We start from the raw sequence: 282531 nt of genomic DNA, 5'->3' as shown, positions 1-282531 counted from the left end.
ACAGCAGAAGTCTCCTGAGTCGTGCAAGTTTAGGCAGTTTGGCCGCGCTCAATGTTTCACTCAACACCAGGCGATTTGAAACTCACAAGTAACATACTTCCCTCTTGCTGAAAATAATATCCTGTAATGAAAAACAGTTTGAAAGAGGTGACAGACCAGACCAGGCTGTTTTTTTTCTTTGTATATTTACCTCAGCACACTTCCGAACATTTTTTCTGATCAAACAGTCGTTCTCTGTGTTTGCGTGGAGGGCAGAGAGGATGTGGCACCTACTCCGACGCAAACTACCCAGTCTGCTGTTTATCAGCTCGGGGAGTTTGTTTTAATTAATCTAAGATTTACGTGCACGTTAGCGATGAGTGAAACTGCAGCCTCACGGCGGAGCAGCGCCGCAGACAGTGTGGCACTGGAGCGCGTTTTCTGTCGGGCGGCTGATAAGAACCAGGTGAGAGGCTGAGGTAGAGACTTCATGAGCAAAACCCAAACCTTGACCTGCCAGATGGAGACGTTTCTGCCCTCCACGCCCTCTACCTGCCCTTCTCTCCACCTCCAACACATTTCCTTCCATCAATTCATCCATCTCTGCCAGTAAGTCTGTCTCCTTCCTTTATTGTTTCATTTAATTAGTGCAAGCTTGGTTCGCCCTGATACAACTTCCTGAGGCTTTTTGTACGATAGTGAAGTGTGTGTGTGTGTGTGTGTGTGTGTGTGTGTGTGTGATAGAGAGAGTGGGTCTGTTCCTTCTCAGCTGTTTCTATGTAAATCCAAGATGAATAGAGGAAAAGAACAACATCTACAAAACATGAGCACACAGGAGACAGATGTGCTCCTTTACTTCCTTCTCACTGATGGTGATGGTGATGGAGTGAGGAGGCAGCAGGCAGACCATTCCTGTTCCTTTGCCCCGTTTGGCTTTAGTGTGGCTGTGTTATGACGTTATGAGGTTGTCGTTATGCAGTTTCAGTGTGTGTGTGTGTGCATTTCCATCTTTAATCATCATCTCCACCATCCAATAAAGTTCTCACAGATATCCAGTTTCCAGCAATACACACATTTGCTCACATGCGGCTCAGGTTAAGTCCCGTCAGTCTGCCAGTGTGGTCTGATCACAGGTTTTTACTGCAGGTCATTCTGGATTGATTACCGCACACGCACAGTAGTGCTTTATATTCTACGCACGGTGCCCATGTTCCCGCCTGTCTTTACAAATTCATGAAGAGAGTTAAGCAGATTGTTGTGTCAGATTAGGCTCACATCCTTTCTCCATTAGACAAATCCATTAGACACACACCCAGCCAACATCGCAAGACTCCTGTGAACAGACTCATACTGGAGCAAGGATATCTCTACATACAGACACAAATGCATAAACACTGAATTCAGAACTCTAAGTCTTGTCCTAAGTGCTTAAATGGTATAAATTGAAATTCCTCCAATACTTGCCATTTGTCTTGACGCTTGTTTTCGGATGCTTTATAAAAAGCCAATGTTTCATTTGTCTTCTTTTGGTAAATTACGATGACGAGCCAACAGAAACATGCAGTTTTCTGTTTTTTTCTGTTTACAGAGAGGTGCTTAAGTCACCATCAGTGTCTGGGAGATTTAGTGAATTACAGATTTGAGAGTCTCTGGGGACACAAAACACGGGTTTGTCTGTGATTTAGTGTTGAGGGCGCAGAGACAGACCTCGGACATCCCGAAACCTGAAGTGGTCAGACGTCAGGGTCAGGACATATTTATGAGAAAAACACAGAGGAGGACATCTATGATTTCAAAGCTACCAAACCACCCGACATTTGAACAAAAAAAGTGTTTATTCCAGAACCTTAGAGTGTGGTAATAAATACATGAGCACTTGGCCAACCATCCTAGTGTGGTGCATGAAGCACACACACGCACACACAAAGCACCTAAATCAGATTCATCTTGGTGAAAACGCAGAAGAAACCTGTTCAGATCTCCAGCTCTCTGTGACTGGGTTGGTCCCTTTACACTGTAAACGCTGTGAAGTGGGTGTGATAGTGTGTGTTTGTGAGTGTGTGTGTTCTCATATGTGAAAGGCTTTGGTAGGTTTTCCCTCAAACAGTCCTATAGCTGGATTAACAGTAGTGTTTCACAGTCGACTGGCTGCACACGTGGTTCAGAATGTGATTTGGTGACACACTCGAGTCACTCAACCAAACTAGTTTTCCTCTCTTAACAGTGTCTAGCTGTCTACTGCTTAACTGTAGCAGGGGTGCAGAGCTGTAAAAAATAAACAGTCGTTCAGTTTTTTTTTTCCTTTTTTAAATAATCACATCAACATCCTGCATGTCAATTACAAGCTATGGTGAACAGACAATAGCATGAACTGTAAAAGGTGAGTTTGCGTTTTTGTGGAATGTGTGAGTGAGAATGACAGGGTGGATCTCAGGCATGACTGTTTAGTCCATGAACGTGTTTGTCTCAATTTCTCCTGTGCGTTTGTGTTTTTTCTCATTCGCTGTCGTCGTCACATACGTGTCAGTTGTCGTAATCTGCTGACCTTACAGGGTCAGTGTGTAGACAGGAAGCCAGAGAGGGGTGTGTGTGTGTGTGTGTGTGTATGTGGAGAAGTAGTGGTCCATCCACATACACACACACGCACACACATGCTCTGTCAGTGCTAGTTCAGTGACGGGGAGCGGTCAGTGGTCCACAGCAGCTCGATGTAGGGCCATTTGGTCTGTAGGCAGCGCTTGACTGGAGTGTCGTCTGTCCGAACCATGGGGTCCTCGAAGCCCAGCACCAAAGCCGTCCCTTCAACATACTCCACCTGAGAACACACACACATGCGCACGCACAGGTCAACACACAGTCAACTTACATAAGTTTAAACACTTTGTGCCAACTTTGACAGGCTTCAACTATATTAATCTCTCCTCAGATGCTTCCTCTAAAGGGGTCACGGGTGAGATGCAAGGGACGGACGAAAAAGACATAACAGACACTCATAAGGGTGGGCATGCACACACGCAAGCGCATGCGCGCACACACACACACACAAACACACAAACACACACGCATGCACACACCAACTACAGGGGACTGCTGTCAGCATGTCTGTTATTCCCATCTTGGGCTATCGGAATGGAATTGCCATCACAGCCTTATAGGCGCCTTGCTGCCATGTGCATGTGTGTGTGTGCGTGTATGTGTAGGCACACATGTGGTGCCACTCCTGCAATTTCAGGTAGCGGGATGGAAACAAAGCCGCCTTACAGACGAGACGAAGTTGACAGATGAAGAAAGTGATATTCCTGAGTAACAGGTTTTCGTACAGCCACCAACTACATTCACTGACAATCATCCATCAAACTAAGCCTGCTTAATAGGCCTGTGTTTGACCATTTATCACAGCTAGGCTGCTGACAGTGGCCTCTGTGTTGAAATGACTTGGAGAAATAGGAGGCTAAGCCAGGGTTTTTGGATGGATGGGCAGGCTATTAGGCTCGCAATAGCTACTGTTTATTCTGGAGTGGCTTGCTGACTCCAACTGTGTGTGTGTGTGTGTGTATGTTGACAGGAAAAGAAGAGTAGTGATAGGCAGAGAGAAAGAGACAATATGAAAAGCAACCACCAACATTAGCTGCTATGAAAAACCTGAATATAAAAGAGTGTCTTACCCTCTCGTTGTGGTTGGACTGTTTCAGTCCATTGTAGTGGTAGATGGGAAACGAGTCTGGGATTCCTGAATCCTGAAACACAGGCGGGGAGCAGAGTGAAAAACATGCAATGTTGTTCGAGAGTCTCTGGGCAAGCTGTTCTCACAGAGACAGAGCTGAAGACCCACAGAGGCAGAACATTTTTGTACCGAAAAGTCAAAGTCAGCCACATCTCTGCCTGCAACCAAAGCTTAACGTTGAATCCCAAGTGTTACATTTCTGTGTGTGAGTGTTTGCGCACTGAAGCAAAGCCAAACTCCTATTACCAGAAAGCAGCCAACACACTACAAAACGTTCGAACAATGACATTGAGCCAAAACACTTCACGTGGACTTTGGCTTAAAGGTGCAGAATGCTAATAGGGTGTGTTGTCTGAGAGCGTGTCCAGCTTCTCGTGTTTATATGCCTATATATGAAACCCTAACCCTCACCTCAATCCCACGTGTGTCTGAGTGTGTGTGTCCAGTTGGCTAATGGTAGTATAATTTCTTTGCGGCTCGGGGGCCATTCCTCTGGTGAGTCCCTAAAGCCCTGATCACTTTAACACAGCTCCCCTCTATCTGTCCTTCTCCCGTCTTCCTCGCTCGCTCTCCCTCATAAAAGGCATCTTTGCTGCTTTTTTCTAAGCTTCTCTGCAAGCAACATCATATGATGGTGAACACACACGCATACATTTCACATGAGACACCACAGGAATGTTTTTGGCATAAAAACCTTTGATTCGCTAAAGCAGCACTCTACACATGCTTGGGAAACAGACATTAGTGTCACCCAGATATTATGCATGAATATTTTTGTGTTGAAAGAGAAACGGACTGTATGGCTGGTGGAAGGTATTTGTTGTACAGTGTGTGTATATTTGAAGTGGTCCACCTCTGCACACACACACACACACACACACGCACATACCTGATCAGGGAAAAACTCCAACAGAAACGGGCCAAGAAGAATTATGCCCAAACTCTCCGGATCCAGTTTAGTCTTCACCAGACTGACGCTGAGAAGGCACAGAGACAAATTGGAAAGGAAGTAAATAAAAAGTGAGCAGATCCAGAAATCCAGAGGGAGAAAACAAAGAAGAAAGAACACGCAGGTCAAAAAAGGGAGGGAGAAGAAGTCTGTGATGCTTTCTGTGTGAAAACCGATTTACGATCACCTCATCACTCAGTGTGGACTGATGATGCATGCTTTGGTGAGTGCGTGCATGTTTTCATGAATACCATGGTGCAACTAAATATAATACCTCTTTCCAGACATTCCTACGTGTTGGATCAGTGTTATCATTATTCCACCGTGATAAAAACAAAAAAAAAATTCTGCTCAGATTGCCCTTTTAAGGCAGTGGGGAGAGAAGCCAGGTTTATACTGAGACGCAGAGGGAAGGCAATGATTGTTTCTCCATATATCGATTTTTACAAGGAGAATTCACAGCCGGACAGCATACAGAGCAGACGGTGACCCCGCTGAAGTGTCACTGAGCAACACTCCTAAAAGATGTCTATCTATCAATCAGATGGGCTGCTCTATAGCCAGCCGTCTGCTCCCTTTGCAGGGAAGTGACAGATCTCTGGGATCAATAAAATACCTCATTGCTATCTACAAGTGGTTGTCTGTTGATCCAAGAAATTAGTTGTTTATGGCGGGTTTGCACTCTATCCAGCGCATGACTGTATATGACATCATCATTTAAGAACAGACTGCACATGAGGTGATGGTGTGCGCAAATGATTACATTGAGCATGACACAGTGATTAGATGTGTCCAATCCATCGTCCTTTTTCAGATTATAACGCAGTCTGATTAATATGGGAATGAGGACACATCTTTTTACTCTCGCCACAGTGAAATAACAATTTTGTTTAATTCATGTTTTGGATGGTATTATGCATCGGATATGGATGTTTAGCTCACAAACTATAAAACAGATGATTTAATAGTTGACTAAAATGGTCCAAAACAGTTTGAAAATTCAGGAATATCTTGTCAGTATTTTGATTTTTCATGGATTTATAATTTTTCTTAATCACAGATTCAAGTTTAATTACATATGAAAAATCACAATAAACAAGGATTCATGTTTCAAGATACTAAGCATGAATACTGAATCTCAAGCACTACGAAACAAATGATAAAAACGCCTGATTGACAGTGTCCACACAGTTCGTTTACCATAAAACAAACAAACAGTTTGCAGTGATTAAGTCTTCAATTTAGTACTTCTACTATAGGTACTCCTTTTGACGATCTTTTTCCCCAAGCACTAAAAATGCTGCTTTTTTTCACATGGTGGAATCCCTGCAATAAGTCTCTTGGTGTGTGGGAAGGAATGAGACTCGCCTGTTTGCTGTGTTGTGTTGTGATGTATCGCCCATCTGGGGGTCTGCAGAGCAGATCAGTGGTCCAGTTACTTGGCCAGGCCCACGGACGCAGCGTTAGGGCTTACTGTTCCTCATATGAGAACGTGCTCCTGTTTGAAGCGGCACTTTAAAGCGTTTCCTCCCTCTCTGTCTTTCTTCCTGCCGTTAATGATCTCCCTCTAAACCTCGGTTTCTGACTTTCTTTATTCGTTCTGTCTTTCTTCCTGAGCTTTTATAGTGGGCTCTCTCTGGTCTTAAGTTATAGTAGCCTCGTAGTGAAACATGAGCATGGGACTGCTGACCTGGCCTGGCTGTGACTTAAGAGTTAGAACTTTAGAAGCTCTACAGGTGCCACACACAAACACGCACACAAACTAAAATACACACGCACGCACACACACACACACACACACACACACACACACACACACACACACATAAAGCCTTGAACATGCAAGCACTTACTACTCGGGCTCAGAGACAAGGTCAAGGGCTTTCATCACGTCCTCCAGCAGAGATTCTGGGATGAAGCCATTATCTGGAGAGAGAGGGCGAGAGAGAAACATGAAGAGAGACTGATGCACTGGCTGACCCCGGACAAAACATAAAATTGAGGCTTTGGTTAAAAACTAGGGGAAGCCTTCACCTACACACATGGCACAAACAGCGTTCACATCACGGACCTTGGGGGGAAAAAAAACACACTCACCTTGTCCTTTCTCTCTGACCTACATTCCATGGCCGTGATGATTGCTTTACCTGAGAGGTGACGCTTTAAACACTAACATGTGTTTTTGCCCGAAAGAGTATTTGTGTGTGTCTGGGCTCTTGCGGTTTTGTCTCATTTAAACATCGGCATGTGAGCCTGTGTGGCCCGTTTAGATACGTACATAAACCCCTTGTGCGCCGTGAAGAAGATTAACTGACGAGCGCTCCGCCTGTCCGCTCTCAAGCATCTCAATCTAGTCTTTTCAATGCCAGATGTTATTCTCTCAGTGTGACAACTGACAGTTTGACAGCCAGGACAAACACACACACACACACACACACACACACACACACAATGACAAACACCAAATATTAAAGAACATACTAAGAGTGTGGGTGACTGAGTGTATATGTCTGGTGAGTCAGTGTAGTGCATGTGAAAGCGTCTGGCGTCCTTTTTCCACATCACACGGAGCGGTGCTGACTCTACATATGATACAGACAGATTTATGGCCCTTTTACACAGCACTCATCTGTGCTGCTGGCTATGGCATTTGAATGTGTGTTATGTATAGTACATCCTCCTGACATGTGTGCATACATGTGCATTTACGCCTGTGGATGCACCTACTGTGCTGTCTGCATGCACTTGTGTGTGGCTTTGCACAAGTGTATACAAAGGGTGTGTGTGTGTGAGAAAAGACCATATGGGCTGCAGGATGTCCTGGCAGATAATAGCAGTGGTGAATGTGAGAATGTGCAACAGGAAAGGACAGATGAAGAACAAGGAAAGAAACAAAGACAGACAGTTAAGTCTACATATTTGTTGTTGAAATTACTGGGGCAGGCGAGACCGCATCGCACTACGCACTCGCACACACGCACGCACAGATCCCTACAAATCAGCATCTTGCTCCTACAAGCCAGTGAATAATGTTCATAGCGACAGAGAACAACACACCTCATTTCACAATAAAAACACATAAATATGAATGTACGCGTTATGACTGGTGATTTAGTCAGACCCTCAGCTAAACACTCTTGCGACATGGATAAGTATGTGATGTTAACATGCTCATGTCTTGAGTGGGACTGCTCGTCTCTGCATCTCTCCCTCCACTCTCTTGTCTCCACAGCAGAGGAAAAACATTGCACAGCAGATGTTAAGGCTAAATGTTTATTTTCTACTCTTCTTGTCTCTAAGTGCTCATGAACACACACAAACATCCCGCACTATAATCTCAAGGCTACATAAACGAACGCAGCATACTTCCGAATTTGGGTTAATCTTTTAGTCTGTCTTCTCTTTAACCTTCTATCGTCATTGTGTTGTTCTTTGAGTCCTTCCCCTTGCTTTTACCCCAGTCACCTAGAGTGACAAGGAGGGAGGCTTAGGAGGATGAGAGGGAAGGAGCAGGATGGTTGACTCAGCTGTTAAAGGAGCTGATCTCACCAACGTAAACAACAACAGTGGAGATGAGGGGAGGGAGACATGCCCTTGTTCTGCCTGCAGAAGAAAATAATGGAAACAAGAAACAAAACAGAGGAGGCGAGGAGGGCGGTGGAGGTTATAAATGCATCTGCTCAACCAGGAAGTACGGGAGATAAAGACAGCAAGGCCAGGATATTGTTCACTGTTTGTGATTGTGTGACTATGGCGGTGTTGGAGTGAAAATTTGGATTAATTAAAGTATGTCTGTGTGCCAGGACTTTCATAAAGCAGGTAAACTAATGAGCAAGTAAAGTCTGACTGTCTATAAAAGCAAGGCTGCAGGGGGTGAAGAGTCCGAGTGAATCATTGGCAACATAATGATAATGTGGACAACACATACGATACATACAGTTGTTGTTTATTACCTTCAGGATCAAAGGACTGGAAGACCCTCCTTGCTTGTTCTGATGGAGACTCTGGACCGACCAGGGACATCTCCTATAGAGAGACAGGCAGTAAGGAGAAACAGATAGATGTGAAGGAAATTAAAGAAAGAGAAAAAGGAGGAGAAAGAGAAGAGAATTAAGTGTGAAGTTGTGCATGACAATATGAGGAGGTCTGACCTTAAAGTGACCGCATACAGATTAAAGCGAGAAGACTGGAAGACAGTGCACAGATAGAGCAGGGAGGAGAGGAAGAATTAGATCACATTATGGGAGAATGTGGCTTTGACTAGTGTTGAAACATTAGAACAGAGCACAAGCACAAACCACCAAGATCTACAAACAACTAACAGACGTCGATTGTCCTCGACAAGGTTTAGCTGCACTAATGTGCAACACACTAAAGTGCAGAAATGCAGTCAACATGCATTACCACCCATTGCAGCAGTGTGTAAATGTACATTGTACATGTGTATGTGTGTGTGTGTGTGTGTGCGCGTTTGCGCATGTGAGGGGCCAGTGCAATCACCGGAGCCCATTGGGTTATTAACTGATCTGCTGATAAAGTTAGACGGCTTGTTTTCACTCTAAACACACAATCAGGAAATCGAGTCTTACATATACAGCCCGTGATTTATGACAAGCTAGAGTACAGTATTTGTTTGTTGGTGAGGTTTAGAAAGAGCAGTGTTGGCAGGGAGATCAGAAATGAGGGGGTGTGTATATGCAAGTACAAGAGGATGATGCCCCTGTTGATGGCCTACATTGTACATTCTGAAACGGGAATTCTAACTTTCTGAAACAAATCTGACAAGCTTCACCTCGTCAGGTGTGCAAGGTTTGAACCTCTCTCATGTTCTCCTTTCTCCATTTTTCCCACAGCTACTTCCATGCTTTGCAAATGTGCAACACCATGAATGCTACAGAGGAGAAACTGTCTGAAAGTGTGCGCAGTCATCCTCATTTTCAAGATTAACTGTATTGAAAAAAATAAAAAAATACAAAAGACACAAAGCTCTGGGAGAGAAATCAGGGAAGCAGATTGCCACAACCAGAAAAGGGATATGAGTTTTGCCTTTAGATGTGGTTGGTCGACACGTTGAACTACCAAGTTTGGTCTAAGCATACTGAAAATTTAACACTTTAATCCAAGCGGGAATCTCTGTGGCTGAAAAAGTGCCAAAAACTGCAGTTCCTGTCACTGAGCTTCACAATAGCCACTTGAGGCTGGCTCCAGAAGCAATTAAACCCCATAGACCTCATATTAAAATGCCCAACTTTACAGCAGAAATAAACATCTTTAGAGCTTGGGACAAAAAAAGGGTTTTGGTCTCCATAGCTAATTTCCTTGTACATGACAACTGTACAGGGGGTGAATATTTAAATAACTATAACCCTCATTTAAATTAGATTCAGGCCTAAGGCTATGCATAATTATGGGCACAGCTGCTTTGAGTGATTTCATTAACCAGGCTTCATTGGGCCTGCCTCGGCTCCACCCATGCTACACCTCTTTGCCCATTTTTGGATTTGCTGGGAGTGTGGTGGAGTCAGGTACTGCCAAGATGTTGACAGCTGTAGCCAGTGTCACTGAGCTTCACAAAGGCTCTTCAGAATCCTACGGGTGATAGAGACTACGTCCAAATTGTGTACAGTCTATACCCAGAGACCTGTGACAGGTCTCACGAGACAGGAACATATTCTCATGCCCTCTCTTATTGCATATTTTTAAGCTTTATCTGAAATTTTTTAAACTTACTGTCAGATCTTGTGTAGAGCTTACAGTAAGTTAAACAGTTACACAACCATCACTTTCCGATAATCAACATTGCAAGCCAACAATGATGAGAAGAGAAAGGGTGTTGTAGTTCCTTTAAAGTGTCTAGCATAAAAAACCTTTTTAGAGAAGAAGAAAAAAAGCTCGAGATCAAATGGTTATTTTTCAAAGAGAGGATGAAATTAGATATTATAAAAAGATAGCTTTTCAGGCTTAGCTGACACACATACACACACCCTCAAAGTGTGTAGGCAAGTGTTGGAGGGTTCTCACTGTTCTTCCATATGAGAGAGGGAGGAAGTATATTTATGACAACGAAGCGCTGGACAAACACACAATGTTTTTGGAAAGCAAATGAACCCTGCTCATCTCCTTTAGCTGGCCTTTATTAAAGCCTGAGCCTCAGATCCATGCAGGCTGCTAGGGTTTCATGGTCCACTTATTACTGTATTCAGAGCTTACTCAGGGAGAGAGAGAGAGAGAGAGAGAGGGAGGGAAGGGGAGAGGGGTTCAGGGGGACAGTTCGAGAAGAGATGACTCCCAGCTGCCGGCTCTTCAGATGCAAAGAAAAACAGCCACAGACCGGCAAACACACGCTCACACACTGTTCTGTCACACAAAGTATAGCCGGGTCCTGATGTGTTAACATTACAGGCTCCATAAATCTGATGGTACATTTGTCATTAGCTAGATATGTCTGTGTTTCACTTACAGGGTCTGACAGGGTCATTCTGCTGTCCCAGGAGGGATAAAGTGCTGAGAAAAAGTTCCTTAGCTGTCAAATGCAGTCTGTTGATGAACTCACAGTATGTAGGGTTAACAGTGAAATGTGAGTATTGAAACATGAACTGTTTTGAGAAACTGCAACTGTAACTTATTGTACTTATAAACAGTATACCTGAACTAAGAAAATACGTATCTCTTCCCAAAGTGATGAAAAGCTTAATCAATCTTAAGCCTGCCACATGCAATCCTGCAGCTGTAAGTCCAGTGTGCCTCATGAACCACAGCTCGATTTACACTGTTTATCTTCCAGAGCAGGATGGACAGTCTTGGCAAATCACCTGGCGACACCACTTTACAGGATGTCAACACTTTACATGAAGACAAACGCTTGTAAGTGGTCATCAGACAAAACAAAACACACTGTTATTGCTAGTCTACACAATCTAATATGAGACTAAAGAACACATAGAAAATAATAGAAAAAACAATGACTCACATGAGCACAAGATCATGCACATACACACATAAAAATAGCAGCAATTACGTGATTGTGTGTGTGTGTGATGACAGGTCTGCCTGCTGGTCTTTGATCTGTGTTTTATTAGAGGCCTGAGGAAGATGCTGCTGAGTTGGAAAACATGTCATGGAGCTAACACACTCCACAGGGAAGGTGTGTTCAAGTGTGCGTTTTTATGCCTCAGCCTCTTTTTCTCTCAATCCCACTGTGTTACAGTGTGTGTGTGTGTGTGTGTGTGTTTGTGTTAAGAGAGAGAATCTGTGCAATAATCAGGCCTGTCCCCTGCCAAAATTTGTTTGCTTATACTGGAAAAAAGGCTGGTGTTCCATCCTCTCAATCTGCGCAAATATTCATGCTCATGCAGAGATATGGCACAATAACACACACGCACGCACACTTGCACTGATGCCAGGTCCTTTGTGTGTGTGCCTTATGAAATCAAGGAGCACATTCCAATCCTCACAGAACAACCTTAACAGAGCAACAACAAGCTGCCCTACGTAGGAACAAAGCAAGAACAATACACACACGCACACACACACACACACACACACACACACACACACACACACACACACACACACACACACACACACAGACCAGCCAAAGGACTTAAAAATACAAAGTAATACAGAACATTTGCTCCTGAGCTGACAATCTCAAATGACCAGAAAGGCTTTGGTGGAAGCAGAAGTGTTTGTGTATGTGTCTTTTCAGTGAAATCAGGACTACTGACATGGTGCAGGAGGTAAAGTACCAAGCTTGGCTGATATCCATGTAACTTCTTGAGCATTTTTGTCTTTTTGGGGAAGTCCTACTGAGCACTACCTAAACCTTAACCTCTAGCCATCTGCACTGTTAGGCTGACATCTCATCCCTTGTAGGCCTTTTGCCTCTCTGGCCCTTTCTCTTTCCCAGTTTTACCCCTTTTCACCTGCCTTTTCCTGTGCTAAGTAGGTACTCCAGTTTTGGAGTATTTCCTGCCCTCCCGCTGTTGAGTTTTTCTTCCATTCTTCCTTCCCCCTTTCATCCTTTATCTCCACATGCAGGTAGGTACTTCAGGAAAGACAGGTAGGCACAGTACTTTACTTGAGTTACTCTTTCTTTCCCTCCGGTCCATCCAAAGGGCTATTGTGTGTGCTGAGAGGCTCTGAGTGGCCATAGTGTGTCTGAAGGGATCGGTTTCGAGACAACAAAGCAGAGGTCTCGGACAGTGTCTCCTGCCTTGTTCCTAACAGGCAGCAACAACCTAACTACATGACAGGCTGAGGAGGAAACAGAGGAGGGAGTCTGTGTGCGAGGGCTTGTTATATAGAGTCTGTGTGTGTTTGTTTTGTTGACCTTAACTAGCCTGCATCCCATGTGATTACCGGTACAGAAAACAATGTATCTCTCTTATTACATAAGGAGTTGCAGTTCCTACCATATGGTTGTGTGCGTGTGTGTGTGAGACAGAGAGAGAGAGTGTTTTCAGGTGTGACAGACAGGACAAAGTAATGATTTATGGAGCTGTCTTGGATGAGAAAGACTGTGTCTCACCAGAAAAAAGAGGAGACACAGGAGGATATTATATGGCGTAATGATGGGTCCTATAACAGCCAACGACACACGGGGGAAAAGGGAAAATAATGCAACACACACACTGACAGATACAGCTTTTCATCCTACTACAATGGCCCTTGGTCTGACCTGCCATGGATTATTAATGACTGTTAATGTACACCGCTTTGTTATTTAGTGTTTGTGTGTGGCCTGCGGGCCCTGATCATACTAAGAACAGAAAGTAATCCTCTTTAACAGAAAGCAGGAAGTCTGACGCTCTGTTGTACGCTAGTCCTGTTGCTGTTTTAAAGATATTCCAGCTGTTTTTCAGTACGCTGGGGGAGCGAGCATAATTTATTAACACACCACTGACATATTGTGTTGATGTGATAATAATGTTATTATTTTGAATTTTCTGTGGATCAAATTATTATATATTATATACAAATGAAGAATTGTAATGCATACAACGGAACACAGTTTACTGTTTTGGAAAGTGTGATTATTTTATACATCATTATCTATATTTCTGTGAAAATATAATAAACTCAAAATTCTCTTACTAGCTTTGACACCTAAGCAAATTGACTAAAGAAGGCAGGGGGATGCAGGTGAAAGCTCGGGAAAAAGTTACGCAATTAACATAGAGTTTAGAATATTTGTAATTACATTATTAATTACTAATAAATTCTAAAAATGATTTTCGGCAATATAGCCCAGCCCTTTTGGCATTGCAGTAAATTTACTGTAATTATTCCAATAAAGCCTCACTGAAGGAACCTGACCTGCATTAAGTGTGTCTGCACACTTGCGCTTTAATTTCCTGCTCCCTTCCAGTCCTTGAAGGACATTTTGCATGTATGTGCAGACAGAAGCAGGAATCTTAAGGGACACAGAGCGCCACAGCGGCTGCTCTCCCTCCTAGTAAATCATTGACCCAGAACCCGACTACTGTACACGCACACACGCACACACACACACACACACACACACACACACACACACACACACACACACACACACACACACACACACACACACACACACACACACACACACACACACAAAGTCCCTGGAGAAGCAAAGACACAGCCTGTGAACCTCATCACTCAGTGAGGAGAGTAAAGAGCGATGAGAAATGTCACAGGAGGATCAGCTCCCCCCTTTCCTGAGTGACCACTGCACCAATCTTTAAAGTGCATCCTTCCTTTCTTCCTCTTTCCTTCCCGTGAGGGACCAATAATCTGAAGAGGTTGGCTGAGGTGTGCTAGGGAGTCCTTTTCCTGGGCAACCAAACTACTGCACACTGGAGTGGATAGTTACTTCAAAGACAAGTGGGGGGGAAAGGGAAGGAAGACAGAATCCTTTTTTAAACATATTGCATGCTACGTCTCATCTATCATCCCATCCCTCTTCTCCCTCACTTGCTGTCTGTCCTTCTTCCTTTCTGTCCTTCCTCTGGCGTCTTAGAAACTCTTGTCCAAAAACAGATCCCATTACATGCCATTATATACACTCAGCCTCTTTCTCACATGCACACACACATTAATACAACAGAGGACAGAGAAAGAGTGTGGGGGGTGTTGTGGGTAGGGATCAGAGATGGTGAAATGGCCTTTGTGAAGGCAGATTAGATAAAAACACTAATGCTATTAAGCTGATGGTCTGAAAGCCACAGTCACACACTGACAGTGACTCGGGGGAATACACACCCGTCCCCAATGGCAGACAGAAGGAGCCGCTGACACATCAGAGGCAGGGATCAGGTTTTCTGCTTTTGTGAGGATGGCTCTATATTGGAGCTAAAAGCTACATAACCAGGTAGCGTGTATTTTTGTATCACGAAGCCTGGGAAATCTCAGTGTGCTTCGAATCAGCTCTAAACCTAGACTCCCATTCAAGGAGGGTCAAACTCAGTGAGGTCCAGCAGAGCGCCTCGCATCGTATCCCTTCAGACTGGGCTCAAAGCTGTAGAGCCGGCATAGTGTAGCGTCAGCCATGTACGTCAGTGCATGTGCATGCATGCATGTGTGTGTGTGTGCGTCTGTTCAAGAGTTCCAAGTCTCCAGTGGGACAAATGGATCCAGATGGGAACTCTGGAATCACATTCCCTACAGGAAGCCATTCACCTGAAGCCACACACACACATACACACACCCACCCACACACGCACACACTAATGCTAATCAGGATTAGGTTCCCTGTGCTCTGGAATGTGTGTGCAAGAGAGGGACTGTGTATGTATATGTGTGTGTATGTGTGTGTGTGTGTGCATGTGAATATGTCACCAGTGCCGGGGGAGTTGTAGCAATTGGTAAATCATCAGCGTATGCATGACGACTTTGAGTCATCACTGAGCCAACATATGATCCACTCGCCTAGCAGGCTTGAGCTTAATGCATGTAACTGAGCTTTTAATCAATGGTATGTTAAGGGTGTGGCGTTATGATGGAGATGATTGCCTGGGATTGTTTTGCCTCTCTGGTGCCATTTTCAGAACAGCAGGGAGAATCGATTTGCTACAACCAAAACTGCCAGCTTTAGTACATGCTACAGCAATGTATTATGTTACATGTTACTGATAGAGATGATAAACATGCTTGTTTGAGTGCCAACTGGGTCAGTGTGTACCCACGCATGTGCACACATCCACACCAGCACTGCAGTCTGATGATTCATACTTCTATCTACGAGCCAAAGTTTTGCTCAAAGTCACAACAGCAGGGTTGACCCCAATTATGGTGTGTAGACTATACTTGCATGTATGTGCATGCACACATGCACAGTGTATATCTGAGTTGGGCCTCTACAAGCAGGATATCTTAACCCTTTTTTCTGGAACCCAGGAACCCTTTTTCCTGGAACCCAGGAACCCTTTTAGGAAGTCTAGCAATTTTACCTGTATTTTGAACACACAAACCCGGTTCCAGTTTTGTTTCCTGGACCATAATTACTTCAACCAAAATCTGTCTACTTGAATGTGCTACTCTCTGATAGTGCAGGGTTTATTCTGCAGCACAGAATGCAGTCATTCACTACACTCTAGCCCTGGTTATTACTATAATATAGGTGGGTGTGGGATTTATGTTAAGTGACTCTGACATGTAAACAACAACCAAATTCCGTACAACGAACAAAGCAGACACTGGGCAAGTGACAGAACTTATGTTTGCCAAATGTTGTCAATGTGGTTAAGCACTAAAGCAGAGAAATGACCCAGAAAAACATGAAGGAGACTAGATGCTCACTCCTTTCGAGACAGGTGTCTTGGCTTTTGATCATTTTGCAACTTTCCTTTTATCTCTTATCTTAAAATTTTCAGAGTTCTTAACATTTCTTGAGATGCAGTGGAAACAACTCCAAAAAAAAAAAAAAAAAAAAAGAAAAAACATGTTCTTACAAACAAGTGCCAGGACAGAAAATTATGTGTGATCGACATTGTTGAAATTAACCTGACAGTGAAGGTAGACAGAAGACTCATTGGAGACTAAATTCAGCAGTTTACATCATGGTCATATATTATGAACCACAGATTGTTTAGTTGGTCACAGATGGTTGTGAAACTAAAATTGTGTGTATTTGTGTGTGTGAGAGTGAGATAGAGAGAGCATGAACATGACTGTGTGTGTGTGTGCCTGCACTTGTTAAGTTGCTCTTTGGACAGTGAGCTTTTTCCCCCTTAATGCTGGATAGGTGGAAAGCCAAGAAAGAGCACTGGCCATATATGACTATCTCCAGCTCTGAGCTTTCCCTCCCCTCTCCTTCGCCCTCTCTTTTTTCCACATGTTGATATCTGACCTGCACAATATTCAATCTTTTAAGCACATTCCATATTTTGATTTTTCTAACCTGCTGAGGAGACTGGCTTATGTTACATGCTGTGTGTCTGTGTGAGTGAAATATGTGTTTGGTTGCTTATGGATGGGTGCACTGAACTTGCCTTAGTGAAAAAGACAGATAGGTGCGTTTCACTGCCAAGGATCCAAATAGGGAACTTTGGAGACTTGAGGAATGCCCCGACCTGAAATACACACACGCACGCACGCACACACACAAAAGGAATGTGTAACAGATGACTATTTTCAGTCATTTTCAACTGTGAAGTACATTAATATTTGAACAAGAATTACTTCTCAAATTATGTGAACAGTGTGTTGCTTCTCTGGATAGTCTACAAACAGTACTATATAATGAAAATGATAAAATGACTTCCATACAAGAACAATAAACAGTAAACTGCGTATATCAGCAGACCTCTCCTTGTTCGATATGAGTTGGTCTCTTCACTCACTCTTACCAGTCTTTTAGTTACTTTGGCAACCATCTATTTGTTATTACCCTATTATGGCTGCTTACTTTGCCAACATAAGCAAGCCCAAAAAAGCTGGGGTGAGACATGAACTCTGTAAATAGGCAATGATAAATAAATACCCAAGATTCCTGTTTTCCAAGAAGACTAAAATGCGTCACGTCATACGTATTTATAAAGCTCTTTTGTGATCTATTTTTAGTGAAAGTGTGTTTCAGGACATGTTTGCCAGAAAATAAAAGTGTAGGGAGACGGAGTGGGGAGTTTACAGTTAGTCTGTTGGGACTGTTCCTTCCAAACACATATTTTCACACGGGAGCTCTCACTGTGGTTTGTGCTCACACATTGGATATGTCCCACATCTCACAGTCACAAGCATTTGTGCGTTTATTTGTATTCCTAGCACTCTCTCATCTTACTGTATACAGTGGCTGTCCATCTCAATTCACAGTGAGTCTCCATGAAAAAATAAAACGTCACACATCCTCTGCATATTTGCCATGACCAAGCTTTAGACTAGCTGTTTGTTGTGGGAACCTGTAAGTGTCTGTACCTTGCAGTAGCGTAGTGATTCCATAAGTGTGAGGAAGCCAACTGATGCCTGTTTATGAATACCATGCAGTTCTACAAGACAGGGAGAAAAAAGAGCAGCAAAATGAGAATTTGTTAAATTATGTCAAACTGGCATTCATTTGTGCATTGCTGTGGGATATAAGAATTATTGCCCTCTGGTGGATATGGTTTAACTCTGGGGCCACAAAACTGGGTTCAGTGAGTGTAGTCTGTGTGCATGTGTCTGTTGTGTCAATATTGTGTATTTGTGTGTGTATGTAAGTCTCACTCATGCCAGAGCACTCCCTGTCTCCATCCCAGACGTTAGAGACAGCGTGGCCAGTTACCAGGAGGTTCACCAGGCTCTGACTGAAAAGATAAGAAAGGAGATGTCAAGAGTTTCAGAGACAACGTGAGATATGCTATACCCTTTATCACATTTGCTTTACCTGCCATGGCCATGCACAGGGTCTATGAGAGGCTCCATTGTGTCCTGGATCTCATTTCTTATGTTCTCTATGCCCTGCACAGAGAAGAACAAAAGAGACAATTCTGCATTTAATTTAGTTTATTTTAATATTGATCCAGTGACTTCAAACGACAAACCACAATGACTAAATGCCCATTAGTGGAAAGGAAAATTATTTCAGGTTTAAACAAAAAAATGTATGTAATCATCACTTCATTCAAATTACTTAATAATAAACAATAAAAGAGGATAAATAGAGCAGGGACAAATCACCAACATCATCATTTCCAATTAGTATCTAATGTCTTTATCTACTTATTTCTTTCTTTACCTTAGTGAGAATAACAGAGTACAGGAAAAGCAAGACTCCACAGCTCCCCCTCCAGGTGTGGTAGAGAGACAGCACCTCCTCTCTCAGACCAGAAACTGACATTACGGTCCGCTTACTGCAAGAAGGGAACAAAAATCAAGTTGATTTATGAAACACTGAAAGGACCAAAGATTTTTTGGGGGTTTTAGAACTGCTGACATTGATGTATTAAGTGTATCTGTCATGCCAGGTTGGTAAAAATAACTTTCCCAGTTAGGCAGAAATCAATTAACTGCACCAGAGGACAAACACAAATCTGAGCTTGTCTATGTGGAGCCACAACCTTCTTTTTCTGCACCTTGCAAAGCTTGCTAGTGGATTTGTCTTAGTTTAGCATGCAATTCTTCAGTGTGAGTCAGCACTGCTTTTTGCTGACTGTGGTCTTAGCAGCCACTATGCTGTGCGATGAAATTTCATTATTCATCTGGCAAGCCTTGCATTCATTTAGTTTGTGCATGTGTGACAGACAGTATGTGTGTAAGAAAGGTAGTGAGAGGTAGTTTTTTTTTTTTATTAGGCAATCAGTGAAAGTGCTGAGTCGTCGACTTGTGAGCAGAGTGAAAAATCTAATTCAATGTAAAAGTCAATTCTTGTAGACTAGATGAATCAAATGCCACTCCTCCACTGATACTAGCACTACATTTACACCTGGTATTAAAATGGGATCTCTATCCGGGTTCGTTATCTGGATAATAAACGAGCAGATCTTGCCTTTGTACCTGGTATTTTTAATGCATTCTCGATATCCTCATCGAGATCGGATCTGTCCTCCCTCTTTTAAATTCACCAAATGTAAAATACTAGGTTATTCATTTCTTTGTATGAAAAATATTGTGTCACTTTGTCCCTGCAGCACTGGCGGGTAAGATACTCTCTGACTAGATAAATTATATGCCATGTTAGCAGCAGATCAGATGCACAAATGAGTGCAACTAACACAGTCGCACACACACTTATTTCCTGCTGTATATAATTCTTTTACCACCTGTATTGATTTCATTTTTCACACAGTTATGTTGAATAGTGCATCTTTTGGCACTTTCATGGCACAGAAGATGATAATCGGTACTTAGAGGCATGTATTTGTATGAGTGCTGTGTTATGTACAGATGCCAGCACACTGTACAGACTACGTTTACACCTACCTAAGTCCAAACACAATGTGAGCCACACTACCTCCAGATGTGGTAAGGCAGATCCAATCACATTCTGATCCTGATACACTGACACCTTGCATTAACATGTGTTTTACCTTATCCGGATTACATGTACAGATACAGATTATACTCTAAAAACAGGTTTAAATGAGGTCTATCTTCTGAGAAATATGCACTTCTCTATCCCACTGCTGCACATTGGCTGTTGTAAAGCAAATATTTGTGAGGTCTCAATCTCTCCAGGAACTTGCAATATTATTAATGTCAAGATTATGCATTGAGACGACAGGAGGCAGTCATGAGTATGGGATGCAAGGAGTTAGGTGCAATGAGAATATTAAGTGTCACTTACTGGAGAACACTGTGAAATCGCTCAAAGCCAAGATCCTCAGCAGCCAAAGCAGCTAGGCACAAGAAAACACACAAACACTGTAGTATCAGAGCACGACACTGGGACACAACAAGTAAGCATTCATATGTTTGTGCACCATTATTCTGAATGTGCATCTCAAGTGGGAATGTGACAGACGTAGGACTCACTGGGTTGCTGTTCCTGTGGCGTCTGGCTGCTCTCTGGCTCTGGCATGTCCTGTGTTGGTGACTGTGACTGTGTCTGTGAGTTTGTATTTGTGCTAGTATGCGGGCTCTGTCCCTTGGCCCAGATCACCAGGCAGAACCCCGTGGAGGGGCTGGAACTGGCAGACTCCAAGATTTCACTCAGAGTGGAACACAACGCTGTTTTCTGTTCCTCCTCTAACAGACACAAGCAAAAAACATTTCTGACTTACAAAGACATATAACTATATAAAACAATCATTTGCATTTTTGTGTACAATCTACCTGACATCTGTCTCCAGCTAGAACTTTCTCTGCTGAAGAGAATGTTCTTTAAGAGGAAAGCCTGCAAAGAAACACAAATTCAGTGTTAAAATTTGCAAGAAAATATTCCATGGTGAAACATGCTACACTTGCTGCATATTGTTTGTCCACAGTCTGCCTTCACAGACTTTGATTTTTATTTTATCTTATTTTTTTTTAATATATGATTAACCATTTATTTCCAAATAAACATTACCAACAATCCGTATACCTGTAAGACTTACAGACTGATGCACATTCCAAGGCATGTGTAAAACTGCCTTAATGTAAAATCCCCAAGTGAACTTTTAAAAGGTGAACATTCTGAAAAAGTGCAACGTTGCAGACTAAATTGTCCTATTCTTCGCAATTCAATTTTTAAGCACTTCCACCCATGTAGGAGGTCTGTCGGGGCTCAGTACTTAGGGAATATACTAGACATTAAGACTGGGCCATTATAGAATTACAAGGAGGCTGAACTAGAGGTTGAACTAGACCATACCTGAACAGGTGCAATGACAGCACATGGGCCTCCTTCGAACTGCTCCAGAGCTGTGTGCTCATTCTCACTAAAAACAAACCCTGTGATGAGGATAAATAAAAGCTTGTGTCAACAGAGCAACCTTTAAAACATTCACAGTAATAACAATTAAGGCATTCTTTACGCACTTTTACCCTACACACATTAGAAAACAACAGGTGCATACACGGTCATATCGAAGACTAGAGAGTGAATTCCGGCAGATTATGTGCAGTATTCATAGCACTACATGCACAACAGCAGGGTATTTAACTGCCTATCTGACGGTCTGTTAAAGAGGAGGACCAAGCAAAGGCAATTATCTGTCTTTCCTGTTCTGCAAAACCACTTTTATTCATATCATCATACTGAGACACAGCATCGTTACCTTGGGTCCATCTTCGGAATATGGAGGCAGACACTCCTCCACTGGAGGGTCTCCCCCAAACCAAATCCACCACGTCTTTATTTAACTCCGACATGCCAACTTTTTTCTGATGGTGAATCTACAGGCACCCCTTCTTCAGTCGAACAGCCACGAGAGGACAGGACGCTCTGTCGAGGCCAACTTGCCTGCTCTTTTCGAGGTTGATAGTCCACTTCTCTCGGCAGGTCGAGCCTGTGGCATTGGCCACAAGCTACCCGAGTGGCACGATACAGTCTGACTCTCGTGTCTGGCAGCAAACTGGCGGGTAGGACTGACATCAACTTAGCCACAACAGCCTGCAACGTAATGGGGTAGGAAACGTATGCTAAAGTTACTTTATATAAGAGAGCATGTTTCTTAGCACAGATAACTTAACTACATGTCTAAATCGACAAGAGCTATGTGCAATGCTATATACTCGCTGGTTTTGTGTGAGCAAGCTAACCGTTAACGTCAAATAGTTACAACGGATTATGAGTAATACAAGTACTGACAGCAGGACAACGGTTAGCTATTGTTGTGGCGGTGTTGTTACCTTGTTACACTGTTGTCAATTAACTGGAAATAGTAGGTCTCAAGAGCTAAATTGGCTTGGTCAGCAGTTAGCATTAGCTTTACTACTAGCAGCTAATCTTTCATTGCTTTGTCATTCAATTACTTCTCAAACTACAGCGATGTCTATAGTTGTATGGAACCACGCTGATTGTCATTAGCTAAATAACATTAAAGCTTAATTACCTTAATAGACAGTCGAGTAATTTGATTTCGTATTGATCAAATATTTTGGTAGCAATTTCACTATCACCAGCGTCTCTGTCATTCGTTTATTTACAAGAGAATTGTAAAAAGAAAAAAACTGCCGTACATTTGACGTGACTGCCCATTGGTTGACACCCAGAAAGCTCCAGGTACGTCAAGGGGTACAGCTTTAACGCGCTAAGTCAATGGTCTATAGGCATGTCAATCAATACGAGCACCCGCCCACAAACAGAACCGTTTAATTCATTTAAAGCCCGCCTTAAGGAGTCAGCGCCCTGGAGAAAAAATGTAATTTGTGAACGTTTAAGGTTACTTCATTGTTGAAGCATATGTTTGAAACGTAATGGATAACACTATAGGGGTTCAAGTTTCTATGTTTCAGTGTGAAAAGAGGTTATTTCACGACCGTTAATGTTATGTCCACTATCTCTTTCCGTAGCAGCCACCCAGTCACTGCTTTGCGCACGCGCACTGCGTTCCACTGGTCCCCTCCGCTTGCTCACCACGCGTGAGTGAGGTCTACAGTTTGGGAAAAGTCTATTTTGAAGACATAATTGTGTGTATAAGACCTATTTTTCAGCACTATGGGAGGACAGGCAAAGGGCAAAAAGAAAAATAAGCCGAAGAGGAAAGACAAACGCCCAAACAGCGGTAATTTTCTTCAGTGGTCAGCATTTTGCTAGTTATTTACAATATGTTAACATCAGCCTCTCAAACAGTAGCAAACCGTTTGTCGCAATTTACCCGTTAGGCTTCATTTATATTCTTGACTTAACGAGACCAAACTAACATTGACTCTCCTCTTACCCATTCACGGAAGATGCAGGATTTGTTGGATTGTCCCCCCAGGAAAGAATGAAAGTAAGAATGCATGAAAAAGCCAAGAAGAAGACAGCCGAGAAGTACTCTGTGCAACAGCTTCTAGAAAAGGTGACACTGACAAGATCTCCACAACAAAGACATGACCCACACCTGTCATGCCTTTGAAATGTATTTTTTAATTCTGATCACCTACTGCATGTTTTGATCTTGTGATCATCTGTTGTGCAGACAGAGGAATGCATGGACACTTTTGACTTTGAGATGGCTGGTCTTTTCTGCCAACGAGCCCTGGATGTGGATTCCAACAACCTGCAAGCTCTAGACATGCTGGGTCACATCTGCTCTGAACTGGGAGACACACAGAAAGCTAAGGAAATATCCTTTATGCCGGTGTCTTTTTTTGTTGTTATGTGCATGTTGGCGATTCAAGTCATGCCATTGAAACACTGTTATGTCTCCATTCTGTTTGAGTACAGTGAGGGTTGTAGCTTCCTTGATCAGTTCTCTCTAAGTTTTTCTACGTGCAGTGGAGCTGAGCCCAGATGTCGGCCACAGTAAGTACATGTACCTGGGACAAATCCACACAGGCCGAGAGGCTGTAGACTACTACACTCGAGGAATACAAGTCCTGCTGTCTGCATTGGACAAACAAGCACAGCCCACAGTGAGTGCCCCCAAATACACACTCACTTTCAGTTCATGGTTTACTTACTTATACATACTCCACATCACCTAGGGCAGGCATGTCAAACTGATTCCATGAAGGGCCATGTGGCTTCAGGTTTTCCTTCCAACCAGGCTGGATACAATTAATCAGCTGATCTCAGTCTTCAGCTGATAACTAAGTGATCCCTTGATGTTGATTGGTTGGCCTGGTGTGCTCCTCCTTGGTTGGGAAGAAAACCTGCAGCCACACGGCCCTTTATGGAATCGGTTTGACATACTGTATGTGACCTAGGGAGAAATGCCATTGCACCTAAGGATCCATGCTACTGTAATGGTCTGTATTTTCACAAGAGGGTGCTGTTGGACAATGTATTATCTATCTATCTATCTATCTGTCTGTCCATCCATCCATCCATCCATTGCATACATCCATTTCATCTGGTCTTGACAGAGATCATTAGTCCATTCAGTTCAACTGAACAACACTAAACTAATAACATGGTAGTGGATATACCCAGTGCATAGTTATTATTGTGTGACGTCAACCTTGCATCATTCATGACTCTGCATTAATTCACACACATTTTGCCATCACATACTGTATGTATGACGTTATAAGAAAACACCTTGTTACACCTCATTGTGTAACCCGCAACAACATCTGTTTTATTTAAGGCCAGAAGTCTTGTGGCAGTTTTCTGAGCTCCTTGTTTCAAATGTGTTTTAGTTTTTGTTTGTTGGTGTCAATTTAAATAACTGTCCTTACAAAAGAAATAGGATAAATTCTTTGACTTGAAAGCCTCTTTATTTTCACAACAAATATTATATATTACAAGAAAAAGCATGGGATATTCTGTATAATTTAAATCTTCATAGACCATTTTCACAGTGGACATTTTGGCTTGTTGTATTTGGAAAAGCGCAGTCACTAATAACATTAACGATGGCTCCATTCTATTCAAGTGTCCCAGTAAACCACGACAGTGTGCCAGTGAGCCAGCATGCACAATTCCAGCTCCCTGAAACCGGAGCAGCTAAATGGAAATCAATGGAATATTGTTTACACCTGTGCTTTTCCAACTGTGAAAAAAGAAAAAAAAGGCCTGTTCAGGTGGAGTTTCTCTGGGAACTTACAGAGTGTTACTGTATGTTCATGTGTTCACTAACTTATTAATTCTTAAACTTGGTTGAACGTTTCAAGACATCTGTCCTCTGCTTTTTAAGCAGGCTCAGGCTGGAGCCGCCGCCCCACCTGATGAGAACCCTGAGCTCCCCACAGCGAAGGATGTTTGTATAGCCTACTGCTCCATCGCAGAGATTTACCTTGCAGACCTCTGGTACTGGAGCATAACGAGTTACTGTACACTGTTGACACTTATAACCCCAATTCATGTTACTGCATTGGTAATGAGTTGAGATCTGTGTGTGTGTGTGTGTGTGTGTGTGTGTGTGTGTGTGTGTGTGCGTGTGCGTGTGCGCGTGTACGTGTGTGTTCCATGTAGCATGGAAGAGGGAGCTGCAGACAAGTGCAGAGAGTTCATTGAGAGAGCATTAGAGTATCACTATGACAACCCTGAGGCTCTACAGCTCATGGCCAGTTACCTGTTCAGTACAGAGAGAAACCAGGTCAGTGCACACACACACACACACACACACACTCACCAAGGATGAGCTATCACTGCATTAAAGCGGGAATCTGCTGAGTTAATTATTCTGAGCAAATTGAATTGTATGCCATTAATCAGCAGATGGACACATACATTAACACACACACACACACACACACACTGGCAGGTCATGGCGACAGGAATGTTAATTACTGGGCAGATCACTGAGGTCATACAGTGATCTAAAAAAGAGAGAGAGATGAGCAACCTATCGAACTTTGCTGTATGAAGCATCTGACAATAAGTTTGGAAAAATGTCTTTCTATTTTCTCTGTTTATACTGATTTTCATACTGCATAGTCAAGAGATATTTAAAGTATTACTTTTTTACCTACACCTAAAAAGAAATATGAAAGTGGTAAAGTTGTTCCACCACCAAGTCATTCAAGTATAATCTTTTTGTTGAATAAAATGCATGATTTTCATCTATTAACAGTTCTCTTATGATCTAGAGCTGCTAATGTAGCAGTAATGTACAGTACAAGTAATTATTTTTTTTTATTAGACAAAGTATCGTTAAAATAGTTCACAGTGAAGATCTCCCCTAATCTTTGTTTATGGAAAGGCAGTTTTCTCTCTTAGTTTTGAACTGCTCTGCAGCACCTCAACCAAAATTCAGTTCACTTCCTTTGCATTGGTAAGATGTCAGTAGTGGATATCACCTGAGCAAATAAATGTAAAACTATCTTCAAAATCATTCTTCATGTTCTTACATGACCAAACTGAAGAAAACAAAGCTAAAGTGGACCTGCAATGCCAGCTGTAAGCAGTAGGGGTCAGACTGACTCCAGTCACACTTTAAAGCATCCAGCGACAGACCTATTTTGGAATACTCTAGTAATATTTCTGAAATATATCATAAAATTAACCTTAATTTAACCCAAAGGTCATTGATATACTGTACATCATCCAGAATCCAGCCTCTAAAAGTGATTTAGACTCGTCAAATTCTGTCCCTTCTGGTCAATTTATGTCCTTGTCTTTTTGTACGTTTGCATATTTAGTTGCACAATCATACATGTATCTGTGAATTTACACATATGTGCATGCTGCTGTCTTCAGGAAGGCAGAGAATACCTGTTGAAGAGTGTTGGATTGTGGCTACCTGCCCAGAAACAGAGTGCGGATTCTTCCAGCGCAGAGCAAGAGATGCAGGTGAGTTGGAGTTGTGCTTGGTGTTTCTCTGACAGCAACCAGCCCTCACAAGATCCCAGTTTATTTATAAAGCACTTTCAACTAACGGGATTGTCACAGTGTTCTTTGCAGTGAGCACAAATATAAGGACACCAGTAGAGATAAAAAGTAAGCGATAATGAAACGAGGGATAATAAAACATAAAGGATGGAACAAATACTTCACAAACCTGTGTGCTTTTGTGTGTGTTTGTGTTGTGTGGTGTGCCTGTGCGTGTGTGTGTGAAGAAAGAGCGGATATGAAAGCACAAGGCAACATTGGGAAAGTGTATAAAGGATAAGTAAGCCAATTACTACAGGGAATTTTAGAGAATGGCTGAATTGTCAAAGTTAGGATGGGTTTGAAATGACACCAGATAAATGGTACCTGAGTTTGCATTCAAATACGGAGCAAATGTGATATCAGAGGGGTTGGGGTGATGATTTGAGACAAAAATCCCAGTGGCACTACTTTTACTTTTATCTTCAGGAGCAGGTTGATCTGAACTCAGCCTGCAGACACTTCCGCTGTGATTAACAGCCACATAGTTGCAGAATGTTTTTGTACCTTGAAATTGGATCGTGCTGTTGTCAGACAAAGGAAGAACTATGTTTGTGGATGCTTGTGTAAACACTCACTGTAGAGGTGGCGGTGTTGTCCTTTTTCTCCAGAACGACATCCCCCCGTACGAATCCCGCATCACCACAGCCAAACTGCTCATCGAGTCCGAAGAATACGAGGTAAAATGCTGCGTGTCGTGCTCGCGCACTCTGCTGCTGTTGCTGCTCTGTGGATGTTTCGTGGTGGGGAGGCAGCCTGGCGTTTGTATGTGTGTCCGTATGTGTGTATGCAGTGCCTTTTGTGTGTTTTCCTTTCTAGTGAATAGCACTGAAGGTGGGAAGGCCATGGCTGGTCTTTATCCCCTCCAGAGTTCTGTGTCAATAATTGAAGAGTGGTATTTACAGAGAGGGACAGGGGTAAAGGGGGTGCACGTGGGAGGAGGGATGTGAAGGCGGAAAAAAGATAACGGAAGGAAGCTCTAGTCTGATGAATTGCTGCCATATCTGTGATGCAGCGCACTTCTAAATCACTCATCAATTTCCAGTATTAATGGCCTTGATTTTACTGGCTCACCGCCTTCAGTTCAGTGCTAAAACCCCTAACAGTCATTAAGGCTTGAAGTCATTTTCTGTGATTACTGCCACACCAACAGCGGTTCAGCTATTTTCTGTTGTGATTCAGAGATTAATTTGTAGTCACTCTTGTTGAGTGGTTTATGGTTATCACTGACAGGAAATGAGAACAGTGTCCTTTTTCCCCCCTCACTGCCAAACGGCTCTGCTGCAGATAGGTGTGTGTGTGTGTGTCGGGGGTGCGAGGCTGTCAGGTGTATCAGTAAAATGACAGCGTCTCGGTCCACAGTTTCTGACATGTCGTTTGTCTTCATCCGCCTGTTGGTGCCATCAAGCCTGAAACACAAACTGCAAACATTCTGAGTGCTCTATTGCCGAATGTGCATGTATGCATATACACATCCATGCACAAATTTGATATTTGCTTTCAGCCATCAGGTATGTGGAAGTTTCAGAAATCGAGCTTAAGGGTAGAAGAAAAGTAGAAGCAAGCTATTTTCTGTCCCAGACTGGGACTTACCCGGATTTGATACGAACATCCTCTTCCTTCCTCTGTCAAACACACACACACACACACTCACTCACTCATTTTTGTGCTCACTATCTCTCCCTGTGGACTATAAATCTATTCACAACTCTAAACTCTATAAAGTTGTGTGCTAGTCTAGAGTTATCGTATAGTAGTTATAGTAGAAAAGTGGGCCGTGACTCCGGAAAGTGTTTTGGAGGAAAAAAAGAGAGCTTTCCTTTCAATTTTTAAGCTGAGTGCACATGAAAAGCTCGACATGAAAGTAAGAAAGTGGCTGTTTCCTGATACTTGACTTAGGGTCAAGAGCATGGAAAAAATGACATCAACAGATGATAAAAGTGTTGCACCATGTGATTGTCTTCTGCTCTTCGGAAATGAATTGGCACTGGGGGAAAAAAACTGGGCTAATTAATTCTTGAAAACGTCAGTTTCATGACTGCTGCTCTTCCTCTAAGTCTTGTGTTTCAGCAAGACGCGGATACGTGACACTTAATTTGGAAAGGAAAAAAAGTCACTTTTCAGGGTCTTTTTTCCCGCTTGATAGTTTTTGAGGAGAAACACTTGAATGCATGCCAAATGTGTTTGTGATTTCCGTAGCTGTAATGGAAATTGAGTAGAAGCACATGAGAGGTTCTTGGAAGCAGCACAGGCGAGCCAGCTGTGTAGGTGTCACTGTCCAGTTCTGAGCCTATTTCTGTAGTGCTGAAACAACTTCATTAATAGATTGGCGATGGATAGGGGCTTACTGAATTATTCATTGTTTTTAGCAGTTTATCATTCAGAACAACTAAACTTTTGATTGAATATGAGAGAATTTGCTGCTGAATTTTTTGTGTTTTATATCATTGTAGATTGGCTGTTTTTTTCTTTCGAATGGTGGTTTACAAAAAAAATGATGGTATCGCTGTGGGCAAATTGTGATGGGCATTTTAGACAAAAACAAATCAGTTAATCAAGATAATAATAAAGACATTATTTAATATTGAAATGATAAGTATTTGTTGTCCCGAGTTTGTTTATTATTGCTTGTTTGCACTGACATGTTACTTCATATTTTAATGAAAAATAAATGTGCTGTGTGGTGACAACGCGGCCCTCAGAGAACTCTTGTTTTCCCACTGTCACACACACTTACACACACACACACACACATACACAAACGCACATATTACCATCATCATCACCCATCACTACCACTAATTCACTTGCCACATAGCAGACAGACTGTCAGACAGACAGACTGACAGACAGACACCCTCCCCTGACAGCCATTAAGGTGTCTCTTCGGCGTAGTTGTCATAGCAGCTGACGCTTAGTTATTTGTCGTTGTCACTCTTGTTTGCTTTCATGTTATTCATTGAACACTTCTGTTCTTGAATTTAGCTCACGATGGAGCGCAGCTTGTACCTTCCAATGTTGCCTGCAAGTACAGTTAGCAGTGACATCCCCAGGATTTATTTACTTAAGTGGAGACATCCGTGTGTGTGTGTTTGTGCGTTAGTGCTTGTGTGTGTGTGTGCGTGTGTGTACGGGTTTCTGTGTGTTAGAGATACGGCTTGCCCTCGCTTGTAAAGTGATTTGTCTTTCTCCTGTCTCTGCTGTGCGCTCCGGTAAAATGATTCTGTTAAACAAAATTGCCTGAAGATTACACACACACACGCACAATCTGCACACACACACAATGGCCATTATAAATGAGTTCCTCCCAAGAGTGCTGCTTTTTTTTTTCTTTTTCTTTAACAGGTCCTGAAATAAAGAGGACAGCATGTACGTGGTGTCTTTGGCATGTGTGTTTGCGTGTGCCTTTGCGGTGCACCATTGTTGTTCATGGACCAGTTTTGCTTTGTTTGTTATGATACTTTTTTGTACCCTTCCTTCCAATTTTCTCGCTTTTTCCTTCGTAGTGCCCCCTCTTTTCCCCTTATCTTCACAGGAATATTAATCTTGTTGTTGTTTAGAGCGTGAAGCGGCTTAGGAATCTCTGAATCTTTAATCACTCGCCCCTGGGTTGACCAGTGTAGTTAGGAAGAAGTACAGTTGGAGACGATATAATGGTTCGTTGCACACTTATCCGGGCTCCCAGATATCTCTTGTTCTATTTTTGTTGCTCCAAAACTGCCTGTACTATCAGTTGTTTAATACCCAGACAGATCTTTACCCCGATCTCTTATATCTAGTGCTTGGCTCGAATTACTGTGTGTGTGTGTGTGCGCGTGTGTGCGCGCGCGCGTGCGTGTGTGTGTGTGCGTGTGTGTGTGTCACATTGGTATAATACAATGAAAGTCAAGTAGATAATTCTGACGCTGGGCATGAATCCATTCATCATCAGCTGGGATTAGGTGTTTTTGTTTGTGTATTTTTAATCAGTCATTAATTAATTGAGACAATGGGTTTTCTGCTGATAATTGGTTTTGCAATCAATCAACTGACTCCCTGGCATGCACATCTGCACACTCTTAACGAGATCCTCTCAATTAACCTGACTCTCCCTCAGTCTGCTCAGGCAGCTGACCTCTTTATCGCCACCGGAAGCACACACGCTTAATGAAAAGAGAAGAGAACTCCAAGGAGCGGGAGGGGATGAAAATTAGGAAGCTCTGCAGCTAATAAGACTGCTTTAACAAGTGCTGCTTGTTGTGCTCACTGTTGTGTGTAGCTTTGTTGTGGTGTGTGACTGTGCAGTGGTGTGTGTGCGCGTGTGTGCGTGCATGTCTTTTATTCTTGCCCTTCACCATGGGTGATTGGCTAACAGTCGCCTCCAACCTGAAGTTGACAAAAATCAATATATCATCACCTGGGGCCCCTCACACACACACACGCACGCACACACACCACGACCACAGAATCTGCAAAGAGAGAAGCAGAGCAAAACAAACACACTGCCTTCTTTAGTCAAGGTCTGTCTTCTGTAATAGAAACTTCCCACAGAAACTGACCCAGACAATGACGAACTATGGCAAAGGTCACCGGACACTGAACTCCTTTGAGACCTCAAACATTTAACTCCTTTGCGGCATCAAACCTGCTCTCGGGGCAGGGTGGGGTCAAGCATGATATTTAAGTGTATCATTCATCCCATTAAGTTGTGCAGATACTAAGAATGTATTGACTGTTAATGTCAGTAAATGGATTAAAAGGGCTATCGAACAGAGCAGCCAAAGTGACTATTGACTGTGCGATAAGCACTGGTGAGTGTGTCTATCGACGGCCATGTCTGTTTTCTTGTTGGCATCGACGGTGGTGTGTATGGGATGCTGGCTCAAAGATGCTTATCAGACCCTCTTATCACTCTGGTTGATCGCGCGGATGCACAACACGGTGCCCATCATGTTTGTTTGTCTCTGAGTCGAGGCTGTATCGCAGAAAAAACTGATGTGTACTGATGAATTTGTTCAACCTGAAGAGTTATTTTCTGGTATGACTATTCTCTGATGATATTTTTCTTCATAAAGGTCATAACCCTCATTTCTCTCACTCTCTTCCTGCGTTAGATGGCAGTTGATGTTTTGGAGGGTCTTCTGGAGGAGGATGATGAAGTTGTCCAGGTAAGAAACAAAGTGATGTTCCAGCTGTTTTTGTCTTGTCAAAATCTCTTTAAGATATGATTTTCTTTTGTAGTTTTCATATAATATGGCAGACATCAGAATTTCAGCAGTTTCTAATCAGTTTCGGGTGTTTTGAGCCAATAATTGTATTTTGCAGCATGTTCGTCTCTAGCCTGGTTCCAGACCTCTAAATCACCACCCGCATTGCTGATTTGCTCAGCGATAACCTGCGGGTTTGGTGTTGTGCACATTGAGAGCGGTTGTACAAACAATCAACCAAACAAAGCTTTGCAGGGATTACTTAACTTCCTACATAGGTAGCTAGCTATTTAGCTACATCCATGAAAAATAACAACAGAAAAAGGGTCTGTGGATCAGATCGCTGCAGCTGCAAGTTGACTTACAGAAATAACAACTTTTAAATCTGCATATTTCTTATTGAAAGCTCATAGCAGCCACTACCAACAAAGAAATATCCACCCAGCAAGAAATCGGTTAACATGAACACAATGTCAGGCTGAATGAACGAAGTGAAAGTAAAATGGCAGTTCAGCCCGAGTATAAGGCTGGTCTGTCCTGACTAATTAACGATTCTTGAACAAACTGTGTTCTGGGGAATGTGTGTGTGCATGCACGTGTTAATGCACAGGACTAAATGATGTCTTTTTGTGTGTTCCCTTGCAGCCTTATTATTGTGATTCAGTAGCCAGTGCTGCATCAGGCCAACTTGTGGGCAAATCTTTCATCACCCTAGTAGGAAAGAAGCCTCAACCTGTGCACCTGCTTGCTCCTGCTAAGCCACTGTTTATGCGTGTGCACAAAGAAGTGCCTACACACTCACACTTAAGCATTACATGCTCTCAACACCTGCGTGCTCACACAAAGTATGACTGAGAACTTGAATGCTTATTAGAGAGTGGCGTAAATGGCAGTATTTTCTGTGCTTTAGTAGGAACCATGTGCTGTCAGTGTGCTCCAAATCCCCACTGTTAGTGGCAGGGGAAGTGAAGGTGTGCCACTGAGTGTCAGATAGAAGAGCACAGCAGCGTATCTCTCTCTCTCTCTCTCTCTCTCTCTCGCTCTCTCTCTCTCTCTCTCTCCCCCCACTCCCCCTCAGGCTCAGCCTCCCACACACACCCTTCAGCTGACAGATTGAGAGCAGTCATCAGGGGGCTGAACTTTTAAACTCACTCCAGAGACACACAGCTGTGACAGTCGATTTGAGCAGGCCCACAGCCAATCACACATGCATACAGTCACCAGTTCTAATGGTCAGAAAGGGTTTTGTCAGATCATATCACACTTATGTTGCTAGAGTCATATTAGTGATGTCAGAAGTGTATGACAGGCACACTACTCCCCCCCTTTGTCTTACTCTCTTTCTTATTTTCTCTCTTAAGTGCAGTAGATAAGTTGTTAGCTCTCGCCTCCGTCTCCTTGCTCTTGCGTATCTCAAAGTTGGAACCTTACTTATAAAATGTTAAGTCTGCACAAACAACTGAGCTAGTTCCTTGCAAATCTGGTTTCAAAGGTATTCTGTTCATTCATGATGCTTTTGTTCTTCCTTCAGCAGCACCATATGGGAACTAAGATGTGTCTTCACTTTGAAACGACAATAGTCCCAGTGATTTGATTGACAGACGCAGCGTTTATTTTATTATGTGTGCTTCTGTCTGGGGTTGGGAAAGGGTAGAGTGGAGTTTCTGAAGTTCTTAATGAGCAAACTTTCTCCTGTTTTAATTTTGAGTGCAGATGCACAAGCCAATACGCAAATATTTCACAATGGGCCATCTGTAAGGAAATTTCCAGCCTTGTTCTATCTGTTTTTGAAGACATGCAGTGGTTCTCCTTTGTCAAAAAGTTAAGAATTTAAGTGACCCAATTTCACTCTTTCTCTCTTAAATATACATATATATGCACAAGGACACATTTTTATCTGGGTCCTGTATTCACAGAAAATGTTTCAGTGATAAAAATGTCATATTGCTGGTTCTGCAACATTACTACATTTATCCAGTGCTGCTGTTGTTCTGATAAGTATGGCTGCAGGGGGTAGCCTCCCACTCAGCATGCTGAGCGGCAATTCTGAATTCAGTGTGGCATGCCTTGATGTGTTTGTTAGCTAAATGGTTGATTTGGCAGAGGTGCAGGTCCCTAATGCCTCTGCCCTCAATGAATAATGAATAAAGCTAATATTTGTGTCTTGGTGCTTGAAGAACAGTGGGTGGGTGATCTTTGGCCTTAGATGAGAGGCGCACACACACCTCCAAGTTCACTCTGAGTTGAGCATGATTGTGTTTAGGAGTGGAAGAGCAAGCGTAGCACATTGTATGTGACTATGTAGGAGAAAGAAATAGATGATTATGGAAAAGAAGGAGAACAAGCCGATTTGGTTGTATTTCAGCATTCTAACTTATAGTTAAAAATATGCCTCCCCTCACTGTTTGAACTCTAAAGCAATGAGATTATTTCAAGATAATGGCTTTTTTCATATTTTCATCAAGTTAAGGTCAGTCAGCCAGTTAAGAAGCCCTTAACACTCAACTATACGTGGTGCTCCCTTGAATTGAGTGACGCTCACACATCTTGTGTCACACTCTTGCTAAGGGTTGTACTAATGCAACAGAAGAGGTTAAATTATGACCAAATATATGTGAATATATCGAGCAAGAGAAACAGCTTTGTGTTGTGCATGAAATTCAGTAGTCGTGTCAAATACGTTATGATAGAAGTTAGAATAAAAAGACAGCTAACCTGCTGGAGTGACAGAAGATAAATCATCTGGTCATTCTGTGTTGGCCCAATCCGATGCAGCTGCTGACATGCTGTATACATGAAACGAGAGAGTTCGGAAAAGTAGCCAGTGGTTTGCTACATCGATGGATCTAAAGCTGTGCATTTATAATAAGATAATACTATTGTGTCCTTGTGAAAGTGTGGCTCTGCCAGTCACTTAACATATGCCCTTCTTACTACCTGTTAATTCAGTCGTACACACCTTTCAGCTTTACTTGTGTCACACATTTGCAACATTGTCTTGTAAAATGTTTTGCAAATTGAATTTTTATATCCAAGGTTATCAAAACATGGCCGCAGGAATAATAATTCTATAGAGCTGATTCCTGAGGAGGTGGCTGTGTTACATTTTGGCATCTAACGCCCTGAACATAACCTGCTCTGGAGCAGGTGCTGTGGGGGGCTAAAGTTACCATGGTGATGATGTACATCGCTGTAAAAAGAGCCATCAGGAAGTTAATGCGGAGTTAGCTTCTTAACACTAATTGTACCCCAGCGCTGTGGTGCCTCTGTTCCTCCCCAGTTTCTGTCTGGGCAGAAGGACACTAATGGGAAATATTTTTAAATTGAAAATATGTGTACAATAAAAGAATTAACAGATAAAGAGAATATTTAAAAAAAATATTACCTCCTCTAATTTAATCGCAAAGCTAATATTGTCCACAACGCCACCTGTGAGAATGATATCATTTGAAATGCAAAGAAGCTATTTGCCAGAGGGAATTTATTTTTCTCTTTATTATGTTATGTTTTAGTGTATATTTCAGTAAAGTAATTGCATCTTTTGCTACAGAAAGATAAAAAACAAATTGTTGGTGACAGATGGTCAAGTCACAAGTCGCAGGTTTGAATTCATTGTGAAGCTACGTAATGTGCACATGTGCACTTACAATCCTGCAGCATTTGTAAATGAGGACGGGAGACAGTATGTCAGGATTGGATCAGGCTGACAGTTATTTTGTGAGTGATGGATTGCTCATATGTGATTCCATGTTATATGTGTGAAACGTGTTTGTCAAAGAAAGATGTGGGATTTCATGCAGACATGCTCCACGAGGGTTACAAATCTGTTTCCCTTGTCACAGCTCACTTACTGCAACAAAGCAAAGAACATTTTCCCTCTGTCTGAATCTCCTCCACCCACCCCCACCAACCCACCCCTCTTTCTCTGTGCCTCCCAGGTGTGGTATCTCTCCGGCTGGGTGTGCTACCTCCAATTGGAAAAAGCAAAGGAGCAGCAAGAAAGAGAGGGGAGAGACGTGACGGAGGAGGAGAAAGAGGAGTGGAAGGCATTGAAGGAGGCGGCCAGATCATACCTGACCAATGCTAAGAAGGTAATTTAGGTCAATATAACGTCATAAAATCTGCCGACCATCCAATAAATCACAGCCTTTTGATGTTGCGGATAAGGTATAGTTGTGATTCATCTCATATATGAATACAGTTGACCAATACTTACATAGTGTAGCTAGTGGTGTGAAGTAAATAAGTGCATTTATTCAAGTACTATACTTGGTTACTTACTTGTACTTAGTATTTGCATAGCAGGACACTACATACTACAACTCCACGACATTTCAGAGGAATTTGTTGTAGTTTTCACTATACTGCTTTATCTGACAGCCACAATTCCTAGTTCGTCAGTTTATCAACTAATTGTTTAAGCCATTTTTCATGGGTCAGTAATCAGCATATTAATCCAATGTGAAGATCATTGGTTGCAGGCATATATAAAATGGCTAAAACACAAGCTCCACCTCAAACAACAGGAAGGGTTAAATGCTGCTGAAATAAGAATGCTCGAGTAATAATAATCAAATGATATAACATTATACACTATTATAACATAATAGTGTAACACTCATAGGAGACGCTTCTCTGTGTTGAGTACTTTTACGGTTGCACATGCTGATAAAACATACATACTTTTACTTTTTTACTTTTTTTTTTTACTTTCAGTGCCTTTACTTGCTACGGAGTATTTTTATAGTGTGCTATTAGTACTTTTGCTAAAGTAATGGAACTGAATACTTCTTCCACCACTGTGCACATCATCTGTGAGAACAGATAGTTACATACAGTACATTGCAACAATAGATAGGACTCCTAAGAACCAGTTCTTGTCAGTGACGGAGTACACACAGTACTGTGAACATGAGAGGATCCTAAGCTCCATTGTTGCCACTGAAATGTCTTTTTGCACCATCTCAAAGAGGTTTGAATATACCCCTGTCTCTCTCCTATTCCCCCTCACACACACACACACACACACACACACACACACAGACACTTGGAGTGATGTGTCTCATTCATTCTGTCATTCTGTCAGGGAGCAATGCCTCTATGCAGCCGTGATTCATGTTAGTCTAAAATCCAATAGGCTTGTAAATCAGACAGCAGAGACTGAGGGATGGCAGGCCCCACCTACGATTTTTTTCTTCTCTTTACTTTCCTCTCTTTCCTCTCCTTTTCACCTCCCCACTCAGCTGCCCACCCTCCCCCCTCATCTCCCACCCCGTCGTGTCCCTCTACAGATGAGTAGGGGCAGCAGAGTGGCGATATATTGATGTATGTCTCTCTAGCCAGCAGTGTAGTGACAGGCCTGTCTAACCAGCATCCACTGGGAATGTCCACCACTGAGACAGGAGCGAGGAGGGCTCTGAGCTGCCAAGAAGGAGAATGGAAGAAACTGTGTTGAGGAAAGTAAAGGCACAGGTTGCATATAGATTTGAGCTGCCAGCTTTCTGGTGAGTTAATAAAGAAAAAAAAAACAAATTGAAAAAAAAAATGGAATTGAGAAATGGGGAGAATTAGGTACTTTGCTATTTTTGTATAGGGAGAAAGAATACAAAGGAATAAAACGGAAGACTGGTGAAAGAATTGGTTGAGGCATTCGAGCGTGACAGGTAAACAGCATAGCTGTTTCTTTGCAGAGTGAGTGAAGCAACAGGTGCAGAATAATGTGAACGGTAAATGAAGACCTTGAAAGGGTGAGGTGGAATGTGGAGCGAAAACAGCCCCCCGCGTGGTGCACTTAATTCCTCAGCTCTGCACTTTTGCTCCTATGTCTGTGTATTACACACACATGTCCACACTGTGTAGTTGAGATTCCCCCTTGTTTATATCAGAGCTTTGTTTCTGAGCGTCACTGTGAGTGTTAATTATTAACGATGAGTCAGTCTGCTAGTTAAAATGGGCTCCAACATGGAAATGAGGCCTCGAAGCCCAACGGCTTGTTTTGGCGCCAGTCCACTTCTCTGCATACTTTATGACTTTGCTAAGTGTGTGTGCGTGTGTGTACGTGTGCGTGTGTGGTGTGAGACAGTGAGAAAAAGCATGTGGGTATGCGTAGGCGCACCTTATGTGGATGCACATATTTAATTATGGTTGTGTGTGCCAACTTGCATATCTAATTATTTGTTAAGAAATGTCTTCATTATTCATCTCTTCTGTGATCGATACACGTGCACGCTCCCACACACACACAGGCAAACACACACACACACACACACACACACACACACACACACACACACTGTATTCAGCTGAGAGATGCTTTAAAAAGGAATGATAGAGAAGAATGGATGGGTTGAGAGGACAAGAAAGAAGTGTAGGAGCGGAGTGGGAGAATGAAAGGGGAGGTGAGGAAGGGAACAGATTGAATGTGGTGTGTGTGTGTGTGTGTGTGTGTGTGTGTCGGTGCAGGGGGTGTAGCTGGTGAATAGTGGCGAGGGTAAAATCAATAGTAAACCGGACGTGAAATGGAATTTGAGTCTCAGCCAGATAGGGTGCGATTAAGAAAGGATCTGCAGTGTATGCACAGAGGACAATGTTATAAATGTGTGTGCATGTGTGTGTGAGCGTGCACAAAGGCAGCTAGGGCGAACAGAGGTCAAAAGCTTTACTATTAGATGTGGCTGAAAGGCTATCCCGTGAGCATGGATTGTGGGTAGGGTTGGACCAAGGTGTGCTTGTCATGTAATTTTAATGCCGTTCCCTATAAAGGATATGACTGGAGGACGGAAGTGTGTGTGTGTGTGTGTGCTTGTGTGCGCATGTGTGCGCATGTGTGCGTGTGTGAAAAACACAGAATTTGCGGTCAGCCCTCTTGAGACTTCCAGCGACATGCCCTGTTCACACTCAAGGAGGTCTAATCTCAACCAGTGTCACACCCTTGCCAGCGAAGAAGAATGTGTTTGTTTGCATGACAGAGTGAGACAGAGAAGTTAAGAGGAAGAAAATGTTGACTATTGCTCTCTCACTAATGAAGAGGTGCATAGTAGGAGCGCTCCGTTTGGCCTAAAAAAAGGGATTGGAAGAGTGTGCGTGCATGCATGCGTACAAGTATAAGATGTGAAAGTCTGAAGAGGTATCTTCTCCTTGACAGGAAGGTCATTTGGTGAGAGTGTACGAGTGCGAATGAGACGAAATAGTGCATGGGAGGAAAATGGTCAGGACACAAGCCGGGAGAATGAAGGCATTAGAGATGAAATGAAAGAAGAGGTGAAATGAAAAGGGAAGTTAAGCTTGGATGTGGAACAGAAGGTGAACATGATGGAATGATTATGCTTTCACCACATAATCAGCCTGTCTTTATTCTGCCATATGAGTTTTAGAAAAAGGTTTTGACTAAGAAATGAGGGGAAAAGAACCAATTTTAGTATGAAGGGTACATTAGTGCTTATTATTATACTTAAGTTGGCAGCATACTGGACAAAAGATAAGCACTTACAGATAATCTATGCTGGCCCATACTCTGGTTGTGTCCAAGGAAATTAAGTAAATGGGGAGAAAAATAATGAATGATAGGGTACTTAGCATTGTTTGTGTCAGTACTTTTACAGTATTTATGTATATTTACTTACATGGTAGACTGATAAAGTTTCACTTTTTTTTGTCCGTTCTGTGGGCTGCAGTGTAATGACCCTAAACAGGATGAGACCTCATTCAGTCCAGAAGCACTTATGCTCGGTTGTGCACCTGAAGTGAACATAGTTCTGTTTAGTATTAAATTCCAGAGGCCTTTTCAATTCTGTTGCCAAGGATTGGAGTCGTTACTGTCATTGTCATGAAGTCATTTGTCAGCTCTTTTCCGTTGAAGTTCCTCACCTCTCCTCTCTGGAGAGGTTTAAATATGTCGGACTTTAACTGATTTTCAAAGGGGAAAAAAACCCAAAAACAATAATTACCGCATAATAGAAACTCCATTTTGCAGGTATGTGTCTAATTGCATTTTGACCTGATGATGATGTTTGAGGACAAGTCAGGGATCTAAGTTATCATAATTTATCCCCAGGGGACCACGAATGTTTGGACCGAATTCCATGGCAGTCCTTCCAATAGTTATCAAGATATTTCTCTGTAAACAAAAATGTCAAGCTCACGGTGGAGCGAGAGGAAATTCAGGAGAATATCACAGTCAGTAGATTTCATGCGCCATGGAATATAAACGCCTGTGCAGAATTTCATGGAAATTCATCCATTAGTTGTTGAAATATGTAAGTCTGGGGTGTAAGTGTATAATATGTTTGTGAGTTGTTACAGTGGTGGTCAAGTGTGCTTTGGGCTGTGACACGGGGCTTAAAAGTAGAGCAAAGTGAACCATGAAAAAGTTATACGATTACAACTCTCTCTCTCTCTCTCTCTCACACACACACACACACTCTCCCTCCCTCTCTAGGCAGCTCTCTGGGCCGTGAAAGTGAGAAGAGAAAACATAGGCTGCTGCAAATGAGAAATGCCTGTGTTTTTTGCGACGGCGTTGCTGATCTCAGCAGCGTTCGGTGCAGAATGTGTAAAGAATAGCTCCTGTTTGTTTAGCTAGCTGAAAGCATCGCAGTGAATAATCACATCTTAGCCAGCAGACGCACTGCGCTATTGATTTGTAGGAAATATCACTCCGCACAAAAACAGTGTCAAAATAACATTCAGTATTGCAGAACAGGTTTTTTTTTTGCACACGTTCACCCTAATTATTATATTATTTCTCTTATGCTATCTCCATGAAAGACCCCCTCTACCTCTTCCCCAAGGCTGTAATGTGCAATTATTCAGTGTATATAGTGAACTGTATTGTAAAGCAAACCCAACTTTTATTCTGAGTGTTCGTTGTGGATAAACATCTCCAGGCATTTCACTGTGACATTGACAGAATGAAAATCAGTGTTTTCTTTTTCTCTATGTGTGTGTGTGTGGTGCTCGAAGGAGGCTGAGAGGGTCAGCTCTCCCCGCAGTATTAGACCCTGTGCCTGGACCTGGGTCACGCTCCACCTCCCTGGAGCTCCAACCTGCAGAGACAGCATCCACTTAAATATACACACACACACACACACTACACATTCTTACACTCCAAATGAGTTCCCATGGGACTGCGTGTCTCCTGTCAGGACCTGCTGTTGCTTAGAGACTGGTCCTGGGGCCAAGCAGTCACACACGCTCTTCTTCACTCTCCTGGCCTCCTTACACTTTTAGTGAGAATGATGGCACTCAGCTGCTCATTGTCCACGAGCTCAAGTGACTGTGTGCGTGCGCGTGTGTGTTTTATAGACGAAGTAGAATAATTTTCCTACATCATACAAACCCATTCCACACTCGACCTCTTTTTCTCTCTAGTTTTGTTTCTGGAAAGAAATGCATGAATATGAATCGCTGTATCGGTTCCCCTTGCTCTGTCTATGCACGCGCAGAAACACAGTGTTATGCTTGCTGTCCTTAGTGGTAGCGCCAGTAGTTTTATCACCCAGCTCCACTTTGAGTTCAGCAATTACACACAAGCAGAGTATTTTACAGAGATAAATCTGCTGCCTGCTTTGAGAACGGGACTTTTTTATCTTGCTCTTTCACGCCATATTTCACCAAGATAACAACTTTGATAATGTGTTCGTGCGTGCACACGTACGCCGCATAACCACACGTGCTTTAGGATGCACTTCTCTGCATGTGCGTGTGCATGCATGTTGCAACAGCAAGAGGAAGATGAATGGTCGACTGAACAGTGCATCAAATGTGCTGATTTGCCAAATGAAAGACAAAAACTGTTTACCAGTGTTTTGCGAGCCGTGACTGCCTCGCTGACAGAATGCAGCTGCTGTTGGATATTTCAGGCGGCCTAACCAGCACTTAGAGACTTACAACCTCGGGGCTGCTCACTTCCCTCCACTCCGAGCTGCTGCTTACTGATGCTGTAGTGATGCACTGTTATCTTCAGTGACACAACGGAAGAGCCTCGGTCGAGAGCTTTTCACTCACCATATCTCATTTCTTGTACTGCCTCCGCAGTATAATTTTGCACTTCATGTTCTGTCTCAACATTTCTGCTGCATAACCTACTTTCTATTTAAAATTTCCATTTTCCAGTCTCCTTGCTAACCCATTACACACTTGCATCATCCTATTTTTTTCCCCTACCCTCTTTCCCCAGCTGTACAGTAAGCTGCGATGCGATGACCAGCCGATGTTCGAGCATGTGGAGCAGCTGCTGGGCGAGCTGGGAGGAGAGCTGGAAGGAGACGAAGGAGCCCCAGTCTTGGATGACGATTATGAACCCTGTAGTGATGAGGAGGAGGATGATGCGGATGTAGCCATGGAACACTGACCACAGCCACTCGCTCATGCTCTAAGATTCCACTTTTCCCCATCATGCTTCCCTCTACCTTGAATGTTCTGGTGCGCTCTCTGAAGTGCCTTTTTTTTTTTAACTGGTTTTCTTTTCATGCCCGTTTATCAAAGATCAATTTTGAATTCAAGTAAGATGCGCAAAAAGAGTGGCATTAAAAGCTGCAGTCTGCTCAATCTCTTTCAGTCAGTTGTTTAATGCTTTTGGTGAAATAAGTGCATACTTGAGTAATGCTTCCCTTAATCTCCTTGACAGATGTTGATAAAGAAAATTAATTTTGGAGCTTTGCTTCTCACCAGCAGCAAAAGCAAAACACCTTTGAGTGCTTTTACCTTCTCATACACACCAATGCATTGGTTTCTACGAGCAAATACACAGCACGTGCGAAAACCCACAAAAGCTGCACGTTAATTACTTCAGCTCCTCTCAGCACAGGCACACCAGTAGCCGCAGTGCTTCCCTCTCTGACTGTGGGAAAGCGAAATATCTCATTGAGGTGTGAACATTATTAGAAAACTATGTCTGCCAACAAACAGTTAATTCTAACTTTACATGTGACGTTTGTAGTACTCCAAGTTTAGGTAATTCTTGAATTTTTATGCTATTCGGTTTATTCTCCCACTTTGGGTTTTTCCCCTCCTTTTTTGTTAGCTCATTGGATTCAACAAGACAAGACACAATAGAGAGGATTTGGCATTAACTTATGCAGCATGCGTTTCTCTCACTGCTAGACTGTTCAAAGTGTCTGGCACAAAGCCTTTCTAAAAGGAGAAACAGGCAACTCTGACTTAGTATTTTTACTGTAGTTTTCACATTGCAGCCTTTTCAACTTCTCAGACAGAGGTATGTAGCGTAATGGCGTGGGTTAAGGTAATGGCATGGGCCAATAATGGGCTTTTTAAAATATTTTTGTACAATTGAGAGCAGCAAGGTGAAGAGGCAGGGTTTGTACATCTGATTGGTAGACAGCTAGATATGCAGCTACCTTCTGTGGACAAAAAGATCATAGCAAGATCTTATTGTTTTTTTTGTAACCAGCAGCACAAAACTCAAAATGTAAGCCATTCACAGAATGCCAAACTACTGGTTCAGGTCAGAGATGTCAGACTGAAAATGAAAAAAAAAAAAAAAAAAAAAACCTGCATTGTGACGGTATTGGACATACACATACCTGATATCTTGAAATGTTACAGACATATGTATAGTCCATAAATGTCTCTTCGTGATTTTTGCCCCAAACATAATTTCAAAACACAGTTTGTAGTTTTCAACTCAGAAAATATACTGAACAGTTTTTTTGTTCTTCATAAACTGACATTTACCGTTTTTTTTTTTCACAAAGTATTCTTCCATGCATTATGCCTGTCAACAAACAAAGCACACCACAGGCATTCATTGCTGTGCAGCCCCTTTGAAGAGTTTCATAACCGGTAAATGGGAACGTTATCTGAGATCCTGCTCCTGATAGTGACCCTGCTGCAAGCTGAGAGGCCTGTTCGGGGATACAGGGGTTCAGATACCATGATCTGATTGTGTGCGTTTGTGTTTGAAGAGTGTAAAATAAAGCTGAAGAGAAACGTTACCAATACGATACTGCGTGTTTGCATGTATGTGGTACACCGTATATGCCGCAGATATTGATAGCTTAATGTGAAATGATGCGTTGTTATTTGTGGCCTGAGCTCGGCTCAGAAATATTTATGTCCGTGATGTTTAGTATATGATAATGCACCAGGAGTACAGGCCTCGAGGACTGACTACCTGGAGCGATGCTGTCATCTCCTATTTGGCTTTATAATTAACTGGGCTGTAGTGTGTAACGTGTGTCTGCATCTATGTGTGTGTTACTGCACGCGTCCATGCAGCTCATCTGCAGTGCTGTGTGATTAATGACTCCAGGGGTGAGTGAACATCGGCGGTCAGGCCTTTCTGGTTATTCTGAGCTGACCTAGTGTGAGTGGGCCACAGTGGACACAAAGCCTCAGGTGATCTCAAAATCCTCGTCTAGTCTCTCACCTGTGCATCAGCCCCGGCACTGCAGGAATATTTTCACTCGCTGAGAGAGGTGAGTGCAGTTTCTACACAAGGACACACATTCAATCACTGAGAAAGGACACTCACTGTTTACTCTCATTGTTTCCCACTCTATGCTGAAAATCGCTCTTTGAATGGCCAGAATAGCTCTCTTAGTGGCTAAAGCACAGAAATAATCAGACTTGTATAAATACATTGCCAGACCACAAAGCCTACAAAGCCTTATCTTTCATGTTTTCATGTTCCAAATGTCCATGAATTAACAAATATATACTTAAATAAAAAAATCATTACATTGCATGTGTAGTTGATGCCTGAGGCACATTCATTTGTATTTGTTTTTACCTGTATGTCAAGCTGCCTTTGGAGACTGGAGCAGCATGTGTTCAGTCTCCAGGGAAACCAACCCATAATTAGTATGTGTGTGTGTGCGCACGCATTCCTGTATGTGTTTTTTAATAATCGACTGTAATGAGATGAGCGGAGGGGAGAATAATCCTGGATTAACATCTTAAAAATGCATGTGTCGTCATAACAACATCCTGATTGGGACTTAATCATTGAAATACAGACACACCAACACACAGTAACCGTGCGCACACACTTCAACACAGCAATTGTCTGTGCATCAGTTAGCTGAATGCTACAAGATGTGTGTGCATGTGCTGTTTATCCCGTGTTGGTGTATGTGTGTATCGTTGACTTAATTAGAGAGTTAAGCGGGGTGCTCCTCTGAAGGGATTAAGGGGGAAATTATCAGAATCTGGAGACTTAAAGCTGAAACCAGTTAAACGGAAACAGGAGGAGGGAGATCAGGGCTCAGGAGAATGGAGTTTGAGAGGCAGTTCAGCTGTTTATACACACGTTCACATGTTCATTTGTGTGAATTGTCCTCTTGAAGTCATGCTCAAGCACTCAGATTTCGCTTCAAGATGCACAAGCAATTCTTTCAACCTTGCACAACCACTGTTGGGATGGTTTTGCATCATAGACACTGTGTGCAGGAGAGATCTTATGGATGTTCTATGATAGGCTACTGTCCGTGGCAAAATTCAGCAGGACAAAGAAGACCAAGGACAAAATCGACTCCCCTGACAGGAACAGCATGTCACTCACCTGCATCACTTTCTCCACGCTGTGGCCGTGCATTCAAACTGTGAATTAACGACATAATGAGAGCGATGGTTATCTGACCCTAGGGTTTTCCTGACAGCCACGGTGAGAAGCCATTAATCAACTGACCTTTATCCTCTACAGTGAAGCCATTTCCTGTGCAGGATGGATTTCCTGGGTAATGGATGCAGTGTGTCTGACCTGGGAAAAGCACCACCGCTGATGGATTGACGCAAAGGGTTAATACTCACAGTTTTTTGTGGCTTAATGTGATCATTAAAAGGTGATATGGTTTGTCTTAGAGTGGTCTTATTGGAAAAATGTGTGTTTTCCCTCTAATCAATATGGCAAGAGGTCAGCGTCCATTATATGATTCATTTGACTGTTTTAAATGAAATATTTGTTGAGGAAAAGTTTCTGTGAGAGGTGTTGTTTTTCCCTGTATTGTAGTCTGCAGAAACTCATTACATCTCATAATTAACTCTCAGAAAAGTCGTCTTGTCATTGATCTGTGTTTTTGGTCAATAAGGCTATTTTAGACCATCCTGCTGCTTGTATTGTCTGAGGATTGAATGCATTCATACATCTCTGCATGCACACAGTTTACGTGTGTGTTGTTTTTGTTTTGTGTGTGTGCATAGTAATCTTTGGTGGGAACATCTGTCTCCCAGAGATAACATAACCGGGGAATTAGCCATGCTGTCTTACAACAGAGCATCACATCTCACTATTACAGCCTCCTAAATTATACCCTATTACACCTCTGTTTGTGTGTGTGCGCGCGCGCGCACGTTTGTGCGAGCAGAGGAGTGTAAGCAATGTGCTGACAGTGTCATGTCCTTGGGCGACTGTGCCAAGTTTAAGAGTATCACCGAGCCCACTGCCTCCTCTAAGCCTTTAAATCCATCGTAGAAACAGAATTCACATAGTTATTTCAACATAATACAAGTCCTACACAAACAAGTCCCTCCTCAACAAGAGAGCCAAGCATACAGTAAGTAAATAGAATAAAACAAAAAACAGACTGGTGTTTCATAGGATTAAAGTGCTTTTCTGGTTCAGAATTATACACAGTAATATATCTTTTTGATGTAAAAGCTCTAAACAGCCTGAAGCCACTTAGCTCTCCATATATTGCACCTGCAGCAACAACAGTGTCTCTTGACGCATAAGTGATAACAGATTACTTTTACTGTACCTTTATGGCAGTTCAGAAGTTAACAAAGTGATGCGTCAACCTGAAATCATCCAAAATGCGCAAAGCTATGATATCAAATGATTGAATGAGGCCACCTGACTATTCAACTAATGAAGAGTAGAATAATTAATCAGCTTTTAGTTCACTCTGATCTTGCGCAGCTCAGCCCTCTCTAACCATATTTTCACTTGTACCTTTTGAATGTCATTTGGTGGCCCAGTGCGATAGTTAAAATAATATTCTTTCTGTTAGTATAACTACTATTCCTAAGAGGCACAGATATTCAGTAACAAGATGTAAAGTGGAGTGGAACAACCTGGTAGCCTACTGCATGTCACACTCTGCCAAGACTCAAGAAAACTTTTAATGAATGTCGCAGAGAGAGGTATGGCAAGGGCTTTCTCTGTGTTAGGATTCTGCAAAGCACATTGTGCTGTGAAAGTCGGCGCTGTACAACAGCATTCAAACATGTGAAAGATGTAGACTGTGAATGGGGGGGGACTGAGAGGACGAAGTGTAATGGTGCCTTTTCTTCTGCACAGTCAGGGAACAGCCGGGGGAGCTGAACGCAGCCCACTGACCTGGTTGAATCAAAGAGAAGGGTAGGAGGCAAGACTGCGAAAAAAGGGAAGAAAGGGAGAGAGCAAGAAATGGGAAGTGTCTCATTTATACAGCATTACAATTTAGGTCGATGGATCGCTTCAGTAGCCGTGAGGGGCTCTTTTCTGCTCAATGCAATCTATACCCACAATCTAACAATCAAATGTGGTGCCAACAGAGGTGATCTTGCCCCAGCAGTGAGCTCTCCATGACTGCTGGTGTATTTGACTGAGAGCCAGCTTCAGTTTTTATACCTCATTAATTCACAGGAGCGATTGACTGAGGAAACCGCTTCTTCTTGATCATAAATCAACTCAGTCCGGCGTGCTGCATGTGCACACAAACACACACACACACACACACAACAGCAAAACCATAACCACACCAGGGGGAGAATCTCAGGGCTTAGGTAATGATTTAATCAGTCACTGACAGAAAATACAGTGATATTGTGATTACTAATTTCCACATGACCCCTGTGTGGATAACTCTGTGTGTGTTTGACTTAAAATTTGGCTTTATGATAAAGTGAAGGTCCCAAGCACTCCACATTCATGGATAAATTTGCTTTTGAAATAACATTCTTGGTGGTTTTTCCCAAGTTCTGTAATTGCTTTCAAGCGCTTCGTTTGTGTATGTGACGGCTCCCATGCATTTCCCCTTCAGGCTGTGTGAGTGATTTTAACGCTTATGAACCGGAGAGAAGATGGAGGAAAAACTGAAGCGGGCTGATTTCGTATCATCTCCCCGATTATCAGTATCGGAGGACTGAGAAATTGCAGCACATCTGAGTATCTCTAAATTAAACTCTGGGATAAGAACAGAGCAGTCGTGTGTGTGTGTGTGTGTGCATGTGTGTGTGTGTCAGAGAGACAGAGAGGTAGAGATAGAGAGGTTTGATGCTGTAACAGCTGCTAATTATTGCTGCTCTATATTTCACACAGTCTGTTTGATCTCCCATCCTGTGGAGAGAGATAGGGATTCTCTGTCTCTGTTTCTCACAAACTCACACACTTACACACAAAAACGCGCGCGCACACACACACAAGCGCAGGGGTCAGAGGGAGGAGAAAGAGGAATTGTGCTCTAATTACTGAATCTCTGCAGGGGTTGACTTATATTTCTAGCCAACACCTCCGGACTGGTAGCGTACAGTTTGGATCTTGTTTTTGTGTCTGTGTTTACGCCACCTCTTGCTGCAGCCCCCCCTGTGTGATGGGCTGTGTTCACTGATATCACAGAGGGCAAATCAATCCAATCTCTCAAAGCGCTCTGAGTAGTCCAAGTCCATAGACCATCTGGATGCAGCTCTGTTCTCTTCTGTGTTCTGCTCCCTGAGTGCCGGCCGCTGCAGTGATCAACTGTTTGGCAAGCGGCTTTAATACATCTGCGCCTTCACCAGTTACCAGGCATAGCAACAGTTACTAACCACCATCACCTTTGGCAAGACATGCAAGACAGAAGCTCATCGATGTTTCATTAATGATGCAAAAAGTGTTTTTGTTTTAATCTCACATGTATGCTATTCAAGCACTACATGCACTTCAAAACGGTCTGGTGCAGATTAGATGTCTTGAAACTGAGTGGATATTTTTTTGGCTTTGGGCATCCCCAGTACAGTGAACCAAAGGTCAGACTGGACGTTATAATGAAATATGCTTAAAGAAATGTGCGTGTTTGGACAAAATGACTTATCTGTTTGGCAATAAAATAGACTAATAGCACACTATTAAAACAAAATATGGTACTTTTTAAAGAGCGGCATCTCTGACTGACGCAATAAAAGCACTTCCACATGGATCATTCCTTTTATTAAATAAATTGCTACACTTGGTAGATAAACGTATTAAATGTCACATCACTTTTTCCTCAGACCCTCAAGGATGACGGTTGTCTACCTGGGGACAACCGGGGTGAACCTGGGGTTCATCTGAAGGTGAATCAAAGGCGCTGTGAGATGATTACCAGTGTAGGAAATTTGAAAATCAAAATTCTGCTTTTCTTTTTTTTTTTTTTACTTTTCTCTGTTTGTTTGGTTTTTTTGTAATCCCCTTAGTTTTCCCTCTTTTGATGTCCAATACTTTGCAACTGACATGCTCACAATTCATAGACAAACGGTGAAAAGAAGTCACAAGAGGACATAGCTTTTAATTAAGGGGGTCACAAGCATGAAAAGGTTTTGAACCGCTGCTCCGCGATCTTTTTAAAGACTCACTTTGAGAAGTGGAACACCGAACAGTATTTTTATTTATGCAGCATGCGTTGCAACATGTTGCGCAATCAACATGAATCAGAGAGAATAAGAAAAAACGCTGAAGCTCATTTATTTTCACCCAAGTTTTAATGCAACAGTTCCGATTCATTCATGACTGTCTCAACAACTGATTTGTTAAATGCTGTGTGGCAAAACTCTCATGTCACATATGAATATGAAAAGTTGTTGACGTGCTTGCATCACTGAAGCCGTTCAGTGTGGAATAAGCATTGGTCAAGGTTAAATTCACCTTTTATTTTATTGTTTCCCATGACTCTATATTATCACTCACTGTCAGAATATTTACACTATAGAGATAAAACGGGTCTTTACATGTGTCAGATATGGAAATTAAGTTATTGTCCTTCCCAATGTATCTGTGTGTGTGAGTGTCAGTTCAGAATTACCTCTATCTTGCACACACAAATACAGTATATATCCCAGTGAAAATGGCTGTGCTATGCCCTGCGGTCTCTGGAACGTTATTATGTTTGTTGAAAGTCACACTCTAACTCAGATAACCTGTATGAAATGGAGATAAGGAGAGAGTATTATCACTATTGCCCCCTGTCCCTGGCATGAAGGATACTTCAAAAGGCAGATAGGTCTGTCTGTGGTTCAGAAGGAAGAGAGAGGATGACACAAGCCCAGCTTGTCTTTGAATAGCAGGTGCACCTTTCTCTTTATTCTGGGCCTGAATGAGAAATGATGGAAAAAGCAAAGGATCAAAGTCTGTTTTCTCACTGTCTGCTACAACACAGCAGAGGCTAGATGGAGAAACAAATTTTCATTTGAAAACAGTCAATAGTTGGGCTGTTTGTGTGTATGCATGCATGTGTGCGTGCACGTAAGGGCATATGTGAGTAAGAGTTGGAGTTTATACTAGTAAAAGCACTGACACATCCCCATTTCAAATAACAGGCTTTTATCCAAACTAAAAATTCCCTCTCTCTCTTTCTCTCTCTCTCTCTCACACACACAACGTCTGTGTTGCCAAGGAAGATTAATAAACATGGCAGCCACTCTGTGAAAATCACAACGCCTTCTGTTGAAACCTCACTGGCCACGCTCTGTCCATGAAAGGCTGTGGGTTCAAGGGTTGCAGAGCTACTGGGGAGAGCGGAGCGAGTGGGGTCGCGTGAAAAGCCGGGGACTGGGGGAGGAGAGGGATAGGATGATGAGACAGCAGGATGGAGGGAAACAGGGAGGATATGGAGAAGGGAGACAGGTGAAGGTGATGAGGGAGGGACGGATGAAGAGGGGGCAGAGGGTGAGGGATCTGAGCTGGGTGTGGGTGGATGGCAGGAGAGGGTGAGGAGGAGGGAGAGGATGTGGAGGAAGCGGGCACAGAGAGGGCTGTGTGTTGTAAAATGATATGATGGAGGCTGGAGAGAGGGGGGGAAGGGGGCAGAGGGGGGAGGTTGGCGACTCTTAGAGACATGGGTTGAGTAAAGTTCTCTTGAGGGGTCACATGTGGAAGTGGGAGACTGACCTGGAGCGTGCGCTGTGCTTGTGTTTGCATCGTGTCTGTGTGAATTGACTGGGTTTGAGGCTGTAAAGGGTTGTGCATGGGTGCAGGTGTGAATTGTTCCTCTGAAGTCCCACAGTTGTCTGCCTGTGCTGTGTGAGTGTAGTTCGTCTCTTTGTGTGTATCTGCACTCTCTTGCGTCTTTTCCAGGACTTTCTGCATGTGCTCTCTTGCCTGCTCTTGCAGGAGGCGATATTTGTCCATCTCCTCAGCGGTAAAGCTGATTGGCGGAACTGTCTCTCCACCTGCCTGTTTGTCATCAGTCCTAATCTGTGATGGGCAGGGATTTGGCGTGCTGCTGGGGCTTGACTCAGCCAGAGGACATTTTTGAGTGTTGATGACTGTTCCAGGATCCCCTCCACTTCCTTTAGTTTCCTCTTCATCCTCTCCCTCCTTCTCCTGACTTTTCTCCAGCAGCCCTTTTTCCCTCCTTGCCTTTCTCTGGATTGCAGGTAGTTTACCTATAAGAGGGAGAAGCAACATCCTGGCTGGTTTCTGTGGTCCAGGTTTACTGGGGGATAGTCCTGGAGTTGCGTCTGACCTGCTTGTTGCGACAGGACCAGAGGGCCCATGGCCAAGGTCAGACTGTTCCTTTAGCTGAGAAGGACTTTTGTCACGATGGTGTGTGTTCACGCCCGAGACTGTGGGAGCAAAAGGGGGTGAACCAGAATGACAGGAGGAGACAGAGGTGAGGCTGGATGGTGTGGACGTGGGACTGCCTTGCTTTTTTGCCTCCTGAGGGGCCTCAGATGAGACGCCTGGAGCTCCTGAGAATGTCCTGCAGGAGCTAACTGTCAATCCATTCACCGTGACTCCCGAGCAGGTGCTGCTCCTGCTCCACTCCCAGCTTAGCTCAGACATGCTGGTGCTGCTGCAGGGGCTGCAGGAGCGAGGGCTGTGGCACCTGCTGGCCCGTGTGTTGATCACACTCTGGGGGCTATACGTCTGCCTACTTGTCCACCACTCAGGGCTGGAGAGGTGTCTTGAGCTCGAGTGTCTGGTGCCCGCACATTTCCACACACAGCCTGGGCTGTCTCTGCTGTCTGCCCCTGTCCTGGAGCCTGACGTGGATCTGTGTGTCCCCCTGTCTTCCCAGCTGTCGCTGCTGCCCCATGTCCATCTGTCCATGCTGCATCTGTCCCAGTCTACATCTTCTGTGCTAAGATGCCTGCTTCTCCAGCCCCAGCTGCCAGGACTGGGGCTAAACCTTGCCAACCGTTCCCACTCCACTGCTCTGTTTCTCGATCTCCACCCGGCCCTTGCCCTGCTCTCCTCGCTACCTCCAGGACAGCTCCCTCTCATCCAGTCCCACTGTTCTGTATCTGAAACCAAGCCCCTGTCTCTCCAACCTGAATGCCCTCCCATTTTCCTGCCCCTCTCTGTCTCCTCCGAGACTTTGCGACGCCTCAAACTCTTCCTCTTACGATGAATGAATTTCCTGTCCCTGTGGAGGAGTTTTCTCTTTCTCGCCGGGCTGCAAGCACAGCTGTTGTCAGGGTAACAGCAGTCAATGAAACTCCTGGGGTTGCTATGGTGACCCCTTTCCCAAAACAGCTTTGAGTTACATCCTGGTGAGAGGGAGTGTAAAGACAAGTGAGACCGCCAGGGAAAAGTCACTGCATCTTCGTCTCGCTTTCCCTCCCCCTTGGTGTCTCTGTCTGCTGTGTGTCTGGTGTGCTGGGAGGAGGCACTGCAGCGTTCTGCCTGCTCTCTGTCTGGCTGTGACTGGGATTCAGTGCTGTGGCTCCTGTGAGGCCTCCTCTTCCTGACAGAGACAGATACTGGCTCAGCCTCACATCTCCCCAGGAGACAGCTGCTCCCTGCTCTCTGCACCCTCCTCCTCCTCCTCCTCCTCGTCTCCCCCATCTCCCCTTGCCTCTTTTTCTTCCAGCTCCCCCCAGCTTCTTCTCTCCTCTCACTGCCAGTGGAGACTGTGGAGACAACACTCCTCACTTTGCACCTTGCTGATTGGCGCTTGTTTGAAGCTTTTTCCTTCTCGCTCCTCTTCCTCTTTCCCAGCTTGTGTTTCTTTGTGTTGGCTTTCCTCTTTTCGCGTGACACTTCTGAGAGACCCACGTACGGCTGTGGAGCGCTGGCACACTTGCACATTGTCTCACTCCCACACTCACACCTGGACGGGCTGATGCATGTCCCTTGTGTGCCAGCCTGGATGACAGACTGTGATTTACAGCTCAGGGCTGTGATGGCTCTCTCCCTGATCCTGCTCGCACCCCCTAATCTGCCTCCCAGAGGATTCTGGGAGTTTGTGTCAGAGCTGTCACTGTGAGCGGGGTCAAATGGATGGGAGGCTGCCCTCACACAATTCTCCAAACTTATCATGCATCTTCCCCTTTCTGGTCCCGTTTCTGATGACGACAGGTTTTTGTTCTTTAGGAACAGGTGTTCCTCTGTCTCCACATCGATATGTTGCTCTGCCTTGAAAATGTCCTCAGTTTGTTCCCGTCTGTGTGCTCTCAGCTCTTGCCTTGTCTGTCTGTGTAAACAGGGATGAGTGCCTGGTGTAAGAATAGCTGGCACACGTGGATCTGATTCATCTGAGAGAGCACACAAGCGATTTTGCCGGGACTCCTGCAGTTCCTCCGTGAGTTGTTCTGGTCGCTGGGGGTTCAAGCAGAGTGGGTTGCAGCTGTAGCAGATGTTTGGTTGAGTTTTGGTGAACTTCAGCAAACGGACAGGCCATCTCAGACAGGTAGAGCCATCTTTTCCCAGCACACACGTATACTGACTGTCCTCTGCCCTCCCCTCTGTTTCTTGCTTTCTCTCTGTCTCGCTGTCTGTGTGTTCAGTGTCCATGTGTGCCCCTGCTAGTGCTGTGCCCCTCATGGTCCCCTGTGTCTGTGATGGCAAGAATAGTGAATCATGGCTCCGATTATCAGGTGCTACTGTGGAAACAGGAGAGTGTTCTTTCACTGTGTCTCTTTTTTCAATCTCCTCCTCTTCTCTGGCAGTCTCTCTGGGGATTGGCACCATGTCGCTTGGCCCACCGTTGTCAGAGCTGGACTTGAGCTTTTCACTCTCACTGTATTTCCTCTCATCTTCTTCCCCAATTTCCCTGTCAATGTCTTCCATTATTCCCTTTATCCTTTCCTTCATTTGTTCCCTCTTCTCTCTCTCCTCCTCTTCTAGGTCTGAGAAGACGGAGGCAGAGGGCTCAAGCCTGGGCCCCCTACGTGAGAAGCAGAAGGAGACTCCAAGCCTGCCTCCCACTCTCCCCTGCTCAGGCAGAGGTAGCTGAGGATACAAGCCCAGGCAAGACTTGGGGTTCACTGCAGAAGGGCCTGAACTGGATAGTGTGATTTGTGGGGACTCTGCTAGAGCAGTGGCCAGCTGTATTTGGGAAGGAGACCGGTATGGATGTTCTGGCAGGAGGCTGAGAGGAGCTGTTCTGGGTTGCGTAGGAGGGGGTCTCTGGGTGTGGTGGAAGGATTCAGGTTTGTCCTCTGGGCTATGGTCTCTTTGGTTCATGTCTCTATCTTGCTGCTGGCTCACAGCCCTGACTTCACTTCTTAGCCCATAAGTCCTTCCTGGGACTCTGCAACAGAAAGTAATAGAAATATTATTGATTCTAGTTGATTTAAGTTGAATTCACTCCAGCTTTGCTTATTTTGATTACATTTAATTAAAACCTTAAAATTGGTATATGAATTTAAAAGCAAAGCCATCATGAAATATGCCTGAGTAGCATAGACAGATTAAATTCATTAAGACAGAAAACCAATTAAAACTGTAAATAACTTATGAACTTTTTAAGTTAATTAGTGGTTAATTAATCAGTTATTGGTTGTGGCCCAGAATGATAGCACTGAGTAAAACTGTGCTTTATGAAATCACATAGGATTAATGAGAAATTGAACTAAATGTACATTTAAATATACAGACAAGTAGAGGTATAAACTGTATGTACGGAAAGAAAGAAAGAAAGAAAGAAAGAAAGAACTGCAGACAGACTGAAAAAAGCAGAGGCAAGATATTCATAGTAATGCTGTTCACATATCGTTCCCTGATTATAGCAAAACACATCTAATTGCACAGGGAATAGGTGCAATCAAGTTGATGATTACGTGACGCATTGTTTATCTATCAGTTGTTTTGATTGCTTTAGGTTTGCGAACCTGGAGGTAGGTTTCATCTTCCATCTTGTTTCTTTCATTTTTTTTACTCCTTTTAGAGCGAGCTACATTGATGCTGCTATTCATTCTTCTCTAAACTGCACCTCCTCCTTCTGCAAGTGATCTGCTCGCATAGTGTCAGCAAGAATGTGTCTGCATGTTATATTTACTTCACCTGTGGCCTATCTAGGACAACTGAGTGCTCTGACATCCGTGGATGCATCCATCACATCTAAGAAACGTTGACTGGATGTGACGTACTCTAACCCCTCTAGACTCCTGCCCCCGGTCTCATTACACACACACACACACACACGCAGCCACAGACACACACAAATACACACTACTCCCACTCACTGCTGAGTATCCTGTTGCAGCTGCGCAAGCTGGTGCAGACGTCTGAGAGCCTTCTCCTGTTTGCGTTGGTCCTTCCATGATTTTGAGGCCACGTTGCGAGCAAACTCCCTGTGCTTGAGTTCCTTCAGCCTCTGCAGGAAATTAAGATTAAGGGGGATAGAGGCAGGGACAGGAAAAGTATGTGGAGGGCAGGGAGTAGCGAGGAGAGTGCACGAGTGGCATAAAGAAGAGAGAAGAGAGAGTGACAGATTAGTTTTAGGAAGCTCTCTGCAGGCAGCTGTCTTTCAAACCATACACATCAGTCAGCAGCATTTGCAGATGTTCTCCTCCAGAGCTCATGTCCAATTAACTCCATTCAGCCTGGAAGAAAGCGTCTTTCCTCCAACACACAGCTTGAGAGCAAACACAACCCAACTGGTGAATAGTAGATTACAGACACAGCTGAGATGAGTGACATGAGTGATTTAATGATGGTGATGCTCTTGCCACTGAAATTTCTCAAATGTTCAGCCCCTAATCAGTCATTGCAGCTTAACTGGGGAGACCTTCTGATCCAATGAAATCTGCCTTTGAGCTGGAGTATACCAAAGCCATTGATTTACTGGTGCTGAAATGACACGTCGCCAAACATAAAGGAACAGCCACTTGTCATTGGCAAGATAACCCTGTGAGACATCGCAATGGCTGCAGATTCCAGTTCCGAAAAATGCCACAGCATTGTTTCATGCATGCTGAGTGTGCGTACGTGTGTGTTTATGCACACATGCACAAATGCAAGAAATGTAACTACACCACAGTGAGAATAATTTAATTTTGAGCAAACCGGTGGGTCTTCACCTTTATCATGGTGCAGAAAAAAAATAACAATTACCTCTGTTTTTTGTGTGTGTGTCTTTTGCAGGAATCCACATGTGTGTTTGTGCAAAACTATGTGTCTATAACCATAGGTGCGCCGTTCCTCTCAGGGAAACAATGATTCATGCCTCTCTCTCCGGTTTCCTTTTCTGACACACTTTAATCCCCCTTTATCCATGCTTGGCAGGTGTGTGTGTGTGTGTGTGTTTGTGTATGTGTGCGTGCATGTTAGTGTGTGTCTTTTTGTCTGTATATGTGTGTTTATGTGTGCCTGAAGGCTAAAGCAGGACTAAGAAGTTTGGGAATAGCTGCAGTATCGTGCACAATTATCCCCTCTATCTCCAGCATTATTCTCTCTCACTTCCCAGCATATTTTAGCTGCCTCAGTGTGCAATCCACCCATGGCTTAGAATTTCAGGATTTGTTGTTTATCTTATATATTTGTGAAGCTATCCTGTAGTATAAATTTGCAACAGGATTACACCACTCTCACTTTTAGATTATGTTACGCTATTATCCACCCATACAGTATGTATCACACACACATGCACACATCAGATTAGCCCCTCAGACATCAGATTTATTTTTACACTCACTCTCTTTCACACCCAGATCTTCTGCGGGAGCTGACAGTCGTCAGGTTAATCTCTGCTGAGTCTTACACAATCGGGTGTCTTTTTACATTATCACTTGATGCTTAACAACCCACTGTCAGCTCACTGAAGACAGCATTAAGTATGTACCGACGGAGCAGCACATGTGGGCTTGTATCCCTTCAACATACGTGTCTTACAGTATAGGTGTTTGTGCACTTTAGATGCGTGTGTGTGTTAGTATGCAGTATGGAGCTTTCAGGGGCTTTGATGCCAAGCTCATTCTATGGGAAATATTAATCATGTTCAAGCACAGATGCATACTTAATGAACTACTGTGGACAGCGCCAGGAAAGAGGAGGAAGACTCGAGGAAGAAAAGATCAGAGACGTAGTGTAGCTGTCCATGGCAATGACTGTGTGTGAGTCTGTAATAGATGGAATATATGAAGATGAATTCTTCCTCCTTCCTCTTGCATTTGCACTCTGCCAGGTTATTGTTCTTTCTTAAAAACAGGTCCCACTGCAGGCAAACCTGTAGCTATATTTAGAGCCAAACAAAATATTGTGCGCAGAACCATTTTCACGGAGCACACAGGGCAGAAATATTTCTGTTTTCCCACTTTAAAGGGGATGCTTTTGTCTTCAAAGATGATGTCATGTCCCCAACAGCAGGAAGTGATATTACTCTCGCTCTCCAACATGCCAGTCTCGCTATGTGCTATGGAGCTCGATCCGTCTGTCAAAGCCTCGATCAATATTCCTTTAGATGTGTTAAGGAGTGCGCAGGCTGAGGCAACCAGGGATGAGTCAGAGTTGATTCATATCCACTAGGGCCTTAGAATGAGGGATGATGTATTCTTAGGTAGCATGCGAGCGGCCATGCTAATGGGCTGATTGCTCTTTTATTTAAAAGGGAGTGTAATTCTGTTGTAATGAGCAATTTCAGTAAATGCTGATAAAGCGCTGTACTCAGACATGTTTATCCCTGAATCGATGACAAGGAAAGGAAACAGAGCAAACGCAATCAGCTTCCATTCTCCAAAGCCAATACTCCTGCAGGGAAGCTGTCTTCAGCTAGAATTTCATCTGTTGTCTGCTCGGTGGGCAGAGTGTGCATGCATGCCTGTATGCGTGCGTGTGTGAGTGTGTGTGTGTGTGTGTGTGTGTGTGTGTGTGTGTGTGCGCGTGTGTGTGTGCGTGTGTGTGTGTGTGCGTGTGTGTGTGTTCCTACAGTGCCAGTGGCTACTGTCAGCTCAGTGCCTCATGCAGCTCATTTCATGTGCCTGCCGCTGGCTAAAACAAAGCATTAACATTGGCCTGCAGTTGCCTCAATTCATTTTCAAAGAACAATGACAGTGGAGGAACAGTCTCATTTAATGTTTATTTCATGTTGCACAGTGTGGGCGTTCAGAAGTGGGAAGCGGCTTGGCTTGGTTCAGAGATTGCCTGTGTTTGAGGACAAATGTGTACCGGGGTAAGTGCATGTCTGTATGTTTTTGTATGTGAGTGTATGTCTTGGCATGACAACAGATAGCTGTAGGAGAAAGTGCTATCAGCAGAACCTTCAGCTTGTTAGTCCAGAGTGGAAGTTGTGTATGAAAACGGATGTGAAAGCAGAACGCAGGAGAAAACCTGCTGCCGGGCCTTTTCCTAATGGTCCATTGGCCTCATCTTGTCCAAACCGGAATAACAGAATCATACTTGAGCTGTGACTAATAGCTCCATGTTTTATTTGGTACAGAATATTTATTTTTCTTTTGAAGGAAGTACAAATTGAAGAATAAAGTGAATCCTGTAGCAGCGTCCTTGTGTACCAAACACGTACAAATCAATTGCTCTACATTTTTAAGTAAAGACAAAAGAAATTTCCATTATTGAGATGAATTTAAACTAAAAAACTATGCACATTCTGATTTTTCTCCCCTGGATTTCATTCAGGTGTCTTTGGTTACTGCTCTCATTTCCTGCAAGGCTGAGAGTATAAAACACTGTACCCACTTGATTCTGTGTCTGAAATCAACTGTATTTTTTATTTATTAATTGGTCCAGCTACAAGGTCAGTTTATTTTTGATGCAATATGCATATTCAAACAATGCTCTGCTTGGGGTCCTGGAGACCCTGGGCCCTCTATAACAGCTCTACACTTGACTTAACATTGACACTTTTCCTAATTTTATGAGAATTGCTTTGCTTTTAATCGTCCACTAATGACCACTAAAGGACCAGCCGTAGCTGCTGCTTTCTAGTGGTATCTTGGGCAAGATACTGAAGCCCAAAATGGTCCCAACTGCTGAGTCATTAGTGAGCGCAGAATCATCATGAAGCGCTGTATCGCTCCTGATGACCACGCTGCCATCAGTGTGTGAGTGTGTGTGTGTGTGCTGACATGCTTGCATGCTGCCGTGGCTTTTCCTGTGCTCTACATCTTTATTACTCTGCTCTATCCGTCCCAAATCCCAGAGTCCACTTTGATTTCAGTTATGAGAGTTTTATCAGAGTATGTTCATGATGGCTCTTCTGACCCAAAAATGTAAAGATGACACGTATTTTTGTAACCTTCATCAAACGTGTCTGCCCAGATTGTGAGGGAGTGGGTTATCACTGCTTTTCTACAAATCAGGTATTAGGTCAGCAAAGGAAAAAAGTTTGACTCTGTCTTTTACTCTTTACTCTGTCTTTATAGTGTACATAGTTCCTCTATATCTATGTCATGCCTGATGTTAATAGTAGAGGCTCATTTTTATGTAGTTTTTGTACTTCCGTCTAGCTGCTGAGACTTAAATGTGACTTAAATTTCTCTGCCTGGGATGAATAAAGTTTATCTTATCTTTTCTAAGATATCAGGCTGTTAAAATGAAAAAAAAAAGGTAAGTGTAGTCCTACATGTGTGTATATACTGTATTTGTTTTGTGTGCATTTGCCTCGAGCTGAGGTGTTTCACCGCTGTTTGTGTACTTAGAAGAGATGAGGCATTTGTCACACTGCTACTGTCACCTGCTGGGAAACTGTACCCAATGGGCAGATTGACATAGAAATGTAAAGTAGCTTTCCATCAACCTGCATTATACCAACACGCCTAAATTCCATGACAAGAGATCATAAAAAATATCTGCTTGTGTGTCTGTTTGTGTGCTGTTCCGTGCTATGTGTGTGCGTAGCCGTAGTGCGGGTGCATCCCATGTACCTGTTTGTGTGCATGGTCGTAGGAATTGATGTGGTTGTCAAACTCCTGGTGTCTGAGGTACTGCTTGTGACACAGCTCACAGTAGAAAAGAGCCTTCAGATCCTCCACTGAGCAGCCCAAAGCCCTCTCTGCACGCTCCTGGAGAAAGAGAGAGACAGAGAGAATGAGTGAAAAGCGTTGGAGGGATTGGGGGAGAGGAATGAGAGAGTCGAGATAGAGGCATAGCCAGAGAAAGACATAAAGGGTTAGGGGGGCAGAGATAGAGAGCAAGAGGAGTCAGGGGAGGGGGGTAGAAAGAATGGCAGATTGTTAGCCATTTAGAGCAAATCTGCATCCCAGAGACATCAGCAGTAATAGCCTCTACATGTGCTCTGCATAAAACTGTTAAACGGCTTCCCATTAAAGTACACTGCCTTTGTCGCTGTTGCTGGAGGTTGGACAAAGGCACTGAAGCCCGGTGCTCATGGCAACTTGAGCCTGGGGACACATTTAATACAGCCACTATAATAAAAACCTGCGTATGTACTGTCATGGCAAATAATCTGAGTTTGACTGCAGAGAAAGCGGCAATTGTGTCCGACAGACAGAAAACTTGTGCGTCTGAAAGGAAGAACTTAGACTTTTGTACGCTGGCAAAATCGTGCACGTGGAGAAGAGAACACACACACACACACACACACACACACACACACACACACACACACACACACAAAGGCTTGTAAATAGCATGTGGATAGACAGATACACATATGCATGCACTGCGCAAATGGTACATGGACCTCAGGGGATAAATCGCTTGTCTGCATGCTCACATCAGCCAGAGGGCTTTATTTCTTTTTTGGTCCGAGGACATGCACAGTGTTGTGTGCAATAAATGTGTGTGTGTGTGTATGTGCGTGTGTTCAGGGGTGTGTGTGCATTCATGCCATACTCTGCTTCAGAATGTAATTTCCCTCAGGCTAGGGGCTGCCAATAAACACTATTGAATTCTGTTCTACACTGACATGATGGGAATTTAATTTGAGGTTGTCACTTCTTTCTCTCTTTCTCTCCTTCTTTCCTTCACTCTGTCCATCTCTGGGATCTTTCCCCCTCACTGCAAACTCTCTGCTGTCCCAGCCTTTTTTCCCTCCTCTTCCAACGCGCTCTTTTTCTCCTTTCCTTTATCTCCCCTGTTATCCCCTTTATTTGCCTTTTTCTCTCTGCCTGGCATGCTCCTTTTCTGTTTGGTGAGCCCTGGGTCATGCAGTGACAGAGTCTATTGGCCCCAATTTGCTTCAGTAATATGCCTGCACACGGGAACAGAGGTGAGAGGAAAAAGAGACGAAGGATAGGAATGCCAGCAAGTGGAGAAATGACCCCTGCCTGCCCTCGCAGACACATGCAGACACACACACACACACACACACACGCACACACACACACACACGGAGGAATGCAGAAAAAAAACAGCATTATTATTACCATAGAGTCTAACAATGCCTGCTGTGCATGCCATCATTTGTCACGCATATAAATGCTATATCCAGGCTATTTTTAATTGCACACGTCCAAAATGTCCTCACTCTCCAAAAATGTTCTTATTCCCGAGGTCCAAAACTCAAATTGGTTCTCACAAAGATAGCTGTACAAGAACACACACACACACACACACACACACACACACACACACACACAGGGGAAAAACTGTCTTCCTGTTCAATTTGGCTTGCAGTCAGAGTGGGTGAAGAGGTTGGGAGGCTGAAGGAACGACCAGGCTGACACGACTCTCCTATACTGAAATCACCACAAAGGTAACTAATATACATTGATCCTGTGTTGCTCTGTGTGTGTGCGTGTCTGTGTGTGTGTGCGTGTGTGTGTGTGTGCCATGGTATCGATCGGCTTAAATCATGACCAGGAAATGATCCAATCACCCAGAGCGGCCTTCCTTTGAGCGCTGCGGGGCAGATGAGATTGAGATAATGAATGCTGATTATTTGTCAACCTATGGGTTTACCAGAGATTACACAGGAACTGTGTAAGTGCATACCTTCACATGTATGTGTGTGCACGTGTACATTTTGTGCGGTTGCCTGTGTATCATCTAACCCTTTCTTCTCACCTCTCTGTGTTCTGTCAGGATAATGATTCTGAATAAGGAAAAATATATATGAAAAGAGGGCTGTATGCATGTGAGAAAAGGCGTAAAAAAGAATTGTGTGCTTGCATATGCGTGTTTGCGTATGTGTGTGTGTGTGTGTGTAAAGTCAGTAACCATTTATTTTTGTCAGGGGGATCCTGACATGCGATTCCCTGTTTTCCTGCTGAATACGTAAATCAAACATGAATGCTTTCATTTGCCTTACATCATCTGTGTACACCTCATATGATTCCTGCCCTTACGCACCAACACAGAATCCATACACACACTTACAGAGTCACATCTATACTTCCAGCACAAACACCTACACATTATGCATGCACAGTCACACGCAGCCTGTCAACTTGATATACCACTGCTAAATAAATCTAGACCTCAATTTACCTCACTAGTGTAAATCTGTTTGCAGAGAAAGCACAACTGATATCTGCAGACCTGAATGGACCCTGATTGTTTGCATGATTATGTGTGTGAGTGTTTGTGTGAGACTGTGAATTTCTTTTTTTTTCTTTCTTTTGGCTTATCCTCAGTTTGTGGGAAAAGTGCCATGTTATCCTTCTTCATAGCTGAAATTATGCCACAAATAAGAGTCATGGTGAACTTTAACAGGTCATGCTTAAAGTGTTTTACACATGTAGTCTGTCAGCGTTTGAACAGGTGTGCACTTGAAACTAATGATATACAATAATTGCTTAAAGAAACGTAGAAAGAAAAGGTCCCTTTGAGAGCCCTGCAGAATGGAACTGCGGCAGCACCTTTGTGATTCAATTACCCTTCCATTACCACTGAATCTATTCAAACTAGCCTCTTGATTTTTTTGGATGTCTGATTTTTATAGCATATGAAATAAAGATAGTATTCTGACTAGTTGTAAGCATACTTAGACTTGTGAAGATTTCAAATGAACATAAGGAAAAGTGTTTCAGAATTCTTTGTCTGACGTTCTTGACCTGTAACACCACTCTGCACAGAAACTCATTAGATAATATACATATTGCTATTATAACTCTAACATTTTGCAAGTAAGCTGACTGCAGGTGGAGCCTTCACAGGCAGAGGGAAACTTGATTTATGTGGAAGGCAAAGATTGTTCAACCCCGAGTTAAAAAAGCTAAAACGCAAATATGAACAGCAAGTGGCAAAGTGGTGAAGCTCGCTCCATCCTCGCTTGTGAACGACTGAGCCTTTCTCTTTTGATGCTCACCTGTTACCAATCAACCTGTTTACCTGTGGAATGTTCCACACATGTGGTTTTGGACCATTCCACATCTTTCCCAGTCTCTTGTTGCTCCTGTCCCAACTTGTTTGAAATGTGTTGCAGCGTCAAATAAGCAGATATTTACAAAAATTAATGAAGTTGATGAGGTCAAACATTGACTATATTGTTTTTGTGCTGCTTCAATTGAGTATATGTGAAAAAGGACTAGTAATTTATCACATTCTGTTTTATTTATGTTTTACACAGTGTCCCATTTTTTTTTCAGAATCAGGATTATATTTATATTTAAATGCAGCTGTAACTCACTCATTCAAACTTCAAACTGTCACAATCTGTCTCGATGCTCCTTCTCTCCCGCCACCTTTCTTGTCGCCCTTCAGTGCTATTCTCCACTTATCCACTAGAGGCCCTCAGACTTTTTCATCTTTCCCCATCACCTGACTGCCCCGCCCCATCACACACCTGCACGTGAGTGATGAGGTGCTTTCCTCATCTGCTCTGCAGCTTCCTGCACCTCCCCACCCACGTCCTCACCTGCAACTAATGTCATCATCAGCCACTCACTGTATTTAATGGTCTACTTCCTTCTTCCTTGCCAAATTGTTGTCATCATCCATGTGCTTTTTGTCTTCACTGTTTTTCTGATGCCTGTTACCGGAACCTGTTTTTCCTTGCCTGACTTCCGTGTTTGACCATTTCCCTGTGTGATGGATTTTGGATTCTTTCCTGCTCCCTTTGGATTTATTTGCCTGTGCTGGACTGCTGCCCGCTGGTTATGAGCCTCGCCTGCCTTACTTTACCGTAAGCTTTTTTATGTTTTTGTTTTGATTGTTACAATAAAATCATTGACCTGCACCTGCTCTCCCTCAGAAGTCTCCGACCGGGTCTTTCCCCTGTTATCATGCTTGCACGAGCCGTGAAAAAAACAATACAAGACAATCTACAAAACAATTTGAACAATATAAATAATATGTGACATCCACGTGAAAGAAGGTTAGCAGTCACACAATTTGTGTTGACAGAAGAAGTTGTTCGTTTAAGGGGTTATCGAAAACGGTGAAGTGGCCTCTTTGAATTTGCACTCTACATGTAAGCTTCATGTTAAGTCACTTGCATAGGTTCAGCTTTTAAATAATTTATGCTTTAACCAATTACATTAAAATCATGTTCAGCCACCTACTGTAGTGTACTTGAGCTAAATTGTTTCACTTATCCCACTGGTCACTTTCTTGCTGGTTGTAATTAAATATTGAACAGCATTTTCATGGATGGCTGGACTCGCTCTAGACAGATTGTGTGGGGGACAGTGATTCTGACACAGCATTTTAAGAGCATTTTGCTTCCATAATTTGATGTACTTTCTGTTAAAACAGTATGTTTGGATGGGACTTAACGCAGGGAGAGATCATTAAAACTAGAGCTCAAACGGATGGGATGTCACTAGAAGAAAATCGCAATATTCTTACAATGTAACAAAGTATGACATTTTGATATTAAAATGCTGCAAATATTTTCATATTAAGTAGGTGCAGAGAATAAGAGTCTTTCATCAGTATGTGCGGATAAGTGAATGTGACTTGATGTGCATGTGGCGAGCGCTTGAATATCTTTTGTACAGGAGTGTGAATTATTTGTGTCTCCTCAGACTTGTTAACTATGCTGGCTTGGACATACTGGGATAAGACTGATCAGATGTGATAATTGCTAACAGGATCGCAACACAAGTTTTAATTGCAATCTTGGTTCAGTGTGAAATCCAAAACAAATCCAAACGAGCAAAAAACAGGCCGACATAACACTCAGCATGCATAATAAATCTACGCAGGGAGAGGAGAGGCCAGCAGCAGCACGACTGGCAGTTACAGACTCTCTGTGTTCAAGTATATCAACTTCTACTGAAGACAACTTTTACTGCAGGGGGTAGAAGAAGTAGGAAAGAACTTCATTAATATGGCTTACTTTGAGGAAACCATTGTTACAGTAATTGCGGTACAAACACGGGCAATACGAGGCTGCACGCCAATTAGTAGCATGTCTCCTTGTGAACTCTTTGCACAGCATGTCTGTAATACCACTGTTAGTCTCAGCACTGTTTCTCTTTGCGTCAGTATTTTGTCGTATGTTATGATTTTCAAGACTCAACCTTCCAATTTTTTCAAAACTTTGCTTCTTTCCAGCTCTGTTGCAGGGATCGACGCGTGTTGCTATGAAACCTATTGTTTAGTACAAAGGTATTGATTCTTTTATCGAGGAAAACTGGTGAGCGACAATCAACTGACTCATATGAGGCACTTGTCTGTAAGTCACAATATTTCATGCATCGCCTGTATTTACTGCTCATATCTAGCATTTCATTTTTTCCAACGTATTAAAAGGTGCAGAAATGAGTGCACCCTCAATTGTTTAAACTATTGAATAGACCTTCTGGGATTTCAGAGTGTTGCCTTTCATAAAAAGAGCCCAAAATGAGCTCGCTCAAAAATAACAAGGCTGCCTGCCCTTTAGAAAATTTCATTAATCTTGAAAGTGTGCTACCCATCTTCCATCTAGAGGAGAGGAGAAAAGGAGTATGACACAGGACCAAGCTGTGAATATGAGATGCTTATGAATCCAGAGAACTTCTAATTGCCACCTTGCCTTGTGAGAACAATTCAATAAACAATTCCTAACTGTTTATCAAGCCCAATTAAGTCTTTAATTATCTTCAGCTATAATTATCACCCTAACTTGGCCACTGTAATGAATAGAAACAATTTCATTTGTGGTAAAAAAAATAATTCGGCAAATCAGTTTGCCTCCCGCTCCAGCCCCCTTCTCAGTCAGCTTACATGTATCTGCCGCTCTGTTCTCCTGCCTGCCTGCCTCTGAAGCGTCCCTGCGATCCTCTCCGTCAGACACACATGCATTCGCTCATGCGCCGTTAGAGAGTCTGGCAGTGTCAGAGTCTGGCGGTGTGGTGTGATTTCTGGCCATTCTTCTGTAGCTAATGACAGCTGACCTGAGGGCTAAGCTGCTTGTTACTGTAATGACCTGTAGATCTCAGCGGCAGACATGCTTGTGCACAAACACACACGAACACAGACTGCCAAACAGGATAGCAGAATGTTAATGAGCTGATATTTGCGGCTTTAATGCATCTCCCTTGACTGCCTTTTAATATGCCTCCATTGCCAGTACCCACCCATTTATCCATTCGATGCGTGTATACATCTGCATCCATCCCAGCCTGTGTTTTTGTCTACCTCTCATTGTGTTTGTATATCTTTGTTTGCTCCAGATCATTAATGCCAGTTAGAAGTATGGCCAAAACAAGTACATGGAGCCACCATAGCCAAAACCGCAGATGTGTTGACCATAGATACAGTCATTAGGGTTCTCTTACAGCCAAAAGCACAGATGTGTTAGTACCAGTGAGCTACGTCATCTCACACTCTGCCAGCAACCAACCCTGTGAAAAAGACACTGGATAGGCGAAAAATAACTCAGAATACAAGATTACCATGAACAAGGAAAAGTACAAAGTGTATTCCAATGATCCAGCGTGAGGTGTATCATGAGTCACTGAGTTTCTGTGTAATCAGTATGCTATCTTAAGCACCAGCGTCTGCGCCATGAATCACCAGTGTTTGTCTGATTTTCTTCCTTTGCTTTGTCTTGCTCAAAATATAACCAAATGTCCCATCTCCCTCTGACCTTTTAAGTTGAGCAGCATGCAAGAAACAAACTGAATAAATAAATGATGAGGAGATTATATTTGCTAATTTGCCCTGTGCCCTTTTGTTGGAGTTGAATGTGGTGTGCTTCTCCCTGGACTTGATCCTGAAACTCAGCGTCTGTGTCCATATTACATGTGCAAACAAAACAAAATTGTAGCCACAGTGTGTCTTGATGACAGCTTTGCACACTATTAGCATTCTCTCAACCAGCCTCATGAAGTAATCACCTGGAATGATTTTCGATTAACAGGTGTGCCCTGCCAAAAAGTTAATAGGTGGAATTTCTCACCTTAATGCATTTGAGGCCATCAGTTGTGTTGTGCAGAGATAGTGTTGGTATACAGAAAATGACCCCACTCGACCGTAGTAATCGAAATTATGGCAAAAAACGCTCAACTAAGTTAAGAGAAATGACAGTCCATCATTGCTTTAAGACTTGAAGGTCAATCTGCAACATTTCAATGAATGTGTCTTCAAGTTCAGTACAAACCATCAAACACTATGATGAAACTGGCTCTCATGAGGACCGCCCCAGGAGAAGAAGACCAAGAGTTACCTCTGCTGCAGTGGATGACTTCATTACAGTTACCAGCCTCAGAAATAGCCAATTAATGACCTCTCAGATTACAGCCCACATAAATGTTTCACAGAGTCCAAGTTGCGGCAACTATTCGAGGGAGACTGTGTGAATCAGGCCTTCGTGGTTGAAGTGCTGCAAAGAAACCGCTACTGAGGGAGACCAACAAGAGGAAGTCAGTTTGAGACACAAGAAAGAACACCAGACAAGTGGAAATCTGTACTTTAATCTGATGAGTCCAAATATGAGATTTTTGGTTCAACCACCATCTCTTTGTGAGATACAGAGAAGGTGAATGGAGGCAATGAGTGGTTTATTCAAAACTGAAAATACACGTAACCAGCGTGGCTAACACAGCAGTGATGTGCCATCCCACATGGTTTGTGCTCAGTGGGACCATCATTTGTTTTTCAGCAGGACAATGACCCAAAGCACACCTCTGGGCCACGTGAGGGCTATTTGACCAAGAGGGAGAGTGATGGAGTGCCGCATCAGATGACCCGGTCTCCACAATCACCCGACCTGAACCCAGGTGAGATGGTTTGGGATGAGCTGGACCACAGAGTGAAAGAGAGCTCAGCACAAATAGACTGTTGGAAAAGCATTCTAGGTGCTTTGTTTACACTTTTTTGCGTACCACATACTTCCATATTTGTTATTTCATAGTTTTGATGTCTTGAGATTTAATCTACAGTGTAGAAAATAATATGTAATATGGCCAGGCCTGTAGCAGTTTAGTCAGTTGATTAAGAAAAGTTCACTGTTTTGCCTTAAAGCATCCGGATTACTTTGTATGCTCAAGGTCTTGTCCTGAAAACAGAGCATTTCTCATATGGAAATCTGCATGTTCAACATTGTTCATGCAATATGGATGTGAACACGCTCAGAAACACTTCAAGCTCAAAGCCAGCGCTTAAACCTTGTCACTGTTTTAAATCAAACGTGATGAAATACATAAAAAAAAACAGAAAATATGTTACCCTCTAAATACTGCACAGTAAATTCTGCTTTCATGCTCTGTTTACAGGAGGTAATCTGTGTTACAGATGTACAGTTAAAAATAAATCTGCTCTCAACATGTCTGTAGGCGTCTATGCTGCTGACAGACTTCAAGAGCGAGACTTGTCTATTAAAAAAGAGAAATCTGCACTCATGTCCTGACTTCATGTATAACATGTGATGTATCACATCCAAATATAAAAGAGGGTGAAAAATAATGAGAGAAGTGTGTTCAAAAGCCTCAAAATAACTGTACTGCTTTTGTCTGGGGCAACAGCAGGAAGTCTGTGGCATGAACAAATTGCACCGCTCTCCCGCCGAAGTCATAAATCTATGATTAGTCACAAGGCCCAACCAAACGATCACTCAGCGAGCGATCAAAATTTAATTCCCCGTCCATCACAATGCAAGGCCAAAGAGCCCCTCCACTGATCTGTCCACCCCTCTCTGCCTTCATTCTCTCCATCTCCCTCTCTCTCTCTATTTCTCTTCCCCATTCAACAGGGCTTCCTTGTTTTCACACAGTCATTCATGCGCTGTATCATTGATCAATCCTATAAGGTGCCACATTTAAAATCTACCCACCTCTCGGCATCCTCCCCCGTCCTCTCTCAATCTGTCTGCGCTCGTGTCATCCTGCATACAATGTGAGGCCAGCCTCTGGCTCGCGCAGGACAAGTTCAACTGATTCACCAGGGCAGAGCATAGCTTACAGCCCAAAAAATGAAAAAAAATGCAAAAAAAAAAAAAAAAAAAAAAAAAGCAGAGGACATCTTAAGACATTTTCTCCACTTGAACAAACATGACCCATAGTTTCTTTCCAGACGTTTTGCGGATAGCATTTGTGTTGGGTGGGATCAAGGCAGAAGCACAAATGCATGAAAGCGTGCATGCAAATTCCTAAAATACCCAAGCGTTCTACAAACTGTGGTCTCCTCTGTGGATTTTAATGTATTTTTATGATCCTACCACTCACTCACTGTGCTCTTCAGGGACTTGCATTTGTTTCTCTAAAAGCCGAAGGTTTCCTTCCCTTACTCTCAGCGCACATTAAACAGAACATCATAAACCAATTACAGGGAGACAAAGGATGGGAGGTACTGTTTAAATGATGGAGAGGTGGACTTTACTCTTTGTCTCTGCCATTTCTACACATATATCCATGCATATATGCAAAGGATGCTTTTTATGCATGTGCTTTTCTTGCACCTCTTGTTTTTCTCTTCGATGCTCTGTCCACCGCTGCTCTCAGGGGTGAAAACGACAAAGAACCTCAGACGGCTCCATTGGTGAGATCTGACCGGCTCTTATCCTTTCACCCTTTCCGTTTCCATCTCTCCACCTCTCATTTATGTCAGGCTTCTTTTTCCTATTCAAGTCTTTTATATTATTTCAGAAGTTTCTCTCAGTTCCTCTCTCATCTGTTTTCCTCTCTCACGCGTTAAAAGCACTTGTCAGTTATGTGTCCTTCCATCTGTGTGCCTATCAGGCTTCTCTCCTCTCTTGCTAAATGTCATCTCCAGTATTAAATGCTTTGCTCTCCCAGCTGGCAGAAAAATGGAATTATATGGACCATACACTCTTGACATTTAAATTACAGACACAATTGAAAACCCTGCGTGGATAAATGGATATACAGTGTAGTTAAGTTGGTACACGCACACGCAAACCCACCGAACACAAAATGTACTGGACTTTTCTGCCCAGGCAAGGAGGCTGATTGACTGCCTCAAAGAGGATTGTGTGTCTATCTGTTAAAGTGATCGAACTGGGACTGTAATCTGTCAGTGTGATGATGCAGATTAGAGTGAAAGACAAGTTAAGAAGATGAAGGTAATCAGTTTGGGAAGTGACAGATTTAAATAACAGGATTAATACAATCAAAGATTACACGCTGCACTCTTAGCGCTCGCCTAAGTCGTGCCGTCTCAGACACTTACTGATGGGGGCCGAGGGGTGTGACAGAGCGAGGGGGAGTGAGGACGGGCAAGAGAGAGCGAAGGGTTGCTGTTGTCGGTGAATTGAGGAATGATTGCTCTCTTTCAGGCATGTGTGATTGCAGCTCCTTTTGTGGCTTTGATGTGCGGCTGAGCGTTTTGTGTGCGTGCGTGTGCGTGTGTGTGCGTGCTCGCCCTGTGTGGTTCCCTCGTGCTATCAGGGGAGAGCGTGAGTGTGTCCAATAAGAGTGAGTGATCTTTTCTCTGGCACATTAGAGCGCGAGTGCACGGATGCCAAATGATACTACAGACGAGAGGGCTGAAAGGAACTGTTTGCTTTAACACCACGCTCATACACGAAACACACAAACTCTCTGAACTTGCTCTACGGTGCACATCAGTCCAACTTTGTTAAAGCTGGTTTTGCTGTACTCAAAGATTGTGTAGCAGTTAAGACTCTGTGCTGGCCGGGGATTGAAATCCCGCCAGGACTCTCTCTGCTTTCAACATCCTGCTCTGCCTCCTTCCATCTCGCTGCTCTCCACATCTCCTTCTCTCTCTGTGTTCTCGCTATCGTTCCCAACTTCTATCCAGCCCTCTGTATGGCTGCTGCATTAGTATGTATGGCCGTGTAGCTCAGGGTTTAGAGGTTTATGTCTCCTAATAGACAGAGATTTGTCCTGTCACACCAACACCCACATACAGCTTAAAGAGAGAGAGAGACAGAGAGAAAACGACTCCCTCCACTCTGTATGCGGAGGGGAGAGAAAGAACATTTATGTTCCTGTCTCATATCCAGAGAGAACGGTTCCATTTCTGTACAGAAAAATTATAAAGCATTCATTTGTGGCTTTCTCTTCTTTTCTCCCACGCTTAGCATCTTCTTCTTTCCCTCTCTCCCGCTCTCTCACTGCCTCTCTCTACCCCTTTCTCTCCCTCTTTCACTCCGCTGTGATTGGATTAAGACCAGAGAAACAGAGTGAGGAGATGAGGAAGGGATGAGGGCTTATTAAGCATGTGAGAGGTGAGATGACATAAAGCTGTACAGAAAGAGATTGAGGAAGACGTGTATGTGACCGTGTGTGTGTGCGTGTGTGCGTGTATGTGTGTGTGTGGCACATTTCTGTATTTATCCTCGCAGAAGGTAGGGTGAGAAGAGGGAGGAAGTGAGGCGTTTAGCTGTGGAGCACTTCAATCAAGGGGCGAGCAATCCTGCATGACCCACTCTGTCATCTATTATTGATGCCTGCCTGAGCCAGGCTGATGAATCATTAAGCCACTCATCAGGCCTGGGAATTCTGCCTCCTCCTCGGCCGATGACACTCATTTACATAAATCACACGCTGCCATTTTTCACATTCTCACACATAAACACAAACACACACACCCACATACAGCCACACACACAAAGTTCATCGATTTCTGGCGTGCTTTGCCATGTGCACGGCTCACGCTTTCTCTTTTTCCAAAGCTTTTTCAAATACACACATCTCTGTCATACCTGGGAGAGACACTTTAACTCAAGCGGCAAACACAGAATTTAGAACACGGCCCATACAGTTGCATGCTCGGAGACGAAAGACAATATGTTCCACATCCTCCAGACCTCACATTATACCGGTCTCCCTCTACCAGACGACAGCCGTGTCTTGCATGTGTAATCGGAACAACTGCACACGCGCAAACTTTACATGTGGAAAGAAACGGGTGAAACAGGAGGAAAGACAGAGAATGACAGAAAAAGAGGCACAGAGAAACAGATCCTACAGAGTTTGTGTTTACTTCTTGCCTCTGGGTTTTATGGCAGAGGAAAAGTGGAGAATCTTAGGGAAATTGATGAATACCCATGGCATGCAGGCACACATGCACTCTCACAATCCACCCACACATTTCTTTTCATCTTTGTGGGGGTATCCCTTCCTCTCCACTCCACTCCTCTCCTTGTCTATCCTCTCCCTCTATTCTCCTCTATTCTCCTCTCCTCTCCTCTCCTCTCCTCTCCTCTCCTCTCCTCTCCTCTCCTCTCCTCTCCTCTCCTCTCCTCTCCCCTCTTCCCCTCCTGCTGTTTCCATGTCTTCCCATTCAGTGTTGTGACTAATCCCGTACCACACGTTAAGAATATACCTCACAGCAAGAGTAAGAAGGCCCGACAGCAGACTCCTGCAGGAACGTGCAAACACAATCACACCAGACATACATACACAAAGCGACAGAGGAACCCGGCACCCTGCCCATATAAAGGAGATAGCCAAGGCCTTGTGGCTGGTAGCTGGAGGCTGCTTGCAGACCACTGTGATCCTGCCATTCTGGCAGCGTGCAGCCAGGACATTTCTGCACAGCGCTAAGCTGAGCGCCTGGCATCTCCAATCTGCTGAACATAGGAATGCTGCTGCTCATGATAATTGCAGTGGGTTGTTCTCTCCAACGCGGCTCATGTGAAGGCAGGTTGGACCAAACAGCATGAATTATTAGTGTCTGCATCATGGCTCTTGCTGCCGGTGGAGGTACGTCTGATATAATTTGATGCGTTGTTACTGATGCATGACCGACCCATCAGAATGTCCTAGTAGGTCCTATCTGCTCCGATACATAAACATGAGAGCAGACCAGAATGAACACACATGTGAGCACACACAATGTTTTTATAATACAGCATGCATTTTTGCACCACTTGTCCTCTGTGTATGCACAAGTGCATTCTACTGTATGATATGTGCAAACATACAAGCAGCATATTCCTAGGTACACAAAGATATAATAACAGTTCAATAATACCTTTTTTAATCTCTCTGAACCCTTCACCCTGATATTGACCTTTTTGTCAATTATTTTACCCCAGGGTTATCTGGCAGAGGTCAGAGGGGAAGGTGAGCGGTCGGAGGTAAGAGGCTGTGGCTGAGCCAGCAGAAACATGAAAGCCTCACCTTGAGATTGAACAAAGCCACCTTGATAAAAAAATGCTTGCATTCAAATTAGTTCCCAGATCAACTTAAGTCAAGGATTTTTTGTAACATAAAGTTCCCTCATGTCAATGAAAAATATATTTCCATTTTTCTAGACAGCAGACATCCAACTGAATTTTTCATCATACAAATTGCCAACATATATATACTGTATGTTCGTTATATAATACGTTTTAATAATTATTTCAGTCCTTCAGTTCTTCTGATTCAGTCTATGACTAAAAGTGGTCTGTGTGAATGTATGGGTGTACCCAGCTCTGCAAGATGCACCAGAACAGCCTATTCTGTGCAAGGCACAGCAATGCAAAACATGAAAGCCTTGATCTTATGTCAATGATTTCAGGGAAGTGAAACTTGTTCATATGCATTAAAATTCCTCTGCCACTTTGATCTATAAATGCAACGTGCCTGCTCGACTTCTTTCAGTAGCAGTTATTTTTATAAATTGGCCTTATGCACATGAAAAGTGGAAAAAAATATGATCTGAAGATCAAGCTGAGGATGAAATCCAAGTTGCTTTATTCAGAAGGAAGCCCCTTGGTCTCTGCTAGGCTGGGAGTGATTCCTGGGCTTCTGCTCGACCGGGAGCTGCTGGTTCACAGCCTCTCTTTCCACAAGCCATGTCTCCTCCAGAGAAGAGATAATTAATTTGTCTGAGCGGCTCTTAACCCGGGCCTGTGAGTCAGTGCTGGAGACACAGGCAGGCATTCGAGCACACAGGTGCAAATATGTGTAACATGCACACCCACATGTGCATGTAGACACATACTGTATGCACGCTGAGTTAATGAAGCTATAATTGCATCCCCACATCTGTTCCTATGTGAAAACATGAATAGAGATAGTGCAGCAGAATAAGAAGCAGAGTGGGAGAGTAAATGGAAGCTACTGAGGAACAGTAATACTGACCACCAAATAAAGCACACCCTATATTTTCTTTCATTCCTTCAAGGATTTTTCAGCAATATTGCTACTGTAATATTGCTCCCGTCGCCTGCACACACAAACTCCCATATAGGCATACTGTGCACACATATGCACGCAAACACAAACCGACACGCACTGAGATTCAAAAGCTTAAACAGCTGAACCCTTGACCTGCTAAAAAATGAATGGGCTGGAGAGATGAGACGAAAAGCAATAGGGGAGGGAGATAAGAGGGGTGTCAGGGAGAGGGGGATGAGAGCAAAGCCATTGGCTAGAGAAATGCATGGAGGAAGAGACAGAAGGCAATGGCAAATGATAGCTTTAAAAAAAGGAAAAAGGCAGAGACAGAGGTTGCAGAGTCAAGGAGAATAAAAGAGGATAAGATCAAACCTTGAATGAGACATGACATCCTAATGACTGTGAAACAAAAACGCTTTCATCTCTTCATCTCTCACCTGTCGTCTTGCTAGCCGTGTTTTTTCATTTTTTCAGGGCTTGGGCAGAGATGCTCTTTTGATAACTATGATTTGAGGTTTTTTTGAGCGTATGATTTTGTTTGGAGCGTGTCTTTCAGAGTCTACATGAGCTGGTGTTCCAGATGGTTCATCAAACATCCTGTAATTATCAAACACTCTCTAATTGTATGTGAGTGTGTGTGTTTATGTGCTGGTGTGTCTCCAGGTAATTATCTGATGCTGCGATCACTAATGACCACACAGACAAACATCTGTCCCAAGGTAATATACAAAATGAGAGGTTGGCCATCTGTTGTGCCTGTGTGTGTGTGTGTGTGTGTGCATGCACGCATGTACGTGTGTATGATGAGTTGTGCATCGCAGCAAACATGCATCTAACAGCAGAATGTCCACTATAAAGATGTTTTGCACACTTGGTGATCAAAATGCTAAATCAACAGAAGCGGCCCTTGCTATTCTGGTAATAACAGACAAACTATTACCAAACACTCTCAGCCCACGCGATGCCCTCCAAACGTGCTCACACACACCCACATGGAGCTCACACAGGTCAGCTCGGCCCCACAGACATCAGTACAGTTGTGTCGTGGGAGCAGATTTTACCTCTCAGACATCAGACCCGAGCAGAAATAAATAAATCCTTCCAATTCATAAGCCAACATCTTAAGTCTGACAGACGTGTTGGTCCAAATGGAGGGTTGTAAATGTGTGCAAACATGAGTCCTCCGGGTGAAACATCCTTTATGGGATTGAAAAACAGCTTTTGTGTGAGCTTAAATAGCCCTTCAATTCATACATTCAAATCAAGGTTGTGCGTGTCTGTGCTTGTGTTTCCAGTAAGCAGCAGGTCAAAGAGACACATATACAGCAAAGAATGCGTCGGCAAATTGAATAAAGATCATCCCCATCTCAGCGGTGAACAAGCATCACGAAGCCAGCCAAGCGCACTCGCACAGAGGCAAAAAGACACCTATACACAGGTAGGGATGGATGTGCTTGTATATCTTGCGCCTCCCTCTTTTCCCCCATCATTGCTGAGGGCGTGCTGTGCCGTTGTTGAGAGACTGGCAGGTTATGCTACCTCAAACAATGGGTTCATTTACAAGTTACACAATGCAGCACAAACAAACAGGCAGGAAACTTGCTAGGTAAAAGAAACAGAAAGAGAGGTGGAGGGGAAAATAATCAAAGAACACTGAGAACGAGTTTGGAAAAGTCAGAAAATACTGAGGCAACGGAGTAAAGACATCGTATTTCCTCCGGGGAGCCATCCTGGTTATCAAGTAGAGGTTATTATGCTATGAAGCACTAATGAATTCATTAGCTAAATGAAATGTCAATAAAGGCTTGAGAGAGTGTTAAAATCGATGCCAACTGTCTTGCTCACCCGCTCTCCCTCCTCTTTCTCCTCATCCTATCTCACCCATCTGTCCCAATTATCCACCTTTCTCCCCAACACACACCCGCGCGCACGCTCTCTCCGGAGCGCTGAGTGTAAACTGTGATGGAGGACATTAGCGGTGATCAGTGGGAGCACTTTGCAGCGGTCAGCAGGAACGGTCCAGTCATACCGGACTTTAGTATTCAGCAGCACTCACCTTCTCACTCTCAAACTGCCCCACTAGGGCCTGATGGCTGAGTTGGTGTGTGTGTGTGTGTGCATGTGTGTGTGTGTGCGTGTGGGTGTGTGTGCGTGTGTGTGTGTGTATTTGTCTGCATTCACAATACACTTTATGAACGTGAGTGACTGCAACATTAGGGCCCTTGAGTCTGAAATAGCTTTTCTGATGACACGAGACTCACCAACTCCCGGCCTGTTTTAAGCTCCTACTGCAAATGCCTTTTTATCTTAAACTCACATTTAACTAATCTCTTTCTTTCTGACATTTGTCGAACTTCATAAATGTCAAGACGATGTTACCAGCTTGATCGCCCCCTGGGAGCTCTTTGATACTGAGCCTGTATCACTTATTATTATGATCATCATTAAAAGTGCACAAAGATTCCTCGGTATGGTGTTTACAGCCATGAGCAAACTGGCACGCCAAATGGCAAACCAGTTGGCTCATCTCACCTCTGTCCCCTCATGATGGCTTAGTATTTGTAGCTAAGTACTCGACTCGCTCAGAACTGGGTTTTTTTTTTTTACAGCTAAATACTTGTTTCAAGATAATTGTTCGGGGCATATGTTTAAATGCCACCTCATTTACATAAACACTGTTCAGCTCCCTGCGGAATCAATGGAAACACGCGGGTGAAAACGCAGAGCCACACACACGCACACACTCATACGCGCCTGCACATTTGCACTCACTTTGACACTGTTCTGTATAGCCGACGATTCATCTGTTTTCTGCAACGGCGGTGAAATATACATCAAAGTGGTATTCAGCAGATGAGCAGCTAAGTATGCATACACACAAGGCTGTGATATTCTGCAGGGAGAGGGCTTCTAGAGGGAAGTGGGGTGATGGAGGGAACAGAATCGGAGGGTTTATCGGACAAGAGGCGGCAGAAGATATGGAGGTTGTATCTCAGCTTGGATCTGCCTGCATTGAGGGATACATTAGAGCTGCATCTGTCCTCTTTGCACTCACCTTTCCATTGCTCCATCCCTCCTCCTGTCCTCCCTCTATTCTGACACCAAGAATGAAAAACCTTTGAAATGTTAATGAGAGTTTGAAGAATGAGTCACCACTGGTGATTAAGCGCTAATATACATATGGGAGCCAAAATTTAGACACGTCCGAGAGTCCTATCACAATGACGAATTAGTGATGATAAAGTAGTAATGAGCAAAATCTTAATCTAGACATACCACAGCACTCCACGGGGAAGCTAACTAAACAACAAAGCAGAGAACTCTTAACAAACACAAGAGGATTTTTTGTGGAGGAGGGGGTGGGGGTGGGGGTGCTCTGTGTCAAGACGGCTGGTTCAGTGTTTTCTTATGCTGCAACACCTTATCAAAGTGAAGATACAAGAGGTTACCCCTGACAAATCCCAGTTGTAATATCCTTTGTACTCCACCGATCCAGGCTAAATCAAAGAGCAACTAGCTGTTGTGCTGGCTGGCTACAATGGAGTGGACAGGGGCAAAAGATGCTGCTCAGCATGTCTTGAAGAGGTGTGTTAAACGCACCCGCTCTTTGCTCGAGGACTGTGTTTCACCAAACGCGAGAGGTCACTTTTGAACTCTCTGACCACAAGCGCTGCCTGTTTATCATGCTGACAGGCCCATAAATTGGACCATGTCTAAGCTAATGTGGATAAATCTGAAAGCATGTCTTTTTTTTTCTTCTGACCTTCTGTGCCCACTTAGTCAGCGTTTTCAAACACTGAAACCTTTCCACATGTAGATTTATCTACATTAGTTAGGACATGGCCGTGGAGGTGAATGATGTCCTGCCCACGGTGAATGACACCTATTACTGTACACCTGCAGCTTGGAGAGAAAAATTTGTCTTCAGCATCATGTGAACTTCTATTTCTACCTGCTCCTGGAAGGTCAGCTATGGTTGAGCTTGTAAGACCCTGAAGCCGGTGTGGATTCTGTGTTTTGGTCAGGGACACTTCAGCAGGGTGTAGGCCTGAATTTAGATACTCCTGTTACTGTCTGGCTCTCGTGCTGTTTGCTTGAATGGTCTCCTTTCATAGCATTTCTACATTTTGATGATATTTTAGTGGTTATGGATTTGAATTAGGGCCACACAGACTAAAAGTAAGTAAAGGAAAGATTAAAGCATTAATAATGGCTGAATTCCATTTAGCTGCCTCAGTTTCAGGGTCCTGGTACTGCGCACGCAGGCTCACTGTCACACTGTCGTGGCTTTCTGGGACACTTGAATAGAACAGAGTCATTGTTAATGTTATTAGTGACTCCTGTGCTTTCCCTGCTATGCCACAAGTTAAAATTTTTGCTGTGAAAAAGGTCTGTTGGGACGGTGGAGTTGAGATAACACTGATTTAAATGCGGTCTTTCACAAGCACTTGAGAGCACCAGCAAGAAAGGATTTTCTTGGTCTTAACGGCCACACTGCATAGTGTTCAGGGAATATAAACAGAATATGCCAGATTTCTCACTGTGTGTTAAAAGAAGAACTTTGCCTTAGTACAATATAATATAAAGATGAACATTTCCTGATTTAAATGCTTCAGTAGAACAACTAAACAAGCCAAAGGGCCACCAAGCATTTGATTAGGGCTGCAACTAATGACCATCATTTTGTTGCTAAATCCATTAATTGCTTTTTCTTTAAAGTGACAGTAAGCTGAGAGAAATACCCATCACAATTTCCCAGAAGCCAAGGTGAGGTCCTGACCAAAAACCAAAACTCAGAAACATTGAGTTTGCAATTATATGAATCCACCGAGTGAAAAGGCATTCAACTGCTTATCAAAACATTTGCTGAATGATTTTCTGTCAATCAAAAAAAAAAAAAAAAATCAATTAGCTTGCTAATTGTTTATGCTACATTTGATGCCAACTTTTGACAAAAGTCATGATACATTATAATGGAACTCCCATCTCAAACCTGTGTCGGGTCTCTCTTCAAATTAATTTTCATGACATGCTAAAATGAACAGAAACCCGCCTGCCTGAAAAATAGGCAAATGCATTCATCAGTCTAAAAATGGAGACATGCTTAATAAAGTCAGTTAAGTGCATCCAAATTAGACTTTCTGAGAAATTAGACTTGTTTCTGAGACAAGACTAAACTTGTTGCAGGGGCAATAAAAAATGAGCATTTGATGATTCTACAAGGAGATCAATGGGCTCTGAGACAGATAATTCAAATCAGCAACTTTAAAAGGGGACTACTAATTTGTAGAAATTGAGATATATGCACAGCTGTAGAGTGTATACACTCTGGTTATAAGGTGTGTGTGTGTGTGTGTGTGTGTGTGTGTGTGTGTGTATTTGAGCAGAGGTTTGCGCACAAATTTGTTAATGTGACTCTTTGCAGCATCTCTGCTAGTCTGACTGTGTCTGCTCAACACTGTTCGCTCATTCCCATCACATAGTGAGCGCGGGCCGAACATGACAGACTGGTAATGACTTGAGTACGAACACACACACACACACGCGCATGTGCTCACGCAGACACACTCAGCCACACATACCAGCTGCTACTTTCCTCCTTTCTCATCAAACTTGTCATCAGCTCCGCCAGTTTGTCTCGTCTCACATTAAGAGCTCATGAATAATGTGTGATTACCAGAGACCCTCAGAGCAGCTCCTGAGTCTGCAACACATGCACACACACACTCCACACACACACACACACACAGAGTCCGAAATATTATATACATATTTGCATTTACTGTCATTTTCTTTGGTTTTCTCTTTGCCTTGTTTCTCTCTCTGTCACACACTCTTTCTTCGTCTCTGCCAGTGCACAGACGCACACACACATACAGGCACGTACGCACAGAAACACACGCACGCACACACACAAAAACACACACACACACAAAACACACACAGCCAGCAAGTGTTCACAGACGGAGTCAGTTTGCAACTAAATGCCAGTTTGGTGGCTCAAAGGAACCACAGGCACCTGGGAAAGGTCAGGGAGTTACCTTACTAGGCTGGGCAGGTCACAGGTCCACACACACACACACACACACACACACACAACACACACACACAGACCAACACACACCTAACAAATTCTCCCCAGGTAATTAGTGCTATTTTCGGCTGGGCAACTCATCTCCTCCTGAAAGCACTAATGTAATTTGATTCGTTTAATTCCCATAGCCATGAGAGAGTGAAGGAAGCATGGAGGGACAATGGCTTCATGGTTGGATGCCTAATTTCTCCTCTGTTTAAAATATTCACATTCACTGTCTTCTACCAAAAAAAAAAAAAAAAAAAATCTTTCTTTTATGGCTCACGAAAAGAAAAGGATCACCACCTCCTCAGTGGATGACAGTGCCACTGGGTCTGCCAGGCTGTTGTTGTCTCATATCCTGCACCCACTGTTTACACACTTTCTCTCCTCTTCCTACTGTGAGGAAGTTCGTATGACAGCACTAATTTCCTAACCCGTATAATGAAGTAGCATCAAAAAAAGTGAAGAAAAGTGGATAAAACAGACTCTCTTACAAGCTCACTGACTCAGAGTGGCTATTCCAAAAAGGAAACCACAGACACACGCGCGCGCGCACACGCACGCACACACACCTAGCGGAAATCTATCAAGACCTGCACGTTCTCCTACCGGTGAATCACTGCTTGCGGTTGGACACAGCGGTCCTCTGAAGACCCCCTTGACGCGCCGAAAGTGTCCATTGCTCAGATGCGTGGAGCTGATAACCAGGTAGTAACACGCGCTGCACGCCATCCCAGGGGCCTCACGGGGCTTTGGGCCCATATACTCTCGCCCTCGGTCGGGTCCTGGGTGTCTGCACGGGTCCCGCGCAGATGTTGCGCAGGTGAGAGCGCGACCGGGCCGGTGCGACGGAGGACGTCTCACTCCTGTCCTCTGTTGTGAAGTCTGTGCCTGCATTTAAAAAGGGGGACCAGATGAGAATGCGCCCTGCGGGATGATGAGAGAGAATTACAGGCAGAAAGAGACAGAGAGAAGGACTGAGAGACAGACAGGGATGTTAGACTGACCGAGCTCTGCCGCTGGAGTCTGCGCTTGGCATGCTGTCGTCGGTCGGGCTTAAATAAATGAATGAGCGCCTGTGGAGTGCCAGAGGAAGAGAGGGATCCATCCAGTCTCTGTTTCCCCCCCTCTCTCTCTGTCTCTCTCTCCCTCTCTCTCTCTCCCCCTTTTATTCAGTCCGCTGGTCCAGTCTGTAAAGTGGATGCAGTCTCAGCCAAGCAGCAGCCCTCCTGTTGGGGTCCTCAGTAAAGAAAACGGGGAGCAGGCACTCTCGCAGGTGCGCCTCCGCTTCACGCGCACATCGAAGAGGGAAGAAAGAGAAAACACCTGACCCCTCTTCCTCTCCCTTTGCTCTCTATTGATTGGCACCGGGTTTCAAATCACCAGTTTTGTGAATGAATTCCGCGGTACGAGGTGGGCGAGACGGCAGATTCATCCAGAGCAGTCCTGTAGTTATTATCGGGCTCCAGCGCAGACAGGCTGAAGTGGTTCAGATTCTTTCTCAAGGAAGAAACACTCTCTCTCTCTCTCTCTCTCTCTCTCTCTCTCTCTCTCTCTCTCTCTCTCTCCCTCTCTTTTCGGGGGCTGCACCGGACCGGATTCCTGCCTGCTGTAGCCTATAAAATGCAGCCCGTGGCCGCGTGGGTCTGGGATGGAGGAGGAAGAGGAGGGGTGGGGGGGGGGGGGGGGGGGGGGTATCATTTCTGTCCACGCTGTGCTTGAGTAACTCACAATTGAAGTGCCCCCCACCACCTCACCCCCACACCTTCTTCTCCATCTTTTCACTTTCTTCTCTTTTCACATCTTTGTTGTGCGCTACTAGGAGGAAAAGGGATCAACTTTATTTGCAAGGTGTGTGTGTGTGTGTGTGTGTGTGCGCGCGCGTGTATGATTTAAGAATATGTGCAAGCAACAATATGTTTGTGTCAGTCTCTCCCCCTCTCTCCCTCTCCCTCGTGTCTTCTGGTCCACCCTCACCCCCTGTCCCTCTCTCTTTTCCTTTTGAAGGCATCAAAGTGAAAGAGCCAAGCTCTTTACAAAGTCTCGGCGTCGTCAGGGGGAAAGGAAAACCTCACTCAGTTGCAACCTCGGGGGTAATGATTTGATTACAGATGAAAGGGTCTTTCTCCGGGCTCGGCCTGTCAAACTGCGCCGGGTGCCGTCAAAGAGCAGCTCGGAACTAGCTGCAGCTGAGCCTCAGTCTGTCTCAGCGGCGTATGGCGCTGTTCACCAACGCGGTGCTGAAACTATTCAACTGCGAGCACCCACAGCGCTGCGCTGCGCTGCGCGTCATGCATATTCAGCCCGGGATTAGGGTGCCTTTTGTGCTCAACGTCAACACTGAACGCTGCAGACAGCTCCGGGTTTCAGAGGTAAACACGAGGTGGAAGGACAAGGAGGGGACAAGTCACAGCGCGGGAAGAGAGTCCACTTTGCTCTTTGATATATGCACATAGAGAGAGAGAGATGTCCTCCAGGTTAGCGCAACTTTCATTTTGTCAACAAGTTCAAGCGTTATTTAAGGTAGGACGCCTGTCACCGTGGAGGAGATGTGTCTCAACGAAGATGTCCGTCTCTGATTTATCCTCCCACATCAACAGTGTTTTAGATTTAGTGCAGCCATCCATTCAGCTTTAGGCTCTTTAAATATCTGCCTCCAGTGCCTAAATAAAAACAAACATAAAACCAAGGTGCTGCTGTTGTTTTGATGCACAGAAAAAAAGGAACCCCGGCCGAACTTTCTTATATCACATCTTTTATTCAAGAAATCCTCAAAGGACACCTTGCAAAAAAACTTTTTTTTTTTTTTTGGCATCTGAGCCAATTGAACTTCCAAGCACTTCTAATGCAATCATGGCATTTTGCAGCTTTTGCAAACACATTATTCTCGACAGCCTCCTACTCTTTGTCAAACTGTTGCTCCTCTGCAGCCTACTCATTGCCTCGTTCCACTGCATTTTCCTGCGCCCTAGCAGGTTTTCTGTGCAGTCCTCCAGGCCAGGTTCCAGCCACCTCTCAGCCCTCTCAAACCGCCGCCCTTTGTAGATGCCAACATCACTACATGAGCTAGCCTCAGAGCTATGTTATTCAAAGCAACGTTGCATTCTGGTTTTGATCTGTTATGACTGAGGGAGTGTGTGCTGGTGCTGTTTTTATCTGCCTGCCCTCGCACATGAGGGGTTTGCTCCTCGGGGATTCTGCAGCTCCCAGTTACAGTAAACACAGAAAGAATGAAGCATAGATCTGTCTGTCTATGGCATACTCCTCATATTTGGGCCTGTTAATGGCTGTCCTCCACTATGATACATGACACACACACACATGTTTGTGAGCAGGCACACGCTCGTATTAACATCTTTGCTTAAACTAGTATGGTGACCCTCTCTGGTTTCTCAGGAGATGGTGGACAGGCGTTCCCCTGTGATGGATTTCTCCTCCGCTGTAATGGTCAGTGGAGTGTGCAGTGTAACATGGCTGTATGTGATGTTGTGAGACAAAGACATGTGTATAGAAAGAAAGCATCATCAGTCTGTCTGGAGACCATACATGTGTGTACACCATGCAGAGCTGAGTCTCTCTCTCTCTGTGAGTGCATGTATGTGTCTGATTTACATATTCTGTAGACAACTTATTTGGATTCTTCTGAAGTGACCTCAACAACCTTCCCGTGGTTTTTTATAGGTCTGATTCCAGCGATTCAGCCAACATAATAAGGAACAGGAGAGCACTTATTTTAAGATAGAGATCTAACCTTGGATTTCTTCATAGAAGGGTTTTTATTTAAAAATCCAGCCATAGCAAAGCATAAAATTAAGTCTCCTTGGTCCTTTTGAGGCAGATGTTGGCCTAGAACTCCGGTCAAGAGTACAAAAACTTTCTACCTGTTTGATATTTTGTTTGATAGTTTAATATGTGTTCATGTCGCAGGACAGTAGCCACTATTTAAGACAGCGGTGTGGTGGTCAGTATTTTTCTGGGAATGGTTTATATTCTCGTTTGGTAGATATTTTGCAGACCCTTATATTTTATGTACTTAATTTTGATCTATTTTTGTCATAAATAAATAGATAAATAAATTTCCTGACGACAATGTCATTCCAGAGGCTGTGCAGGGTTGTGGTCCAGTGAGCACCCTGCATCTCCAGCTCCAGACCCATCTGAAGATCTATTAAATCACTTGAAAAATGATCACGCACAAAGCTGAAAGCATGGCATGCTTTCTCTCATGAGAAGCCGGTCATATGCAGCTTCATATTCGTACATTCATATTCTTGGATTCATGATTTCAGTATTTTTTAAATGCTGGCCACAGCCCTTTTGTTATTGCATGAGTCTCTCGGTTGACATGCTCTTACACGAGTACAGCAGTCTTCCTTTTCTCATTCGGACTCCACTCTCTCCAGCGATTTGCTTTCTGCTAAGCTGTCCAGGATCTTTTGCCAGTTCAATGTTACCCTGAGGGTCGCTTGTGTGTGTTCGTATCTGTATGTAAGCGTGTGGCTGTTTATGCTGTACTGATGCTGATCTGGCCGGCATTATCAGTGTGTTGGTTTCCTGCTGCTCTGCAGGCTAAACTCTAACATCACCCTTTTGCACCAATTTCCTCCTGCAGCCACTGGCCTGAACCTCAGCAGATCATATCAGCACAACTCCCTAATAACAATGAAGCTGTCTGGGTGGAGAAAACATCAGCAAGCTCACGTCCACATCCGGACACCTACATAAATATATACAGCACGAACACTTACAGACACTGACAAGTGTCCTTTGTCTCTTTGCTTTTTCTCAGCCACTATACCGCCTGGGAATACACTTCCCTCACACAAGGAAAAGGAAACCAATTTTACACAGGAAATTACCTCCATACTATCTTCTGGCAAAAGCTTTAGTTAATGTCTCATACACTTAAGCACTGCTATTTAATGTATTTTCTGTGTCCTGGAGCGCCACTGAGAGTGAAGCAGTAATGAGTGCTTTCTGAACAACCAGGTAATGCAAAAAAAAAAAAAAAAAAAAAAAAAAAAAAAAAACAATGGCACAAACACTGCAGGCTTCTTGATAGTGATTGAAAAAAGAAGCTCCTTTGTATTTGTTAATAGTGTGCTTCTAATGTCAGGGATCAGAAAGCACACAGCGTGCAGGTGTGCCATGCGGTGTGATTCAGTATCTTCAGGTTGTAGTGGGTGTATGAGCAGGGGGTGGGGGAGGGTGGGCTATTTGCATTGATCAACCACAAGAGGAAAACCGTTGTATATATTTTAAACACTCAAATTCCCTGAAGTACCTTTCCTTCTCCCCTGCTATCTCTCTGCTCCTGGTGCACTCATTACTGTTGGAGATGATGCAGTAATACCGAGAGGTGGGGTGGGTGGGTAGGGGAGTCAGAGAGGGAGACAGACGGTGAGACAGACAGAAAGAAAAAGGGAAGGCAAAATCTTGGTGGTATCTGTTTTCCCCAGTTGCTGCCTCTGGCTCTTTCTCCCTCTCCTCTCTCCTTATAAACCGCTGAAATATTACAGTTAGGTTTTGGGCTCATATTGCCGTCTTTTATGTGCAGCGGATGAGATTGCATCTGAATGTATTATGATCCAGAAGTGGGCAAGTTTGCGAAAATAAATATGCATGTGTGTGTGTGTGTGTCTGTGGGTGGGACAGGAGCATGTGTCCACCAAAGACTCACCGTGGCTTACATGTGAAAACACTGTGCAAAGAATGTGTGGAGGCAGATAAATATTCTTACAATAAAATCTCTTACAAACAAGAGCAGAACTCCACAGAGAGGGTGTTTTCTTTTATCATGTGAACATTGCACAGTTCAAGGTAAATTGTGACTTTTTTTCTAGGAAAAAAAAACCTATTTATGAAACCAATATACCTGAGCTATCACTTGACTTTAAGATACCATCAGCTACGAATGGCTCCATATGTATGTACACATATATTTGCATAAATTTATATGTAGGCTGTGAAATTAGGATTTACCACTGTAATATGTGCATTTGTGTGTGCTGGTGAACATTGAGATTTATTGCTCAGTGTGTTCTTGTGCGTGTGTGAGCATGAGTGCGTGCCATGCGCGTTTGTGTGTGTGTCTACTCACCTTTGTGAGTGTGTGTGCTCTCTTGTGTGCTTGCACAGATTGTGTATGCGTATATTTAAGCGGGAGCATATGTGCGCTCCCCTCCGTGCTTGCTCCCGTGTGCATGTGTGTGTGTGTGTGTGTCCGTGCTTGCACCAGTGAGAATATAAAAATGCCATGAGCAGTTGTGCCTGCATATGGGCGAAGCCATCCACGCATTGGTCTTGCACTGCAGATTGATAGGAATGAAATATTCTGTAATCTAAATGTAAATGGAAGTGAAATTTACCGGTGGGTTCTATGTAATTACCAGTGCCACAATTTATTAGAGTTGTGTTTGTGTAAGGTGGAGAGCAAGAAAGAGAGAATATGAGAGAGAGAGAGGGAGAGAGAGAATAAAGGGACCAAATGAGAGATTGTGAAGGGCCTATCAGATGACATAGTAAGAGAAAGGATGATTTATATTTAGTTGTGGTTTCATGGTTGAGCTGTAGGTGCAGGCTCTCTGTGTAGGGAGAGGGGAAATAAGAAGCTGGTCAAATCTGCTCAGAAGGGTCCATTGAGACCGAACCCAGAAGAACCAGAGTGGAGTGGTCTCAGCTCTGAATATGACTGTTCAGCATAAAGCAGAGACCAGCGTAGGCTAAAATATGGGACGAGGGCCAGACTCTGGCCTGTCAGAGCTGACAACCTAGAGCTGGATGTAGACTTGATCTCCTGGGTGGTGGGCAATTAGTCACCCTCTGGTAAAGTGGTCTGATATGTCTTTGATATATGAGCGGTGTACGAGTTGTGCTCTGTCCTGCCGTGAACCCTGCTGGCCCTGCAGTTAAAGTGAAACGGTGTCAGAGGCAGATGCACAGAGAAAGATAGGGATCATTAAGGTGCGATGCTGCGCTAACACTATTAATGAAACTGCAACTCTCACTCGTACACATGCGGAGAAAGCGTGTGTTCCCAGGTCCGTGCACATTTCTCTTTTTGCTACACTGGGTGTGTGTTTGTATCTGCATTTGCTCTAACTCCCTCCGCCACATTCTGGTGGAGAAGGGATTCAAAATGTAGTTTTAATGCACTTCAGCAGCAATTTTTTTCACATATCTCACAATCCTCTCCCTCTTTTGCTCCCTCTCCCCTCTGCAGCCCTCTCCTCTCCTTTGGCTTGCTCCCTGGAAGCTAATCAGCATATATTGTGCTGCAGATGAAAGTAACAGCCCCCAGAGTTAGCACCAATACACAACACCCTGTCCAGCATGAATGACATCATTGTCTAATGTGAGCTTGGACATGTGTTTCCTGGCCTGATTCGGAAATTTCTCTCCCTCTGTTATTTGTCTTTGACTGCATGAACTCTCACCGCCCACATCAACCCCATGCTTGTTTGGCATTTTGAAACCTCTTTTAAAAGCTATTCATATCAAAAGATACTGCTGCGTCTGGGTGCCCGAGAGTGCATGAATACGCCTCTCTTGTTTGTGACAGTAGCAAGTTGTTTGGAATGGCAGTTAGCTTACTTATTGGAGTATCGGTGCTGCTGTGTAAATAATAGATAAGGTCTGTTGATGGGGTCTCTGGTTGGTCCCAAGGCACACAGGGAAACACTCTGTGCTCAGCCAATTTTAGTCAAACATGGGAGCACACTCAAGGGTCCTCTCATCTACAGTTATTGTGCTTCAAAGCAGTGACAGTTAAGATTAAGTACAGTGTTAGAGAGAGCAGAGGCTCCACCTCCCTACATCAATAATCATAGAGGAGAGGAGAGGAGAGGAGAGAAGAGGAGAGGGGCTAGTAGGGAGGAGAGCTATCATAGCGGTCCAAGCTGATTTGGAGAAGCCCTTATCTGGCCTGGCTCGGTGCCCCACTGCTCTTGGCTGCCAGCCACGCCGAGCAGCGCCTAGCAGGGTCAGAGGAAGTGAGGTCATGTGAATCATGGAAGCAGTTAAAGATCCACTTGGCAGCAAATGGCAAATTCACCACCGAAGGTCAGACATACATCACCTAACAGAAAGAGATAGACGTGCTGCTGGGGCAGGAAGAGATAGCGAGGGGGGGAGAAGGGGAGACATGGGGTAGGCGAGATCTTCCATCTTTCACTCTCTTGTTCTTTTTACGCTGAGAGGAGTGTAAGCGGCACAGAGAGCGAGATATAGGGCCCCGTCTTCGCTTGCCGTAACATATAGCCCACCAAGGGAGCTTTATAGTGTTGTTCTCGCACTTGTGCTTCAAAGCAGAGATGCCATGCAGATAAACAGCAGCTGCTCCTCTATTCATTTCGTACCGCCTTCCATTCAACTGCACACACACAAACACTCTTTAATCTCGACAAAAGAGTCGTATTTCCCAGAGAATTGAGCACGGGCGAGTATCCGTGGCCGAAGACTGGTGTGTGTCGTCCGGATGGGGAGAGTTTCTGGAGCCAGAGGACCAGCACAGTGACCCCTCTCAGGCTGCTTTAATCTAATCAGCCTCTTCAACTTCCTAATCGGCTGGTTTCCCAACAGTCTCCTCCACTGGGACCGCTTTTATCTGTTGTACGGCTGTTTACTGCTCAGGGGTCAGGGAGCTGCCGTGCTCTCTGTACAAGAAACCAAAGCTACATCACAGCACATTACACCCAGGCTCTCTGTGATTAATGGTCTGGGGTATCCACTTTTGTGTTTATTCCATGCACAAGGGTGTGTGTGTGTGTGTGTGTGTGTGCCTGTGTGTGTTTTAATGTGCTTGGCTGGGTCTATCAGCTAGACTTTAATCTAATCTGGTAGCCAGGCCTGCCATGGTGACCTGTAATGATTTAAAGCTGACCTCAGCTCTCTAACTCAATACACTCTTTCCCACTCAGCTGCAGGGTACACGTGTGTGTATACAAATGTGTGTGTAAGAGCATGCTTGCGTGTGTCAATACAGGCCTATTAACATATAGACAGTGAGTATGTGCTTGTGTATTATGGTGCCACCTTGACTTTGCACCCCCCCTAGCATGCTCGCTCTTTGACCTCCGTCATGCACACACACACACACACACACACACACACACTTGTTCATGCAAAAGCAACACACACCCATACATTCCCCACACATTTTCTCTCCATACCCATCTATGTCTGTCTTCTTTATTTTTCAGTTTGACCTTCAGTTTGAGTTTATGGGAGTAACCTCCATTCCTATAAACAGGCCACAGTCTAGCCCACACATACACACACGCACGCACACACACACACACACACACACACACACACACAATGGTTATTGGATTCATAACTGGGAGACTCCTATCCTCCTGCGCTCTGTGCAAGATGAGAGGTGTTGAAATGAAATTCTCCTGCAGAAAAGCTCTGCTCTTACCTGGGATTTAGAAAATCTCTCGCTGGGCTCTCTCCCTCTCTCTCTCTCTCTCTCTCTCTCTCTCTCTTTCTCTCTCTCTCACACACACACACACCCTAAGGCTAGCAGAGACTGTACACTGAATGACAGAGAAAGAGAGTAAAAAATAAGCAGAGTGAACGAATGAGAGTCTGAGAGACGGAAAGGGATTACAACGGGGTACGCTGGGAATGGTAGCAGGATGACAGTATGGGGAAGAGGAGCTATGGAGGTGCTCAAAAACACATGGGGAGAGCTGAGTTTCAGACAAAATTGATCTGTCTATCGTTGAGGCTGAAGAGAGGTGGACGAGGTGACCAGGGGTGGTCAATGGGTTTAGAGGAAGAGAGAAGGAGAGCAAAAAAAAAAAAACAACTAAAACTGTTCTTAAAGCTGATGCAGCGGCAGTTTTTTTCCCCCAACACATAAATAAATAAGATGTTTTAACAGGACAAGTTTTCCCCAAACTGACTGTAAAATACCATGAATGTGGACAATAATTCCACAAAGTAAACAATAAAATGTCGAAAACAACCCACTGCTTTACAAAGATGAGTCATGAGCGTTATCTGATCTGCCATCTGGTTCAGTTTTGTTCAGTTTAAGCAACTGAAGCTACTCAGCTAAGTCGACAAAACACTCCCACCTCAAGGTCCATTTGGTAGCTGTTTGGAGCTTCATCAACAGATGGAGTTTGCATAGTTTAGAATTATTATGGATTTTTTTTTCTGAGCACTTTGAGGAGTCCTCATCTGTGTTGACTCATATCACACACCCTACTTCAGCATATGAGTATACCCACTTCTTCCCTGCTTGAGGTAAGGTGGAGATGGTGATCAGGGTTAAAAGAAACCAACAGTGACAGCTGTCAGGTGACAGGATGTGAACCACAGCCTCTGGTGTCAAAGTCAGACATTATTCACGTTGAACATAAGATGTCAATTGTCAGGAAATGCTAAACATACCATCAAAGTTTTAAGCATTCAAACAAACACAACAGTCCTCTCATCTCACTTGATCCTCACTGAGTCTGCAGGATCCAGAACTTGGTCAAGAGTGCACACTGTAAGTTGACTTGTCTTTCTTCTCACACCAGCGGCTCCTCTTGTAATAAATCATCTAAATGTGTGTGTTTCAATGATGAGTGACATTTTCTATCTTTATTGTGTTGGTAGTTCTCACTCCTTTTGGCATTGCAAAGAAGTCTTATTGTGCCATTAAAGCTCTCTGAATTGCAGAGGCACAAAAGAGACAGAGACTTTAATGGAACATCTTAGAGAAAAAAAAGAAAAACTTCAGCAGAAACTCAACAGACCTTCCAGCACCATGACAGCACAGCAGACAAGACAGCCACATAGAGAGTGAACCCTGACTAACCCCATAGCAACCCAGTCCTTTTATACCCAAAACAGACTGCCAGCCTGTGATCAGCTACAACCCCCCCCAAAAAACACACTTTTTGAAGGTAGCATGCAAACATGCACATTATCTGCTTGAAAGAAACAGAAATACAAATGATAGTAGCCATAATTACAGCAGTACAATGAATAACTCGTGTAACTACTCCCCTGGGGGCTTTGCTTTGGATATACTGAGACCACGATAACATAGTCAACCTCTCCATTCTCAGCCTGAAGCAATTAAACGGCTCCCATGATTGCGCCCATAAAATATCCTGTCTTTAACAGGTTATGTTTTTTGTGTTAAGCAGAGTCATTACGTCTGAAAGTGATTTTTGTTGATGGAGTGAGAGCGGTTGAAAAGAGGGGGGGAATTTCGTACAGTCACTATTTTAATTATATCAGAGTGGGGAGAGAACAGAGATGAGGTCGCAGTGGCCCTCTTGCTCTCCCGTGCTATCAGTCTATCTTTTAATTATCCGCCGCTCCTGTATGGAAAGCAGAGGGTTGGTATGGCAAGGCAGAGATAGCAGGGACTTACATTCCCTCATCAACTGCCTGGCAGAAGTGTATGATGATTTGATGATTGAGTCCCCTCTCTGCCTCTCCTCCCCTTGTCTCTCTCTCACACTAAGCACATGATCTCTCCTTCTCCTGTCTAATATTGCTATAAAGGATTCATCTCTCTGCGTTATCTTGAAAGAGTCTCTTAAACCCTTGTCTCTCCTCCATCTCCCTCTATACCCAATCACTCTTTTGCATGCCATATAGGTGCTGTAGGACACTGAAATTCATTGAAGAAAGAGATAGGAGGTATTAGTTGGGTATGAATAAAAGGAAATACCAGCATGGTGGGGGGAAAAAAATAAAAGGGGAGCATGAAGAATGTTGAATGCACCTTCGAAATACAATCTATAGACAACTGAATCTCTGTTGCAAGGATAGGTTGAAGGAAAGCATTATGAAATGTGTCACCGTGCCATGAATCACTCTCAGTGGCTTGGTATTTACCTTGACCCACGAGGCACTGCAGCTTATTCACTGCACCCCCTGTGAAATAAGGCCCATCTTGGTGAGGTCTGTGGAAGCATATCACTTTAAAGGACCATACCTCTGGTTTTTCATCACAAATCCTGTGCACTTTTCATCACAGCTAACCGTTCCGCTGAATACTTGATTTCTGAATGTGCTTTTCCTTTTCATTTTTTGCATAATATGAAAATCAATAAGCAGTCACACGACATGTGCCTAACCCATCAGTGAAGGTCAAGTTTACATTAATTTTAATTAGAGTCACTTTTTCATTGCTTGCTACACCCGCGCGTGTGCAGATAAAAAACACAATGACAAACGTCTGTCAAGGTCTGTGAGTTGTGCTGAGAGTCTGCAGCTTTCACTTTTTTCACTTTTATCACCATTTGTTCATGTTACAGACTGATTATGTCAGTTTGTATGTGAATGTAAATGGACTGCATTTTCTAGTCTACTCTGACTACTCATAACACAGCATTGGGAGCAACACGCAGACTGGAGAAGTCGGGGATCACCAGCTGATTCTGATTGGTGGACCACCTGCTGTACCTCCTGATCCACAGCTGCCCCATAATCCTGAATGTAATGCATGTTCACTGTGATTATGCAATTTTCAAATTACCCTTCTTCTTTTTTTTTTTCTTTTTTTTTTTTTTTACAATCAATAACCCATATTTCTCTATACTGCGTTTACTTTTTAAAAACTCTCCATACGGATCTGTTTACCGACATGAAGCTCAGCATAACAGTTAATCTTCCCTGCAAAATGCACTCATGCAGCCAAAACGCATCTCAGGAGCAATCTTAACCCTGCACCAGAACACCGGCGACATTCGTCTCCCAGCAGTGACACTTTTGACCGGGAACAACATTATGTTTGATTCAACGGAGGTTTGAGTCAAAGCAATGACAAGTGATCCACAGTTTGGTCCACGCTGACTTTTGTTGTGCTGACTGTGTGAAGAGTGCTGAAAAAAAAAGAGCTCAGTATCGGTACATCAGTACATCATGCAGAAAATTATATTACGTGAGAATCGAAAACCTTTCAAATCCTTGCACCCCATCAGCTTCCTGTATCAAGCTGTCACCTTTAATCATATGAATGTTGACCAAATGTGTACAGACTAGGTAACAAATCAGGGTAATCATCCCGATAGTTCCGTCTGTCAGGCCATTGTTCTTGTTATGTCTAATTAGCAGATTCGCTCTTTCTCATCCAGGCAGTCATTTAATCTCCATCTTCCCAAATATCTCACTGGCAGAGTCAATTTTGTCAATTTGCAAGAAGATATATTGGTCTTGACTTATTATTATCTATTATTATTTCGTTTTGTTCAAATGAAATCTTCCTTAAAGTCCTACCGACTCCGTAAAGTCCTAATGTCTATAAAGACTTCAATCTCTGATCAATCTTTGACACTGTGAACACTATTTTATATCATTTAGGTAGAGGTAGCATACTGTCTAAGCCCTCTTTTTTCCCTCTGTATATTACCGTTTTAGTGTCAAATGTTTTATTTCAACATGTGTAAATAGTAAAACTGTAACCTCTTTTATAGAGGAAGAAGCTGCTGTATGTTTGGCATTAGGTCTTCCTCTAGTGTATCGTGACAGCAAGAGACTTTCCAGGAACTCCGAATGGTATTGTGTTTGTCCCTGTGCACGAGTGGGCTGCAGTAAATGTGTGCTTGGGTGCACGTGCTGCATGCGCTCGTCTGTTTACTGTAATCTCTAATCTATAATTAATCATTGTCACTGTCCTAGAATCTGGGCTTTTTGTCTCATAAATGTGAATACCTACTCGACAATCTCTCTCTCTCTCTCTTCCCCTTTCTTTCCCGTGGGGAGTGTCTATTTTAGGAACCTGATGTTCTCTGACAGCTTTCACACATTGCCTCCATGGCATTAACGCTGAGCGAGCCACACAAACGCACACGCGCGCACACACACAAAGCATGCACATGTAGATGAAGGAATATTGAGTCTCTCCAACGTTAACATTTACAGACAGTCCGCAGGTCCTTGGGATGTGTCAGCTGCACTTGCATAAATTGGCCTCAGGACAGACACAGTGAAACGCAACACAATACAAAACGATCTTTCCAGAAGGCACGGTGCATTACAACACACAATGCAAAACATTACCATAGAATACAACACAACTCCGCCCAACGCAAAACATCACCACACATCACAATAAGATCATCCGTTTAGCATTGAGTGCAGTCAGGCTGTCTCTGTTAGCGGTCTGCCAGCCATGATGATATGATATCATGTCATAGCTTCTGTCACAATGTGTCAAGTGAGATTATGGCCATGCTCAGACATGACATAAAAAGGCGGGGGGGGGGGGGTTTACATCCTGAGGCTTTTGTACAGTGCATGTGTGTGTGCATATATGTTTATATACAGTACTGAATCCTGGCACAAACATATCAGACACACGCATTTGTGCAGTGACACACACACACACACACACAAACCACCACAGTGGAGTGCGAATGACACTTAAATGTCAATTTCTAGCTCAGGAAGTCAGAGACTAATTATACTGCTCCGCTGACACAAAGACGTTCCATCGGCTCTTTCTTTGAATCTCCACGGCTACCTGACAGGATACGTGACCTGGACAAAGCCAGAGGGATTAGTGTCCTCTGTAACACCCTCACTCACATACACTCACTCACACACACACACACACACACACACACACACACACTCAGGAGTTTACAAATACACTCATGGAGAAACATTCTTATATGAAGTATGCATACGCAGTACGCATGTATTCACGTCTACAGTTTGTGGTTCTTTGGGCTACATTTTGACACCTTGCTCACTGCTATGCAGACCAGTATAATGTGTATGATCACCCCATATGATTATCTGACATTTTGAGCTTGGAGCTTTAGCCCTTTCTGAGAGTTTTTTTTCTTGTTTCTCAATCAGACTTCAGGAACATCGCTTAAAAAACATGAATGTACTGATGAATTTACAACAAATTCACTTCAATTGACTGCTTGTAAAACTGAGAAACAATGGACTGAGTTCCTGGCAACGCTGCGTGTGTCTTTGCGCCCACGTCTTTACATGAGTGCCTACAATGTGTTCCGCTGAATATAAAGGTCATCAGCAAGGGCATTCAGAGTAATTATACATTTTCTCTTCTGCAAGCCAATCGGAAAGGCCGTGCCTGACCTGTGACATGTCAGAGTTCACTGCTCTCAGCGTGGTCACACAGCAATTAACCCACTCATACTGTACAAACTGTCTCTCCTCCTTGCTCTCTGTCTGTCTCTCTCTTTCACACACATTCATGCACACATGCATAAACTGCAACTGATGCAAATTTGAACTGCATGTCTCGCTCTCTGTTCCTTTTCCATCTGCGCCCTTTCGAATGGGGTCAAGTTTATCAAATGGAATATTTTAGCAGCCATTTGCACATTGGAGTGGATAGATTTGGCTGAAATAGAATGTAAACTAGTGTGTACAGTAAGTTTCATGCCAGCCTTTATTAAATATATTCCCATGCAGTCTCTCTCTCTCTCTCTTTCTCTCTGTGTAATTCTCTCTGTCTCTCTTTCTCTCTCTCACACACACACGCACACACACACACGTACACAGAGGCACGATGCATCGTACGGTGTGTGATTTTCACCTGTTCTTGCAGACACCTGCCATTTCAGGTTTGCATGTGTTGCATTTTTCAGCCAGTTTCCAAGCAAGGACGCTGCCTCATGACACACGAACCCACACACGCACGCACACACACACACACACACACACACACACACACACACACACACACTCACGTCATGCTTGAATTCTTTAATATGTGATTGCCGCAAGTCATTAATTATTTGTGCTTCTCTCAAAATATATTTTCCAGAAAGGCAAGGACATACGCTAGCATAGTGTCTCTCTCTTTGTCTCACACTTCCAGACCTACACATGTTCATGCACACACACACACGTCTCCATCACTTTTGGGGACATTACATAGACTTACATTCATTTCCCTTACCCTTACCTGAACCCCAACCAAAGTCACCCTAATATATAATGATTTATATTACGGGACTTTGTTAACACATTTATGTCCCCACAACATGAGTAGTACATGTCCACACACACACACACACACACACACACACACACACACACACACACACACACACACACAGAGGGCATATTTGTATATTTCAAACAGCTGTTTCTCAAATACCCATTGTATGTCTGACCAATTGTAAGTCTCTCTGCTAATTTAAAAAAGAATGTTAAAACGTTAGATGATATGCTTTCCCTCCACAACTGTTCTCCAGTCAGAATTAGGCAAGCATTATATACTAATGCACACAATGAACACCAATTATTTCAAGAGATATTTTCCATCAAAATATGATGTGTTGAAATGAAATATATGTGCAGGTGAAATATGTGCTTCACAATGGAATCATCGCTCACTCACACACTCACAGAAAAAGAGAACATGAAGAAAACACATCTGTGTTTTTTTTTTCCCTTTGGCTGCTTGGCACTGCATGAATATTACATCCTACACCCAATAATCATTTTTATTTATTCATTTATCTGCTAAATGCCTGTTTCTTATCGCAGCTAGGGAGCCATCTGCTATTTGGAAACACAATGCTGAATGAAAGTGCAGGAATGTTCACCACAATAGAACATAATAGAATCACATAGAAAGGCAAACAGAAGTACGGTTTAACAGACCTAACAGATTAGAGTACTGTAGAAGACAATGAAAAATTCTTTTTCTCCATTAAAAACCTACATGAGACAGCAGAATGCAGGAGAAAGTGATGTGTCTTATCAGTGCTGTCAGTATGTATGGTTGTATTTTCTCCAGGGAACCACCAGACAGGGAAACGCTGCATGCTTCTGAATTACTTAGAATGTTTTTTTCTTTTGCAATTACAGAGAAATGTAAGTAACAAAGCTCTTACATTACCATCACAATACACTTCAATTCAAAGGAAATCTCTGGAAATCGTGTTTTCTCTCTGAATTACCGCATCCACTGGCGACAGAGATAGACGGGTGGCCAGACGCACAGACAGATAAACCGGCAGGCGGAGAGACAGCACGCTACCAAACAAATACATTTTCAATCAGAACATGTCTCAAGAGGTTTATTTAAACTCTTAGTTTGGTTTGCATTCAAACTGAGGTGGCACCTTATAACCACAACACAAGCAGGAAAAGCAGGCCACCACCATCTTTTGAGCTAACTTTACTGCGGTTTGTTGGAAATCACCACAAAACATAGTGTTATGGGTGTAAGGAGAGACATGTTGGTGCTGATATTATCAACAGCAACCTGACAGTCACTCATACGAAACAAGCCACAGTCGGAACTGATGTTCACATGCATATTTCATATATTCATATTACTTCATGTATTCTCAAAACCGAAAACAAAAAGCAGAAAAGGCAAATCCATCATTCGTAGACTGAGATTCCAACTCACCAGAACTCATGTTTATTAATTGTTGCTAAATCTTTTGCAGTTTTAAAGTCCCGGTTGATTAAGCGACACTTGTGGTAACCATGGTGACATTACATTGGCAAAAAAGTCGTGATTCCATCCAGTGTGTTTTACTTCCAGGCTTCAACAAATGTGTCCAAGATGTGCCTTCGTATTTTGTATCCTGTAACAGTATCAAGCAGTAAGGTTAGCTAGGAAGCGCATTAGTTGTTGTCTGATGGCAGGGCTATCAAATGTACTGTTTTACCTTGAAAATGGCCCGATGTCCCTCCAGATTTTCATTATCCATTTCATAAAACTTTCAGCGTGGACAACTTCTGGCAATATATTTAAAGAGGATCTGCTGTCAAAAAACAATGACAATGAGCATTGTCAGTGCAACATGGTGACAGATGCACTGTGTTTCCTGTGGCTGCTTCACAGTAAAAGCCACCCTGTGTTTCCCTGTTTGAACACGCTTAATGTGAACCAGCGGCTGTTTGCATTAGCAGTATCTTAATACAGACTGAACATTGTCATTACGGGATGAGGCTACATGCTGCATCATTTTCTGTGAATGTGCGTGTCTGAAGGCAATTCAAATCCATCATGATACAGAGAGATAATCGCTGGATGCAAATACAGTGAACAGGTATTGCTGAAGAAACGGCGGCTGTGAATATTATCAAAAAGGGGTTTGATTTGATGAAAACCTTGAGGAAGTTCATGTTAAATAAAACCTCACAGCAAATAGATGAAGAGCTCTTAAACCAACACCAGTTTGACTGATATTCTCTCGAGTGTACGAAAAACATGATTTATGAAAAATTAAAAAAAAAGAGCTATCTTATCAAAACAACCCAACGCCAGTTTGATTGATATTCCCTGGAGTGCACAAAAACACGAGTAGCAAAAATAAATGAAAACTGAGATATCTGTTTTCTGCAATTGAATCCTTAAGATATGGATGCGAGACAGAGACTCGGGCAGACAGACCACGAGACTGGCATGACAGACAAGACCTCAATTAAAATTGGTTACCATGCCACTGATCTAACAGGCCTGCTGCAGGCTCGTAATTATTTTTCACCAATCATGGCTCCATGTGAATAGACTCATTTGGACATTGTATCCCAGAAGGCAGTTTGAAGGGGAATGAGAACAAATAGCATTCTCCCTTGTTAGGAGAATTTCTCCCCACTTGTTAACTATAGATTCAGTGTGAAAATGTACACAGACCAACAATTTACCTAATCACCACTGATCACCATGCTGCTCGTTAAATTTGTGCAAACTGCGTGCTGCCCGGCCCGCTGCCTTCTTCCTCCACCCCTCCTGCTGTAAAAAATTCAGAGCAGGGAAATTGCACCTCTGATGAGTATGAGGTTTTCATCCTTATAGAATTAGACTTCTGTGTCAGCTTTTTCCTACCTTGTCAGCTCTTTCACTCGACTGGAGGTAAGGCTGAGGAGATGAGGCGAAAAATTCTTCAGGCCTATTCCAGCCTTATAATGGGCTGCCGATTTCCTTGCAGCCACTGAGGAAGAGCTGTGTGGATGCATGCTATTTGCAGACCACAGCTGTTTGTCAAAGATATGATTATATAGAATGACACAGATACATCAGAGATTTCAATCTCAACTCTCACAGCACGGCAACCAAAATGGCTCTGTTTGGTTTCATCTATCTTAGATCATACAAAGAGTGACACGGGGTGGAAAGGGGAGGGAAGACGCTAGATGAGACAAAGAGATTATCAAAGCTTGCTTTCCAAGGCGAGGATAAGACAATCCCATGCAAGCATTGTCTTTCAAAGTGTCACAGTCCCCTCTGTTGTTGAATTCTGGAATAAGCTAGGCCATATAGTTCAGCAGCCATGTGTGTCGGACGAGAGAGAGGAAAATCTCTAAATCTGCAGTTTCACGCGGCTCCTCCCCGCCTCTGATTTCTGCCGCTCGGCTTGCTAGATAAGATTCTGAACTTCAAACATGCAGTCAATGCTCATCCTGTTAAAGCAGAGATAGACGATGAGGCTCTGAGTTGGGAGATGTTTCTATATGGTGTGTAGGCCTGCTGCGCAGATGGTGATAGCGTTACACCAAGCATACACAATGACACGCGCAGAAAGTCACCGAACATAACAAATCCCAGAACATGAGGAAAGCATGTGTATACTGTATACCATACACAGACATATGAACTATCAAGTCACTGTATATTTAATCAGTCCTCAAGCAGCAATTTCATCAAATACAAACATCTGCAGAAATAGGTTACAGTTTCATCCAAACTGTTTCTGATTCTCCTTAAACCAATTCTAAGTGTTTCATAATGAGCATCCCATGCGTGTCTGTCTGGAAAGCTGGTAATGGAATATTTATAGAATATTTCTGGGAATACTTGTGGGAAACTCTGGTTATAACAAGCGTCTTTGTTCTACTGAGGCACAATTTCTGCTTTCCTAAGTTGCATCTCCCTCTCGCTGTTTGTGTCCCACTCTCTCTGCTACTCTCTCTCTGTTTCTGTCTTTGTGTCTCATTGTATATACAGTATCTTTCTCTGTGCCTTCCTACCTTTCCGTCTGTCTGGTTTTTCAACAACCTCAAAACCTGTGCTCAGTCAGAACCTCAATCTGAACCTCATACCTAATGCATTAAAGTAGAAGCCATCATATAACCGAAATCCCTCAGAACCCATCTATCCTGCAGGCTATTCTTTGTCCATTGTAGCAGCATGGAACTACATACAATATGCACGCTGTATCTCCCAAACTGTCTTTAATAACCATGCCTCATATCATTGTGTGCCTTCTGACAGCTGGAAACAGCTGGAAACTCCCAAATCATTCCCCCGGGAATTAGACCTCAGCACCACATTCGTGCTTGCAGTGCATGCAGTGCAGTGCTGTCAGCGAGAGTTGCAAATGAGAATTATTCATTTTTGTTTATTAAGCTGCCAGAATAAATGTTTAATGTTCACCATTGCATGGGTTTTTTTTTCAGTAATGCACTGCAGGCTCATCCAGCACAACACTGCCAGAATTTGGGCTCGGTCTCTCACGTGGTTCACCTGGCATTTATAAAATGGCACTTCAGCATGTGTTTGATGTAAACATGTCCCAGAGAGCATCACTGCTAAATGTCGCAAGATGTTTTTGGATAAGCACAAAATACTCATATGGTTTCAAATCCTCTCTGGACTTCAGTGGAAACCTCAAGGACTCAAGTCTTGAGGAACATATCAGAGGTGTACGTGTGTGTGTGTGTGTGTATGTGTGTGTGTGTGTGTGTGTGTGTGTTTATGTTAGTCTTGCCACCTTTGGAGACACATTTTGGACTACACACTGACTGATTAGGGACAGCTTGGCAAATAGGGGAGGACTGATGTTTTTTTCTGAATTCAGCGCCTCAAGCCATGCATCATCCCAGGTAGTGCACCACCCTCAACAAGCTCCACCAGTCAGAACTGGTTTGGGTTAGATTGTGGCCACATTTAGGGTTTGACATGTATTGATAACAGTTAAAGTTCTAATCATCAAAGCTGCTGTAATCATTTACTCTTAATAATAGATGAAATGTGTGCTAAGTGTAATGTGAAAGGGGTCAACGGAGAATGATTTTATGACTCTGCAGTGCTTATCGTTGAACTTATTGTATACTTTTTGGCCCAGATGTTTACTGCTTTGGTTTACTCCAGCCACTTGCATCAGCGTTGTTTACAGGCGTAGAAGGAAGCATTTTTTAGCAAAGCAAAGCAATGACAATAAAACTATAAAAACTCACTGTGCATTTCCTTCCCAGCACCAAATGGCACACTCAGTAAGTAGCTAGTTCAACACAGTGGAACATTTAACAAATAAAGAGGCAGATATTTCCCTTGGGTATTGGTGGAAGGTAAAACAGAACTAAATGGAGAGTGAATATTGGGCATTTGTCTGGTGGATAGAAACACACGTTCAAATGAGTGCTAACGCTGCTGTGTGCGTGCTCCATGTGTAAAAAGGCCACATGTTCCTAACATGTTTATGAAGTAATAACATGCAAATGCGTCTTTACAGCTTGTTGTGCTGCCCTTCGGTGGCTAAAAAACACATTAGTGCAGGTGAAATGTTTTTATATCAAACCCGTTTGATACTATTAGTTTTTTATTGTTACTGGCAAAGGCTGCTTTTTTTGCACGGTGTCCATCCATCCATTTTCTTCCGCTTATCTGTGGCCGGGTCGCGGGGGCAGCAGTCTAAGCAGAGATGTCCAGATTTCCCTCTCCCCAGACACGTCCTCCAGCTCTTCCGGGGAGACCATGAGGTGTTCCCAGGCCAGCGTGTCCTGGGAACACCCTCCCAGGAAGGCGTCCAGGAGGCATCCGATAAAGATGCCCGAGCCACCTCAGCTGTTTCCTCTTGATGTGGAGGAGCAGCCCTCTCACTGCGGGCAACTCCAGAGTAGAAGAGAGTCCAGCCTATCTTGAGGAGCTCTGTTCCAGAACCCAGACTGTGCGTGGAGGTGAGCCTGACTATCTCTAGCCAGTACCGCTCACACTCCTGCACTAGCTCGGGCTCCTTCCTGACATTCCATGTCCCCATTGCCAGATTCAGAGTCCAGGGATTGGGCCATCGGGGCCCCTGCCCACGACTGCCACCCAAATCCCACCACATCGGCCCCTTCTGATCCCTCCTGTGGGTGATGGGCCTACTGGAGGGCAGGCCCACGTCGCTCCTTCGGGCTATGCCTGGCCGGGCCCCGTGGGCAAAGGCCTGGCTCCAGGGTGGGGCCCCAGTAACGCCAGTCCGGGCGACGTAGTGGTCCTTATTTTTAAATCTTTCATTGGGGGCTGTGGAACCGCTCTTAGTCTGACCCATCACCTAGGACCTGTTTGCCTTGGGAGACCCTACCAGGGGCAAAAAGCCCCAGACAACATAGCTCCTAGGATCATTCGAGTACTCAAACCCCTCCACCACGATAAGGTGGCGGTTCAAGGAGGGGTTTTTGCACGGTAAGAAAATTGCATCCTCACACACACAGGGGATTACAGGCAAACAAAGCACGTGATGCAGAAGACAGAAGACTGTGTCGGAAGACATTGCTGGCTGTCTTCAGCAGTCTTTTTTTATTAAAATGATGTGATGAAATTGATCTTTATGGCCCGGTTTGTTTTGCTGCGCTGCTAACAGATACGAAAGTTCTTCCCTTGAATTCCTGGCAGATCTGTGCTGCTTGAGGTGCATTTGCTGCCCCCAGTGGTTGACATATGTCATTTCATGTTATCCTATGACCTGTATGCCTAAATCTCACTTGTTGTTACTACCAGCACCCAAAAGTGCTGTCAAATCAACCTCAACTGAAATCTCCAGGATTAGTTGGGGCAAACTTCCAGAAATCACTGTCCTCAAAAGAGTTCAACCTATGTGTTTATAGTTGGAGGGGTTGATAAAGCTATCAAGGTTGATAACCGTTAGCGTAAAGACGCTGTTCTGATAAAAAAGACAAACAGAGGACATGGTCTTTGATGACACCATCACAGGCAGCTTCACGTGGAATTTTCTCATTGATTTCAGTAGGTGTCAATTTAGAGACCATGAGAGAAAAGACAGATTGGCGAGTACTAGAAGCAGAGTGAGAAAGCATGAGAATAAAAATAAACAAACAAACAAGTAAAAGACAGACAGAAAGAAAGAAACTGTAGGACACTGGTGATGTGAAAAGAGAGAGAGACTGTTTTAGGAAGAGAAAGAAGGAAGAGGAGAAGAAAAGAGATTTCCCAGAGGCAGAGCTAGTAAATGAGTCATCGGAGTGGATCTGCTATCACGTCTATTCTAACAGTGCTACAAGTGAATGGATGCCTTAAAGGTTAGGCATAAAATGATTTCTCATTTTGCTGCGATATCCCCCCAGGTAGACATTAATGCTTTAGTTATGGACTTGACTGTAAAAGCTCCTGAGGTAACACGCTGCTTGTCTTCCATAAATATCGCTGGCTATGTATGTGCACATTGTGATTTCAATGAGGCTACTTTTATGGTGAGGGGTGTATTTTTGTGCAAATAGTCAGTAAAGTTGATGTGATGCTATGTGTCATTTCTACAGCCAGGTAGTCACCCTGTCTGCAGAGCCAAATCCCCAGGTGCTGCACATCACAGCTGAGACTGTTCAGCTCTGATCATCCTGACCCATTTCAGCTCACATACACAAAACATGCATGGACACACACACGCCAAGCAAAGCCATGCAGTCATACAAAGTAAAACAGCCACACACAAATCACTTACACATGTGCCAAGCTTCATTTCTGCTCTGTTGAGTCTGTTCGTGTCACAACTTTGCAGATGTTTTAGCCATGGGGACATGAACACTAAATTTGCACAAATTCTCTTCCCAGTCGTTTGGTTGGAACAGTGGGTTTTGAAATGATAATGAATCTGTGGGCTAGGATCTCCCACATGGCACCATGTCTAGTGTGGAAACAGAAGAAATAGAATAAGGCAGCCCTGGAAAGCAGCAGACTACGATTTCTTTTCCTGTCAAATGTGAAAGTCAAATTTTGGCTGAACTCGATATCGCCTACAAAGCAGTCTGTGTTCGTAAGAAGTGCTAAAATGTTTTAAAGAATGTGAATCAGAGGTTAACGTTGCATCCACAGAGCGCAGATGGTTCCTCAAACAAGGGATTTACAGTTCAAAGTCCTGCTGTATCAGTTAATTTCTGGGAAGCACAAGCAATAATAAAGAGATAAAATAATGCATACTAAGATTTGGGTGATGAGTCACGATGACTAATGCACGTGTGAAAAAATGCATATACTCCTGCACCTGTGCTATCAAGCATTGATAACAGGAGTAATAAACTAATAAACTCCCACCTCACACTTACTACTACAGTGGGAAGAAATGGGTTAAAAATCTGACTCAAACAAACAGGAAGAGGCAATGCACAGGTCAGATTCCACAACAATATAAGTGCAGAGCAGCAACACTCACCATCCAAAGTCGGTCAAGATGAAGGTAGAGAACATGTCGCTGCATCCTCTGGGCACAGCATCTGCCCCTGTGCCAGAGCTGCTGTGTATCTTCGGGACGGGTGACCTCGGGCGCTCTCTGGGCCTGCGTCTGCTCCAGTCTGGCTACAGGGTGGTGTACGGCAGCCGCAGACCTAACAGCTGTGGCCCCTTGCCTGAGGGAGCTCAGGTACAGCAAATGGCGTGACATAGCACTTTGTCAAACTGTCCAACAAGGTGTGAGTATTTCGCTCAAACATGTTAATGTGTCTTCATGTTTTGAATGTGTGTGTGTTTTTTGTTTTTTCTTTCCCAGGTGACGAGCCACGAAGCAGCAGCCCAGTTAGCCGATCTGGTCTTCATTTGTGTTCACAGAGAACACTACGGATTCCTGGAGACCCTCGCGCCGCATCTTCAAGGAAAGGTGAGTACTGAAAAATAACTATAGAAATAATAGATAACTGCAAATGACTACCTGCTGTAAAAAGTATTTCCTGATGCTGAATCGAGGAGACAGTTGAGAACTAAGCCTGCTAAACCAGAAAATATCTTTTAGTTTTTCCACGTCTACATATTGCTCCCAATTAACTATGAATTAGGTTTCATGGAAACAAGTGTGTTATTATGTACATTGCAGTGATAGGTCTTTTATTATGGGCTATTGCCTGATACATCAGTGCTATATCTGTGGTTCCCAGTCAATTTCACATTGTGAACTTTAATAAATGGGTTGCCAACTCATCACATATTGACTTTAGAGTAGTTCCACCAAAGGATGATACCTCACTCTCAGATTGTTTCATTTAAATAGGTTTCTTGAGTTATTCAGACTTGTTAATTAATGAGTTATTCTCCACATACTCCTCAGTAACTGCTCTAGACTCTGTGTACTTTGTTGTAATATTACACTAGAATTGAAATCTGAATTACACATCGCTTTATGTTTGTCATAAAATGAATAAGCAGATTGTCCTGTAGCACAAGCTTTACTTCGTTTCTGCTTCACTTGTAATTGCGACACCTAATGTTTCTTCAAGGCAGAATGAAGCAGTTTGAGACGAAACAATGTAGCTCAAGTAACAACTTATAATGAGAAAAATGGGGAAAACAAATTACGATTAAAACATTCAGCACAACCAAAAATACAACCTTTATTTTACCTGGGAAGAGCATTTACAAGATGAAGAACAATGCTTGCAAACAAAACAGCTAACAATAAAACCGACAATGTATGCTAGCCAAAGGTTAAATACAGGACTTTGTTAAATCAGGAAATTAAAAGTACAGAATCGAAATGGAAACCATTACAAGCCAATACAAAATAAGATAAAGAAAAGACTGAAATAAACAAATAATGCAGATAAGACATATCTGAACTGGAAAAATAAAGCAGTATAAAAATATGAAATGATACAGTTTTAGAAAATAAAAATCAGAAATAACTTTATTTCTAATTATCAAAGCTGAAACCGTATGCACTCCACCTGACTCAGCACAGTACGTTACAGTAACACCTTAGTTTGTAAAGCACTACTTGTGACGTTGTGCATAATCAGCATTTTTTGCTCAGGGGTTTAATGAGTTCAGCTCTGTTTTTTTTCTGAATTACTCAACATTTACCCTTTATTCTGAAAGGAATGTCAGATTAGATAAGAGTTAATTGAAGAGATTTAACTACTTTTATCTCTCCTCTCCTGATAAGGTGTTGGTGGACCTCAGTAACAACCTGAAGAAAGGCATATACCCAGAAGCCAATGCTGCCTACCTGCAGAGGTAACAGACTCCTGTGAAAGCATGGAAGGGAAATGGATGGCACCTCATACAGAAATATACTGTACATATACACACTCCCATCCTCAAACTGAGCTAACTTTTCTCCAGTCTTGGTTTGATATCAGCAATCATTTTGCAACAGTGGGTGTCACTTTTTTTTTTTTTTCTGAACACTGGATGTCTTTTTGGGAAAGTGCTCCTAAACGCCACTTAGAGCATGAGACATCAAAACTCTGAACTGAATCCAAAAGAAATGAAAAAATTTGCAGGGTTGCAGCTCCCTGGGCAGAGTAGCCTGCTGTGCGTCTATTTTGTTGAAGTGGAAACATTGATTCGCACCATTGTGAGACCCTTCCTTCCCCTGGCTGTGTATTTGTAGACAGAAACAATAGCAACTAAAGTCCTTGTCTGTGTGTTCTTCAGACTGGTCCCTGGAGCCGCTGTGGTGAAAGGCCTTAACACGCTGTCTGCCTGGGCCCTGCAGAATGGACTTCTGGCAGGAAAACAGGTGAGAGAGGAAGCAGGAATAAGGAATCAGTTAAAAGATGTCAGTGGGATCAAGGTGAAACAGAGCCAGGATGCTTCCGAGCCTTAAGGAGGGCTTTGGTTGACTAGAGCAGAGATACAGAGACAGAGCAGCAACAGGCGGGGAGATTACCAACTTGATCTTTTCATGATGAGACATATTTTGAGAGCACCCAATAACTACTTTCATCATTTTCTGAATTACAATGCTATAAGTGGCTCTCAGACTTGTTAATAATAGGAGGTGAACGCTTCACCGTGCAGCACGCAGACTTTAGGAATTGATTCCACTCATGTTGCTGCAGGTGATTGATTTTGCCATCTTTCCATAACAATGCGAGAGAAAATGAGGACAGTGCTTGTATAAACACACAAACAAACAAACACACTTTATGATGTTACAAAGTAGAAAGGCCAGCGTTTATTGCGGCTTCCGTTTCACAGCTACAAAGAGCAACACAAACATGCTGGAACCTCAGGAGACCAAACCTGAATCTGCCTCGAATCCTCCTCAACACAAACAACCCCCCATACATACGCGCCGATACCACTGCAGTGCTCCATTTTCTTTGAAAACAGGTAGCTGCGAGAGAACACGAGGAGTGTGTTTGAATGTGTGTGTCTTTATCAGTGCAGGTACAGTATATATCCAAACGCACATGCTTGTAATGTGTGTGCTATTCCCCGGCCAGCAATTTGATTAGATCCACAGCGGGGCAGTGCTTCTGTCACATTTACATTCAGATGGAGATTTAGTCTGTCGGCCGTCCCCTGCTGTTCCTGGTGCAGTAATGTAGGGAGACATGGCTGGCTGCCTGGTCCACTTATACACACACCTGGGGGAAAACTGCTCAATCCTACTGACTCCACTATATGCCTGTCAAACTGCTCTCTCTCTCTCTCTCTAACGCTCTCTGTCTCTCTCCCTTTGTATGATTTTCCTCCCCTTTACAAACAACCTAATCGTCTTATCGCAGAGCCGTGAGTGTGGTAATAACCCTCAGCATAGTGAGATCTCCAAATGGGATTACATACTGAGCGGCACACGTGTATCTATGTGTGTCTTTACATAGTCATACACTGCCAGGGCCTCCTCTCAAAATTACCGAAACAGCAATGTGGAGATTAGCAAAGAATGAGCAATTCTGTCTACAGACGCTATAGGTGCACATGGTGCAGCCATGCGCCACATATTCCAAACAGGGCTGGTGAGTCATCTAACAATAATCTGTGGGTAATTATTAGCACCTGAAAAACAAAAGCTGATCAGAATGCAGCATGCGGAAAATGTTTCTGGTTTTTGTTGTTATTCTGAAGCATTTTTAAAGAAAAGATGCACTTGTTTTTTTTTTTAGATCACTGACTAATGGACTATATAATTGCAAAAACTTTTCAGTATCAATTATAAATGACAATACTGGCTGCATCTGATAAGATAAGTCTGGCAATATTCTCTGTTTTTCTTTTTGTCAACAAATTGCATGAAAAAAGCAAAATCTACAATGAGGTTATCCCAGTAACACTTATCGCCAAGCCACGCTGTCGGACTTTTCCATGTTTGCAAAGAACATGGGCACTGTAGTTTATTTTGAGTCAGCATCATCATTCTGCTGCCATAATTACTCACCAGCGCACCAGATCCATGCCTGAAAATAGTTCAGAATAAATACACTGTTTGCTCTTGTTTGAATATGTTGCCCAGGGCTTTAAGAAAATTATTTGGCCTTTTTAAAAAAATAAAAATTATAGTGGGAGCGGGATTGGGAAGAAATGAGAGATGGGCTAACTCATTAGTAGTGGTCATATCATGGTGTCGGATCCTTAATAATGAAACAGCCCATGAATATACTGCAGCACGTTTTAAAAATAACCCACACCTCCATGCTGCAGGTGTACCTCTGTGGGAACAGCGCAGAAGCAAAGCAGACAGTGGCGGAGATGGCGACCAAGCTGGGCCTCACTGTTCTGGATAGAGGGTCCCTGTCGGCAGCCAGAGAGCTGGAGGACTTTCCCCTTCAGCTGTTCCCTGAGTGGAGGCTGCCGCTGTGTGTGGCCGCTGGCCTCCTCGCCTTCTTCTACTTCTATCTGCTCATTAGAGATGTCATCTACGCATATGTTGAGCAGGGAAAAGACATCTCCTTCAGAATCATAGTAACCCTGGCCAACAAGGTAAAGATCTGTCCCCCCCTCTGATTTATTGTCCTGTAGATGATTTCGTGTTCCCTTCAAAGCATGTCTTCCATGTTTCTCCCCTGTCTTTCAGGTGTTTCCAATCGTGTCTCTCATCATGCTGTCTCTGTGTTACCTGCCTGGTGTCATAGCTGCCTTCCTTCAGCTCTACAGAGGGACAAAGTACAGGTCAGACTTCAAAATGAGACAAAAATGTTCACCACCTGTGTAATTTCCTGTAAAAGGTGCATCTTTTTTGGAGTGTAAATTGCTCATCTTTGCACGTTCCAGGCGCTTCCCTGACTGGCTGGACCGCTGGATGCTGTGCAGGAAACAGATGGGTCTGGTCGCTCTGGCCTTAGCTTTCCTCCATGCCATCTATACATTCATCATTCCTCTTCGCTATAATGTCAGACACAAACTCATCTCGCTTGTGGTGGATGAGGTACAGCAGCAACCTTGCAGTGTTTCCATCATATTGTACGTAGAGGAGCTTAAAGCTAACATTAATTACCAGATGCACCAACGGTACTGTCTCTGCATCTTTCTTAGATGAAGAGGAACAAAACCACGCCGTTCTACTTCGATAATACAGAGGCATGGGGCACAGACGCATTCTTCGCGCTGGGGATCCTGGGCTTCTTTCTTTATGTCCTGCTAGGACTGACATCCCTGCCCTCTGTGGGAGGCACTCTCAGCTGGAGAGAGTTCAGCTTCGTTCAGGTCAGAGCGCAGCTGGAAATGTGCAGTCCTTTAAGTGCATGTGTTAGTGTGGGTGTGTGTGTGCTTGTGTTCACCTTTCAGCCTATAGACGTTATCAGTCATGTGCTTATTATCAATAAAAAAGCTTCTTTTAGGGCCTTTATGATAATCTATACTTGGAGTGTCCAAGTTTTCATCAGAGTTATTAAAGTGTTGTAAAAGCAGTATGTCACTGGCACTCATCTCCCCGGAGCCTAGTTAACTAACTGCCTGACAGAGGCACATCGAGTGAAAGCCTGGCTGACTTTAGCCCAGGATTTTAAATGTTAAGTTATTCATTAAATAGAATTATGATACCTGGTATAATCCTCTGGGAGAAGATTGTTAATACAGGTCACAGGTCCATTTGTGTAAAGGTCAGGCCCATAGGTACGAAGACCCCAGATAGGGAATGAGACTCAGAGATAGAGGTCTAGGTCAAGATAATCCTTATCTGAAGAGTTGTGACAGACGCACAATGAAATGAATCATTTTATATAAACTGTTTTTTTCCCCTGGTGTGATCAAGGTTGTCCACCGAGTGATATAAATTTTTTTATTACACATACTAATGCTCCTATCAGAAGTATTTGCTGTTGTTGGTGAGATAAGATCCCTGATTATCATTACAGGGGAACGGTTGATTACTGCACTACATTAATATGAATGTCTCCTTATTGTGCCGTTTACACTTATCGTGCAAACAGCACAGTAAGGTTATTGCTCACTGTGGATGACGTCTGCATCCAAATCTGATGCCACGCACACAATCATTCTGGGATGGCTGTGATTCAGCTTGTACCTTATTTTAAGACATGAGGACAACATAAGAGCAGAGAGCAGTCAGACATTCACCTTTAAATCTATCAGAAAAGTATCACTATTCCTAAAGGCAGTTCTAAAGTATTTCTAATTTAACCATTTCTTTGAATAAATAGCTGATTACAATTATATTGACTCAAGTAGAATGCAAATGCAGAGAAGTGACTATCAAGCCATATCTGTTATTTGCCACTGAGTTGATTGAGTGCAATGTTGACAGTGTCAGGCGAATATGTTATTGGTACATGTCTGTAGATGTCAGTGAATCTCTCAATTCTCGAGTGAAACGTGTATTTGTGTTAGCTTAGCTCAGCTCAGCATAACAACTTAAAACAGGAGAAAACAGCTCATTTGAATTTGTCCGAAGTGAACAGAATCTGCCCGCCAGCACCTCTAAGCCTCATCGGTCAACTTGTTATACATCGCTTGTTTTTTGAATGTTTAAAATGTCACATCGTCGTTTTAACAGTTTCTGTGATTTTTATTTCTCAGTCTAAGCTGGGCCACCTGACCCTGTGCATCTGCACGGCACATGGCTACCTGTACGGCTGGGACAGATTTATTCGTGTCTCCACCTACAAATGGTACACTCCTCCGGGCTACATGCTCTGTCTGATTGTGCCCTCCGTGGTGCTGGTGCTGAAGGCGCTGATTCTCCTCCCCTGTGTGGACCGAGCCCTGACCCGGATTCGACAAGGCTGGGAGAGGACCCCGCCCGAGCCGGAGCTGGGTATGAATAAAGCCACCAACCTATGAACTGACCTATGAAGTCATCGAGGTTTCTGATCATTGAGGGCTTCATTCGCTCATTATTTTGAGGGGAAAATAACTTAATATGTGTAATCTGTATATAGTATTTACAATATTCCATGTTTTGATTGATGCATGTAGAAAGACACGTCCAAAGATTATTTTGTCCACTTTCTGCTGTTTTGTGCTTGTGTCCTGAGATCAGTCAGCCCTGCCTATTCTCAACAGTGCAATAGCCAAACAAAACAGAGTACAGTTTATTGCAGCCAAATGGACAGGTCTCAGCGGATATAAATGTTTTTAATGTCTATTTCCTTTGAGCTTTTTTTTTTTAAAAAAAACAACAGATTTCATGTTTCAGCTGTGTCTTTTCGCAGAATGCGGTGAAAAATAGATTGATATCCCCTGCTGAAATCCATTGTTTTGATAAACATAGGCAACAGTTTCCGTTTTCCTCTCTCCTTTCCCTTCAAGTGGTGCGATTGTATCCCTGAGGTTGCTCTCCTTTCAGGATGTTATTGATCTCCCCATTTCCTTACAAAAATACCTCGCTGCCCAAACCCGCCCGCCTCTCAAGGGCACTCACACACTTATTCTACGCTTACATATGCACATACACAATGTAAAGGAGAGTAAGGGTAAAGCCAATTATATTACCACATGCTGATCAAAGTGCACAGATGCACACATGCAAGTGCCAACAACCGGAGTGTGACAGGATACAAGAGATTTGGTAGCCAAAAGCACACTCAAGAGGCAGAACAGGTGTGACAAAAACAATCTTTACTAGATCTTAAACAGGGTTACAGTCGGCAACAAATTCGGGGGGCTAAACTTGGAGGCAGGACAGGATGCAGGCTGCATAACGCAGGAAACGCAGACAGTGTGTGATGATGCACTGATAGCTGATAAGGAGCAGCTGGGTAGGCAGGTGATTTGATGAGCAGAGGTGGGAAAAGTCAGTCGTGACTGCGGACAGGTGCAGAGTGGCAGGTGGGAAGCAAGACGGTATGTTAGCATGTACGGCACTAATCAGATCCAGAGGCAGAAGAGGGAAGAGAGGAGGACGAAACAGCTGTCGCCAGAACATATATCTGGGGCTACAAGAGGAATGTGCAGCGCCTTCTCTGCCCCAAGCAGAACATTTAGTCAGAGACATCCTGTTATCTAGCATCTAACGATATTATCTGCACACACAATCTGCAAGCCTTTACACCCCCTCGCATTGTATTATTCTTCTATTACCAAAGAACTGCTGTTGATTTTAGCCTATTTCCTGCTGTTGGGGTGTGTTAAGCTCTGTGTGTGTGTGTGTGTGTGTGTGTGTGTGTGCGTGCGCACTGATGTAAAAATGAGATAGAGTATTCCAGTGTTGCCCTGGGAAAGAATTAAGATGTAGCAACCTACAGAAAAGCTGTGAAACAAGCTAGCTTGCGTTCACCGCTTCCTCTCGTGTTTAATTTCATACGCCCAGGCCCACTAATAAGATTATGTGTGTCCAGCCGTGAAGCCTCGCTTGTATATGAGCATAAATAAACAGCTGAAATTGTTGGTAAAGAAACACCCAGGATTCATCTGTAAAATGTGCACTTGGATGTTGAATGAAAGGTAAATAAAGACAAACTGAGAGTTGTCTGAATGTGTAGCTGCAAAGGCGTGCAGAGCTATGCCAAAGTCTGGACTTTATAAGCTTTTTATACTTTTATACATAGCAAAGACTTGAGTAGAAGAATTGATCTTGACACTTGATTACATAAAATTTCTTGTGAGAAAGCACTTGTAAGAAAATATGTTTATTTTTATGAAGTTAAAACCTTCTAATAAATAGAGATATATGTTAATTTCTGCCCATACACTGTGCTCAATTGTATAGAAATGTTATATTTGATCTGTTTTGCAGGTTGTAGATATAGATTTTTAACATTGTTACCGTACAACATTGTGTTAATACTGCTTTTTTCTGTCAAGAAAAGCCGATCTTGATGTTGGCTTGTTGTTTTGTCTTGTCTCAACAGTGGTTTAGTTCAAGGCCGTGCAGACACATAGCATTCACATAAAAGTGCCTTGCAAACTGTATACAAGAAAACTGTTAAAAACTTTAATGCACTATTTTGTTTTGAGGTTGTTACTCTGAAAAAAATCTGTTTCCCAAAATCTATTTAATCTTGCTGAATAGATTTCTAAATGAAAAGTTTCTGCCTCCTGTAAGCTCTCTAAGTTCAAAGAAAAACCGAGTCTTGTTGCTTGAAATAGATTCAATAAAAGTCTTTACTCATATGCTAAATTTTGACATTTTGACTGTACTGTTTTTTTTTCATACACATCAGAAAGCTCAGCTTATATCGCCCCAGGATTGCATTTAAGACTGTATAACTCAGCACAGCATGGGGCACATGCAGGACATCAAGGGGGCAAATGGCATCACAAGTGACCCAAGTGTTCCTCATTGTCCGGTGGGTTAGACTTTTACAATAAGCCCGAATTCTCAATTCGTCAGTCTCTTGAGGTAAAAGTTGCCCTCCGTTACATCAGGAAGCAGCTAGCGTACCACAAGGGCTTTTTCCGAGTTCTCACACGGCACATAATGCTTAATTGATTGAGCAGGAATGTCAAAAGAGAGGTGTTTAAGGTGAGTGGTGTTACTGCAACAGCTCCTATCATGCAGCCTAATTTATGGCGGCAGTCTCTGGAGGTTTGCGTGTAGCCTGAATATGTTACAGTTCCTTCAGAGAAGAAAACGTGGCCAAAAGATGGTCTCACTCAGCCATTGCTAATCAAGTGAACGGTCCAGCACTCATCTTGATGACTGATAATGCACTACCCAACCCTATCATTAAGATCTGCATACACCACTAAGCCACATGCACGAGGTCAGCGAGAGGGTATTGTCAAACTTCCTCAAGTAAAAAGGAATCCATGAGTGCAAGGCTAAATCTTTTTTAAACTTTTTAAATAATATACAGGTCTCTCAAAGAGTTCACAGTTATTCTACTTTCTGATCTATTATTTCCATTTTATTTGCTGTCTTTATTGTCGAGTATTTCCGGTCGATCAGCTACAGAAACCAGTCATGCTTTTGTTTTGCGTAAAGTAATAATGAGCATTAACGAATGAGACTATTTTGACATATACAAAAAGGCTTGGAGGAAGTGATGTGGAGTCAGAATCAAATGTTGAATGAAATGCCACAAAATGAGAAGGAATCGGCTATAGTCATAAGCCGCTATGAATTATTTTATGGTAATATATATTGTATAGAAATGAAAAAAATATTGTCTGAAAATGAAAAAGAATTGGAATTGAAAAGTTTAGAGAATTGCGGATAAAAAGCATTTCAAATTTGAACTGAATAACTTTTCATCCACTTGTTTGTGGTCTGTTGATCATTGCTAATGAGGTAGAACAGGTGAAAGCCAGGTTTCTCTCATGTGGACGAAGGTGGCTGCACAGTAAGAGAACAGTTTTCAGACATATTTTAGCATGAAAATCAACCTGAAACAATAAAAGTAAGGGAGGTAAAAATAGGATTTTTTTTTCAGGATGAAACCTGAGGTGGATTTGCTTGTAACAGAGATGAACAGGGGAGCCACAGGGGGGGCAGAGCTGGATTGGGCCTCTGAAACATGCTGGAGATTATAAGAAATGTGTTGCATCAAGGCTTGTTGAGCTGTTATCAAGGGTACCCTGCCTTTCACTGACGAGCTGAATCTTATTAAATGGTTTAAGTCAGAATGATGGACATGGGACTGGATTGCAGTGCAGAACTGTGCCATTTTTAATGATGTGTCAGGAAGAACATCACACAAAAATCATGCTAATGTTTCACAGGAATTCAAGCTGATTAAAGCCGCTTCTCTTACCAAAGCCTATACATTTTAAAAAGAAATGGAAATGAAAAAATGAATGAATGAAATGAAAAAAAAAAAAGCTCTTTAGGTGGACAGGACAGCGGGAGTCACACTCAAAAGAAAAGACCCCGTGTGGAGTATTACTCGAGGCCTTGTTTCAGTGACAGGTCAGTTGTTTGTCTTCTATCAGCACTCTCCCAGTGCTCTGGAACTCCAGCGCCCTCCAGTTGAGCACGTTCCCTGGGGTGAAGTTTAGATCATCCACGTAACGCTGGATCTCACAGGGGGAGAGGGTGTAGTCCCACATGTGGACATCAGACATCATGCCAACAAAAGACTGCCTCGTGTCGAACCCCCCACCAAAGGAATCCTGCTCCTGGAGAGATTTTTGCAAAGAGTTGAGTTAAAAAAAACTTCTCTGCTGTATGATTTTTGTTCTTGTTATCTATGTATTTATGGACAGAATGAATGTTAAACTCACCTGCCCCAGGATAACAATCGGTCTAGTGATGTTTGATCCGCCGATGAATTTCCTAATTGAGGGCTTTCCATCGTACCACAGCTGCACCAGACCAGACGCAGAGTCCCATGTAGAACAAACTGAGTGCCACACATTCAGCTTGTAGTCCTTCGCTCCAAAATCTACCTTTTTATTCCTGACATGGACCTCAATCACATCTCTTTCACCAGCCTTGAATATCAGTAAGGCATTGCTAGCAGAGGGCATAGCCAGAGAGAAAATGACGTGGTTTCTGCTGAGGTCTGTAATGGACCTGTAGGCAGTGAAAGAAAGACATTACCAAACATGATACTTTCAAAGTCAGAGATATTGTGGATTCTTTCATGCATTTTGCACTTTAACACGACCTGAGACAGACAGTCGCAGCGCTGAAATCCTGTCTCGAAGTTGTGAGTCTCACATTGGCCGTGTTGGTTTCCTCTGGGAAGGTGAACATCTTACCAGACAGATCTCCCAAAAAAAAAAAAAAATAGAAAAAGAAAAGGAAAAAACAGGAAGAAAAATGCTAAATGTTCATGTAAATTGTAAAATGCACGCCCTGCCCCAATACTGCCTCAAATACATTTCCTGCCTCAAAAATATTAAGATGTTTGACAAAATTATGTGGTAATAACCCTGAAATGTCAAGCTGCTGTTTTTTTTTTTTTTAATTAGGAAAGCAGACACACACAGAGACACACATGCACGCACAAGAACACACACACACACACACACACACACACACCGCAAATCTATACAGAAAATTTCTTGTTTGCATGTTGCTTTTGTTGTGAGTGGTTCAGCTGGTTCTTGCATAAATCTCTCTCTGTCTGTGTATAAAATTCTCAGTTAGCCATGAAATTATACAAAGACACACAACAGATGTAACATCAGTAATTTAGTTGCACATTTTACGTTTTTCCCAGTTGCAATTATGCAACGGTTTCATCCAATTAAATTAGGAAAAGAACATTTCTACAAATGCTAACAGACTGTGTACATGTGCGTGAAAATTAATTGTGAAATTTACCTCGAGGACTTGCAGCACATGCTGTCAGCATCACCAAGAGAAGCAAAAAAGCCATCTGATACAACAGCAAATCAAACACCAGACACCAAAGAAAACCTTTAAATGCAAACAAAAACAAATCAATTTATTTGTCATTGCCTTGCACAATATTCAGCAGGAAAAATCAACTTGCTCTATTTTGGATATCATGTCATAATCTTACCTTTAAGTCTATGTGAGGATTTTGTGTGCAACAGTGAACAAGGTTGCTGTTTTATACACTCACTGCTTCCTCATTCTTGCTGGTGTCACTGCTGCTGTTTCAAATATGCATTACTTCCTTGTAAACAGACACAAATTGTGTTAAACATGATCCTAACAAAACATAATCATTGTGTTCTCATTTTGGAAAATTGGAGCATTGTTGCTACTAGCAGCAGTGAAATGCACATTAGGGGCTCTTATTGCTGTTTTGTCAGCCATGTTAACACACATCCAGTGGGAACTCTTTCGTTAATCTGAAAAATTCAAAGGTAAGGCACATTTACCAAATTTCATAACATAGGTAATTAAAATAAGGAAATCAGGAAATAAATGAAACAAAGTGCATGGGAAATTCCACAAAATACAAAAACACACTTGTGCATACGTCATAAAGGAGGAGTATAACGTAGGCCCACATGTGACACCTTTTGTGCTTTTGTTCTGAAAAACTCGATCACTGAGAAGGTATTTGGGTGAGGTACTAAAAACAGACACAACTTACACAACACATCCTCATACCTGAATGACTGAACAGGTCGATCGCCAGTGACCCCCAAAATAATATATATGACAGTTGACAAAGGTAGACTTTCATAATAGTGGAAATTCCTCCTCACATCGCTAACGTCATGAAAAGTCACAATTTTACAGGTCTGTTTTCTGGTGAGGATGGGCCTTCACGTATTAACACAGGATCTGAAAATGAGAGAGAAACCACGTGTTTGCAGTGTCCATTTTCCAGACTATTGTTTTAAAAACACATACAAAAACAGATGGATTTTGTTAGCCAGCGTTAGCCTATAAAGTTATGATTCATGTCAAATGCTGGCAGGGCTTTTTAAAATATTACAGCAAACATTACTCAAAACAGTTTGCAACCGAAGCTGCTGAATTAGATGATGGACGAGTCATCACAAAACTACTGACAAAAACCTTTGAGGCTGTTCAGGGAGATAACATGTCATGATAACGGCCATCCTCGTGCGCTTCTAGTGTGGCATCAGCAAGATAAAGAGAGGTCAATCAAGTGCATATGGCACGCGGGAGAAGTTTTCCTTCAGGGCTTTCTGCCTCCTGCTCTCCCTTTGTATGTTTGATGAGCAGAGTCCAAAGTGAGCAGGTACAGAGGGGTGGGTGCAGATAAAAGTGTTGGCTATTTGCAAATTAGATCCACCCATATTAAAAGAAGACAAAGGTGAAGAGTTATATCAAAGCCACGCTGCAGATCAGCATCAGCAGCACAACAACCAATCTGTGCTGTCACATTTAGATATGATGTTATCTTTGCAGAGGACTTCAGCTCCTCTCTCCACTGATGTGATGAGATCCAGCAGTGGTTGGGGAGAAGCCTGCAGCTCAGAGCGAATGTTTCCTGGAGAACGGCATCAGATCAGCCGAAGGGATGAACCCCAGAGACGGATGAGACCGAGACGACTAGACAGAGCGCGCTCATCTCAGCAGGGAAAAACTCTCCGAGTCTGACTGAGCTTCCAGACAGGAGAGAGAGCGAACCAACAACACTCCAAAACTCTTCAGTCACACTTAAGTTTATTTTGCAGACCATTTACCACTTACATTACACTCTAATGTTTGAAAAGGTTTTCTGTCTAATGAAAAACTGCTATTGTAAAGTATAGTGCATATATAGGGGGCGCCACCAGAACCAGCATGTAGCCCAGAGTGAACCACTTGTGGGTAGAGGCGTAGAGGAACATGTCAAAGGCCATTCAGGTACATGTGAAAGACACAGAAAATCAATAGGCTTAGAGCAAGAACATCTTCATATTCTTATCCTACACCTTTCTTTCTTTAAGAAAGTGCTCCAAGTCAGTGTCACCAAACTCCCTAAACAGGACAAACTTGTCGTGACTTGCTTGTTTCAGCCAGAGGACTACCTCTGTTATGAGCATAATCAATGCCCCCAAAACTGCCATACTATCTGTGAGCCGTCATGGTGTACAGGACCTGAGACAACTTTAATAAATGGACACTACAGCAGTCAAAGACATGTTATCAGAGGAGCTGTACTGTTACAATCACAGACATGAAGAGCGAATGCTTTGATGCAAATTTAGAAGCGAAAAAACATCTTATAAATAAATGTAAATGTTTGGTGCAACAGAGGATGATACCGGACAGCAACCTGCATAAAGACCCTGAGGCAGCTGTTGGAGTGAGGCAACTTCCCTTCTAGCTGCTGAGCTGTAGAAGAAGTTGCTGTGTGTGCTTTCAGTAAATTGGCAAGCCATGATAATGGTGGACATAACATTAAGTGTGCATTAAGTTTGGCTGAGTTATAGATTTTATTTTAGTCACATCTATATCATGTTCAAACTCCAATGACTGTTTTCCCCCGTGGAGAAATGCATCTGTACGTGCCTCGTAAACAGAAAATTAGTAAATTACAAATTGTAAACTCTCTGAAATGAGTCATACATGCCGAAAAAAAATGAGAAACGATGACCGAGCTTGGACTGGAAGAGAAAAAAAACGAGTTAAGCCACATTGCACATTAAGTTAGTATGAACCACACAATGCAGAAGATGCTACAAGAGGAATGGGCATCGTCTTTTTGCTCAAAGCAGAACATTTATTCAGAGACTGTTACCTGGCATCTGATGATATTATCTGCTCACACATTCTGCACACCCTTATAACCTCTCGCATTGTATTATTCTCCTTTTACCAAAGAACTGCTGTTGATTTTAACCCACTTCCTGCTGTTAGGGCTGTGTTTGGTTTTGTGTGTGTGTGTGTGTGTGTGTGTGTGTGTGTGTGTGTGCATCAGTTTTCCAGTGTTCCAGTGTGTAAACTGTCAAACATGCTAGCTTGCATTCCCCATTTGCACTCATGCTTAATTTCATACATCCAGGCTACCCTAAAATACATAATAAGATCAAGCATGTCCAGCCATAAAGTCTCACTCTATGTGAGCATAAATAAACATCTGAAATTGTGGCTGAGGACACATATTAGAGAGCAAATGATACTGTATGTACACTAGGATGTTAAATTTAAATCTATTGTTTTTTTCAAGTTAGTTAAGAAAAATCAGTGGTTGTGTATAAGAGTTCAACAAGTGTACAAAAATGTTTCACCTGAATGTTATGAGTTATTGAGTTGTAAATACATTCATGTGAAACTGACATACGCTGATATAAAATATATGAAATCCAAAAAACAAAAAAACAAAAACTGACTGTGAGAGACCAAGCTGGCAGGGACAAAAAGGTTGTTGTCAAGTTAACAAAGTTGTTGATGGAGATTATATCCAAACAAAAGAAACATATTCAGTTTGTCCTTCATCATAAATTCTATGAGAATTGCTATTTTTTCTACTTTTACATTTGAAAATGTACCAAAATAGTTCAGTGAATATACTCAGTTACGTTCCACCAAACAAAAAATGATTGATTTCGCCTCAGATTGTACAACTGATAAAAGCAGTCAAAAATGAGTCCATTGGAATATAACTGCAATTCATTTTCATGAATTAACTTTGATGTTTCACACAATGAATATGAGTGCACAAATTAAATAACTGATGCAGGAAACACGTAGTCAAACAAAAAAAAATGTTTTGCAATTATCTGAAAAATAAATAAAAAAAACACAACATTGAGAAATAAAATACAGGAAACAATCTTCAATTCATTTAAAAAATTTTCTCTTCATATTTTTTTTCACACCTGTTTTTGACTTTGCAGGACATTGATAGTTTTGTTTCAAAAGCTCAGTAACAGATCATTTGCTTGTTTTCTATCAGCACTCGTCCCACAGTCTGGAACTCCAGCGCCCTCCAGTTAAGCACATTCCCCGAGGTGAAGCTCGGATGCTTCATGTAGTCCTGGATCTCACAGGGGGTTAGGGTGTGGTCCCACATGTGCACATCCGACATCATGCCAAGGAAGGACTGGTTCACGTCAAACCCCCCACCATGGGAATCCTGCTCCTGTACACAATGCATAGAGTTCAGATAACAGCTCTTGTACTTAGCTTTAATTTTTCAGATTTATATCCTGTGAAGACATACAACAAATCCCAAAGCAGCAGTTTCAGAAGAAAATCGTAGGACTAGTTTGACATTTGGGATAAAACACTTTTTCGCTCTCCTGCCGAGAGCTAGAAAGATTGTCCTAAATATGTAGCTGGAGCCAGCAGTTAGTTAGCTTAGCTTAGCAGGGGGAAACAGCTGGCCTGAGGTCAGAAAATGTGCCTACGGTTTCATTTATTCATTTGTCAGATGCCTTTGTCCAAAGAAAAATACAACTGAATGTTTAATCTATAACAAACAAAAACAAAAAAGGAGGCCACATGACCCTCTGTAAAATGAGCAATTGTTATTTACTTTCCATCTTTGTGCTAAACTAAGCTAACACGCCGCTGACAGGAGCCTAGTGGGCTACTGATCTTCTCATCTAACTCGCAGCAGAGAACCTAACTAGTGTGTTTTCCATAATGCTGGACCATTCCTTTAAGTAGATATGGTGCATAAACACTGTACCTGTCCTAAAACAATTATAATGGGTCCGTTGATGCTGGATCCAGAGCTGACGAACTTCCGAATTGAGGGCATTCCATTTACCCACAGCTGCGCCAGTCCAGACACAGAGTCCCACGTGGAACAAATTGATTGCCATGTGTTCAGTTTGTAGTTCTGCCCGACAAAAGTACCGAGTTGATTCCTAATAGAGACCTCAGTCATATTGCTTGCAGCTTTCTTGAAAATCAGGAAGTCATTGGCAATAGAGGGTGTGGCCAAAGAGAACAAGCTGTAGTCTCTACTGAGGTCTGTGAAGAACCTGTAAAGACACAACATCCTTAGTGATTTTTATTGTCATAGATAGAGAGGATTGTTTCATTGACTCTCAACACTACCTGAGACAGACGGTTACAGCCTTCAAATCTTGTCTCGATGAAGTCAGCCTCACATAAGCTGTATTGGTTTGCTGTGGGAAGGTGAGCATTTTACCTGACAGATCTGAAAAAGAGAGTGAACGTGAACTTCAAGAATGTGAAATGTAAATTATGTAACCCACAAATTAATTACACAATACCAAGAAAATCGAGATATGGGATTAAAAAAAAAACATTTCACACAATTTTAGAAGAAAAAAAAGCAAATCACAAATGTATTGATTAGACTGACTCCCTTTGTTTCCTGTTTTGACAGGAGCCAGAGATTCTTGAATGTTTCTTTTAGTGATATTTAATTTTGGTCGTCCCTTTGTTAAATTAAGAGCATTTCTTACCTTGAGGAACGGCAGCGCACACTGTCAGCATTGCCAGTAGAAGCAACAACGCCATCTAATACAAAGACAGATAGACATTGTACGAAAGGCAATAAATCAAATACTTTGGTGTTGCTATTAATTTCACTACCAGCGTGTAATAGACTGCAAATTCATTTGCTTCTGCTTAAGTTGTCCTGGTATATGCAAAGCAAGTGGAAAAGGTTAAAAATGTTTGCATATATTTATATATTTAACATGACTGCATAGTCATGTCAAATTCTTACCTTGTATATCATGTGTTGATCTTACGTCGAACCCTCTGTCAGGATGTTGTCTGCAGCCGTGTGTAGGATTGTGCGTTTTATACTTTGGCTGCTTCCTCATTGCAGTCATTAGCTCAATTTATGGTTTCAGATTCCAGCATTTTGCAAACGTGCAAGGTTAACTGATTGCTCATAAAACTGTCTTTTACAGTAGATTAGGTTGGACTTGGACCTGCTTAGTGCAAAAAATGAAAGACAAACAAGACAAAACAACACACAGTTACATGTATTAATGGAAGCAAAATACATTTTAGTCTAAGTGTTTATCTAACCATGCTGGTATCATGCTGTACCTGTAAGGATGGCCGTGTCAGGCTGTTGGCCACCAGTCCTCTGCTTTGGTCCAGACTGAAATATCTCATCGCTAGTGGATCGCACTTTATTTAAACATTCATTCCTGGTTCCCAGATGACATATCCTGCAACTTTGGTGACTCCCTGACTGCTGTGCCACCAGCAGGTTCACAGCTATTAGTTAGACTGCTATTATGTTTGGCACAAAGAGTCCCAACAGGATGATTTGCAATAAGTTTTTGTCACCCCTGAACTTGTCTGTAAGCTGTAAACATTATCCCTGCAGAGCATCACATATGAGCTTCGTCATTGCTAGCACGCTACCATGCTGACATATAGCAACATGATTCAGGCACTTCTTCCAAAATGTTGTATTTTACTTGATTGAATGCATTCAGTGTAATCTGTTTTAGCCAATATTGTATTATTTTATGCTGTGATTTAATTCTTCATCCTTATTTTTTATTCTCATCCTTACTTTACTCTATTTTTACCTATATTTTATTATTCTATTCTGTGGTTTCATTTTTATTTTCATCCTTATTATCATTATCAAGTGGGTTTTATTCTGCTTATTTTTTCTTATCTATGTTCATTCTGTCTTCTCCATGACAAGCACTCCCTTGGTGCACATGATTTCTATCTTGTAAAGCACTTTGAGCTGCAATTCCTGTATGAAAGGTGCTATACAAATAAAGTATTGTTTTCATTTTCAAGTACAACCCTTAAAGCAAACAAGGAGAAATATGCATAGATCTATGGGTTCCCAATCTGAAGTCTTTAGTGTATTATTTAGCTGCATTAATAATTATTAAGGCAAAAGAATTGCATTTATGTTGATCAACATTAGAATTAACATAATATAAGGAGAATATGCAACGAATATGACATTTCAAGTATATTGCTTGTGATCTCTCATGAATCATGAAAGTTATATCTGACAATTCTTCAATATATAGACCTAAACAAACCAAATTCATTAAAGCAAGTCATTAACATGAGGATTCCATTCAGAGTGTCCATCAGAAAAAAATGGTGCCAGGCCACATGAAATTTCAGCCTGTGTTTATGGACCCTGTCTTCCATGTTTATGTGTCGAAGTGATGAATGCGGACAGCAGTTTTTAAAATCGGTCCATTATTGAGCGAGAGCACTGCAGCTGGAAACTGTGAGACAGGCGACAGCATTGTGGAAAGGATCCCTACAGAGACAGACCTGTTTGTGAAGTAAGATCTTTCTAGTTTAATCAGAAACAACCTCTGTGTTGTTCTTAGCAAAGCCACCGGACTCCCCTTACAGAGACAGTCATTTCAACATTGTAAAACACACTTCATTCAAACCTGACAAAAACAAAAAAAACTAATCTTTCCACCATTCTCACAATCACCATCAACTCTGTCTTGGCCGAAATAAACCCTTAATTCACAGAGCTATGCAACACGTGAGGGAGGGCAGACATCAGAGAAGTCAATGATCATTCAAAGTTAAACAGTAAAGATCTCAGAAAGCTCTCACTCACGTGGTGTGAGATTATGGTCTTTCTTCTTTCTGTTGGATGCATTTATTGATTGCAATAAACTTTCAGTGTATTCCACTGACACACCCACACAGCTGAAAGAAAGTTTTAGGCCTACGTATTTTGTAAATATATTTCAGTATATTCCAAGTGTTTCTGAAAAAAAAAAAACAGTTTTGTCTTTATTATTTTTCTCGGGAAATGGGAAATTGTTTTGCTGGGTGGATCCCACAGTCCAGAATGTCAATTGAATCAGTTCCTGTGCACTGTGGAGGGTTGAAAGTAATTTACTTTACCATCAGATGATACTTATTTCTATTGGATAGTAAATAAAAAATTTGAATAAAATGTATATTTTTCACTTGTGTATGTAGGTGTATGTGTGTTTCAGTATATACTTGGCTATATGGAATTAAATTATTTATGAACTCCAAATACAACATAAATACACTTGAAGCACAGAAAACCAATAATTTCACACTATAACTATTGCAAGTTTTATTTCATTTTTAAGGTTATTCCTGTGCATAGATTTGCAAATTTTAATCAATTTAAATGACTGAATAACTGATACAATTTCACAAAAAAGCCTTCACTTGTGGCAGTTAAAGGCAATTTCTGTGCAATAGCTCATAGCCACTGACAATGCATGTAGAATTTCAACAGTCACACTGAGGAGGAATTAACTAATACTTAATTGCAAACTCATGTTGCTCCGCATTACATCAGGAACCTGCTAGCTTAATACAAGAAGCTCCTTTGAGTTCTCACACAGCACATAATGAGAATATCAAAAGAAAGGTGTTTATGATGAGTAATGTGGCTGCTACAACTGCTACTGTGCAGCCTAATTTAAAGTGGAATACATGGAGGTTTGCAAGTGGCCTCCAGCAACACGAGTGACAAAGTCTAAGCAAATGTGACAGAACTCCAGAGAAGAGACGCACAAGTTCTTGTTCCGCTTGATATCCAGAAAGGCCCAGACTCTCTGTGGGCCAGTGTCTTGTCATGAGCTTCATCTTACCAAAGCAGTAAGTTTGAACTGTTGGAGCATCATGAGCTGGTCACTTCTTCAGAAACAAAGGTAACTGAACACCAGTGCAGACCTTCTCATTATGAAGTGTGGATCAGCGGGAAAGACGAGCAGTTTTAACCGGCTGAGAGACTGGCAGCGTCTGTCAGCGCAGAATGACTCGCATGAACAATCAAAAGCCCATGTGTGAGTGTGTATGATTTATTATCAAAGAACTGGGAGAAGTGATGAAACAAGGAGAAACTTTAGCTCGTTGCCATTATTCTAAGCACAGTCATATTCACATATAGTGGAGTAACTACAAAGCAGTGCCGTCCCGTTGAATGAAGGGATTGTTTATTTCAAAACAATCAGAACAGTGTTGAGGTGAGTGCAATTGATAGAAATATCAAGACCCAGCGTTTGTTGGCCAGTAGGGGGCGGATGACTTTGAAAACGGCTTGACAGATCCACAGTCCAGACATGATCGCTTTGGAAAGTTTAAATATTAAAGAATGATGACTTAGCAGCAGGCATGGAGGAACATCACCACCTTTTAGTTCCAGTCTTAAAAAAATAAAAAACAACACAATGTGGTAGGCAGGGTGAAGATCTGGACAGAGATGCCGAGTGATTATTCTCTGCCAGAGATCACGAGTGACTCGTTCAGTGTTTTTATTTTTCTCCCCTCTGATCACGATCGTAGTTTGAAAAGCTAAAAAATCAAAACATGTTACGAAATAATGTAATGAATGGCAGACAGATTGCAGAGTTATCCGTGTATTGCTCTGTCAGCTAGATGTTGCAACATGCTGCATTATTGCCAAAGACACATCTAAAATAAAAGGAACTTGACTTACAAAAACATAGTTTTGGATTTCTTTAGGTCTTTACACAAGCATGTCAAGTAATATTTAAGCCTTCCTTGCCTGTCCAGACGTTGTCTCAGGTGTGTCTCTGCCTTTCCTCATCACCTGACCTCCACACTCGCACGCACACGTGCTTCGTTTCCTCCTCAGCTCCCCATTAAACATGCACGCTCCTTAAGCTGTCGCTCCACGATAAGCATCAAGGCATTTCTCTCATGCTGTGTCATTTCTGTCTTCAGCGGCACAGTAAACTTAACACTTACTCTATTTTTTGCTGATTGTAAGTTGTGCATTTAGCCCACAGCTTTTTTTACTTGAGTGGTGTACGCTGAGAGAGTCATGGGTCACCATAATCACTCCTCCACTGCACACTGGCTGTGAAGCGACACAACAGCTTCATTGAAAAAGACGGTGCCAAAACCCACCTGCACTGGGTAATTCAAGACTATTGAAGCCTTATTTTAGCTTTGACTGAGCTTTGAATTCATATGTCCCTCTTCTTTTACAGCAATCTTGTTAGGAAGAGGTACTTTTTTATGATATGATATTATTGTTTCTTATTGATGGAAGAGATGGATATATTGATCTTAATTTCATTCATATCGTTCAGTTTTGTATGTAGGTTAGTGTAGTTGCCGTTCACTGTAAACTATGGCAAGTCCACTGTTGATGGTGAGATGTGGCTTCTGATTGGCTTAATGCACACAGCTTGTGGGACTGATTCCCTGATAGCTCGTGTTCCCTGATTGGCCACACCCGAGGAGGTGTTAGCTAAATCTGTCTAGAATGTTCTTTGACGGTCTGAGGACCGGAATTTATCTTCAGTTAAGTTTTCTTGTAAGTAGGAGAACAGTTCTCTTTCTCTCGGCCGTGCTATGGACAGGTGAAATGATCAGAACAATCAAAACAACTCGTTCATGTGATTATTGCATTAAGATAAATCAGAACCTATCCTTTAATGATTTAACATAAAATGCTTACATTGGTACTTACACTTTAGATTGGACATAAAAGCACAGAAAATGTGTTTTTTGACTTTGCAGGACATGAATAGTTCTGTTTGTAAAGTTTAGTGACAGGTCATATGTTTGTCTTCTATCAGCACCCTGTCTATAATCTGGAACTCCAGCGCACTCCAGTTGAGCACATTCCCCGGAGTGAAGTTTAGACCATCCATGTAGTTCTGGATCTCGCAGGGTGAAAGGATGTAGTCCCACATGTGGACATCCGACATCATGCCAACGAAAGACTGCTTAAGGTCAAAACCCCCACCGTGAGAATCCTGCTCCTGTAGAGATTAGAGGTTTGACATTCAGTAAATAAAAGCTGCAAATCTTTACACTGGAGACGCACAGTAAATCAAAGGTTAGCATATACAGAATTTGCTGAAAGACCATTAACTATGGTGCTTATTATTACAACTGTACCTGTCCTAATATAACTATAGTGGAGCCTCTGATGTTTGATCCAGAGGTGACGAATTTCCTAATCGTAGGTTGTCCATCAAACCACAGCTGCACCAGTCCAGATGTAGAGTCCCATGTGGTACAAATAGAGTGCCACATGTTTGGTTTGTAGTCCTGCCCTCGATATTCAGATTTTTTATCCCTGATATGGGGCTCCATCTCCTTATTTGCTTCATCCCAGAAAATCAGTAAGGCGTTGGCATTCGAGGGGGTGGCCAGAGAGAAAAGGATGTGGTCCCTTTTGAGGTCTGTAAAGGACCTGCAGGAATTACAAAAACACTATGCGTGATACTTTTCACAGTCGGCGATACAGTGGATTGTTTCATGCATTTTTGCACTCTCTTTTCTACCTGTGACAAGCAGTTACAGCCCTGAAATCCTGACTTGACGCAGTCAGCCTCACATGAGCTGTGTTGGTTTCTTGTGGGAAAGTGAACATTCTACCGGACAGATCTGAAAAGAGAGAGGGTGAAAAATGTTTTTTATCTTTGTTTTTTACATCTTAGATGATCATTTCTTGCCCATAAGGGGAAGCTAAAAGTTGACTTATTAGTAGTAGTAGTAATAGTAGTAGTAGTAATATTTTCATGTGTGTTTTAAGTACTCTGTGGTAACCAACCTGAAACATGATGAATTTATAGATGAAACTCATCTAAGAGAACCATAGAGTACCATGAACCACTAACACGTGTGAGCAGAGCTCCCTGTGTGATCACTCCATGATTCAAGCTTAAAAAGAAACCTGAAGGATGTAATATTTGCTAAGATGTCAACTCAGAATCTTATACAAAGAAAGACAATATTGTCAATAAAGGCCTTGTTGATGCTGCACTCCATATAGCTTTTTGGTTTACTTATTGCTTTGTCAGGTTTCTGTTTGTTTTGCACACGTTCACATGTGCGTCATTTTCCTCTGCAAGCAGAATAATTAGTCCCTGACTGGAAGTGGAATGAGCAGCAGTGTTTTGGCTGTGTCAAGTCATGCAAATTCTCAATCAGTTATGACACCATAAAGATAATCCATCTTAATTTAAAACATTATATTCTTTTGTTTACTGTTCTGTTGGCTTTTGTGAACAATTGTTATTTTTGTTTCCTCAGTGGATTTCTTGTAATTTTGCATTAGAAACATGTTTGCTAACAATTACACACAAAACTGTGTAAAAACATAAAATAATTAAATTATCATGACAGATACAATAGACATATACCTACAGACAACACTGGTCGTTTGAATATTTTTGATATATTCTGACATATTCAAAAGTCTGTTATTAATACATTGCAAAAAAATGTTTTTAATACCTAAAAGAGGACTGAGTGTTGGAGATAAAAAATTCAAAGGTAAATGGCAACAGATTCCTACAAACTGTCTACGTTTCCCTTTGGCATTCCCTCTGTTTAATAAAGATTATGTTTACCTTCAGGAGTTGCAGCACATGCTGTCAACAGCGTCAGCAGCAGCAAAAGCTTCATCTAATGAAAAGACAAAAAGATACCATGAAAAACACTGTTTGTGCTTTTGATCCAATAAATCCAATACTGTTGAGTTGCCACTAATGCTCGATATGTGCCATAGAGTGCAAATTATTATTTTTTCCTTGGTCTGCTATGATCAGTTTTGCATGTGTAGATCTTACCTTGAAATCTGTGCCTGGATTTTGTGCTTAGCAGTGAGTAGGATTGTGGCTTTTGTGCACTCACTACTTCCCCATTTCTGCTTGTGCGTTTCCTTCCTTTATCTACTTCTGCATTTTTTTTATTTTTTTTTTGGCTTCAGATTCCTGAGTCCTGTTATCCCATACAAAATGTTTTCTGCTGAGTCAACATAATTTGCAATGAAAGGTCATGGTCATGCTTCTGTATTGCAAATGAACGCCACTAACTGCGGCCTCTCAACACTCTTATGAGGTCCTCCATAAAACTAAAATGAAGTGCTTCATTCCTGCATGTTGCCATTTTTGCATATTTTCAACACATCTTTCTTGTTTTCACTATATCTGAACCTCAATATGTCTGTAAATAATGGCATCAGTGCTCATACTATAGCTTGTAGAGTGCAGCGTCTTCTTAAGTAGTTTGCAAACAACTGTGTGTGTGCTTGTGTGTGTTTGTGTGTGTGTGCATTCATCCTTATTCACACATGTGCTAGGTATAAATCTGTACAGAGAGATTAAAGGTTGATCACGTGTGACAGCGTTATCAGTTGCGATAGGTGTTGATAGGCGTGATCAGGTGCATATTTCATGCAAAAGATCTTAGTCCGTTTGCTTCTTGATCAGCTAAAATGGCGTGACACTCCACAAGGGCCTGTTTGTTCTCTCACTTTAAGATATCAGGGGCGGCTGTCCAGTTCTTTGCAGTCACGTTTGTTTTGTGTTGTCCTGGCAAACCTGCTTGCACGAAGGTGCGTGGAGGTTTAGATTCTTCAGTGCAACTTTGATTTTTCTTTGTGGAAAATTGCTGTTTGAATGCTATGTTGCATGTGTAAGTGACGTCATCCACTAGTGGTAAGCAAAAACATCTACAAAGTATTATTAGACCTAAAAAATAGCTCTAGAAAGATGCTCATAAGTAAAATATATAATGGAGGGACAGATAAAAATAACACTTTACCAAATTTAGAAGAAACAATTTCAGACAAAATGTCGACGCAATTAAAGTTACATCCTCTAATATTTTTACTAGATATGAAATGACAGATTTTCTTTACATTGACAGTTCTGTTTGAAACGTTTAGTGACAGGTCGTCTGCTTGTCTTCTATCAGAAGTTTAGATCATCCATGTAGCGCTCGATCTCACAGGGGGTCAGGGTGTGGTCCCACATGTGGACATCTGATATCATGCCAATGAAAGACTGCCTCGGGTCAACCCCCCCGTTGTGGGAATCCTGCTCCTGTACAGATTGCAGAGAAAGTAGCATTATGATATTTGTTACATCCAGCGCTGGGGAGTAGTTACACGTAACAGCACTTCACTGTGCTCGACTGCCTTCACTTGGCACAGCTCAGCAAAGCTGTTGGGACAAATTTGAGCGCAACACCATCAAGCGTGGCTTACGAAGAGCTGTCTCTACGTGTGCACCGGCTCCAATCATTGACCAGTGTGATGATCAAATTTCAATCGTGCTTTTTAATTGGCCCTTTTGTTTGAATCATCAGTGTTCAGCACTGTTGTGAGGTTTACACTTCCTGGTTTAGATTTATGCTTCTAAGACTTTTCAGCTTTTTTTCCAAGTTCAAAACATCTGTCAGAAAAGTAATCAAATTAATAAAGTTACATTACTTTGATGAAGTAATTCAAAGAGTTGCTTATTAAATTTTTTGCAGGGTAAATGTTACATTTCGCTTGCTGCCCTCTCACACGGACAATATCATTCACTTTAAACATTTAACGCTACTTGAGACAGACAGTTACAGCACCGAAATCCTGCTTTGAGCGGTGTTGGTTTCTTGTGGGAAGCTGAAGATTTTGCCAGACAGATCTTAAAATTACAGCGTGGGAGATGATTTGAGATCAAATGTTTACACACATTTTGTGAGGAAAGAATTAATCATACTGTGAGAACAAAAATAAAGACATTAGTGGAGATATTGTATGAAAAATATACATACTATAAAAATAGATTTTGACGTTCGACATTTTCTGCCTGTAAACCGAGGATGAAAGTGTAGTGATAATTGGCAGTGAAAATTCGTATGCAGAATTTCAGGAACATACTGTAAAATATGAACTACTGCAGTTTGCAGTCTGAATGGCGTACATGTCAGGTCTGCTCCCCATGCAGCCAAGCCATCATTCATGATTTATGAAGACAGGCTTTGAAGCTTTGAGGAAGCTTCCTAAAAACCAGTCAATCACAAGTCCCATACAAAGAGAGAGAATATTGTTAACAAAATCCTTTTTCACATCCCGCTATAGTTTACTTATTGTTTTATCGACTGTCTATTTGTTTTACACAAGTTAATAGGTGGATCAGTGTCTTATGTAAATAATTCCTGGTTGAAAAAGGAGCGAGCATCAGCGTTATTGTCGTCATGTCGAGTCAAGCTGATGTATGTCCGAAAACAAAACAATTAACATGTCACAAAACCTCACTTATTTGCTTAAATTAGGGAAGGTGTTTGTATAGATTAGCATGAAGGGAAGGCTAAGGGCAAAGGCAACAAACGGCTAGAAAGTACCCTTGCTGGCAACTTTATTGGGATGCTTCTTTTTGGTATTCCCTTTGTTAAATAAAGAATATATTTCTTACCTTGAGGACTTGAAGCACATGCTATCAGCATCACCAGTTCAAGCAAAAACTTCATGTAATTAAAAGACAAAATGCAACCATAGACACAAGTCATCCAATACATTCTATATCTTTGTGTTGCTGCTAATACTGTCAATGCCAGTGCATAATGGACTACAAGCTGGTGTACCCCTATTTACCTTGGCCTGGTATAATATACCATACAGACAAACAAGGCATGTAATACAGTCAGATTCAGTTGATCTATTTTGCTGTGCACCTCATGCCATGATCTTACCTTTAGGTTTGTCATGTGTGTATAATGTGGAATAAGATTATGAGTTTTTATACCCACTGCTGCTTCCTCACTACTGTCTGATTATGAGGTCTTTTTGCAACCTTTTCTGGGTTGTGAAAACTGTTATTCTGTTGATTCAACAGAATTCAGTTTGGGCGGTTATGCTGAATGTTGAAATATCGTGCCCTGATTTTCTTTTCTTTCTTTTTTTTTTTTTAAAGCAGTTTGGTGTGCTGTGTTGCCACTACTAGAAGGCACAAGATCAGGCCATGTAGTTGCATCCTTTCAGAATATATCTACGTATTTGTGACAATCCATGGGCTGCAACGTAATCGCTGTATACACGAGAGAAGACAAAAAACTAACCTGCCAGACTAAAAGACATGTCATAATGCCGTTCAATACTATGCAGAGAGAGTTCTTATTTATATATTCATTATCTTTCTCTTGCTTCCCTTCGTCTTCCTACGCTACAGATGTGTGTGTCTGTGTGTGTGTGCTGAATGCATTCATGTCTGCATTTGTGCACGCCTGCTTGTCAGTGTTTATAGATTAATGTTTGACTTTGTGTCACTAACAACTCTTATTTGTCTGAGTTCCATTCGTCCTCCACTCCCCTCACGATCAGTTACAATTACTTGCAGCACAACATCAAGGGCCTATCTGCACTGTCACAACCAAATATTATATCCTCTCTGCAGAGGACTAAAGTGATGGGGCCTGTACGCTCCTCTCTCCACTGATGTGATGAGATCCAGCGGTGGCTGGGGAGAAGCCTGCAGCTCAGAGCGAATGTTTCCTGGAGAACGGCATCAGATCAGCCGGAGGGATGAACCCTGGAGAGGGATCAGACCGAGACGACTAGACAGAGCGCGCTCAACTCAGCAGGGAAAAACTCTGTGAATCTGACTGAGCTTCCAGACAGGATGAGACGTACTATATGTGGAAGGGGGAAAGAGAGACAAGACAGTGCTGCTCAGTCACACTTATGTTTATTGTGAAGAGTATTTGACAGTGGTTACAGGAATACAGGAACACTAATAAGGAGGAAGGCAAAAAAGAAGAGAGAACCAAATCCAAAAGTCAATAACAAATCAACTGTAGTGCTATTACAAAACAAAAGAGACAATATCTTACAATGGCAAAATAATATGAACATGCAGTATGGGTTTTTTTTAAGTATGTGACTCTGTGTTGATCAAATGTATTTGTATAACTGACTAAAACCAACTTAGTGCCATTACATCACATCATATATTTTCCAAATGAAAATTCCAACATGATAACACAAAGAGAGACTGACCCAGCTGACTCTGCTGACAGTAAAGAGCAATAGATGTAATTGTATAATCTTGAGCCACAATTACCTTTCCTTACCTAACTGTAACCCTAACCTGATGATAGAGCACCTAGAAGACAAGTCGCTGGCCGTGTTTACATCTAGTACTCAAGTGAATTTGAAGCAAACTTTTGAAATGTCACAAAAAATAAAATCATCATAGCATCATGGGGTATGTTATGCACGGCAGTAATAAACAGGTGGAGGTTGTGAACTGGACACGAAACCAGTCACTTGCCAACAAAAGAAGAAGAAGAAGAAGAAGACACAAAGCAAGTGTGAGAGAAGAATTTTTCGACAGTGGAAGCAGGGTTGTCAATGCGTCTTCTTCCTCTTCTTCTTCTTTTGGAATGAAAATGGCCGATCACTCTCATGAGTCGAATGTTCACTGCATCAGAACAGAAAAAGGTGTTTCCGTCTCTCAGTGACATTAATTCTTTTCTGGAATTCAGTTGTCTATTGACCTTTTCTAATGCGAAACTTCAAAATACGTATGAATGTTCGTCGCTGGAAACGCGGCTGCTGTGGTGCCTTTATGTGCACACCGCTGGTTTTGTGTCTGTGATTGAGACAGCTATGTTAGCAGGGATTTCTTGCTGTCGTCCTCTGGATCCGTCCTCTCCCAGCCCTGTCGAATGCGGGTGAGGCTGCGGTCCACACAGGGGAGGAGGATCAGCAGCTTGAGCACGATCACCACAGACGGCACCACCAGACAGAGCATGTAGGCCGGAGGAGTGTACCATTTATAGTAAGAGGGACGGAGGAACTTGTCCCAGCCGTACAGGTAGGTGTGAAACGTGCAGAAGAACAATGTCAGATATCCCAACTTGGACTGTAAGAGAGAAAAAACAAAACAGACACACACCTTCACACTCCACTCACTGAGTACGTGCACGTTCACAGATTCACATGACTTGCACTTATAATCACGGAGCTAATCACTGTGTAATAGGCTCAGTAAGCTGGAATGTGATAGACTGACCTTTGCAGAGACAAGCTTTCGACCTACACGTGCACACACTCCAACACGCTCATCAACTTTGTGTGCACAGAAGTGCACAGAGATAATTCAGTGAACGTGGATAGAGAACGTGCGCGCACACTTGCAAATTTCCAGGCGTGTACAGTAAATCCATTCCATACACATGAACAAAACCTAAAGACTGTGGATAATGTTCACCCCCCAAATTACATTTGATGAATAACTTAACATTTAAAGTGCTGCTCTAATTTGGGCTGGAGTAAAGGGGAGGGGTGTGGGATGAGAAAATGAGCTTGACATGACCCAGTTACATTTATGAATGAGTTTGTTCCCTGTGGTGAGACCGATTTCATTTTCAATTGGTCAAAGTGAGGAAAAAAAGGTAAACATTTGTGTCTGCCCAAGTAAAAACAATCACAGTGGAGGATGTAGCACAGAAATATCACTAACATGCTTTCAGCAGATTACTTCCAACAGGAAGCTGGAAGCTGCTGTCTGTTCCACACAACTATTTTCCATCTGGGCTGAAGCACAGAATCGTCCTCATCAGTCATAGCTTGAATCTTGGCTAATGGACATGATGTGAAAATCGTAGCAAATACTTTTTCAGCCAGTATCCACATGCCTTAAAGGTCCAGTAGCCTCTGTAAATTTCCACACTAACTCAACCTCAGCAGCCTAGAGCATAAACAGGTGCAATGCTGTGGCGGCAGAATGCAGAAAATTTCATAACGCACTTTAAAACATCTCCAGCGGGCACATTGTAAGTGGATACGGGAAGAGCCTATTTAATATTGTGAGCATGTATCTCTGTGTTAACTGAATCATCAATCTGGGTGTCATTTGCAGCTTTTCAAGGCCACGGTGTAGAGGTGAGATAATCAGTTGTCCCAAATTAAATTACCCAATGAGCTTGTTTGTATTCATTTGATCAGAAGCTGGCTCATGAGATATCATAGAAATGGCTCTAAAATTACCTGTAATGTGCTTGTCTGCCATTCAGTTTCCTTTTTGTGGGCTAAGAGTGCCAAATCTGTTGGCTGCAAAATATGTGACGCCTTTGCCACCTTTCTGAAGATGCGTAGACACACATACCTTCCTAATTTGTAGGACAAATTCCTACAAAAAATTCATCTGAAATGCATTCAGTACACAATCTGTTATTTGATAATTCCTGTAAAAACACGCACAGGTACAAACATGTGCATGAAGGAAAAGCTGTTGAACAGATTGCTTGGGAAACCACAGGGCCAGCACTACTGGAAACTGTTTGAAAAAACTCCCACAGTCTCATTCCTCCAGTTGTGACCGCCAGTAAACAGGATGCAGGGATTCAGCCAAATTTTTATGGGTTATGCAACGCCCTGCACGGCTAAAATGGAGCTCTGTATTCTGTGTCCATAATGTGTGGGCATACTGATGCTCACACGCTCTAACACATCCAGAGACCCACATGTCATATGACTCAGACACACATGCCAGTATCCACCTGTATGAAGCTGAACTCTCTCCAGCTGAGAGCGTTGCTGACGGAGGGGAGAGAGGTGATTCCCAACAGGAGATACAGGCAAAATCCCAGAATCCCCATAGAGTAGTAAGAGTCAGTACGCCAGGCCGAGGTGGTGTCAAACGGCGACGTTTGGTTCTCCTTCATCTTAAAGTGACAGAGAGATGTTTATTAAAAGCTTCTGTAGCAATCATCGCACATCGTCTGAATTTGTGGTTGTATGTGAATAAGCAACAATTTTCACGCTGTGTGGCTGTCTTACCTTGGAGATGGTACTGGCAGCAATTTTGAATCTCACGTAATATCTGGGGACCAAAATGACAAAACTGAACATCATCAGGAGAATTCAGACAGGCTTAACTATTTTATATGCCTCTTATCATGTGACTGTTGTTCCATGCTTAGGTCATTATGAATGTATGGAAAGTTTTTTATCAGCATATTTATTAGTGTTCATCTGATAAATACTATACACCTTTGTGTTGCATCACATTACAATTTAAAAGGTCTTCCAAATTCAGAAGAACAACTTCCTAATTCAAGGAAACGGAACCATCTGAATGCACAGTTAGTAACCAATCAAAATCCTTCCAACCATTACAAACACCATAACCACCTAGCATATTGCAAAGAACCTGAGTACTCTTTCCTGGGTGACCTCTTTCTTTTTTTCATGCCAATCTGTGTTCTTTCTTTCTGGGAGAACCGGGTTACTCTGTTGCCAGATTATTAGGTACACACATCTTAAAGTGATGCAGGCTAATACAACGACCCTGCAATCATTTTTTATATGATAATTTAAATCAACGAGGGTAAACTAAAAATTCATAGTTACTCTCAACATTATGCAGTTCAACAGTAGCACAAACCACAGCATCCAAAATGTCCATGAAGTTGAAACGACATCTTTCTGAAACAGTTTCGACACAAACTAAATACCAAAACCTTCATGATGGGCTGTTTTTAGACTGCATCAGTTGAAGCTACGCGTTCCTGATAAACAGGCAACTGAGAGCATTTAAAGTTACAGCTTTCATGAATTGATTTCAGTGATATTGAAGAGTGTGAGGATGTGTGTTACATACCGTATGGGGATGATGAGAGTGTAGAGCACATGTAGAGAAGCAAAGCCAAGTGCTAGAAGTCCCAGCTGCTTCCTGCACAGCATCCAGCGATCCAGCCAGTCAGGGAAACGCCTGAAACAAACATATTAGACTATCATGATACAATATTTGATTTAAATTGGATATTGTGAACCTTGTTGCAGGCACTGAATATCAGTCCATCCTGTTTCTGACTTGTATTTGGTTCCTCTGTAGAGCTGAAGGAAGGCAGCTATGACACCAGGCAGGTAACACAGAGACAGCATGATGAGAGACACAACAGGAAACACCTGAAAGACAGGGGAGAAACACCGTGGTTACTGGGATGATAACATGCACCAGATTCAAGTCAAACGATTTCTGTAAAACACGCCTGGAGGTTAGCTTTAAATGAGGAACAAATGCTAATTTCTAAGACATTTAGGAGTCTTTACCCTGTTGGCGAGGGACACCATGATTCTGAAGGAGATGTCTTTCCCCTGATCAACATATGCGTAGACAACATCTCTGATGACCACATAGAAGAAGAAAAAGGTGGTGAGGCCGATGGCCACACGTAGCGGCAGCCTCCACTCTGGGAACAGCTGCAGGGGGATGTCCTCCAGCTCTCTGGCCGCAGTCAGAGACCCCCGGTCCAAGACGCTGAAGCCTAACTTGGTCGCCACCTCTGCTACTGCCTGCTTTGCCTCAGCACTGTTTCCGCACATGTACACCTGGAGCATGAAAACAGCAATAGTCTTTACTCTCTCAAAATGCCCCATGTGATCAGTATATGTCTTCATTATTTCAGATTTCTGCATTTGCACACACACACAGTGATGAAAGGGTTGTTTTGACTCCAGAGGACTGAGATGTGGAGAAGCTGTGGCTTCCTGTATGAAATACTAAATTTAGTTAAAGAAAGCAGCAACAATGCTCAGTCAACACCGATGTGATGTTACTGATGGTGCTCTAAATACACCAACACACCCCAATACATAAACATAGCCCCCTCCTCACCCCACCCTCAAACCCCCCAACACACCCAGGCTCCTGTGTGGTTTTTACTGTCCTCTGGGATTGCACAACCAGATCAAAATGAAACAGAAAAACCCACATATGCTGCAGCTTTGCAGTGCAGAGCGGGAGAGCAAAGCATGTGATGGGAAGCTTACATCTAAAAGAGAGTGTGGAGTTAATTGATTCAAGGATACATCAGAGATGGCATTCACAGCAAAGACATGAGGCTGACTCCTGAGATTTGGCTTCTTTTACTTGCATTTGGTTTGATCAAAACTTCAAAATGAGTTAATAATATAATTTGGACTGAAATGTTTTCCTTTCTGAAAGAAACTATTATTTTTAACTTGTTGGTCAACACCCCACTGTGTGAGCACATCAGAGAATTGTAAAATGCTTGTAGTTTTGTAGTGGAGGAAGAATTTGACAAGCAGTACAGAATAGTTTAATTCCAAAATGTCACCAGGAAAAAAAAAGATGGTTTCCTAAATAGCAGAAGAAGAAAACCCAATTTGGTACATTCTGAATTTTCGCAAGTGTCAAATGCACGTTGACAACTAAAAGGTAATGACGCCAAACACAACATCACAAACGGAAACATTCGGTACCTGTCTGTTTGCATCCGAGGGGCCGTTCTGCAGGGCCCAGGCAGACAAGGTGTTAAGCGCTTTCACCACATGAGCTCCAGGGATCAGCCTGGACAACAAACAACAAACTGTTTTGCTTCATGTTTTTCCAGACTCAGACCACATGGTCTGTGAGATCTTCCTATATTTTAGCTGATTAGATTATTGCCTTTTACCTCTGCAGATACTCAGCATTGGCCTCCGGGTATAGATTCTTCTTCAGGTTGTTGCTGACGTCCACCAGCACCTTCCAATCAATGAAACCAGCAGAGTGGATGAAAAGTTAGAAACTGAGCAACGGCTATGTTACACAAAGGCACGTGACTGTGCATCATGATACCTTCCCCTTGAGTTGACGTTCAAGTGTCGCCAGGAAGTCATAGTGTTCTCTGCGAATACAAAGAAAGACCAGACTGGCTGACTGGGCTGCTGCCTCATGGCTCATCACCTGCACAACACACACAAACACAGCACTATAACAATAGTGCATGGCCATTAAATGTGTCAACACACTCAGTAATACCTGGCTGAGCCTGTTCAGTGATAGTTCACTAGTTAAGCACATATTGCACAAAAGATGAAAACAAAGCTAAACTAAACAAGCACAGCGACATGTGCACACACACATTATCAGTGACCTTGTCTAGCCCAGTCAACTTTACAAGATAACTGTTTCTTTTTTCCCAGCACTAGCAATGCACTTTGGCTTTTATATGCACACTTATTTGAATTGGTTCAGGTCCATCATGCAACTCACGTTCGTCAAAACAAAACAGTCATCAAAGCATGCTGGGAAAGAGAGTTGAATCCCAGAGTTTGAGAGGACATCATGTGACGTGTCGTACCTTAGCTCCCTGGGGCACGGGGCCACAGCTGTTAGGTCTGCGGCTGCCGTACACCACCCCGTAGCCAGACTGGAGCAGACGCTGGCCCAGAGAGCGCCCGAGGTCCCCCGTCCCGAAGATGCACAGCAGCTCCTGCTCGTGGGCAGCTGCTGTGCCCAGAGGACGCAGCGACACGCTCTCTGGCTTCACCTCCTTTGACATGCTGTTCGGTCTGTCAGTCGACATGGCTTCAGTGGTGAAGATATCTCCTGTGAACAAAACACTTCACCAGGTTTTCTGTCAAAGCTAGACAGCTGCACTGAAATATGACTGACTAATGTGTCCAGATTCAAGGCAGATGTAACAAAATAATAGTCTTCAAAGTAACAGCACTGGCTGCTTCTGGAAAAAGTGTCTGCAAATCAGCTGTCTGCCCCTCTGGCCCATGTGTCTCTTCTTCTAACTCATTTGCTCTCTAGACTGACAGATTTTTCAGTCTCCAGTCAGTTTTTGTATTGGCCCATCCCCTCCCATGGCTCAGGGTGAAGTTTGTCTAAACTGGGAAACTCCATGGCAAAAGGTGGGAGGCATGAGTGTGAGTCAGGGAGTATGTTTTCTGTGTACAAACTCTGGGTTTGTCTATGTCTGCATGTATTTGTGTTCAGATTGGAATTTTGTTGCCAAATTTCAGCCTTCTGGGAAACCAGATTATGCAACGCTGGAAAACAACACTCTGTTCTTTACAGTCTGCCAAGAAGACAGAGGTTTTTCTGGTTTTACCAAATCACGGCCATGACTGCACACATTTAGAAACACACACACAGGAAAGGAGAAAGTGGAAGTGCATATCTAAAAATCACAGTGAGCTCTGTCTGATTTTTTGATTGTAGTTTATCTAATGTCAGCTGCTCAAAGACAGGATCATTATAACAGCTTTAAGCATTTACACAGAATGAGACCAAAGCAGTGAAAACAAAATTAAATATTAAAACAGTGTGCAGGGTAAAACTTTGACAATTAGCTGACTGTGAAGCAGTAGCACTGGGTGCTCTACAAACACACTATCTGGTCCAAGTCTAGGTCACGGTATGCACACACAATGTGCCGGAATGCTCCCAGCCCCCTCCTCTCTTCCCCTTCTATAATCACCATTATACGACCATAATGTTCACACAGCCTACCAAGTGCATAATTACTTTGACATGTGTGCAAAACAAATAACACACACTTTTATTAGCAGCAGGTCATTTGCCGTGCAGAGCACATTCCTTGTAATCAGTCACTGACACGGTGGTCAGTGGAGGCGCTCACTGATTCATGCAAGCAGGCAAACCCACCAATTACAGTCTAATCTGCACTCTTGTGTTGCGCCTATGAGTAATTAATGTTCTTAGCCTTGTAACTGAAGGTGGCCTCTGGTGCAGCCCTTCTTATTTTCCCAGAGGTCCAGAATAGCTGCAGTGTTCAGGGTTGAGGTGAACCACAGGCCTAGTGACCTGTCCTGCGCTATAATTACTCCCTCTGCTCTGCTGCTCCACTAACTGGTCAACTGGTGTACTTGTGTGAGTGTGTGTCTACATGTGACATAAATATCGTGGCATTTTACTAGCACACACACACACATACAGCATATACACAGATAATGTGGTGAAATTTGTCACTGATCTGGTTTCTTGCACAGTAATTAGCCTGAGACCTTAAAGCCGGGGTAGGTGTCTATTTTAAAAGCATTTTTTATCACTTTTGTTGAAATTCTCTTTATGTCCCAACGGCAATCGGGGAAACAAGTGCTCTGACAAAACAAAAAAAGGAAATCCAGTCATTTCATTCTCCCCGATTGAAGTGAATGAGTGCCTTTCCACAGTCACTCTGCCTTGGCACATGAAGGAAGTCTAGGCAGACTAGGCAGCTGTATTGCTAAAGCTATAGTGAGCTAGTTGCATAAGAATGGCAGAGCAAGTGCAGCCAAAATTTTCCATCGCTAGTACTTACAATAGCCATATTTGTTGTTGCGTTCATAATAATAATGGTACGTGTTTTTGAGACATGAGGCAGTTGGATCCAGTTATTTATTGATGACAACAAAGCATTACGCTCATCTTCCCAACACTTCCACGGGGACTCGTCCTCCAGCTGCAGTCAGGCCATACGGGTTCATGTGTTTTGGGGGGAGCGGCTTTCGAGGGAGGTCCGAAGAGAGGGGATGGACGTTTTTCAGCTGGATACTTTCAAAATCTGAATTAATTCTAAATGAGATCAAAACCTAGAAATTTTATAGCTAGCTTTCCATAAAAAATTGGCATGGTCTTTGTTAGTGAATCTGCTGTTTGGTAAACAACTACTTGCTTACTCTTACTCCCACAAGATCCTAAAACCTAAAGTGAGGCGATGCTCGTCAGATGAGGGCGGTCAGGCTTGATAATCAAAGAAAAATCATGGGGTCTTGCAGTGAGAATATAAGCAAATAAAAGAATGGATGATAGAAAAGTTGCTGAAAAGCTGTGGTGTGAGTTTATTTTTTCCTGTGTCTAGTGGTCAGTTATAACTGGCCCAGAGGTCCTTTCCCCTGAAGCCAAACTCAAAGATCAACCACCAGCAGCAAAGCCACTAAAGCGCAGCGCTCGACCTCAGTGAGCTGCAGTCAAGTGCTCTTGAGTTACACTGTACACAATCAAGTCTCGAACAGCGTGGGCGGTTTTCTGATGATCAAAACAAAACTGAAAGGAAGCCGCAATCACATATCAAATGTCAAGTCTGGAAAAAGGCACTCTCAGCCAAGGGTGATGATTGGACCATCCAGTACTCCCAGGCTACAGCCATTAACCTGATTGGCTTACTGCGCGCAATATCTGATTGTCTAAGCAAAACGCAGGGTGCATTACAGCCACAAGTCTATGCTAATTAATTCTGGTGCATGAAATGAGGCTCAGTGATACAGTAACATCCTTTTTTCTAGATCATTGTACTATATAATCAAAATGATTGATTTTTGAATGCAGTGTGTTTGGTAGCATAGGGTCCTCTTCTATTTATAAAGCAGCCCTAATTATATGTTTTATTGTGACCATGGTGTAACTTAGACCTTAGAGAGCTGAGGAAGGGAGACGGGATGTAGGTTTTCAGTAATGGGGTTATCAGAGCAGATGCTTCCCAGGTGATGCATTGTCAGATACTTGAATAACTGCACAATTATTCAGTGAAAAGCATGGTCGGGGGGGATAAATTATTAATAATCTACAGTGGAAAGATTTGTCGAAAGTGTGATTTGATGTCAAAAAGAAAGAGGGGGGTGTGGGTGTGTTAGAAGTCCTGCTAGATAATGGTTGCACAGCACTGCAGGGGTTTGGTGGGTAGAGACAGTTAGATCTGAGGTGTGACCAAGCTGAGAAGCTGCTGTGCCACGGGGCAAAAAGCCGAAAGCAAGAAATATCCCGGTCTGAGGCCGATGTTTGGTACAGTGACTTTTTCCCCCTCTTCTCGCTTCACCTCCTCTACACGACACATCTGATGCTTGTGTTTTCCTCGAGGCTCAGAGTGTCCCCACATGAGCACCCTTGGCCATGTTTTTGAGGTTGTGTTTTGGGTACACAGGCCATGACCTGACACAACCAGAAAGGCCAGATCTAAAAACAGCTTTTCTTAAGGCACAAAAGATGAGGGCCCAGCTGAAAAAACAACCCACACACACTCTCATGATTTGCTCAGAAAATGGCTAAGTTGTCAAAGGGCTTTTTTTGTGGAGCTTTTAAATGAGTAACAGAAGAAAATAAAGTCCAGCTGGCTGGTTGGCAGCAGATGATATCCTTACTGAAACTTATCTTGGCTTTGGACGGAGTCAGAAACAGAGCTGCAAGCTGTGCCTCTCTCTCTCTCTCTCTCTCTCTCTCTCTCTCTCTCTCTCTCTGTGGTCTATCATTGTGATCGTTGTGGAGATTTACAGTGAAATCTCCCTACTGACCCCTGCTGCACTGGTGCTCAATGAGTGGCCTGTAAAGTTAATGGGTCAGATCCAATCTTTCCTTGTAACACACTTCACTCCACACACACACACACACACACACACACACACACACACACACACACACACAGTCTCTGATACCTCACTCTCTCTCCTCCTCAGACGCACACACACACATCTTCACCGTCTCTCTTCCTGTCTCTTACAATTCAGAGCGGCATCAGGACATGGTCTCAGCTTTATAGGGACTCTAATCACGGTGGTTATAAAACCTGACTGAATGAGTGAGCAGCGGTTCTGTGGTAACACTGATGTATGCGATATTACAGCGTCGCCGAAGAATTGGGACTCTGGATATTGGGTCCACCTGTGTGTACACGGTTGACTATCCATTCTGTCCCCTAAAACTAATACTAACGTGATGTGGAGGTGTTACAAAAATAGAACTGTAAAGCCTCTCCATTGTCTGCCTACACAAGTGTGTTTTCACTTATGTTGATCTCTTCCCAGGACAGTGGGGGTGTGTACAGACTACACTTGACTGAAACCTCTCTCAGTCTCATGTTAGTCTTGTTGCAACCGTTAGGACAGGACATTGTAACCCATTACAATTCTTATTAGCACATACAGTTTGGGGACATCACATAATTCCCTGCATTGTGAAGTGGAAAGAGCTATTTCAGGTGCCCCTGGTCCCATTCGTTTTTCCCACTGACAGCGTTACGTGACCGGCACTTTGCCAGCTTAGTTCGGCCAAAAACTCTCCAGGTTGAATCATCAGCACAAAAGATGAACAACTGTAGTCAGAGTAAAAAAAACTAAACAAAACAAAACACTGAAACAGGAACAAACTTGAACAAGAGGCCCCTCGCAATTTGCAACTCTATAGCACCTATACTCTACTAGCTAGAGGCCTGCTGAGCCAGAGTAAATGTAAGCCTTTGTGTCAGTGTGCGTGGCCTTTCAACAAAAACTGGGGCGAAAGAAAACCCCCGCACTCCACAAACTATACAATTAACTTTATTTGGAATGTTTAACTTTTGGTCATTGGTATAATGATGGGTTAAAATTTGTTTTCAAGGGAGAATTTCTGGATATTTTTGCTGAATGTCAGTGGTTTCACAAAAACTCATTTATTATCTGTAGAGTATTGTGTACACTGAGAATCTGCAGAATCCCTATTTTAAGACACGGCTCTGATCTCACCACTCTCTCGTCTATCGTAAATGTCCTGAAAACACATTTTTTGCAATCAGCTTCTTGCTGTGCAGGATGGGATGCAGTTATGTAATCCAGTTGTTTCACATGAGAGATAGGGCGGTGCTCAGTGTGATGACTCATACTTCTTTGCACCAATCAGGATTTAGCAACATTAAGCAACAGAATCTGATGCCAGTTGTTGGGTTGTTTGGTCACTGTCGATCAACCCACGCACACGATGAACCAGATTAGCGGAGTTTTCGAATGTTTAACTTAACTTGTTTTTCAACCACTTATGGTTTTGGTTAAATATTATGATTTTAAGCCAGTTTTAAAGCGCAGAGTTTTTTGAATCCGAAAGCCACATTCAATACAGAGCAGGACATCAGCTTCATACATATTCTGTCAGCCACCATATGTCCATTACACTACTAGACCCCTCAAAGCCCCTGAGAGGAATATCTGTCTTGTGAAACCTGTGCATGGGTCAGGCACTAGCTGTTGATGAAATGCAGGAGTGCAGCAGCAGTTACTGTGGCAGCACTAGATGCAAACTGAGCCATAAAGCAGCAGCGCTGGCAGTACAGGAGTGCAATCGGAGCTTTTGACGGCTTAAATACGCCGACTTATTACAAAGGATCCGTTGGATATTGCAGCGATTAGAGTCTGTGTGATGTGAGTGTGGCAGCTCAGCTCGAATCATCTGCCTGAATTAGCTTCGCAGGCTGCATTACACAATACGTGTTGAAAACAGTTACAACACACCTATTCTGAAACTTCATGAACATCGTTATTATGTTTACATTTCACAGAAAGGCAAGTCTTGCCAAACACACTAAAACAAGAACTAAAACTGAATAAACTGGAAGCAGCATGCTCTGATCAGCACTTTTGTGCAGAGGATGTGCATGCATCATCACGTTTCGGTGAGTCATCTGCCACCACCAAATGGCCAGAAAGGAGATATTAACTAAAGCTACTGAATGCATGCTGAAAACTACAATTTAAATGGAAGATTTTTGAATAAAATCCCAATCCTCTGGCTTTAAATCAGCAGTGCCTGGCATACATCTTCCATGCACCTGGGGACATTTCAGACGTCAGTGAGCCGTAGTAAAACTTCACTTTCTCCATGTCTGATCTAATCTGCCCTCCCTTCTCGTCTTTAATCACTCCATTCCCTCCTTTTTCTGTGTTTTTTCCCTCCATTTTACTTCAGATCCAACTCCCCCTCAGCCTCTATAACATCAAATCCCACTCTGGAACAGAAGTCCTGACGGTAATGAATATATAATTCATCCCCATGACCACACATTGCTGAATATTTCAGCCTGACAGTCATGTATAATTATAGTTGACTCTGTGTCAAACTGTCACTCCGGTGCCCCTTTTCTTGTAGTTTTTCCACAAAACCCTTCAGGCCTCAAAAAACAGTTTCCTTGGCAGTGTGGGCTGCCTTGTTCGTCTTTCGATGGCAGCGGATTGCTCAATTACTGTCAATCGTTGACTGGCAAACCACCATTCACACCTGGTCCCGCCTCCAATGAAACGCATAACGACCGGCAATTACTGACTAAAACTGTGTAGCACCGAGCAGACATCCACAGAATGCATAGCGTGGTGTTTAGGAAATGAGATAAAGCAAGCAGTAACGATCCTCACGAGGGTGGTAATGAGACTTAATGGGAGTTAATGGGGTTACAGTGATCAGGAGTGCAGAGAGACCCCAGGTTAATACAGCCACTAACAGGACAGAGAATTAGTGTGTGTGTGTGTACACACACAAATGCACGCACACACAGGCAATAAAAAAGGCCTTTCTCAGTGCTCATGCTGTATCTATCTACAGTACTAACTATCCTCAGTTTAAGAATTATACATGAGCCTTCTGGAAGGTTCCTGTCTTTGATTCTCTAGTCCTATGCTGCTGTTAGGGTTACACAAGCAGCGTCTGGCTGTGGCTGTGTGTGTGTGTAGGTGTGTGTGTGCGTGCGTGTTCGAGACAGTGTGTTCTTTCAAGTCTTCTGTGCTTAGCAGCAGTTAATGAGATCAGGGTGAGTGTTACCTGCGAGGAGACCTTTGATGAAATATGTTCAGAAAGAGAGGGGGGTCGTAGAGAATGAGATGGGAGGAGAGAGCCAGGATGAGCAGGGAGGGAAGAAAGTGTCAGGGTATGCGTGCATGGGGGGGGGGGGTGATATATAGAGATGGCTCGAAGAAAATAGAGAGGATATAGAGGGGATAACGGTGAAAAAGAGAGGGAGAGGGAAAGAGCAGGAAAGCGACAGAGAGCAGAAGGGGAGACATTCATTTTTAATCGAGAGGAAAAGTCGGCTTCAGCGCAAAGAAAAAGGCAGATAGATTCCCTCAGATTCATCCGCACACACACCTAAGAACACAATGCATGCACATGCACTGCCTTAAGTATGCAAACACACACTCGTTCACAACAAACATTAATAGCAAATAATGTTTGGTCTGTTTAACGCTGTGTATTTGAGTGGATTGCACTGAAGTTTTATAAAACCCATGAGGGAGTATTTGGATTATAGTTTTTCCTTCATCATAATCAGACTCAAATCCTCCTTTTTAACTCTAATACTTTAATTCTAATTACTCCACACAGGCTTCAGTGAGCTGAAGACTGGGAGGGTCTTTATCCCCTGGGAGAGAAAGAGGGGGAGACAAAGGCAGACAGACAGAGAGGAAAAGGAAGACAAAACGTAAGAAACGCAGAGTTGAAAGTGAAAAAAGGAAGGTTGAGCTGTCTTGCTCGACGCTATTTCAATGACACAGAGCTCCACCAACAGAGTTAAAGGCACATTTTATGTCGCGAGGTAATTGGCTGCAAAATTATAAACATGCCGCTCGAAAAGCAGTAGGTCAGGTTGGGTTGGAGAGTTCAAGCACTGAACAAAAGCCAGCCTGTGCAAACCTTGCTAAACAACAAGCTACTGCTGAGACACATAACTACCACATTAATGTTACCTGTTGACAAAGCACCCTCAATCTGCATTTGTATGTATTAAAACCCACCCAGAACTAAATGGTCTCTCATTACATTCTAAAAGCACTGCCCAAAGCCAATTTTCGCTCCTATTCTGCAGGGTATGTGTGATTATTGTTTGTTTGTTTGCTTGTTTTGCAGTCTTTCGCTGCTCTGTTAAGCATTTTCTCTGCCATATTGATGGCATCTTTTGGTATGTACGTCCCTAGAGGGGATGGTCGTGTCTGCCAAACAGATATAATTTAACACAACAGTTAGTCTTGGTCCAAAAAGGTGGGAGGCAGAGGGGAAAAAAGTGTGTTTTTGTCTACTGTCTGATCATGAAATTTGATTTTAATGAGAACTGGTGAAACATAAAACTGAGCGGTAGGTAGATTTGCATGTATGTGGGATCGCCCCTGTTGCAGCGTTCTCCCGCACCCTAAGGATCATTTGTTTGTTTGCCTCTTTTCTTTTATTCACAAAGGCACCATTTGAATGACCCAAAGCTGTCCAACTGCTGCACAGAAAAGGGGAAACATACGCTAAATACCACAAAAAACACATTTGCAGCAATCTCTCTGTTACCTTAGCAGCATCAACATTTAAATGATTACCTCCAGGTATTTCCAGCCAGCACGGAATATAGACAGATGCTCTGTGGGATCTAATAACACTTTACTGACCACTGGCCCAATGGGATTCCAGTTCAAACCAGATCTGAACATAAAAAGGAAGCAGGGAGGATGTTTCATTTTCCCCAGAGGGCCCTCTCTCTCTCCCTGTCTCCCTCGCTCATTCCCTTGTGTTATCTCCATCTTTCTCCACATTGGCCGCTTTCATCCGACTCCCAGAGCTGAGCAGATACACAACACACAGATGTAGAAACACACAGGAGTGAAGAAATCACACACAAAGAGAAGGAGGAAGCACATACAACCCAGTTTCCAAAGACGCTGGGACGCTGTGTAAAACGTAAATAAAACTGAATGCAATCATTTGAAAATGAACCTTGTTTACAGAAAACAGCTTAACAAAGTGTCCCTGAGCCCATGTAGTAACATCTTTTATACAGTCATGTGATCACAAAGTGGTGAACCTCGCTACATCCTTGCTTGTGAACGACTGAGCCTTTCCAGGATGCTCCTTTCATACCCAATCATGATACTATCACCTGTTACCAATCAACCTGTTTACCTGTGGAATGTTCCAAACAGGAGTTTTTGGAGGGTTCCACAACTTTCCCAGTCTTTTAGCTCCTGTCCCAACTTGTTTGAAACATGTTGATGCATCAAATTCAGAATAAGCAGATATTTACAAAAATCAATGAATCTGATGAAGTCAAACATTAAATATATCGCCTTTGTACTGTTTTCAGTTGAGTATATGTGAAAAAGGATTAGCAATTTAGCGATTTTACACAGCATCCCAACTTTTAAGAATTGGTTTTGTACAAAAGAAGCACACACACAGACACACACACATACAAGTATATATATACAGACACAGTGGGCCCTATTTCAGGATGCTGTCAGCAGGGGGACAGAGGCTAGAGGAAACACAGGATGAATTCTCCTCTGCCTCATTCCATCACGCTGCCATGACACCCCTATTTACCTCCCCCATCTATCTCCACACTGACTGTCTACCACCTTGTCTTGCCTGTATGTGTATCTGCTATTGTGTGCATGCACGCACAGAGGTGCGCGTGCATGCTGTGTGGGTATGTCTGTACATGTGCAAGCCTAAGTGTATCAGCACATTCACAGTGATGGAGTGAGCTGAGGTGGACACTGTATATTGTGCTCCACGTTGTTCGAACATGCTGTGCAGACCGTCAGCGTTTGACAGAATCCCTGTGTTGTGTTTAGATGGCTGAAACCCCGGCACTCGGTCCCGTTGGAGAGACTCAGGAAGTTTCTTCATTAAAGTTTACAGTGGTGCCGGTCCCGAGGTTTCCCAAGCAATCTCTGCAACTGATTCCCCGTTAACTTGGTTTCAATTTTATTTTCCTTGTCATCTCTTCAGGCTCGCGAGCATTCCTCTCCCCCTGTCGTCAGCCGATGGCTTTGCTTCACGCCCCATATGTCCTCCCCCGAATATGAGAGAGCCACTTTCATTGGGGGGAACGAAAGTGTTCTATCCAATTCCCCAACCTCATTTTGGCTCTGAGAGAAATGGTCCCTTTCTTTATGTCTCCCACACATGTACACACACACACACACACACACACACACACACACACACACACACACACACACACACACACAAATAGTCCCAACTGTGCTGTCCTTCTACTCCCCAAGGCTATGGTCATGCATTTTCGCTTCATATTAAATTTTTTTGTTTGTTCTCCCTGGCCTTCTATGATCCATGACCACGGAACGAGAGAGAACACACAGTGAGAGCAAATAAAATGGATATTAGCACTACAGACATGCAGTATTGAGCTGTCCAGCAGGTTTATCCCTCACTGATATACTAGCTAGCACTTCTGAAGGCAAGCCAAAAAAAAATGAGCTTGTTCTGTGTCTTTGTTTGACATACATGTTTGCACTATAACTTAATTACCCCTATAAATACACACTTAGACTGACTGACATATTGTGAGCTGCATGATGTTCCTGTGGAAACCGCACATTTACATTAGAATCTTGTCTATGCCCTTTATTTAGACCAGAGGTGGGGAACCTTTTTCCTATCAAGGACCTTTTTAATTTTTAAAACATCCTTTGAGGGCCATACTAAATTATTGAACACATATATCACACTAACCACTGCGATGGCTGGAGCTGCTTCTCTTTGGAGAGGCATCTGATTTCAGTGGTAGTGATGGGGATGATGATGCTGCTCGCAGCTGGTTTTCCAGGTTTGGGTCAGTAAGTCTTGGGTGGAGTCGAGTCTTAACAAAAGTCAGTTTTGATAGGAAGTGGTAGTAGTAGGTTCTCCCATAAAGAAATGCAAACTTCAGTGCATGTCTCCTCAGAGTGGTCCTCAGGATGTACATACAGTTTATAGAGCTCAAGCAGGCAGAGGGTGTTGTACCTACAGTGGCTTTGAGCGCGGTGTTGCTTTACAGCTCATTGATTTTGTGTTGCTGGTTGTCAGGCACATCAGGTGGTTCCACATTAAACAGAGTAGCAAATATGTTTGGCTCCTTTTGTTTGCTTTTCATGTCCTGAAACCTCTCGCCAAACGCCTGAAGGAGTTTTCACACTCACCTGCTTTCACCGGCTTTCATTCGCGCAGAGAAGGAAAATGCACAGTGTTACTTCTTTCCAGTTGCACTTGGCGCAGAGCTGGCTGCAACCTCGGAGCCTGAGGTTCAGGTCTGAGGGGTCATTGGTGTGCTGAGCAGGCCTGTCCCTCCAGGAGCCTGGTGCAGCTCATCTTCCCTGGCCAGGAGATATATCAGCTGGTGGCAGTCAGCCAGCTGTAGTTCCTAGTTTCCTTGTAGTTATCTAACATACATGTATTTTTAATTAGCTGTTAATTAGCTGTTCTCCTCTTCTTTGCCCAGCCTTGAGCTGGCTTGTGACATTGGTCATATCCACGATGAAGCCCAAATCACACAGTCACTTGCTATCAGGCTAGGTGTTCCCTTCATCTCCATGAAATATTTTTGACAAACGGACACAACTTTATGTTGTCGTAGCTGCAACAAGGCATCCTTCACAAATTCTGCTTCTGAGTGAAGTTTCAGCTTCCTAGCCATTAACCTGGTCACCACAAAACTTGCCTGTATGCCACTGTCTCTCTCGGAATGCGGTTGTGTGAAAGCTGCTAATTGGGTATCTAAACTCTGCTAAAGTGGATGTGCTAATCTTCCATTTTATGTTATTTTCTTTTATTGCAGAAAAAGGTAAATAGCTGTTTAGAGGGTTTTTTGTATTTCTGACTTGTTTCTATGAATTTCGTCGTGGGCTGGATCAAAGTCTCGTGGGCTACATACAGCCTGGAGGCCAGATGTTCCCCATCCCTGATTTAGATGACATAATGTTGTCATTAACAGCATGTTGACTTCATATTCATCCAACTATGTGTATCAAAGTCTGAGATACTGATACACCAGTCATTTATACAATACATCTTTACAGACAATGGCCTTGGTGCGATATCCAGATATCATTAACCCATGTGATAGACATACCTCTATCACCATATCATATATATATATATATATATATATATATATATATGTATATATATATATATATATTAATGCAACAACTTCGTTCATTCACTTTCTCTACCTACAATGTTCTCTTCAGTGCCATGGGGAGGCTGTCACTTTACAGTGTTCAGCAGAGTGAAGCATAGACACAGTTTCATGTTTCATGTAATTGGGTTAAGATCATCACTTTCTTCCAGTTAACATACTAAGATATTTCCTGAAATGTGCAGTGATGCGTATTTGAAAATTAAGCCTGCTCAGAGGTTACTATTTTCATCATTAGATATTCATTAACACATGATATTCAAATACCTCAAGGACATATGTATGAATTTCCAAAAGTGCTTACTCGCTGTAATGTGGTTTAAGATGTAATTCCTGCTGGGTTTGCAGCAGATGATTTGATTAAATTCAGTGCACGAGCCCAGTTCATCATTTTCGCACTCTGTTCATCATGAGTTTAAACACTGCAGGGTGACAAATTGTTGTTCATATCACAAAGCTTACATGAGGGTACATCCATGTGCATAGTTTGTTCTTGAACATGCATGCACACTGGTGGATGCAACAGACTGCTGGTGACCACTGGCATAAAAATACCTTTTCTATCACACCTCTGTATTAGTCAGTAGTTGATGGCTATATTTTATTCATATGTGTGTATGTGCATGAAAGTGTGTGAGTGTGTGTGTGTGTTTGTGTTTGTGTGTGTGTCTGTGTGTGTGTGTGTGTGTGTGTATGTGTGTGTGTGCGTGTGTGTGTGCGTGTGCGTGTGCGTGTATGGTTGACAGTCTGCTGATGAGCTAACACGTTTTTTCCAGACAGCCTCCTGCATTGTCTCACCAGAGCAATGGAGTCCTCTTTAGCATGGTAAACAATGAACAGCTAGACAAAGGCAAACCACACACACGTAGACACAAACCCACACCCACACACACACACACACACACACACACCACATATATTCACAAGCACAATCATGCTTACAATTCATATTTAACAAATAGCTTTGTTCTTGACCTGAAGCAGCAGCTTAGCATTCCCAAGGCAAGGTTACAAAATATTACTTATCAGTACAAACACAACAGTAAAATAAGCTGAAGAGGCACCATCCAGAAATACTAAATTAGCCTGCTGTCCAGTCCAACCACAAAAGCTGTCCCAGATGCTGAGGAAACCGCCATCAGGGGGCCCATGCATAATGCTCAAGGGTGGTTAGTTATTTTCAGAAGCAATAATTAGCGTCCATAGTGTCAAGATTTCTCCCCAGCTCTGCAAATAACAATTTGTATGACAGCTATTAAACAGCATTAAATCATCTTGAAGAGCTTATTAGTTACTATTCGGACATAGCTATTTAAATTTGAACATACATAACACAGAGTGAGGAGGGAAGCAGAGTAGAAGAAACAGGCAGCAGAACCAAATGTAAGCCGTGATTACAGCGTGTCTGTACGCAGTGAGAGCAGAGAGGTAGATGGACGTTAATGAGTGGATGAGTGCAGGGACAGTTGAAAATGCCTGCAATTTCTTTAGTATTTTCGTGGAAGCTTCCTGGAAATAATTATGTAATTTGGTAAAAATCATAAGGAAACCAGAGGCAACATACCCAAGTAGAATATGTTGAGCTGCCCATTTCAGGAGGATTTCTAGGAATAAATGCTTCTTTTAAACTGGAGGTAAATATACATTCAACGGTTATTTACAACTGCAAATGTAATTACAACCATCTATATTGAACTGATTGATTGAATTGATCGACTCTGTAGATACTAGCTGAACATTGTCTCCATTTCCCCTAATTAGTACTAAATTACATTTTCCTTTCCAGGAACCTTTACATTTACATGTCAGTTTTTTTTCTTGGAAATTATGAGAAAATAAAAAATAAATTACTCAATCAAAAATGAGTGCGTTGACACTCTCTTTAAATGGATGCATGCAAACCAGCAGTACAGTATGTTATGAGACTATAACAGCCATCAAAACATAACGCGTCCATCAGTGTCAAGGTCAAACAATGCTCGTGCTGTTACCAGCGCTGAGATGCCACATCATCATCCATCTTTGACTTTCACTTTTCCTCTTCTTTTGTCTCCTCTCTACTTCTCCTGTCAGGTCAGGATACGGTTCAACACATACTCTATGTGAACATTCATAAATGCATGCTTGCATGGCTCTGTGTGTGTGTGTGTGTGTGTGTGTGTGTGTGTGTGAGTCTGTATTAGAATGAGGATGTGAGGATAATTTAATTATGGAGCAGATAGAGTGGGTTACTGAGGTTAATATCCTGCATGCACTCTGCTCCTCTCCGGACACAGTAATTGCTCTAAGCACATTAGGAACTTTATTGACTGCGATGGCCTTTTAAGACATTACATTTCTGCTGCTTAGTGTCAGACAGGAGTCGTCCAGCTCTGCTTACTGTCTCTGTCTCCCTCTATCTCTGTCTTTCTTCCTTTCCTACCCTCCCATCATGCCCTCTGCTCACCCTGTCGCTCCCTCCTCTCTGCATGTGTCTCCTTGGCTGTATCTGCTTAATTGAAGGCTCCATAAATATGATGAGATTTGTATAGCGCCTCATCCGTAGAGGCGGCTTGATGAGGTTTGACTGGCAGGTGATTAACTCCTCTTAACCCGCAGAATCATTTGTCCTCGGTGGAACAGTTACACTAATGACACCATAAAAGGCTTCTTGATTTGTCAAATTCTGGAGCGGCGCTCTGGAGAGAGAGCTTCCAACAACTCCTTCGAAAAAGTACAGCCCCCACACTTCTCTTCTCTCAGTTGAGATCAATCCTCTCAACACCCCCTCAGTAGATCTCTCCATTTTCAGTCAACTAGACCTCTTAATGAGGATGGAGGTGAAGGGAAAGAGTTATTAAAAAGTCCTCACCTTCCTCCTGGGACCGCTAAAGAGGAATTATATGCAACTAAGTGCACTTACATCCCCAGTAAGAGTTATTTCACATTTCTATTGCCATAAATCCATATTCACTTCAGTCATGACAGAAGTGGAAAATTATTTCTGGCCCAGAAAGAATTTGCTGTTCCTTTCTTTTTCATAAGGGATCTGCTGGAAGATTTTCATTACGGGGCTTCAGGTGAGGAAAAAATGAAAATTACAGTTTGGTTTGGAGGAAATGGGAAGGGAAGGGACGAGAGACAGAGGGGAAAGTGATGGGGAGGAGAAAAGAGGGAAGGAACGATGTCGCAGCTGACAGGGAGGGGAGCCAAGCAATAAGTACAGCAGATATAGCCAATGTGCAGAGATAAATGATGTAATATCTGCATGGATCGATGTCTGCACTGTCCCTCTAAAAGGGGCTCTCTCTATAAATTACATCGCCATCCTTCCTCCTGCGTGTGCACGCGCACGCAGAATCAAATACACACATTCACACCACAGACACACACAAAAATGGACACACTCCGCGGCTATCTCAATTAGTATGAATTAAGATGTATGGCTGCAAAGTCTCGGTGTCTCGAGACCACTATGTAAATGTCTTCTTCCAGCTGTCCAGTCCCATCACTATGCAGATGGTGGGAGGAGGCAAGGAAGAAATCAATTTGTTAAGATAGCACCATCCAGCTAATGAGAAATCAAGTGGCTTGACTTTTCACATGAATCCCATCATGTCCACTCATATTATGAGACTAAGATGTCATTAGTTGCACTTAGTGTGACTAATAGTCCAACCACGTCCTTCTTCTGTGTCTTTGCTAACAGTCCCATCTTGTGGCTAATGAGATAACTACACTTGAAAGGACCATCAATCGGGCAAATTGACTGAAATACCTCACAATGGAAAAACAGCAGGCCTCCTTTACAGTAATTTCAGCTCATAATGTTCGTTTTTGATTTAAATGGAGTGGATTATAGTCAGTTGTTGATGCAACAGGAAATGTTTCCAGAGCTCCGGCTTTGCCTCACACTTTGTACAACCCCAGTTCCAAAAAAGTTGGGACGCTGTATAAAATATAAATAAGAGCAGAATTCAGTCATTTGTACAAAAACTGTGTTTATCAGCAACAGTTTTATCATGTGTTCACAAAGTGGTGAACCTCGCTCCATCCTCGCTTGTAAACGACTGAGCCTTTCCAGGATGCTCCTTTCATACCCAATCATGATACTATCACCTGTTACCAATCAACCTGTTTACCTGTGGAATGATCCAAACAGGTGTTTTTGGAGCGTTCCACATGTTTCCCAGTCTTTTGTTCCTCCTGTCCCAACTTGTTTGAAACGTATTGCTGGCATTGATGTCAGAATAATTATATATTTACAAAAATCAATGAAGTTTATCAGTTTGAACATTAAATATCTTGTCTTTGTACTCAGTATTCAGCTGCACACAGGTCAAAACGGATTTGCAGGGATTACATTCTGTTTCTACTTACACTTTAACAGTGTCTCAACTTTTTTGGAACTGGGGTTTTAGTAACATAATGATTGATTGATGTAGTGCCATCATTTACAACAGGGACAAAGTTCAGCATCTTGGCAGGGCAGTAACTCATGTTGCCGCCACCAAATTCAGAATAAGCAGATATTTACAAAAATCAATAAAGTTGAGTTTTGTGTGGTTTTCAAATGAATGTAAGATTAGTAATGATCACGTTCTGTTTTAGCTATCTTTTGCACTTTTTGGAGTTGGGGTTTCATAATAATTGTGACGTTGGACGTTGCATGCGCATTGCTGGATTACACATTATGTGAAGTGATTTTGATCCAGAGGGGCACGTGACTGGAGCCTGTATTCCTGTTGTGCCTGATTTTATATCTTTAAAAGACAATTCATGAATAAATCTCAGAAAGACTTTAGGTCTGACGTCTGACAAAAAAAAGAGAAGACGGACTGAAGGACGCGGACTGAATTGCTGCAGTAATGTGCACGGATAGAAAATGAAACTAATATATTTACAGTGTGTGCTCAGTATGTGCTTATGCTCAGGAAATGTATGCATAGATGGGATGATGATTGACACTACATCTCAGGTTGCCTGGGTACATTTGGTTGTCTTATAACGAGATGTTATTAAAATTTAATGAAAAAACTTGACTGACACGTCTTTTGTCAGTCAGTGTTGATGAATGTCCACTTGAGTGTTCCTCCGTAAAGCATCATGGTTTTTTTTTCAGACTTCTCTTTCTTGCTACACTGTGGTGTTTGCAATGACGCATCAGCAGTTCAGGCAGTGATTATCTGGTTTCTTTGTGAAGGTTTTAAGTGGACTTATGACGGCTTACAAAGTCACATGAAAATGATGATTGTTAGACCTCTTTTAAAGCTGACACATATACAGCAAACTGGCATTCATACTGATGTGACTCATGAAGCTTTCTTTGGAAATCTGATTTATCGTATTCACAGCATGAATTGCTGCATCGGTTGCCAAAAGACCGCAAAATTACAAAATGTGGCAAGAAGCAAAGACTCAACAGGTTCACAGCCATGCTAGAGGTTCTGAGGCAGCGCTTTGAGCTAAATGCTAATGTTAGCGTGGCAACATGCTCACAACAACAATAGGCTGATGTTCAGCTATTATAATGTTTCCCATGTATAGCATCTGAAGGTTAGTGAGTTAGCATGCTAACATTTGCAAATTAGCACTTAACACAATGCACAGCTGTGGATGATAGGAATGTGATTCACTTTGCAAGTGTGTGATTATATACCTGACGGACAAACTGAAATGTTGACCAGATGATGGTGCTAAAGGAAAAGTCAAGGAATCATCAAAATCTGAGGGATTCATCCTCTGGGGATCAGGCTCATGTCTGTACAAGGTTTCATTACAATCTGCAGTAACTTATATTAACACAGTAACTAAGCCAAACAAAGTGTGGATAAACTCACTTTCACAAGTGGGAGATTAACAATCAAGCTTCAGTATGTTGCTGTTTCACAAGCAGCTTAAACACTGTTGTATTCGAAGGTCATTTTTCTAAAGTGTTCATTCTTCATGCAAGTTGTGGCCTGTACAAGACGTGGAGAGACAATTTCAAAAGCTGAGTTATGAGATGCAAAGTAAAATGTGAGGTAATCCATTCCCAGATTCTGTTGCATGCTGCTCCCACCGTTTTTAAAGCATGTGTCTGGTTTTTTTTTTTTTTAAATGACAAATATCCCAGCTTGGAAATGCCATTAAAGCACAGAGGGGTTAGCATACCGCACACAGACAAAACAAATAGTAGAAACCTGTTGTGCAGTATGATGAATGGTGATTCTGCCTCTCCCTGTGTGTCAACTGCCGTAGGCAAACGGCTCAGTTACTGCTTCTTCATCCAGGATGGTGGTGAAGGGATCACTCGTTTACTGGGTGTATCTGAGGTAAGTTACTGAAGAAATCTAAAGATGGAGGTCCCCTGCAATTTTTTTTAAAGATCAAACTGCTTTAAAGCTGTCAACAGTGACAAGTGAAAGTTGAGTCAAGTCAAAGTTTATTATGGCCGGATATCACAGCAACAGTAGTAAAACACAAAAACGTACAGAAGTAAGCTGAAGTACTTAAAAAGCATTACAAATGGAATATTTGACATGCACTAAAAACAGTAATGAGCAGAATTAGCAAAATATACAAAAACGTACATACGTTGGACAACACATATACAAAAAAGTGTAAAATAAAAGATCTACGTAATCATGCACACATAGACTAAGTTGGATCACAGTCATTTAGGATTAAGGACAGACTAGTGACGCTGAAGGCTGTTTTGACCTTACTATTGAAAGTGAAAGGATCATTTTGAAAAGTGACACACGTCATTTCAGAAATAGCCTCACTTACAGTATGCACTGTGCAGCTCGCAGCGTCTGCAGCTGTCTTCAGTGGCACATTATCTGCAGCAAAATGCCGCATCACGACAGTGTGTATTGTGAGGAAAGCCACTGTGCCGGTAACAGTTGCTAGGAGTAACACTGGCTGCCAAGACGAATCTCAGTGCCGTATAAGGGCATGAGTCTCACAGAGATGATGTCACCAGCGTCTGCAGGGGCTCCCCTCTCATTTGTAGGAATGTAAAGACACAGAGTGGGTGTGTGCTCCCACGAGCCAGAGAGGCAGACAGGCCATGCAGATAGTAGAGACAGGCAGGTTGAGTCAAAGTAAGTGAAGGAAAACCTGAAGAAGAAGCACGTTTCGTAATGATCAGTGCACCCAAATAAACAGCTAAAGCGGAACTTCGCACAACTGCTGTTGAGTTCAAGGTGGAATTGAAGGAAATAAAAGCATTAGCAGTGTTAGATAGGCAGCACTAAAGGAAGTGAGGGAGAAGCAGCAAGCAGCAGAGAAAGAGGCAGTGAGAAAGAGAGCAGGAACAGAGAACACAGGGGAGAGGCTGCTTTCGTTCACCGCTAAGTGTGTTACTGATCTCGCTGAAAGCTTCCTGTGTCAGCACCATGGGAAAGTCAGGTAAGTGGAAAGTGCACCCAGAGGATTTTAACTTTGATAGTATCAATTTGGCCTGAGTGAGAACTTTGCCCCTATGTGTGTGCATGTGTGTGTGTGTGTGTTTGCTTGTTTACTGGAAGTGGTTTGCTACTTGTGAGGACATACAGAACTGCAGAGGAATAACTACTTTCTTTTCCTCTTTAATGGTGCCTCGGTTAAAGATTTCAAAACGGCTTTTACTGATCTTTGGTTAAGATTGATCTTGCAGCGTGCCAAGTAGATGCCGGCTGTTAGGCGGCACTGGTATTTGTATTGTTTGTGTGTGGCTTTTTCAATGTGCCTATTGTGTGGGCACTCGAGAGATTGTGGGACTTATGAAAAGGCCAGTGAGCGATAGGCACCGGGCAGATGGGGGTGATGTGGGTGACGTTTTCTACTCCGTCGTCTGTCATCGAGTTGTACCCGCTGTCTGAGGTCAGTCAGTGGTCAGGTGGTGAGACTCTAACTCGCATCTCAGCTCGAGCTTGTGCTCAGCTGCCACACGTGGACCTTCACATCACACCACCTCGTCACTTTTCTTTCTCCGGCTGCCTGACCCTTCCTGTCTCTGCCCTCTCCGTCCCTCAGCCTCCAAGCAGTTTGCTGAGGAGTCGCTTAAGTGCCACAATGAGTTCAGGAGGAAGCACCAGGCTCCTCCACTGAAGCTGTGCAGCAAGTTGAGCAGAGAGGCTAGCCGGTGGGTTCACACACACACACACACACACACACAAACACACAAATCAAATCAGGAACCGCATTAGCAAGGACTACACATACCAGTCATTGTCACATTGCTCTGGATAACAGTGACAGTTCCAGCCTAGTCTGTCAAATAAAATAACTGCAAAATAGAATGAAATACCAAGAGTCTGTGTTTGCTTCCATTGCAATTACATTTTATGTTGACAATTTGTTTCCACTAATTGCAGCTTTATTAACTTTTCATGTCATTATTACCGCGTTGAGTAAAGGTAAACTTGATCAGTGCTGTCAGGAATCCTAGAGGCCTTGGTTAATTGAATTTCAGTCCATTTCCTGGAGCGTGTTTGATAATGCAGTAACAACAGCAACACGGAGCTGCTGAACAACCTTTAATTTTATGATATCTGATACAGGAGTGCACAGTAACATTCAAGGCACAATAAATTCTGTGCTGGGATAAAACGTTTATTTTTTCTTTCGTTTTGAATGTGTTTAAAACGTATTTAAAAAAAACAGGCCTGAAGTTTAACTTCAGTATGTCACAATTAATGATAAACAGTCTACACTACACTAAACACTGCATACTGTTAATGTATTTGATGGTGCATTTGAGTTTGGAGATTATCCACTATTTAAAGCACAGTACAGTTCACTGGGAAATAATAAATGGTGCTTTTACCTCTACCTCTGTGTCCACCGATGTTTGTAAAGGCACTTACCAAATGATGCATTCATAACTGTTTGACCCCTGTCCAGGAGGAAGGTTGAGGCATTCAGCTCATTCACAGCTGCATGTCTTGGGAATAATTTGTATCTGAAGTTTCGGTTTAAAATATATAATCTGACAAAGTAAGCAACAAGATCACTGGATTTGTGATTGAACAGCTGGAGTTGGTCTTGCCATCCAAAAAGCATTATCATCATCATCTTTAGTGACGAGGGACAGCCCTGGCATTTAACGAATGTGGTTTATCCAGACTGTTTTGTGAGAGTCACTGAGGCCACATGGCAGGCACTGCACAGTCTTTTAGACAGAGACATGAGTTACTGCCAGGATAAGATGTTGAACTTTGTCCCTGTTGTAAATGATGGCACTACATCAATCAGTCGTTATGTTGATAAAACCCCAGTTCCATAAAAGTTTGGTCACTGTTAAAGTGTAAGTAGAAACAGAATGCAATAATTTTTTTAGCAAATCCTTTTTGACCTATGTGCAGTGGAATACAGTACAAAGACAAGATATTTAATGTTCAAACTGATAAACTTCATTGATTTTTGTAAATATATACTTATTCTGACATCAATGCCAGCAATACGTTTCAAACATGTTGGGACAAGAGCAACAAAAGACTGGGAAACATGTGGAACGCTCCAAAAACACCTGTTTGGATCATTCCACAGGTAAACAGGTTGATTGGCACCAGGTGATAGTATCATGATTGGGTATGAAAGGAGCATCCTGGAAAGGCTCGTTCACAAGCACAGATAGAGTGAGGTTCTGCAGTATAAGAACAACATTAATCAATACACAGTTGTAAGGAATTCAGGGATTTCACCATCAATCCATTTGAGAATCCGGAGAAATCTCTGCATTTACGGGGCAAGGGGCCAAAAACCAACACTGAAGGCCTGTGACCTTTGATCCCTCAGGCAGCACTGCATTAAAAACCAACATGATTGCATTAAGGAGATTACCTAATGGGCTCGGGAAGACTTCAGAAAACACAATTCATCACTGTATCTACAAATGCAAGTAGCGACTCTCCATGAAAAGGGAAGAGCAATATATCATACCCATAGGATGGGTGACTTGCACATCTGGACAAACTCTTTAAAAACTGAGACTCTTGGAAAGTTAAATCTTGTGATTTCAAAGTATGCTTTAAAGTAAAACACCGCTCACAGCAGCAGGACAGTGGAGAAGTGCAGGAGTGTGTTATGTTTTGTAGCAGGTATTTAAGCAGTGCTATCCACATTTCTTTGTTTCTGGCCACAGTTATGCTGAAAGTCTCGCCAGCACACGGATCCTGAAACACAGTGCAGAGTCCAGTAGAGGGAGCTGTGGAGAAAACCTGGCATGGGCCTCCTATGACCAATCAGGTACACACAGCACATAAACACATACACACATCCTCAGTACACTATCTATAAACCACCTAAATGATTTTGTGTACATGCCCTGTTTGTGATGAGATGGATTTAATACGACACACCCGTCCATAGATACAATAGTTGAGTCTAGGAGGCTTGAAGCAGACTGTTGTACCCTCAAAGCGAACAGCTGGGATCTATTTCCCTCCACTTCGCACTATGTTTGTGAGCTCAGACGCTGTGAGTCACTGCAGAAATATGTCAGCGAAGGACGGTGTGATTCATAAAGAAATCTCCTACAGAGCAGTGCTGGCTGACAAAAAACACAGCAACTGTCAACATGTGCCCCAAATGGGATTTATAGCCGCAGGGTGCAGCCTTCTTAACACTGCTGTCATCCTGATCAATATGTACGACGCAAGATCGATTAGATTGTCCCTTAAGTTGAGGTTGCACTTTGTCCTGTGCATGTGCAGGGAAGGATGTGGCAGAGCGCTGGTACGATGAAGTGAAGCAGTACAACTTCAACCGTCCTGGATTCTCCTCTGGCACTGGTGAGATTTACGTGTGTGTGTTTGTGTGTGTGTGTGTGTGTGTGTGTGTGTGTGTGTGTGTGTGTGTGTGCCTGTCCGTCAGTGGCACACCTCCTCTGAGCTACAGTAGAATAACAACAATCAGGATAATCAGAAGTAATCATTAGAACTTTTGTGATATTAATATAAAGAATACAGTGCAATAATATGTCTTATGTATGCCAAATTGTGTAATAATTTTGGTATTAATCTAAGTCATTTTTAATAAAAATGCCATAAATTCTGTGATGGTGAATATGATAGTGAGTACTTTTGGATTGTGGACTGTTGGTTGGATAAAAAAAGCAATCTGAATGCTGGGGGTGAGTCATTCTGGAGAGAGATTGTTGATATACCGTCCCTCCTTCTTCACAATGTACTTACACATTAGCATGGCTGATTTAATGACCCTCCCACCCCCCCATCGCTGCTCCTCTTCCTCCTGTCCTGTGCAGGATCCTGAACAGCACCTGTTGCTGGCTGGCTGTAGCAGCGCCGTGTGGCTCGGTCTGAGCCATTCTGTCTGTTTTCCATTTACAGAGCCAGGGATTTGGGCTTTGTACAAAGAACAGATCTTTTTTTAGAGCACACACAGTATGGGCAGCTAGCGGATCCCGAAGAGATAATAGCTGAATTTCGATCTTTCGATTTCGATTTCTAACCCTAACCCTTAATCAGTTAATCAAGGAAACAATCAATAGATTACATAATACTAAAATAGAATTTGAAAAATAATTTGTAGAAACCTTGAAATAACGTGTTCATCTCATTAAGCATAATAGGAAAACTGAATATTCTTTCAAATATTACATAAGTCACTTTTGCAGTGTAGCTTGCATGAATTAAAATTTAAAAAAACACCAGCACTGCGTCTCACCATATGTAAAACAAAAAGTGTTAAATTTTGGCCTGACACACTGTATCAAACCGTTGCCTTCGCAGATATTTTCCTGTCTTGTCTTGTCTCCTCCCATCTTTGTTTTCACTGCATATATTTATTTATTTTGCTCGCTTTTTCTTCGTCACTTTCTGTTTACTCGTTGTCAGTTTCTCTGTCTCAGCGTCATGCTCAGCCAGGCATGGGCAAGGTTGTCGTCGTCCCCGTGCTGATGTCACACCTCAGACAGAGTGTGACTGTCTGACTCAGTGAGCAGCCATGGGGAGACGGAGGGGAAATCACAGTCCTCTGTATCACTCTTCAGCCCACGTGTCATTTCCAGTCCGCCCTAATTCCTCTAGATGGTTTCCCATTGCCTCAGACTCTGTTTAACCTAATCACACATGAAGCAGATCACTCCCAGGAGCTCATCACAGTGATTCACGCTGATTCATGTGAAGAGAAAGAATAAAGTCCAGGCGATAGCAGAAGTTGGTGACGGATGAGTGGGAGAGGAATTAAGATTCCTGTGTCTGTAAATGTTTAGAGGAACTGAAGTCTGTGTGCACTCAGCTTTAAACATATCCTAACACTCTTTTTTCTCACTGTCTCTCCATTTCCTGCCTTCTTCTCCCTTTAATTTCTTTCTATTCATCATTCCTGATGTCACCCACCACCCAGGCCATTTCACAGCAATGGTGTGGAAGAAAACCAAAAAGCTGGGTGTCGGTAAGGCCACTGCATCGGACGGCTCTACTTTTGTGGTGGCCAGGTACTTCCCCGCTGGGAACATCACTAACCAGGGACATTTTGAGAACAACGTCCTCCCGGCTAAAACCACCTCCTAAACGTGTCTACATCAGCAACACCTGACTCAAGCCCAAAGGCATTTATTTCATTTTCCAGGAGGACAGTTATCTGCCTGCACTGCTATGGGGCATACTCAGGAGAGCAGCACCTCTCACCTAATAAAGAACCATACTACTATCTTGAATGGATTTTATAAGATGGAATGCACTCAGGCTTAAAATCCTATTTTTGGAATTTGAAAATGGACCTGTGTATGATGCAGTGTTAAGAATGAAAGAATCACTGCTGTTTGACCTTGTTAACAAAACATTTCCAGTGAGCATTTGGATTGTGTAATCCACTGATGGTCATGTGCATTGCCTGTGAGAGTGTTATAATATGTAATTCTTTAATGCAAATACTTCTCTAATTTTGCACACTAAAATGTGTCATAGGCTAACATCTGTGTAAGAGTGGGAACTAAGTCAGCCTACGGGACAGGCTCCACACATTAAAGTGGATGACTCAACGTGCTCGGTATGAGTTTGTGTTATTGCCGCCACTTGTCAAAGCAGAACCCTGCCATCCTGGGTGTGTGTTTTGTACTCTAACCAGTTTTGTACAATAAAGTTGATGGATTGTCAGAATTTGGCATCTGTCTGTGCATGCTCATGTCATCTGTACTGCTAGACACTATGAGAGAGTGAGAAACAGAAGAAAATGAGAGTTTAATTTCATAATGACTTAATGACAATGACTTTTTTGAGAAAAATGTGACATCTGAATCTGGCGCAGCTCTGGTAAAGCGTGACTCTATGTGACTGTGGGAATGCTCTAAGACAGTGTAAACAGTTATATGTAAACAATGATCAGCTCATTTTTTTCCCAGACATACTACTGAAGGTCTGAATAATTGTGAGACTTGGATAAATCTTCTGAGCCCAAAAACTGGCTCAGCAGTGCAATGTATTACTTTAATATCTGCAGATTGCCTCTGTTCCTCTGCCACAGTAATATTACAATGCAGAATACTTGCAATGTTTCTTCTCAAAAGCCATTACCAGAAATTACATTTTTTCCTTGCTTATTTCACCCAGTCTTTAGCTTTTGTCACACATGAGCAGCATATGAAGATATAGCACGCCATATAAATACCAGATTTTTTCCTTCCTTTTTTCTTTCTTTTTTTTTGCCTTTTGAGCCTTTAATGTGTTTTTCAGCTGCTCATACTTTAAAATGTGGGTCTGTTAACCCTTCATATCAGCATCAAAAAACAATGAATATGTGAGTGAGTGATAGCAGGTCCCTATTCTCTTTACATTTGAGTCACACATCAGATCACAACATGAGAAACAACTGATAGATATGATATAACTGTATATATGATATGATCATTTTTAACAGGCTTTGAAAGAATGTCAGAAAGATAAAAGAATTAAAGCTTGGGTGTTGGTTGGTAGAGGTGGGCGGGCCAGGAAACAACTTTTAAATGTAGGCCTTGCGAATGTGCAGAATGTTAAGGACCGTGCTGCTCGTCTTGTTAAAACAAGTCACGCCAAACCATCTGCGGTCTCTTCAGCAAAATCAATCCTACAATGCAGTCACAGCCCACGTTGGAACAGACTTTATTTAGCAGATACTGGGGATGCAACATACAGTAGCAGCGATACAGAAGAGTCAGTGGCGTTTAGGCTTTATAGGCTGGAGGAGGGGGTCAGGTCATCCTCACCACTCACATGGTCAGCTCCTGTATGGAGGAGGGGGAGAGGATGGAAGAGACAGAAAGAGATTCAAGTAAGAAAGGTACAGTCGGTAAAAATGAAACGGTGAAGGACGTAGCTGAAAATACAATGTAATAAATGAAATGAAAACACAAATATACCAGCTGATTTTGCTTCATAAAACAAGAAAATGAAACACTGGCGTCCCTACTATTGAATAGAGGACATAAGACAGGTGTCACACATGCTCTGTTCTTACTTATGCAACTTCTGCTGATGAGCTCAAACAGTTATATCAGTGTGTGTTGTTGCTGCCACCTAGTGGGCATCAAGCTGCATTGATGACCTACAGAACTGTAGAGGTTGCTCAGTTACTGGGGAGAAATACTTGTCATTTGTCCTCTGCTCTTTCTCCTTTACTCCACCCTCCCCTCCACACACTCCAGCGAGCAGCACTGGCGATGACTCATTATTTTGTTCACCATCTGCCCTCCCTTCACCCTCCCGCTCCTCCTCTCTCGGTCCCCCACTTCCTCCTCACCATGATAGCATTCACAATGTCATTCTTGTTGTGTTTCAGTGCACGGACAGCCTTGGCTCGTGACACGTTGGCCTGAGCCATCACCAGCTCAATGTCCCTCTGCTCAAGACCTCCCTCATCCACCTGATGTATAGAAAGCAAGAATAAGACATATGAAGTTAACAACAGCATAAAAGATTTTACAGGGCAACACGGCATACTGTAGTGACAGTAAGTACCTCTTCTTCCTCCTCCTCGCTCTCCTCCTTGATGGTGAGGCTGGGTGGAACAGGTGGGGCCAAGGGAGAAGAGGTCACAGGCACCTTGAATTTCTCTGCAGCTGCTTTGTGAGCCTGCTGAGACAGGTCCTCAATCTGAGAGAAGAGGAGAGACTGAGATGCAATACGCGCAGTGGAGCTTAAGAAAGAAAGAAAGAAAGTTACCTTTGCCTCTCCAAACACAATGTAAATGTCGGACGCGGGGCTTTTGAACACATCTGGTCTGCTGATGACAAACAAGATACTCTTGGACTTCCTAATGGTGATCCTGGTCACGCCATGGACCGGCTTCAGGCCCAGTTTAGACATGGCCTACATACATACATATAGCAGCAGAGAGAGTGAGAAAGGAAAAGACAAATTTGCACAAATGAAACATTTTCCTCAGAATAATTGCATTCATAATCAGTTTTGAAATCATCTGTACCACTTGATTCATTTATTTTTATAAAGCCTGTAGTCTGACCTTGCGGGCCTTCTTCTCACTGCGGCTCTGTTTTGGTCTGTTTAGCCCCTCATCTGCAGAGGAGATAGACTGAAAAAAATATCAGTTACTTTACTGAGACAATCTATGACTTATATATGCTGATATCACCAAAAGTGACTCATCTTATACCCGGTTAGGTTTTCACAGCTATTTTGTTGTTGCCAGGCAGCTTGTTTTCTCTTGCGCCCACAGGAAGCAATGCATTTTATGTTTATAGCAACAGCAGTGGCAGCAGCTTGTTTGAATTAAATATAATTTATGATGACGTTAACCACTATGGCTAAATAAAGAAAAGACCAACAGACTTAATCGACTGAAAATATAAAGCAGGTAGGGAAATGGTTTATCTTCGGGGAGCGCAACAGCAAAAAGAAGCTTATATACCATGAAAAGCTTTCCTCTGGCATGCCACACAGGTGATAAAAATGATATTGGTAACTCAGTACAAGAGAACTTGCTTTCCAATAAACAGACTCACCTGGGGCTCTGATGGTCTCAAGGGTTCTGACTCCTCCAGCTCAGGCACTGACCCCTCACTCTCAGATTCATTACAGGAAGCCAATATGGAACCTACACAAGGCAGCACATATTACACACATATTCAAGTACATGTAAGTGAAGTGGATCATATCCCTACTGCCATAGAAACGAATCACTATAGCAGAAATAATGAGGACATTAATGACTACATCTCATTAATGCTATGCTGATGAATAGTGTTCATTAAATCAACCCATCTCATCAATGTCAGGAATTTAATTAGACCATGAAAAATTAATTTAATTCTATTTCCATCATATGTGATTTTTACATTATATGCTCATGCACAATTGGCAACAATGGGACACTCTTCATCCATAATTCAAACAGTGAAGTGTATAATGAAGGGAATTTACATCTCTTTTCATCTGTCATTATAGTGCAGCCACTTTAAGATATTCTGTCCTATATCATCAATCTATATTCAAACATATGTAAATGTGACACACACAAACAGTCACTGTGCAACTACTGCAGAAACAGAAAGTGAGGGAAAGAGTCAGAGGGAGAGAAGGGTGGAGTGCATAACACAGAGTGAAAGAAATTTAGGGGATTCCTAATGCTGGTGGCTACATCCCGTAGGAGGTCAGAAACAACTCACAATTGTTCTTGAAGGATAGGTCGATCTCTTCAGAAATCTTGTGGCTGTGGTTGATTGGACAGCCAGACTGTCTGTCGCTTATCTGATGGGCAGAGAAAGGCTGCATTTCCCGCTGACTGGATGGACCAGACTCTTTGTGCGTGGATCCGTTTCTGTTTCTTGCAACGCCTCTGGGCTGGGATCTGTGACCACGTCGAGGCTGTCCTCCATCATCCTCGCTGTCTGTCTCGTCCTCAGCCAAAATGGGGCCTTTCAGAGCACACATTAATTGAGCATATTTGTATTAGGGAGCACACATTTGATTTTGTTTTAATAACATTTCTGCATCTTTTTTAACGCTTCAACTCAACAGACTGGGGAAATTTAGTGGCAATTTTTCTTTTTGAAAGCAATCCCAACTTGCAAAGTACCCTTTCACTGTTGCCAGAACTGATTGGGACAAAAAGCTCAGCCTGTATTACACTGTGAAAGCAATCTAACAAGCCATCATGTCTATACTCACCTCTGCACCTGTCTTGTGTGCTCCATGCACGACCTTGCTTGACTTGTTTGTGAGGCTGGATGTTGAGATTAGGCTGAGACTGTGGATAGGACTGAGACTGGGGGCAAGAAATAGAGTCTGGAACGCATGCTGATTCTAAAGTCCCAGACCCAGGCGAAGATGACTCTTGGGTAGGCTGGGACAGGCTTACTGGCAAGGCAGTGGAGAATGAGGGCAAAGGGACACTTGTGGCAGATGTAGTTGATGTAGGAAGGACAACAGTGACCTCTTGTAGGTTCTTGTTAGGAAGAAATTGGGAATCAGGGGCGTGTTGTGTTGTGGGGGAAGGAGAGCAAAGTGTAGTGGTGATGTGGCACATAGACAGTGAGGACTGTTGCTTGGCTGTGAGGACAGGTTGTGATTCCTGGACAGGTGTGGGAAGATCATCCTCTCGCTCTGTTGAGGCAGGTAGAGGGGGGGAGGAGGAAACAGGAGATGGTGAGGAAGAAAGTGGAGTCAAGGAGTATGGTATGGTATCCTGTGTAGGACAATGGCCAGGATCTATATTGTTGTCATTAATGTCCACTGTGATTCCTCTCTGACTATCAGATGGTCTGTTATCAAGCACTTCCTGTTTCTGATGTAATTCTTGGTTCATTGCAATCACAACATTGAGGTTGTCTGCAGTATGTGTGGTAGAACTGCAGTGTTCATGGCAAGGACTTTTGACATCGGGACTGGGACTGGTATCCTCTTGTATCTGTGAAACCGACTCAGTTTGGTCTGTCCTAGATGTACTCTGTTGACAGTCTGACGGAGAAGCTCTCTTGTTTGCCTTTTCGCCTGTCTTAGTTTTAGAACTGTCTGCAGTCCCCTTTGCCCGTCCATCTTCTGCAGCATTTAATGGAACAGGAGGTTTCTTTGGATCATCAGCAGATTCAGGGCTGGAGTCAGCATGACTGCCTGTCTGGGATGCCCTGTGTTTGTTCTGCTTCCCTCTCTTCCCTTTCTTAGCAGCAACTGGTTTATCTGTGCAAACTTCCCTATTAGGGATGTGACACACAAAGTGCTCTGGGCCATTCTGTGCAGGAGAGGCTTTTCTTTCCTTTTTGTTCTTATCTACCTCGTCACCGCTCACTTTTGCTTTCTCTTCTGCTTTTTCTTCTTCATCTTCTTCCCCTGAGTTACAAAGCTGTCCTCTAAAGGCATCTTTAGTCTTTGGTTCATCAACAAGTCTGTCTGTTACAGGACTGACAGCATATTTTCTTTGGCCTTTGGCCTCCACAATCTTTGGTTCTGACTGAGAACCAGTATTTTCCATCTTGTCTTGACAAGCTCTACTTGGTCTGGATTCATTAGATTTACATTTAGGAGTAAAGGAACCAAAGGATCCATGTAGCAAAGAAAATGCTGTATTACTCCCTGTGGTGATTATCTGACCCTCTGTACTATTATGAGATCTTGATCTTGTGTTATCTGGTGAACTGTGCTGGTTTGTTACAGCTTGTTCCACATGAGTTTCAGCTAATGGCACTGAGATAGTGCAGATACCTTCTTTCGAGGATGGTGTCTGTGTTGTATCTGATGTCTTGTTTATGGAGCGGTCTGATGGTTCTCTGTCTTCATTGTGTATTGTGTCAGACACCTGAGGTGACATCTCCTCAAGTGGAATATTGGACACAGACTCTCCAACACTGATACTCACACTCTGGGGTCTCACTTCCTCTGATAGAGCATTCAAACTTCCACACATGGCTACTTCCAAGGAGTCAAAGGCAGAGTCATTGTTATTGTTAGAATTCCTCCAAGTGTCTTGTATTTGTGTGTCTGCGTTATCTCCATCATTGTCTGGATTAAGATTACTGACATCATCCTCTGGGAATCTGGAGCTTCCATCCTCTCCTCCGCCTGCTTCTGAGATCTCCTCAATGGACTTCCAGTGGCCCAAGTTGGACTCAGAAGCTCCCTCTACTACCACCAGTTCTTCATCTGCCATCTGGTCCCTCTTTCCACACACACTGTTGTTATCTTCCTCATCCAGAACAGAACCCAGAACATTGTCATAATTTGTGCATACTTCACTGCTCATGTTGGGAACCATGGTCGTCTGTTTGCTTTGGCCCTCCACGTCACACATGAGCAGACTCTCTGCCTCTAACTCATACTTTTTGCCCAGAGACAGGGAGAGAGACTCTCCTGCTCCCCAGACACCAAACTCAGCCCCTGATCCTAATCCTAGATGGATCCCCAGCCCCATCCTGTCATCACACCATGCCCCGGCTCTAGGGCCAGTGTCCCTGCTTGTGTCTGTTTCTGAGTTCTCCCTTTTGGGTGAGATGGCGAGGGGGGAGTGTGGGGATCCAACAGCTCCCAGCACCCCCTCATCAGTACTCAGGGTGTTTTCCCTCAGGTTCTCCTGGGCAGAGTCACCAGGGCAGTGGTCAGGGGTAAGAGCTAGATTGTCAGCAAGTTCTGAGATGATCTCTGGAGAGGCAGAAACAGGGATATTACTGGGGTTGGGACTAGGGTCTTTAGGGCAGGACAGGAAAAGAACACCTTTATTCAAGTCATTTGTGGCAGTGGCCATATTTAGAGAGGGACCAGAATCAGTGCTTCTACATTCCACACTCATAGGCTCAACTGAGGCATTCCCATTTTTCTGGTCAAGCTCACTCTCAGACTCCTCGTGAATACTGGTTCTGCACATGGCCTCTGCCCCTCCAGGCACATCAGATTTATTGGAGAATGACTTTGATAATAAAAGTCTACTTGCTCCGATAGTCCTGTGCGTTTCTGGATGATAATGACGAGGCTTGATGAGCAATTTGAAAGAGTCTCTTTCTGGTTCTTCAGGGGGTTCCTCACCTGAATAATCATTGCTCTGTTTCAAATCCATATCTGTCATCTGGGGATTTTCGTCACCCAATTCTTCCAGAAGAACTGTACTCTTAAGGTCAGTTGTCTCCTGCGTGGAAGCAGCGGCAGGGTCAGGTGGAGCATGAATGACAACTGGAGTAGTCGAAGGGTTAAAACAAGGGCTGTCTTTAGGTTGATCCAGGGGATTGGAAGAACCAGAGACATCCATCATCTCACTCTCACTCCCACTCTCATCCAGGTTGCTGGAGGATTCTGGTTGACAAGAAAGTGCTTCTGAACAACAGGACATTTTCTGGAGATCCACTGGTTTGTCTGTGCTCACGTGCGTGTACAAAGGTTTTGTCTGACCTATTTCACTGGGAGATTCAGGATCTAGCTGTGGTTCATGGGGTTTAGGTTCTTCCACATGTTTGGGTTCTAAATTGTCACCTTTGGGGTGGACAGCAATGGCTTCAGAAAGACAGGTGGTTTTGAGGGGATCGACTAGTTTGTTTGTGCTCAGTTGTGTGTGTGAAGGTCCAGTTTGATCTATTCCAATGGTGGACCCCTGTTCAGGTTCTGGTTGAATTTCAGGTGAATCAAGTGCTGTTGTAGGTTCTAGTGATTGTGCATGCCTCTCAGTACTGTATAGAGATTCATCTTCCTCCCCATTATATGAGGCAGAATCTAACGAGTCATCTGTATCATCTTGGAAACAGAAAGATTCGTCCAACCCTTCATTGATAGATGTCTCTGAAAGTGAATGAAGGAAGGATGCTGAGCTGTCCTCGTCTGTAGGATCCTCCACTGCTTTGCTATCACAGTCCTCCTCATCCTCTTCCTGCTCTTCTTCTTCCTCCCCTTCCTCCTCTTCTACCACTTTCACCTCCACCTTAGCTTCCTTACCTGTTTCATCATGGTCATCATTGTCATCATCTTCATTATTTTCATCATCGTCATCGCCGTCAGCAGCACCATTAGTGTTGCCATCACCATCATCATCATAATCATAGTCATCATCATCATCTTCATCATCGTCATCTTCAACATCAGCCTCCTCCTCTCCTGCTGCATATGCATTAACATCCTTTCCTTCATTTACGTCATTAACTTCTCCTATTTCGTTCTCTTCCTCTGTGGGAAAAAGGGTGATTTCCATTGAATCAGCCTTAAAGATAAGGCTGGTGTGGAGGGGAAAGGAGATGAGAGAGGCAGGGATCATCCTTTCCTCCTCTGGTACATCATCAGCACAGGCTGCCTGGGAAAGCATGAAAGGGCCAAGCCTACCAAAGGCTCCAGGACAGAAGGCATCCAGGGGGATGACAGGTGAGTCAGGACTAAGACTTGATGAGGCCATGGTCATGTTCTCTGTATCAGGAGTCAAGACAGTTGAGGGTAGTTCTGAATGGTCATCCATCTGTCCATAATGTTCTTGTGATATGCATGCCTCCAGTTGCAGTTTCAGGCCTGTCTGCATGGGTCTAGGGTACTCTGTTCTCCCTACACCAGCCTCTTCCAGTGGGCAAAGTGAGCTTTCAGACTCTCCCCCATCCTCCTGGGAGTCACTGCTACGACTGCTACTGCTCCTTAGAGGGGACGTGTTCTCAGTCACCCAGCAAGGACGACAACTTTCTCTGGAAATCTTGATCTCTTCCCCTTTTACAGCCTCATCCTCCTCAAGGATCACTGTCCCTGTTATACCTATTTGTGAAGTCATGACAAAATCCTCAGGACGGTACAGGCAGAAATCCCCTGACCTTTCCTCCTCCCTTTCTGGGCCTGCACGTCCCTTTTCCTCCCCAACTTCATCTCCAATCTCTGATAAAGAACCTACAAAACAAGCAGGGGCCTCCTGTGCTTCTTCTGTAAGGAGCAAGTTGGGAGAAGTGGAGGGTGAAGTGGAAGATGTGTAAGAGGAGGTCCAGCTGCCTCCCTCCGCTGTGATATAAGAGCCAGAGGGAGAGGTGAGAGGGGAACAGAGGTCCTCGCTATCTGAAGGAGAGCCAGGGGAGAGTGGGCAGGCTGGAGAGCCAGGATATGAATGATGTTTGAGGTGCGAAGAGCAGGAAGCCATCTTGATTGGAGTGGAAGGGGCAGTATAGTAAAGGTCAGGGTCAAGAGATGAGGGCACACCCACTCGTAGTGGGTCAACAGCATAGGCAGGCTCAGTGAAGGACAAAGCAACTGGACAGGCCAGCTCAGAAAAAGAGAGGGAAGGCACTTCATCTTGAGAAAGGGTTTCAACATCTTCCTGGTTGTCTATTAAATTGTCTTCTGTTGCGTTTGGCTCTGGGGAGCAAGAGGAAGGGCATAGTGGGTTTTGAAAAGGGGATGGGAGCGTGGTTGGGGGCTGCACAGGGTCTTTTTGCAGATCCTGTTGTTTTGGAGGGCTTTTGTCTTGGCTCTCCTCTCTGTTGGTTTCCAGTCGGGTCTCTTTTGCTTGTGACTGAGGCTCTGAAAAGCTTGGAACAGCTGGCAAAGGGATAGCCTGACCACTTGGTTCAACCAGGGGTTTCCCTGTCTGGATCTCTGTGGTTTTGAGCAATGTCTCCTGACCCATCACCACCCTTGTGTCAATAGTCTGTGGCTCTTGATAGTCACTCTCCACCTCAGAACCAGTCAGGACCTGGGAAAAACACATTACACATACATGTTAAAGTTAATATGAGTATACTAGTAAAGTGCAAATGCTGTAAAATTTCAAACATGCTCACCAGCACATAACACGCACCTTGATTCTCTCCATCTTGACAGGGACATGGCGGCCACATGGTCCATGACCACCTAACTTTCCAGACAATCTGGGTGTGTTGTTGCGATGGTCAGAGCCTTCAGGTTGAGGTCTTGGAGTACCAGAGGAGCTGGGTGTTGCATGAAATATGCGTGGTCCGAATGGAGAGGTGCATGCTGGGAGTAGCTTCTGAGGAGTACTTGGAGAAGGGCTAGAACCACTGTCACTAGGGGAGGAGCCACTGTCACTAGGTGAGGAGTCAGTAGACGGGTGTCTGGTCATGTCTGAAAAACAGAAAAAGTAATATAAAACAGCAATTGAAATAAGGGGAAGGAGCAAAACTTGATGTTTTGGCAGATTTATTGTAAATTTTAACTGCAGTGAGAAATTAAAGAAGAAATAAGTTTAATTGAGCAGGCTGAATTATCTCAGTACCACGACACTAGACGTGATGTGGAAAGCTATGCCTCCTTTAGTGTACAATAATGGACTTCTCATCTTTTCAGTTGAACTTTGCTTTTCTCCTCCCACACACTAACTCAGCGAGAGCTACAAAAAATATCACCCAAATTCCATCTGGCACATTAAATATCGCTCATCTGTGCATGTTACTCTGTCACTGCAAATGGTTTTATAGAGCAAAGCAATCACCAAGACTGAAAACAGGGCATTTTGGAAAGGAGTTTTTTTGGAAAAGTATTTGAAACTGAATAATCCTGCCTGGAGCAGAGGTGAAAACCAGTGCTACTCTACCTACACTAAAGCATCTCACTTTACCTCTCTAAGTTTGTCTCTTGTCTCTCTTTCTCCTTCTGTATCAACATGCACAGTTGCACAGTTAGCCAGAGGCAAAACAAACTGTTATTGAATTATGGTTTTCTCTGTCATCTTGTCCTTCTAGACCATGCTATCATCTTCGTAACTGTCATCCAGAACGGGCAAATCGCTGAGATGAAATGACAGGATGAATGAAGGAAATGGGGTCAGTGGTGAGTAGAGAGTGTCTTGTGTATGAGCAAGACAGGGAAAGCAAATGGAGGGATATGTTGGAATAAAAACTAAAAATTCTTCATTTGTTTCAGTTCCACTGCTTATCTTAAATGGTTTTCTTATTTCGGATTGATTACTGATACAGTACGAAACCATACATCCACTGAAACATCCCTGAAGGATGTGATGTAAGCCTCGTTCTCTGCATAGAAAAGGAACAGAACCTTCATTTGCTCTCTTAACTGGGCTATTGCCACGTTGACCTCAATCCACATGCTGATTGGCCATTATAGCACACAAGGGGCTCAGATCGGTGCCAGCCACAAACAAACACACCCTCAGACATGCGCACATACTCTTGCTCTGTGAGAAACCCATCTATCACTTACTAATTCAATCTCTGTTCTGCTTCCCCTCCTTTGTCTCACTCCGTCAGAATCTTTCCCCAAAACCTTTTATTTATAAATAGCTGCCTCTCCTTGCTTCACTTCTACTTGTGACTCTCTCGCCTCTGTGTTTTTGCTTTTTGCCCAGTTAGTATATCTCCTTTGCCTCTCCTCCCTTGCTGCTCTCCTGCCCTGCCCATGGTGGTGGCGGATGCAATCATCAGCACTTAGCAGCCCTGCGTGATCACTGCCCCAATAATAAACGCTAGGTATGTTTGTGTGTGTGCTGAGTCATGCGCCATAGACTAAAACCTGCCACTAATCAGAGAAATGCACGCTTAAGCATGCACGAAAGCCAACCCGACTCTACACTTGCTGTCTAATATGATTAATAGCTATAGAATATGTGATTGTCTCCTCCTGCATGGCCTGATAAAAAGGCACCTAGCTTCAGTGATACAAATGCACAGGCAAGCATAAATCCAATAATTAAGCGAAATCTGGCTCATAGAAAATCAAGCAAAACAACAACTACACTGAACACACTCAGATATACTGTATCACCCTCCCTTACACGCAAGGCTTGGAATCACATGTAAGAGCTGCATGCTGTTGGATCTACTGTTTTGCTAGGCTGCTAAATAAACCAGCGACATGTCTGCTGGTGTACAACTGTCTCTGTCTCTTTGCTGCAGATTCTGTGGATGTCTGCCTCTCTTCCCCTCCCTGGCCCAGCCCAGGAGCGTCCTCTGTGGGAACACAGTGAAATCGAGCCACCTGGCTTACCGTGCGAAGAACAGGCCGCAGCGAGCTGAGCAGACTGGAGCTGCGTCACAGAGGCTGCAGTGCTGGCCTGTCAGCCCCAAGGGGAGCCTCTATTTCAGCTGTAGCTCACACTGAGCCGCAAAGAAGAGGCACCCCAATAGTCTCATAAGCTTCTTTGTCTTTCTCCATCTGCTCCTCCTCTTCATTCGTAATCGAGCCTCTTACCTCTCCTTTTTCACCATTATATGCCAAAACACAAGTTTAACCAGAGCATCCGACAATCCCCTCTCCTCCCTCCTCTGTCAAGATTCAGGCCAAGATGGCTTAAAATAATTTCAAGTCTATAAGAACATATCAGGGCAATGATGAAATTAGAGTAGGAAAATTTCCAAAATAGCAACTCACTGTAAATTACTTCCTGTAGAGAGGGGGCAGGGAGCTTTCTTGATAGCTATTCAGGTTATCCATCATAACTGTTTACAGTGTTATACACTGTAAGCTCCAAGCTATATTGTGTGCAATAAATGTGACCCAGCAGTCACAAGACTTTGTTCCAGTGACGACAGTCTTACACTGACCATTATTGCCTGACTGTAATCAAGGGGACACTAACACAATCTCGATCCTCACAATCTCTCATTTGCACCGACCCAACCCTACCTACTCCTATTTCTCTCTCCCTATTATATCCTTTCATCACTTAATTCATGATTTCACAACTTCAAATACACAGCAGCGACATGAGCAATAACTAGCGAGGTTTTAAAACAGTTGGCAACAACAACAACAGAAGCTCTTGTGCTTGTGTTTGTGTGTTCCTATGTACTGCTACAGAGTGCTGCCATGCTGCTGTGTCATGTTCCTGCTGAGGCTGGGGGAAGGGAGGAGCCACTCTACGCTGCCCTTACAGCTCGCAAAATTGCTGGGGGGATGTGGATGGAGTGGCACCAGGGCTGAAGACGGGGCAGTGGGAGGAGGGAAAGGGGTGAGGAGGCCGGGGTTAGGGAGGGGGGAAGATGGAGCTGGGTTTTGATGAGGACAGATGCTGGGTGCTGGAGGGAGGGCGATTACAGCAAGGTTCTGAAAGTCAGATGCCGAATTTAGACGAGAGATCGTTTGTTAATCGGGATTTAGTGATGTGCATAGAGGTGGGCTGGGAGGTCTGGGGTGGAGGCTTCAGGGAGGCTGCTAGTAGCTGGGAGCTGGAAGGGGGGACAACATGCAGTTTAGTGAGCAGGCTTACATGTAGCTGGATCACAGCTTTCTCAGGCTGCACATGTCAACAGTGAAGAATGACCCAGCTTTAAACTGACTGTTCTGCACTTGCCAGATTCAAGCAGATCATGTTTAGCTAGCAGTCTTTTGCACTTTCACCAACCCGGTGGTCTTTACATGTCTGCCATGCTTTCTATTCAGCTAACTCTCCCCCCTCCTGCCCCAATCTACTGAACTATATCTGCTACCTCTGCACTGTCCTATCATCTCTTCTCAGTTATGTCCTGGTCCCTGTCTTCAGTCGCATCCACCTGCTTCATTATCTCATTCTCCCTTCTTCATCCCCAACCCCAGAGGTCCTACCTGGTCCAGGGAGCCCTGTCTCCTCAGCCCCCTGCTCTGGATGCTTGTCGGTGGGGACAGATCTGTGAGCACTCTCCCCCGGCATGCTTCTCGCTGGCTCTCTTTGGCTCTGACGCAACAATAAACCATACAGCCGGAACAGACAAGGTGAACAGGGAGAGTGGGAGAGTGAGAGGGAGAGAGAAGAAGAAGAAGAAGGGGAGGGGGGACCTGAATGCTCAGCGACCCAGCACTCAGATCTTCCCTGCAGCACGTGTCCGTCTATGTGTGTGTGTGTGTTTGCGTATGAGACAGAATGGGAGAAACAGTGAAAAAAGACAGAGAAAGCGTGAGAGATGGGAGTATATGAAGCTCTGTCTCTCCCTGTGGTGCAGCACAGTGATGCTGCTGTGGTGGGCGTGTGTTTTAGAGCCTCATGATCCAGTTCATCTGAATATGTGTGTGTGTGTGTGTGTGTGTGTCTATGTGTCAGGGTGTGTGTAGAATCTGAGAGGGAGCTGCAGTATTCTCTCTCGATGCCCAATTCTTGTCTCCCTCCCTCATCCTCCCTCCCTTCCTTCCTCCCTGTATCTCTCGCCCCCCTTCTCTCCCCCCTCCCCCTCAGCCAAGCTATGACTGGATCTTGGGAGATGATGTCAGCAGATTTCCACTGGTCTCTCAGTGCTGCCCTCAACCTTGAAGGAAAGGACCAGTACTGCAAAAACAAGAGGATGATGGAGAAATCCAGCAAAGGAGGGGGGATCAGGGAGAACAAAACAATCAGGGAGAAATAGAAACTGAAAACACGGACGATCAGAAAGGCAGAAACAAAACCTAAAAGTGCACCACTGATTACACCATCTGCCTCCTGCTCTGATTGCATCCCCAGGGACTCAACAGGAAGACCCAGAGGGCATCTGCCTCTACCCTCCATCTTAGCCACCTCTCCAACACTCTTTGATTGTTCTCTTCTGTGTTTCTCTGCATCTTTAAAGACAACAAGTGAGGGAAAAATAAACAGAAATAGACAGAGAGGGGGCGGCAGCACCGGGCCAAATGATCAGCAAGGGTAGTTTCCATGGCAACCCAAAACTTCCCATGGTAGAGTGCCAGCTCAGCAGAAGCGAGTGCTGCTTTACTGGATAATGTATAATAGCCTCCATGCAATCTAGGTGACCTTAACAAACTCTCATTATCTTCCCGGTTGTAGGTGTCCTGTGCAAAGCAGCACTTCTCAAGTCAAGGTCAGGTAGCAAGAAGCTTCACAGCTACTGTATTAAGGTAATTTATCACCGTGCAGTGAAGCACTTCCACATCTTTTGTACCTTTGCCTGAATACATTGGCTGCACCTGCTCACTACTAGCCCATCAGACAGGAGACACAGTGACCAAGGAGCTCAATACTGGAAGTGCTAGCTGGGCTTTTTGTCAACAGGCAATCAATCGATCCATTAGTCCCTGTATATCAGGAAGAATGAGGTAGGCACCGTGGCTCTGGATCATGTGATGGTTTGTCAGAGTAACAATCAGTTTGTGTGTGTCATTTCCTGTCAGCTGATTTGTCTCTCTGGCTTTGTTTTATCCTTTCGCCCCCTGTCAGCTGAACTCATTTTCTCTCTTCCATTCCGCCGAGCGTTTTCTTCCCTCTGCTACTCTGCATCGTCTGATGTCAGAGTGCTGCTGCTGCCCATGCTGTTGTGTAAGCAGTTTCAGGTCAGCAGAGTGTTTATCTGAGAACCTCACCCGTCTCGTTGTAATAATGCTGTTGCTCTTAAAAAACATTAACACACAAACATAGATTCTGTATAATAAATGTCAGCAGATTCATTTAAACATAAGAGTATTTGAAGAAGTTAAATATACAAATTTATCCCTCACTCAGACTTGCTATATTTAGTGATTTTAATCCCTTATTTTATATTTTAAACCAAAAATGATGGAACAAATTACTTAAATATCTTGTCAGCCCTGCTCTATGATGTTGTTTGCTAATAATGCCGATGCACTCCACCACACCAGTATGCCAGAGAGGTGTACCATTAGCTGCTAGATGTGAAATGAAACTGTCCGTCACACTCAATCTAACGCAACTGGCCCATGACTGTACGCACCCACACACTGAGGCTGGATCCTAGCAGTCAATCATGAAAGAATTAAAAGACAAAAAAAATCTGACAGTGATACAATTTATTTCATCACAAGATGACACAGAGATAATTAAGTTATTCCATTCTATTCACATACTGATATCAAGCACAATGTCACTCGCAGATGTAGAGACCTGATCATCGATCATATAATTTCTACAGCAGGACTTGCTGTTGTGTTTATTTCTGTCTCTCTCTGGCTCCACAACTCTTGCTCGTCATCACCATGGAAACAGGGAAAGCCCCACGTGTTGCCAAGGGAACCAGAGTAAAAATATGATTTTTTTATTTTATTTTTTTCAGATAAAGTATGAGAGAGCTTTTCTGCAACGCTGCTCTGTTCTGAGTGTGAACGTGGGTGTACATGTGTATTCCCTGTAGTCCCATTTGGATGGGAAAGCTCTGATTTAGCCGAGTCTGCATATTTGCTAAAGACTGACGGCTTCACTTGGCCATGTCCTCGGCCACAGCCTTCCCTATCTTATCCTTCAGGTACGCCAATCTCTGCCTGTCTGTCTTCAGCACCAGCCACTCATAATATGGAACCTGGAAGAGGACAAATAGGACGAGTTTGAAAACATTTCTTTAAAGAGCCAGAGAGTACCATCTCATTACCACTAAATGCTGCAAGAGAACGCAACTGTAAAAACTAATTTTACTGTCATACATTTACACATCAAAAAAAGGACACAATGATGGTTTCAGTCTCATGTAGACAAATCAGTAGCCCTGCAGTTAACACATCCTGCAGCACTGCAAACCTGAGAGGCAACTGATGCTTCTGCTGGCAAAGGACATTGTCCTAGATCAGAGAGAGAGAGAGAGCTTGCATCGGCCTAGATGAGGCAGAGCTGCAGCTGGAGCTCTATTTATACCACACACTGCAGTGGGACCCACCTGACTCTCAGCTCTACCAAAGTGTTAGGTCCATTGTTTGCATAGCCTGTCAGAAACAGCAGCAGCAGTGCTGCACTCTGCCTCTGTTAACTAAAAATATGACTCACTGTCACAGAAAACACAACACACCAGATAATTCCTTTTGCAATTGGCTTTAGTGAGTGTGTAATGAAAAACTGATGTGAAGAACAAAGAGCTCAGTTCACCCTATCTGTAGAGAGAGAGGATATAACTTGATCACTGCCTGCTACAAAGATGGGTTATCATCATCTTCCGCCCCTCCCTACCTCCACTGTGATTAAGCCAGCCAACTGGAGATGCCGCTTCATCATGGCAAACCGTCCCAGAAGGGTTTTATTCTTGGAGCCAAAGTTTGGAAATTCCCAAGCCAAGAAAGCAAGCCTGGCAACAGATGGAGATGAGTGGAACACGGGACAAAATAAGTTTAGACAGGTAGAGCAAAAGAAAACCAGATGCATCATTTAAAGGAAGACAACAAAAAGTTAGTCTTTAACCAATGCAAGGACTCGTGATTCTCCTCGATGACTCACCGCCGTGCCCCTGCAGGTAAAGCCTGGTGTCCTCCTCCACTGGGTAGATGAGGGGCTTTCAGCATTGACATGTCAATTGGTCTGTTGTCACAATCCACTACCAGCTCACCGTCTGGTTAGAGAAAGGCATGTCAGCTGTGAAAAAAAGCTCTCCGACTCAAAAGACACCTTAAAGTTTACACAGAGATGTGGTGAATGTTGCTTTGAGTGGAAAAGTCTTGGAGAAGTTCAGTATGGCATGTATGTGACCTCAAAGTGTATACATGTGCTACTTTAGCACCCTTACCAATAGTCCAGCCATACACGGTGTCAACCCCAGTGCGAAAGGCCTGTGTCCTCCCACCCACCAGACTCTGTAAAGCCTCTCTCAGGCTACTCTGCAGGGGAGTGAGGGGGGCGCTGCTGACCGGGACAGACAGGGCACTCTGGGAGGACGTAGCATCAAAGGAACCCGAATGCTCTAACTGGAGGGTAGCAGCGATGTGGAGGAGCTTCAGCTGATAGTTCTCCACTCGAACTGGACTGCCATCTGTGGACAGGAAAGATAAGAGAAAGACTGAGGGCTGACAACCCACAAGCATCAGAGCTTTTCAAAACCACATCAACAATGTTTTACTAATCAATGTTATGCCTCATATCTGTGAGAGAAAGGGCTTCATGTGCCAGTCTCAGAGGAAATCTTTTGGTGCTGCACTGCCACCTGCTGAGGCCGACTGGTATTCTGGCAGTGAGCTTCCAGCACCCACAGACAACACAGCACAACAGGATGTTAAAAAATAAGTACAGGAGTCTCAACATTTGTGTGGTCCCAAACAAAATACCACACACTCTTTATAACTTCTGATAACAGTGGCTAATTCATTCAAGGTGATTTATTCTGTCACCATGGCCTTGGTGAGAAACTGTCTAATTTAATTCTAATCTGGCCTTTTGTAAAATAAATACATAAATAAATAAAATTTAAATATCTTCATTATTTTGTTATCAAATATCAAATAGAGAAAAGCAAGCAGCAAATCCTTGACTTTGTGAAGCTGGATCGGTAAATACTTGACATTTTAGCTTTCTAAATGACAAAAAATGATGGCAGTCCATTGAATAACTGATTAATTCATTATTTTTTCAGAACTACACGCTACATGCTGTACTGTGCTTGGTGACATATTGCTTAATGTTCAGCTTTACAGTTGATATTGTTGCTGCAGCCTGATTAAGTGTACTGCTGCTGTTTCTGTCCAAGGAAAAGTTAAGAGCAGGCTTTTGAGGGGGGGGGTTCTAACCAGGTGACTTCTAGCCAATTACAGCTGCGTTCAGCTGTGGTGACTGAATTCACTATTTATCAAAAATGGTACAGTCCAGAAGAAGAGTCAATACCCACAGCTATGCATCTTACCTGACTGTTTGGTAACTTTGGTAATGTGACTCTGCTGTGTGAGGGGGACGAGGTAGTGGGGTCTGGCCTGCTGTAGCACACACAGAGACCAAACCACATCTGTGTGCAAGAAGGGGTCCAGGTCTGAGCGAGAGTGCTCCAGCACAGAGTGAACCTTCACACAAAACAGCACACACGGAGAATACGTTTAAGGCAGGAAGTAGAGGCAACCATGCAGATACATGTAACCGCCTTTAATATCTTTAGCACCTTGCTATAGAACTCATCTCCTCTGCTGGGCTGGAAGTCCAGTCTGGCAAAAGTCATGAGCAGATTACAGAGCTGCAGAGTACTGTAGTTCTGACTGTTTGCTATGTAGTGCTGGTGAAAAAAGGCACAAACATGGAGAACACAGTCAGTGAGGACATTCAAATTATTAATTCATATGAGATAAAGGATTAAGCAGGTTAAAATCAGCTGAAATGGAGTTAGTCTTAAGCGTACGACTGACCTCTGCAAAGGCCTCAAAGAGAGGGATGTGGAGCCATTTGAGGAAGCCCAGCGATTTAGCACAGCGGGTGACATCGGCAGAGCTGAGCTCAGGCGTTCTGGGTAACAACTCTGAGGCCATTCGCTGAAACACCTGAGAGTGGTTGAAATTCAACTTCCCTGCAGAAGGGCAAAGACAAACTCATTACTGTTAGCATTGTACAGCATGCTACTGAGCCGGGAGTGTTTTAATCTGTCACATTTACTATATAAAACATTTATTAAGCAAAACAACTAAAAAGACTAAAAATATTACCAATAACAGGTACTTGCATAAAAAGCAGACAAGTTGCACTGACATGAAAGCTTATATTTCATTGGTCCAGACTGAAGCTTTCTCTGAACAAGCTTCCGTTTCCCTGCCTGCTTGGAACTTTATCTGCTGCCTAAATTCAAAAAGCACCATTTTAAGATAATCCTTCGAACATCTACACATCAGGTCAAGACGGCAAGGTGGAGGCAAAAAAAACAAAATGACACATGGGCCCATGAAGACGTGGATGTACACGATGTCATCATCATTGCTGGATAAGCTACAGCCTGCAGTGTTATTATTACCGTATACAAAAGCCATGTCCAGTATCAGTGGAGTGCCGAGTTCTGACGACGGCTTCTGGATAAGGTGGTAGGACAAAGCTCTGAGCAGTGGGACAGATCTGCGGCTCTGAGAGGCCAAAGACATGCACACTTTGCGGATCTCTTCTGCTGTAAAGCTCTCTGCGAGCTCCAAAGCCTGCAATGAAGACAGATGGAAGGACTGCACTATGGTTCGGGAATCATGATGCAGTGTTCACAGGCGCACAATTTTAAACTTCATCTAGCATCATGTTCTTTACTACACGTCTATACAGTGAGGTTGACGCATTAACTCTGTGTTAAATGATGAAGGATGTTTTCAAATCTGATACCTTGTCTTCAAGTCTGTCCATCAAGGCAGGGGACATGGATTGTCCTTTTGATATAAGTGTGCTGACAGTTCTGGTGTCGGAGATTTCAGTCCAGCGCAGTTCCAGCTGTTTTAAGGCAGCAGCCACTATCGCCACATCCTGCTGTCTTTTCCTGCTTCCTCTCCAATCAATCAGCTGTCCCAGCTGCTTGTAGGACAGCCTGCGGACTCGCCACAGGACCTCTGTCTGGATAGACCTGAGTGCTGAGTTGGTGTGGGGCACATCCAAAACCCAGAGAGCTCGCAAGACAAACACTAGAGTGCTGTTCCACACTTTAGACACCTGGAAGAAAAAGAAATACATACACAAAGATGTGTAATTATCTTAAGCACAAGGGCTAGGATGTCAGTCACCTTACATGATGACAATGCCAGGCCATCTCTGTATCTGGCTTCCTTACCTCCTGAGATACAGTGTCCATCATGTGCAGCAGCCTTGAATCATGCATCACTTTGTGCTGTTGTTCCTTAAAGTCGCCCGTTGTCCTTAGCGCCAACTGAGTCCACTTAATCAGGGCATAAGCTGCTTGATTACCATTTCCTCCATGCTTTGCCCAGGCCTGCAGGATGTCCTCTGGCGACGCAGCCTTCTCAACCAAATCTTCCAGCTGGGTTCGTGCAGGAAGGCTCACTTGGATGTCTTCCTTGGCAAGTGTCCTTACCTCACACATTGACCTCTCTGTGGCCCAAGGCCATCCCTGAGCCCTCTGCACCTCTGCAGCCCCAGCCACAGGCGGAGGCAGGCGGGCAGCAGCAGCTGGAGCCTGGGACGAGGCCCTGCAGAGCAGACGGGCATATCTGCCCAAGAGACGGCTGGCCATAGCGTTTGAGAGACAAGACAGTGGCTACACGTAGGAAAGGAGAGCAGAGGTTTCTCACAATTCAGCAGCCGGTGTCACCATCCCACATCCAACCTAAGGGGGCAGAGGAGAATTCAGTACTTAGTGTGGTTAAAGAGAAAGGTGGGCAGCTTATAGAAATATCCCAATACTGAGCTGAAACTTCACTCAACCGGTCAAACAGACAAACAGCAGATCCATTTGCTGCTAGTGAAAGGAACAGAGCTCTTGGGTAGTGTCATGTCACCACTGAGGGAGTGCTTGTGTAACCCATTGCGCAGGTACTTGGGACACTATGACAGTAATGTAACTAGGTTAAGATCGGCTGCATATCTGTTGTCGTAACTTTGACAGAAACGACACCTCTCGTGTTGTAAAAGGTAATGTTAGCGGAACCGGCAGCCAGGGAGTCGCTTTTCTCCCGTCACGTAACGTTAAATCCTGACCTTGTCGCGGAAAGGAAGAGACGCTCTGAAACGCCGCCGATCGGCTGCGTTTCATTCCGTCTCCCATCGCAAATTCAACCTGCAAAGGCTCAACGCAGATAGAGGCCACAGCACCATCAGATATCATTCTGACACACGACTTACCGATTATTAACGATAACTTTGGTGAAAGCCGTTCACATGGAGCCTGTCAGGGAGAGTCGCCGGAATATGACGTCGCGGGACGGTCTCACGTGGCCGGCGGACGCGGCTGTAATTGGCTAGAAATATTCGTCATGTTCCGGAGAATGTGCGCTCCAGCGAAGCAATATCGCTAATAAAATGTGTATATTACGGACCAGTTTATTGTCACAAATGTAAGTGTCGAGGTGAAGGATTGTATTTGTAAAGGTAATGACTACTAAGTCTAGCTGAAAAAGGAATGATTCTTGCTCAGACCAGATAGTTTTGGTTTAAATTGCGCAGATTGCCAAGATTATTTTGTTAGGGGCCTTGGGGCCATTATTTTTTAATATGACTGAACACAATTTTTTCTGAGAATATGCACCATGTTAGTATAGGTAAATCCAAGATAAAAAATACCGAGATATCCTGACGTTTAGTCCCTTTTATAGGTCAAGATCCACATATGGTGTATCTTACATTTCCCATGATGCAGCTCAGCTACAGTATGTCTGTACATGTTCTAATATTTATTATGTGGGCCTCAGAGCATTGGCCATTGGCACTTAAAATTTCATTTCTGTCTTCCTGTGTGCCCATGGTACCCCCATACAATGCACATACTTAGCTTTTATTGTTATTAAACAACCTTTTAAGTTAGCTACAAAGGGCAGGAGTGTGTGTGTTTAGATACTGTAGTGTTTGTATGCTGGTACCTCTAGCCATCCCTCTCTCTTACTCAGTTGTCACCCCATCATCCCCTCTATTGCCTCTTCCTCGCCTGTCCCCCCAGCAATGTGTAATTACAATTGATAAAACTGGGCAGATAACATTAGTCTGAAAACAAAGCCACTGTCACTCTACAGTATACTGTGCAGTACAATGTTGACTTTCTTAAACACAACTTATCTTACCTGGATCTTATTTATCCAGCATGCACCACGTTCTGGGCAGAAACACTTAAGGGACAGGGTGACCTTAGCTCCATTTTTGCTTGCTTCTCTGCAATACAGGTTGATACAATATTATAAGATTCAAGATAATGCCTTTTTAACTTGAAGTTATGTCTCCATGTTGTGGAATAATCTCCTTTACTGTCTCTTATAAAAACTAGAGGGTTGTGTGAGTGTGTTTTTGTGGATTATTTCTTAGAAGCAATATTACTGATTAGTTCTATTTTATGATAGAGTCACTTTTTGTACCTACAAAAGTATACCTTTTTTAACCTCTACAAGTGTAATGGTCTGTTGGTTCTTGATGTGTAGGGAGCATGGCAGAGAGGGCTGCTGACACATGTCTAATACAATGACCCTCAGCAGGCTAACACACGCTAACACTGGGCTTGAATGTCACTGAACAACTGTGTTCTTGATATTCTTGATCAAGCATTTTGGTCGTTATTCTTGAAAATGAACTAGAGATTCGTGGATTTTGTTTAGTTTAAAACATAATCTGTAATTCAAAGGCCCCATAATCAAATTAAAAAAAATTAGCAGTAGAAACCTCTGTCAGCACAAAATTACAGTTTGTAATACTGTCTTTTAATATATAGATATACAATCAAGTATTTGTGTCTTCTGTGTTCAAATTTGTCATCAGTAATTTAATCAGTTTCTAAATAAAAAGTCATTAAATGTAGTGTCAGTATTGTTAACTGATCAGAGGAAAAGAGAAGTTACTGAGACAAATTATGTGAGTTAGAATATCAGCAAATAATAGGTCAATGTTGTCCTGTTTTGCAACTTTCAAACTTCCTTTTCTTTCCTGTTTTTCTCCACTGCCTTTCCTCCTAATCCAGTGTCTGTCTTTGCAGAGAGATTTTTATTGCTCTAAAAAGTGATTCCTAGTTTCATACTAGAGCCCCAATTACCTTCTGTCCTATGATATATTAATGACATCAACCTTGCAAATTAACAGCAAGATTTACAACCACTGCCCATAAAACCTTCACAAGTTTATTATAGATGTTCCTACGACTGCTATTGCTTGTTAAAGCTCATCAAATTCAAAATTTGTATGTGCTGCAATCCCACATTATTAGAAATACTGAGTTATGGGACATGGTTCAAGTTCTCATTGTAAGAGGATGTTTTCTGTGCTAATGTAAACACTCAGCTCTCTGATGTCATTGTAGTGACACATTCATTTTACAGTTGTGGTGGTGGAGACACAAGCCAGGCACCACAACCAGACAAAATGACAAAAGAGGTGCACACACCTGCAGAGGGGAGCATATTAATCAAATGTGGTGTTAGTGTGGGGTAGAAGTAGCAGACAGAGGAGGCGATATGTGGTGACAGAAGGAATGTTTAGTCATCAAAGTGAACATGTAGCCAGTCGACAAGAGGAGGAAACCCAACCGCAGTGGACACACTGACATCATTAGCTTCCCTCTGTGTTTGATGCTACCTGCTGCAGCCCTGATGATGAGCTGGGATTGGCATCATGTGTGACTGCTGACTGCTGGAGGCAGTTTCATCCCTGATGTCTTCTCCTACTGTGTTTGGCTTTGTGTAGCACTGCACTGTGAGGCCCGGTGCCACTAGTCAGGCTGTCAGGCTGTGGACTGTGCATGCTTGAGTTTGAGTTCCTCTCTCTTGTTGTAATTCTCAGTTAATCCTCACCAGGTCAAGGCGATCAATCCCAATTCAACCTCCAGACTGACTCAATGGCCAATGGTGCACTGTAGTTGTGATAGTGCAATGTTTGGTGTGAACTGATACAGTGCAATGTCAGGCAGGCTGCTAAGAAGGACATTGGTCTGTTTTAACCTTCACTGTTCCTCTGCTCTTAACTCCAATCAGTTTATCAGGATAAGAAACGTGCTTAGAGGAGATAAGAGATAGCAGAGAAACACTAGCCTACGCATAGCTCATGATATGAGTGTGTTTTTTGTGTGTTGTGTGTTCTGCCTAGGGGTGACATTGTTGCTACTTGAGGTACCATTTTACGCAGGCAGTCGTATTAAAGTGCGCATTTTAACATACACGTGTGTTTGTGCGCATGTGCATATAAAACAGGGAGTTGTCATGTATAAAAGGCTTTTCCAGGCAATTTGACCTGTTCTGACCATTGTGTGTGTGAGCGAGGGAGAAACAGGGTGTGTGTTTGGGACCGGACCCCAACTTACAGCCAAAATTTCGGGGGCGAAGAAGGATCGAGTGGTCTGGACCTCCATTGATTTAGGAGAGCAGTCCCCTGTCACACCTGCAACCATGGATAAACAGGTAGGAGACCCTGCAGACTGGCTGCTGACCACCCAAGAACAAGTCTTTCATGAATGTGAATAAAGGGGCTTTTGGGCGGCACAGGGACATTAACAAAGATGGCTGATGGTGATGATGATTAATGTACTCCTATTTGTGAGGTGTCAAGATTTGTTTATTTACTACAAACCAAATGTGCATGTAAATGTATTTTATGTAAATGAAATGAGCTGTTTAAGGGGTCACTTATAAAGCACACAGAGCATGTACAAGATACAGAAAAAAATGCATTTGGTATGAATATCACCAAGAATGTCACTGAACAGATAGCTTTCCTGTATGAATGTAAGGATATTTTGCCAACTGCTGTGTGCATTTAGAACACGTACGACATGTTTGAGATGGATGGAGACATGGACAAGAAGAAGAAGAAGAAGATGAAGAAGAAGGAGAAACTGGAGGGCATGAAGAGAGAAATGGACATAGTAAGTAAACGTGGCAGAAAACAGCAGCATAGGTCAGGAAGCCATTGTGAGTGATGAGGCATGAAATGAATGGCAGTCATTTCAATTCATAGATCAGATATTAGATTTGTGCTGAAATGATCTACCTGAGATTTACAGGTGATTCTATAGAAGCCTTAGAGGTGCACAGTAGTGAGAATAATTAGCATTGGTTAGTGAAAAGTTGCAACCGACCAACTATGAATAAATGACCTTGATACACTCAGAGCTGCCCTTTTAATTATTTGTCGCCTCCTGCAGGACGACCATGAGATTACATTAGAAGAACTTGAAATGAGGTACAACACAAGTGTTTCCAAGGTGAGACATTTCTTCTATATTAACTTTCTTTCTATAATACCTTTTTCGGTAGCTCCTGTTGTTTTTGTTGACTTTATTCTTCTTACAGATTAATTTAGTACATTTATTCCCTTTTCCCTTCAGCCATATCCAACACCACTCATTTTTCCCTACGTGTGAGTCCTTTACGTACAAATATAATGATGTCTTTTCCCTGAACCCTAGTCACGTTCTATCTGTTCTCCATCCACAGGGTTTGACCACCACCTTTGCTCGTCAGATCTTGGAGAGAGATGGTCCCAATGAACTGAAGCCTCCTAAAGGAACTCCGGAGTATGTGAAGTTTGCCAGGCAGCTGGCCGGAGGGCTGCAGTGTCTGATGTGGGTGGCGGCTGTCATCTGCTTCATCGCCTTTGGAATTGAACTTGCGAGAGGGAACCTCACCAGCTTTGACGATGTGAGTTCTATTTCCGCATGGAGAGTTTCTCCTTTATTACACTGTGGAAAAAAACAGATCTAGAAGTTTTTGTTATGGTTGTATCATCTTTCTCACTCCAGCTGTACTTGGCTATCACCCTAATTGCTGTCGTCGTGGTAACTGGTTGCTTTGGTTACTACCAAGAATTCAAGAGTACCAACATCATTGCAAGCTTCAAGAATCTGGTGCCACAGGTGAGCGCACATAACCAATGAAAAAACTCCACACGTCCATATCACTGTATCACTTTCCTTTTCCATCACTCTGCTTTTCTTCATGTGTCCATCTCCTTTCATCTTTGCCAATCTTGCTCCCAATCTCCAAACACAGCAAGCCATTGTGATCCGTGATGGTCAGAAAAACCAGATCAACGCCAACGAATTGGTGGTGGGGGATTTGGTGGAGATCAAAGGAGGAGACAGAGTCCCTGCTGACATTCGGATCATCACTGGTCAGGGATGCAAGGTAGATCACACACATATACTGTTCATGCTGCTTGTTAAAACTAATGGAACATGCCATGATAGAAGATTATGCTCAGAGTTTGACATTTCTTTAATTTCCTATCACTGGGTCCACATGAATCAGTGCATCTTTTAACAACAAAACACAAAATGTCAACTGAAACACCATTATCAACTTAAAAACTGTCAACTTTTAATTATGCCATCCTCAGTAGGCTGGCCAATGTAACATGCTTAGTTTCTACATTGGGCGTTTTGTGCCCAGACGACAGCTGAAAACTGAATCACTCCTTCAAACAGTGTCATATTTGAGGGGCAGGTGTAGCGCAATCCACCATCCTACCCTCCCCACCCAATTTTATCCTGCGGCCATGTGATGAACTTTTTGTGAATATTCTTTGTGTGCCAGGTGGACAACTCTTCCTTGACAGGAGAGTCTGAACCGCAAACCAGGAGTCCAGAATGTACTCATGAGAATCCCCTTGAGACCAGAAACATTGCTTTCTTCTCTACAACCTGTCTGGAAGGTACAGTGACCAGCAAGCACATGCTCTATGTTTATCCAGTACATATCATTTATTTAAGTATCTTTATTCCTCTACCAGAGCTTTAGCCATAACATTTACCCTCATCTCTTCTCCAGGTGTTGCTACTGGTGTGATCATCAACACAGGTGACCGCACCATCATCGGCCGCATTGCCAGCTTGGCAAGCGGCGTCGGCAACGAGAAGACACCCATTGCCATCGAAATCGAGCACTTTGTCGACATCATTGCGGGTCTTGCGATCTTTTTCGGGTTTACCTTCTTTGTGGTTGCCATGTTCATCGGATACGCCTTCCTGGAGGCCATGATCTTCTTCATGGCTATCGTGGTGGCTTATGTGCCAGAGGGGCTACTTGCCACGGTTACTGTGAGTGAATTTAGAACGCTATGGTGTCTGGCTTATGTCTTTACCATCAGGACTGGACTGTGTGAATGGCTCAACAAATCTAGCACTGCTGTGTAGTAACCTGTCTCTGTGAACAGGTGTGTCTGTCTCTGACCGCTAAACGACTTGCCAGGAAGAACTGCGTCGTGAAGAACCTGGAAGCCGTGGAGACGTTAGGTCAGTAAGCCTGAACACCTCATGCATCCTGTTGCGGACTGTTTTGTGAGTTCAGGGACAGTCTGTGATATGATCTGGGAAATTTTGAACATGATTCTTTTATTTCTGGTCAGGTAACCCCTCCATCAGCTGTGCCATCCAAAGAAAATGTTTGGATCACATGCTACATCATCATCTCCACACCTCATGCAACATAATGACACAAGTTTAATACATAGGTATGTGTGTACACTGTGTGTGTTTAGGCTCCACCTCAGTGATCTGTTCTGATAAGACGGGTACCCTGACCCAGAACAGGATGACTGTAGCTCACCTTTGGTTCGACAACCACATCCACGCTGCTGATACCACTGAAGATCAGTCAGGTACACATGACGCACATAAACACAGCATTTCCTCTTGAAATCGATCAATATGCCATTGTTTTAAGCGATGTCAACTATTATGCCGGATTATCATCATTTCACATTTGAGTAGTCTTTCAGTAATCGTGATTGTGTGGTTTCCAGGCCAGAGTTTCGACCAGTCATCAGAAACATGGCGTTCACTGGCGAGAGTGGCTTCCCTGTGCAACAGAGCTATATTCAGACCTGATCAGGAAGGCATACCTATTCCCAAGGTACAAGTTAATCATCTAAATTTCACATTATAATTTTCATTAAAAGAATTCAGTTTCTAAATTATTACAAGAGCTGCTTTGTTGCCTTTGTCTCTTCATATCTCACTTTAACCGCCTCTCACCCAGAGGACCGTGGTGGGAGACGCATCAGAGACAGCTCTGCTGAAGTTCACCGAGCTCACGATAGGGAACATCATGGACTACCGTGATCGCTTCAAGAAAGTGGTGGAGGTGCCCTTCAACTCCACCAACAAGTTCCAGGTGAGCGCTGGAAGTTAGGGGCTCTACACCATCCTTGAATTGCTATAGTGTAAACCCGAACGGGAGTTTTCTACTGTGACACCAATGTCTGGTTTTATCCATCTCTCTCCAGCTGTCCATCCATGAACTGGAGGATCCTCTGGATCTACGCTACCTGTTGGTGATGAAGGGAGCACCGGAACGTATTTTGGAGCGCTGCTCCACCATTTTGATAAAGGGCCAGGAGTTGCCTCTGGATGAGCAGTGGAGAGAAGCCTTTCAGACAGCTTACATGGACCTGGGAGGACTGGGAGAGAGGGTTCTGGGCTTCTGTCACATCTATCTGAATGAGAAAATGTTTCCTCGAGGCTTTCAATTTGACACGGATGAGATGAATTTCACCACTTCAGGGTTGTGTTTTGCTGGTCTCATCTCAATGATTGACCCCCCAAGAGCCACCGTACCCGATGCAGTGATGAAATGTCGTACCGCTGGTATCAGGGTGTGTTTGCGTTGCCCCACATGCACACGAGCAGTTTGAATATTGAAAAACAGGCGCAGAATTTCTTTTGTATTGCAGAATCTTGGAGGAAACTTGTGAGATTTAGTTTTTTTTTATTTTCCCTGTCTCATAACTTTCTTATGTATCGTGGAACTTCAGGTTATCATGGTGACCGGGGACCATCCAATCACAGCAAGGGCAATAGCAGCCAACGTTGGCATCATCTCAGAGGGCAGTGAAACAGTGGAAGACATTGCCCAGAGGAAGCGCATACCTGTCGAACAAGTGAACAAGAGGTATTTGCATGACTGCTGTCCACACTTCGAAACAACACTCGCCTCTATGGCTGCCCATTGCAGTACAGTGTTCATCCACCGGACTGCTGGGTCTGAATGCATGCATGCATGCGTCTCTGTCTCTTCAATGTATTGTTGTATTGTCCTGTGCTGTGTGCGTGCAGGGATGCTCGTGCCTGTGTGATCAGTGGTGGTCAGCTCAAAGAAATGAGCAGCGAGGAGTTAGATGAAGCGCTACGGAACCATCCTGAGATGGTGTTTGCCAGAACATCCCCTCAGCAGAAACTGATCATCGTGGAGAGCTGTCAGCGTCTGGTAAACACACACACACACACACGCGCTTTCCTACCTGTGCCCTCTTAATCCTGCAATGACTGATTTCATTTCTCACACACACACAGGGCTCTATTGTTGCTGTAACAGGTGACGGTGTGAACGACTCTCCGGCTCTTAAGAAGGCTGATATTGGTGTCGCCATGGGGATCGCAGGGTCAGACGCCGCCAAGAACGCTGCAGACATGATCCTGCTGGACGACAACTTTGCTTCTATTGTCACTGGAGTGGAGCAGGGTGAGACCTGCGTTAGGCTCTTCGTTCATGTGATAACAGGCGGTCTTACGTGGAAGGGAGATCGTAACCCCTTTATCTGTAAAAGGATGTCTCTGTTCTCCCTCTTCTTAAGTAAAACACAGATGAAGAGTTAAAATACTTGTGTTTGTCAGATAACACCAGCACCTAAAACTCAAAAGAGCCCTTTGTTTTCTACATTTTTACACACTGATATCTTAGTGATTACTATATAGAGTAAAAGTACACATGATATTGAAACAGCTCTACCCAGTATTACTGATCAATGAACACTTTGTATATTTACATAGAGCATATTGAGCTATTTAGTTGAGTTGAAATGTGTGTGTGTGTGTGTGTGTGTGTGTGTGTAGGGCGTCTTATCTTTGACAACCTGAAGAAGTCCATCGCCTACACACTGACCAAGAACATCCCTGAGCTGACTCCATATCTGATCTACATCACTGTCAGCGTGCCTCTTCCTCTGGGCTGCATCACTATCCTCTTCATCGAACTGGCCACTGACATCGTGAGTAATTAGGTCGTTAGTGGCAGTTCAGCAGGAAAGTTTATTTTAATCAAAGATGATGATTTTGTCTTAATATTTTTCTTGCATGTCACCTCGACACATACTGGAATCACCACATACAGGGGTTTATTTGGTGGCATTGATTGTAAATGATTAATTATTATCTTCCTTTCTCCCCTATCTGCTGTGCAGTGATACATTATTTGTTTCTGTCCCATCTCTCCTCTAGTTCCCCTCTGTCTCTCTGGCTTATGAGAAAGCAGAGAGTGACATCATGCACCTGAAGCCCAGGAACCCTCGTCGTGATCGTCTGGTAAATGAAGCCCTGGCTGTGTACTCGTACTTCCAGATAGGTAAGACTGTCTGTGTGTGTGTTTGTGTGTGTGTGTGTGCAGGTGAGCAAGACATGCATATTGTATAATACTATGGTATTAATCTTAGTAACATTGAACTAAATGCTTAGCTCATATAGATACAAAACTGACAACCATAAAGGTTTCTAGTTCTATGAATACATGCATCGCCTGCCAACAGACCAGGCATCTGTCATAGCTCTTCCACTGTCACACCCTTATATAATAAAGCAGAAAAGACAATACCTCTAACAGAGTGCACCTAGAATCCCTCTGGAGGAGCCACTGCCTCATTTGCTCTCTGAATGGTGTTGCACAGCCATCGAGCTAGATTTCTAAACCATAACATATAATACTGTTTCCACTTCTCCTTTCTCTGTTTCAGGAGCCATCCAGTCTTTTGCAGGTTTTACAGATTATTTCACGGCCATGGCCCAGGAGGGATGGTTCCCACTCCTGTGTGTCGGCCTGCGCTCTCAGTGGGAGAATGTCCATCTTCAAGACTTACAGGACAGCTATGGACAAGAATGGGTCAGTATAGATGCTACATTTAGGCTCCTTTCAGACTGTGGACATGGTATAACTCTTCCCGTCTGTGCTCTCCACTGTTTGCAGACCTTCAGTCAGAGGTTGTACCAGGAGTATACGTGCTACACAGTGTTTTTCGTCAGTATAGAAATCTGTCAGATCTCAGATGTGCTGATCAGAAAAACTCGACGTCTCTCTGTGTTCCAGCAAGGCTTCTTCAGGTCAGTAAAGAGACCAATCACAAACAGGAATCAGTATTTCTTATTAATTATTAATTCTGTCTGTCATGTTAACAATAACACCTCCAGAGCAGAATGGGAAGAACAGGAAAACCTCCCATTACCCAACTTGAATTGCTATTCTGTTACATTTGTGTAAAACTTAAATTGATCTAATGCATTCATTCGGAAACAGAGGCATCCAGTCGTTGTGTTTCAATCCATTTCATATGGAAACAGTTAAACCTGAACTAATCTGCATCGTTTGGTTACTAATGTGCCTGTTTGCGTGCAGAAACCGTGTCCTGGTTACTGCCATAGTCTTTCAGCTCTGCCTGGGTAATCTGCTCTGTTACTGCCCTGGAATGCCCAATATCTTCAATTTCATGCCTATCAGGTAAAAATACACAGGGCCTCATCCACATGGTCACCATCTCCAATCAAAGCTCAGACTGGATCAGAAGGATGAAGCCGCCTGTGGTCTAATGTTATTTGTTGTGTTTTCTCTCCAGATTCCAGTGGTGGTTTGTTCCACTCCCATACGGCATCCTAATCTTTGTCTATGACGAGATCAGGAAGTTAGGAGTCAGAAGACATCCAGGAAGTAAGATTCTTTATTTAACATCCATTCATCAAACACCATTAACACACGACATGTGTTCAGTATGTATTCATCAACGGCTTGTCATCCATCAGGTTGGTGGGATCAGGAATTGTACTACTGAGACCCGAGAAGCTCTTTCCCCTATCCATCCACTCATGTGCATGAAGGCGTCACTCATGAACCAGAATGCTGCAAACCCAGAGGACATTACTCAGTTCACCATTCAATGCAGCATTCATATTTCTTTGTGATCTATGTATTTATAGCTTAAACTGTCTTTTAATGTCAAGAGTTGGCCTAAATCCTGAAATTACTGAACATCACCAATGAATAACTCGACGATTCGATGTGTTCCAGCTCTTTGTCTGCGGCTGCATTGTATTTGTACTAATAAAGAACTTTAAGACCGATGTGCCGGTTGTATCTGTACTCAGAGGCGATGTTTGCATTTGACCAGAACAGCATGGAATTCACATACGCAGACTTACTTAATGTTGTACTGAACATGGCTTGGTTTGGTTTAGGCTCAAAGTTGATCTGGCACACTAAAGTGTCTCATGTCTAAGAATATACAGTGCACAAAAACATATTTCAAAGAGCTTTTTGATTTGATTTCAATTACCCTCAAAGGAATTGGTGCTTGATGGATTGATGACAGCTAAACATGCATGTGGACATGACTAATTTCCCGGATGTTTAAGTTCAAACGTCGGGTTAAAAATTGTCTGGAAAATTACTGCTTGTATTATAAGAGCCATTTGAAACCATTCTTTAATAACCAAATTCTATTTAAAATGGTCCTGACATGTGTGGCACTTTGTGCTGTGCATTATGAACATTGCACATTATCCTTAATTTTAACTGTGCACATTAATATTAATAAAAGTTTAACCGACTAGAATTTTGGGTGCCGTCTAGCGATGGTAGCAACATTTAATTGACTAGTCCATTATAAATGCTGTATAATGAAACATTGATGAATTAAGTTTTTCAAACCAAACATACAGAGGGCCCAGATTTGATCTTTTTCACATCTCTTGAGCACAGAAAGTTTGTTTCCAAGATGAAAAAGAGCTGCTCTTCATAGTCCAGAACCAGAGTCAGAAACCAGATCTTTGCCACATGCAGTACATATTTTGTTTAAGAGTTCTCTCTTCCATAAACATCTCAAAATGTCATCTTTAACATTTTGTGATTTTAAGAATACTGAAATATGGCTCCAAAAAGATGCCTCTGCACCTCTATTCATTTTCACTCTTCACCACGTCGTCCACCTGTTTCCAACCTTCCTCTACTCAACCTCCAACATGATGATCTTTTTGCCACAGCCAAATAACCAAAAGTTCCTTCTTCTCTCCACATGCTCCTCTCTCACTTCACTTGTGTTTTCTGCGTCTGTGTTCTCTACTCAACTTTCCAGATGGCGATCTTGCCATCACGCCGTGCAGAGCCACTCATGACGTAGCGATCCTCAGCAGAGCAGAGCGTCTGGATGCTGTCCGAGTGGGCCTGCAGCTCCTTGGACACAGTGTGGCTCTCTGGGTCCATCACCAACACCTGACTTCTCAGCTGACCGTCACACTGACCTGCGACACTGCTCCGGCCTCGACAGCCAACCCAGATCTGAGGTGGGAGCAGCATTAAGGACATCGTGATGAGTGAAGAGGCGGGGCAAAGAAAAGGAAACCAGGTTCCACGAGAGTTACACAATTCACCTAAAAATTCATGACCACTTAAATTACAGGTGACAAAGCACAGCTATAGTTTCAAGTATACTGCATTTTTTATTCATATAACATTTGTTTTAACTTAAAGTGCTTCTGCTTTCCTTCTTTCATATAATAGAATAAAAATAGGTTTATTTTTAGTAACAATTGGCTTGCACACATAGGATGTCTGGAGCCTTTCTATTCAACTACTATGATTGCGCCCTCTGCTGTTCAAACAGAAACAATACAATTTTCAACAAGGAGAGGGAGTAAAAAAACCATGTAACGTTACAGTAGACGGCATCGCAGTTCCACGGCAGCATCGAGCCGTATTTATATCGCAATATCACAAGTTTTTATATATCGTTACATCCCTACTACTTTGCTTCCTCAATAAACAATGCCTGCTTTGTGTTCCCATAAACCACATGTGTATCACCATGCAACTGAAAGTGTTGAACACACATTACATGTACAAACAAGTTAGCACTCATGTATCACCTGGTCCTTGACTCGAATCATGCAGGTGACTCCAGAACTGCCAGGCAGGGAGATTCTCTTGGATGGACGTCTGTGGTTGTTGGTGTGCCACAGACACAGCTCCCCAGAGTCTGCACAGCCTGTCCACAACTGACCCCGCTGGAACAAACACGCAAAAACTGGGCTGAACCAAAGAAATCATACTATGGTTGTGGCAGGATATCTGACTGCTGGGGAAAGTTGTCAGTAAACACCTGAAAGTCTCAGTTTCAGTGGTTGCACTGACTCTTTGTTCCAGCCATATTATAACTGTCTAGATACCAAAGTCAGGGGAGCATTTTTTTTTGCCCTTTTAATGTCCTGCTGGCTTGCATTATTGTTACATTTACTAATTGACTGCCAGATCTGATCAAACAGCAGACCGAATGACTGACTTGTTAAACCACCAAATGGCTGCCAGCTTGCTTAATTGACACATTAGTTGATGATTGCAAAGTCACCTCTGGGATGACAATGAAGCTGCTGAAGCTACTGAGCGTGCTCCATAGGTCATCGGGAAGTCCCATCCTTCTTTGTGGTGTCCCGTTCTTTTTCAGTTCCACAATGCTGTCACCACAACCTGCACACAGACACACAAACACACTTCTGTTCAACAAATCATTATCAGGGTCATTTAATGTGCAGATGCTATTGGGTGAGTTAGGCATGTTCAGTTACACTATAAAACGAGGGTAACTGGGATACACAGACGATTGGGTACATTCAGCCAGTCAGCAGCAAAAAGGCTCTCACTGGAGAGCGAGAAATGCCACTGTGGTTTAGTATTTGAGTGTTGGTATGTGGAAGAAATTAGCAAATCAACTGTTTAAGAGTAGAGAATGAAGGGATTTGTGCGCACTTACAGCACCACAGTGTGCCATCGTGGATCTGTATGGAGGAGAGACGATCACAGCTGAGGTAGAACTGACGCTTCACTTTGAGACTGGCCGAGTCCCACTGCAGGATAGTCCCATCACAGCTGCAGGAGTATGTCTGCTGACTGAGAAAGACAGTTTGCTGCAGTGTGTCCTTTGACACATTTAGACTCGCCTTTATATGACTGCTTTTTAATGTTTAACCTGATCAAACTGACACCTGAACTGGAGATAATCATGTCTCTACCTGTTGTGCTCATCTTTGGTGTCCATTGTGAGTCCAGTCACTTCACATCTGTGTTCAGTCAGCTGTTTGTTGCAGGACATGCTGTGAGTGTCAATGATGTAGATGACCGAGTCCTGAGAGCCAATCCACACCTGCTCCTGGATCAATCCCACCATGCAGTTCTAAGCAAAAGAAGACGTGACATGGGGTCTCAGTTTGACATTCCTTAGAAATCGGTAGGATAACAGATTAAAAAACTGTATATTTAACAGTATTACGTATATAGGGTGCATCTGTAAATACACAGTATATAGGTACAGCACAGTATTTGCACTTGTTTCCATTAACTATGGTTAAAATTATTTCTTGAACATGCTAATTGTAACAACATCTACAGAAAGAGATGCAATGAAATTATTACTGGGAAGAATTTTAGAAATATATTAAGTTAAAACACTATATATATATTATTTTTATTTTTATTATTACATTTGAACAGTAGATAGTTCAGTTGAAGAATTAATTGTGTTATGCTAGTAGCGGCTAAAGCAGCCTTGAGCTTCAGCTTTCAGCCCCAAGTGACATCACTTGAGGATAACACTGTGCAGCTCCCTCTGGAGCCACAAAAGGCTTTATACATTGACACATGCAGTACTACTCCCCAAGACATCTGGGGACTTTGACCTAAAGACTTGGGGGGATGCCGACTTCAAACTGTAGCGGGGCGAACTGTATGGGAAACACTAATGTTTCAGCTGGATTGCAAGTTTATTTAAAGCAGCAGTAGGAGCTAACTAATACTAGTGAACAGGCTAAAAGCCATACGCCTTGCAGTCATAAACAACAGCTTATTTTCACGCACCTGACACCTGAGCAGCTAACTACAAAACTTAAATAACTGGCATGCATTTGGTGACATTAAAATGTTTCTTTGTCCTTCACATTATCATCAAAATGAATTTCATTTGATTCGGCATCAAAACGAATCAGGACGTATTCCTTAAACTGATACTATCAAGACCACTAGACCAGAGACCTTCTGCAGAGCTACATTCTCCAGCTGACAAAATTAACATTACTCTTCAACTAAGTTCTTCTCCAAATAAATGTTACTCCTAGCAACAGACAACAGCATGTCTGCTCTCACCAGCTGCGACTCTCCAGCCTGGACGCAGTCCTGCAGCATGGACCAGCTAGCTGCATCAAACACAACCACTTTACCTCCGCTGAGAGCCACCCACAGCTTGGCGTTCATCTCACCCGCTGAGTCACTGCAAGTCAACTGACCTGGAAGAAGAGAGAAAGCGACAGTACGCAGTAAAAAACATACAGCTCAGCAGGATGGTGGCTTAGTGTGTGGGAACACCACCACCGTGAAAATAACATCCACCACCGGCCACTGTTTCTCACAGACAGAACCACAGCACTCATACATCTTCAGAGGCAATGGCAATGAATACACAGAAAGAGTAAAAATTACACAGTTGACACTTAATTAGAATTTTATATTTTTCCAGACAGAGTTCAAATATTGGAGTTAGATTGTAAATAAATAAAATTAATACACACTCGCTACACTAGCATACATCTTTTTTTTGCCTCTAACTTGTGTCACTTTTTAAAATCTTGTTAATCTGTTGAATTTACTTCAGTGACTTAAAATCAGAGTCTCCTCAAATGTTTGGTTTTCTGTCACAGTGTAAACAAATAAGAGACTAACAGAACAGCTATTCAGCAAATAAGCAGCACAACTTAAGACTTATCAGTTATGAGGAGGGGTTTTCACTGGAGCATCTGTTGCCATACAAACATTTAGAAAGTGTACACATGCAAACACGCTTGCAGATGCATTTAAATATTAGGTCCTCATGCTGACACACATAAACCTAAAGACTCTAACCAGTCAAGCTGGGAAACAAGCCTCATTCACAGTTTTGATACTTCCATGCAAATTCATGCACAGAAACATGATGATATTTATGGATGCAAGAAAAAATGCTGGAAATATTTTTGTCCCTTTTGTCCCATCTGACCGGAGTCGCTCACTAGAACAGCTTAACACTTTTTCACAGCGGGTGTCATGTGACTTCAACAACCAGTGTACAGCACACACACAGCTATACAGCAAACTAAACAAAGAGAACAAAGTGTACAAAAAAATGTGACACACACGATGATGTCTGCGCTCAGAGAGGGCTTCAGTGTGCGAACACAGAACACATAAACTGATTATCACTACAAAGAAACTTCTTTTGTGTTCTGAACTGTAAAAGACAGTTAAAATTAACGAGATGACAACAAGGAGACATACTGTGTAAAACTAGGGCATTCAAAATGAGCAGTTCTGAACATGTAATCACACACTCCGTGGAGTGTTCCACACACTACCTGGTGTGTATAGCAGCATGTGTACAGTCTGAGGTTCAGCCAGGCCCAGTGATGGGTTGATCTTGTGTTTTAGAGTCTCTGAGGTAGTTTTAGGGACCATCATGGGCACTGATCAGAGATAAACAGAAAGAATGAATGAATGTGAAAGAGGATGTGAATGAAAAAGGGTATAAAGAGAGACATGGGAGGGAGAGAGAGAGAGAGAGAGAAACAGAATTAGTGCAGTACAAGTAAAATTTTGTTTGTGAAAAGAAAGAAAAAAGAACAGGAGCAAAAAGTGCAGCGCAAGAGTGACCCCAGACCTTCATGTTTGATCTTGTCAAAGTAGGCCAGCTTTGAGGCAGCAACTATGGACCTCTGGGTCTGCAGGCAGCCCATGACAGCATCCATCAACAGGACGTTGGTCAGAGCCTGAGTCATGTACTGAGGATCCTAAAGACAAAATAAATTAACTATATGTTTATTGAAAAAAACACATAAATATTCACATTTACAACCCTGTATACTGTGCACTGTCAGCAGCAGCAGCCAAGCCCACTAGAAGAGTGATAGTGAGGTCACACTTTCACCAGTCTCTGCAAAGCCCTCTGTCACTCATTCACTGTATTTAAATCCTATTTAACTGACAAATTCTTGGCACTGGTCGAATGTGAGCTCTGGTTGGCTCTATCAAAGTGAGTTTACTATTGTTGAAATCTCAAGATGACTGGTGTAAAAAGCATTGTTTTGCTCTGTGTGACGCAACACTTACACACTACAAACTGCTGCATCACTGTCTGAGACCGTATACAGTTTGACTGCGAGGCTCAATACTTGCCACCCATGACGTCACATCCTTTTTTGTTGTACTGAGGGTAAATGTGGCCTGGCTGACCAAAATATTTCAGGATCTCTCAGCAGACTCTGTTGTACCTTGTGTTGGTCAGCCATCTCGCGTCCAGCCCACATCTCTTTCACCACAAGGTTCCAGAGTTCAGTCTCTGTCTTCAGGTTGGCCTCAAACACCTCAGGCCTGCCGGAGGTCTGGATGCGAAGGGAAGGGATACGAACAAGCAGAAAGGAGGCTGAGGCGATCTTCACCTCCTGCACAAAGATGGGGGAGTTATTTGTTGATGAATTAAGACTCCAAAGAAAAAATGATTGAGAGGAAAGGGATTTAAGACACTTGACCTGTATGTCTCTGAACTTTGTGATTTCCAGGAAGCCCGGTCTTCCCTCAGTAAGTAAGAACAGACGTTTCTGCGTCATGGCAATTTTACCGACACCGTGGGAGGTTTTGACATACGACGACAACTTGTAGACGCACTCATTATTGTCGAGATGGTCTATGACCTCAGATGGTAAGTTGACGTCTTGTGCCTCGGCCTCTGTCTCCTTCCAGAAGGTGTAGAAGTCTCTGAAGAGTTTGGGGTCCACCTGATTTGTCTGGCCTAGGACATAGAGAGAGAGAGAAATGCAACTAGGTACTGTACAAGCAGAAAAAACACTCAAGACAAAGACTCATTGACACACTAAGGGTGACAAATGTGCAAATACAGGCTGAAAACATGCACATAAACTCACTGACACAAATAGATCAAATTAGTTCCACATTCAGCCTTATTCGCGTGACTAAATGAGTGTCTGACACGACAATTACAAGCCATTCTTCCTGTTGTTTGGCCGCTACAGTTTTGTCTCTTTCTTCTTCCATTTGACTTCTTCTTAGAGCTTTCTCAGTGAAACAGCTGTCTGGTGCATTCGAAAATGACAGTGATGAGACTGACGAGAGAGAACCAAAACAGCACAGATGTTTTTAAAACCAAAAGAACAGACTTTAAAACGCTCATTAGGCTGAGGGAAACTGCACAGTTGGCTGATAATTCTGTCCCTTTCTCGTTACATATTATCATTTGATCCATTGTTAATGCAAACATGTTGATTAGTGCAGTTTTGATGAACTCATCAATACTAAAACCTGCCTATAAAAATAAATAAATCAGAAAACAATTCTAAAAACAACTCCAAAAGTCTAAAGGAGGCAAATTTTATTTCATTATATCATTTTAAGGAACATAGTTTTTTTATTTATCTTAAGAAAATATTAATTTAACACTGATTCTAACCAAAATGGTAAGTGATCCAAGATTTAATAGTCCTCGTCCGGTCAGTTGGTGAAAATATAATTCACAGTATTTGTTCCCTTTACTTTACTGGCTTTGCTTTTATTTGTGGCAGGGTTCATTTTACAGTCTCTGTGTGAGAGGGAATGTGCTGTACAGACTGTACGTTATGCTTACAGAACACTAAAGGAGTGTAACAGATCATCTGGCGGCTGCTTGGTTCCAACATGTCAGCAAGAACCGATGAAATCGATTCAAAATCCTTTCATGTAATGCTGGTGAAGAAAATAATGACTAATAGTCACTTCTGAGTCCACCAGCTCATCTAATCAACACTACAGCATTTGTACGTCTGTCTTTCTAGACTACACGCATCAGACTTCCTGTCCACACTTACCATCAGTGAGAGCATCAAACAAACGGTTTATGGTCGCAACATCTTTAACAATCCCGCACTCCTGGACGCAACGCACAAACTCCTCCTGTTGCAGATGCTTTTGTGGCAGCTCAAACCTCTTGACATGGTCATCTGGCTGCACCAAAGGCTTCTTGTTCTCCGCCTTCACCTAACAGATGGAAAAAAAGACAAGATCAAATCCATCGTCCTTTTTTTGACCACATCATCAAACAACAAAAACTCCAACCGCCACTTCTACAAGGCGGGAATGAGGATCGTGCAAACTGACTGACCTTGAAGATGAGTCTCTTGAGTTCGGGTCGTCTGTCGGCTGCTTGTCTTTCATCTAGGTGCAGTGAGTCCACAAGCCATGTGACCAGCTGTGTGGGGAAGATGGCGGTGTCTGTCTTGTAGAGGTTCTGGAAATCGCACAGAGCATCCAGCCGCCGGCAACACAATGCGTTGACGAAACCACGCAAGAAAAAGAATCTAGAGAGGGAAAATGATTCATTTATTTAGCATTTGGAATCAAGAACAGTACTAGTAAATTGTTTTTGTGGAATAAAGATCAAGAAGAAGAAGAATGGGTGAGAGAAAACTGAACATCACAACTTGATTGAAATGATGAAGATGAATGACAGGGATGTTCCAGAAAAGATACAAAGAGGAGCCTCAGGAATAATAAAAGCAGAATACCTCGCCAGCAGAGTACGATTCTCGCTTTGGACAGAGAAGATGGCCTTGCCAAGCTGCTGGATCAGCTCACTGTAATAACTTTGGACAGAGTGAATGGACAGAGAGGCTGGGAAGTCTGGAAGTTTGAACACCTTTACCGGCTTAGGAGCAGTTCTGAGTGCTAGTAGACAAAGAGAGAGGGAGGAAAAGGCAAAAGGGAAGAGAAAGTGACAAGTTTTATCTTTCCCAGGTATTTCATCTATATCTTGACAGCATGTGCCTCTGATCTGCCTCTCCAGTCCCACCGGGGTCAGGTATGATGATCCTGGTCAGTAGTGAGTTTCTTTGGAAGTTGATAGTTTGGTCGTCTCCGAGGTTTGGAAGGCTCATCCCCAGTCTCTTACTCAGCCTGCTCTCCGTAATAGAGCTCTTTCGCCGGGCTTGAATCTCCTGCATGGTGGGTCTATAGACCTCAACCACAGCCTTCATCCTAGACGACACATGATAAAAAACATGCAGATGGAGATTGCACTGGTCATTTAATACCTTGCCTCGGCTGCAGACTTGAAAATGTTGTCAGTTGTTTGGCATAAACATATAAACTGTTTAACTGGCCCAGTAAACTCACTTAGTCGGTGTACCTGCAATGTGATCAGGTATGCATGTGTTCATGCATGTCCCTAAATGAAACTCTATGCATTTTCGGGATATATTTTCCTGGTCCACATAGCTAAAACTAATACAACAGTGCTGCAATAAATTTCTAAGATTTTGTACAACCTGTAGATCAACAAGAGTACACACAGATCAAGAGGTGAACTTCATGAATGTTATCATTTGATTTGAAGCTTTTAAAAACAGGTTTCTAACTCACTTCTGCATCTCAGAGCGAGTCCCAAGTTCCATTCGAGCAAAGTTGTCCATTTTCCTGTTGAGACGATCCTTGAGGAATGAATGGAACATGTGTGTCTCCAACACCTGCAACATGGCCACGTTAATTGAAGATGAGCACCTAGCCAAGCCACCCATGTCTGCTAAGAGATGTCAACTAATTTGTCCTATTTCAAGTTATAAAATAACAGAAAAATATCAACTGTTTACCAACTTAGTATTTACCTTTTTGTAAAAAAGCTGTTCAGCTGGCTCTCTGGTTTTCAGGAACTCTTTACTGTTAAACACTCTATGCTCATAGTTCAGATGACTGCCAACATCCCTGTTATATACATACACATACATATTAACAAAATACATTCTTTAGAAAACCATCCCATTAGATATCTAAGAAAACACAGAACCTGAATATGTTGACAATCAGTTCCAGTGTGATCCTCTGGATGTCGTGGTTGAGGCTGCGTTGCCACGCTCTTCTCTGTGCCTGCTGCTCCCTGATGTCAGCACATCTTGCACGGTGGCACTGATACAGGTCAAAATGTATGTTCAGGGACAGACACCTGCAAAAACACACTCATACTGTATAAACAAACACAAATGTACTCTTGCAAAGAAAAGCTTACATCTGCAGTCGAAAATCCATGTGCAGTTTTTTTAAAAGTCTGTTGTTTGTCTTTCTGTATTGTACTATTACAAATTAGCTGTAGTTTTTTTTATTCTTGGCATTATAGTGAGCACCTCTGTGTGAAGCAGTCTGCAGCAGCCGGGGGAATCTCTGGTAGGTCAACAGTCTCAGAACAAGAAGTGGAAACACTACCATTATCAATGTTGATGAGGATCAGATCATCTGTTTCCTGGATGGAGGAAGATCATAAATAAAATAAATCTTTCTTCTCCTTGTCTGCTAATTGCTAAGCTTCTGAATTAAACAAATAGTGTATATGACAGTATTTAACAAACAAAAAACACATTATTTAATACTACTTCTGTGATCTTGGGAAATTAAGTAAAAATCGCTGAACACAGCCAACAAGATATTCACTTAGAACTGTATCTCACACTGTATTTAAACTTGTTGAGATAACCTTCTTAATTATAGATTTTGTTAGATGCATTAATAATAAATGCCTATTTTCTGTGGCCAGAGACAGAAAAAAACCATTCCAACCAACCAAGCCTGAAGCACAAGGCTGGACACTGTCCTGTCCCTCTCACTCACTCTTTTCATCATCATTTCACAATCACAGAAGAATATTATGGATGAAAATGCGATGTACTGTTAATGGGTTTAATGTACATTCACCATGCAGCCCATTTTAACTAATTTAGAAGATCATGGACTCACAGCAGTAACCTCTTCAAAATGGCTGAGATGGCAGCCCATGAGGAAGGCAGTAGGAGCCATGAGGAAGTCCAGCATGCCTCTGGCCAGGACAGGAACATATGGCTGCTGCCAGGACAGAGGCTGGAGAAAAGAGGCATGGAGGGACAAAGTCAAAACATTAAAGGATGGATGGCTTGATGAAGGATTGTGGAGGATTCAACACTTTTAAATGTTTCTATGCAAGGCTGTTCTTAAATTGTTCTTTAAAACAAATTTAATAGCAAGTCTATATAATAAGTAATAATTACTATATTGTGCTACAACTTTTGTCACAATTTACATTCAGTTTCAACATCCAACAATGCACATTTTTGCGAAATGGCTTTTATTTTCTTGAATATCGACAGGAAGTCCCTGTTCCAAGCCTTTCAACTGATGACCTGTCATAATCCTCACGTAAACAACCATGTAGCAAGGATTCATCAAGGATTGCATCTTACTTAAATAAAACAACAGGAACTTGATAAAAGTACTTCTAATATCACAGCTAAGAGTTAAATTCAATAACAATCAACATTTAACACTATGGTGCCCTTTGCAGATGTTTTCAACCCACCTGCAGAAAAAGCAACAAGCTTTCTGCAACCAGTGTGAGTCTGGCCCAATCAGCAGAAAATAACACCACCCGCTGTTCCTGCAGTAGACAAGACAGCACCTAAAGAAACAGGGACAGAAATAAGGACAAAGACATATGAGAGTTTATGCGATTGTCCTCCTGTTTCATGAACACAAGAGGTGTGTGTAGTACCTGCAGTAGTTGCTGTGGCCTGAAGCAGAAGAAAGGCAGATGGAGGTCTAAGTCTACAGCTGGTTGGTCTTTGTCTTCTCTGGATGGTAATACAATGGTCAGAGGATGCAAGGTAAACATCTGCAAAACACACACAGCGTTCCAGTTTGTGTTGTTCTATCTTCTGTCATCACAGTCAAAGAAGGCAGTGAAAATGGATATATGTACACTCATGTAACAGTATTCCACCACTACCTATGGCAGTGTGTTATATCAGCAAAATAAACATACATACACACAGACACACACACACACCAAATGTAGCTGTCCGGGAGGGGGGATAGGCACCAGAGCCAGTTTGGCTGCAAACTCTTTCACTTTCTCCTCCATGTCTGATAAATGGCAAGTTTTCAGCTTGATTAACAGACTAACAAAGACAAAGAAACGGACAAAGAGATTGAGAGAGAAGGAGAAGTACAAGAAAGACACAAGAAGAAATTATTCTTAATACAGTAATTAGTGCAAACAATTAAGTGCAACAATGACTGCAAAACCTGTGATAAAAACTGTTTTGATTACGTTACAAGTCAAAATGTTTTACAGCAACTCTTAAAGATGAAGCAGCGGTGCTGTTAGCTTCTGTATGTCTTAGCACTCATTAACATCGAATCCAGCTAAACTCTACTTGGACAAAGCAAAACTCTATGATTCATGTTATATGGTAAAGCAAAACCAATTTAATAAGGAAGCAGTTCTGCTCAGTCCAGCGTTTCTCACCATGAAAGACAGTCTTTGAGAGCAGTGAAGTAAGGATACTTGGATATGACACAGAAACTGTAGGCAAAGAAAAGTTTAGAAAACTTGAGGGACCCAGCGCCGTTCTGGAAGGAAGATCTCCCTTCCTGTAAAAACACAGGCAAGATAGTGGACACCTAAGATGAGGTCTGTGTACCTTTTCAGTCTGGGCATATTATTAACAGGCTTGTAGAGTAAGGCACTGCATGGAATAGTATTACATTATTCGGGACTGTAAGTGGTGATGCTGGGAAAAAACACAAGCGTCAATTTACTTATGTAAACTGACATTTACTTGAAGTTTGAGTGTGAGCAACATATTTAATAAAGTACATTTAAATGCACATAATTACTGCTAATCTAAGTATGCATTCACACATAACATAATACATATAACAACATATGCAATATCATTCTCTCTCTTATTTAGTATTGAGGTAATCCAAAATAATGTTAAGTAATGAAGTTACATTAGTTTAACACTGTGATAAATGGCTCAAGATACTGACTACATATTTAAACAAGTAATTAGTAATTGTACTGGAATACATTTTTAAAGAAACCATCCCAACCATGGCTATTTCTGATTTAGGCATGGCCCTTTATTTATGCATTCTAATTGGTTGAGTTTCAGCAATTTAGGCCACCGAATCTTAAATTACTTTTTATCTGCATTAGGTTAGAGATCCTTTTGCATTATAGCAGTAAAAAGGAGCAGGGATTAAGGTTTATTGTGTGTGAAGTATGACTATGAATATTGTGTACCAGTATTGGATGGTAACACTGCATTACTACTCCATGGGTCTTGTTGCCAAAGACATCAGTAAAAACCAGGAAGTGGAACTGTTCATCTTTCTGTTCTTTGGATACTTGGAGGCCACCTGTTAAAAAAGAAAAACAATATCAAAACATGTTAAGATGTAGGCATGATGCACTTCAATTTCAAGATGTCAATTTTGCAGTACTTTATGGCTTTACAATATGCATGTAAAAAAATCAAGTATCTCCTTTTTTGAACCAAATTTCTCAGTAATTAAATTATGATGATTATTTTAGGGCTCACAGAAAATATTCACACTGAATTAGTCTGAATTTTTTAAAGACTTATCTTAATGTGGAGGTGTTCAGTGTTCATGTCACAATCCCCAGTCAGTCAGTTGAATAAAAAACATAAAAGGTGCACTATAACACTATATTTAAGACCAGGAAACGACTGCAACACATTTATTACCATCAAATTATTACAGAAAATATTACAACTAATGTCGAAATATCAATATTATAATGATGTGATCATAGCATACCTGTTGTACCTGATAGCAGCGTTAAACTTTGTCTCAATGGAGACTTGTCACGATTGTGTATGTGTGTGTGTGTGTGTGTGTGCGTGTGTGTGTGTGTGTGTGTGCCTGTGTGTGTGAGTGTGTGACTGTGAATGTGACAGAATTACAAATACCTGGGAAGCAGAGTTGAGGTAAGGCCATGAGGTCAATGTCTTTAGGAACAATGACATCTTCACTTCCTCCTCTTCTGTCTGCTCCTCCATCTGCAAAAACATTAAGAGTTAAAATAACATAAAACAAATATACACAAATCATCAATGATAACATGGGTAAAATTAATCCAGGGACAATTCAGAAACCTTGAGGAAACAACATGTCTGTAGCTCCACAGAAGTGTATGGATAAAAGCACCAGAGCAGTCAAGCAGGTACCCGACCTTGGCTGGGAGTTGCTGCAGCTGAATGAGGTTGTTCCCTCTTTTTCCTGAGAAAGGAACGCTGCCTTTTCCCATGTGACCTCACTACTTCGCTCTCAGCTTGCGATCTGGTGACAAAAGGAGGCGCCAGGACATGCAGTACCTCCGGCTCCAACAGGAGGTGCTCTGGAGTCCCATTATTGTTAATGGCCTGAGTGTGAGACAGAAGGGGAAGGATTGGCTGAACCTCTATTCATATAATAATTTGTTGATACATGTAAGGCATAATGTATAGTGAGCAGATTCCTACGGAGAAATAAACACCGTTGATGGATATGCAGCTTTTTATTTTTAATAATATTTTTGGGCGTTTTGTCTTGATTCAACACTGACGGTTGGAAAGACAGAATAGATATTTTAGTTTGCTTAACATTACTTTGGGCATTCTTAAAGTTTGCATTGATGCAGCTTCTTGGCCAAATCTTCCTTGAAAAAAAAATGGAGATTAATAGCTTGGTTAATAAAAAGATAAAGGTAATAAAACATGGGGTTTACTGGTATTCCTTGTACTCACAATAAAGCTCACAAATCATGTCAATAGTAGCAAAACTGAAATTAACCTCATATAATATATATATAGAATATATATATTATATATAGAATTACCACCTCGTGATTGTTTACTTCCACTAAGACAAGTTATAGTTCACATCCATGTCTGTCTACACTTATAAATGAAGTGCAGCCTTGAAGAAATTTAATAAAAGGTATGAAGTGCATTTTTTTTTTGTCGAAATGGAAGTAATCACTTTATTGTATGATTGTATGATTCCAGTGAGAAACATGCTGTCTTCACTTAGAGGCTATTTTCACAGAGGGGTACAGAGGACTTCGAGAGAGCTTTGTCACATGGTGCAACAACAATCACCTGAAGCTTAATATCATCAAAACTAAATGTGCTCCAATCAGGATTTTTGCAGGACATTATGAGGTTATAGTGAAGTTGACCTCTAAAATGTCATCACTTCATCATTTTAGCCAATGACACATTTCTGTAAAATTTGATCATAATTAGTGTATGAATTCTTGAGTTACGGCAAAAAATGTGTTTTGTCACAGTTCATCCTTGACTCTAATCTTAGCAGGATGACAGTCCAACAAAATGGACGGTCAGGGTGCATTTGGGGACAAATACCTGGTAGACCTCCCTAAGTTTGTCTTGCGATGCCCCTACCACCACACAGGCTTCCAGCAGAACAGGAGGCAGATGGTCCGCCATCACTGACATCAGGCCAGGGATACAGCTGGACCAGCAGAACTGGGAAGAGGGTAAACACAGACCCGCTGGACCACAACCACTGACAGCAACAGAGAGGTCAGTCAAAGAGAGGACGAAAAGTAGCCACAGAGTGACAAAGATACACATGAAGAGATACAGATTAGAGTTGATATAGTTCTCTCATTTTCATCTTTCTGCATGATATAGCATCTATCAGCTGAATAGCATCTATCAATCAAAACATGACGGAGTGGTTATTGCAGCACATTAACACTGCCAGTATTCTCATCAATAACAACTTCTGAAAACACAGATCTTGTAGGCCTTGCACTAAACTTCCTGCTGCTAATCTTGACTGGGATATTTAAAATGCCAACAGAGGGTTCCAGTCCACTAGAACGTACTACTGCCAAAAGTTGAACAAAGATGATAGAGACTAGGACCTGGGGGGACATCACTCTCTGACGGACTGGTCAGTAAGCACAGGTCGGCAGTTGGGACAGTTGGTAGGTGAAGTAGCATGGTGTATGCCATATGTGAGGTTAGCAAAGAGCATAATTGTGCCAGCTATGTTTAAGTCTGCTCTTTGGAGCAGACCGGCTGCACTTAAAAAAAATTCCCCAAAAATGTGAAACGCCCCCGTTCCTTGGCCACAGGTGGCAGATGAAAACACTACAGTGGGACCGTTTTACAGTGCTAAAAAATTCAAAAAGTCACATTTCAGAAACTCTGTAATTCTTGTTGTTCATACCTACGTGGGTAATGATGTTATCAGTCTCGGGGGGGATTTTATTATGTCAGGAAATTTATCCACAATGTCCAGAACCTTGGCGGAGGGAAAAGACAGAGTATGAGCCCTGTTTATTCTCATATCAAATCAGAAAATCACTGAATCAATTAGCTCTCCCAGTAAATGCTGTCCAAAGTGCAAACACTTACAAAGTAGTCAAGCGAGTCATAAATCAGTCAATGATTAAAAAGATCAGTGTGGATATTCTGGACAGTGTATCTGAATGTAATCTATATGATGTGTTAGTAAAAATGTTAGATATGTGGGGCAGGACACATATTTACTCATCATTAAATTAGTGTATTTCACTGCACATCCACATACTGAGATAAAGGACAGACACTACGTCCCATCTTTGCAGCTCTTTTTCCTTCTACAGCCTGCTGTTCTCTTTTTGTCTTCTTCATTTTTATTTATTTTTTAACGGTTGAGTCACCACAGTGAGGACAAATACTTTTAAATCACATTCCCTCTGTTTCTTTGGTCTAAAGGATGGACACATAAACACAAAAATGTAGAGAAAATTACTTGTAACTGCGCCACAATGAATGGGCTGCATGAATGAAATTTTAACATCAAGTCCACCTTAAAATAGCTGTCTTTCCTTTAACTTTCCTTTAAACATGTGCTTTTTTGTTTTAGGCTGAGGAGCACAAAATATTTTTTTCTAGGAAATACAGTGAGCTTAAATATTTATCTTTTTATCTTTATCCTTATTTTACTGTTAAAGATTTCAAAAATATGTTTTGACCGTTACAATAATCATTGCAACAGTGTGGCAATGCTCAGCAGCAAGAATGAAAAACTGATATCCAATTAAAAGAGCATGCCACATGACCTGCTGCTGTCCCTTTATCATTGGTCCAATGTGATGTGATGTGATGTGGCATGAATCAATCCTTGAAAAGCAGGGCAAATTCCACATCAAACCACAACAAATGAATTATTGTTACATATCCGGATTATATCAGAGCAGTCTGTCACATGATTAGAACAATCAACAATATGATATTTTTTGTCTTCCACACCAGATATGGTCAAATTCGCAAAGGGACTGAAATTCTGTTCAGTCTGAATCAGATATACCTTTAAAACACAGGAAACTGGTGTGAAGGGACAGAGCTGATGACCAAGAAAAACTAATATAGACAACTATAAAGCAGATAATTTTCTTTCATTTCATTCAACAATTATCTGTAGCTACAATACATCTGACTGACTGTTCCGGTTGTGTTCAGGCTTACTTAAAACAACAAAATCACTGTATAAATGCTATACATGCTTAAAGCTAATTTCCCAGTTTAGGATTTATCTTACGGCCAAGATAAAATCACCATCACACTGTTATGATCCAAAGTAACAATATTTTTTTTCAACGTTAGAAAATATAATTTCATAGTCATAATTCTACTCATGTCTAAACAAGATAAGGTCTGAGTCGGATAAAAGTGGATTTAGCATTTAGCAAGTTCAAGTTAGAAAATTAGCTAAACTCTTTAACTGTAGCTGTGATGTGTGATACTGTGTCACATGCTGAAACTTATATAAAACTCTTAAAAATCAATGAACAACGTGTCGTTAAAAGTTAGACCTCTGCTACAGGTCACTAACCTCCTCACAGGCGACCGTGCTGCTCCTCATTCACGCCCGTCGCGGTCATGATAGCATCCCGAGCTGAAGTCACCCCAACAGCCCAGCGCGCGCCTGAGTGACACGCGACCGTCCCGCTCCCCATACGGCCTGTCGTCGACTTCCTGTTTCTCCGTGTGGAGCCACAAACATGCGCACTGATGATCTGACGGCTTTACAGCCTCCAGGATACTGTAAGCAATTATATCTTGTCCCATGCTTAGGCTCTACATTATCTTGTATAATTGGTTAAATGTCTCAAATAAGATTTCTAGGAGCCATTGTTACATTTAGTAACTGACTGTCACCCGATAAAAATAAAGTTATAAAGTTGGGTTAATCTGTTTCCATCTTTAGGAGCGTAGACACTGACTTTAAATGCAAAATAGCTTATACCATATCATCCCCATTCATGATAGATGGGTCGTGCAAAAGGCAATGTTGCAATGCAAAAACATTAACTTACATTCTTGTCTTGGTGCCACCTCGTGCTATCTTCATCCCAGTATCACCATGCAAAAAATGACATTTGAAGCTGATGTTTTACAAACAGGTAAAACATATCACCTCATTTTTATTATGGATCAATTTATATTTTGTGATTCTCAGTATGAGTTTGCAGGGAGGGGATTATTTTCATGGTATTAATAACCGTAAGTGCAACCATTCACACCTCCGAGTTATTCATAGTCAATAATCAGAAACTACTGTACTTAAAATGTCTGCGGTTTTCATCTTGACTGCTCTCTGTGTCAAAGTGAAAGATTCATTCCTCTTAAATAAAATTGAAATACCTATGTAATTGATTTTACATTTGTAGAACCCGACAGAGGTGGTCCGACTGCAGTGTGTTATACATCTTTGACTCATTCACCATTCCATCAACATGAAAGAGGAAAAATGACTCCAAACCAGGAAAGCGCCAGATCAATACAGAAAGCAAAGCATTTCACTTGCTTCAAAACCGCTTTTATTTTCCTCCTTTATTTCTCCAATATACATTTAATGTGACATTTTCCTGCAAAGAGAGCTTCTAATGAACTTAAAAGGACATGATATTCAACTTTGTTATGATAAAACAGTATTACTACAGCCCAAACATTCACAATGTAGCTGTTCACAGTCAACCAAGTGGTTTCTGTTTGAGTGATTTACTTTGGGCTCTTACTGTAGTGGTCCTGCAAACGAAGTGCAACGTTGCCCTCTGCTGAACAGACGTGGTTATCATTCCCAAATATCTCCCTGCAGTGCATCCTCTGAAGTGATCGTCATGTAATCCAGGCAAAAAAAAGCATATTGCTATCCTTACATGTGGGAAACAGATACAGGTGTGGTCTGTTTTACATTTTGTTGGTCATCAACATCTTCTTTTGTTAATGTCAGCACTTCTGTCCTGGATGGATTTTCTGAATAACAGAGGTCACATCTATCATTCCTCTTTTGTAGTGGCGATTGTGCTGAGCTGGAGGAGTTATTTAGGGATTACATGCAACATGAAAGAAACCTTAAATAGTGCTGAAATGTTTTTCCTATCTCTGCTGTGTTCCTAAAAAAAAATGGAAGCTGTCCTCGTGCCCTTCACTGCAGGTAATTTTTGTTTCAGTTTTTTTCAAAATGAGTTGATTTGGGAAGTGGATTTGGACACAGCAAATATTCCTTGAAATGACTGGAATTCTGATGATGTCCATCTGCTCACATCAAATAATATGAATGTTAGAAGACTTATTTTTAATAAGACTATGCATTTTTCACATGTATGATTCAAGTAATAATTCACATAAATCATATTTGTATTCTACTGTATTGTCTGAATTTGGCAGCAGGCTGGTCTAGCAGGTAGGGAGATTGTCTCACAGCTGAAAGTCAAAGGCTCAAAGTCATGGGGAGGATTTTTGGCACAATGATAATGTTTACTTGCAGACTAAATTTGTCTCTTGGCAACGCTGTAATTCATTTAAGTAGTTGATAAAAGTTTTTAGGTTGCTATTAGGTCGTGGCTGTTGATCCTCCTCTTAGATGCTGTTATCACTGGTCAGCATGCTGCAGAGTCCAGAAATCTCAGCCACCTGGCCCCAGGCGACCGTGACATCCCAGTAATGTTTAGTTCACTTCACCCTCAGCGTCAGGCCACAGTGGTTCTTCTCCACATTGTCTCTCTGCAGTGAAGTGGGAATCTTGGTCATCATGATCACATTATTAGTGATGGCGGTGGCCGTCCCTCCTGAGGCTTTGGAGCTGTGCTGCATGCTGATGATGTCACCACTGCTCTGCTCAAGCTCCGCACGACGGAAAATATTTCTCACGGTGGCCTGAGGGGGACAAAGGCGCTAAATTATTTAGTGGATGGATGAGTAAATAAGTTAATGAATGAGGACAGTGGACGGACACATTATGGCTTTGGGGAAGAATGGATAGATGGACATGTGGCAGAGATGAATGATGTTGGCATGGACGGGATGAAGGAAGGGGAGGAAGAGGACTCCAGCATTACCTGGAAATTATTTGTAACAAAGCAATAGACGACAGGATCCATACAGCTATTCAAACTGCTGAGAGTGACAGTCAGGTGGTAGACTATCACACGATGAGGCATATCAGGGTAGAAGTACACCACCACCTACAACACAAAGACATATGAATTGACATTAAAGCAGCAACATATATTGCATCATCGTCTGCTCTGCTTGATTACACATTTCACAAAGTTTCTGGCGTGTAACCTCTAAAAAAAACAAAGCACTGTGGACTAGTCACAGATTACTGCCCGAGCATGGACAAGAGTTATGAGCAGCTCGACCAAACCAAATGTGTTTTCTCTGTCAGATTGTATCATTTGAATAAGTTCTGGAGGGCTTAAGACCTGTTAAATGATGTGTCACGCCTGACCCTCACTCACCTGTCTGACGTGGAAGGGTGTGAAGCAGACAGTGAAGATGATCAGGACTGTGCTCAGCAGCTGGACAGCCCTCCTCCGCCTCTCCCTGAGGAAATACAGTTAAAACCACTGTGACAACCCATCAGCTGTAAGCCTCCAGTGCTTCCAGTACTGCAAACGTCAAGTGAGTCACTTTTTCTCAGCCCTCTTATTCTTGTTTGGTATGTTCTGGTATAAAAAGCTTGGATATGCAAAAGACTGTCATTTTAAAGTTTGATAAGGCAAATAACAGACCAAGAGCAGAAATGTTACAACGTTCTGTACATCCTTACTGCTGTCTATGTAGTATTAAGCATTGGTTATACCTGCTCTGCTGCATCAGGCGGCGGTCGATTAGTGCCCACATAATCCGCAATGTGAAGACCACAATGATGATGAGGGGTAGAAAGAACTCAGTGATGGTGAGAAAGAGGAGCTTTGAGAGGCAGCAGCCCGCATGCTGGAAAGCAGTGGAAAGGAAGGAGTAGGTGACCACGATGGCGAACAGCCAGACAGAGACACACACACATTTGGCCACACTGGAGTTCCTCCACCGACGGGAAGCTTCAACCTTCAGGGACAAGAGAAAATGTTTTGAAGTCGGGTTGAGCGGGTGTCCAGCATCACTGCGCAACCAGGGACAGCTCCGGCTTCAAAAAACGTCACTGAGACCAATTCTGATGCCAGAGTCAAAACCCACCTGCACGATGGCAAGATAGCGGTCGACACATATGCAGGTCAGGAACAAGATGCTGCAGTACATGTTGACAAAGTAGCTGAAAATGTGCAGGTAGGAGCAGATGAGGCAAGTTCCTCCACTGTAGTAGAGCAGGATGCGGGTCGGCAGCGAGAGATTCACCAAGAGGTCCGTCACCGCCAAGTTGATGGTGTAGGTGACCGATGTGGTCTTTTGCTTGGTGCGGAAGCAGAACACGTAAAGTGCAACTGTGTTGAGCACCATGCCCACCTGTGGGAGAGGAGATGGTCAGTATGAGTTCTGTTCTGTGTTGTATAATAAGGGTTCCTGAAAAGATGCCTACCAGGAATATGAGAGAGTTTATGACCATCAGTGCAATCCAGAGACCATAAAAGTCATTGTAGAGGCCCTCATCTAAATGAGCCAGTCTCTCAAGATATCCTTCCCCGCCACTTCTGTTACTGGGACTGTCTACCACAGACAGGATGGGCAATGATGTGTTGATAAAAAGCCAGGACTCAGTGCTGCTGAAGTTCACCATAACGATGATGACGATGATCCAGAGTCGGCGCAGAAACTGTCAGAAAAAAAAGGCACACAATGTCGTCATGCAGTAAACACGTACTTTAAAGTTTAGTCTGGATGCAAAACGCGAGATACAGCAGTAAAGGTTGCTATAGTGGCCATTTGTTCATTTCTGTACCCGCTGGTAGCTTCTGAGGGGCTGCAGGCCACACCAGCATGCATCAGGCGAAAGGGAAACACTAAACACACATTCGCACATTGGGAATGATGTAAAGCCAGTGCAAACACAGGGACAACATGCACAGCTAAGGGCTAGGATTCTGTCTCTTTTTTGTTTTAGCCTCACTCTGTCTTACTCTTCGTAATGTTTACGTGGTTAATGAGGCTGATTCACATGCACAGTCCTTCACAAACATCCCTCTCCACTCCCTGCCCTGATGTCCACTTTCTCCCCCGTCTCTGACCTCTGTGTGCATGTTGCTGTTGGCATGGCCGCACTGACGAAACCACTTTAAACCAAAAGCTGATTTATTAAGAGTGTCTATTTATAATTTAACTTTATTTATTTATGCCGACAGCAATGTTCTGCGAGAGGCTGTGAGTACAGTATGTTTATTTAAAGTAGTTTTTATTGAGGATTAAAAAAATGTACATTTTTACTGGCGCAGATCTAATCCTTTTTGGAAAACTCAGAAATAACACATTTACCTCTTTCTGGCTAAGGCGTGACCTTTTCATGGAAAAGAAAATATCCTGTGCGGTTTCACCTCATTTACGTAGCTCAGACCCAATCAGATCTGAGCCGCAAAAAGTTACTTTGTGCCTGCCTAAATCAGTCCTCATCTGTATGTCCTGTCTGTGTTTATTTACCTCTATAAAAGACGCTGAATTCTTTTCATAATTTGGATAAACAGAGTGGATTAGGGTAAACTGGCTAAATTCTCTGTGCATGTGCTTGGACAGTTATTTTCTGGATATTTACAGTTTCAGGTTTTGGGTCATTTTAGTTCATTCATCATTCTACAAGTTCACACTGGGTGCAGCAGTGAGACTCTTACAACCCCAGTAACATGTTTACTGGCTTAAGCAATTCCGACTCATTACACCACAGTACAATACAGGAGGCTCAGTCAAATCAAACATTCAACAAGCCAGGAAGAAAGGCACGAGATGAAGCATCCACTGCTGATCCTAAAATAAGTGCTGAGTCGCAAAAGGTGAAATGCAGGCTACGGTATGTGCAGTCGCTACTTACAAGTACAGACAACAGTTAAAAATATAGATTACTTCAAAGGCGTGCAAGAAACTGTCACAGATGTCGCTGCGACAAACATCATTTTCAGGGTGTTTTTCACATTTTTACAGCACGGCGATAATTTCTTACAGTGCACAAGCAGAATCCTGCTGTTATGAGACTTTATGAAATCACACACTCACGTTAAGTATGTGACCCTTTCCATATGGTGCTTTCAGCTGTGAGGAGGAAACATGGAAATATGAAGTGGACTTGACCAGGTGTGAACATTACAGAAAGCAGAGGATAGTCATTTACTGTGCCCCCATATTTCTAGATAGATAGATAGATAGATAGATAGATAGATTTGAGTTGAGGATTATGAAGCAAACTCATGATGAATCTGCCAGCATTCAAAACTGTCAAAATACATGAGGTTAAACATCCTATTTTCTGCGGAGCATCCCAGTGAGGCTGGCATGCTACTGTATTCCTCCATGACAAATGTTGTTTAATTGCTCATGTGAGTCCCAGACTGCTTAGGTTTTAAGAAGCCTGGCATATTGTGTTGTGTATGCTCATGGCTCACAACTAATCTCTCACAGCAAAATAATCATCCCGCTGATGAAAAAGGCTAATGAGAATAACACGCTCAGCCGAGGGTGAGGCATGAATAATGCGATTCATCTGCATTAACAAGACCAGTACAGCCACAGAACATTAAGACCACTGAAGGAAATAAATGGCTGCTTTCACAGTAACATCCCCTGATATTGTTCAGCTTACTGGAGTAGTTCATCATCATTAACGGCACTAACGAGTGTTATGAACATTGCTCTGGGGAAATTGTGTGTTAAACTTACTTCATCTGTTCACAAACAAATGACAATGACAAGTAATATATTCCAGCGGTTTCCAGTGATGTAGTGTTGAAGACGGTCTTTGGAAAGATGAATGTTCTGATGCTGGCCTACAACCCTGATTCCAAAACAGCTGGGACGCCGTGTACGCCATAAATAAAACAGAAGGTGATCATGCATATACTTGACTGAAACCAGTATAAAGACAATATATTTAATGTCTGACCCAATCAACTTCATTGATTTTTGGAAATATATGTTAATTCAGAATTTGGGCCAGTATCATGACTGTATTAAGGATGTGGGCCCGAGAAGCAAAGCCCATTGCTGCATCCCAACTGTTTTGGAATCAGGGTTGCAACTATCCAAACCTACAGACCGTGCCTACATTAGGGTGCATTCAAATATAATAATAAACGTCTGGACAATTATAGGATAGATTATGATGAAATGCTGTAGGAAATCTTCCTGTCTGCCTCAGAATGAGCTCTATTTGCTTTGATGATGCCTTAAAAAGGGCTTAAAATCAGTGATTTCCTGCCCTCTCAAGCTTCAAGCCTGTTTCACCTCTCACTGCATCGAGCATCACTGATGGCTGAGTCAGAGCTGTGCTCTGTTGCATCTGTAAACACACCCAAGAGTGATGTCAAGGTGACCTGGAGTTCACCTGTGGGCCAACACAACTGAGAGACCCTCAGAGAACCTAAACCCTGCAAGGCTGGGGTGTTAAGTTACTCTGAACTTTCAGCAGAACACACAAGTTATTGGACCTGTTCTTAACCCAAACTGCATTCAGAGGCACCAATTGAAAATAGATGAAATAGTGCGATAGCAATCTACTGCGTCACTGTTGCTCTCCCGTTGTTGCTCTTCCTCTTCCAACATCAAAGACTGTGGTGATGCAATGGCTGTAAAGTGATACTGAGAGGAGAGCAGAGGGCCCAGAGGCAGATCACAAATAACACTGTCCAAATAAATTCCAGCAGCGTGGGAGTCCCGTTTGGGTGGTGTGTGTTTGTGTGTGTAGAAGCTTGTGTTTAAGAAAGAAATATATAGAAGGGGAGAAAGACACGCTGGGATGCTGGAATTCAGATCTCACGCTGTCCTGCATCAAATTATAGCTTCACAGAAAGCCCCCTCGAGGCAAACGGAACATTTTGTTGCTGCTGTAACTCTAATTTTAGTGATAGTTGTGCTTGTACTTACAATAAAATTTCACAGGGGGCCTTTCCATGCACTCTGATTGTGTAACATATTGCAAATATGCTCTGGGATGGAGCATGCTCCTTTAAACACTCATTGCCGGATGATTTTGCTTGCTTGATCAGTCTATTTAATGCAACAAGCATGCATTTCTAACATTTTGCACGCTGAACTTACTTGTGACAAAAACTAATCAGGCGTCTGTTTTAGGGATTTTATATATTCATACATGTTTTGATTAGTCTGGTTTTCTCAATAAAGCATGACTCTAAGACCTGATTTCTTCTCTCTTGTAAAAACAGTATTCTGACACAGTTAATGACCACTTACCTCCAGAGAAAAAGAAGAGACCAGTCAAACCAGTAGACTATCTCCAAACAAGTCAAATCTGTCTCTGATGAAGTTGGAGTTTTCCTCGTGTCCTAATCCAAACATCCTTGGTCAGTGTCCAACCAAGTGATGCTGGATCTTCTCCAAGCAAGGCTGCTTCAGCTTTCAGTGATCCGGGCACCCTCTTATCATCTCTGAACACCCACTTCCGTCAGTCGCTGGAGTGGTTCAGCGTTTCAGAGAGGATCCCGTTTGTCTTGTCAGTGTGTCAGTTGTGTCTCTCTTTTCAGATTCTCCAGTCATGCCACTTGGCTGCAGTAATCAACACACTGCATCAAGAGGCACCCCTGTCATTTCTGTCACTTTGTCAGCATGTCTGCTGCTACTCAGTGTGTTGTTTTCTTTCTAGATTTCTCAAACATCCTCAGATCTTTCTGCCTACTTCTGCTGTTGTATGTCTCACTCTTTTCAATGTGTCTTTCTTCTTCTTCTCTCCTTCTTTTTCTCTCCCTGTTAGCATCATTTTGACTCTCTCTCTCTCTCTCTCTCTCTCTCTCTCTCTCTCTCTCTGTGCAATGATTCTTTCTACTTCCCTCCCTCTCTCTCTAAATCTTCCCTCAGTTTGGTCTTCAGACAGGAAGTCTTAGTATGTGTTTACATTCTGCTGGGACATGCACATGCATGCCCATGGCCAGTATGCACACACACCAACACACACATACACACACCAGTGTTACAGTGCACATGCACAAATGCATGCACGCCCCAGATATCCTCAGGCAAGCAGCATCACAAGCATAATTCATACATTAAATATGTGACATATTGTGTAGGTCCATAAAGTCATTGTCCAAACCATTAAATATTATCATGTACTTAGCCTAAAAGGATTACTGTAAAACACAAATGATGGATGTGCTGTATGTTCCCTCACATAAAATAAAGACAAGAAGAAATAAGTCTTCTTTATAATGTAACATTTTTTCATTCATATTCTATAAACAAAAAATTTCAACAGGAAAAAAAGTTTAACTCCAAGAAATATGGTTTGATTTTACCCTCTTACAGGCTCCAAATTTCTTCTGTGGACCAGGGCAAGAGGGCACATTCAAATGTGTGCTCTTTGACAGAGGAGAGAGCACAAACCTTTCAGAGTCCAGGCTCAGCTCCTGCTCATGGAGCTGGAGTTACATAATTCAGCTGTTGTGAAATAGTGAATGTGCTGCACACTACATTCCAAGAGAATGCAATGTGCGGCACATTTGTCTTAAATTAATGTTAATGTGAAAACAAAAACAGAAATTGAGTTACGGCCTTTTAAACATAAAACCCACCATCATCAGTGTGTGTGTGTGTCAATTTCACATTTACGTTGAATGAAAACTCAACATTTTTTTTATTGCAAAAACCTTTTCAAAGGTTTGATTAAGAAGAAAATATGGATCTTTTAATCATTTGGAAAAACCGACTGCGTGTGTTGTTGGCGCTTCCATAAATCTCTCCCTCCTTTTATGTAGAATAACGTCCGAGTAAATCAGGCGTCTTCTATCAAGGAGGAGGGATTTGGTCAACTGCTGTCTTATGATAAATGTGAATATGAATGAGGAGTGATATATGGGACGGAGCTGGAAGACAAAGACAGACAGCCCTCTGATTTGTGCTAGATTAAAAACACAACATTGCCTGTGTGCTGGAACACCTCTTGTTTCTACAAACACGATCATAAACCTGCAATAAAAGAAGACTGTGATCAAACCTGATTGTGATGCAACACCAGTGCCTTGCCACGACTACTTTCACAGTGACATATTAAAAATAAACTCACAAACACAAATTCCTGAACCTGAACAGACCTTTTCATCTTACTCTGCTGAGCTCCAACTACAAGCGATTTGATGTTCTTTTCATCCTGACACAAAAAAGTGATGGCAAGAAAACAGAAACAGACATCACATCTTAATGGGGGTAATCACTTCTCTAATGATGAAACTTGCTTCATCCAATTGTATTAACCATCCACTGGCTGCTTTGCACTTACTACTTAAACAAGAGGACTGAAACATTAGGATTTTGGAAAGTAAAAGAAAGATTCAGTATTATGGTTGAGGTAGTTTGCATTATGGATGTTTTCTTAGGAGGGGACAGACGACTTGACAGGAAACATGAAATATATTTCATCTTGACTAAAAACATCAGGGTAAAAACTGATCAAACTCAAATTAATTATGAGTCATATGTCGCCTTCAAAATGCTATTTAGGACATACAGCCTTTGATTGTTTCACCTAAATATCTGAATCTAAATACACACATGCGTGACTAAAAGTTATATTTCAATGTAGGGCTCAGTCTGTCTCTTTATGGCATGTCCCCGGACCTACGCTCCATCTGTCTTGCAGAATGAGACAGGTTTGTGTCTCCTGGTTTCCTGTCTGGGGGATCATCATCGCTCACAGCTTGTCAGCGTTCTTTGGAAAGATCCGGAATAACGGATGTCAGGAGAAGAGCCATGGATCAACCTGTTACTGCCGCCGAGCACAAAGAGAAGGTGCAGGACGGGGATAGAGAGGAAAGAAGGGGGGAGGTGTGACAAAATGAGGTAACGCAAAGAGAGGAAGACAGAGGAGTACAGTATGTTTGTCTGGATGTTTGCATGGAGAGGTGACAGATGATGTGACATATGTTTGTGTGTGCACATAAAAAGGTGCATGAATGCGTGACTCAGTCCAGCCAAGGGAGCTGGAAATCTTTGTTTATGTCAGAAACTGTCTGAATATTGATGATATTCAAGGTTTATTTGTCAGGAATTAGGAAAGGGATGATGGAGGATTACTGCTGTCCTGCAGCAAAAGCTCACTCTTTGCCGCTGGTGGTGCTTTTCTCAATTACCCACCGCTTCAGAGCACTGATATATATATATAAAAAAATGAGACTTTAATGACCCCTGAAGAAAATGACTTAGTGTGATGATGCTGATGCAGAATTTTTTTTCTTTTTGCCACTTCCTCAAACCTTGACCATAAACAGTCCCAGGTCCCTACATGAGTGTTAACATGCTTTAAGATGGTTTTTGGAATGAATTCATCTCAATTCTTGGAATTAAAAAAATAATAATAAGGAAAATAAGGTGGTGCACTTTTACTGTGAGCTGATTCTCTATATTGCATCGCGTATCCTGCAAAGCCCCGTGTCCTGTCACATCTACTCTCTAATCCCCACTGATGATTGTTTAACCAAATGTCACACTCGAAAGAGCACGCACACACATGCCTACAGAAACTTTGTGATTTTCCTCAGACTTGCTGTTTAATTCACTGTCAGCCTGACAAAATACAGGTTCACAGTCCTGTCCTTACATTTCTGGATGACAAATCCACACACACACACAGACTCACACACAACTTGTGCCACACTTTTTCTTCCCCTGGCTAAGATGCCCAGTAGCAAAGTCGTAAAATGATGTTCACCACTGTCTTAAGTTTGACATCAGGTAGGTAGCCTAATCATGATGTACATCGCTGACTAATGGTCGCGTTCAGTATTTTAACTTGTGCTGTGTTAAATGTCTGTGACTGAAACTAACACAAGAGGATGTGAGAATTAAAAGTGACTGTATGGACACAGTACAGAGACATGGCAAATGAGAGAGTCACTCCATCATAGGCAAAGGAGCAGTGAGAAGATCTGGTGGAGCGTCAACACGGTTTAGAGGCAAACGCAGCAGAAAAACATCAGCACGGGTTTGTAGAGCTAAATCATTGCCTGGAGGCACTGAGGTGTAGATCCCTTCACAGCCTCCAGCAACACGTTTGTTTATTTGAACAGCAGTTATGGTTAAAAATTAGTGTACATACAGCAGTACACACTGGATCAGTGTTGAGGGCTGAGAGGAGTGTTGAAGGCAGCTAGGAAGAAATTGCAGTAATTACATCTTGTGCTGGACTCTGCAGTGAGGTAAAGATCTGATTCACTGGATGGTGTGGAGTGCAGAACTACTGTGAATTAAAAGCTGACCCATATTGGCCGCTGTGTTTCTGCAGTCACATTAAGGTTATTCACAATCTGACTATGCTAATACAGCATCTAGGGGTTTGCATTTTCCTCAACCGTTCTGTTTGATGCAGTGGCTGTTTCAGGTAGGTGTGAGCATCTTCCGTTACTTTGGTCTAATCAGAAATGTCCCGTTCACTCACATGAAAGTAATGAAAAGTCTGATTAACATCCACACAAAATAGCACACACTTAATAACAAGAACTCTGAATGTTTATTTTCAGAAACTCACAACGGATTTCCTACATCAATACTTGGCAACAGTCCAATGAGAAAGACACAATACCCATTAACAAAAATTGAGCGATTGAATATGTGTTACTGTAACGAAACAGACAATAATGCTGCCAAAGTAAAACATGACAAAAAAATTACAAATTGTACCTCAGTAAAATCCAACCAGCATACATTCATTTTTGCTAGTGATGTTTCATCTCACAGTAAAACCAGACAGATTCAGGACCCTTCTGTTCCAAACAAAGGCAAAGAGGAAACACAGTGGATCATAAATCTCTGTCATAACTTTTATAAAGGCACTTTAGAATGGTGTCAACTTGACAATTGATAAAAATCAGCCACAGTCTTTATACTGTTCATGTAAACAGCTGAAAAAGAACAAAACGTCTGTGGTAAAATAAAAGGAAGAGTTTTTGCAGTAATTCATCCATTCACCAAACTGGCTGTCAGAGGTTTAAAAAGACACTGCAAGAAAAATCCCGAGTGAGAGGCTGCATGGCAACATCACTTGATACATAAGTGAAACTTTCCTCCTTAAAGGTGGGGCGAGTCACTCTGGAGAAAGAGTGTTGATATTTGAACTCAACACCCATACACCCACCTCCCTTCAGTGTTCCTTCAGAAGCTCCGCCCCTCAAATTTATGGGCACGCAGTTACAGTTACATGTATGGATGAGATGGTTTCCCAGAGCCAAAACAGCGATTCCCACAACTCTGCTGCCACTATAGCTAACATCCCAACTACATGACACATATTAGCAAACGTACGAAAGTATGCTGAAAGCCAATGGCAATGCTGGAACAGTGTTTGTTTCCCATTTACAGAGCCAGGGTAATGTACAATATTTCACAATTCCTCATTAAAATATAAAAAACAACCTATGTTTTATATTTTATTGAGTTGTGTACTTAACATTATCCCAAATGTTTCTAACAATGTTCAAACCCAGATAAATCTGTCATCGGCAAAACGGGAAACACCAGATGATACTTAATAGATTCAGGAAGGAAGTGACTAAACATAACATAAATAAAACTATGATAGCTGCATCACAGTATCATCAAAGTACGTCTTTTATTTCATGTTTTGATTGAGAGACCCCTAGCAGCAGAAATTATATACTGTGCACTTAAATTAAAACAGTAAAAAAACAACATGTTTCTCCCCTTTCCACTTTAAATATCAAAACATTTTTCACCAGCCTGAAGAAATGTTCTTGTTTTTTTCACAGCAGGAAGATAAAATGGCCGAGTTTTCTAATGTAAACAAGCTAGAATCAGGATGTGATCAGTTCACCCTGACATGTGAAGAACAATGTCTGTCACCTCCTCTGGACGTTAGTGATACTTCTGTGTTTGTGTGTACAAGAGGGATAAAAGAGTGAGACAAAGTGAGAGAAAGATGATGGATCTGCATATATACTGTGTGTATGTATGTGCGTGTGTGTGTGTGTGTGTGTGTGTGAGTATCAGTCAGCCTCCTGTCTGTAGTGAAGGACATAATAGTCATGGACGTACATCAGGACGGCGAATGGCTGACCAATGATTAGCGAGATCCACACTGCAGCATTGCCGTAGTTACCGCGCAGGAAGTAACCGACAAACCAAGCTAATGGAAGCTGAAAAGTTGAAAAAAAAAAAAAAAAAGGAAGTTAAATAAACATAGTGGGTGATTGGGTTTTTAATGATACTTTCTAAATGTGTATTGATTTCTGATTTTTGCTGACTGTGTTTTATGACTCAGGACATTATCATGACCGGCAAACTGACAACAAAGTCAACAAAGACCTTCTACAGGAGTCAAAAGGCACAATATCCACTTTATCTTTATTTTGAGTTTTAGTATAATCTCGTTACACAAATACAGTATTTCCTAAATGCCATGCTACCCCTACCCTACGTATACCTATTTTCTCTAACCTTTTCACACATTAAGAAGGAATCTTTGTGTACCCAGATCACACTGCATATTATACAGTTTGAACTGAAAACAGATATATCAGTGCAGTGCAGGTCATTGTGGAGCACAGCTGTAAGTCTACCATCAGTTATATGTGCTGGGTCTTACCTGTGCCATCATGCCCATGAAGGCCCAAAGTCTGAACATCCTGAGGGGAACACTCACCAAGTACTGACACAGAGAGACAAAAATGCAATCAAATAAATGTTCTCTATAAAATACAATACGGCGATCTGTGCAAAAACATTTTTCTAAAAGATGATAAAGAGTTTTGAGGACATACTTCTATACACTAGTGGAACTAGACACACTGCACAGTGCTGGTGGTTGAACAACTGAGCGGCTCACTGACAGGCTGTTGAGCCAGTCACTGCAGTTGAGCCTAAGCAGATACAATCTGAACATAAGGCTGGGTCAACTCTCTGCCCTTTGCTCAAGTAAAGATCAAGGATCACTGAGAGGTGCAGTAGGTCAGGGAAAAGTTTTCTGATATATGAACTAGTACAGGTAACACTTTATACTAAGGTACACATATTCACCATTAACTTGTTCTTTATTAGCAAGCATATTAGTAGCATCTTGGCTCTTTATTAGTTCTTATGTATGTATTAGTCATTTTGCATTACCATATTTTACACATACCAGGGCAGTTTTCCCCCAATAACCTCCTAATTACTGCTGATTGAAAGTAAGTAAGGACGCTGTTCTCTTAATATCTTAATATCTATCTAGAATCTAGAATAAGGCATTAATAAGCGCTTAATAATTACTAATAAGGCCAATATGCTATCAAAATACGTGTCAATAAGCAACTAGTGAATAATGAGTACCTTAATATAAAGTGCAACCCTTGTGACTATTTGTGAAACTAGGTAAGCAGGGATGACAGCAGGACTAATGAGCAGGCCACTGCCTTCAGATTAACCTGCCTATCAAACCACCGGGGCCATCAATGGCAAAGTCGTATCCTGGCTACTACAGAATGGTGTCACCTGTCATTGGGCCCATCAGATATGATAAATAGGTCAAAACATCATTTGGTATAAATACCGGGCTTCCATTGGAACGCTCACCCACCTGTTAGCACATTTTACTGTGCACTGAGAATTATCTACAGCGTCGACATAAGCAGAGAAAGTAGTATCGATCTCAACTCTTACCTCATGAAAGAAAGCCGACAAGAAAAAGACGGCTGATTGGCTGATCATTTTACTAAACCCTCTCCGAAGCAGCGGCTTGTAAAAATGGCTGCAAGACAGACAAAAGAACACATGTTGAACTGGGTGGATGTGCATATTCTGTAAATCAGAAAGTCAAACACACTGATCTAGACTGTAGAAATGGCTTGAGGACAAAAACGTTACTAATTTGTTTTGTCAGTCATTTAGTATCTGTTTCCCTAATGAGTAGTACTGTATATTGAAATATCTTAATTCTCCTAGGTGCTGTAATTCAGCCTTCCTGACAGGAATTAAATAGGCTTTGCACAGCATTTAATTTACTTTGTCTTGTTTAATATAACCTCGCTACATTTGCTCCTGCTCCTGTGTTAGTGTACGTGGAAGTGGCTGCAGGCACTGTATTTATTACTACCACTTACTCTCTCACAGCCAGATGAATCACTTTGCCAAATACATCGGTGTGCCTTGTTAAGCCTTGTGCCTTGTTCAGTTCTATAAATTTCACTGCCCCTTCTCAATGTGTTAGTGTGCGAATAATTCACCGGAGACACCACTTGTGTACGGGGATGTTCCAGTTCTGCCAGAAATATGTCACCGACTCAGAGTTCCTGAAAGAAGAGTCAGAAAAATAGAGTATTGTAGAATTGCAGGGTATAAATGATGGATCTAAGGCAGCTTGATCAATACTGATGAACATGAAAAAGTCTAAAAACTTTACTGTCATGCAGGAAAAGAGGAAATGATAGTGTAGGATTACTGTACACTGAGTAATGAAACCAATTTACGAAATTAAGCAAAGGTACAATACATATAGTGATTCAAAATTCTCTCCTTTAAGTCAACAAAATTCCAAATGGTAAACACAATATAACTTATTGTTCTTAGTTTCCAAACGCTTGTTGAACCAGTCAGTCCTTCAGCACTGTCCACCACATCGCATAGGATCAACAAACACACAGAAACACACCACCAGTCCTTGTAGAACTGTCTGTCTCCAAAGCGCAGCAGCTCAGCAGTGAAGTTCATAGATGAGTGGAAGAACCAGTAGAAAAACATCAGCCACAGCAAGTGATTAGGAACCTGGAGAAGAAGAGCAGAGGAACAAAATATGACTGCGAGACATTTAAAAGATGACCAAACTAACTCAACACCCAACTAAAAAGTAAAAGCCTGATACAAAATGTGGACATGTTTCCTTCCCATGCACTCAACACAGTCATGGTGAGATATAATACATCCTCATGTAAACTGTGTTCATCACTACGGTATACATGACAACATGCATTATGCAGTGTAACACTAACATTTGGATGTTGAGGAGATTTTGATTCTAATATTGTATTTTTTAGCTGTAACAGAGACTTTGGAGCAGCGTTACAATGATCTTCTGCTAGAACTGAACGTAAGGCCATTTGATCGTGTAATTATTGGTCCGACAGTTGTTTCATAATCCTTTGTGTTATTTCAAGTGCTGGAAATAAACAGCAAGCATGAAGACAAACAACATGAGTAAATGGTTGTGCATGTTGTGTTTTTGACTCACAGCTAATCTTAGAAGTCTCTCAGTCATCCTGGACAGATCCATGTCCTACAGAGGAGAGACCCAGGGATTAGCAAACATGACACCATGTTGTTTTGTGAAGTAAAAACTTCACTGTCTTCCTCACCTCTAGTGGTTTCATGGAACTCTGAATGATGGGGATCATCCACTGATAGAATAAAAGTAAAAAGCAGCATTAAGCCATTTTCAGACATGCACTGTAAACTGTGAATTTCACACATTAACTTCATATTTAAAAACATTTTTGCAGCAGTTGTGGATTACATTATTATTAAAGCATACCTGTTGAGTGAGAGCAACTAAAAGCTGGGTGAAGAACAGCTGGGGATAAAGACACAATCAATATAGTGAGTGAGATGATTTCACAGAAATAATTTATACAGATCGATAGAGAATAAAATGGAGTACATCAAAACTTTGTTAAATTCTATAATGCCTCTGGGAACACTCTTCTATACTGTGTAGAACAGAGATGGTTTACAATTCCTTGCCATTATTTTGTTGTGCCATGGCCCCAGATCTCAGCATTTAAAATATGTAAAATATTATCATAACCGCTAATAGCAATGACCAAACTATAAAAATAAGATGCAAAATAAGCAAAAACTAAGCTCTTAACAGCTGTGCAGGTGTACTTTTGCTTTCTTTGGGAGACGCTTGTTAAAGTGTGAGAGCATGCACAAAAAACATACGGTTCTGAGAAACTTCCTCACCATCTCGAACAGCCTCCTCAGCAGGAAACCCATGCGAATCTTGGGCGAACGAGGGAAGTTGAGTTCGTAGCACAGAGTCGGAGCAAAGACGAAGTAGTACATGTCTACAGAGATGGACAGGAGCTCAATGTGACAGTGCGTCAAATATGTGACACAAAAAATCATAGAAAAAGAAGCACTAGCACATTATAAATTAAGTTTCATACAGACACTAGAAAGGTGTATTTGAGTACCTCTGATGGTGAGGTTGCCTGGGTAACACACCTTATGGTCGCTTCCACTGAGGTGCTGTGCTGAGGGACCTGTGGGCAGAAATAATGCACAAACACACATGACATTGCAACATATGTGCAAGGTAACACTGTATTCTGAGGGTCCTCACATACAGAAACAGAGACAATAATGACAATCAAGTGCAGATGTTTACATGCAACATTTTCTGTTTTGTCAGTATTCCTCTTGGCCCAATTTCCTCAGTAATTTGACAGTTCCTGTGTGCTAAACTCTCAAACTTCCTTTTCATCCAAGGGTTGTAGTACTCAGTATCTGTCATTAGATGTCACTGTAACAGCATGAGAAAAGGACTACAAAGACATTTAAAACATACACAGAAACTAACCTCAAAATTAGCAAAGAATTCTTTCTCAATTAGGTATGGCTGAAACACAGCATTCAAGCCCTCTCTTGTATATGTATGTGCATGTTTGTTTGTGACTTACAAGACAGCGACCTGGCCAGTTTCTTGGCCTTGACGGTGCTCAGCTCTCTGCACCACATGTTGACGTCCTTATAGGAGTACAGCTTTAGCAAGAGGATGGTGTAATTGCCAAGAACGAATGCACCACCAACTAAAAGAGAGAGAGAGAGAGAGAGAGAGATGATAGTTAACACTGTGATGTGGATAAAGCTGCAGTCTGAGAACATGTAACCAACTAATATTGTGTCTTGGGAAGTTGAGAAGCAGAGAAGAGGAAATGACCAGGGCGGAAAACAGTGAGGAAGAAGAGAAAAGGGAGAAAAAGGAGGAGAATGTGAGCAAAAACTAGAATGTGAGCAAAAAGTGTGAGATGGAGGACGGAAGGAAAGACAGTGACAGAATAGGAAGCAAAAGAAAAGCAAAGAGAGGATTTAAGGAGTGAAAAAGAAATGAACAGAGAGAAAGAGAGGTCCTGATTTGATTTTGAACAACCAACCAAACAAACTTACTCAAACTGTAAATAGAGTAAAATAGATTATCTCAACACAAAGTATGAGAGCAGCTTAACTCTGCCAAGGAAATTTTCATACAGTATAGTCATCATGTTTACATGCATACCAGAGCTTTATAAACACATACATATGCTTGATGGAAAATGATCATGCTAAACAGGAAGACCCACCAGCAAGCATATAAGCCACACACTCACACATAGTGCACAAACACACGCATACAACCAAATAAATACTGCCTGTTGTGCCAACAGGGTGAGGTGGAAGTAAGCACACCTGGTATCAAACCACAGCAGATCTTATGCATTAACCATATGGCTCTATGTGGCTTCTATATTGGCTCAAAGACAGCTACCCTAGATCTAGATCATCACAGACACACACAGAGTGGAAAAACACACCAGAGGAGCCAATCATCACTCACTCATAATTTCCCACCAAAATCATGAATTTGTCTGTGAGCTTCCAAACATCCACTCTAAAAACTCAAATATCTCAGCTGGTTTGACTGTTCTATTTTACTGTACAGTTTTTTTCTGTCAGCAGACTCCAGGATGGCAAAGACTGCGAGTATAATGAGTCACAGATCAAAATGTTAATTTGTTTTCATAGTAAGGTGCGTCTCTTCTCTTTGGGGAGTGCTCTGATTGGGGGTAAAAAGTTCAAACTCGTTCCACCACTAGAAACGGCAGCCTCAGCTCAATCAGGCCACACGATACCCAGTGTATGTACGCCAATGTGACACGCCTCGCTTTCAAGGCTGAGCAATATGGATAATTATCTATGTTTGGATCTGAGATGTGAGCTGTGAGGACATTGTGTTTCACCTGACTGAATGATTCTGCTGTGCAGAGGATTTCACTGGAGCTACTGGAGTACCTGCATCTAAAAAAAAACTGAAAAAAGTGTCTGCCTTCATTTAGAGTCACATATGTCCCAAAATTATGTTTCCACATTTTCCTTGTTACTCTGTCAATTGTTTCAACAGGAAAATCTTCAATCTGTGCATCTTATGATGAAGACAGGAAACTTCAATAAACAAAGTTCAATAGTTTTATACCTCTCTTTGGACATTAAACAGACAGGTTAATGTGCAATGCTGAACACTGGCTACATAAGCAGAGTGTTACGGTGTGTTTAACACCCATCTCTAAAACACACCAAGTGCTGGCTTCACTGTATGCACACCCCAGATTGTCTGACTGATTTTAATTTTTTGGTTTCAGCAAATCAGATCTCATCCTCTCACAAGTTTTTTTTTATGTTGATTGTATTAAATACCAGTGTATTGACTTGTATCATATTGTGCATTTTTATAACGCTTACTATGCATGTCTTGGCTTATTACTGCAAACATATAAGAGGTGCAACACAGGTCCATAGTCTCATATCTAATGAGATGTGTAAGGAAAGAAATCCAGATATACACAGCACGTCTGTTTTTTATTCTGAATCCAGAAATTCCTGCAGCAGACTGGGATATTAAAGGACATCAAAAGCAGTGGAAAGAATGAAATAATGACAGTAGACAGAAGAGAGCAGTCTCCGCTCATCACTACAGTATTCCTTAAAAGCAGTTTAACACAATTTGAAATTAAGCTCGATATCAGATCCTTGGGTTCTGATTCATGCACACTGGCTGAATACTGGTTGAGTAAGCGGTAACCAGTAAATGCAATAGCTCCATTCACGCACACACACACATATCTGTACATACACACAAGCACACACGCACACACACCTGCCCTCTGTCATTGCCCTTCCTGTGTGAACAGCAGCGCAGAGAGGAGAACAGACAGACAGATGGACTGACTCCTTTACTCCTTCACCTCCCAGTGAGAGAACAGATGAGAGAAGAGGAGCAGAGGAGAGGAGAAGAGCATTAATCAAAATGGGAGAGGAGCAAAGAATTAAAAGACTGATTTTCTAGGACCAAATTATCACTGAAATGTGAGCCAAATTACACTACAAGCTCACTATTTGTCTGTCTCATGAGCAAAGTAAAGTTAGAGGAGTCCCAACTACAGCTTGAATGATAAAGGACTGGGACCATGCCAAGAAATCTGAGCTAAAAATGTTACGTTAATGGTGTTTGGGGGTTACGTGACAAATGTGACCCTGGAAATTTTAGTGGATGTAATCCTCAATAATTTCTAAATATAACCAATGCACATCTGACAACTTTTTTCTAAACTGGATCTATAATGACTTGAGTGTGGATTAATACAGTGTGCTGGTGTATCATGTCGTGTAAAGTATTGCGAATTTATCAGTGTTTGTGGAGGGCGGCCATGGTTTCTGTCAGGCAGCCTGATGAAGACAGAAGAAGGTGACCTTTGGATGACCCTGTTCTGCAAACCATGCCTACTTTGGCATCTCCCCTTCTCTCCTGTCTCTTCCCTCCCTCTGCTCTCCTCTCCTCCCCCTGTCCTCTCCTCTCTTCACCTCCTCCTGCCTTCTCAGAGCCAGCTGGATATAATCCAGTCATGACCAACTGGTCCATTACCACTAACCGACTCCAATTATGACTCTGTATAAGAGATGTCATTTACTGCACTATCACACTGGTCGACCGTTTCTCTGAAGGGTAAGGATATGAATGTCCTCTTAATCTTTATTACAATTACATTCTGTTTTATACACATGGCTACATTGTAAACTACCAAAGAATGGATAATGGTTTGGCTGCATAATAGATGCTACTATTTTAGTCAACTGTTTGTCTCTGTTATGTACAGTAGGTAGTAGCAAGGATGCACAGATGGTATTTTCATAACAGTAAAAACACATTTTACCTGGGGTCACGGAGGGGACCAACAGGACCACTGCAGCAGGGAATGTTAGCATGATTGCCATGTTAATGCAATGGACCAGAAATCCCGCAAGTTCACTGAATGAACCCTGGGCAGAAAGAGAGAGGCGAAGAGAGAGAGCAGGAGTTTTCACATAAGATCTTTAAAAAAACAAAACAAGATGCCCTATTTTAAAACACTGTCACCTGATTAACTTGTTTTTTGTTTGGAGATTTTTAACTTGATGAATATTCCAAGCATTTGTTTGCTCTGCTTTCGAACAGAACCGTTTTGAGTTATTGTGGCCTATCAAAGTTTTCAAAAAACTCACAATGCTCCATATTCATGCCAAAGAGACAGAGCATAACTGAATATGCCCAAAATGCAGATGGTGAAAGTAATTTCCCATTTTACCATTTAACATTTGCAGGGGAAATTGGGGAGGGTCGGCTAGTCAGTCGGTTTTAGAGAGCAGTTTTAGAAAAATAATCCCCCCTGGGAGTTGTGGAAGTGCTCCGAATTCAACAGCTCAGTTAAAAATCCACAGTGCTCGGATGTTTAAGTGCAAGCAGGGTTTCTCCACTCACCTTGGACAGCTGCCTCTCTGTGTAGAGAGCCACCAGAATGAACACGTTGGACACTGTCAAAACACAATGACAGATTCATGTCAGTTCCTCTAAAGCAGGTCATATTACATTTTTCATCCTGCAGAGAGCCTGTATGAAGTATGAATGTGGATCTCAGAAAAAGAAAATATGTCCTCGTAAGCCTTCAGAAGTCTTATGGCTGTGTGTGTGTATAATGTTGCACAGGACTTAAAGGAAAACGTTAATAGGTTAAACAGCTGGTATTGAATGTGAGAGCTGACATAAGGCAAGTATTGAGACGAATCATTTCAAGAGCCTACTAACAAGTTCCTGAGGCAACTGTAATTCTAATAATATGTTGTACATTGTTGCTGCTTGATGAAGACCTTGTTTCTCCAAACTGTCAATGTTTTCTCTTCATTTCAAGCAGATTATTTTGTCAATATCCATTTAGTTCTGGAAGGCTTCATTAGCCTAAGACTTAAAGCAAACCGATAAGGGAACGCATCATCATCCAAGTGGAGTGAAAACACATATCTTCCCAAACTAGATGGAAAAGCTCTTCACATGAATATAGAGGCAGGTTAAATTTCTGCTGAGCAAATCAGGTAAGACGAAGTCTCGTTTGTATCATAAATACAAAAGACTGAGACTCAACAGGATGTTAATTTTTTTGTCATGTAGTCATGAACTTAAATAAGAAAGAGCTTTTTCAGATACCTTTTTAGCAAGACCCTAATCTGTCACATATAAAACAAGCTGTCACAACACACACACACCTACACACACAGACAACACACAGTCATAGCCTCTCACATGATTACACAGCAACACCTGATGAAAGAAATGAGGCAGCACTAACGGAGCATATGTGTTGCACAGCACACACCAACTGCTAGATAGTTGAATGACAAGACAAGTGGGTGGGTGGGCATGTGCGCATGCACACACACACACACATTTGCACGTGCACACACGCACACACACACACTTTTCTTTGAAAGAAAAAGGGAATAAAAGAGAACCTGCTTTGTATCAAACTGCTACAATATCCACATTTTTTAAAAACAGTGCTAGCACTGGGACACATTTGAGCGAAAAATAGCATTAGTGCCAGTTTTTCCTTGCACACTTTATTATGCATCAATTGTTGTCCCTAAGCCTAATTTTGTGTGGAGCAAATTAGGCTAAAATGTATGTAAATTTTTCCTTCTTATCTTGCACTAGTGTCAGTTTTAACTGCAGGGTAACTCACTGCTGAGTGAACTTAAGGAAACCACTGGTACGCAGATTGCTCATTACTCTGACTAGAGTAGGCTAAGATACACTGATGGCACATAATTGCCGCAATTGTTCCATTTTAACACCCTAATCAGTGCATTAGCATGTCAATCAATCTAATCTAGAGCGAACAGATGTGTCAACTGTCAGACATTTTGATTACTGGGTCTTATCATCCTGTTATCAATGCAACTATGCATCAGCATTGCCATTCCAAATCAATTTGTTTAATGGCTCAGTCACATGCTTGCATGTGACTTCACGGTAACTTTCATACCATGAAGACAGGAGACAAGAAGGTTCTAAGAAGGAACAAATGTCACATGCAAAACTCATTTTCAAATGACGATAACTACATCTGTCCATAAGGCAAGCTAATCATGCAAAAGTGAAAACTATTTTATTCAGCCTGTCATAGTTTGCAGTTAATTAGATAAAGTATGTGCAGTACTTCACCAGGTTTCTGCAAAGATGCTCATTATACTTGCATGAGATTCTGTATTTACGCAAATGTCACATTTTATCTTACTCGTTAAAGCACCTCCACAAAATAAACAAAAATCACATACAGTCAGGAGACCAACTATCTGTAATTTCCTCTCAGCAATTCTTTTAACCAGGTGACTTTTAACATTTTCAGGGAATATGCAAATGACAGTATCATAAGGCATTCTGATTTGCTAAAATTGCATTCATTCCAGCATCATTTGCTCCACTGAAAAAAGGTCCAAATGTTGAGTAAACCCCCCCTTTTTTCTTCAACAGGGTTGTATACCATTATTTTGCCAAAATAAGATTTTGATAGTATGTTTAATTAACGTCTGTTCCTCATCACACGTAAAGACTCTATCCTATTCTGGGAGCAGAAACGCATAGCAGCTACTTTATCTCTTTTGGAAACAGGCCTGTTGAGCAGCTATTGAGCCCATATGTGCATCAAAGTGGAACAAACAGCACCATTTAGCACCTGTTAGACACACGCAAACCTTTCATCAAGTATCTTTAGAGCAGCTTTTGGATATTTTGCAAGTAACAGACAGTGAAATACTGTACACTAGTGTAAAATTCATTTTATTTTGGTCACTTGGGGGCCAGTTGCCCAAATGTAAAACTTTCAAGGCTGGTTTTTCAAACTTTGCACATTTTGCTGGTGGGCTACCATAAATTGGAGACTTCTCATTTACTCTGTGTTGGTGTATTTGTGTGTGGGAGTGTGTGTGTGTGTGTGTGTAAGTTGCTGCAGTGATCTAGAAGTATTGAATGCCCTCTGGGAATGAGCTGCTTTACTGCCCATGCTACTGTAAACAGACTCCCATTCTCACCTGTCTCTTAACCATCAGTGCAGTCATTTACCTTACCTCATCCATCTCTTCCTCCCTCCCTCTTCGCTGGCCCTGTGTCGATGCAGCACTTTACATCATCTTCCTTCCTCACTCCTTCATCATTATATTTTGCTCTCCCTCTTTTCCGAGCTGCCTCTTTTTTCCATTCCTGCATTCTTTCCCTCTTCAAAACCCTCTCTCTCTACATATATATATATATATATATACATGCCATCACTTCTTTTTCTCTTGCATTTAATTCTTCCCTCCCCACTCATTTCTCTCTCTCCTATCTTACTGCCAATTTCACTAACTCTGGTCCTCTTTCTGCAGCACAGCACCACTGCGCAGTATATAGGGCAGGTGATTGTCCCTCTAGAGACACCGTGAGCTGCACCACTGCAGACTTTCACTGCGATATACCATAAAAATAAATACTGAAAAAACTCTGCATATAGCATGTGCCTGTGTGTTCTTCAAACAAGGAATTGCTTGAAATAAAGCAGATCACACCAGCTATTTAAGGAAAATTATCTAAATGTTAGGATTTCTTTTCAGAAAAAAAACAAACAAAAAACCCCATATTATTCTCACGCAAATGTCATGTTTCTTCATGCTTTTCAAGTGTCACTTGAACTGGTTTAGTGGTATAATCTAGGGGCATGCACATAAAGCTGAATCTGAACACGAGGTGTCCCATACCATTTTTCAGGCACTGGTGGTTCGAAGCACTCCTAGCTTGGTTCAACATCTATCCATGTTTTTCATCCCATTTATAAAAACTGGTGTCGTTTCAAGCTCTTTTAACAAAAGTGGCATTTTAATTTGATTTGTGCTAAAATTCTAAATCAAACCATTTTCCAGAATCAAAGGAATAACACTGTTTAATTATGTGACTGTCTGTGATTGTGTTGTTGCTTTCCTACTGTGGCTGAGGAGGTAGCGCGACCGGCCACTTATCAGAAGGTCAGTAGCTCGATCCCTGGCTACATGTCAAAGTATCTTTGGGCAGGATACTGAACCTCAAATTGCTCCAGATGCTTTGCCATTGGTGTGTGAACAGTTAACGGTCACAATAAGTAGGTGGCCTAGCCACCACTGTATGAATGTGGGTGAGTGAATGTAAATTTGTGTTGTAAAAGCACTTTGAGACTAGAAAAGCAGTATATAAATACAGTCCATTCACCGGGTGACTTATCGCACATATGAAAAGTTTACCTACCAATCACAAGGCATGCTGCTGGCCAGCTGTAGGGATCATTCAGAAACAAGGAAATCACCTGAATAGGGTCCACGAGAACACCATACCTGACAAATGAAAAAACAAAAAAGGAAGGAAATGGCAAATTAAAAAAAGAGAAATCAGCCAGAATATTTTAAGTCAATGAATTGAGTCACGTTTCTTTAGAATTGAAACGTTAAAGAACTGCATATATTCACTTTAAAAAGAAATGGACGATTTACATTTAGTGAATTGTTTACAATTGCCCCCTGTGCTGTTGGATTTTTAGGTTTTCTTTATAGACTTTTTCCCAGCAGACATTTTGACGCGTCAGAGCAGCAATGGCTCTAAAAAAATACTCCAAAATGACTTACCTTAACAGGTTTTCTAAGAAGAGGCGAGCATTACTCAGCACCTGTAACACAAAGCGAGAGGTAAACATCTGACTGTCTCATGTATCTATTTCAGTTTTTTTTTCTTTATTTCTCTGTCTATGTTTCTTTCATTTGTTCATGTCATCATGCTTCCTTCTGTTGCTCCCCTCTTTCCTTCCTCTCATCTCTCTCCTCTCTTCATCTCTCCTCCTCACTCTTCCTCTTTTTAAATGGATTGTAATATCTCATTACCCAGCACAAAGGTTCTATGCCTGGGGATGGGACAGAAGTTCAGTGGGAATGAAGGAAAACCTCCTGCGATGAACACAACGATCTGTGTTCAAAGCATGGATTAACAGAAGGCTTTGCTAGCCTCGTTTTCTCTCCTATTCTGTCGCTTCTCCCCAGCACAGAGGAGGAAGAGCTGCAAAAGGTGTAGAGCTCAACATAAACTTGATAATTATATTGAATTATTTTCCTGTACTTGCACTTAATTCTAATATTCTGAGAAAATTTCCATTCAACAACAAAATCAACAACAAATAAATTTCATTTCTCAAAATAAGCAAACCTGAATAGCTCAAGATCTTTTGTGTTTTAATTATTTCATGATTTTTTTTTTTTTTCCCCTAAACCTCCTAAATGAGCATGCACTATAACATGTCTGATTTAAACCATCTTTACGTAAAATACAACCCCTTGCTAAGACTCAACTTGTTTTTTGGGGTTTTTTTTGCTGTGTGGTTGAGCTGGCAGGAAAACAGATTTGTCACAGAATCAGACAATGTGAGTCTGTTTAGGAAAAAAAGTGGGTATTAATAGAACAAGTTGGACAACTTGTTTTTTATTTTGATTTATTCTAATGTATCAATCCATGCCAGTGGATTACAACACAAAACAGCACCAGGACACAGCAGCATTTACTGGACATGTCAGGACAATATCTGGATTTAGACAAAACAGATGGGTTTGAAAATGCTGTTAACTTGTCAAACAATCTCCATCTACTCTAGCCTTTTTATTCAAATCATCCTAAAATTAGCTACACACTCAAATGCTATAATTAATCTTAGGGAGAAACAAAAAAATCTGTTTATCCCTTCAATTAGTTGGTCTGCAAGGGGTGTGTTATAACTATATCATCTTGTGTGGCGTGTTAAAAGGCAGACACTCTCAACAAGTGGCCTGATACTTTGTTTGGCTTAAACAGAATAAATCTTTATTCAAAAACAATCACAAAGTTAGAGGTAGCAGAGAGTCACACATGTTTGTTAAGAGCCAGAAGTGTTTTTAAAAAGATGTGTTTTTTTAGAAATGCATCCTGGTGGGGACATTGCCTTGGTGTTGCGTGTGTATATCTATATATGTACATTAAGTTTCTTTATGTGTGTGTGTGTGTGTGTAAACTTTTTTTCTTACCAGCATGACCACACACCAGTTGAGGACTCCTCTGTAGTTACTGTAACCACTGGCTGAACTCAGCAGGGACTGCTGGCTCTTATGACAGCTACAGAAATAAATTAGATGGATCAATGGGTCGAACAATCAAGAAGTTCATGATCATGAGCCTAAGATGCATTTCATTTGACTCAAGCATCAAACCGATTGCACGACAAATAAAGAATGCAGAGCAAAATAAACTTGTCTTTTATTAACATACACACTGATTTTCTGGCAGTTTTAGTGAGAAGGAAGAAAAAGAGGAGGTAATACTAGACCAAATTAGGTAATACAAATGTGGCTGGACCGCAGAAAATGCGTCAAAATTTCCCAAAGGTGTGGTTATTTATTGATTTTCCTACACAACAGCAAAGTATAGTTGACTAATTCATAATACACTAAGGCAAATAGCAAATAGCGCTTAATCAGTTCATATTTTGCTATTATATAAGTGGCTTAAGGAGATTAAGCTAGCCCACAAATCACCCTTGTTAATGGGGCCCCTGTTAGATACGCCCCTGATCAATGACACAGCCCATATAGCTGAATGAATTATAGCTGTTACACACACACACACACACTTGGGTAAAGCCATGCAGGGAAAGTGCTAAAGTTTGTGTTACTCTGCCAGGCTACACTGAAAAAGTAGTGAAAGTAAAGTAAGACAGTAAAAGTATGAATGACTGGGCGAACACAGGCAGGTTCAGGACTGACCAGCCGTAAACCCCTCTGTGTCTGCGCCACGTTTAAACTAGCTAACGATACTTCCGGCACTAGCTATCTAAATAAGACGGGACTAACATCTTACGCTAAATGTCACCTCAGCCGTTGGCCTCTTTGAAGCCTAATGTTACATATTTGAGCTCAAAACAAACGCCTCTAAAAACTTTCCTCTAACGAAACAGCAGTCTGGTAGCATACGTGCGGTAACTCACCTGAGTCTGTCACTAATGTCATTCCTGCGCTTCTCTTTGACGCTCTTTGATTTAGACCGGCTTGTCTCCAGCGAGTGGTCACGCTTCCCGTGGCCATTGTCTCGGCTCGCGTCAGCGGTCCCTGAGCCCTGACACCCCGCCGCAGACCTCCCGTTCATCGGCAGCAGACTCCCGCCTCTCCTCGCCGCGAAAGTCGCCCTTCTCCTGCGAGTTAAGGCCCCGGTCACGTCCGAGTCACCCATAATGACAGATAAAAGCACTATAAACCTACTTAAAGTCCACTCGTATAGTTTACTACTGGTAGTAGCATGCCTGTAGCTACTAGCGTAGCAGCCCACGAGAGGGAAGTGAACCGGTTGCTAAACAATCCGCCCAAAGCACAGATTTCCGTACAGTTGACATAGTGGTAGGAGTGTATTCATGACGCCACATGAGGGTCAACTGAGCTTGTCTGACTGCTACAAATTCTACTGTAACCGACAGGTGAGCCACACCCTGAAAGTTTATTCTAAGAGAAAGTGAAGAGCTGTCATTGAGTCTGCATAACAGCCTGGGCTCCTCCCAGAAGACACTGTAATGCAAGTGTTTTTTGACCCTTTTCCCGTCTCATCAGGCGCGTCTAGGTGCCTCCTGTAGAATGAAATAGTTGACGAAACAACATCACATCAAGGCCCATTTACTAGCTGTTCTGGGGCTTTTGAGCAGTAGTTACACGATATCTTCAAAGAGTAAAAAGCTGAAGAAAAATCCACAAGTAAAACTCTGCAGAAATGTTAGGTAATGCTGTTATACTTGGTCAGTCATCAGGATGATGACCAGCTAGAGCTCTCCGTGGTTTTACAAAGGATGGCTGTGATAGCTACTAGTTCAAAGTCATTCAGCACACTTGCTTTTGGCCTAATTGTTTAGAGTTTTTACATAATTTAGGCACTGTGATGTGTGTCGATGAGTACTGGAATAACCTTGTTAAGACTCCTTTTAATTAGAGGGGACAGTCTTTAATGACATGTGCTTTTAGTCTGTCAGGGCCATTGGTCTTTTAAGTGAGTGGAAAGTAAGTGGATATCACAACCCTGGGTCCTTTAAATGGACTCTCAAAAACCTCTCAAAAGCACCATAAATACAGCTGAGGCTGATTAAGTGCAACTGAAGCTGATGGATGTTGCACTAACTACATCTGTGATAGATGAAATCTGGACCTAGTCTGATAATGAAGAGCTGAGCCTGACAAGCTTCTGGTTCCACCCTCTGAACCCGCCAAACTTTCCACGTTTTATTCCATTAGTGGCGCAGATCTAAGAAAAGTTTTTGGTTTTCATCCATTCACAGTTTTGTGGTGTGTGATGAGCATTCCAGCCTCACTGGTCTTCTCTTGTGACAATTATTCTTGTCCCTTTTTGGGATTATTAATTTGCTATAAGGAATTATATAGTAATAATTATAATGAATTGGCATTTCAACTCTCTTCTCCAAGACTGTGGCAAATGTGGTCATTACATCACGTCCTGTACGTTACTCCTTGTGTGTTGTAGCCAAAAGACTGTTTGAAAGCTTTCATTTAATGAGAATGCCCTTTCTGTCTATTCTAGTTCTGTGTGCTTATCCATACTGTGATGTGAAATGATCAGCAGCATTGATCCAGCTTTATCAGTCCTTACTGTCTATAAGGTTGTCTTTTAGAGTAATGAGCCTGTCTGCAGTTGTTGGGATAAGAGACCTTGGGGAGGGATCAATAGGAAACTAATCACTAATTGTTTTAACTCTTAAACTCCTTGCTGAACTACATTTCCTTACGTTTTCCCCGGACCATTAAAATATATTAAGCTCAATCTCAAGTTGCCCTTTTGGTTGTCATCTTGCTGTTTTTCGTCTTTTGTGTGTCGTGACTGTAAAATGATTAAAAGCTGCTCTGGTGTTTGGTTGTGAGGGACAAAATCTGCATAGCTCCTCCAGATTCAGACTTTCAGCATTTGGCTGACGTCTTTTCTAACAACTTGAAATGATCTTCCTCAGGGAGGCTGAGCAGCATGATTCCACAGAAGGGACGCACCCAGCCACGATGGTGCAACAAAGCCTACAGCCTCTTCTGTCAGCCCGCTCCAAGAACCAGTAGAGGGAGTCCAAGACTTGAGTCCTGTTGCTGCCTTTAGGTGAGTCAAGTCATTGTGTTGTGTCTCATTTGAGGGTCCAGGTGAAAAAAAACATCTGTTTCACACCATGGTGATAAGTCAGTTCATTTATGCTTATTAGAAAATGTATTCATAGATAAATATGAGTCAGTAAACTTCATGTTTTGATGAGCAGTCAAGATGGTTTTGCTGGACTGTCACAAATTCAGAAAGTTTGAAACATGAAACTAAGCTGAACTTGGGCCCAATTCAACTTTCTCCTATAGTATACTCTGGAAGCCACTCTGTTGCGTGCCAGTCTGCTAATGCTCCGCAGATCAAGTTATTTTTGATAACAGCTAGCCATTTAAAATTTAGAGAATAAGAGGTTTTACCTATGCATTATTCATGCTTTCTGTAGGGCCTCAAAAAACTGAAGCTTTCTACAAGCTCTCTGTCTGAGCTGTGAGAGGCAGGTAGGAACACGACAAATTTCTCTTTTCCTATGTCTCTCTGTCTCTGTCAGTCTGCCTTTCTCCCGCTATAGAAACATGACCTTTCAATTACCTTTTCCCTATTCAATGCTTCAATATTCTTTTTCTAACTTAATTTATCTATCTGTCTGTATACACTGTAGCTAAAGGTATGTGGTCACCTGAATATTACCCTCTCTCTGACATTTTGAACATCTTATTCCAAAACCACAGGCATTAATCTAGAGTTATAACAGCCTCCACTCTTCTGGGGGGCTGTGGCAGGTCTCTTCAGGCCACTCAAGTTCTTATTCAACATGAAAGTCATTTCTTTATGAACCTCGTTTTGTGCATAAGGGCACTGTCATGTTATTATATGTTGTTGCATTAAGATTTCCTTTAATTGGAATTAAGCTGCCTTACCCAAATCCTTAAAAAATACTCCAAACAAACAGTATCAAGACTGGCCTGTCCACAAATTTTTGGCCATATCTGTCCTTGTATCAACCTACTCTGTTGCGTTCACGTTGTTGCATCTGCCAGTGGGTTAAAATGTTTAAATCAAGCTGTTTAACCATGCTGGCGCTTGCTCAAGGCTTGGTGGGAGAGGAAGAGTGAAAGCCTGTGTGATTGAAAACACAGATGTAAGGCAAAAGATATAGAGACAGACGATAAATATAGAGACGAGGGAGCAAGAGAGAAGGAGCAAGATGGGAGGGATGCAAAGAGAAAGAGAGGATGGAGAGAGATCTCACTTTCTATCTACTGTATATCTCCATCTCGCTCTCCCTCCATCTGGAGAGGCAGAGCGAGCGAGAGATAGTGTTTGCCCTTGCAGGTTGTAATGAAGCTGTGGAAGGATGGATGACTCACTTTAACACAGGCAGAAGAGAAATACACACTCCAACATCACTCAGCTGACCCGAGTGTGTTTGTGCGTGTGGGTGCATTTGTGTGACAGCCTTCGTGTTTACGTGTGTTTGTGATGGTGATGGTAGGAGTGTGTGTGTATGTGTGTGTGACAATAGAGACTGATGCTGATTATATAGGAGACTGGATGGAGTGATAAAGGTGCCACTAGATAGACGGACAGTGATAGAGAGGTATTCTGTTAACACCCATGTGTGTTTGTGCATGCGCCAGTGCCTGTTCATTTATATTAATGTGCGAGCGCATAAATCTAAGTGCAGACATAATGCATGCAAGTGCACACTTTTCTGAGCGTATGTTCAGCCTCACATTATTAAGTGAGCGTGCATGTTTTTTTTTTTTTTTTAGCAAGCACCTATCTCTGCATGCACCTGTGAGTGTGTATATGGGTGTGAGAGAGGGAGAGAGAGAGAGAGAGTGCATCATGGAGAGACGGATAGAGGCGTCATTACGCTGTTAGAGGGCTTGGCGCCACGTCAGCACTTCCTGCAGTTCAGCCAAGGACTCCTGCACACACTGTCCATCCATCTCCACGAGTCTGAGGGAGAGAGAAACAGAGAGAGAGAGAGAGAGAAATGGACTTCCTGCTCAATGGGTGGAATCAGGAAGAGTGGGAAAAGGTTGGATGGAGGGATAAATGATTCCAAACTCGTGGAATAGATCTGCTAAATGTAGCTGCTTGTATCAAACTTATCCAAGGTACCAGCAGAGCTATACCCTCATACATCCAGATGCAGCATGCTGTATTACTGAACTCTCAGTTCATCCTTCCCTGCAGGAAAGTTGGCTCCACCTGTCCACGGGGCCTTTACTTCTCTTGGTTTTCTAATAGTGGAATAACCTTGCAAGAAAAGTGCAGAGTAACTTCCTGTTTTCTGATATATCTGAAAGCTCATTCTTCTAAGAACCCTACAGGTTCCCTGTCATGCCGAATTACAGCACTCTGGAAATTCTTCTCTTGTGTTTAAAACACTGACCTTTTCTGCTTAGCTTATGTTTCTGTGCACAAACATGTATTTTTAAGTATGCATGATCATTGTAGGAGCATGAGGATCTACAAGAAGAGCACGCTGACTCTGGGACTTTTAAGTGGACTGTTGGTAATTGGAAGGATCTGAGTGTTGATTAATAGCGTCTGACTAGTCTGTCCAGAGAATCTGCTGTGACTACAGTTGTTTTTTTCTCACAGACATCATAGTTTAGACATGATTGAAAATACTGGATTTGCTTAGTTTGGAGAGGTATGACATTAGGAGATTTTTCATGCCTGAGGGCTGATCATTCGTATTTTATCCGATTATTTAGAGCTACTCCCTTATTTGCATCAGACCCTCACAGACAGTCAATAGACTGTCTGCCTTATAGTCAGCTTCAGCAGTTTTGGTGTTTATTGAACTTGGACACCGTTATTGCGAAAATACCTTTAACAGCGCTAAACGAGAACCAGCTCTCATTGCTCTCACACAATGTTTGCTTGTCATTGGCATTATAATTTGTCGTGATGAAATATAAGCAAAACTCATTATGTGTTAAGCACCAGCTGGCTGCCAATATATTTTTGCCTGCCTCTTTATATTTACTCTTTCATTAAATACCTGGACCAATGCAAGGCCTTGGTCTACCCGATCTCTGAAAATGCATCCCCACTTGGAGCTCTCGCTGTCATTCGTACGCCCTGATGTTAGATATTTGTGTCTCAGTGGCTGTAAACATATGCTTCTTATTGACAAAGTTGTCAGTTTGAGTATGAATCACAGCCTGTGCCATTCAGTGTTGTTGTTATGAAGAACAAAAGACAGAATTATTGAATTTAAACTCAAGGATAAATATATCATGTGGGAGGTTACAATCAGAGCTGCTTACCACTGTTGTGATATGCAACGGACACATGCAAGCAGCAGGCAGAGTTCAATGGCACCTAAAATAGTTTGACTTGCCTCAGAATTTTAAAGGGCACAAGTGGGAGTTAGACAGAGAGAGAGAGAGCTGAGAGGGACAAAACAGTTGCATGCATTGTATCTGTGCGTGCGTGTGTGTGCATGTGAAGCAGACCATGTTTAACAGTTGGCCCGGGGAAATGTCATTCACCACTCGCTATATGAGTGTGATGTAAAATGGATGTGAGTTTGTATGGGACAAAATGGAGAAGCATTTTATCTCTTTCATTTGTTGCCTCAGTGTTTCCCCTACCGTGAAATATGTGAGTCTGGACTCCCTTGCTAAAAGAATTTCATTAGATCTGGTTTCAGTGGAGAGACCATCAAACCTGCATGCTGTGTGAACGATGCAGCAAAAAACTGAGGAGGATCGGTGAGGACTTCGGTTTTTTTTTTTTTTTTTTTTTTTGGGGGGGGTGTAGTTTGATGTAGTCCAGCATGAGGGGAGAAACTGAGCATGGGTTCCTGGCTGCTTCATGGGGTGGCTTTTGGCCATCGTGCAGCATAGTGACTGTGACTGATTCAGATCAACCTTGACATTCACAGCGTTATACTAGGTGAATCTTGCAGACTCCAATGCAGACTTGTAAGGGCCTATATGATATGTTTCAAACTGCTATAGCTTATTTTTTATTTGTAGCGTTGTCTGCCTTCTGTTTGATACCGATCAGGTTAATGCAGTCGACTTTTGAGGGAACACAACTGCACCTGCACCAACAGTGAGAGCGAACTAAGAGTCAAGTTGCTGATGGGAACTGCGGTGATAATTATCTTGGGTTTGTCACTCCAAGTGACCACTTTCGTACACAAGTCATCATGTGATACAGTATGAATATAAAAATATTGATTATAGCTGTTTTCAAGCTTTTCAACTACAGTGTATTTGAAAAGGGAAAAAATGCAGCCATACAAAAGCCTAAAGCATGAAAAATGAATTTGTTGCTTACACACTTATCTCTTCATGCAGTATTTATATATCTTATTTTTTTAATTATTAGGGGTTGTATTTTCCTATTTGGATATAGATTTACATGACATTACATATAGAATAACTCTTGATGTGAGCAGTAATGTCATTTTAATTTTATAGGCACAGCTTGGAGCTGTGTGGCAACATTAGTCATCCTGCTATTGTGAATGAGTGAGTAATATTCCTCACCCTCTTCTCCCTCACACACACACACACACACACACACACACACACACACACAAACACAACCCATAAATATGCCGTTATGCTGATCTGTTGAAGGTGACACTTTTTGCACTCGTTAATTCACGCTCATGAAATTTCAGTGGGGTGTCACATCATGATGTCATAACGTCTTTAAAACCAGACATGAAACAAAAAGCAACAGTTCTATTTTCTTTTCCATTCCTTTGGATAATGTTCTTTTTTAACGTGTTCACCCACAGCTAGGATTCACTCCCACTCAATTCTATGGAAAATCCCATAAAAGTTCTAATCTCTGAAGAAAAATACAATAAATATGTACATAAATATACTGTCCAGTGAGTGAATTGATAAATTCATTCTTTACATATCTGCCTTGTTACGATTCTTGATGAACAACAATACGTAAGGCTACCAGTAGCTGCTGGTATCTGAACCTTTTCTACTGCAGCAAGACAGTTGTGACAAGTGTGTGTTGATGAAGAACAGACTGAAATTCAACATGTCAGAATATCGTTGTGAGGTTGTGGAGTGTTTCCGAAAACTTGGTGAGAAAACCAACTGAAGTGCATGTCATGTGCATATATTTCAGCTCATATCTGATAGCTAACTTTTCAAGTGAACTTCAGCATAATTAAATTTAGTGACATTTAAACAAATGAAACACGTGAGAATCAGCAGTGTTCATTTTAAATATATAAGCTTAATATAAGTTTACAGACCATTTAGAGATAATTGAAGACTTTGATAGAGTTGATATGTGGCTCTGGGGCAAATGTTCCAAACTACATGAGGGAGCAAACAACACTCCAATCAACTTGTTAGCTCCACATAATTGTCACTGAGAAATCAGCATTCATTAACACTGCACAATTCTACACAAGAGGCTAATTTGTTAATTTGTGACAGCAGTATTAAAACTCTTGTTTTCCTGAACTGTAACAGTTTCATCCTCCTTTTAAAACTGGTAGCTCCAAATGTGAGGCTACAATGCTTTCACTTTCACTTTAACCTTTGTACAAGTATAGATAATGTCTCCTGCTTTATCTCAACACACTCCGGTCCGGCCTTCTGTGACTTCAAAATAGGATGTGAGTGCAACTGTTTTCTTACCTTAAAGGGTGCTCAAGGGTAAACTGTTGGAAATGGTAAAGGTGCGGGGAGATGGAGATTTGAAGGGTTATAAGAAAAAAGGCAAGGTGTCCTTTAGTCACGGGGTTATGAAGCATTTTATCACAGCTTTTCTCTGACTCTGCAGCTCCTCTGACATTATCAACCTCACACTTTGTGAAAGCAAAACTCTGTGAAAAAACTGCAACACTGCAGTCTTCAAACAAACGCCTCAAACATTTGCACATTGCAAGCATTTTGTAGCCAAATGTCTTTGTATGCAGATCTGGGATCAATTCTGTTTTTGATGAAAGAAAATGTGAAAATGTTCAGTCTGGCGGTCTGCTGGTGTTTACATTGTGTTCTAGTTTTTAACAGCTTCATAATCAAAGGCTTTCCTCTCTGCACCGTGTTGAACTCTGAGCTGTAATGGAGGAATAAATTGAAGCACTGAGATTTCCGCATACAATTCTGTTTTATCTCCTGCTCATTATCTAACACGCTCAAACACACACACACACACAAACATACTGCTGTGCAGACATAGCGTATAAATGCGGGACATGTACAGTATGTATATGCACTGACACAGCTGTATGTAGCCAGACACATTGGCTTTTAAAGCCTGTCTTGTCCTTAAAGGACTTCGAGGCATTTTGCTCCAACAATTCTGATGTAATTCAGCTCAATTCAATGATTTTGCTAAAGTCAGCTCTTTTGTAATTACACACTTTTCTGTGCAGACTCAAATTAATTAAACTAGCTCTTCAGTTGTTGTCTGCCCTCTTGCCAGCTGCTGATAAATCACATCACCATCCAGTGTTCTCCACTGATGCCGTCGAGGAAGCGGATATATTGTGACTCTCCCATTATCCATACAGTGAGTTAGTGGTCATGAAGTTAATAAATGGGCGTAGGACTGCTTTATCTTCCAGCATGAGTCAGTAATGTTAAAGCACTACTGCTGTAAGTGCTTATGCAGTACAACTGTGGACCTGTGGGGGGGGTTGAGGGAGTTACTACAGATCTGTCTCCATTTGTTCATTCATTTGTTAATTGTAGTAGCATGCTATACCTCTTTAAAGAAATGGTAGGGCTGCAGCTTATTGCAGGATTATTTAACTATAAGGAATCATAAGGAATCAAGAGGAACGACAAACAGACTTCTGTCTAAAACCACAAAATGACCAATGTAGATTATGTCTGTTATCGGCATTAATCAAACAGGTCAGTGGATGCTCTGTTGGATTGTAAATCAGTCTGCTCCGCCTATATTGCAAAATGTAGATAACTACGTTTATTCAGCGTGTTTAATGTGGCATCCACCTCATATTAATGCATGTATGGCTGAAAAAATACACTTCAAGCATAAAAAAAATAAACTTAGATGCATGTGCATGTACATTGCTGGTGTTTTGGAATTGTTCCTGTCCAGATACATGACTGATGGAGATCTACACTGACTGCACTCCTGTAGTTTGTCCTGTACTTTGGTTTATGACACAATACCTGCAAAAGACACGTCCGTCAGCCTCAGCTCTATTTTGTGTTCATGGTAAACATTATAGCTGCGAAACATCAGCATGTCGGCATTGTCGGTGCGAGCGCGTTAGCATGCTGACATTTGCATGTAGCTCAAAACACTGCTGTAAAAGTACAGCCTCTAGATATTGTTACTTGAAAAATTACTTAAATGATTAATAAAATTGTTGCAAATTAATTTTCTGTTGAGTGACCAGTTAATTGGCTGATGGTTACAACTCTAAACTTGATGAAAGTTCTTGCTACTGATATCCACTATTCATAGCCCTGTTTTGGCCACAGAGGAATACATATCTGTCAGTGGGATTTGAAAATAAGGGACATTTAGATGGTCAGAATCAGTTGAAGGTGACCTGCTGTGAACATCCCAACATTATATAGATGACAACCTGAAAGGGCAAATAAATTCAGCACTTGGTTTGTGTATGTATTAGTTGAAGGATACGTACACATCACTTACGCTTCCGTTGTGATTTTGAGAGCGGCTGCTGGCAAGTGTGACAATTGGTACGGGTGAGTGATTACGAGAATGGACGGGAGAGATAGTATAAATAGGTGGAGCATGTTTCTGAGCCTCTTGGGTGCACTTGTGCTTGGCAGATTTGTCATGCTGGTTCACATCGATTTTTTCCTCTGTGTGATACACAAAAACCTGTGTGGCATATTTTACAAAAAGCCATGTGCCTCATTAAGTGCGGGTAAGCCTTCCCCCATTTGATGGGACACTTGTAAATACTTTTAGCCTTTGTGGCAGGTAATCCATCCTTCTCATGTTCACCCATCTTCTTCTCCCTCTTTTTATATTTGCTGGTACCATTTGAGTGAATGACTAGACGTTACAGCTAAAGTTCTACATACTGCCATCAAAATACAAGAGATTTACGGGAAAATATTTAAATGGGAGGACAGGGAGAGAGAAGGGTAAAATACAGGAGAATCCCGGAGTCTAAGTTGTCACTGTTTCATTAGGATAGTATTGTAAAATACTGATACACTAAATATAATGTGTATTTCTATTGATTCGTATTATCAATAAATTAACATTGACAAATAAAAGTCTGCCATCTGTATTGACCTGCTAGCCACAGATTACCAAGAGGTAAGACAATGCAAACATGTTATGGCAAACATAAACAGCAGGGAATATAATATAAACTAATATAAACGCAAATACGTCATATTATATAGGGCTAATTTTCTACACTATTAACAGAATCTAATGTATTTCCGCACTTATCCATGTCAGCGTCAACAAATACATCCAGTTTAAGCGCGTGTTGATGCTGCTGTGTTTGTGTTAATGAAGGCAGAAGATGGTGTTTATTTGGAGCTGCTTAATTAGCAGCAACAGTAATGAAGCCACATGGGACACAGTGTTGGTATCTGGACAGCCAGGATAGGATGATTATTTAGACTGGATTTGTCCAAGAAGCTGTTCTTTTTACTCACAACACAAACATGGACCCAACACACACACACACACACACACACACACACACGCACACACAAGCTTTCTTCTCTTGATCTGCTGCCAGAAGAGGTGTGTGCATGAAAACTTCTGTGCATGTGTTTTATGCACGTTTGTTTTTCTCTTTGTATTCAAATGTGTATCTCTGATTGCATGTGTATGTATTTGAGATTATGTGGCAGTGTGCGTGGTGCATGTGTGTGCACGTGTGTGTGTGTGTGTGTGTGTGTGTGTGTGCATGGTAGCTATTTGAAGCAGCTCTACCAGGGACATAGCAGGGATTATTTGTAGTCTCTTTATGAAGCATTAGTTGATTGTAGAGATGTTATTTTATTTGTAACCGCTTCAAATAATTTCTTGCTAACTTTCATTCGCTTAAGTGTCCCACTAAAAACGAACCAGCTGGGACTTGCATAATCTATATAACAGTAAAATATAAACCGAGCAAAGATAAATCATAGAAATGTGCTGTTAATGATGAAAACTTTCCTCCAGCATTAAACACAGTGTAATATCTCACTCTTATGAACTGATCCTCAGAGAGGCAGGAAGTTAATTCATAAACTGCAGCATCTGACTCTGTGTCTGTGTGGGTGTTCAGAATGATGAAGATTGTTATATTCAAACAGGTCTGCACACACACACACACACACACACACACATACACACTTTAATATGATATTTCTTAAAATATTTACCATTTAGATTCAACAGCATTTTCTTTCTTGTGTTAAATTGGCAGCGATTTGCCGATGTTAAAACTTGTTTATTTTTATCTTTAGTTGGCTCTCTGAATAACTATGGCAATTGCCACCTTTTCAAAGCTGTTCAAACCTACCAGGGGCAGAATCAACAGCCCTTGAATGAATTTTGGAGTTGAGCTCCTCAGTCTGCAGCGTTTTCAGGCTTTGCAGATGTGCATCTCTGCTTCAGCCCCCCTGTTTTCTTTTCACACCTGCAGAGAGAAACATGCAGGGAGGAGTTGTTCGCCGTGTGCGCGTATCTCTTTTTCGCACGTATGCCACGAGCTGCACGGGTGTGTTTGTGTGTGTCTGTGAGCGAGCAGACGTGTTTGCCTGCGCGTGTGTGTGTGTGTTTGTTCCAGGGAGGGGAAAAAAGCCAATTTCAGCGTTTCAACTGACGCAAGCTGACAGTGAAGGAGCAGAAACTGCAATGAGACTGACAACACACACTTTCTCACTCTCTCTCTCACACACCCCTACACACACACACACACACACCTCACTTACCGTGAGCTTTAGAGCTGTCTCTCTTTCTCTGATATAATATTGATGGACACCATAAACAAGCCAGGGTTAAAGCTAGCGCAGTGAAACTAAACCTGCAGGAGTTCTGGGTCTACATTGAAGACACCGGTGTGTTCTAAAGCAAATCAAAGGGGTTCTGACACACTCTAGTTGTCTTCGCCTCAGTCAGAAGTCAGGATTCACACTTGGACATTTTTAACGTTCTTTTCTGGCACTGAGGCAACATGACCATCAAATTCCTTAATTTCTGTATAAAACCTTTATCAAGTACTTATTTTCCGAGCAAACACCTGGGTTCAGATAGGCGTGTCTGTTGTTTAGCTCCTTAATCCAAATCTGTAATCTAAAAGTCATTCCAGTCGTGATGACTGAACATGTTATGGTCTTTTTTCAGTGATTGAAATTCAAAGCATTGTGTTACCTGTCTGTCCTTTCGGTAGGTGATATAAAAATAAAAATAAAACAGTGTATATAAAATTATATCACAGAATCCTGTGACTTTCTACCATAGACCCTGAAAGTGACCCTCGTTAAGAATGCTGTTTAAGATCAGCAAGGTCCCTTGTGCTGGACCACGGGGAGCTGAACTAGGGGAATAGTTCTGCACCACTTCCCTTGTTCGGCTTTTATTTAAAATATGTGTTTGTTTGCTGTTGTGTTTTGTTTTGTTTCAGTATAATTGCTTTCATTAATATTATGCTTGCACATGTGGAGAGTCACAGATAATTTATTGTCTCAACAGCAAGAACTCCACTGAGACGTGGCTAATTTCACAAATGTTGAGTTACATTTTTCCAGTCCCTGTAAGCATTTTGCACATCTATCTATCTATCTATCTATCTATCTATCTATCTATCTATCTATCTATCTATCTATCTATCTATCTATCTATCTATCTATCTATCCTTGCAAAAAGCAGAAGGATTACAGCACTATTTCAGCTGTAGATTGAAAATAATAGCTTGAATAAAAAGGTTTTTAAGTTCCCTTCAAAGTCTTCAGGTGAAACAACAGAGACTCATGAAAGCAGCATCACGATGCTATATGTCTCTGTCTGCATAGGAAGGATGATTCTGTGCCAAGGTTTATGAGGACGATATCTTAAAATGATTTACAGCCCTCTACAGCGCTGCTGTAAAAATCCATGAATCATCAAGGTTTGATTTTATTACAGTCAAGCTGGGAGAGAAAAATTCTCAGCGTCACCTGAGGGTGGAGGTATTGAGCTCTGCATTGTCTCTTCTCTCTCTCTGTGTCTTTCCAACCTGAGGAAACTGCGCTACAAGGTTAACATCTGTAGGAGTCAGGAAGAGAGGGATGAAAGGGGAGGAAAAAACAGCCAGAGGAGAGGAGGGGTAAGAACAGAATGGGGGAGAAGTGGAGAAGCTGAATAAGGAGGGGGAAAGTGGTAGAGGAAAACCAGATTAGATGGGGTTCCATGAGGTGTTAGGGGAGATATTAAATATATAGAGATAGAACATGGCATAGAAAAAAATGTGATGAAACACTGTGGCGATGAGATGGTGGAGGAGAGCGAGGAGAGAGGGATGAAAGACGGGAACAGAGAGAGTGATGAGAGAGAGGTGGAAAAAGAGAGAGCTGCTGAAACCAGAGATCAATACCTTACTGCCGGATGCTGAAATGGTGGTGGCAACTGTCTCCCTGAGTTTCCTCCTTAGCTAGACGCACACACACACACACACACACACACACACACACACACACACACACACACAGAGTTGTGTTTCTATCACTTTTGGGGACATAGACATGGTTTAATTTCTGGGAGACTTACCCTAACTATCACCATAACCACTCCTTGCCCAACTCTAACCTTAACCCAAGTCTTCATCCTAAAATTAATTGATTTACATTATGGACACTTGTGTTTTGTCCCTGTGGGAAGGCCAGTCCCCACAGTGTGACTGTGTAAAGAGATTTATGCCCCACAACATGAGTAATACGTGTCCACACACACACACACACACACACACACACACACACCCCTCCCACAGCAGACACATGCTGAAGCCAACATGCCTTCCCTTTCTCTCTCTCTCTCTCCTTCTCTCTCTCTCACTCCCTCACTCTCTCGCTCTCTCACACACACAAACACACATAAAGCCTGTGAGTGTCTACAGCTGTGAAGATGACAGAATTAAAAGACGCCTGCTGAATTGTAAAGAGTAAACATAACAGGTTATTTCCAGTTTCACTCGATAATCTGAATCAAACATCAGTAAGGGGACCTTTTGCTGGGAACAGCTATTTCCAAGAGCAGTGCTGAAACGTTAACTTCAACAATATGAAAGCCGAACAGACATCACAGCCATAAAAATACATCACAGATGGAAACAACGTATAGAAAAACGTACGTAAGATAAACCTCATTGTGCAGTTTGCTCAGAGACAATCGCTCTCCTCTGCCTCACTTCTACCCTCGCCTGCGTATGTTTCCTTTGAATGTTCTCTCTGATTGAGGATTCATCCCTCATCCTCATCACTTGTCTCCTGTATCACTCTCTCCACCATGAGGTGTGCTCGTGGTGATGCCCTGGGCAAAGGCATGTTTGTGAAATCCTTCAAAATGCACCGTTCTCTACATATTACCTTTTTTGTCAGTGCACATAAAGAATCGATCCAGTCTAAAACTCACATTACAGTATGTACTATCTACCAGATGTATTATTACCAACCCCAGCTTGTCAGCTGGTTGTGAAGATTTTTAGTTTTTAACACACAAAACGTAAAAAAAAATATGTTTTTGACGATTTCTAAAATGTGGTTTGCACAGTATACATACTTGCATACTTACACACAGTACATACTGGAACTATGTCTATTTTTATGACAATTTCTGACTGAGACAAAGAGAAATTACATTTCTTAAACAGTAAAGCCACTTCCAAACCATAAGAGCTGCTGCTTTTGCTGTGTAGTCCTTGCAAATCTTTATCAGAATCAATAAACTAAGCTTTTAGAAGAGTTTAGCAAGAGTTTTGCTCCTAAAATCTACATGAAAAAGTAAATTCCTGCTCTTGAGTGCTGAAATTCACAGGGAAGAACATGCTGATGAGAACAGACCCACAGAGCACATCACCTCATCCACATCTGCTGTCAGTGTGAAGACAGTCTAACCCCATTAGTCAGTCCGTCCTGACAGTTCCTTGCATCACTGTACTCTAGCTATGGTTGCATTATTGATCTTAAGCCAGTTTAGAGTTATCAGAGAACACTGCAGCCTCTGAGTCCTTATTGTGCGTCTGAGTTTACAGTATTTCTTTCTCGTTTGTGCTTCGGCGAGGACTTGAAAGAGAAACACCAACCCGTCCTGTCAGAGCTCATGAGCTGGAAAGATGAAGGTCAAACGCACACACCATCCTCACCGGGCTGTTGTGTGGAAAAAATGCCCACCTGTGGAGAGAGCACTTTGGCAAGAGTGTCACAGACAATTTATTTCATAACGGTGTGGTCTGACACAACGTCTACAGTCTTTCCTTTAAGTCAGTACAGGGGTGTACGAGGTCATTGTGCCTCATTCTTAGTAGGAAAATGCTCTGAAGCTGCTTCACAGTTTTGCCAGGTGCCAAAAACCAAAATCAAACAGACTCCAGAATTATTGTATTTCAGGCCAAACTATAACTAGTACAAACTAGTACTAGAATTGAGCCTGCAATCTATATGTATTATATACAATACATCCATGAGTTAACCAAGTTGACTGCAATGAGCTGTAAGTACAAGCTGGTGTTTTTGTTCTGCAGGCTACCACAAGATACGTTGTCCATAAACCAAACAAAACTTAAAAATAACCATATAGCATGAAACGTTTTGATACTTTAAATCTGTGAAACAGTCACAAAGAGTTTATAAGAGGTTGTGTGTGGTGACAGGGGCTCTTACAGAGATCTCAGCAGAGATTTGATTGGATCATTTATGCCAGATCCAGATTCAGTTTATCGTGATACATAACACAGAGTGAAAAATCAGGATGGTTACAAATCTGATGAGAAGATTCTTTATTTTTCATTGTTGAAATGGCTAAATTATGGTACAAGTATGGTGATGATTGTACACCTGGTAACACTGCTGCTTCCTGAAAATCCTAGTCGTTGGACCATCGGTTTGCAGGGCCTTTAACATGACGAAACAATACTGTTGTGATGGTTACATTATACATACCATGACTTATTATATTGTTATCAAACAATATGAATAGCAGCGTCAGGTTTGGAGTGATCCATCCAATTGGTCTATACACCAAACCCATCAGAAGCAAACACTGATACAGGTATTGGTGTGCAATTGAGGATTCCACTGTAGTTACAGTCAGATTCTCACCTGACTAAAACCACACCAAACCCCATTCACAAATCTTATCATTTTAATTGTACAACCACTTTTTAAACCTTATCTATAATCCCAACCTATTGGCTCGACAGGCCAGTGACAGCACCTCTGTGGGATGCGCAGTTGTGCAACAGTGGTATGTGAAAATAGAGGCTGCAGCTCTTACTGTAAGTGCTGTGATAATTGCATTTGATAAAGACACACAGGAAAACACCAGATTGCAAGAAGGCGTTAACGATTGCCAGTATTTAATTAAAGGCAATTAAAAGCACGTACTGTATATACAAAAGTTGAGGATAATGAGCCAAAGGGACAAATGGAAGACTTGATCTGCAACATCATTGAAGCTTTGGATTTAATCATTAGAATCACCAACACCCACACCGCCAGTTCAAGTATAGTTTCAACAGATGAAGGGGAGGTTAGCTTCTGTCTGGGTGAATATTAGAAATGCGCTGTCATCATCTGTGATTTTAAAGAAACTGACCACTTGTTGCACATTGGCATTGATTTTGCAACATAGCTGCCTATTTCTCCAGCTGCAGAGGGTGGTGAGGCATGCCGATGCTCTAACATTTCGTCTTGATCGCAGACGGAAAAGCAAAGGTTTTGCTGATAACATTAACAATGGCTCACTGTATGAATGAGCATCATCGCGGGGAACCCTGGATAGAAAGTGCTGTATCGCTGCTGATGAGCAGGTTGGCACCTTGCATCGCTGCCTCTGCCATCAGTGTATGAATGTGTGTCTGAATGGGTGAATGAAGACATGTGTGGTTAAGTGCTTTGAGTGGTCGGTAGACTAGTAAAGCTGTATTCAAGTGCAGTCCATTTACCACTTACTGTTTGGTAACTTCTGAAACCCGTCAGTCGCCTGGTGTTGAAGAAAGGCCTTGATAGTTCTTACAGTGGTGCAGGTCTCGCAGCTAAACTACACAAAAGTCATAAAATACAGCATCAAAGATATAAGGCCGTCAGAGATAACTTAGACTGATGCATGGCCCTGTCAATGGGCTCAGATCCAATATGTCTGCAGGCTTGTAAATTATTTTGCCTCTGAGGAGCAAGTGAAGCAGTCGGTGTGAATGCTGGAGAAGCTGTTACAGGAATCAAAACACAAAGAGACGATTACAGCCATTTAGAAAAATCCTTGAAACATTCTATGTTACGGAAGGTGGTACAGGAGCGACAGAAAATCTGCATTTCGAAGTGAATCTTCTAATCAATTTTGTGATATAGACTTGTTTTGGACTTATAAAACTGTCCCTCTGTGCTCACAAAGCTTGACTGGCAGACTGATTACATCTTTCTGTGCTCGCTCAATAGCTTTTCAATTAATAAACGTCTGTATTATCTGTCACTCTGATTTATGAAGAAATGAGAGGACAATAACTACCTGTATCCTGTCGCTTTCGACAGACACAGAAGTGTAGACTCACATATGTTCCATCCTTCTCTGTTAATCTTGGCAAGGCACAGACAGACAAGGCGTAAAGCAAATTTCAGAAAAGCACGCCTCACCTACAGAATCACAAACAGTCAACTTTCTGATGAAAGAACCACTGCTTCTCAGGGGGAAATGTTTAGACATTACTCTTCCTGTCCTTGTGTGTGTGTGCGTGCGTGTGTGTTTGTGCGTGCATGCGTGTGTGTGTGCACGTGTGTGCGTGTGCTGATTTGTCTCTTGACAGTGAGTCGTCAGTCCCTGCTGTGCCTTCTGGCTTGATGAGAACATCAAGAGGACTTTCTGACTCATGGCTGAGTGTGTGTGTGTGTGTGTGTGTGTGTGTGTGTGTGTTTGTGCGTGCGTGCGTACGTGTGTGTGTGTGTGTGTTTTAGTCTGTCTGTCTGTCTCTGTGCCTGTCAGTCTCTAAGTGGATGATGATTCATACAAATTCCAGATGCTTTTATATAAATCAGTCCTCCTTGTTGTTCAGGAAGAGCCTCTTTGTAAGTGATAATGCAGCCATGAGTGACTGTCATTGTAAGTTATGTGAACCAATTATTTCATCTATATTCTTTGATTATTAATGATAATCAGCGCTTGCAGATAGTGTTTTTTTGCCCATTGTTATTTTCCTTTCCTGACAATTAAACACATTCTGTATTAGTTCACAATGCCCATATATAACTATTACATGAAGCAGTTCACTTTCAGCAGATGCCTATGATACTGACCGTGATCCACCTATGTGTGATTGAGCGCTTGTACAGTATATTGATCAGACTGGATGAGACAGTTACTCAGGTTAGTTTCCTCATATGGAAAAAGTGCTATGGAGCAGAAAGACTCCAAAAACCCCCTTACAATACTGAGCCATTAGTATTTGTATTTATAACAAGCAAATGAGAGCCTGCTTAAAAATCTGCCAGAAACAACATGGGCATCCTGTTAGAGTCATCTTTGTCCCCCTGTTGAATATAACTCTAAAAGTCAGTATAGTGTTTATTCCCAGTAGCCATTTGCACCATCTGAATCCAAGTTTTATCCTAAATTAGAATGTAAAGTCAGCACTAAAGGCTGTGTTGTGGGTAGTTAGTGTCACACTACACTCTGCAGTGAGTGACAGTGTCATTTCATCTGTAGTGCAGGAAGACACTCCTGACCAGCAATATAAAATAATGGACTTACAGTATCAAGTATTTATTGATTGCTAGAGTCTCTGGAAAACTCAGATCTTGCCATAAAAAAAGAGGTGGAAATCGGGAATCACTGCTGATTGATCTTACTTTGTTCAGTTCAAAGACGTGTAGCCACTGTATGTGCTGTTGGTTCACTTTCTTCCTGAAGATAAGAGGCTGCATCACTATTCAAATGCATTACGTGGTGTGTCAGTAATTGAACACATCACTTTCAAATGCTCCACCAGTAAGTGAACGCATCGCTATTCCTCGTTCTGTCTTTAGTTAAGTAGCAAGTTCACATTCATTTCAGTACAAAACTAGCCTACACAAGCTGTGCATTTAAGGTTAATAGCTTAGCAGCCTGTTCTACGACAGAGTTATCAGATTATGACCGTTTCTGAGGCTGTTGCTATCTTTTAATTGGCTTTTAATGTGGAAGTAACATACGGCTGAGCTAACAACAGTGCCCTCAGTCACCAGTGAGGGGAGCTTCACCACTAAAAGCTACTGATCAGGACAGTGACGACGGTGATTCATTGTAGTCAGTTCACTTTAAAGATTTGCTGATAAAGATTAGTTTGTACATGTACACTGAACATCTCGAGTTGCAGGCAAGTGGTGCTGGCAGCAGTTCCCATCTCAGGCGAGCCCATGTGTCCTTATCTATTTTAAATAACAGTAACAACACAGAGTGTTCGTGCAGGTGGAATCAGAAATGCAGAGGACTGTAATCTGTCACTGGATGTGATGAAACAAAATAAACTCATGGCTCTTCCAACATGAATTGGTCACATCTTTGTAACTGTTCGTCACAACAGTTTGGTGTACCGACTCCTGAGCGGTCTCTTCAGGTTGCTACATGTTAAACAACCTTCGCCAGACACTTGTAGTGTCATCTAGTGTACAAACGGCTTGTTTGAGCTTGTGTGCCAGTCCTTGATTTTATATGAACCACCGTCCTTTGGAATGGGCTGAAAAAGTGGCTGAAATTTAGGCTGTTGATTCAGGGACTCATCTGATTCAATGTTAATGTAAAAAATATTGCTTAATGCAGCTTTAATGATGTTGGCTGCTGCAATCAGAGACTCCATTTTTCACTCGTGTCCTAAGCTGAACAAGCTGTTGCACTTGCGCATTAGTTTCAAGCAAATGTTTCTCCCTCGTCCTCTCTATGTTTTTCTTCCACTTCTCTCCCTTCTTTCCTCCCTAAACATAACAACCCTTGAGAAAGGCTGGCTACTCACCGTAAGACACTAAATTTTCCTCTGCAACCTTATTAATTAAAAAAAGAAAAATAACGTACACCACCCGCAGTTATTTGCTGTTCTGTAATTCCACGCCATTTATCAATACAAGCCTCTTGCAGAGTGAATTTACATAAACCTGTAACAGCACTGCTTTATCATTTAATTGGTCCCCAGTGAGAGAGACACCTTAACATGCAAATAATGCAGAAACTCTGAATTAAAAGCAGAATACACAGGCAGAAAAACTATTGAATTCAGAAGTGGTTGTCTGACAACTGTGGTGCTCTTGCTTAAAGAGTTTTCCTTCAGGTTAGCAGAAAGTCCAGTATGTAAGGAGATATGCACATTTTTTCTTGGTGTTGATGATTCTGAGGCTATTATTGATTATCCTGCAGCCTGGGACAATACTCGACTGCAAGGCAACAAAGGGCACACACAACCGTCACAAAGCAAGCAAGCAACAGGCAAAAGCTAATGCTTATTTCCTAAATAATGATTTTTGCTTTTGATTCGCAGTTTGAAGGTACTTCTGATCATTAAATCTATGTACTGTTAATCCACAGAAGATAAACTTTACAATACTCTGCTTAGTCCCCAAACATGATCAAATAGACAAATTTTAAAAAGACATTTTTCCTCCATGAACTCTGCAGGCCAGAAGAAGGCCTCAGGTCAGCGTCACCTTGTGGCGTGACATTGTTGCATGTTTTCATCGCAATGTGTCAAAATGTCTAATAACTGTATTCGTGCCACATGTAGCCTGTGACTCTCTTTCCCTGCAAGTGACAGTGACTGGTAGGGTTGAGGTTGGATGACTTTGTTGTTTACTCTCCAGGGAGAACTTCATTTATCATACCGAGAGTAGGAGGTGTGGGTGGGAGTAGTCTGATGACATGGGCTGCTGCACCACAGTGTGTCGCATGTGTATATACTGTAGGTCGGATGTGCAAAAGACATGTCTGTTACTGAGTGGTATTGATAATATTATCATAAGACAGTGTTACAAAACAGATAAAAGACTAAATATGGCCTAAGGCTGCGACACATTAAGGATCCTCCCTATATCTTTGACATTTAGCATCAATCTCATACCTAGACAAGAATTTTAGGAACACAAAGTTTGGGCTCAGGTCAAATAGGACTGCTACTTTCCTGAAGGCCTGCTTCACGTATAAATTGGCCAAAAAAGTAATCACTGTCTGTGATTGATCCCACTAATCCTCTCTACGATGTAGCTGTTGCCAGCGGCATTGCTGTCCCGAGAGGAATTGTTTTGATTGTTTTGATTTTTTTTTCACTTGCATAGATGTTTGCTTTTTGGAAATGTAAGATGGCTTTGAAAATAGAATTGTTTAGGCTGTCACAGTGGTACACAGGCGTCACTTTACAGTCATGGATAGCACGACTAGGATTTTCAGATTTTGTCCCACTGCTGGCATCAAATCAAGATAGTAGAGAACTCTCTACTGTATCTTACCCAGTTGTGTCACTTTTAGACAGCATTAAAAACCTGCTTGTAACCGTTAGCTTGACAGGCATAATACATCATAGCAAAAAAGTCGAAAAAAATGATGTTATGTCTAAAGAACTTTTTCAGCTTGGACTTTATTTTTTGGCATTTTTCAATCTGTGTATTGCAGTGTTCATGAAACATTTTAATAAATAGTAATCTTTCTTTTTGGCCACAGGTTGCAGCACAACAAGCTCTAAACACAACAGTGACAAAGTAGCATTCATTGCTTTTAGCTCTGTTTCAGTGTCCACCAACTCCTTATGGTGCAGTTTAGCTGCTAAATGCTCCACCGTGTTCACCAGCTAGTTGCAAACTGTTGTCTGTGGGCTGTTTGGTGCACAGCATGTAGCGTACAGTGGGTTTATCAGAGCTGTTGTTGATAAAATCACATGCAATGGATGAGATTGCTGAGAGTTAACCAAAACAGTGAAGCTGCAGGCTATAAAGAGAAGCCAAGAGTGGCCAAAAGAAGCCAAAAAGGTCAGTAAAGCCTTAAGCAGCTGCAGTCATTGATATTTCAGAGTTAATTGAGCCTCCTATCATATTATGGAACATTATCAAACAATAGTATTTGCTAGGAAGTGATTGAATGCTAACGTTAGCTGTAGCTAATGGTTATCAAATGTGCAGCATTTGAGCCTCCCACCCTAAGTGTGATGTCAGACCACCGTGTGAATAAGGTGTGTTTGTCAATGGAAGCCTCCCCTTAACGTTAAATGTAGTCTTGTGGTCTATTGTCTAAAAACACTGATGAGAGCAGCTTTAAATTTGCATTTAATTACCTTGACCAGACTTGACTTTGTCCAACATATGTTCATTGGCACTTTTTTTTTTTTTTTTACTTAGCACCAATATATCGGTTTCTAAGTTGTAATTAAAACTTAAATGTTGACATGAAAGGGCAGGAAACTGGTTAATGTAGTAACTTCCACATGAGCGCAGTCCCCCAGAGGGTTAAGGTCAAACGGATGACAGAGTACAATAACTCGGCTCGCAGTTAGCTACTGTCATGTGAAAAGGTGCTGAGCTACCTCGAGGCGGCCTCTGCTGTGAGTGCTAAAGCATGGAAACCCCTGGTTTAAAGGCACGTGAAAAGCCATTCACAGTGGTAGAGGTTTAACAGTGTCTTTGATTACCTGTGTGGACAAGGACATGCTGACTTAGTTCTTCTGCGCTCTGACTGATTGGCCCCCACAGACAGATGGACTCACTGATTGGCTCCCGGCATACAGAGGGCAGCTAGCTGGAAATCCTCATAAAGAGAGAGGGATGTTCAATCTTCCAGCTCCCCTGACAACCACAACTTGCCTTCTGCTGAGCCCTATCTATTTCTTGGGGTGTGTTCCTTTCTGTTTCTGTGTCTTTTTGTTGCTGTTTGTCTCTGTCCTCTGTCCTCTGCCCCACTCCTTCCCTCCAGTTGTGTTCGTATGTCTCTGTCTCTGAAACTTCCTCTCTCTAACATCAGGCTGCACACTCATCTCTTCCTTTCCTTGATTCCTCCTCACTCTCTGTTGGCAGTACTGTCCTTCCCTCTTCCTCCCTCCTCTCTTTTCCCTACAGCAGCTTTCAAAATTGTCTTCTGTGTGAAATGAGACAGAGGAGATTGGCGAGCAGTATTAGAGTGAGAGAGTGACTCTGTAAGGAGGTTGTAAAAATGACTCCTCCATGGGGAAATACCACAGCTGTATTAAGATCTCCTCGTCTCCTTGTCTTTTAAACGACTCCCATTCTCAAGCTAATTGTTTTGAAGCCCAGCCTGTAAATCCCCAGCGAGATCTGGCATTACTCATTGAATTAGCCTGGAGTTACAGAAATATCTCTCTTTTATCAATCTTCGAGAGGAAGAAATATGTCTTTTCACCCTCCCCCTCTCTCCCTCAATCTGTTACAGTCCTCTCCCTCCATTTTCTGCCTCATAAAAAGCTTCATTCATTTCACTGAGCAACAGGAAAAAGAACAATGTGACAAAGATTGTAAGGATTCAGATCATGTCACAAGACTTAATCCACCCGACCATTCCTCCTAATACTGCGGTATCAAAATACGCTTACTCAGAACTTATTATTTCTAGAGGTGAAGATCCCAAATGGCAGATACCTTATTTGTCATCTCCACCTCAGAATTTATGAAAGCAGAGTATAGCTTTCCAGTGAGGCCGGGGTTTGTAGCAGACTTTGATTGAAGTTAAAGCCCAAGCACACTGAAAGCAATTTACTGAAATGCGTCATTTGTAGCTGCTAATCTGAGGCTTGTATGACACACTGCAGGTGGCAGATTTGAAGTGTCAGCAGCAGCGCTGCTGCTTTATTTCACAACAATAACAGGTACCGTTCCTGAACACCTTCTGCGAGACAGCTTTGCACAGATCCATGTCGTTCTAGCTTTGAATCTGTGTACAATTTTCATAAATGTTAAAAAATGTGATTTGCTGTTTTTTTTTTTTTTTTCAAACATTGATTTGGAGCAGGCGTCGAGGTGAACGCCCTGCTTTTGCCTCATTTGAAATGTGACCTGTTTACCGTACTTGCCTTTTGCCAAGACCGTTGTTTATTTCTTATTATTTATTTCTTGTTTTATTATATTTGTCTTGGCAGTGTGATTTTTAGGGAATAGAGAGCCAGAGGAAGTTGTCATAGCCAGTTAAGTTTTTGGCACATAATGATAATATGATAAATAAGATGATAAATAATTGTCTGCTTAGCAACCAAGCTAGCTAGCTTTCTAAATGGCAATTACAAGCCAACTCTTTTGACTCTCTTGCACTAACATGTTCCTGACTTGCTAGGGTTTTGGTAGTTTTCCAGCTACAGGAGTTCGCCTGGAAGCAACTACTTGGATTTCACAAGGATGACAGATGAAACTAGCAGCATCACTTTGCATTGTGACCTGGCCTTCATTCTCTTATAGCCTAATGTTTTTAAAGGGACATTCACAATAATGTTTCTAACTGTGTTCGCAGGCATAGATTTGGCAGGGTTGGGAGGTGCAATGTTGTCCTCTTAATATTTAGAACGTCTGCATTTGCAAGCTCAAAAGCAGTGATTGCAATCTGCCAACAACGGGAAAGAAGAAGCAGCTACCTATGTGCAGGTCATCTTCAATAACACAGTTGAGATTTAAATGATCTCTCAAAATCATTCTACAACAAAGATATGTGCGATATGTTTTGAGTGTGCAGATGTTTTGAACATGAGCAGAAGTCTCGCTGAAACACATGTGAGCTCTTAAATTCCAGGGCTTTATAAATGAATTCAAGTAATTTAATTTATCATTGGCGTCTGTAGGTGCCGCATGCACATTTAAAGAGGTTACTTCCCCGAGCAGAAGACACAAAAGAGAATAGTGGAGTAAATCATGCCTACATGTGTGGTGACTCAGCAGGTTTGTCTACAGGAGAATAAATGTATTGAAAGCAGTACAGAATGCCTGAGAGCCGTACTGCCTTTCTCACCTGCTGCCTGAAATGTAGCATTTATCATCATCTGGTCGATTCAGAAGTGTACTCCTCACAAAAAAACTAACAAACCGGTTCATGAAAGCATTAATGCAGTAATCGAATGTTTAGATATTGTTTCACAGGTAAACACACGTAAAACTAAACCTTCTAGTATCTTGCCCCTAATGATTATATTTCAAGAAAACTGAAGCCCAAGGACAAGATACTAATTCCATTCAACTTTGTTATTAAGTTATAGTTGGAGACCTTGCTGGAGAAACTTCTTAAAACACCCTCAAAAGACTTAGTCGACAACCTTGAGTGGTGGTGGTGTATGGAGGAGTCAAACCAAGGTAAAGAGACTTTACATCAGGAGGTGGAGATGGTGCCAAGAAAACAACAAGAAAAAAAAAAAGGATTGAAATAAATTGTTGCTTTCTGTACATGAGTCAGTTTCAACAACCTTGACAAGTTTGTATATTTATACACATAAGTCAAAGTCAGTGTTTACAATGTGACAATAAGCCAAGGGGACTTTGGAGTAAAGTGCTGCCATCCGTTTGTATGTAAGTCAAATTAAGCCAAGTTAGTCTGACTGATATGGATATTACTGGGCTGGATATTACCATAGAAGCAGTTTTTTTTTCCATATTCATGCTGATTATTTTGGTCTCTTCACACAAAGCAGGATAGAATACAGCCTGCTGAACAGTTAGAAACCAATCATCAGCTTTGATGTGAAGCCTTGGCAGACAGCAAGGGTGAGAGAAGTGAGAGGGGAGGGAAGAGAACGAGCGTTTGTGGGAAGAGAAGAGGCGAGAGAGAGAAAAAAAGCGGCGCACAGATGAAGGGAACGAGAGAGAAAGTCGGAGGAAAGTGTGTGCATACTTGTGAAGGACCCAGTCACAGAGCGAGACGGGGAGTTAAAAGAGCGGCCGTTCTGGTCAAGATGAGATGGTTGATTGTGTATGGACGGCATCCAGGAAGTATCTGGAGTGAATTGGAAGAGCTTCTCGTCCTTTGAGAGCATCTCTTTTAATCATGGCTGCTGGGGCTGTGGGAATCAGACTCACCAACGAGAGGACACTGTTAATTAGACGGCATGTTACTGCACATCCCTGTAGAGTCAACACCTTGCACGGCAATGATTGCACTCTTGTTTGGGTCTCTCACACACAAACGCAGATAAATCTCAAAGTTATTCTTGCTCTCTCTCAGCTTTATATACGTTTTTTGTTCAAGGGAACAAACTATCAACTACTTTCTTAACCTGTGACCACAACCAATGTAACCACTGTTCTTCTACGCCAATACCATTTCTGGACTCATCTGGATTTTGGGGTTTTTCCTCATGCAGCATTAACAACTATCCCATCTACATGACTGATGCACCAGCAACTCAGGCAGCCTTATGTTGCTGTTGAAAACTAGCTCTTCAAAAAAGAAAAAAATCTGACTTTTAAACGTCTATTAAAGCTCACACATACTGCTAATTGGTATTCAACTTAATGAGTCATCTGTGTGCAGGTGCCTTTGTACCTGAGATTCACAGTTGTTGCTGCCTGAGTTGCAGGTGCATCAAAATAAATGTGGCAAACTCTCATGTCCATAATAAACGAACACAAGAAGACTGCAAAGAGCAACAGGGATCACAGGTGGAAGATGCACCACATGGCCAGAAGTATGCGGTCACATGATCATTACAACCACATTGCTTCCTCTGTGAGAACGTCTCATTCCTAAACCACCGGCTTGAAAGTTGTGCTCCGACAGCCTCCACTCTACCTTAAAGGCTTTCCACAAGACTCTGGGAGCCGGCTTCAAGAATTTGCTCCCATTAAGCCACACCTGCGTCAGTTAGTTTGGCCCCTGATGGTGGGACTTCCAGTCCATCCTAAAGGTGTTGGATGGGGTCAGAGCTCTGCAGGTCACTCATGTTCTTTCAAGAGATTGAAGGTCAGACTCATCCCAATGGTTAGGCCTGGAGGTCAACTGATATGTTTTTTTCAGGGTCAATATGAATGACCAATTAGTAATTAGTAATCAAGAACTGATATACATTTGCAAACAGCTCCAACACGAACCTTAATTTAAACTTTCCTACATTATCTTAAAAAAAAAAACTGCAGAGAGCTCCCAGCAGCATTTCATATAAAGCTAACTGACATTTTAAATAAATAAACTAAATAAATCCCCAAAGTTTTAAAAAGTAGAATTAAATAGAACTACTAAAAATACGTTGAAATTGGAGTCTCGTCTCTCAAAGTCCCTGTCCTCAATCAGTGGTCTCAGTTCAGCAGCACCAGATTGTGGTTGCTCAGCACGCTCTCCAGTGAGACGGCTTCTGTTCGCTGACGACACGCTCGCTTGGAACGGAGGAGGGCGGTCTGCAGAGAAACTTTGGAGGATTGTAATGTTTATCGTAACTTCGGCATTATCTGCTGCCTTAGCTGAGGAGCACGGCCCTGCTTGCTCACCAGAGCAGCTCCGGTCCGCGAATGTATTCCTCTTTTCCCATCTGCGTCGGAGTAGCCCTGAGTGTTGATTGGCTATTACTCATGACGTGTAAACAACCAGATGCAGTGCAGTGGGCGGGTCACTGAACGAGTGGTGACTACAGACAGAGAGAGACAGCTGAATCAGAGCCAAAAAAGCTCATTTTTAAATTCATTTATTTTAACAGCAGTTGGATAAAATAAGGCTGAATCTGAGTTGATTATTATTTGTTGACTTCAAGTTAACTGCCATCAGTGAGTGGATCAAAAGCACTATTTAAGTTAAATCTGAATCTAGGATAACACCATGACAACCTCAGATTTAATCCAGGGAGGTAATTCCCCCCAGTTTATTAAACATTATCGTTCCTTTAGTTTCAGGGCCGACTAGTAGGATTCAGTTTTGTGTTTGTTTAACTATAAGACATTATTGCTCATCCATTCATTCATTCAGCAGTGATGTACAGTTGTATGTCGTCCACATATGGAAACACACACTGTGCTCTCTAATGATATCACCATGAGGCAGCATGTATGTGAGAATAGTAATGGAACATAGCTTCTCCCTTTTGCAGTCCCAATAATGTGGCCCTCACAATCCGATAAAAATACACAAACGTCCTCATTCTTCTCTTTTTCCGCAAGTTGGCCTGTTCCTCACTTTGCAGCTGTTTTTCTCTGCCACCTCCATCTCCTTGTGAGGCACGCACAGATCCTCTTTTCTCTCATGCATGCACACTCTCAGCTGCTCTGATGAAGCCATCACTGTCTGTCAGCATCCCAAGTCAGTTGTCTGAACACTGCTCAGGCAAGACTTAGAGAATTACATTCATCTACTGTGGTAATTCACACCCTCACTCGTTCTCTGTCTGCCTTTCTATCTCTGCATCTCACCATCTTTCTCTCTGTCTCTCCCTGTGTGTTCCCTTCCATTCCTCTCCCTCTAAACGACTTTTGCAGCAGAACGGTTTATTTATAGGGCCAATTAAATCTGGAGGAGACTCTGTGGGCTTTGGTGGAAAATACGTCTAAAAAAGCAGAATAGTTTTACATTTTTTAATCTTGAAGGCCTGCAAGAGCTGTTAACTGCTTGTCATGTTGAGTAGATAGATTGTATTTGATCTCAGGGAAACAGGAAGGGAAGGAGTGCGAATGACATGAGTATGGAGTAGTGAATCTTTTCTTAATTTTGTAAAAGTCGTCTGGAGTTCCTCGAGTGGAGACAGCAGGTAGTTGACATTTGCTGCAGGAGAGGAGAAAGAGAGAAAAGATAAGATTAACCACAGCAAAGATAAGGAACAGGGTGGGAATTAAGAACATACTAATTACACAAAGCAGCTGATTTTACAGTCATAATCTAATTTTAGCTTTATGTAACTCAGGTCTAGAGTGGAGAACATGGTGTGAGTTTAGGTACTCGGCTAATATTGTGCTTAGAAATTAAAGAAGAAGCTGCTTCTTCTGGCTCTGAATCCGACGAGTTCGACACAGCAATCGCGAGATGCGCAGGTCGAGACAATGAACTCGTGCAATTCGACATCGCATCAAAAGACCACAAACGACTCAAACTATTATACAAGCCAGACACTGAGATGAAGCTCAGCCTTTTCAGTGAGATATCTCTGTCTGCCTCTCTGTGAACCTGAAGCAGCTGTTCATGCTGTGTATTACCATACTGGCCACATCAGCAAAAAGGTTTTTTTCTCCAGTGAGGAAGCTCAACCAAACACTTGAGTAACAAAATACTCAAATGTGGAAGTATTGCAAATAGAAGATGAGCATGATTAATGTAGTATGAGTGAAACAATTTCGGCTTTTTGGTATGTATATGTGGAGAATTAGATTACAGCAAGGTGAGAGGTTAAACCACTAGAGGTCAGCAAAAACGCCATTTTTATCTTATAGCATCCCCACAGCTAAATGACAGGTTAACTCTTCAACTGATGGTTCACAGAAGGTTTTTTCCTTAAATGTTCAACAGGAGACATTTTTTAAAAAGCGCTACCATCTTGTAGTGTAGTGGATGTTTTACCATGCCCAGAGTTCAGAGGCCGCTTCGGCTTTCTTGTTAAAACCCAATGTACTCACTATTAAAGGGGGCATGAAAAAGGGGAAGGAGGGTTTATTTGAATATTGCTTATAACATCAAGGCAGGTGATTCTTACCCAAGATCACATCTCAGCATGGCTCCATTACAAATAGGCGTCATCACACTGCTGAAAATGTTTATCAATCCAAGCCTCCATAGACTTCTCTGCATCTTATTAGCACCAATTTTTCCCTTTTTTCCACCCATGCACACTAAAAATTGCCCCTGTGATATTGTTATTTCACAATAAATGCAACTCAAAAAATCAATTTCCTTTTATTCTTACCTCAAAATCCAATCATGCTTTCTTCCTGTGAAGTAAAATATGACATATGCTTACCTAAGCTTGATGCAATCTATCTATTTTTACCTATATTTTCTCCCTGTTATTCTGTGGTTTTATTTAGCGTCTCATGTTATGCCTTGTCTTTATTTTCATCCTTATTCTACCTCACCACCTTTCCTCATATTATCAAGTGGGTTTGTTTTATTCTCCATCTTATTTTAACATGGTGCTATACAAAATAAAGTTTATTGTTATATTATCCACCCATCGATCAGTCTTTAGTTTTTAGCAGCACAGAGCTAAGATTCATTACTTAGCTAGCTGGCAGCATTATGGTGCATCAGTGTGTCAAACCTTGTTCTGTGGGATGGATGAGGGGCATGACTGCCCACTCCAGTAATGAGGGTGATGAAGGTGTTGAAGGATGGAAGTAGTCCTCTGCAGCTGAATGGAGGCTAGCATCTCTAAATCCCTGTCAGACATGTGTGCCTACTACTCACATTTCACCTTCAAAATAAGTGCTCCTACCATAATCATAATAGGACAATAATAATCATCCAGCCTCAAGACAATAGCTGTTAAATGAATTAACATAAAAAACAACAAATTCCTTGAGAGCATGAGACTATACCAAAGGGTCTTTACTCAGTTGCTGTTAAGTTGCTCTTCAAATGTCTTGAATTTGACAAAAAATGTAAAAATAAAACTGAATATATAAAGGACAACATGTAAGAACAGATTTTGGTTTTCATAGATTTTTTTAATTAGAACTACTAATTCCCCACTCATTGAATTAGTTCTCAGGTTTTGCTTGCAAAGCCTAACATTCAGCTCCAAAACCATGAGACAAGGCCAACCCTGCTAAATGCCATCAGTGCATCAAGGCTGTTTAGGGACAGACTTGAAGAGAAACTCGTGGCAGAACTTGCCCTCAAAGCCAACAGCAGCCCCAGAGCCAGGCCCTGACAACATGACTGATGCTAGCTGGCAGCTGGCTACACACTCCTACTGTTAGAGAGGCAGAAAGATGGAGAGAGACAGCGGGGAGAGATGAATGATTCGGGTCAGTGTCAGAACAGGATTGATTTGGATCAGAACCAAAACCACTGATGGCTTATTGAGACAAAGATGGATGGAGAGATGGAGAAAGAATGACTAATAGATTTTAGATACAGGATGTCAAGCTGCCAGTTGGCTTCTGCTGGATGGAGGAGGTCATTGGGGGTTGGGGTGGTGTAGCCTGATGGCTAGATGGCTAAACACCACACACACACACATGCTCACACATCTTACAGCCTTGGTTGCCAGTCAGATTTGGACCTGATGCTTTTTAAGCACTGCAGCACACCGCATAATTAATTAGGTGTTGCTACACGCCATGATTAGGACATTACATCTTGTACACAATAGAGAATGGCAGAAAGGTTTGGAGAGATGGTGCACGAGAACAGATTGTGATGTGCACTCAAACTCCTGCTGCTGTAAGTACATGCTAGGTGCCTCATCCCGGTGCGCCGCCGAGTATCCCATCTATTGTCCAACTATTGTCTGTTCTGCATTGTCCTCTATAGCAGCCAAATGCCCAGAGCCACCGAATACAACAGTGGACACAATGGACGGACACAGAGAGGACCCGGGTCTTGGCAGAAAGGACTCGCACACACTGGCATACACACAATAAACACATACATGGACACGCTATGCAAACGCACATATGGCACACACACTCACACGTGGACGTATTATACACATTCATGGGCATAAGCACACACAGCTGCTCAAAGGCACAAAGCTGGCATAACAATGGCAGGCAGAGAGGGCCAGACTCATGTACAAGCCCCTATGGGGTTGGAGGGGATACACACACTATATTCACACAAATCTCACACAAAGACACTCACAGGCGTGCACGCACGCGCGCACACACACACACATACACACACACACACAAACAAGGGCCTACATCCCAAAGGCAGAGAGTAGAGAAACAGAGATCGTCCACAGTCAGAGGATCACAATATAAAAGACAGACACAAGAGAGGGGATGACAAAAATGATGTTGATGTGGGGAAAAAAGGAAGAGGGAACGATATCAGCTCCATTGAGAGAGAGCTGCAGTGTCTGATGGGACAGTGTTCTTCCTGTATGTTTCTGCAGCTCAGACAGTGTCAGAAAGAAAACACTGGTGTCAAGTGAATTATATCATGAAAGAAGGGAAAGTTGTACTCTCATGGGACGCGTCTGGCCGTCCTGTCTGATAGGAAGTTAAGGATAAGGCAAGTTGAGCAGAGGCATTTCTTGGTCCAACCAGTTTCTGGTGTTTGGGACAGTGACAGAATAACTGCCTCCGTTTTGCAGTGAAATCATCAGCAGTGGCGGCTATGAAATGCTGTGAGTTCACCCAGCTGCGTTTAGCTATTGCAGACCTGAAAGTCAAAATGCATTTTAAACGAGAACAAATGACCCTCGTGAAGAGAGGGGCCAGGCTGTTGACCGACATGGAACCATGTGAAAGGTTAATGCATGAGTAATGCTCGCTCTCAGCCTCAGCAGGTAATGTCGCCATGTACAGCCACAGCTGGCGTGCACAAATATGTTTCACGCTGGACTATTTGGCATCATTCAATGTGGCACCAGCCCCTTTTAAGGGTATTTTCAGGGAGAAGATGTGCAGACTGTATCATGCTGTGATCAACTTGTGCAATCTTGTTTGTCCTGTGAGGTTTGGAAATTTGCTGATAATGGCGTGCGCAGCGCTGTAATGTGAATTTAAGTGACTCAACACAAGCCTGATGAGTGAGAATACAAGATAAATCACTTAGTAAGCTTGTCTTTTTGGCAGTGCCTTATGTCACAACACATGACCAAACTGAGAAATCGTTTTTGAATAATTAAAGCGGGACATGTGAGATTGAGCTGAACAGCATGACTGTCGTGTATTTGTATGGCGTCTGCAACCAAAGCGTGAGACTGGGTGTTTGTGTGTGAGAGTGTGTTTGTCTGTGACGGAGGGAGTATACACATGTGCACCCAGGTGTGTGCTCATTAAGCAGAGTGGCAGCGCTAAAATACATGCTCACATAAGGGAGGCACTGACAGAGAAGCACCGAAGGATGCGTTTCGAAACTTTTTTCATCAACTGCGCTCAGCCACAGTCATGCGGCTCGGACCATTTTCCCGTACAGGAAGGGCATGCAACACACACTGTAACATGCAACAACACACTGTTGTCTCCACCTCTTTATTCAGTCGTAGCCATATGTTTTCATCCATTCTTCTCATGAAATATTTTAAAACAGCATCTTGACACGTTTCTTGGAGCGAGGAGTCGTTAACCTCAGCTAAGTCGACGCTTCCTGCAGCTGCTTCTCGCCAAAAGCCTTTTAACTGCTCACTGGAGGAAGGTTAATTGTGAAGCAATTTCAGGAACTGTCATATTTGCTTTTGCGGTAAATATAGATGCTGTTACAGCTCTGAAAACAGATCATTGCAGCATCAAAAACAGCTCATTCAATGTTGCATGACCACGCATACAAGTCACCAAAATGTCCACCCAGTGTGATTGAGGGCATGGACCTATGCAAGACCATAATGGTGAGCCAGTGTGGTTAACCTGAATCCGGTGCAAACGCCATGAAGTTTTTATATTTCCCTGCTGTCAAATGTTTCCATTTTTGCCAAATGTTAGCAAGAGATTTTCACACACAGGTGAACTGAAACACTACTCAGTTTGTTTTTGTGATATTTGTTGATATGAAAGTTTAGTTTGTGACACTGCAGCCAGACCTCCATCAGTCCACCAGTCTGCTCTGTGCACGTCATGCTTCCTGCTCATCAGCTGTATATCTGTTTGGGGAATTGGAGACACTTTTCCCCACAGATAAAACAAGCAAATTGCAAGACAACAAGCTTGAGGCCAGGGCTTCAAAAGATACTGCCAGGGTAGATGTGTGTCTGTGTGTGTGTGTGTAAGTTTTTGTGTGTAAGTGTATATACAGTATACCACGAGCCATCACAGACACAGGAAGACACAAAGACAGACACTCTCAATCACTTACAGGAAGCATTACCAGCTTACTGTTAGCTACCATGATGGCATCCAGTAAATATCTGTGTTTGTGTGTGTGTGTGTGTGAGTGTGTGTGTGTGGGTGTGGGTGTGTGTATTGTGTGTGTTTGTACTATATACTCTTTAATAGTAGTATGGTATCATGTATGTGTTCTTCCCATAAACTGTATAAAACATGGACGTAGTCGCCGTGATGTCACCCATTGGGTCCTGAAGAGCCATCGTGCAGCTCAGTGGCAGGGGCTCTGGCCATCGCCCTCGTGGCAGTACCTGACTCCACCATACTCCCAGCATTATCCAGAAATGGGCAAAGAAGTGGAGCTCAGGTGGAGCTGAGGCAGGCTGTTGCTGAAACACAGCAACTAGCTGTCACCCAAAGCAGCCATGCCAGCAATTACGCATGAATTTAAACCTTAATATGATTTAAATGTGTGAATATGTTTATTTTCTACTTGGCCATTTTAACATGGGGGTCTATGAGAATTGACTCACTTTTGGAGCCAAGCCAAGTGGCCTTTCGAGGAACTGCAGTTTTTGGCTGTTCTGCGCTTTCTTCCTTTTCCAGCACTGGAGGTGGGTGCTGTTCTTCCGTCTTACCATCAATACGTGCATCACTTGCTTTTTCCTTTCTGTCGTACATCGTTAGCGACCCTGGAAACATTTTTCAAATGCTTTATTATTTCCCTTTTCCACCCAACAGATGTTATAATAAGGAGTTTTGCATATGAAACGACAACAACTTGTCTGCCTTTTAGCAAAGGGGTCAGAGTGGAGGTCATCAGGATCATCTTCCATCTTCTTTTTCTACCTGTCTATATATCAGCTTACCAGTCTTCCTGCCTCTGCATCCGTCCCTCTCTCTGTCTTTCTCCACCTCTTTTCTCTCTGCCCGTCTGCCTGTTAGCGACAGCAGCTGTGCAGGGATACATCTAGGAGGAAATTCTCTGTCTTGACTAGCTGTCTTCTTGCCTGACAGCAGAGAAGCTGAGAGCTGAAGAATCAGGAAACAGCTTTTATCTTGTCTGTCTCCTGCCTTTTGCTCCCAACTCCCAACTCTGCTTCTGAGAGGAGACACTGAGAGGGAGACGGAGAGAGAAAGCAAGGGGGGGTGGGGTGGGTGGAGTAGAGCGATAAAAGCAGGACAGAGTGGGGAAATGATATTACACAGAGAGAAATGAAAGGAAGAGAAAGTGAGACAGAAAGCTGATGCCGAAGTCTCTCTAAGAAAACGTTATTCCTATCTCCCTCTGTCTTTCTCTCACTCTCTGCTTTTCTGGCTGTTTTGATGTATTCAGACAAACCCACAGTGCTCCGATGGTGAAACAGGCGCGCAGACACAACACAACAGATGAAGAGTGTCAGCTGGTGGTTAGAGGCTCGCACATGCTGCTTATCTCTCTCTTTCTCTTCCCCAACTGCATTCTCCCTCTCTCTTTCTGCTCTCTCTTTTGTCTCACCCTCCTTTCTTATTTTCTCCCCCCTCCTGCCGGCTTAGCCGTTGGAGTGAACCCGAGATCAGTCGTCCCCCAAACATTTGATCGCCAGGCGAGATGTATGGTTTTGCGCGCAGCCACTCTCGGCCTTACTCGGGCCGAGAGGAACCCCCCCGTCTCGAGTGTTTTTTGTAACACTTGAGGTATTATTTAATCATACTGTAGTGCAATGCAGAAACACATCAACTGGAGCTTCTGTTGTGTTGCAAATGGTTGCACAAGTGTATCCATCATACCTCATCATAGTTCATGGCAGGATATTACACATTCAACACATTTGCAGTGGGGGTGATGCTTAGGAAGCCACGTAAGTTATTGATGTTGGCATCTTGAAAATTATAGTAGTTATTATAATAATAAACACCTACTGGTCAAAAATGGCATTTGCAAATGTATAATTTCTGACTCTATTTCAGAGACATTTGACGATTTACTTCTTACATCTTATACTTTTCAACATTATTTGGAGGCGATGATTTATACATAGTTTCTTTAGAGGCAGGTAGTGGCTTTTTTCACCCCCTGCTCTATCACATATACAAAGACACAACATTATGGTTTAAAAATCTGAAATACACTTCCCCTAACAAGACAGATGCTTTTCAAATGGGAGCATTTGTAATGCAAATATTATGTATATATTTCAGGATTTGTAGCTCTGCTTCTGTTGCTTTGTGTTCTGTTCTATTGGACATGTGACCACAAACTGACTAATACAGTTGAAGTGGCTGCCCTCTGGTGTTAACTGCTGCTCTTTTATTGGCAAGAAAAAATCCTTCGATTGTTTTGAGGACAAACAGTCGGACACTTGTTGCCTTTCGTGTGTTTGTTTTATTTTGAAGGCCTGATTGAAAATAGGCTAATTTGTGTGAAAATGGTTTGCCTGTTTGACTGAATCTGTAAAATGCAAGCTGTGATTTGCAGCATACGGACATTTCTTCTTGCGTTTGACATTTCCATGAGTATAAGAGAGGCCTGTAAGACATCCAAATGTGAAATTTGTGACTGACAATCATTTGTGAAATGTGATGCTGCAATTTCCTTTTAAGTAGCGCTTACAAATCAATTTAGTGAAACAGGCTTACAAAAATAGGCAGTTTCTCAGTTTTTACATTTTGTTTTATTTATTTTAGGGCTGCAACAACTAATCGATTAAATTAATTATAATCGATGATAAAGATAGTTGGCAACATGTTTTTCTTTTTGTGTTTGTGTTTTAAATATTTATATTATGTGAGGCATTTGGTCCTTGAAGGCGTCTCTTTTTTCCCTGCTTACATTTCAACCACTGTATAACATGTAACGCTACATGTGCTGGATGCTCATGTCAGGTCAGCTGAAGGACGCCTGCACAGGGCTGGATGCTCTGGCTGTTGCCAAAATCAAACCTGTCACCTTCTCACTGGCACCAGACCACCACACCATTATCAACACATTGTGGTGACATGCATGTTTCTATTGTCTGGAATAAGCAACACAACATGTTGCTTGTTGTAGGCGATTCCACATTCACGGGTGTTGAAAATGACACGTAGTTTTGTGGAGCACACTGGCCTCATAATGCCTCGCTCAGATTTAGAGCCGCTGTAATCTACAGTCAGCACTTCTGTCAGACCCTTAATGGTTTTACTGCACTCTGGTATAGCTGAAAATGGCTGCATTATTGTATTCGCTAAGCAGACACACAGATATATGCACATATGCAGGAACACACATGCACAGACTCAGTGTAATGACCTTGACTAAGTAGCTCTCCAAATTGTAAGTGACTTTTGGAGCACTCTGCTTTTCTCTGCATTTGCCTCAGCCACATTCTCTCCTCACACGTTGTGTTTAAGTGCCGTTGTTGTATCAGGACACAAATTTTGTTCAAGTTGATTCTGGACAAGACAGAAAGCAGGTGAGACCTCATGGATCCTGCAAAGGAGGCTGCAACTGTGAGATGACAGTGAGTCTGCTAAATAAGAATAATGGAGACAAGCAAACAACAAAGAGTGAAATATACATTGGCTATGCCAAATCCTACTGTGGTTTTAAAAGAGCATTTTATCTTAATTCATCATTGTAAACAAAAAGTTAATTAAAAAGCTAAGCTGTGAACAGTTTCAATACTAAGTGAATGCTCAGACCACACATGTCGAATCAGGTTGACCATTCCTTTGCAGCTTTGCACATTTTGCAACAATGTTCGGGAAATAATTGCGAGAACATGCCAAGATAATTAAGGGATGTCAGTAATAATATAATGAGCTAATAATGCTTAAATTCAGGCCTTGGTTATAACTAACTTTTGTGTCCTTCAGTTTCAAATGATGTAATGACACAATTAAAGGTGTATAGGATTTAGTGCCATGTAGCGGTGAGGTTTCAGATTGCAACTAAACGCCCCTCATCTCACCCCTCCTTTACCAAACGTGTAGGAGAACCCACGCTGGCTGTGAAACTCTCTGTAAGCAGTGTTTGGAAACATGGTAGACTCTGTAGAAGAGGACATGTTCCCTCTATAGATAAAAAAGAGCTCATTCGAGGGTAACGAAAACACAGTGATTCTTATTTTCAACTGGTCCTTTAAGATGATTCTAACAAAATAAGAGCATTTAACCAACTGATGTTTATCTGATTAACTAATGGTTGTTTTTTGCAGACTTTACAGCACGTGTTTTATCTCAAAGACCTTTTGTTAGATTGTTGGCCACATGTACGAGCTTATGGTGCTCAGGATGCATCTTATG

The 282531-nt window shown here is 42.4% G+C and overlaps 15 protein-coding genes across 18 annotated transcripts; 4 read left to right on the top strand and 11 right to left on the bottom strand.

The window, feature by feature from the left end:
* Positions 1–1795: 1795 nt before the first annotated feature.
* On the bottom strand, positions 1796–22681 carry mindy3 (MINDY lysine 48 deubiquitinase 3). The gene is made up of 16 exons (XM_041942682.1): positions 22586–22681; positions 21809–22143; positions 21403–21482; positions 20883–20943; positions 20583–20795; positions 20395–20446; positions 18847–18961; positions 18496–18569; positions 18336–18415; positions 18048–18118; positions 17126–17206; positions 8606–8678; positions 6506–6578; positions 4593–4680; positions 3645–3716; positions 1796–2794 (listed from the first exon to the last, which is right to left on the bottom strand). The coding sequence occupies exons 2-16, from the start codon at positions 21900–21902 to the stop codon at positions 2645–2647; spliced, it is 1377 nt and encodes a 458-aa protein (XP_041798616.1). The 5' UTR covers positions 21903–22143; positions 22586–22681; the 3' UTR covers positions 1796–2644.
* Positions 22682–23093: 412 nt separating this feature from the next.
* Positions 23094–44862, top strand: si:dkey-12j5.1 (probable assembly chaperone of rpl4). 4 transcript variants are annotated; one of them, XM_041942737.1, is made up of 11 exons: positions 23094–23257; positions 23433–23536; positions 23657–23803; positions 23940–24092; positions 25322–25431; positions 25597–25720; positions 26824–26916; positions 27606–27674; positions 32088–32141; positions 36119–36271; positions 42358–44862. In XM_041942737.1, the coding sequence occupies exons 1-11, from the start codon at positions 23191–23193 to the stop codon at positions 42529–42531; spliced, it is 1248 nt and encodes a 415-aa protein (XP_041798671.1). In that variant the 5' UTR covers positions 23094–23190; the 3' UTR covers positions 42532–44862. The 4 variants fall into 4 exon arrangements, with proteins under 4 accessions (XP_041798671.1, XP_041798670.1, XP_041798669.1 ...); XM_041942736.1 differs by having other exon boundaries at positions 25319–25431; XM_041942735.1 differs by having other exon boundaries at positions 23427–23536; positions 42358–44861.
* A 5922-nt stretch (positions 44863–50784) lies between these two features.
* Positions 50785–54765, bottom strand: LOC121611039 (G patch domain-containing protein 8). The gene has a single exon (XM_041943401.1). The coding sequence runs from the start codon at positions 54763–54765 to the stop codon at positions 50785–50787; it is 3981 nt and encodes a 1326-aa protein (XP_041799335.1).
* A 50564-nt stretch (positions 54766–105329) lies between these two features.
* LOC121610313 (metalloreductase STEAP4-like) lies at positions 105330–112114 on the top strand. Its single transcript, XM_041942348.1, has 9 exons — positions 105330–105518; positions 105645–105752; positions 107031–107101; positions 107525–107609; positions 109517–109795; positions 109890–109984; positions 110087–110240; positions 110348–110518; positions 111851–112114. The coding sequence occupies exons 1-9, from the start codon at positions 105330–105332 to the stop codon at positions 112112–112114; spliced, it is 1416 nt and encodes a 471-aa protein (XP_041798282.1).
* A 3745-nt stretch (positions 112115–115859) lies between these two features.
* Positions 115860–117746, bottom strand: LOC121610595 (C-reactive protein-like). Its single transcript, XM_041942787.1, has 5 exons — positions 117688–117746; positions 117486–117581; positions 116824–116926; positions 116438–116729; positions 115860–116332 (listed from the first exon to the last, which is right to left on the bottom strand). The coding sequence occupies exons 2-5, from the start codon at positions 117538–117540 to the stop codon at positions 116114–116116; spliced, it is 669 nt and encodes a 222-aa protein (XP_041798721.1). The 5' UTR covers positions 117541–117581; positions 117688–117746; the 3' UTR covers positions 115860–116113.
* A 3715-nt stretch (positions 117747–121461) lies between these two features.
* LOC121610817 (C-reactive protein-like) lies at positions 121462–123035 on the bottom strand. The gene is made up of 4 exons (XM_041943106.1): positions 122981–123035; positions 122607–122709; positions 122233–122530; positions 121462–121680 (listed from the first exon to the last, which is right to left on the bottom strand). The coding sequence occupies exons 1-4, from the start codon at positions 123033–123035 to the stop codon at positions 121462–121464; spliced, it is 675 nt and encodes a 224-aa protein (XP_041799040.1).
* A 3411-nt stretch (positions 123036–126446) lies between these two features.
* Positions 126447–130139, bottom strand: LOC121609905 (C-reactive protein-like). The gene is made up of 5 exons (XM_041941669.1): positions 130082–130139; positions 129863–129917; positions 128792–128894; positions 128403–128700; positions 126447–128263 (listed from the first exon to the last, which is right to left on the bottom strand). Exons 2-5 carry the CDS (start codon positions 129915–129917, stop codon positions 128045–128047), a joined length of 675 nt encoding a protein of 224 aa, XP_041797603.1. The 5' UTR covers positions 130082–130139; the 3' UTR covers positions 126447–128044.
* A 3810-nt stretch (positions 130140–133949) lies between these two features.
* Positions 133950–140855, bottom strand: steap4 (STEAP family member 4). The gene is made up of 10 exons (XM_041941667.1): positions 140376–140855; positions 139871–139978; positions 139707–139777; positions 139513–139600; positions 138340–138618; positions 138101–138195; positions 137888–137998; positions 137065–137107; positions 136785–136949; positions 133950–135145 (listed from the first exon to the last, which is right to left on the bottom strand). The coding sequence occupies exons 1-10, from the start codon at positions 140598–140600 to the stop codon at positions 134888–134890; spliced, it is 1443 nt and encodes a 480-aa protein (XP_041797601.1). The 5' UTR covers positions 140601–140855; the 3' UTR covers positions 133950–134887.
* An 18843-nt stretch (positions 140856–159698) lies between these two features.
* On the top strand, positions 159699–165781 carry glipr2l (GLI pathogenesis-related 2, like). Its single transcript, XM_041942505.1, has 5 exons — positions 159699–160091; positions 160698–160806; positions 162808–162911; positions 163379–163456; positions 165033–165781. Exons 1-5 carry the CDS (start codon positions 160079–160081, stop codon positions 165197–165199), a joined length of 471 nt encoding a protein of 156 aa, XP_041798439.1. The 5' UTR covers positions 159699–160078; the 3' UTR covers positions 165200–165781.
* Positions 165782–166750: 969 nt separating this feature from the next.
* nacad (NAC alpha domain containing) lies at positions 166751–171056 on the bottom strand. Its single transcript, XM_041942504.1, has 8 exons — positions 169790–171056; positions 169288–169536; positions 168625–168716; positions 168126–168194; positions 167825–167971; positions 167621–167755; positions 167403–167525; positions 166751–166887 (listed from the first exon to the last, which is right to left on the bottom strand). Exons 1-8 carry the CDS (start codon positions 170424–170426, stop codon positions 166873–166875), a joined length of 1467 nt encoding a protein of 488 aa, XP_041798438.1. The 5' UTR covers positions 170427–171056; the 3' UTR covers positions 166751–166872.
* A 10169-nt stretch (positions 171057–181225) lies between these two features.
* On the bottom strand, positions 181226–187021 carry tbrg4 (transforming growth factor beta regulator 4). Its single transcript, XM_041942880.1, has 11 exons — positions 186945–187021; positions 185917–186429; positions 185478–185798; positions 185128–185302; positions 184532–184689; positions 184291–184401; positions 184042–184195; positions 182935–183177; positions 182649–182760; positions 182385–182499; positions 181226–181746 (listed from the first exon to the last, which is right to left on the bottom strand). The coding sequence occupies exons 2-11, from the start codon at positions 186334–186336 to the stop codon at positions 181645–181647; spliced, it is 1911 nt and encodes a 636-aa protein (XP_041798814.1). The 5' UTR covers positions 186337–186429; positions 186945–187021; the 3' UTR covers positions 181226–181644.
* Positions 187022–189158: 2137 nt separating this feature from the next.
* LOC121609834 (potassium-transporting ATPase alpha chain 1) lies at positions 189159–197597 on the top strand. The gene is made up of 23 exons (XM_041941541.1): positions 189159–189170; positions 190549–190653; positions 190933–190992; positions 191225–191428; positions 191530–191643; positions 191780–191914; positions 192323–192440; positions 192557–192825; positions 192942–193020; positions 193266–193385; positions 193530–193639; positions 193766–193900; positions 194013–194381; positions 194541–194677; positions 194842–194992; positions 195079–195247; positions 195619–195773; positions 196003–196126; positions 196512–196657; positions 196742–196875; positions 197168–197269; positions 197385–197476; positions 197569–197597. The coding sequence occupies exons 1-23, from the start codon at positions 189159–189161 to the stop codon at positions 197595–197597; spliced, it is 3069 nt and encodes a 1022-aa protein (XP_041797475.1).
* Positions 197598–198880: 1283 nt separating this feature from the next.
* LOC121610804 (DENN domain-containing protein 3-like) lies at positions 198881–213141 on the bottom strand. The gene is made up of 27 exons (XM_041943089.1): positions 213058–213141; positions 211884–212073; positions 211621–211704; positions 210930–211045; positions 210147–210271; positions 209685–209796; positions 209391–209510; positions 209199–209297; positions 208604–208723; positions 207997–208112; positions 207663–207818; positions 207484–207580; positions 207242–207345; positions 206673–206857; positions 206389–206548; positions 205986–206181; positions 205693–205861; positions 204364–204623; positions 204106–204276; positions 203496–203625; positions 203194–203301; positions 201953–202092; positions 200827–200987; positions 200568–200704; positions 200166–200284; positions 199687–199824; positions 198881–199099 (listed from the first exon to the last, which is right to left on the bottom strand). Exons 1-27 carry the CDS (start codon positions 213139–213141, stop codon positions 198881–198883), a joined length of 3816 nt encoding a protein of 1271 aa, XP_041799023.1.
* A 4524-nt stretch (positions 213142–217665) lies between these two features.
* Positions 217666–227340, bottom strand: LOC121610312 (G-protein coupled receptor 20-like). Its single transcript, XM_041942347.1, has 8 exons — positions 227337–227340; positions 225849–226042; positions 219515–219748; positions 219175–219441; positions 218801–219045; positions 218457–218541; positions 218052–218177; positions 217666–217869 (listed from the first exon to the last, which is right to left on the bottom strand). Exons 1-8 carry the CDS (start codon positions 227338–227340, stop codon positions 217666–217668), a joined length of 1359 nt encoding a protein of 452 aa, XP_041798281.1.
* A 228-nt stretch (positions 227341–227568) lies between these two features.
* dgat1b (diacylglycerol O-acyltransferase 1b) lies at positions 227569–244611 on the bottom strand. The gene is made up of 17 exons (XM_041942888.1): positions 244188–244611; positions 243232–243319; positions 241813–241853; positions 241439–241524; positions 237614–237666; positions 237030–237135; positions 233745–233873; positions 233259–233327; positions 233026–233129; positions 232595–232633; positions 232419–232460; positions 232295–232339; positions 231719–231831; positions 231294–231359; positions 230731–230818; positions 229679–229741; positions 227569–229229 (listed from the first exon to the last, which is right to left on the bottom strand). Exons 1-17 carry the CDS (start codon positions 244427–244429, stop codon positions 229080–229082), a joined length of 1524 nt encoding a protein of 507 aa, XP_041798822.1. The 5' UTR covers positions 244430–244611; the 3' UTR covers positions 227569–229079.
* Positions 244612–282531: the final 37920 nt, after the last annotated feature.

The sequence above is a fragment of the Chelmon rostratus genome, chromosome 8 (assembly GCF_017976325.1).
Source record: "Chelmon rostratus isolate fCheRos1 chromosome 8, fCheRos1.pri, whole genome shotgun sequence".
In the NCBI taxonomy this organism is placed as follows: Eukaryota; Metazoa; Chordata; class Actinopteri; order Chaetodontiformes; family Chaetodontidae; genus Chelmon; species Chelmon rostratus.
This window is presented reverse-complemented; position numbering and strand designations above follow the sequence as displayed.

What these genes read in the sequence shown, in the direction of transcription:
- si:dkey-12j5.1 (XM_041942734.1), top strand. Translation starts at nt 23,191, where the DNA reads ATGGGAGGACAGGCAAAGGGCAAAAAGAAAAATAAGCCGAAGAGGAAA. An exon ending in TGCAACAGCTTCTAGAAAAG is followed by an intron (nt 23,537 to 23,656) that starts GTGACACTGACA and finishes TCTGTTGTGCAG; the next exon opens with ACAGAGGAATGCATGGACAC. An exon ending in TCGAGTCCGAAGAATACGAG is followed by an intron (nt 27,675 to 32,087) that starts GTAAAATGCTGC and finishes TTCCTGCGTTAG; the next exon opens with ATGGCAGTTGATGTTTTGGA.
- LOC121610595 (XM_041942787.1), bottom strand. Translation starts at nt 117,540, where the DNA reads ATGGCTTTTTTGCTTCTCTTGGTGATGCTGACAGCATGTGCTGCAAGT. An exon ending in ATGTGCTGCAAGTCCTCGAG is followed by an intron (nt 116,927 to 117,485) that starts GTAAATTTCACA and finishes TTTTTTTGGGAG; the next exon opens with ATCTGTCTGGTAAGATGTTC. An exon ending in CGATTGTTATCCTGGGGCAG is followed by an intron (nt 116,333 to 116,437) that starts GTGAGTTTAACA and finishes AAATCTCTCCAG; the next exon opens with GAGCAGGATTCCTTTGGTGG.
- steap4 (XM_041941667.1), bottom strand. Translation starts at nt 140,600, where the DNA reads ATGTCGACTGACAGACCGAACAGCATGTCAAAGGAGGTGAAGCCAGAG. An exon ending in TGGTGTCCCTCGCCAACAGG is followed by an intron (nt 138,196 to 138,339) that starts GTAAAGACTCCT and finishes CCTGTCTTTCAG; the next exon opens with GTGTTTCCTGTTGTGTCTCT. An exon ending in GAGAGTTCAGCTTCATACAG is followed by an intron (nt 135,146 to 136,784) that starts GTGGATACTGGC and finishes TCTCTCTTACAG; the next exon opens with TCCAAGTTGGGATATCTGAC.
- LOC121610312 (XM_041942347.1), bottom strand. An exon ending in CGCCTGATGCAGCAGAGCAG is followed by an intron (nt 218,542 to 218,800) that starts GTATAACCAATG and finishes GTATTTCCTCAG; the next exon opens with GGAGAGGCGGAGGAGGGCTG. An exon ending in CACCCTTCCACGTCAGACAG is followed by an intron (nt 218,178 to 218,456) that starts GTGAGTGAGGGT and finishes TTTGTGTTGTAG; the next exon opens with GTGGTGGTGTACTTCTACCC.
- LOC121609905 (XM_041941669.1), bottom strand. Translation starts at nt 129,917, where the DNA reads ATGAAGCTTTTGCTGCTGCTGACGCTGTTGACAGCATGTGCTGCAACT. An exon ending in ATGTGCTGCAACTCCTGAAG is followed by an intron (nt 128,895 to 129,862) that starts GTAAACATAATC and finishes CTCTCTTTTCAG; the next exon opens with ATCTGTCCGGTAGAATGTTC. An exon ending in CTATAGTTATATTAGGACAG is followed by an intron (nt 128,264 to 128,402) that starts GTACAGTTGTAA and finishes TAATCTCTACAG; the next exon opens with GAGCAGGATTCTCACGGTGG.
- nacad (XM_041942504.1), bottom strand. Translation starts at nt 170,426, where the DNA reads ATGAACCAAGAATTACATCAGAAACAGGAAGTGCTTGATAACAGACCA. An exon ending in TGAGACCATCAGAGCCCCAG is followed by an intron (nt 168,195 to 168,624) that starts GTGAGTCTGTTT and finishes TATTTTTTTCAG; the next exon opens with TCTATCTCCTCTGCAGATGA. An exon ending in GCGAGGAGGAGGAAGAAGAG is followed by an intron (nt 167,526 to 167,620) that starts GTACTTACTGTC and finishes TCTATACATCAG; the next exon opens with GTGGATGAGGGAGGTCTTGA.
- mindy3 (XM_041942682.1), bottom strand. Translation starts at nt 21,902, where the DNA reads ATGTCGGAGTTAAATAAAGACGTGGTGGATTTGGTTTGGGGGAGACCC. An exon ending in GCCACAGGAACAGCAACCCA is followed by an intron (nt 20,447 to 20,582) that starts GTGAGTCCTACG and finishes TCTTGTGCCTAG; the next exon opens with CTGCTTTGGCTGCTGAGGAT. An exon ending in CCAGTCCTTTGATCCTGAAG is followed by an intron (nt 6,579 to 8,605) that starts GTAATAAACAAC and finishes CTCTCTCTCCAG; the next exon opens with ATAATGGCTTCATCCCAGAA.
- LOC121611039 (XM_041943401.1), bottom strand. Translation starts at nt 54,765, where the DNA reads ATGAACCAAAGAGACCATAGCCCAGAGGACAAACCTGAATCCTTCCAC.
- LOC121610313 (XM_041942348.1), top strand. Translation starts at nt 105,330, where the DNA reads ATGAAGGTAGAGAACATGTCGCTGCATCCTCTGGGCACAGCATCTGCC. An exon ending in CCTTGCCTGAGGGAGCTCAG is followed by an intron (nt 105,519 to 105,644) that starts GTACAGCAAATG and finishes TTTCTTTCCCAG; the next exon opens with GTGACGAGCCACGAAGCAGC. An exon ending in TAGTAACCCTGGCCAACAAG is followed by an intron (nt 109,796 to 109,889) that starts GTAAAGATCTGT and finishes CCTGTCTTTCAG; the next exon opens with GTGTTTCCAATCGTGTCTCT.
- glipr2l (XM_041942505.1), top strand. An exon ending in GGCCTCCTATGACCAATCAG is followed by an intron (nt 162,912 to 163,378) that starts GTACACACAGCA and finishes GTGCATGTGCAG; the next exon opens with GGAAGGATGTGGCAGAGCGC. An exon ending in TGGATTCTCCTCTGGCACTG is followed by an intron (nt 163,457 to 165,032) that starts GTGAGATTTACG and finishes CCCACCACCCAG; the next exon opens with GCCATTTCACAGCAATGGTG.
- dgat1b (XM_041942888.1), bottom strand. Translation starts at nt 244,429, where the DNA reads ATGGGTGACTCGGACGTGACCGGGGCCTTAACTCGCAGGAGAAGGGCG. An exon ending in ACTGGTGTGTGGTCATGCTG is followed by an intron (nt 241,854 to 243,231) that starts GTAAGAAAAAAA and finishes TTTGTGTTACAG; the next exon opens with GTGCTGAGTAATGCTCGCCT. An exon ending in TCATGGGCATGATGGCACAG is followed by an intron (nt 229,230 to 229,678) that starts GTAAGACCCAGC and finishes TCAACTTTTCAG; the next exon opens with CTTCCATTAGCTTGGTTTGT.
- tbrg4 (XM_041942880.1), bottom strand. Translation starts at nt 186,336, where the DNA reads ATGGCCAGCCGTCTCTTGGGCAGATATGCCCGTCTGCTCTGCAGGGCC. An exon ending in GGACATGGCTTTTGTATACG is followed by an intron (nt 184,690 to 185,127) that starts GTAATAATAACA and finishes GCCCTTCTGCAG; the next exon opens with GGAAGTTGAATTTCAACCAC. An exon ending in GAGATGAGTTCTATAGCAAG is followed by an intron (nt 184,196 to 184,290) that starts GTGCTAAAGATA and finishes TTTTGTGTGAAG; the next exon opens with GTTCACTCTGTGCTGGAGCA.
- LOC121610817 (XM_041943106.1), bottom strand. Translation starts at nt 123,035, where the DNA reads ATGGCGTTGTTGCTTCTACTGGCAATGCTGACAGTGTGCGCTGCCGTT. An exon ending in GTGCGCTGCCGTTCCTCAAG is followed by an intron (nt 122,710 to 122,980) that starts GTAAGAAATGCT and finishes TCTCTTTTTCAG; the next exon opens with ATCTGTCAGGTAAAATGCTC. An exon ending in GCTGTAACCGTCTGTCTCAG is followed by an intron (nt 122,531 to 122,606) that starts GTAGTGTTGAGA and finishes GTGTCTTTACAG; the next exon opens with GTTCTTCACAGACCTCAGTA.
- LOC121610804 (XM_041943089.1), bottom strand. Translation starts at nt 213,141, where the DNA reads ATGGCGGACCATCTGCCTCCTGTTCTGCTGGAAGCCTGTGTGGTGGTA. An exon ending in AGGCTGGAGAGTCGCAGCTG is followed by an intron (nt 200,988 to 201,952) that starts GTGAGAGCAGAC and finishes TCTTTTGCTTAG; the next exon opens with AACTGCATGGTGGGATTGAT. An exon ending in GCTTCATTGTCATCCCAGAG is followed by an intron (nt 199,825 to 200,165) that starts GTGACTTTGCAA and finishes TGTTTGTTCCAG; the next exon opens with CGGGGTCAGTTGTGGACAGG.
- LOC121609834 (XM_041941541.1), top strand. An exon ending in GTCGAACAAGTGAACAAGAG is followed by an intron (nt 194,678 to 194,841) that starts GTATTTGCATGA and finishes GTGTGCGTGCAG; the next exon opens with GGATGCTCGTGCCTGTGTGA. An exon ending in TGTCACTGGAGTGGAGCAGG is followed by an intron (nt 195,248 to 195,618) that starts GTGAGACCTGCG and finishes GTGTGTGTGTAG; the next exon opens with GGCGTCTTATCTTTGACAAC.